The 253,724-nt window shown below is 39.6% G+C and overlaps 6 protein-coding genes across 12 annotated transcripts; 3 read left to right on the top strand and 3 right to left on the bottom strand.

Annotated features, from left to right (window-relative positions):
* Positions 1 to 22,243: 22,243 nt before the first annotated feature.
* Positions 22,244 to 116,717, bottom strand: herc2 (HECT and RLD domain containing E3 ubiquitin protein ligase 2). Of its 4 annotated transcripts, none has more exons than XM_038271736.1 (91): positions 116,586 to 116,717; positions 113,172 to 113,286; positions 107,332 to 107,425; positions 107,104 to 107,235; positions 105,440 to 105,662; positions 102,742 to 102,842; positions 100,370 to 100,511; positions 99,193 to 99,297; positions 98,929 to 99,100; positions 97,324 to 97,497; positions 96,169 to 96,357; positions 93,893 to 94,044; positions 93,452 to 93,609; positions 87,351 to 87,464; positions 87,015 to 87,266; positions 86,733 to 86,926; positions 86,443 to 86,643; positions 86,124 to 86,352; positions 84,750 to 84,874; positions 84,465 to 84,643; positions 84,198 to 84,382; positions 83,963 to 84,118; positions 83,695 to 83,880; positions 83,408 to 83,584; positions 82,235 to 82,338; positions 81,973 to 82,123; positions 78,311 to 78,525; positions 78,097 to 78,229; positions 77,272 to 77,399; positions 75,217 to 75,412; positions 75,003 to 75,136; positions 74,750 to 74,926; positions 74,520 to 74,656; positions 74,287 to 74,438; positions 66,701 to 66,892; positions 66,412 to 66,599; positions 66,131 to 66,323; positions 65,861 to 66,043; positions 65,590 to 65,774; positions 63,787 to 63,934; positions 63,513 to 63,709; positions 63,190 to 63,420; positions 62,968 to 63,106; positions 62,680 to 62,826; positions 60,349 to 60,491; positions 59,977 to 60,244; positions 59,752 to 59,894; positions 59,538 to 59,636; positions 59,256 to 59,424; positions 57,914 to 58,039; positions 57,717 to 57,825; positions 56,537 to 56,676; positions 56,254 to 56,444; positions 54,572 to 54,677; positions 53,702 to 53,793; positions 53,446 to 53,621; positions 53,234 to 53,345; positions 50,204 to 50,285; positions 49,888 to 50,122; positions 49,598 to 49,775; positions 49,422 to 49,503; positions 46,460 to 46,631; positions 46,224 to 46,368; positions 45,831 to 46,056; positions 44,215 to 44,386; positions 43,921 to 44,107; positions 43,569 to 43,712; positions 41,559 to 41,750; positions 41,320 to 41,473; positions 40,572 to 40,679; positions 40,354 to 40,485; positions 40,112 to 40,270; positions 39,883 to 40,001; positions 37,224 to 37,349; positions 36,987 to 37,142; positions 36,594 to 36,908; positions 36,306 to 36,520; positions 35,991 to 36,168; positions 32,905 to 33,066; positions 30,087 to 30,178; positions 29,839 to 29,978; positions 27,994 to 28,181; positions 27,680 to 27,877; positions 27,498 to 27,581; positions 26,958 to 27,099; positions 25,520 to 25,714; positions 25,238 to 25,350; positions 23,943 to 24,133; positions 23,750 to 23,855; positions 23,456 to 23,668; positions 22,244 to 22,539 (listed from the first exon to the last, which is right to left on the bottom strand). In XM_038271736.1, the coding sequence occupies exons 2-91, from the start codon at positions 113,241 to 113,243 to the stop codon at positions 22,267 to 22,269; spliced, it is 14,490 nt and encodes a 4,829-aa protein (XP_038127664.1). In that variant the 5' UTR covers positions 113,244 to 113,286; positions 116,586 to 116,717; the 3' UTR covers positions 22,244 to 22,266. The 4 variants fall into 4 exon arrangements, with proteins under 4 accessions (XP_038127664.1, XP_038127667.1, XP_038127665.1 ...); XM_038271739.1 differs by having other exon boundaries at positions 63,513 to 63,706; XM_038271737.1 differs by having other exon boundaries at positions 65,861 to 66,040.
* Positions 116,718 to 116,918: 201 nt separating this feature from the next.
* Positions 116,919 to 123,590, top strand: nipa1 (NIPA magnesium transporter 1). Its single transcript, XM_038271723.1, has 5 exons — positions 116,919 to 117,084; positions 117,179 to 117,226; positions 117,312 to 117,402; positions 121,071 to 121,228; positions 121,305 to 123,590. Exons 1-5 carry the CDS (start codon positions 116,961 to 116,963, stop codon positions 121,811 to 121,813), a joined length of 930 nt encoding a protein of 309 aa, XP_038127651.1. The 5' UTR covers positions 116,919 to 116,960; the 3' UTR covers positions 121,814 to 123,590.
* Positions 123,591 to 131,283: 7,693 nt separating this feature from the next.
* Positions 131,284 to 138,186, top strand: nipa2 (NIPA magnesium transporter 2). 2 transcript variants are annotated; one of them, XM_038271745.1, is made up of 6 exons: positions 131,284 to 131,533; positions 132,068 to 132,289; positions 133,749 to 133,805; positions 133,961 to 134,051; positions 134,171 to 134,331; positions 137,480 to 138,186. In XM_038271745.1, exons 2-6 carry the CDS (start codon positions 132,151 to 132,153, stop codon positions 138,127 to 138,129), a joined length of 1,098 nt encoding a protein of 365 aa, XP_038127673.1. In that variant the 5' UTR covers positions 131,284 to 131,533; positions 132,068 to 132,150; the 3' UTR covers positions 138,130 to 138,186. The 2 variants fall into 2 exon arrangements, with proteins under 2 accessions (XP_038127673.1, XP_038127672.1); XM_038271744.1 differs by lacking the exon at positions 131,284 to 131,533 and adding an exon at positions 131,836 to 131,989.
* A 349-nt stretch (positions 138,187 to 138,535) lies between these two features.
* On the bottom strand, positions 138,536 to 190,158 carry cyfip1 (cytoplasmic FMR1 interacting protein 1). The gene is made up of 31 exons (XM_038271743.1): positions 189,908 to 190,158; positions 163,886 to 164,006; positions 163,696 to 163,785; positions 163,241 to 163,318; positions 163,006 to 163,107; positions 162,729 to 162,910; positions 161,099 to 161,195; positions 160,641 to 160,769; positions 160,158 to 160,262; positions 158,709 to 158,800; positions 158,492 to 158,609; positions 158,272 to 158,394; positions 158,042 to 158,167; positions 157,794 to 157,960; positions 157,035 to 157,182; positions 156,734 to 156,887; positions 156,480 to 156,636; positions 153,629 to 153,725; positions 153,190 to 153,266; positions 150,831 to 150,939; positions 150,614 to 150,733; positions 150,344 to 150,543; positions 149,366 to 149,453; positions 144,749 to 144,892; positions 144,580 to 144,670; positions 144,277 to 144,407; positions 144,120 to 144,192; positions 141,891 to 141,985; positions 141,544 to 141,782; positions 141,320 to 141,467; positions 138,536 to 139,106 (listed from the first exon to the last, which is right to left on the bottom strand). The coding sequence occupies exons 2-31, from the start codon at positions 164,000 to 164,002 to the stop codon at positions 138,942 to 138,944; spliced, it is 3,762 nt and encodes a 1,253-aa protein (XP_038127671.1). The 5' UTR covers positions 164,003 to 164,006; positions 189,908 to 190,158; the 3' UTR covers positions 138,536 to 138,941.
* Positions 145,821 to 151,277, top strand: LOC119774300 (fibronectin type III domain-containing protein 9). The gene is made up of 2 exons (XM_038271746.1): positions 145,821 to 146,016; positions 148,173 to 151,277. The coding sequence occupies exon 2, from the start codon at positions 148,252 to 148,254 to the stop codon at positions 148,852 to 148,854; it is 603 nt and encodes a 200-aa protein (XP_038127674.1). The 5' UTR covers positions 145,821 to 146,016; positions 148,173 to 148,251; the 3' UTR covers positions 148,855 to 151,277.
* Positions 190,159 to 195,444: 5,286 nt separating the features above from the next.
* Positions 195,445 to 240,008, bottom strand: tubgcp5 (tubulin, gamma complex associated protein 5). Of its 3 annotated transcripts, none has more exons than XM_038271749.1 (23): positions 239,697 to 240,008; positions 239,544 to 239,597; positions 224,472 to 224,580; positions 224,195 to 224,291; positions 224,041 to 224,120; positions 223,817 to 223,955; positions 221,290 to 221,407; positions 218,932 to 219,021; positions 218,679 to 218,772; positions 218,341 to 218,593; positions 209,415 to 209,617; positions 209,192 to 209,307; positions 208,566 to 208,834; positions 208,288 to 208,486; positions 203,517 to 203,705; positions 203,256 to 203,438; positions 203,091 to 203,175; positions 202,890 to 203,010; positions 202,486 to 202,631; positions 197,430 to 197,555; positions 196,073 to 196,161; positions 195,857 to 195,957; positions 195,445 to 195,759 (listed from the first exon to the last, which is right to left on the bottom strand). In XM_038271749.1, exons 1-23 carry the CDS (start codon positions 239,828 to 239,830, stop codon positions 195,713 to 195,715), a joined length of 3,042 nt encoding a protein of 1,013 aa, XP_038127677.1. In that variant the 5' UTR covers positions 239,831 to 240,008; the 3' UTR covers positions 195,445 to 195,712. The 3 variants fall into 3 exon arrangements, with proteins under 3 accessions (XP_038127677.1, XP_038127678.1, XP_038127679.1); XM_038271750.1 differs by having other exon boundaries at positions 223,817 to 223,952; XM_038271751.1 differs by having other exon boundaries at positions 223,817 to 223,949.
* Between the last annotated feature and the right edge of the window lie 13,716 nt (positions 240,009 to 253,724).

Below are 253,724 nucleotides of genomic sequence, written 5' to 3'. Positions count from 1 at the left end.
TAGGGGTGTAAATAATAATCGTTTTGTATCGATGCATCGATCCAAAAGCCGACGATCCGATGCATCGACACGTCCGCAAGATAATCGATTAATGTTTTTTTTTTTTTCCCTCCGGTCTATTTTTATCCATTTTCTCCTGGGCGTAACTCTCCTCCCGTGCTGCGGTGCCGCTAAACTTATTTTGCCCTCCTACCGCGCTTCCTGGTTATACTCTTACAGCAGTTTGTTGCAGCAAGCTTCACACAGACATTTTTAAATTATGCTCAATATTGCAGCGTGGTCTGAGCTACACGCTGTGGGTCTAGATACGGCCGAGGCGGCGAGGAAGTGGGGGCGAGTTTAGTCCGACGACGGAGGGACAATGGGGCAAAAAGAGCGGAGATTCAGCTGGAAAAAGGCTCCCAGCGTTCTCGCGCACCTCGCTCTTCTAGCTGGTCAAACTTCACGAGTTGTTTTCCGCAATTTCGGTCATAAAAACAAAACAAGCCGCCCTCCTGTCTGGTGCACTGTTTGCGGTCAGCTACAATCTGGGAGAGGAGCAGCAGAGCGTCTCTCAAGGGGTCGGCGACGTCAACACTCTGGAGCCTTCTTCTTCTTCTTTTTTTTAATGGCGGTTGGCAAACAACTTATAGGTGCATTACCGCCACCTTCCAGAATGGAGTATGGACCAGACAAACTATTATATTCTCCCTAAAATACCCGTTCTTCTTAGAAAATTAAAAATACTACCAAAAACTACATCCCCAGATGACCTTTGAAACAATTCCCTTATATCTAGTTTACTTTTATTCCTGTCTAACTCTCTACACAACATCTCTCTTTCCTGAGTATATTTATTAAATTCTAAAAAAATATGTTGGACAGTTTCTTTGGAGCCGAGGTATTGCATTGAACTCATTACACTGATATTGTGCAGTATTTTTACAGTATTTTTTGATGCAGGTTTTCTACTTCTGTTATTTGCTGTTGTTTCTAAAGAAAATGCATAACGATATTACAGCTTTCATTGATTTATTTCAAACTTGAAACTTTGTTTAGCCTGTAAGGTGTAAAAAAAAAAAAATAATAATAATAAAAAAAAAATTAACCGATTAATCGATTAATCGATTAATCGATTAATCGAATCGAATCGAATCGAATCGTGGTGTATTCTTAAGTATCGAAAATAATCGAATCGTTGGGTCAGGAAATCGATACTGAATCGAATCGCCATGATGGATGTGATTTACACCCCTAGTCTGGATAGGTTAAAGATTTTAGGTCCCTCCTAAATGTTGATGTTGTGGGAAAAGTTGCTGTTTCTTCAGGGTTGCGGTTATCTTGATCTGGGGTAGCTTTGACCGCAACGCTATATTCATCCTCTCCAACTGTTTGTTTCTCGTAGATGTAGATAAACCCGTTACAGCATATATCTTTCACACAGTCTGTATCTGAAAATGTAACTTGTTCATCTTCTGCCCTAAATACCACTTGTCCACACATCAGGTATGTGTAAGCGTGGTACACCTGAGAAGTCAACAATTGGCGGCAAATGACTGAGGACAGACGGTACAACTGGGTTCCACTTTTTCCAGGGATCTCCAGGGTTGGACTAGGAATGACAGGATGTGTTAATTCCCCCTGACTGGTTGACCGTTCCAGATAAAGGACTATCACATCAGTGTGGTTGAGGAACTGTTTTGTTGTCAACATGGAGTCGCAGGTGTCACAGTACACTGTGGGGGCCTCACCAGCCCAACGTTTAAGCAGAGAAGCGGTACTGTCGTTTGCCACTGCGTACGGTAGGCAAATGATGGGACCAAGTTCCCAAGTGTCAAGCCATTCCTTATGACATCCTTCACACGACATAGCTGTGTATGCTTCGCAAAGAGTGTTAATACCACATGGGTTTAACCAGCGTAAAATAGCTTCCAAGAATGCTGTCATATGGCTCTGCTGGGTAAAGACACGTTCAGAAATTTCCATCAGAACTTGGTAGATTTCTTCTGGGGAAAAATACGTCCCTGGATGGTACATAGCAGTATTCAAAAGGCGGGCAAATGAAGGATTTTCTGAAAAAGCTCCAAAAAACTCTTCATGATAATCTGCTGCAAATTTTCTGGTGATGGTCAGGTTCGTAACGCTTTGGATCATGGCATTCATCCAACTATTTTGAAAGGAGTTGGAATACTTGCAAATGTACATAGTTGGATCGACATTGCAATTTGTTTGACTTACCTCTTCCTGGTAGCAACAATCTGCCTCACTTAACACTTCAGAGTTGCTCATATTGACTGTACTTTCCATCCTAATTTCTTCAGCTTCAAAAGTCCTCCAATACTTACTGTGTATTTTCAGGCTTTTGATATGTTAAACCGTTTAGGTCGCCTCCAAGTCTCGTTATTGTGGGCAAATTTCCTTTCTTCAGGGTTATAGACAGGATATTTGAAATTATTGTAAAATTAAATGACAAAGTATTTCCTGTCTGCAACCAGCTGTTAGTTCTCTGCAAGGCTAAGAGTGAATGGAATAGAATTTTCTTTGAGCCTTGCATATCATAGATAGCCACTCCCAGATGATGTCATCTGTGTTCCAGAACACGCCCACATATGATTCTGTGGGCGGTTTCAAATGCTCTTCTTCTATGTCTTACCAAGAATTTCCACCTTACTTTTCATTAGATTTTACATACTAAATGTACATCTTATTACATGTAATATTCAATGTTGTTCTTTAAATTATTTGTAGTTCTTTATGTTGTAGTATGCTTTCTGCAATATGTATTTTGTTTTTTAACTATTACACTAGAACACATTATTAAGAAAGGCTATGAATAAAGTTTAGTCTCTGATTTCCCTTCTCCCATAATGTAGTATCTATTCATACCCAATCTTTCCTCTCATTATTATAGCTACTACCTCACAATAGACATTACCACTAAATTACTTTTAGATATTACTTTTATTATTGTCATGTAAATTATAGTTGATATTTGTTTTTGTTCAAAGGTTTGATAGGTAAGCATTTTAACTGTTTATTCTTTGTACTTGAAAACCGAAAAATAGAGATTATATTTTACTATTGTAGTTACCCTTCACTGGCTTCCCGTTAAATCCATAATAGAATTTAAAATCGTCCTTCTGATGGATAAAGCCCTATGACCAGGCTCCATCTCAGTGATCTGATCGTTCTCCCAGTTTTCTAACAGAGCACTTTGCCCTCAATCTGCAGGTTTACTAGTGGTTTCTAGAATTTCTAAAAGTAGAATGGGATGAAGATCTTTTAGTTATTAGGCTGTTTTTGAAACCAACTACCAGTTAGAGTCCATGAGGCACACATCCTGTCAGTTTAAGGCAAGGCTTAACACTTTTCTTTTTGATAAAGCTTATGGTGAGAGTGGCTCAAGTTATCTCTATAGTATTCTGCTATGTGCTTAAGCGCTGTTTATGTTTTACGTGTCCAGCAGGTCCGCACGGCCGCTCCATGACTCCATGTGCGGACAGAAATTCCCTACAGAGCACCTATTAAAATTTGTAACTATATATATATGTGGCACTATGAAAGAGAACAAGGCATGAAAATAGTAGCCCCCCATTTTATTTTTCTTATGCTAAAGATTGCTTACAGCCAGAGATCATTAAAATGTATTATCTTGGACAGTATCTGAATCTCGCCATCAGAGGGCGCTCAGCACTGCATGCAATAGCGGTTAGCGTTCTGGCAAGCTGAAGAAGACAGCCGTTGCAGAGCAGACAGTGGATAGTACTGAGAGCAGCTGCTGTAACCACTGTGTTTTGTGTTTGCAGGTAAGCTGAGTGATAAATAAAAGATGTAGTTTATATAGCGCTGGTAGCCTCTTTTAGGTACCGTCTGGCAGAGTGAGGTGCTTCGGGGAAGCAAAGTTACCGAGTTGAATACGAAGCCGGCGGTAGCATCAGGCTAAAGTGAAAAGGCTAACGGCTCGCGCTCATGTGAACTCGGTTAGTTAGGTTGATCGGCTGATATAGGGTTGGAGTAATTTGGCTAAATGTATTGTTTGATTTCACTTAATGAAAGATGTATTGGAGTGATTTGGCTAAATGTATTGTTTGATTTCACTTAATGAAAGTTGTATTGGAGTAATGTTAATGGTGAAAATGTGTGCTTACGGTGTGTCGCTCTTGGATCTGCATGCAATAGCGGTTAGCGTTCTGGCAAGCTGAAGAAGACAGCCATTGCAGAGCAGACAGTGGATAGTACTGAGAGCAGCTGCTGTAACCGCTGTGTTTTGTGTTTGCAGTTGAACAAGATAAATATGCTTCACCAGAAGTGACCGGCCCATCATTTCAAGCTGTGTAACATATTTTGGCGAGCCAGCCAGGAGGTGGCGCTAGTGAATTAACACCATCACCAACCACCTTCCTTCCCAAGAGACGAACCAGAAAAAAATGGACGCAGCACAGCTTCTGCGCGATCGAGTGAGTGCAGCCTTGTGGCAGCTGGAAAGAGAGCCTCTTGTGGACGTCTGCAGGTGAATGAAGTGTTCCAGCCTGGACAGCGGAGAGCCTCAAGGTAAAACCAAAAGGACACTCATCGGGTTGGCAGAGGACATGTTTGACGAGATAGAAAAAAATGAAGAAGGGGATCAGGTGGAACAGTTTCATAGAGAAACAGCCACATACATCCAGAGACTAAGTGAAGTAATGGGTCAGTCAGAAGAGGAATCCCAATTTAAAGCGTCTGGGCCACAGATAGACCTTGAGGATACTGTTCCATGCACCACTTCAGTCCAGACAACAGATTACACACTCAAAACCCGAGCAGAGCCAAAATAAACTCTACAGGAGGTAACATTGAGGAGGGAGTTTAAAATCTCTGGGCAGATTGGAGAGAGTGGGCAGAAGGATAAGCTGTCCTACCTCAGTTTAGTATGCCAGATTGAAAATGGGATTGAAAAAGGACACCCAGAGACTGAAATAGTTGAAGCAGTAATTAGGGCCATCAGTCCAGGAATGCCCCTAAGAGACATGTTGGAGATAAAACGTGGGTTAACCCTAAGCAAACTGCTCACCATACTAAAGGGACACTGCAGAGTAGATAGCCCCACTGAACTTTACCATCAGCTTCTCAATATCTCCCAAGAACCCAAAGAAACTGCCATAAATTTTGTATTTCGTGCTATTGAGCTCAAAGAAAAACTTCTATGGAAAGCAGCAAATGAGGAGACTGATGAACTGTACAGCAGAGCCACAATTCAGCGTAAGTTTCTACGCTCCATTGAAACTGGGCTACTCAGTGACTCCATTACAGTAGATAGATAGATAGATAGATAGATAGATAGATAGATAGATAGATAGATAGATAGATAGATAGATAGATAGATAGATAGATAGATAGATAGATAGATAGATAGATAGATAAATAGATAGATAGATAGATAGATAGATAGATAGATAGATAGATAGATAGATAGATAGATAGATAGATAGATAGATAGATAGATGTTGCAGTATCTATAACAACCCAAACAAATAGGATTTCAGAATTAGACATGGGTGGTGAGGGTTACGGGGCGAGAAACGCAAAAGTAACGCAATAGTTACTTTTACTAGTAACTAGTTACTTTCATTGTGGAGTAACTCAGTTAGTAACTCAGCTACTTTTTGGGAGAAGTAACTAGTAACTATAACTAATTACTTTTTCAAAGTAACGTGCCCAACACTGTCAATGAGTCGATGCAATCAACTGGCTTTCCACAGATAGAAAAGTTTTAATCCATTTGACTATATGATCTGTTGAACTGTAAAGTGCCTTGAGATGACATGAGTGTTGTGAGTTAGTGCTATAAAATAAACTGAATTGAATGAAAACAAAATAAATAAAAAAAATGTAAATTCCAATAGTAGAGGAAGTGGCATGCCCTGACTCAAACCCTCTAATTAGCTAGCTAATAAGGTCAATACGGCTCTCCTCCCAGTTGGTGCAACCACATGGGTTTGACTTCCTGACCTTTTTTTTAAGATGCCCAGACAGACTCCTGGAGGCAAAGCCATCAAAAACTCATCTACAAGCTTCATCCCCAGAACCAAGTATTTCCCTTCCTTTGGTCCTGTTACATTATAGTTTTTAAATTCCTGTTAGTCTTGCTGCTCAGCTCAGACTGCTGACTCCAGGTTTAACATATTCTCATCATCTGTTCGTATGAAATCGTACGAAAAGTTATGCACACTATTTCGTACGTTTTGGACGTTTTTCCTCAAAAAACCACATCACTGCGCATGCGCTGGCAGACAGAAAAAAAAAGCAGATCCGTGGACGGACGTAAAAATGGGAAAAACAGTGCAATCATCACTTATTCATGTCTCTAACTACGCTGCTTGCTGTTTTATATCTTAGGGTTAGGGTCAGGGTTAGGGTTAGGGCTAATTGTAATTTATATTCTTTATTCGTGAATGGTGCGTCAGATGCGCATGCGCATACGACGAAAAAAACGTCAAAAATGTACGAAATTACGGTGCATAACTTTTCATACGATTTCATACGAACTCATAATGAGAATACACTCCCAGGTTAGGAGATCCAAGCCCCAAACAAGGCTTGGAATCATAGAAGTACATAAAGTTCAAATCACCAGTATGATTCTGTGGTTGAGGAACCTTTGAACCAATGTAATAAAGGTATTAACCATGCATAGAGTTGAGGAGTTCCTTGGAGAACCAGAAAGTGTTGCTAGGGTGTCGGGTATCTGGGTTTCCATCAAGGACATGTGACCACTATGATCCAAACTCACAGGAGCGGAAATTGATGGATTGACGAGCTGTATGCCTCATAGCTGCTTTTTGCTTAAAATTAAAACATGATAATGAGACTGAAAGGTAAATGGCTTTAAGTTGTCCATCTAAACCATCTGTTTTTTGGAGGCAGGTCTGGACTGGCTTGAGTTTAACATCTTTACTTTGGGCTAACTTTAGACAGAATCTGTGAGCTATCAAAGCTCTTTTTTTTTATTAAATAAAGGCCAACATTGACCAATCTCGAAAAAACAAAAATGAGACTAAGAATATTGAGGATTTGAAAGATTAGAACAAATCCTTGATGATGCCACAGTAAAAACCTTTAGAGAGAACCAGGGAAGTGCACAGTTTACTGGTTTGTTTCACTAAATCTGTCTGCTGACTTTATAAGAGTCTGGCTCAGAAAGATGAATGCACTCTTTCAAAGGTGGGGGTGGGATAAAGAAAACAGAGGAAAATGAAAAAGGAACTCAAACAGTCAGTCATTTTATTGTCTTCACAAAATGTGACCAGCTTAGCTGCAAATTCAAAAATAACAAAATCAGGTTTCACAACAGTCTAAAATAGAGCTATTTTTATGTGAGACTACTTCAGTTTTCTTTCAAAGAGCACAGATGGGCAGAACTACCGGCAGCAACATACCCGTTCTCCTGTCGAACTGGAACTAAGTCATCTGTATGGATAACACACTGTCCTGCAGGCTGAAGCTTCTGAGTGTCTCCTCTCTCTGAGATCCCCTGCAGCAGACGCAGCTCCCCGAAGTTTCCGGCAACGGCCTCTGGTGACCTCAGGCTATTCCTGCCCTGATGGCCTTGGGCGGATGTCTGAGACATTTCAATCTCCAGGTTGCTTTTGTTCTCCAAATACATTTTGAAGTCTAGAAGAGAGCAAGGAAAATATTTATCTTTATTTATTTTCTCTTTTGTCCATTGCAACAGAAGCATTAACAGTAGCGTTTAAAATAAGGAAAATATACCATATTCTGAGAACAAAGACATCTCTAAATAGGTAGAATGCATTTGGATATTAAATGCCTTCATTAGTTGCCTTGTATGTCATTTGTCATGAAGACAGAGGAACATAGGAGAAAGGTCAAGGTTTTAAAACATGTCTAAAACTGTTCAAGTTTCAAACATCTACATGATCAATTTCCATTCAATCTATTGTCATAGTGTAGAAAGAGCAACATAGAATTGCAGTCTGTTAATGCAAGAGGCAGCCAAGAGGGTAAATCTGGAGGAACTGTCAGAATACAACTATAATTTTGGTCTATAGTCTACTTGGTTCTTGCTTCCAATGAAGACTAGTGCTGCGGCGATGCCATTTTTTTGGCCCCGATACCTGGCTGTGTAGTATCGGCCGATACCGATACCATCTGGTAAAAATTGATGTGTGTGTATATATGAAGAACTGCATACTACTTGGATCTAAAATAATTGCCATCATGGCTTTGTCAAGCTGCTGCCGACCTTTGTGAAGCAGGAAAAAGACTAATACAAAGTGAATCCAGTAGAACTTTTTATTGCCTACCTGGAATGGGTGACAATAGTTGAATAAACTTTTGTCTCTCACAATGGTATCGCTGCCCTATTTGTTGGTACTCGCCGATACCACCATTTTGTGCTGGATTGGCGCCCCGCCCGATACTGGTATCGGTATTGGTGCAACACTAGTGAAGACTTGCTAAAGAAATGAATAGGAAAATGTGTTTATTCATATTCTATGTAATGGACATATATGAATCTACATATAAAATGCAGCGTGGCAGAAGACTAACACCAAACAACCTCCCAACACACCAAATTCCAAATCTAACTGTAACAGGAAATAGGGTTGGGCCCCCAGAGACACTCTCTATCCTGTCTGAATTGGCTTGAGCTATTTTACAAAGAAAAGAGCAAAATAAATGTTTCATCTCTACAGATTAGAGATATTTGACACCCTGTGCAAGAACCTGTTTCTCTATACTCTACACCCAGTGCAATAACTATATATATAAATATCTATCTATATAAATACCCATGTAAACACCCTGTGCAATAACCCTGTATAATAATCCTGCTGTATAAAAAAAACAAAAAAAAGCTTTCATATGTGGAGGCACTGTATACACTGCATATATCCCATGCACCTTTTTCTTTCTTTGGCACATTCTTCTCCTTTGGCTATTTAAGCTGATGTAACGAGTGCATTTCATTAAAGTCAATCAATCAATTAATATAACCCTAATAATTTGCAACCTTTTGAAGGTGGTTTTGAACAGTTATTATGCAGACGCTGATCAGAAATGAGCTCCCAAATCTTTTCATCTTTACATGTAAACTGTTGAAAACTATGGACTATAACCCAAATTAGACGATGTTTGTGATTTTAAGATTAAAAAATATATAAAACAAAAATTTCAGGAGGTATTAATTCTATTGTTAGGTTTTAACTGACAAAAGCAAAAAAAAAAAGAAAGACAGTTTTTGCTAATATGGTTCCCTTATCCCAATAACACTGAGTTGTGTGACTTAAGCAGTTACTCAATAGACCAGAATTACATGAGACTAGAGAGAAACCAGAATTAATGGAGTAGAAGAAACTGCAGTCAGGTGATTCACTCCTGCAGTTTTATTGCCAGAAGTCATATGATCCACTGTATGAATGGAGATGTTGAAGAGTAACCGCTTTTCTGCCTGAAACATTTTTTTATTCCTTACTACTAAACAGAACTCAATCTAGCAGGAATAATTGTCAGCTTACGTTTATACTCCTGATGTCTGGCTATCTCTTAAACTTTTTGTATCGTGCCATTTTCCTCAACCAGAAAATCCATTGTGTTTCATGTTATTGCCTAAAAACATAATGTATAAATGTGAAACTGAAGAAAAATTATTTATAGTTAACATTTTGTGAGCCGTGTTCTGTTAACGCAGATGAGCACAAAGTCTCCAAAAATTCCAAAACAACAGTAGTTTAAATAAAATTAATCTTTAAACTTCTGGGAAATTTTTTTTTTCTTTTCTTTTAAGAAGGAAAATGCATCTTCTTTATGTTTCACAATTAAAATTATTTCTAGCAGTGATTTCCACCAAACTATTTTTTTTCCTCATCCTTTTTTTTCTCATGTCATGGTTTGGTGTTTATTATCCTAATCCTTACTAGAACAATGATGCCAATTTGAACTTTTAGATTTCACTTTTTAGTCTGACCTTCATGATAAAAGTTTGGTACACCAGCTGTTTAAGTCAAAGGATAACCAGGTAATAGAATGGCCTAGTCAAAGTCCTGACCTCCAGTAAATATATTTACATCTAACATCTAACCTGTGGCAGAATTTAATTCCTATTCGTTTTACATTTGGCTTTTATTTGCCATAATCATTTTTGTGCTTTTCAATTACTTCAATCTAATAAAAATGTTACAATTTGTGTTTGCAAATACTACAAACTTTCAAGGTTATTAAAAGCTCCTAAAATCAGCTTCTTTATTCTAACATTTAACTTCACTTTTAATGATTACTTAAGTAAAATTTCTTCTAGCTCTCTGTTACAGTGAGATATGGAGTCTACCAGCTTTTTAATGGTTTACCAGCTTTTTGTGTTACTGTTAAAAGCTAAACAAAGCAAATTATTAACCCTTTATAGGGCACTTAGTGAAATACTTTGAAAATCAGAATTTCAAAAGTTATTGGAATCAGGACAAGACCTTATCACCTTCGTAAAATTAAAAAATATGGATATTTTGATGGTAAAAATTAATGTCAATGTAATAACAAGAAACGCCAACTTGCCCGAATATATTTAGAAAAATAACAAAAATGCTGCTAAAAGAAATTCATGAAAAACACTCTGAGAGTGAAGGAAACACTTCTTTTTTGGTACAACATAACCTTAGAGGCATTAATGCTGATACTGGCACTTAGATTTTTTAGTTAAACCTAAATATAATTGTTAACTAGGCTTATTAACTTTGCAATTAGCTTTTACGTTTACGTTGTACTTAATTGACAGTAGGTAATATATCATTCAAGGGCTCATATAATTGGTCAAATCCTAAAATAAGATGTAAAGACATGTAGCAGTATCTTTGCTGAATGGTTGGATAGAGATCTTGTGCTTCTAGACCTCGCTGATGGATGGGGGGGGGGGGACTCCATTTGTAAGGGGTATGCAAGTGATTAAAAACGCTAACTTGCCCTATAAAGGGTTAAAAAGTGACTCCGATAGCAAATGAAACCAGCCAAATCCCTCTAAAACAGGGGTCTTCAACATTTTCCAGGTCAATGAATGTGTGCAATGATGACTGAATAACATCTTCTGCCTCCATTTATCTGTTTACTACAGTGTGTTGAATTCATGTTAATTTGTATTTAAAGACAATTCAATTAGTGGAAAAAAATTGCAGGGCGGAATATAAAAAAAGTCTAATCAACCAAAACTTTCATGACCCCCATGCAGTACCTCCGTGGACCCCCTAGGGGTTGCGGACCCCCTATTGAAGACCCCCGCTCTAAGGAGATAAGGCTGCAGGAGTCCAACATGCAGCTCACACTCACGTGAAAAGCTGCAGGAGTACTCATGCAACTGTTAGCCTTTTTAGTGAATCAAAGCATTGTCAAAAATCGACATAGCTTCATAATACCTTGTTCCACAAACAACCAAAATCTAGATTACAAAAATGGCACCAAAGATATGAAAATATCTGTAGCATGTCAATGTTAGTCAATTACATATTTAATACATAGAAAATAAACATTATAGGTACCCGATTTCAATTCTAATGCAGCAACAGCTTGTCATTGTTGTTAATTCTGTTGAATGTAACAGAGAAGTCTAATGCTTTTGATGTGCTTCATCCTGCAAAAACAATGAGTGGTTTGTTTGGTGCCGGGCCTACTGGCTGTGTGTGACATTAAAAAACAAACTGCTTTCTTTTAATTTTTCAGTTTTGTTCACAGCAATTAAAGATTGGAAACTACCCAAATGCTAGCTGAATAGAAAACTTTATATATGACAGATGTCATCTAGTGAACAGGACTGACTGACTGACTGCTATTTAGTGGAATCAACATCTGAGTTATTTCTCAGCAGCTCTCTTCTCTAAGCGGGTTCTTCACAACGATGCATTCAAGGTTAACTAAGAAGTTACAGTTTTAACGCTCCTGAGGAATTAAAACAAAGTAAGGTTGTTTAACTTACCGTGATAAACAGAAACACAAGTCACTCTGGATGATGATGATGATGATGATGATGATGATGATGATGATGATGATGATGATGATGATGATGATGATGATGAAGAGACAGAAAGGTGATGATTTGCTGGATGGTAAATACTAATAAAAGGATATAATTAACTTTTTAGACAATTACAAATCCAGGGATTGTTTTAAATGTTGGGGTTTTTTCTTGCTGGGGGGAGTTTTATTTGAGCAAATAGGCGTGGCTGAAAACAAGAGAAGGTGAGGAGTTTCTTCTCTCCTGCGTGCTCCCCAGCAAAAGAGGGAGATTCTCCAGGACCATGAGAGTGTGGAGGAGCCAGGGAGGGAAGGTGGGGAGTGGGTGGTTCCTTCTTTAAGCAGCTTTTAAAAAATAAACTTTTCCACTCCAGAGTAGCTGAAACTTTAGTTTTTGTTTGTTTTGTTTTTTTTTTTGCAGCCAAACCCCTCCATCATCACGGACCCCATCATCAGCAATCCCCCCATGGGCTGCAGAAAAAGCTGATTGCAGCGTAAAAATATAGAAATATTTCTCTTTCTCCTCAACTTTCCACATTTTGTCACATTACAGCTACAACCTTGTGTGTTTCACACATAATTGCAAAGAGAAAGAAACATTATTTATGGTTATTTTAACATTTCTAAAATAATAAAATAATTTTTTACACATTTGTATTGAAGCCCCTAATAAAATCCACAGAAATGAATTAGCTGAAACCAAGTACTTAGAGACTATTTTTGATATAATTTACTCGTATCATTTAAGCGGGGGAGGGTAAAAGCACCTTTTGATCCATTATTTTAAACATAGCAGGACGTGATGGAAATGATATGATGCTGTGGGAATGGAAGACTGTAGCAGGTAAAGTGATGGAGATAAACATGTTTTCCTTCAGTCTGACTGTGCAGGAGAAATTCTGAAAGGGGAATGGACAAGCATGCGAGGATTGGATGTGCAAAGGTTATAAAATCATAACCTAAGGTCTCTTCTGTTGGTGGGGGAATGCAAATGGATTTTACACTTTTTAATTTCTTATTAGGAGCCAAAACGTTTTAAACCGTGTACTGGTTTCCCTCCACTTCTCATTTTACGAGAAATTTTATTTCTTTCTTAATAAGCTGTCCAGTGAAGCAGACTAACAGGATCTGCAAATCATCCAAAAAGGATCCATCCAGTGAGCTAAATATGCTGCAAAGCTGTATTTCCATTTACTCTGAATGTTCATTTTGCAGCATCTGCCTCCTTCGTTCTCAGAAATCGGGGGAGACAGTATTTCCAACTGACTGGAGTCACCTGGTCTGGACCGAGGGCTGGCTGAGAAAGATCAGGATTAAAGCAGCTCACAAGAGATGTCCGGGGGGGCTGACTGCACTCTGGTCTTGTGCGTGGATGTGAGAGTTATCAAGGATAAAAAAGAAATCACATGGACAATCATTGCTTCGAGCAAAGATGTTTAGAGCCGTGCGACGTCAGGATAAGATAAATTCCTCATTTTATTAAATAGGAAAGACAGTTTCCATTAAGGCTGAATGTTAGTTTATTCAGATTAAATAGATTCTTTGTGTGACAGTAGAGACAGCTTAGTGACAAAATACCTAACTACTAAATATGAAAAAAAAAATCATCAAAGTCTAACATTGAGTTTGTATTTAGGTATTCTGCCACGTATATATATATATATATGTATGTATATATACATATATAGTATATATATATATATATATATATATATATATGTATGTATATATATATATATATGTATGTATATATACATATATAGTATATATATATATATATATATATATATATATATATATATATATATATATATATATATATGTATGTATATATACATATATAGTATATATATATATATATATATATATATATATATATATATATATATATATATATATATATATATATATATATATATATATATATATATATATATATATATATATATATATATATATATATATGACAGGTGATGGCTAACCAACCAGACATCGTGTTGATCCACAAACAGCAGAAGAGAAGGCAGTAGTGATAGATGTGGAAATCCCAAGCGACAGCAACATCAAGAAGAAAGAACACGAGAAGCTTGAGAAATACCAAGGACTGAAGGAGCAGCTAGAAAAGATGTAGAAAGTAAAAGCAGCAGTGGTGCCACTGGTAATTGGAGCACTGGGGGCTGTGACCCCCAAACTGGGAGAGTGGCTACAGCAGATTCCAGGTAAAACATCAGAGGTCTCTGTCCAGAAGAGCGCAGTCCTAGGAACAGCTAAGATACTGCACAGAACCCTCAAACTCGAGGACTAGAGGACCCGAGCTTGAGGATGACACATACCACCCCACGAGAAAACAGTTTTTTTTATATATATATACATATATATATATATATATATATATATATATATATATATATATATATATATATATATATATATATATATATATATATATATATATATATATATATATATATATATATACTGTACATGAATACATAGATGGAGGGTCTTAAGAAACAATAAAAAAAATAAATATTGGTTTGACTGTGAAAAAATAATTATATATATATATATATATATATATATATATATATATATATATATATAAATATATTATATATTATAATTATAGAATTATATATAGAATTATATATAGAATTTATAAATAAAATATATTATCCACTTTTCAACAGTTTCATACCTTCTGCAGTTCTTGCAGTTGAATTAAGTGTCTTGTTTTGTATTTTGAGCATTCTGTGTGAAAGGATGAAGGATACCCTCGTTTGCTCGTCTGTTTTTCTGCAGCCACAACTCTAAGCAGTGCTCTCCATGAGATTAATCAAGTTTTCTGTTCCACTCAGACTTTATAGAGGTTTTTGCTATTTTGTTTTAGTAATGGCCTCCAATGTTTCTGTAAAATGGGGAGCTCTATCACACACTGTCTTTCCCTCACATGCAGTCACATGCAGCTACTAACACCTTCGGCACTCAGCCCCCACTTTTGGTCTGACCTAAGAGTCCTAAGCTGAGCTGTGTACTGTTGCCTTTACAGCTGACTGCTGCATTCTGGAGACTGAAGAACAAGTTAAACCACGTATCATGAATTTCTATTTAATGCAGAAAACAAACAATTATTATTGGGCGAGTTAATCTGGAACCTTTTTTAGTTAGGAATGGTTTGATTTGTACCTATTTTGAGTCAAAAATGAAAATTTGGTTTTCACAAAATGATTACTAATTACAATATGAAGACAGTTCTACATGAAAAACTCACACAAAGAAAGAATGCAATTAGAAGAGTTTTATTGATACAATATTTTAAGTCTTTGGCACTCAGACCTGGGCAGGAAATATAAGCACTGAAATTTACTTTGATCATATGTTAGACGCAAGGGTGTACCTTTGTGATAAACATTGGTGGGGATGCTCTAAGGGTGGTGGCTTATGGACCTACAACTACTAGACCTGAACGCTTTCAATAGGGTTTGTATTTTCCAAAAATTAGCTCTATCATATATTTATTTAATGCCTTCCTGCTGTTAAGAACACAAGAGTACCACAGTACACTGATATTTATAGTTATAGACAGATGCCTTCCTTTAGTGCTTTATTTATAAAGGGATCAAAAACAATAATGTATAAAAAAATTACGTATAACAGCTGATACCGATGCCAACATCAACATATCCTGCATCCCTAGAATGAACACAACTTCATTTCCATCCATCCATGCATGGCTTCCCTTTAAGCTGCATCAGTGATCATCCTCCTTGAAGGATGGTTGATTCTCTGGCTGCAGGGGAGTGGCGGTATAGAGCCTAAAATTCAGAGGTTTGGAGTTCGATCCCCACTCCCACAGACTGCCACTGTGGGTCCCTGAGCAAAGATCCTTAACCCACACTGCTCCCCGGGAGCTCCACAACATGGTTAATGGTTAAATAAAGAGAGTTAATTTCATTGTTCTGTACTAATGACAAAAAAAGCTGGAATGGAACAAGGTTAGTGAGATCATCTTCTTGGCATTGATGGTGAGAACCAGTGATTTGCTTTATGCTGGAGCTTCACTAAACACCTTGACACTAGAAAGATGGATGCCAGCTAGAATACTGTAAGGTGCAGGTTTGTCTCCATGATAAGCAAACATGAAGCGACAGTAGAGTTCTTCTGGATCATGCCTAACATGTCCACTGAATTCATTTCCAGGCATTCACGGTTTTTTTCTTTTTCCTTCTCCATCTTTCTCTTAAAATAAAATAAAAATAAGTCCATTATATTATTGTAAGTGTAAAATATAAAATTTTCTAATTTCAAGATCAAAAACATGTATTCATTCCATTGGCAGATCTTATTTACCTGCACAGATTAAAGACATATAAACTTTCTGCTTTTATTTTTTTTTACCTATCCCATTAACAGCAATGGTATCATATTTGGTACGCATATATTTGCGACTTCCACAAGATCGGTGTTTTATTTTTGTTCTTGAAAAATCCAAGTTTCACATGCAGGGAAGAGAAAATCTGTAATAAAATGCACAGAAATCCCTAATGTATCATGTGTAATTAGAGGAGTGGCATTAAACTGGCTTAGGAGCTACATTGGAGAAAGGAAACAATTTGTAGAAATAGATGGTCAGAAATCAGATCTACTAAAAATAACTTGTGGAGTTCTGCAGGGATCAGTTTTGGGACCCAAACTGTTCAATCTGTATATAAATGACATAGTTAAAATATCAAACCTTATAAAGTACGTTCTATTTGCTGATGATACAATTATCTTCTGTACTGGAGAAAACCTTCAACAACTTTCAGAAGTGGTCAACACAGAAATGGAAAAATTACAGCATTGGCTCAAAAACAATAAATTATCAGTAAATTTAGATAAAACCAGATTCATGATATTCGGAAACAATAAAAAACAGGAAAATAAACCAATTAAAATATCAATTGAAAGTGTTGATTTAGAACAAGTACATTAAATAAAATTCTTGGGTGTCATATTAGATGATAAGTTTAGCTGGAAACCTCAGATCAGCCTAGTAAAATCTAAAATAGCCAAAAGTGTTGCTGTTATAAGAAGAATTAGTTTCGTCCTGGATTACAAATCTTTGTTTATTCTGTACAACACACTCATTGTACCACATTTAACATATTGTGTGGAAGTTTGGGGGAATACATACAAAACAAATTTACAGCCATTATACGTTTTACAAAAGAAATCAATCCGAATACTGCATAAAGTGGGATACTGGGAACACACAAACCAGTTATTTATCAAATCAAATATACTGAAATTCTGGGACCTGGTAATATTTAGAACTTCTCAATTCATGTTTAAGGTTCGAAATCAAAAACTTCCACACAATATACAGGAAATGTTTGGTGACAGAGAAGGGGGTTATGATCTAAGAGGTGAAGGATACTTTAAAAAACAACACTTTAAAACAACCAGAAAGAGTTTTTGTTTATCTGTGTGTGGAGTAAATGTCTGGAATGGATTGAATGATGAGTTTAAAAAAATTCAAAATGCAAACCAATTTAATAAAGTGATTAAAACCGAGCTCATTTCAAAATACGCTATATGACTGTTTAATAGTCTATAATGTAATTGATGACATAAATAGAACTTAAAATAATTGTACATGGCTAAACATCATGTGGAATGGAAACAAGTGTTTTTTGATGTTTTGACATTTAATTGAGGATAAATTGACAAGTAGGAAAGGGGCAGGACATTATAAGATGTATCTTCTACCTGCTCCTTTTCGAACAGAAAATATAAAATTTAGATGTCACATAGGCAAAATAATTTGTTTTATATTTTCATTCTTAAGTTTGTTTCATTCAAATGTTTTTTTCTTTCTTGATTGTTTTTACTGTCTGTTCGAAATAAATAAAATAAATAAATCACAAATAATGCAAAAAAACAACTATTAAATCTAATTTACAGGTGCTGGTCATAAAATTAGAATATCATGAAAAAGTAGATTGATTTCAGTAATTCCATTTAAAAAGTGAAACTTGTATATTATATTCATACATTACATACAAACTCATATATTTCAGATGTTTATTTTGTTTAATTTTGATGATTGCAAATGACAACAAATGAAAATCTCAAATTCATCATATCAGAAAATTAGAATATTGTGAAAAGGTTCAAAATTGATGGCCCCTGGTGCCACACTCTAATCAGCTAATTAACTCAAACCACCTGCAAAAGCCTTTAAATGGTCTTTCAGTCTAGTTCTATAGGCTACACAATCATGGGGAAGACTGCTGACTTGACAGTTGTCCAAAAGACGACCATCGACACCTTGCACAAGGAGGGCAAGACACAAAAGGCCATCGCTAAAGAGGCTGGCTGTTCACAGAGCTCAGTGTCCAAGCACATTAATAGAGAGGCGAAGGGAAGGAAAAGATGTGGTCGAAAAAAGTGTACAAGCAAGAGAGATAACCGCACCCTGGAGAGGATTGTGAAACAAAACCCATTCAAAAATGTGGGGGAGATTCACAAAGAGTGGACTGCAGCTGGAGTGAGTGCTTCAAGAACCACCACACACAGACGTATGAAAGACATGGGTTTCTGCTGTCACATTCCTTGTGTCAAGCCACTCTTGAACCACAGACAGCGTCAGAAGCGTCTTGCCTGGGCTAAAGAGAAACAGGACTAGGCTGCTGGTGAGTGGTCCAAAGTCATGTTCTCTGATGAAAGTAAGTTTTGCATTTCCTTTGGAAATCAAGGTCCCAGAGTCTGGAGGAAAAGAAGAGAGGCACTTCATCCACGTTGCTTGAAGTCCAGTGTAAAGTTTCCACAGTCAGTGATGGTTTGGGGTGCCATGTCATCTGCTGGTGTTGGTCCATTGTGTTTTCTGAGGTCCAGGGTCAACGCAGCCACATACCAGGAAGTTTTAGAGCACTTCATGCTTCCTGCAGCTGACCAACTTTTTGGAGATGCAGATTTCATTTTCCAACAGGACTTGGCACCTGCACACAGTGCCAAAGCTACCAGTACCTGGTTGAAGGACCATGGTATCCCTGTTCTTAATTGGCCAGCAAACTCTCCTGACCTTAACCCCATAGAAAATCTATGGGGTATTGTGAAGAAGAAGATGCAATACACCAGACCCAACAATTCAGAAGAGCTAAAAGCCACTATTAGAGCAACCTGGGCTATCATAACACCTGAGCAGTGCCACAGACTGATCGACTCCATGCCACGCCGCATTGCTGCAGTAATACAGGCCAAAGGAGGCCCAACTAAATACTGAGTGCTGTACATGCTCATACTTTTCATGTTCATACTTTTCAGTTGGCCAACATTTCTATAAATCCTTTGTTTTTATTGGTCTTCAGTAATATTCTAATTTTCTGATATGATGAATTTGAGATTTTCATTTGTTGTCATTTGTAATCATCAAAATTAAACAAAATAAACATCTGAAATATATGAGTTTGTATGTAATGTATGAATATAATATACAAGTTTCACTTTTTAAATGGAATTACTGAAATCAATCTACTTTTTCATGATATTCTAATTTTATGACCAGCACCTGTAAATTCGTCAACATTTATGATGGTTTTCATTTGTCAGAATGTTTAAAAAAAAAAAAAAACTAATATGAAAACAAAAATTATTTTTTTCTTAAAATCATGTCATGGTTTTCAGTTTAAAGGGTTCCTTTTAAATCACTCTTTGCCATGAAAACAGATCAGTGACCTAAAGTAGTATAACCTGACAACAGCCAGATGCATGTCTCGCTCCGCCTAGCTCCACTCACATACTACTGTAGGCGGAGCGAGACATGCATCTGGCTGTTGTCAGGTTAAAAGTAGTACTTTTCACGTAATTCTTCCAGTAGTAGAAACAGCTTTTAATAAAACTGACTGGGAACAAATGAGTTGGATTATTTGGGGGAGAAATCCCTTTAGAAAGAGAATCAAATTTACTTTTTAATATTTCTGAATGCTGATGGTTCTCGTTGCTTCTATGACAGAATACATAACCCAGTGTTGTAAAGGAGGTCCCCTCCCCCTTCTTCCCGCCTCCAGGCTCTAGTGTGGAGAACAGCACCTGACTTGTAGCAGAATAATGCACTCTGTAGTAATTACCGGGGAAAAGGGCACTAATTCCTCTAGGAATGCTTATGATTTTAAAGCCAAATCAAGCCATTATAAAACTCTGTTTCTCGTGACTCCATGAAGGTTCTCATAATTCTATAAGAATAAACACACACGCTTAAATGAGCTTCTTATAGCCTGTAATACTATGCGTTTCAATAGATGTTTGGGTTTCTCCTGTGACCCGTGTTACCCCCCAGCTCATGAGCGACTTGCAGCCGCCGTGTCACTGCTGATACCACCATGTCACACAGGTAATCAGAGATTTCTTTAATCTCCATCGTTTGGTCCAAAACAAAAGGCAATCATAAGTAAATCCCAGCTATGGTCCTATCGGATAAAAAGAGAACCTAAATCACATAGATTAGAAAAAAATATTTCTTATAACAGTGTCAAAGTTACTTGTCTTTTGTTTGTGCATTTCTATGTGTTCCCTTCAAACATCATGTCTAATCTAGAGTAGCATGTCTCGACAGATTTATTCAGACAAAATAATCCAGGATATAAACCTCATTTCATTTTGATAAATGCTTGTATCAATTTGCTGTGCACTTGTCCCTAAAAACATATACAGATACTCTGTGTGATGTGACTTACATAAGCATTGCATTTAAACCCACACATAAGTGGAAAAGTCAGCCCTCCTTAGGAAACTATAGTGGTTCCATCTAACATGGAGCTTCTTTAGTTTAGTACCATTAGTTGAACTTTTGGTATTGTCTTTATTCTCAAATCAATGCAAATCCACTAATCGGTTCCATCTGGATTAAAATTCCCCACATTTCATGAAACTACAAATCCTGATGTGGATTTAACCCACAACAAAGGTGTTTAAAAATAAATATGTAAGGAAGACTGGGGGTGGTTAATAGTTTTTTTAATTTTTTTTCAACAATTTTTTATATATTGAACTAACAGCTCTCTGCTAAGTAGACACAGAATTTAAATATATAAATTTTACATCATGCAACAGACCCCCCCCCCCCCCCCCCCCAAGTCATTAAAGAAATAAAAGTCAGCTGTTGCAGCAAACCCCTTCCCTAGGATGGTTGATAAAAAGCTTAAAAACACTAAATCTAAAGGGTAAAGGTAATCAAAACAAGCAATAGTATCTGTTCATGCAGTGAGATAATCTCAGGTAAGATTTTAATGGATTTATATAGTGCAAATTCACAACAGATGTCATCTCAAGGCACTTAACCAAGACTGTTCAATCAGATAATCCAGTGAGATTGGAAAGACGTTTCCAAGGTAAAATCAGCTGTTTTCATCCAGTCACTGATTTGCAGGATTTCCTCCTCCTGGTTGAGCATGTAGAAAGTAGATGTTGGCTTCCATTTTGTCCTCAACTCTTCAGCAATCTCTCACACCACGCATGCAATCAGCAACAGTTAAAAAAAAAACTCTGGGAACCAGGCTTTCATTTTCTTTTGAATGTTACTAACTAGAAGAAATATGTTCATAACTTTGCACTCATTTAATTCTGGCAACAGGGTAAATAATGTTTTTATACCAGCGGATGATAATCTTGAAACTGGAATGGATACTCAGCCCTACAGCAAAAGTAAAAGAACAAAACTCACTGTTAAATAAGCATTAATCTTTACTTTATTAACAGAAATGTATTAACATTTAATATGCAGGAATGAGACCTGTGAATACATGGCACAATCATTTACATTCTTTAAGGAGACTGGACGAAGTTGGTGGAAGGTAGCGGGTAAATAGAGATATCTCACAATGATCCTCCTGTAGGCTCTGACTGGACTGAGCTGGGTGAGAAACACTGACGTTAAAAATGTTTTTGTACACATATTTATAGAGAAACGTGTTTTTTACTTAAAAAAAAAAGAGGAATACTACTGTTATGACACATCAGTTTCTATATACAGTCTAGGGATGGGTAATTCACACAAACCAGAAGGGAGAAATCTACCACAGTGCTAGGCTGTAACTGTAATATATTTATTTCTGTGTAACACAACAATCACATGTGCAGCTGATCGCTCTGCTTCATCTTAAACTAAAACAAACTGATGTTTTTTTTCACTTTAGTTAGCTTATAACTTTTTTGAGTCATTGCACATCCCCACCCACCCAACAGAAGTTTGTTCCTCAGCAGAATGCCTGTATGTATGTATTTAGTGGGATTCTATAGCCATCTATAGAAAATTCAGTGTCCAGTTAGGTAGTCCTGTGTCGAGTCAGAGGCAAAGGAGTCAGCGTCCTCGTTATCGGAGTCCTCGCTGCTGTCGTCAGCTGCAGGCTCCCCGGAGAGGGCGATGCGGGCGTAGTCGTCCGTGTCGATGGACTTGCAGAAGTGGATGGCGTATTTGAGTTTCTCCTCTAACACCTGTTTGCACGAGTACCTGGGCAGCTTGAGCAGGAAGAAACAGGTGTAGGACTCTGGCAGGAAGTGGTCAGGAGGATTGTACTTATCCAGAACCTGAACGAAAACAAAAAGTAGATTTAAGAAAGCAGTTTTTCCCTTTAACACTCTGTATTGCTCAGCATGGAGACTGTCTATGCAGTAACAGAATGCAAACAACTTCATGTCTTAATTACGGATGGATGGATGGATGGATGGATGGATGGATGGATGGATGGATGGATGGATGGATGGATGGATGGATGGATGGATGGATGGATGGATGGATGGATGGACAAAGAAACTGATGGATGGATGGATGGATGGATGGATGGATGGATGGATGGATGGGTGGATGGACAAAAAATGGATGGATGGATGGATGGATGGATGGATGGAAAAAGAAATGGATGGACAAAAAATGGATGGATGGATGGTTAGGTGGATGGGTGGATGGATGGACAAAAAATGGATGGATGGATGGATGGATGGATGGATGGATGGGTGGATGGATGGACAAAAAATGGATGGATGGATGGATGGATGGATGGATGGAAAAAGAAATGGATGGACAAAAAATGGATGGATGGATGGATGGATGGATGGATGGATGGATGGATGGATGGATGGATGGATGGACAAAGAAACTGATGGATGGATGGATGGATGGATGGATGGATGGATGGACAAAGAAACTGATGGATGGATGGATGGATGGGTGGATGGGTGGATGGATGGACAAAAAATGGATGGATGGATGGATGGATGGATGGATGGATGGATGGATGGAAAAAGAAATGGATGGATGGATGGATGGATGGATGGATGGATGGACAAAAAAATGGATGGACAAAAAATGGATGGATGGATGATGGATGGATGGATGGATGGATTTCATGTTGATAGTAATAAAGCAACACGTTGAGGTTTAGCTGCAGCTGCTCCAGACAGGTGGTCATCCCCTCTCCTTTCACCTCAGACGAAGTCTTCTTACCTGCACCACAAAATCTCGTCCCCTGAAGTCGGCGATGGTGCGAGGCAGCCGCGTGCGGCCCCAGACGAACCTCAGGAAGAGGGACCTCTCCGTGTTGGAGAAGGACTCCATCACCTCCCAGAACCATTGGATGAGCGGCGACGTCGGCTCCACACCTTTGTAAGTGGCCACTGACTTCAGCAGGTGAAGCGGGATGTCTGGGCTTCCACACACCTAAAGCAGGACCAGGGGAGGTTACCATGAGAACCGGCAGACTGGAGGGAATCCTTAAAACCAAAATGGATTCTTCCTCACCATGGTTTCCAGCTCATAACCAGTAAAAAGTGACAGCAGGGGAACGGGAACCACCCGAGCCATTCCCTCTCGCACAGCAGACACCTGCTCATCAAACTCATGGAGTCTTGATCAGAAGTGTAAAAAGAGGTAGAGTTAAAGAAAAAAAACTGTGAAGACTGATTACTGTGGAGCCATCAGAAAGTCGTATAACCTGTAGTTGATTGCAAGGCGGACATATTCTGCCCGGTTCTCCAGCGTGATGTGGAAATATTTGGAGCTGAGCTGGATGTCCTGGCCGCTGGCATTGGGCACTGTGAAAGGCAGAGTCATGGCCTCAAACTCCTCTGCTGTGGCCTCGTTGTCCCGGATATACATCAGCCCGGGAATGAAGTCCTTATCAACCTGGGAACAACATGGATCAGAGCCTTAGAGCTTTAGTTTTCACATGGGGTGTGTCTGAGTGTAAGAGACTGCAGGCCCCGTGAGCTTCACGGCGAGACGCTCAGTCTCGTGCTAAAATCTTTTCTCATCTAACCTTTTGAAATATTTCAGGGGGGCAGCAAAACAAAAGCAGCATTGAATCAGAGAAATCTTTTTCCCCGGCTCACTCTCCCCGGGATGCTTCAGGAGCGTATGATCAGAGCATGAGGGCAGGAAGGGGACTCACACCAAGGCCAGCTAGCAGCTTCTTATGAAAAAAAAAACTGCTTTTATGAAAAAGCAGGATGGAAGATTCCAGAAACATGGAGAGTTCTGTACCAGCAACGAGCCATGAACAGTCAGGCTCCGATCTTAATCCCAGGTGGAATGTATAGTAAAGTGTGTTTTTTTTTTTGCTCTGTTGTAATACAGATCATGTGAACTGGAGGAGTTATGAAACATCATCCTTTGGTTTTACAACCTGAGGTGAACAAGTTTGCTTCGATGCAGTAACAGCTTAAAAGGGGTCATAGAATGCAAAACCGAGTTTACATTGTCATGGATGAATAAGGATAGTTCAGTGGGTGAAATGGACGTACAGAGAAGTTCAAACCCCATTAACACATCCTTTTCTCTGCAAATCTCACAATTCTAAACTTCCACCATAAAACGGGCGAATCCAAACGAAGCCCCAAGTTGAACAACATCAGGGGACTTTTCCCGTTCTCTGTCTGCTGTTCTTGTGAACTGGAACAGCATTAGGGCTGAGGGTGATGACGTTTCACGAGTACACAAGCATGAGAACGCACAAGTACACAGATTGAGAAACGGCCACAGTGAGGACTGATGCAGCGTAACAGAAGGGGACCCTGATTGTACTTTTTTTGGTCTTCAAAAATAAAAATAAAAAATTGTATTCATTTTTTCAAGGTTGTGGTTTCTCAGATAAGAAAAGTGAGGAAAAGCTACTTTATATGTGTGAATGTTTTTTACCCCCCAGAGTTTAAGAGAACGGTTCTAATATTTTCTTATATTATAAAAACAAGCAGCACACACTCAGATGAACACACGTTTACAGACACCTACCTCACTGAGGTCAGCGATGGTCAGGTTCATCCCTGCCAGCTGCTTCCATACAGGCTCTGCTAGATTCAGGCTGAGAGGGCTTCCTGTTCGGATTGCGATTCCCAGGAGGACTCCTGCAGACAGAGCAAAGCAGAGTTTGTAACCCACACATCAGAACAGACACTGTGATGTTGAGGAACATACAAGCAGTGGAAGAAAATATTTCTTATTAACTCCTGAATATTTTCTATGGGAATGTAATCTTTCATGGTTATACTGTAACAGAGATCAGGTGGATTATACCTAGGAAGCGAAACATGCTCATGTGCAGAGAAGACTTGGCAGCGGGGTTAAGAAGGAAGCAATCCCTGTTGGCGCCCGATTCGTCGCGTCCGTTTGGCGTGACGATGAGCAGCGGCGTCAGGGAGTTCTGTAGCTCCTCGCACATTTCGGCGATGGACTCGCTGTAGCCTCCGCCACAGTCGTCCACAGACTCGCCTGACAAAAGGAAGGGGTTTGTCAAACTGGGTACAATCATTGGAAACAGTGTATGGTAGAAATGTAAATGTTAAAGCACTTGAACTTTACAATATTTGCTCATTTGTGTTTTCCTTCAAACATATTATCATAAACATCTGAAAAGCATTGTGTTCCACAGAGCTAACAGAGCTTAAATTTACTAAAAACTAACAGGATAATCAAAGCAATTAGCTCCAGCCACCTTCCCATTAACAATGGCTTAGGTTCCTTATCCCCACATCATCATCCTGCCACCAACATGTTTCACAGAATACCCCGTGTTTTCAAACAGCCTTCCCCTGCAGGCCCACATTTTAAATTTCTATCTCATTTAAGCTTTCTGACAGGAAGAGTTATTTTCTTTTTTTTTTCCCAACAGTTTCTCATCCTGAGCAGCAAATCTCTTCTACTAAAGGTTGCAGAGATTCGCACAGAAATGAAAAGCGGAGACAAAACTTCTGCTGCTTTTATGTTCCATACAGCATTTCCCAGTCTACCTAATATTTTGGCAGACTCCTGTGGGGCACAAACCACAACTTGAGGAAGTACAACATGAAGAAGTAGGAAAAACTGTTTGTTTTTTTCTACTTTGTGTCTTCCAAGAGTGACAGTAACTTCTTTTGGATTTTTTTTCCCCAACCTGTTGACTGTGGTGATATTTATGGGCCAAATCAAAAGCTGTCGCTCCACGTTTACATTTTCAAACCCAGCAGGAGCTTTCAATTGTCCACCATGTTTTCCTGGACTTGTCCATGTAGTTACAAATTTTCCAAGGGCGTGCAGATCTTCCAGACGCGTCAAGCAAAAACCAACGTTATGGGCCCCTTTGGTACATCTGTAATAACTGTCCTTCTTTCTTCACGGACGGGTCTTAGTAGGGTTACAGTGGTGCCAATTGTCCAATCTTTAACTGATGCCTTGGGACAAATTCCTGCCCCTGCTTTAGATCGCCCTCCATGTTGTTTGTCCTCCAATGATCTCCAAATCCTTTGAGGCAGTGCAGCATTCATTTGGAGGGAGGAGGACATCAGGGGAAAGGAGACTAAACCCAAATGCACCAAATGTTTTACTGCTAACGCTGTAGACAATAACACATCCACTAATGCCCGCCTTACTAATGGTGTGCATTTGTATCAATGTAGATTTTTTTTTTCCTGTTTGAGACTGAATTCTGGGAATGAAGGAGGAGCCCTGGCTTCCCATTGTGGACATGAACACATACCCACAAATTTAACCTTCCACACGCGATGGGGGAGCAACAGGCTGTCTGGGCTGAACGAGCTCATTTTGGCACACATCTGACCAAACACGGACTTGGTTCCGTCCGGACCTGCCAGACCCCCTTTGCTGCGGGAACGCTTCACCTGCAGAGCGGAAAACAGGAAAAATAAATAGAAACGAAGAGGAAAAAAGGTCTGACTTGTTCCTATTCTGTGGTCGATGAATTCCTGTCAGAGACACGGTGAAGGTGGCTCAGTCAGACAGGGACAGAACAGTTTCAGAACTCTCTGTGGGGGCTTAAAGTTACAGCAGGAAACCCCCTTAAGGCAGGAAGGAGTGCAGATCACACACCATGAGAGAAAAAAGAAAAAAAAGAATCCTGTTATGAAAGACATCACATGAAACAGTCAGGAGCAAGGCTGGAGTGTAGCATCTCAGGGGGAGAGGTGGAGGGATGCAGAGCACAACCAACATGGAAAGAGGAGTTCTTAAGCAACTATTTGTTAGTATATGGGGCCTTTAAATAAGAAGGTAATAACACCTGTATTCTGTTCAGCTCCACCACAGGTCCATGCTGCCTGTCTCTCACCATCGTAGCTTGGACCACCTTCCTGAAAGCTGCTTCCTGTTTGCAGACAAAGTTATAAGGAATAAAATAAATCCCCCTTGGTTTTACACTATGAGTTTATTTCTAATACGTTCTAATTCGTGGTGGTGACCCACCTTGCCCTGGGAGATGAGGATACCCCTGAGCGTATCAAAGCCGACCGACGGGCCGTGGCTGGTCTGACCCAGCCGGCCCTCCAGGTCAAACATAGGAATACACGGACAGAAAAGCTCAGAGAAGTGATGCAGCAGCAGGAGTCTGTTCCTCAGGCCCATGATGGGGATCTCCTGGAGATGATTGTACTCCATGGGGACCTTAAAACACAAGCAGGGAGGTTGAGGAGAAGCATAAATAGAGATTTCAAGGTCTGAGATGGAGAGAGAGACAGGGCTGCAAAAACTTGACTTTACTGCCACCCAGTGGACGGTACCTGTGCAGGGAGCTTCCCAGCATTGGTGGGCTTGCTGGTTGACCAGGCGAGGGTGTGAGCAGAGCCACAGGCCACTCTGTTGATTTTCTTCCCCTGCAGCGCTGCAACCAGTCGGGGCCTCTGGATGGCGTTAGTGGTCCCATCTCCCAGTTGGCCCTCATCGTTATCTCCCCATGTGTAAACCTCTCCTGTGGGCCACGAAACACGCAGACTTTTAGAGAGGCTGCTGTGTCACAAAACTATTCACACCGACTGAACCTCTTCACATTTCCCCATGTTATAAACCCAAACCCCAATGAGATATAATATTTTTTTGTGATAAACCAGCAAAAAATGACAATTATAAGACAAGATAACTAAAGATTTACAAAGAAATGTCTGTAAGATCTATTTTAAGCATCCACTATTTATTTTCTTCAATCTGTGTTTTTAATTTAAATTCGTTATGTTAATACAGTTAATCTATGTATAATATAGAGGAAAAATCCATAATAATTTTCTAAATTTTTGCTTCAATAAAAGAGTGGAGAGAAATAAATCCACTGTTAGGTCTCACTTCACAGCCTACATTGGAAACAAATGTAGCTGAATACTGAAGCTGCCAATCAAAGCTGAAGAGAAGATGAGAAGATGAGATGAGAAGATCAGAGCTACAGCTAAATATTTAGATATAGGAATGCCCTCATTAAGCAACAAATCATAACTTTTGACCGGATTTTATTCTACAGCACCTGGTGCGTATCATTGCATGGCGAAGGCCGTCCTTCTCAAACACTCTCCTATGTAACTTTAGAGGGTTGGATCCATCACTAAAGGAGTCATGTGACCTAGAGCGCCGCTTGATGCCAATCTGAGCTTCCCTGAAAGATTAACGCTAACTGAGCTAGACGTTGTTGTGAGGCAATAAAACAGATATGACTCTAATCTGATCAGACGTATTTCTGGTTCTCTGATTTAGGATTTAATCTAGAGGAATGAGTGATTTTCCTGCTTTTACAATTAACGACATGCAGCATCGGATTTTATTTAGGGGAACAAAGTAAGTTAGGGGGCATAAAACAAATACTACCCACACTTTTCAGATTATTTTGTATAAAAATTATCCTTTAACTTTCCAATAAAGCTAAAATATAATAGTATTATCATTTAGTATAAAATAATAATTTTGCAATGTGACAAACGGAAAAACTTTTAAGAGTAACTCTTCTGTCAGGCTATTTATCAATCTGAATGATTATAAAATATCTTTTGTTTTATTTAACCTTTTATTTGGAAAGGCAAGTTACAATTACTTCGTACAGATCAGCTTCCATAACAACGAGCAGGAGTAATATAAGCCAATCCAGGATTTTTGTATAATAACCAGACATCCATAACAAAAGGGTGACTGGGGGGGTAGGGGCGGGTCTAGTCTGATTTTTCTCATGTTAAGGGAAACAACATTTTTCCCTCCTTCTGAACCGGGGTGCAGTACACAGCACAACAGCATTTAATTGTGAAAGATATATTTAGTCCACAGGGAATACTGATTTAACATAGTTGGTCCATTTAGACCAGATCCTGAAGAATGATTCCCATAAACCTTGAACCCTAAAAGTCAACTTCTCCAGAATATAGATGTCTTGTACAATATTGATCCAGTCCTTTAACTGTAGGAGCCTCTAGTGATTGTCTTTTTGCTTGCTGCCAGAAGCATTAACATCAGATTTTTGTCCCCCAGAGTCCACTTATCAAATGAAATGTTTCCAAAGTATAAGGATTCACATTTACATGGGATTATAAAAGATTTTAAATCAATGTTCAGGCAGACAGTACCATCTGGGGAAAGCCAGTAACGCATCTTACCATCTTCTGTGCAGCAAACACAGTGCAGAGACCCTGTGGCGATAGCGATGACTTTCTTCCCTTGAAGCCCCTGGACTTGTCTAGGCCGTCGGACGTGGTCATCAGAACCATGGCCCAGTCTGTGGTAGTCACCTTTCCCCCTTTAGGTGGGACAAACACACAGAGCGGAGCCCTCTGTCACCCAAAACCCAGACAGGACAAAAAGTCTGAGGCTGATCCGTGTGTAAGGGATGGCATGGCGTACATACCACGTGTAGACGGCCCCGGATTTAGTGAGCGCCACAGAGAACTGAGAGCCGCACTCTACTTTCACCACTCCCAGGCCAGTTAGAGAGTCAATCTAAGGAAATTAGATAAAAACAAAACACCTCCTAATGTCATTTCTATTATCACAGAGCACATTTAGCCTTAATGATAATGTCCCATATAGCAATGCTATGCATTTATGAATGAAAACAGGTCATTTATTTATATATTTATCTTATGCATTTAAAATAAATTCTTCATGCTTCAAACGTGGCCTTCAAAGCTTTGTTCAGAGGAATGTCTTTATGCTCAAAGGGAAGCATTCCAGAAACCAGCCTGGTGCTTTGTGATTTATTGCCCAGCATCTGCAGCAGCACCAGACCGTCTCCGATCATTTATTAGGAGCCTGACGAGTTTTTTCTTCCTCCGTCTACATCTGTCTCACAGCTGCCAGTGAATCTTTATCTCACCCAGCAAACAGCACAGAGAGCCATTTAATCTTGTACGGTGTCGCTAGAACGGCTCATTTAAAACACCTTTTAGGAATTAGACATCCAACACTGACCAGTACCGGTAAGAATTCATAACAAAGCTGTAAATTAGCATAAAGACCCTTTATAAATCTCAAGACACCTCAAAATCAGAAGGAAAAGCACTTAGAAGGTTTTACTCAAACGCACTAATTATACAATAAATGATTCAATGGGAGCGTCTACTTCCTGCATTTGGTACTGGATTGGTCTGACCGATAAACAGAGCAACAGCCTGTACCAATGATCTCTATTTATTCACTGGATTGCCGATAGGCCGTTGGCAGTACACGGTGTTGTGAAGTCACCAGCCGCCATATTGGTACTCCCTAGTTAGACCAGTCGGAATGCCAACAATATGTGTGCTACAGCATCTAACATTTTCAGGGGGGCTTAAGACTTTTAAAACAAAGAAAAAGTAATCACTTTGTCAAACACTTGCTGTTTCATAGCATAAGTAGGTTACTGTGATGTATGGTAGAAAAAATTTGAAATCACATTTCATAGTCGGTATTAAGTCAATGAAATCTATAAATCATCTAATATAACATATTTTACAAATTATCACATGTGTGATTGACAGGGTTAAGGCCGTTTCAGCAACATGTGTTAATGTAGCACAATAATACTGTAGTCAGTAGGGATGCACGATATAATCGGGCCCCTATCGGTATCGGCCTTAAAACTGAATATCGGACATCGGCCACCCCACCGATATTTAACCCGATATTTTATCAGCTTCTGAGTTTCTAAAGTCTAAAAAAAAAAAATAAAAAATACTACTTCTTCTTCTTCCTCAAAAACTTATTTTTTACAGACTTAAAAACTTCTAAAGACGAGGGAAAAAATATTGATACATTAAAATATCACAATATCTTCATATGCTGATATATTGCCATTTAAAAACACCATATCAATCTCTTTTACTAATGAAATATTGCTATATGTCATCGTTATGCTACGAAATCCCCCGAAAATTCACGAAATTTTGCCATATTTTTATATGTTGATATATTGACTCGGTATCGATCTATTTTACTAACAAAATCTCACAAGAATTTGCAAAATATCACGAGAGTTTGTAACAGAACGATTAAATTTCACGAGATTTTGAAAGTAAAATAGATCGATATCGCCTTTTTAAAAGTCAATTTGATATCAGCATATGAAAATATATTTGAGTATATTATTTTTCAAAGTGTCAGAAATGGATAACAAATCTGCTATTTTAAATGACTACTTATTTTTGTCCAGCTTTAACATCAGTATCGATATCGGTTATCGGCTACATGAGTTTTAAAATATCGGCATATCGGATATCGGCCAAAATCCCAATATCGTGCATCCCTAGTAGTCAGATATTAAAAATATTACCCACACATTTTCTGAAGTTGTGCAAAAAGTGCTAAATTGATTATGTACATGTAATATACATGTATTGATTACATTGTTATAGTAATTACATTACAGGCATTTTTATTTTGCGTCTTCATGGGGAGTAACAAGAGGTGACCTCAGTGTTTTCGGTCTATCAGCAATCCAGTGAATAAATAGAGATCAGTGGTCTGTACTCAGTCTCCAGTGACCCCAGTCTCTTTGAACCCCAGTCGGCCTCAGCAGATGGCTGCTCACACTGAGCCTGGTTCTGCTGGAGGTTTCTTCCTGTTAAAATTGAGTTTTTCCTCTCCACTGTCGCTACAAGCATGCTTAGCGTGAGGGATTGCATCCGCGTCAATGAGTCGATGCAATCAACTGGTTTTCCTTAGGTAGAAAACTTTGAATCAATTTGCCAGTGCGATCTGGAGAACTGTAAAGTGCCTTGAGATGACATGTGTTGTGAATTGGGGCTATATAAATAAAATGAATTGAACTAAAATGTATTGTGATTCAAACCAAACATGAATCTGCTGCATCCAAGATATCTTTTTTTTTTTTTTTTTTTTACAAAAAAGGATTCAGCTCAGTTTTTACAGACAGGCAAAATAAATCAGTCAGGCTTTTCAGCAAAAACATTAGGTAGGTTTTGAATAAGTAAAAAAAATACTATTAAGTGTGGTAGAAGATCTATCATGCTGTGGGCCTGTCTATCAGGGAAAACATCCATTGGGGCAGACATTTTCAACCAGGACAAATATTAAACTTCAATCAGCCTTACTAACTTAGCTCTTATTGGTTAAACAATTCTATTTAAACATGTTTGACATTAACTATTACAAAATAAAAAACAAAATTAAACACTACAGTAAGAAGTTTCTTTTTCTTCTCTTTTATAATCAGAATGTTGGTTCACCTTCATAGGGATTTTGCAGCCATCACTTCCTCCTCTGCCTAATTTCCCATAATCCCCGTCTCCCCAAGACCAGACCATGTCATCATCGGTTAGACACAGCGTCTGAGCGTCTCCGCTGCCACATGCAACATCAATCACCCTGTGACCCTGGAGTGCATCGACCTAGAGGAAAAACAGGTTGTTTATTGGTAGGAGGAGAAAAAACATGGTACGGTAAGAGAGCAGGCACAATAAATTTGTTTGGAAAGTGGGTAGCACTGCTGCCTTGCAGCAACAAGGTTTCAGGTGGGGTCTTTCTTCATGGAGTTTGCATGTTCTCCCTAAGCATGCGTGGGTTCTCGCCGGGTACTCCGGCTTCCTCCCACAGTCCAAAAACAGTCATGCTAGGTTAATTGGCTTCTCTAAATTCTCCTTAGGTGTGAGTGTGTAAATAGTTGTTTTTTCCTGTTTGTCTCTGTGTTTCCCTGCGATGGACTGCCGACCTGTCCAGGGTGCACCTCGCCTCACGCCCATAGACAACTGGAGATAGACACCAGCACCCCTTGCGACCCCGCTTAGGATAAGCGTGACAGAATGGAATATAAACCGATTCTGGAAGAATTTGTGTACATGGGAAGTGACATATACCCTAAATGTTAGACATAGACTTATGCAATTAAATTTTTTTAAATCAGCTTTATATTCTTACCCCACATAAACTACCGTATTTTCACGACTATAAGGCGCACTTAAACGTCTTTTTTTCCCCTCAAAATGTGCGGTGCGCCCTATGGTGCGGTGCGCCCTATGTGTGTTGTAACTGCGACTTTTGAGACCACCTCATTGAGGAGATGATGAAAGAGTGGCTGAATGTAAGGAGGCCAGGTGTTTTTTTTCCACCCCTCACCATCGCTGTTAATATGTAACTCCATGCGTGCCCATCTCACAGCTGATGTGAAAAACATGGGGAAACAAATGAACGCTGTGCTCGCTGTTCAACCGCTCGACATCGGTGTGAACCGGACCCAGCAGGTGCAGCAGAAGCAGCGAGTTTACATGCAAAGTCAATGGTTGACGCGCATATAGGTGCAGCAAAAGGTCCTGCAGCGCGTTTTGGTGCAGCACATCGGGAGCGTTTAAGCATCTGACGCACCGCCAACGCGCTGCTGCTGCTCAGATGGAAAAATTGAAGTTTTGCTGCTGGACGCGCCGCATCAACCAATCAGAGAAGCTGATCTGGGAGCTGACAGCGAGACAGACAGCGCTCTGATGACATATGATATTAACGCAAATGAAAAAGGCTGGATGAATGAGGAGATGATGAAAGGCAGGTGTATGTGAGGAGACCAGGTGCTTTTTTCCACGCATCACCATCGCTGCGTGCCCATCTCACAGCCGATGTGAAAAAAAGGTGAATCAAATGAACGCTGTGCTCGCCGTTATCTCGGGGGTCTGACAAAGGAACTTCAACCGCTCGACATCGGTGTGAAGCGGCCGTTCACAGTAAGGCTGCGAGCGGTGTGGGAGCGATGGATGACAGACTGAGACCACAGTTTCAGGATAAGTGGAAGGCAGCGCCGTGCAAGTTACGCCACCGTTTGCGGATGGATTGTAGATGGACTGTGTCTGCTGGCTCTGTTGTTCAAGCTTTTGCAAAAGCCGGCATTATTTCTGAGGAGCTGCGCTACACGGAAAGTGACTGACAGCGAAGAAGGGGAAACTGGCATGTCTGATTTAGCGCAGCTGTTTTATTCAGAGGAATGCTGAGGATAACAGAGGATGATGACTTTGATGGGTTTGATTAATACTTTGTAATAAATACATGAATAAAGCACAATCATACTCAGTTTTGCTCCCGCTCTATTTTTCTACCTGAAAACTTAATTCAACAGCAGCCTCTGGTCTCCTCCTCCTCTTCACCGCGGCGGCTGGCAGGTGTTTTTTCATCTAAATAATCTAAATCTTGCAGCTATATTTGCTGTGATCAGTTGGAATAAAGTAGTTTTAATATGTTTTTAAGTGAGAAAGGCCACCTGAAAACTTAATAATTGCAGTCAGTTCATCCAGATTATCTATTTCTGTCGGAGGCACTCAGACCCCCACATACCAGCGGTGCACCGACAGGAGAAATCCTTTCGTTCACCGCGGCTGCTGGCAGGTGTTTTTCATCTAAATAATTTTAGCTGCAGGCACCAGGATACCGGTAATAAAAGCGAACATATTCCGTCGGCAGGTTTCAGGATTTTAAGTTAATTTAGGAGTGATCACAGCGCTGTGTCATCTAAGATGTGTCTGTCTCACGGCCAGCTGCCAGGTTTGATTAATACTTTGTAATAAATACCTGAATAAAGCACAGTCATACTCAGTTTTGCCCCCGCTGTATTTTTAAATACGCAGTAGAGGTATTTAAAGGTAGTAGAGGACATGTACCTGTATATAAAAAACGCGCCCTATAGTCCGGTGCGCCTTATGTGTGTGTTAAATACAGAAATGGCACACATAACTGAGAGTGCGCCTTTTAGTACGGTGCGCCTTATGGTCGTGAAAATACGGTATACAAATTTAGCTGTGTTACTGCTCTAAACTACAGTGGTTTCAGCAGGTGGTGCGGGGTGTTCTCTCAGACATTTATGGGGTTACGTTCATAAATTCCAAGTTAAAGACAGATCATGCAGAGGAGAGGACAGAAATCCTTTAGGTAAATGCAGAGAAATGGATTGTGATCCCCTTCAGGTTGAAATATGGCTTTCTGAAAATAATAATTGTTTATCATTAAATAAATAACTCATTAGCAGCAGAAACAAAATAAGTAAGACTTCGGGCAGAATAGGGCAGCCATTTTAAGGAAAAACCACAATGGGTTCACTGACTTTCCTCTTATCTGTATTTCTCATTACAAAATACTTTAATGAATATACCTCCCTCTTTTTATTTTATTTGTTTTTTTTTTATCTTTTTTTATTGTTTGTATTATTGTCATTTTATATTTCATGTATGGAACATCTGCAATGTTCTTGGATTTGATTTGATTTTGTCTGGTTAGTTAACAAAGGTAACATTGATTTGAAAAGTAAAAACTAACACAAAAAAAAAGTAAACAAACAAACCAGTTTGGGTTTAAGTTGGTCCTCGCTGTCTCCATGGCCCAGCCTTCCATAGCGACCCTTGCCCCAGGTGAAGAGCTCTCCGCTGGCTGTGATGCAAGCACTGTGTGCCCCGCCGGCAGCAATATCCACCACCTCCACGCCTCTTAGAGACTCGATGACACGAGGACGGTCACAGGGACTATGAAAAAAAAAAAATATTCCAGTTATGGTAGACGAATAAAACCTTCAACACAGCTCTGATCATCTACAGGCTGCAGAGATGTGCAGACATCCCAATAGTCAATTTTCTGGTTGAGCAACTGGTTCACTGTTTACCTCCTGTTCCCATGGCCCAGCTTTCCATCCTCGGCCTCACCCCACGAGTAGACCTCTCCCTCAGAGGAGAGGGCCAAGCAGTGCTTCCCTCCAGAGTTCACCGCCACCTTCCGGATGAACACGTGTTGGATGGACTCCAGCAACGTTGGGGTGGACACAGATTCTGTGCCACCGATTCCTAACCTGCCTCCTGCTCCATATCCAGTAGCGTACAGCTGAGGATTAAGATTGAATCCAATTAGCACCTCCTAAAGTTTTATATATTTCTACAACCCAGTCGCAGCTCACCTTTCCATCGGCTGTGACTGCAAACAAGGTCTGCTCTCCTCCGATGAGCTGGACCGGCCTCAACGTGGCGAGGGCTTCTGTGGGGGTGGGCACTTTGACTTTAGCCCCCTCTATGCCCCCCAGCTGGCCTCTATGGTTGTGGCCCCACCCATAGATGGTGCCGCTCCCTCCAGCAGAGAGGGTCCAGTCGTCAGGGCGACGGTTCATCCACTGAACAAGCTGCTCGTCGTGCTCCCGCTTAAACAGATCATGGCTCTCGTGCAGCCCGTTCATGCTCTCATGGTCAGCCATTAACTCACGGATTTTCTTTGTGACCTTCAAAGGTGAGGAAATATTTTTATTTTTATGGATATTCAGACACTCATAAGTTATCAAAGACAGTGGTGGACTGACTTCATCCAGGAAGGCTCGAGGTAGAGATGTCCTCTTATCTAGAGCGATGGCCACTCTGGAGGCGGTGCAGTATCGGCGGAACCAGGCCCACTTATGGGTCTCAGCACAGCAGGGAAGTGTATCAAGCTCCAGATCACAAGCTAGAGCGACCAAGACCTGGACAGCATGTCACAATGAGACCACGAGAGAAACGTTCACACATATACATGCGTCATTATTACCAGTCCTGCAGCTTACCTTGAAAAACGGACTATGAAGCAGCTGCTTTCCTCCCCTGACGATGGGGTCCTCGTACTCATACTGCCTCTGCAGAGCTTCAGGAAGGCCTTTCACCAGAGCAGCCAGAGCACTGCCTGTGAAGCTCTGAAAGAAACAGCATTAGATCCTCATCACTTCTAAATACATCAGAACAACAAACAACTGTGTTCCTTTTATAAATAAATGACCTGACTTATATTTAGGGCTGTAACTATCGATTATTTTAATAATTGATTCTATTTATTATTTTGGAAACTTGATTAATTAAAAGAAACATATTTTCAGTGAATTAACATTTCTAGATATTAAAATGTTTAGAATTTAAAAACAAATCTCTTTTTTGGACATTTGAAAGGAAAACAATGTACACTCATATGTTCATGTATATAAATATTAAGAAGATTATAGAAGATTTAAGTAGGAAATATTAATACTTTTGTTATACTTCCTGCCCTAATTAACTGATTATTCCAATTAGTCGCCCAAACACAAATTATGTTGCTTAATTTGCCACTAAAAGATTAATAAACAGAATTAAGACCTGTAGAGATTAAGACTAAAAACCTTTTTACATAAAACATGTTTGTCTATTGTGGCCAGAGCAGGCTAATAAAAACACATTAAATAAACAGAGAGCCATAGAGAACCCAGTCAAACATACTTCACCTGAAAGCTACCTGGTTGCCGTGACAACAACCCTCTTTGATCTGGGAGTTGGGACAACTCAAAGCTAGCCCTCATAGGTTTAGATGAACGGCTAAATTCAGTTTTATACTTTTAGAACATGCAGAACTTTTAGAAATCTCTGTTACGTTAGTAAAACGCAGTACAGTTATTAAGCTGGGACTTAAATTATACAGATGATCCCATTTAAATTATATCTGCCTTTATAACTAATTGTTATTTGATCATTAGATCTGTAGTTTGTCCATCATACTTGTCAATAGGGTCAAAGTCCAAAGATGGTTGGAATATGTGATAAACATTAAAACGGGATAATCATGGGTGTCATAAGAAAGAGTCAATCTTTCCATTTCATGAGTTTCTATCCAGTCTTCGATAATTGGGCTACAGTCACTCAACCATCTTAGTTATTGTCTTTTTAGTAAACTGAAGTAATATTTGCAATAAATGCATATCCTCCTTTTTATGTCCAGTTTACCCAAGTAGATTAAACTGAAATCAGGCGGTAATTGAAAATCCAAAATGAAATTGGTTTTGGTTACACTGCAAAAAATGTAAATAGGTGGGTCATTTTTTCTTAAAATAAGTGCATTTTTTTTCTTGAATTGAGCAGGTAAGTGAGACACTTTGTCAATGAAATAAGACAATTTACATTTAAAATAGGCAAACAACTGGAGAGCCTTATTTCAAGTGCATAACATCTCATTAAAAATGCTCATCTCATTTTCCTGCTCAAATTAAGGTAAATACACTTATTTTAAGAAATTTTTTCTCATTTTTAGAACGTTTTTGCAGTATATTACTTCAGTCCAGCAGAGGGACAGCTTAGGACAGCCCAAATAAATGTGGAGCAGACCTGCAGATGTATTATTAATTCAATTCAATTCAGTTTATTTATATAGCACCAAATTCAAAACACATGTCATCTCAAGGCACTTTACAGTTCAACCAGATCATACAGTCAAATTGATTCAAATTTTTCTATCTATTATTAGTACATTTTCTCCAGCAGTAATCCAGTTCAGAGATGCCGGTTTCTGATTTTTGGGGTTGAGGAGATATTAGGAATCGTATGATGTGTTTCCAGAATAAATCTCTCCATGTCTCTGAACATTAAGTGTTAGACCCTGTCTTGTATACATTGAGCCATGCATGTATATGTATATATTATATACATCTCTGCATCATTTTGTCTTTAAAAATCAAAAGTTTTTTTCACAGCAACCCTTTGTGACAGGATGGGTGAGAAAAAAAATGTTGGACTATTTTCTTACATCTTATATTACAGTTCCTAAAGAGAAATCTGTATAGCAGGTTCAAAAATAACAAAATCAGCCACAAAATACTGATTGGTTCATCTCTGCATTTTTTTAAAAACACAAAAGTAAACAAACATTACTTTTTATCCCCGAAATAGTCAAAGTGTTGTAGAGAAAACAGCTGCATTTGCATAAACAGTGCAAATAAGTGTATTTGTGCCTGATTAAAGGTATAATGGAGGATTTTCTTTTTCTGGTGCATTTAAATAAATGCACCTCCTAACTGTCAATCATTCTGGTGATATGTTTATGTAAGGCCTTCCTATGTGCTCGTCCCCATTTTTAATTACTTGTGGTGCTTATGACATGTTGGAAAAATTGCAAATCTTCTTTTGGAAAGAAGGCTTGTATGAACTATGAGAACAGCAACTTTTAAACAGAGCGTTCACAAGGACAAATGGGCTTGTGAACGCTCTCACATGCATTTAATAGGCGTTCCCTCTCGTGAGTGGGTACAGGGTTGTACATGTGCAAGTGGAGAGGGTGGGTCTTTTAAAAAATTAGCAAGAATCCTCCATTATACCTTCAATCACAATATATGTTGTGTTGATTAATTAGATTTTATTCTGTTAGAAAAAGGTTAAACTGACACTATAAAGTGTTTGGTGGGTGCATTTATTTTCCACTATACTCACAATGGAGCGTGCCTCGCCCTCGCTGTCTCCAAGCAGCCTGTTGATGTTGATAGACTGACCGTACTCTGTGGTGAGAAGCTTCCGGAGCCTCTGCAGAGCCCACATCCTGTGCCCAGCAGCTGTACAGAAAACAAACCTTCTAGTTTCACTTTAAAGGTTCAAATAACCTTGCATATATATGAGCATGTCAGGGTTATAATAATGGATTTGTAGGGCTATTGTGATTCACCTAATGCACTGAGCTGGGCACAGGCAGCGAGGGAAGCAGCAAGACGAGGGACGATGCTCCTGTTCGAAGCAAAGTTGAGCCGGAAGTCCAACAAGCATGTGACCAAGTCCATGGAGGGGCAGGACAGGATGCAGCGGTCAGACAGCAGGTCTTTAGGACCTGAGGGAAGAAATAAAGTCAATGCAGGTCTGAAGCAATGGCTTTGCTGCAGTATCATTTAGTGCAGAGTAAAATCCACTGACCAGCAGCAGGCATGATGGGGTAGACTGTGAACCGCCAGCCCCAACCATTAACCGATCCATCACTAGTAAACTTCCATTTCAGTTCATCTCCTGGGATCCTTAATTCGCTGGACCAGTCGGACCACTCTCGACCTGAAAAACAACAGACATCCATTGCCTTTTCTCTCATTTTATGCTGTTGTAAGACAGTAAAGGGTAAGGCATCGCAGCCTGATTACCTGATCTGACAGAGACGATCCTGTTGGCTCCGTCCATGACGGTTAGCGGGTCGTGGCGCCTCTCAGTTGAACACTGCCGGTCAAACTCAATCCTCAAACCCTCAGCACCTACAAAACAAAGTGGAAATAGTTTATTCCTTTTTTATGGATTTATATTTCACGTTTTTTTTTTTTACAAATTTCCTTTTTCAGATTTTATGAATTGCGTTCTTTTCAATTTGCATTTTAAAGATCGCATTCTCTTTACTTCAGTGAAGACCCATTTCTATCGGTCTGTATGAATTGTATAAAGCAGAAACATCTTTAAGATGTAAGATTTAAGAGCGAGCGATGGTATTGGGCTTGAAGTGAAGAGAATGTGATCCGAAGCATGAAATTTTAAATAAATGCAATAAAACACCATCTAAAAAAAAAAAAAAAAATAGTGAAAAAAATATACAAAATCTGTCCAAAAAACAAATAATTTAAATATATAGTCTGAAAAAATAAATAAATATGAAAAAAAGTAAATATTAAAATGAATTTTTGAAAATAATATGATCTTAGAAAATAGCAAATTAGCTAAATTAATCTCAAAACCTTTTATTTTTTAAATAAAGACTTTTTTCATTGTTTTCCAAGTTTTTCATCTACAAAATCTGGTTGCTTGCAACAATATTGGAGCCAAATCCACTTAATGTTTTAATGTTGTTCACAGTGAGTGTTCTCCTCAGCAGTGGGGCATCTCTGTGTTCTAATGTGTTCATACCCGGGATCTTAACGGTTCCACTGGTGGATGTGTCGTCGGTGTACGGATGGCTGCTCTCTACAACCACCGGCTGGGAGGACAGACGCCCGCTCTGCGAGTCTGTGGCAACGTCCTCCAGTTCGGTGACGCACAGCTCCAGCAGCATGTCTGCGACCTGAACGACAGCAACACTCAAAGATAAGGATTTAGGCAACAAAGGAATTCAAAACGCACCTGTCTGAAGGAGGAGGCGGTGTTACCTGTGGATAGGCTGTACCCATGCCAGACAGCACCGCAGAGAGAACCTCCTTGCCTTTCTCCCCAGAGCGGCAGGACACGGCCAGCTTCAGCAAGTCCACTATCACCCGTGTGTCATCGGGTACCAGGAGACTGGTGAACTCGTCCAGGTACTGAGGCTCAGGACCGACGACCTTACTCTGGTTCTCCGAATCCTGACAGAAAATAGAAAACATAAAATCAGGGTGTTACGGCCCGGCTCACAAAACAGGGAAAACACGGCGACCAGGAACGTTTTTAGCCCTTCAGAGGCATTTATTTAAGTTATAAATAAGACAGACAGCCCAAGATGTGCTTCCAGCAAATGCTCCTGTCTCAGCTTGGTTCTTGCCGACCGATTCCGGACCCCTGGATCCGATTGAACCCAGGACTCGGTTGTGGTCCTAGCCCCAGCTGGTCTCCTGGGTCAACCCTGGTCCTCTCTAGTCCTCTCTGGAGCCACGGGTGCCCTGAGCCTTGGACACAACTGGCAATTCAATGACACATGGTACCATGGTGACACAACTCATGAGTGAAACGTCCCTCCTTAACTACCATCCAGGTGGCCACGTAGTCAGAAGCACCTCCCACAATCAAGGACCTGCATTGATTACCGGCCATTTGTCCAACAGCAGGGCCGTCACAAAGGTTTCTATATATTTCCACATCCAGGTGTCTAAATATCCAATATCAAAGCTTTAGTTCCACTTTTTGAGGCCAGGATATATGAAGCTATAATTAGTAATGCTGCCTGATGCATAGGAGGGGAAAACATCACATAACAGTGTTTAAAATTAATATAGAAATGGAGGCTAACAGGTAGAAACCGACCATGTGTTTTAGCTTATTTTAGCTGTTTAAACCGATCTGACTAAAATTGTTAGATTCAGGGAATGACGTTTTATCAGCTAAATATCGCCATGCTCCTATTAAATGTTCCTACTAAGTCTTATGTTGGTTGATCTTATGGTTATCACTAATCTGCATCAAGATATTATAGAGTAAAAACAAAAAATCTAAGTGAGTGAACTTCTTAAAATAAGTGTATTTGGGTTACTGCTGTTGAATAAAGAAGAGCGCATGGCTCTTATACTGGCTGTAACCGGATTTAGTCGCGGCCCTGCTAACATTTGCTGAATGTCTCTCCCCTCTCCTGTCTGCATACTTTCAAAAAATAACAAAAAAATCCACAAGAGGTTAAAAAAATAATGCTTATAGTTAAGCTAAGCTTATAGTTAGAGGGGCTCAGGTTATCCTGAGGTTATCCTTATCTCTATGGTTATGCTGCTATAGGCTTAGACTTCTGGAGGACATAGGGACCCCTTTTTCATAATTCTGCTTCATTTTATCTCTATTCTCCCACTCTGCAGAATCTGTTAGTTTAATCTCTAAAGTTATGCTCTCGCTGCTTTTTCTCATAGTAGCTTTGCCTCGTCTGTTCCTGTTTGGCTGTGACTCCATCCTGGAGAGAAATATCAGCTGTGCTGCTGCCATCAACACCCTTGTTTATAGATGTTGGAGATCTGCCTGTTTTTCAGTGTAGTCCTGTTTCTCTGACTGTGACTGGCTGGATGTGTTCTCTTCATCCTCTGACATGGGAGCTGGCTCGGAGCTCCTCTGCCTGGCTGTGTGTTTCCTGGATGGGGCCGCATTTTACAGTTGCTTTTTGTTTCTCTGCTTCTGTCTCCTTGAACCCCAGTTGGCCTCAGCAGATGGCCGCTCACACTTAGCCTGGTTCTGCTGGAGGTTTCTTCCTGTTAAAAGGGAGTTTTTCCTCTCCACTGTCACTACAAGCATGCTTAGTGTGAGGGATTGTATTTGAGTCAATGAGTCGATACAATCGACTGGTTTTCCTTAGATAGAAAACTTTGAATCAATTTGACTGTATGATCTGGGGAACTGTAAAGTGCCTTGAGATGACATGTGTTGTAAATTGTTGCTATAGAAATAAACTGAATAGAAATTGAATTGAATTTCTTCAAACACAAACTCGCCTCTTTTGTCTTTGTCATGGTCTCAGCGATGATGCTGGCAGCTCCGGGGTCATCGGTGACGGGGATGAAGGGACGGGAGGAGGCTCCACAGGCCGAGGGAGTCACAGCTGATGATGGGGTCACTGCGTCTTCAGATGATGGAGCCTGTCCACAGAGAAACACACAATAAAGAAATCTACTAGGAGAAAACTTACATTTTTTGTAAATTTTTTATGGATTTCAATTTACACGGTGCTTTAAAAAGATCCTTGCATTCTTTAAATTTCTAAAATACAAAAAGGAAAATAAGGAAACAAGTTTCAATCTAAGGATGGGAGAAAACTAGGTGACTAATGCATGCGGTGATCCTCACCTCCCCCTTCTTGTCTTGCCAGGGATTAGGGCTGACCCGGTCTTCTGCTTCAGGAGGGACAGGAGGAGATTCTTCGTCACTGACGCATGAAGATGAGGAATAGTCCAACGGGGGCACAGGGGAGCTGGAAGGACACTCTGCAGGCAGAATCATGCTGGCTGGCATCAGAGCCCCAACCACAGCATCCCTGGAGGTAAAACATCCCATCAGAGGAGCCGATGACAGCGACTGAACCCCAAACAGACAGACATAAACCTGAATCAAATGGTTCAGTGGAGGTTTAGGTCAGCGTACCTCGCATACATGATCTGGAGAGCTGAAAGGACGTGAGACAGAGCCTGCTGCTTGGCAAGGTTACCATCCAGACTGAGGAGAATCTTGGCCAGTGAGGGTCGGTTGGGCTTTGCGCTGCTCTGCCCACTCATCTTGTTACTCGTTGATGATGAGTCACTGTCTGACTGAACACCTGAAAAACCAAAACAAATAGAAACAGAGTTTAAACAGGAATCAGTAACTCTAATTTAATGCTTTTTAATCCGCTTTAATGCTCTGAGAAATAACTTTATAATGCCATCAACAATTACCCATGATTCTTATGTATATATACCGATATACACACATATATACACACAAATATATATATATATATATACACACACACACACATATATACATATACAGTATATAACACGGCAAAATCCTTCACCATCTTGACAGACATCCCGAATTCCTTGTTTTCCAGCCAATTGTCAATTTTGCATTTTCCCCATTCTCTAGCTTTTTCTCTGCCTCAAGATTCTTTTCCGAACATACGGCTTTACGATCAACTGGAAGCAGTTCCGCACAAACACGCAGAGCCAGTTATATCTGATATATTTCAAGAAATTGTTTTTATAAACCTTTTTTTTTTTTTTTATTCTTTAAATAAAGCATTTAAAATGCCTTGATAATCAAATTTAATGAATTTTAATGCCCATTAAGGGCTTAATTTAAAAAAATTATTTAATGACTTTTAATGATTTTTAACGACCCGCGGAAACCCTGAAAAAGACAAAATATTTGAAACAAGAATAACATCCCTTTAGTTCTTAGGCTGTGATCTGGACGGCCAATAGTCTAACTTTGATCTGATCAGAGCTGCCAGGCTGAGCTGAACACAACACTCCTAACCATCACGTTTTTTGTCAGCATCAGTGAGGTGTTAAAAATCTGAATAACATAAAGCAAAGAGAAGGAAGTAGTCTCTTTTTAGCAACATCTCTGCAGCTTATTGAGGCTAAGAGAGTTAAACAAACAAAGCTGCTCTGTTCTGCCTTTTAAGGTTCTGCAAATGTCCTCAGCTTGTTGATACACTAAGGGTTAAGGTGAGATCTACATTTTAGATTGAACACATGGAAACAGTCGTTTTTAGAATGCTAACAGCGCTAATCTCTATTAAGACTCAGAATCCACAGTAGAAAAACATCTCTGTCGTTTATGGTAGTAAAATATGGCTGCTGCCAAAAGTCCATATACACAATAAATACTGCTAAAAGCAGCATTACTTCATACAGATGCTCATAAATAAATCCTCACTCGCATTTTTTACATGTTACAAGTGCAAATTGAGTACCAACTTTTGTCACTTTGAAGGAGTTACCCGCCGGACAAAGCAATTTCAAATTTCATGTCATAGTAAATTCCTGTTGAGAGAGACAATGGAGCCTCAGCTCATCAGATTTGCTTTCATTTGTAGCAGCCAGTATTTGGTATTTTAAATATATTTATATAAAGTTTATGTATACATTTTAAATGAAATGAAATCAAATGTGAATATAATACAAGAAACTATAAGAAATATGAAAGTTATAATAATAAAAGTAAAAGAAAAAGAGAGAATCTCCCATTTAACATTTAAATCTTTAAAATACCCAAGTATGAGGCTCCCAGGGAGTCTCTGGCTGTCTGGAAAAGGACAGGCTCGTGAACTGAGGGTGTGGTCACATCCACAGTCGTCCAGGCCACGCTGTGGGAGGAGCCACACGCCACTCGAGTGATCTTCTGTCCCTCCAGACCCTGAACCAGGGTAGGTTTCCTGTTAACCGTGGTGGTGCCATTCCCTTGCTGCCCGTGGTCGTTGTCTCCCCATGCATATACCTGAGACAGAAACAAAACACTGTGCTTTTATTTTTGGAATTTAATCACCCAGTAGAGCCTTACAGAGGAAAGTAGGGCTAAAATTTCACAGCCACTCTGCAGCTCTGATGAAGGCTGGAAAGGAGCCTTGGCAGAGAATGAGCATTTCTGTGGATATTACAACCAACCTGCCCTGTCTCTGTAACGGCCAAACAGTGCAGCGCTCCAACGGCGACATGGATAATTTTTTTCCCTCTCAGTCCCTCCACCATCTGGGGCTTTCGAACATGGACGTCAGTGCCGTGTCCCAGTCGGAAGTAGTCACCTTTGCCCCTGTTTGAAAAATAAAACAAAATAATCCATAACAATTTCTCAGATATGATTAAACAGAGCCTGACTTTATAAGCACCAATGTTAATCTTACCAGGTCCAAACGACTCCAGATTTAGTCAGAGCCAGAGAGAACTGTGCTCCACATTCAATCTGACAGACTCCCTGTCCATTGAGCCTTTCTATGTTCTGGGGAATGTTGCAGCCCTCACTGCCCCCACGTCCAAGCTTTCCAAAGTCTCCATCCCCCCAGGAGAACACCAGTCCTGATAAAGTAAATGCAAACACAACCATTTGACTCCAAACTTCTTAAGGTCGTCGTCAATACCAATTATTCAGTCTCAGTCTTCTTAAACCTGTGGTTTCAGAGCCGATTGTGGCTCTTTCAACTTTTCAAATGATTCTTGCTGATTTTGGCACAAAAAGATTGAACTAATAGTTGCAGGATTTTTCATTTAGAAATTATATAGAAGTTACAGGAAGAACAAAACTAAAAGTACCTGCAATATTTTTCAGGGGGATCTTTTTTTTCTTGACATTGGGCTAGAAAACGTTATATATATATATATATATATATATATTTATTTATTTATATATAAAAAACATATTTATTCCTCATTTTGTTATTGTGTATTGAAAGTTAAAATAAAGATGATGTGGTGATTCTGTAAAAATGGGAATAACGTCCCTAAACCAGATATTTATCAATGATAATTGTATTTTTTTTCTACAGGTTTTTTTCACCACTGTCGATCTAAACAAGTTCAATTCAATTTCAATTCAGTTTATTTCTATAGCGCCAACACAACTAATGTCATCTCAAGTTACTTTACAGTTCACCAGATCATCCAGTCAAATTGATTCAAAGTTTTCTATCTAACGAAAACCAGTTGACTGCATCGACTCATTGACTCAAATACAATCCCTCACACTAAGCATGCTTGTAGCGACAGTGGAGAGGAAAATCTCCCTTTTAACAGGAAGGAACCTCCAGCAGAACCAGGCTCAGTGTGAGCGGCCATCTGCTGAGGCTGACTGGGGTTCAAGGAGACAGAAGCAGAGATACAAAAGGAAACTGTAAAAGGCGGCCCCATCCAGGAAACACACAGCCAGGCAGACGAGCTCCGAGCCAGCTCCCATGTCATGCCAAATCCCAAGTTTTATCTAATTACATTAAAAGCAAATATCGCTCTTTTTATTTAAAAGGTAGCAATGCAATCCTTGATGTGTGCTGCCAATATTCTAGGGCTGATATTGAATTTTTCTTCTTCTATTTACAAGATAAAACATTTTTATTTTAAGATAAAAAATGTTTTACAAATCTTAATTCAAAGAGAAACATTAACAAATCATACAAAATAGTGACGACGGAACGCAATAGAGAAAGGTCAATCTATTGATTTCAAGGCAGAGCTCCTGAATGCATGAAAAGTCACATAAAAAAATGAGTGCAGTTTCCATGGTGATCAGTCAGATCTGCTTATATTCACAATATCAGAGAATGATAGAAAATACCACTTTAATGACCAGAACTATGAGCCCAGATTTGAATTTAGTTAATTTCCTTCTAATCAAAACAAGATCAGAAATATAATTGGAGACTCAAACACCTACACACATCAGAAATGGTGGCTGGCTAGCTCAAGTGGTAAATCACCCATCCTGCAAACAGGAAGCCTGAGGTTCTGAGTTCAAGCCCAACTACCATGGAGTGCAACTCTGGGTCCCTGGGCAAGACCCTGAACCCCACACTTTGGGTTCATTTAGCCAGTTGGGGGCTGTTTCTAGCCATCCCAAAGCAAGTTTTGATGGGACAAACATCAGTAATGGACCAACCTTTCACTTCTTCATTACTCTACCTACCTAGTGTAATCAGCTGGTACCACTAGTAGTAAACTGCCCTCTATGCAGAGTGCTACCAACCTGCTGAGGTTTGTAGCTTTAAAAGCTGTACCTCTAATTCACCAAAACTATTTTATATTGTAAAAGTCTCTGTCTCTTTTAATTTTGTCAGATGAGGTGAGTATATTGGAGTTTTGATGGAGGCCCTTTTGGTTAGCATCTTCTTAAACTTGGTTTCACTGTGACTTTAAGATGGGTCTAAACTTTAATGCTTCCTGCCTTTTTAATTAATGCCTTTCATTAGATGTTATGGTCAACGTAGGAGTTGAAACCAGATGATAATCCAAACTCAAACAAAACATGATTTGGACTTGGTAGCATGGACTAATTCCAAAAAAGAAAGTTAAAAACAATCCACTGCACTTTGTTTGCAAGTTTAAGATGTTTCACATTCCCATCCAGCAAGCTTTTTCAATTCCAAATGTCAGGAATAGCATTGAGTTCAAGGTTTTATACATTAGCCCACCAAAACCTTCTTTTTGTTTTGAAAACATGCAAATTGAAATGGATGAAGTCCACCCCTTTGGATTGGGGGTTGTTTGGCTTCTTTTGTTAGCCTGCATTGCCCAATGCCCATCTAAGTGTCTGAAAGGGGGGTTGCTTAAGGGAATTGTTGGCCTGGCTGATTATGCGAATTTCGGGTAACTAACAAGTTTTTGATGGGCTACTGTATAAAACCTCGAACTAGACACTATTCCTGACATTTTGAATTGAAAAAGCTTCCTGGATGGGAAGCTAAACATCTTCAACTTGGAAACAAAGTCCAGTGGATTCTTTTTAACTTTCTTTTTTTGGAATGACTATGACCTGGATGACTCAGAATGTTCACCAGCATAGCATGGGCTAATTTTAGGCTTCAGGAATCGATCAGACATCGATCTAATAAGTATTTTATAAACTAAGCTTAATATCCAGGTTTCTACAAAGAAACAGAAGATTCCTAGAATAGTTCCATGTTCATGACGATAGCTCCAGAACGTGCTTGAACTCTGAACAGATCAGACAAAACTAACAATAACTTTTTATTTTAGATCCAATTCTTGTTTTGCAAACATCATTTAAGCTGCATGTTGTATCATATTGTTGAAGTTAGAAATTTGTGTTTATGTTTTTCTATCAGCTTGGCCAAATTAGGCACAAATTGTCAGATATACCTTCATCGGTTAGGGCCAGAGTTTGAGCGTCCCGGCTTCCACAGGCAACCTGGACAACACGGTGTCCCAGCAGCACTTTCACCTGCAGGACAAAAACACAAATTGAAGGAACTTTTGAGATCTGTAAGGCGATGAACCCAGTGGTAACATTTGGTAAACAAAGGAGGTAGACAAACCAGTTTGGGCCTCAAATGAGTGGTGTTGTCCCCGTGTCCAAGGCGGCCATATTCGCCCAAACCCCAGCTGTAGAGCTCCCCGCTGGAGGTGATGGCAGCGCTGTGAGAGCTGCCACAGGCTATGTCACGGATGCGCTTGGACTTCAGTGCCTCGATCAGCCGGGGCTTATCACAGTTCCTGGTGGAAAATATCCAATACTTTAGAACTGCTCTGTATCACAGATTCAACAAAACTCAGACAGAAAGGACCTGCTTTCAACGAGCACACCTCACAGGAGAAGAAAACTCACATTCTACTAAAGTGGCCCAGTTTTCCGTCGTCTCCTTCCCCCCAGGAAAACACCTTCCCGTCCACCGTCAGCGCCATGGCGTGGCGCCCGCCAGAGTGGACAGCCACCTTCTTTACCACGTAGTTGCTCAGTGCTGTGATCTGACGGGGGATTGGGATGGTTCCACTGGAGAGGCCCAGACCTAACCTGCCATTGGTGGCCTCTCCACAGGCATATATCTTCCCCTCCACAGTCACTGCAAATATTAACCATCAGTTACAAATTAAACACAAGAACCAAGGAGCTAAAGACAAGACAAAGGTTCTCCTGATATTACCTGCAAAGAGACTCTTGGAACCACCAGCTACTTGCACCACGTTGAGAGCAGAGAGGGTTTCAGAGAAGGAGGGAACCTTAATCTGTGCAGAACACAACATGGATCAAATACTTGAAGAGACAGTTTTAGTGATTAGAATTTTTATTTTCAACATGTAGGTCAAATTAGTCTAAATAAAGCTAGATTTATTTTAAACAAAAAGATCCTAGATTAAATACTTTAAAATGGATTTGAATATGCTGTTTATTTCTCACACTTTTAAGTAGTTTTTTTTGCATTACAAGTAGAAACAAACTAAATTTTAAAGATTATTGTTTTGTTACACACATGACAAAAATATACATATATATAAAAAAGAAAAAAACAATCCAATGAACTTAGTTTCCAAGTTTGAAGACGTTTTGCTTCCCATCCAAGAAGCTTTTTCAATTCAAAATATCAGGAAAAGCGTTGAGTTCGAGATTTTACACAGTAGTCCAACAAAGCTGGCTGAATAAGCGAAGTCCTCGCCCCTCTCAAACCCCCTATTTTCTTTTTCCAAAAGAAGGTTGAGAGGGGCGTGAAGGAAGCCATCTATGTTAAGACAGAAAAAACAACCTTAAACAGAGGGGTAGGACTCAGGTTTCAGCTTTTAAAAACCTACAATGCAGCAATTGAGTTAATCCCTTCCCACCATCATCGCAGCCCCAGCCCCTGCACAGGAGAAAAGAGGACCTCACCTATTCAGCAAGGCCAACAATTCCCTTTAACAACCCTCCTTTCAGACACTTAGACAGGTATGAGGTATTGCAGGCTATCAAAAGAAGCCAAACGGCCCCCATTCTAAAAGGGTGGACCCTTTTGTCTGTATCAATTTGCATGTTTTTAAAACAAAAACAAGGTTTTGTTGGGATACTGCATAAAATTTGAATTCAACGCCATTTCTGACATTTTGAATTGAAAAAGCTTCTTGGATGGGAAGCGAAACGTCTTCAAACTTGGAAACAAAGTCCAGTGGATTTTTTATTTTATTTTCTTATTTTGGAATGACTATGACCTGAACGACTAAAAATCTTCACCAGCACACGACCAAAATAGTTAGTATCCCTCGTTCACTGAAAGGAAAATCCACAATGAAAATAACTTAATATAACTTAATAGAAATACCTTGAATCTAAAAAAATAAATATAAATAAAAATAATTTATGAAAATGAGCAAATGAAAATCAGACATTGCTTTTTAACCTAGCCATAACAGAATAATTTGGAGCAAAACAAGGGTTCCTGCTATATGTTAAATCGTGGGCTTATATTTAAGGCTACAGGAGTCACTGTGCTGTTTGGCACCATGGTGTGTACCACACTCAACACGGACAAGAGGACGCAAAGGAAAGAGTTCTCTCAGGAGATACGAAAGAAAATTATAGAGAAGAATGTTAAATGTAAAGGTTATAAGAGCACCTCCAACCAGCCTGATGTTCCTGTGACTAAAGTTAAAGATATTATTCAGAAATGTGAAATCCATAGGACTGTAGCCAACCTCACTGAACGTGGCTGAAGGAGGTAAATGGATTAAGTATCAAAGAGACGGATAATATGAATGGTAACAAATTAGCCCAGAAAAACTAAAACTAAAGAAAAACTAAAGATATAAAAGCTGAAGTTCAAGCTCAAGAAGCATCCGTGTAAGATCAATGTTTGAGCCAAAGATGGCCTTAATGGGAGACAACTAAGGAGGACAACATTGATGAAAACAAACCATAAAAAGCCAGACTGATATTTACCAAACTAAATGCTAACAAGCCACAAAGCATCTAGGAGAATGTCATATGGACAAATATGACAAAAATTGAACCTTTCCCCGAGGCACATCAGTGCTATGTTCATCGACAGAAAAATGAAGCATATCAAGAAAAGAGCACTGTCCCTGCTGTTAACCCTTTATAGGGCCAGTTACCGTTTTCGGTTCCCCTTACAAGTGGAGTATGATCAATAAGATGAGCCCTTGAATGATATATTACCTACTGTAAATTAAATTGAAAAAAAAGTTAACAAGTCAAGAAAAAAAAAGGTAAAAAGCTAATTGAAAAGTTAAAAAATAAAGTTAAAAGGTTATTAAGACTAGTTAACAATTATACTTAGGTTTATAAACTAAAAAAATGTAAGTGACAGTATCAGCATTAACGCCTTTTGGGTTATGTTGTACTAAAAAAATAGGTTTCTTTCACTCTAAGAATGTTTTTAATTAATTTTTTTTTTGTTATTTTTCTTAGTATATTCGGGCAAGTTGGCATTTCTTGTTATTACATTGACATTAATTTCTGCCATCAAAATATCCATATTTTTTTTTATCTTACAAAGGTAATAAGGTCTTGTCCTGAATTCCAATAACACTATTGGCTTGAAATTTAGATTTTTAAAGTATTTCACCCTATAAAGGGTTAAACACGGAGGAGGCTCTGTTATGATCTGGGCCTGCTTTCCTTCGTCTGGTGTCTGAATCTCTACAGGGTCCAGTGAAATCTCAACACTATCAATGGATTCTAGAGAAGAATATGCTGCCCAGTATCAGAAAGCTTGGTCTCCGTCGCAGGTCTTTGGTCCCCAACAGGATAATGACCCAAAACACAAAAGTAAAAGCTGCCAAGACTTGATAAGAGGAAGAAATTAGACAATTGGGAATCTTTGGACGGAGCTGAAACATGGCGTCTGGAAACGGCAGCCTTCAAACCTGAGACAACTTGAGCACTTTGCTTATGAGAAGCAGAAGTCTCACTGATAATTGCATTGACTCAAAAGGTTGTTTAACAAAAATATTAAGTTAAGGGAACCATCATTTTCTTCAGACCCGTTTCACGAGTTTATCTTTTTTATCATGTTGTGGAAGCATGGTGGAAAAGCAATGTCTGACTTTCATTTGTTTATTACTATAGAGTTTTGATTGATTACTTTTGTCAAATCTAAGTTATTTCACTGATCATAGCAGTATTTGCTTTCATTAAACGAGGAGTACCAACAGTTTTATCCACGTGTGTACATATCACACTGCACCTTTGAGCCCTTCAGACCCCCCAGCTGGTCCTTGTCATTCAGCCCCCAAACAAACACTTTGGTCCTGATGGTGGCCGCCGACTCCAGGCCTGGTGACTTCTTCCGAGCAAGACTGTGGAGTAGAAACAAAATAAATGCAGACAACAAAATCAAGTAAACCCAATGAAGGAAAAAAAAAATCTGAACTTGTTGTTTTCTTGGGAGTTTCTCACCTTCCAGCAGCAGTTTTCTCATCATCCTCCTCTTCATTGTCAGACGCCAGGAAGGGGACGGTGGCCAGGTCTTCGTCCTCAGCTCTGATGCGTCCCACTATACGAAGGCCGTGGATCTTGCAGTCTATACCTGAGCTACGGCACTGCTTGATAGCAATCTCAATGTATCTGTGAAACTGATGGGTGATTAATGGGGAAAAACAATATTATAAAACTGAACAAAACAAGCAGTGGGATTGTCTGGAAGTTAACCAACCTCAGTACAATCTGTGAGCAGGAGGACTGTTGTGTCGGTGAGGTTGATGTTAATTGTCTTTAGCTCAGTTAAGTTGTTTAAGGAGTTTCCACCTGGTGATTTATCAAAGATAAATAATCAGAAACATCTCCTGCTTCCACAAAGTCCCCATAAAGAAGAAAAATATGTCTTGAGATTAGGTTTGTAAATGTAATTTCTATCCAGTATTTAAGGCTAAAGGCTGATTTATACTCAGAAACCAGGTCGTCTGCGTGTGTCGCAGTGAATGCAAATGTGCCCCCACCCCTTCTGCAGACACTCTGGTGCGCCTCTCCAAAATTGTAGGTGACCACAGACAGGAGGCCTCTGATTGGTCAAATCTACATCCGCTCTACACTATGGGTATTTCCTGTTTGGTACCTTACCGGCTTGTTTTGTTTGTATGACCGCCATTGTGGAAAAACGACTCGTAAATTTGGACAAGCTAGAACAGCAAGGTGTGCAAGAACGCTGAGACCCTTTTCCCACCTGGATCCCCGCTCTTTTTCGCCCTAATTTCCCTCTGTTGCTGCACAAACTTGCCCCCACTTCCTCAACACCTTGGCCGTATCTAGACCCACAGCAAATTCGTGATTGTCCCTCATGCGTTGTGGCGTGGAATAACAGCACAGAGCACACTTCAATATCGGGCATAAATCAAAAATATCTGCAACAATCTCACTGCGACACACTGCTGCGAGAAGATAACCAGCCCTTAACAATTCTTGTCAAAGATGATAGGAGATGCTTCAAATTAGACACAGGTTGAACACATATTTAGAGAAAAAAATGATGTCTAACCTTCTAGTATATTGGGGTTTTTTTTTATTCACTACATTAATCTGAAGTTACCTGAAACAACCACCAATGAAGGCATGTAGCTGCTGTCTGCTGGATCTATAATCATCTTCAGCCTGTGGACAAGAACGTCTGGGAAAAGTTCTAGACGAATCCAGTGCTGCAAAGAAGGCCAAATAAACCCTGTTAGATGTTATCACTATGGCTGTCCCGATCTAATAAATGAGACACAAACAATTCTGATCCTCGTTTCAGAATCACTAACGTAACCGCTGTGCACTGTGTGTGATACTGTCAGCAAATCATCCACACCACAATTACAGTGGTATATTTGTGTCTAAGGTTGATCTTTAAGATCTGATTTTATCATCACACAAAAAGGCTTATTACTGAGATCTTAGGCTGGTTCACATGGCAAGATAATTCTGCCGATTTCTGCCAGTTTAATTTACAATGAAATAAATACATAGATTAATAAATGTTGCTATTGATTAATGAATCATAAATATTCTATGAAATAAATCAAAATCAATATTAAAACATTATTTCATCTTCATTTATATCAACATTTATTTATTCATTCATTTCATAATTGAGTGTTATTTTATTGACACTTTTATTGTGTAAAACTATTTTACATAATTCAGTGACTTTTTAGCCCTGTTTTAAATTTTTTTTATTTCATGTTCTTATATTCAAATGAGGGGGCGGAGTTTTATCTTTGAGGCAGCCTGGTGTGCATGTAGCTTGGACCAGATGCCATGCTACCATCCCTTCAAGATGGTCTGCAGCTTCTCCAAATAAGTCTGAGATGCTGAGATAATAAAATCTATTGAATACATTTTGAATGAATTTATAAAGATCAGAAAAAGTTGACAAAAGATGGATGAAACCTCGTCCCTCCATTTGAATATAGGAACAGACAATAAAAACCTGAAAATGAAAAACGGGGTTAAACTGAAATATGAAAAGTAGCTTTACAAAATAAAAGTTTCAAAATATTAAACTATATATGGTAATAAATGAACAAAATAAATAAATAAAGATGTCTTTAAATATCCATTTAGCTTTATTTTATGGTGACATTTATTTCATAGAAAGTCCAGGCCTGATATCCTGTATGCTGTGGCATCCAGGAGACGCTGCACCTAAGCCGTAATCTCTTCTCCTTGATAAAACTAGGAAAAATGAGCAGGAATCTATATAGCTTACCTGCAAAATGAAAATCTATTTAAGAATATCGCTGAATGGGTTGAGTTAGATCTATGTTTGAAAACAGATTTAATCTCGGAAACACTTTTTACTCAAATATTTGTTGTTTTTAAGTGGTGATGAATATTGCTGTAAACTAGCGTTATTTTATTTCCCTTTAATAAAACGGATTGCTCTAGCACAAATATAGCTTTGATGTTTATTTAACAGGACTGTGTTCTCAAGGTTATAAGACATATAAAAAAATAACAGTTTAAACCTAAATGCTTCAAAAACCTGAAAGCTATCGTTTGTTTTTTGGAGTTTTTACTGCACTAGTGCCTCAATTTTTGGACAGTTGGCTGACAGGAAAGTGGGTATTAGAGGGGGAGAGGCATGTGGCAAAGGACCATAGGCCAGATTCAAACCAGTGTCTCCCGTGTCGAGGACTAAAGCCTGAGTACATGGGTCGTGTGTGCTATCCACTGCAGCACCAAAGCACACCGCACCTGAAAGCTATTGTAAAGTGAAGCCATATAGGTCACCTTTCCCTGGGAGCCGGATGACTGCCAACACTGATCGCTGCAATCAATGAGGCGCGATGCCTGGTTCACAGAGGACGAAACGTTGAGGCTCTTCACAGCACGGGTCCAGTCATCGATCAGCATCCCACGCTGGCTGTTGTGGTGCTTCTTCAGCTGCTTCCCTGATCGGCCGCAAAAAGCTGGAGACTGGCCTGGAGGCAGCGGTGGTAAACCAACAGGTTACAAAATCAAACGCGGACAAAGCTGTAGGACAAGTGCTTTGACGGTGAAAAGTGGGACTTACCAGGCTCATTGATCCGCCCAAAGGAATGTCTGGTGTTGTGTTTGCGTGTCTTGAAGCAACTGTCGCAGAAGTCGAAATCGTCACAGTTTTTGCACTTGAACCTCGGGCCGTTGATGGGAAACATCTGACAACCGTCACACCTGCAGGCGGCAACATGGGGCAGATTTTAACAGCTTGGAGAAACATGGCGCCTTGCAAGAAGTATGAACCTATATTTTACAGTCTTTCCCTACATAATGACAAACTTTTAATGTATTCTGATGGGATAGATGAAGAAAACAAACTGTGGGGTAAACTAAAAATCACAGTCTTCAAAACCGCCTAAACTTCATGCCGTGCATTTGTATTCAAGCAGTCACCTCAGAATGTATCCCAGTGCTCATTTTTCAGATTAATTAATGAGGAAAAAAAAAAAAGTAAATGGAGATCATGTAGAGAATCCCAATCATTTTTACGTGATAAATTTTGCTTTAATAGATTGACCAAACTATGAGTGTTGGTAGTCAAAATTTTATCTTAGCACACATTCATAGCTTTAGAGAGAAAGAGAGTAATAAAATTGTTAAGAGAGAGCCATTAAAAATCTAGTGATTGTGACAAGCAAAAAAAGGTAGAAAGTTATCATGGTCACATATAAAGAAAACTGTACATGCAATGTGTTGTTTACAACAGAACTAACACTACACATTATCACTAACACAGCATCCCCACCGTGAAGGATGGTGGGGGAGGATTTTCTTTAACAGGGACAGGAAAGCTGGTCAGAGTTGGAAGGAAGCTTGAAGGAGTGGAACATCCTCCTGCTTTCCAAGAATTAAATCCCTGCAGGCCTGTTGTTCTGACGTCTATCATCATAAAAGTAGTTAAGCCTTTGTTGTTGAGGTTCCTGCATGACATTACAGCCCCTATACTGGACCCTCTGCAATTAGCTTAAAGGGAAAATAATTCTGCAGACGATGAGGTCATTTTTGGACTACACTATAGATGCAGAGATTGTCTCCCCAAAAAATATTTAGAGCTTATTTTGGAGCTGATGACCTTTCTACACGGTACTGACTTATTTCAGATATTCATACCTAGAGCAGGTCAAGAGAATGCACTACTTTTTGTTGGTCTTTTATATCATGTTTTTTTACAACATGACAAAATGAGAAAAAGCTGCAGGCTTGTGGAAGGTTACCTGACTCCAGGGTGAACACTGGGTACCAGTTCCATCTCAGACAGCAAACCAGTCCAGTGGGACTGCTGCGGGAAGTCTACAATCACATCCTTTCCATTGGCGCTGAAAGCTTTGAACAGAAAACGGGTTTTTGTTTTAAAAAGACTGTGCTAGGCACGATGAGGCAGCATGGGTTTTAAAAACCAAAGTCGACGTACCTTTCACTACTCCAATACTCCTGTGTGTCACAGATCCCCACTTGTACTTTGGTGTTGTAACTGCGGGCTTCACCCTCACTTTGTCACCAATCTTTATGTGAGAGGGAGAACTTTGAGGTGGGAAACCTGGAAAAAAACAACCAAAAAGGGTGAGTAGAAAGGACGAAGAATGCAGCGATAGAGTTGAGGGGTGTACTCGATCTTCTGGTATAATTTGCATGTTTTCTAAGCCAAAACAAGACTTGCGCTCGTAACTCTTAATGCTCTTAGAAATTATTTTAATGTCATCAACAAGTATATATAGTAAGAGTAGTATATATATTAGTGTTGCACCAATACTGATATCAGTATCAGGTGGGGCCCCAATCCAGCACAAAAATGGTGACATCAGTACTGGCGAGTACCAACAAATACGGCACAGATACCATTTTGACAGCCAAACGTTTATTCAACTATTGTCACCCATTCCATGTAGGCAATAAAAAGTTCCACTGGATTCACTTTGTATTAGTCTTTTTTCCTGCTTCACAAAGGTAGGCAGCAGCTTATCTATGTAGTATGCAGTTCTTCATATATACACACACACAGACACATCAATTTCAAACAGATGGTATCAATATGTTATCGATCAATACTAGACAGCCAGGTACGGGTGCCAAAAAATGGCATCGGCGCAACACTAATACATGCATGCATGCGTGCCACACACACACAGACATGTATGTATGTATGTATGTATGTATATATATATATATATAAATATATGCAAAATCCTTTGTCATCTTTACCGTCTAGATAGGCTGCAGCCATGTCCCGAATTCCTCGTTTTTCAGCCCCTTCTGTTGAAATTTATATTTTCCCCCATTCTCCATCTTTCAAACTTCTTTTCCGAACTTACAGCTTTACGATCAACTGGAAGCAGTTCCGCGCAAACACGCGTAACCAGTTAATTCTAATCTAATATATGTGACAAAATTGTTTTTATAACGTTATTTTTTTTAATAAACCATTTTAAATGCAACTATAACCACATTTAATAAATTTCAATGCCAGTTAAATCCTTAATTAAAAAATATATAATTTAAGGACTTTTAATGATTTTTAATGACCCGGGGAAACCCTCTATAAAGCCTCAAACTGAATGATATTTCTGACATTTTGAATTGAAAAAGCTTCCTGGATGGGAAGCGAAACATCTTCAAACCTGGAAACAAAGTCCAGTGGATTGCTTTTAACTTTTTTGGAATATTCTTTTGTTTGTAATTCATTTAATGCACCACTAGATGGAGGTAAATCTTACACACTGTTCCTTTTGGTATCTTTCAAGAGAGCAAATACTTACCAATTAGCTCGATGTGGATGTAGCGAACCCAATACGTTCCTCCTTTCTGTTGCCAGTCACACTGCACATTTAAGTCATGAAGTCCATCTCTGTCCAGCTTAATCACTTTCCCAACATCTCCATCATACACTTCCTCATACGTCCTGCAGCACTTCACCATCATCCCCACCTGAAGGGAGAACACATATTTATTATTTACATTATATTATTACATTTCTTTATTCCCTTAATGCAGTTTTAACGACTCTGCTTAGGGCTGTTTTTGTTGTTAGTTTTTTTTACCTGAATGTTCTCCCTCACATACACAGCATAATCATCGTTGGTTTGGAAATCCGACCTCTTCTTAAAAGTCTGGGTCTCAGTGACCACAGCTCCTGCAGGCTAATGTAGCAGAGGGGTGGGTAAAATAATCTATTAATACATCCCGTCATAAAGAGCACTTAACAGACTTAAAGAATTGAGTAAACTGAGGGACAAGCAAAAAAGGGAAATGCACCGCAGAGAATGCTGGCTCGGCCTCCTCCAGTTCCTCCAGCACCTCTTCGTCAGAGTATTCATCAGACACAGTGTCGGCATCTGAGAGTTCAGTGAAGTGGATATCTGGATGGTCTAGTAGCCAGCCCACCAGAGCTTCTACGCCTGATGTATGAGAATAGTTACAGACCAGGAAAACATTTTTAAGTGTAATTTAAACGATCAAATGCATTGCATGAAGCTCTACCTGGAACACCCGAGGTACTGCCTGAAGTACCGGACAGAGATTTTAAGGCAAACTCTATATTTTTCCTGGGGAAGCCCATTTCCATTAGCTGGAGGACGATGGGTAAGGGAGGCACAGCAGAGCTCTTCTGTTTCTTCTGTTTGGGAGGTCTAACATGCTGTATGGTAACGGGTGTGGTGGCCTCACTGGAGATGCTCTCCTCAAACAGTGGAGAGGACGGGTGGGCAGACTCCACAGCCAGGTACTGGCACACGGCCAGAGCCGCCGCCTGTAAACACAGGTACAGCAGCGATCAAGCTAAATGAAGCACATCTAGTGAGCGAAGATTTACTCCTGACCACCGATGCAGCAGCAGTTTCAAACAGGGTGTACCTCCATCTCCTGCCGGTCAAAAATGGCTTTGATAGGGGAGGGCTGAGTGGCTGCCGCTAGGAGCTGCTGCAGCAGGATCAGAGGGGGCAACGGGCCCTCAGGGGACAAGTCTCCGACATCAGGAGATGAAGCCACCGGATCATCTGTACAGAAATGTTTACACATTCAGCAAAATAGTCATTTTCAGATCAGCGATAGACAAAAATAAATTAAACGTTTCAATTTAAGGTAAAAAATATTTAATCGTTTAATGCAAATACAGGTTCTGATGAGTAAACATGGATTCATTTAAACAAACACTTAAATCTTATTAAAAGGTTCTGGTTCTGTATGAAAGCAGATCATCTAAAAGAGGAAGAGAAACTGATTGTCCATGTTTTTAAAGTTATAGTTCGACAGCCAAATCTAAAGGGTATGCTGAATTATTTTTACTTTAGATAGAAAATGATTGAATATATGAGCAGAGACATGATTAACAATAATACATCAGCTATGTATTATCAGATGATAAAGCAAAAATCTGCAGAATGAACCTTTAAGAACAATCTCATCAGCCTTAATTGAGGAAATCAACACCAACCTATCCATCGTTTCAGGCTTCCAGTACAGTTCTATACAAATGTACTGGAAGCTGTGGAGATCTATACCAATAATTTATACTGTTGCTGAACACAGAATGCTTTCCATAGAAGACATATCTGGACCTATGCTGGGCCTTTAGAGCTGCATGAGATGCATCCATACCGTAGTTAAACAGGCCCACACTAAGCAGAACCAGTCGGCTCACTTGAAGGGTGTCTTCAAACCAGGAAAGTTCTTTGGTCCCAAAGAAAAGAAGACTTTTTTATTTCCTTGGTTTATGTTTGTATTCAACTTTTAATGTTTGGAAGTTCACTACAACTCCCAGCAAAGACACACGTGTGATGATTGTAGCTCCCGTTGGTCAGGAATGAGTAGACCAGGATAGAGCACAGACCCGGAGATATAGCAGAACTACCCCGGGGAGTTCTTCACACAGCACCTCTGTTCTGCATATTTATACTGTTATTAAAGTCGTAGGGAAGCAGCTGTTCCAACGGATGCATTTCCGAATTCTCCTGAGTGGTGGACGACTTCACACGAGTAAATAAAGTGAATGTGATTGGTCGCTTATCATGTGGGCGGGATTGTTGTGACGGAAGGTTGGCAAGTAAGTTTGATTGCGGCCGGATTCTCGGAAGCATTGTTGCTAACCAGTTAGGAACTTACTGCTAGTAGGTTCCCAAGGGGAAATTATATTGGGATCAAGCAGCACTTAGCAACGACACTGTCAAGGAACGCTATGGACAGCGGAAACATGCAAGAGGAGGAGAGTTTTGTGTCGAGGTCGTGGATGAGTCTCCTCTGTCATACATTTTTTATTTAGAGGTGGAAAGCGGGGACAAAGATGTTGTGGAAGAGGACGCCAGGAGCTTGGTTTGGGGTAGAAAGCTTCCAGCCGTACATATTTGAGCCCTTGCCTCGCAACGCTGCCAGTTCTGTGAGCTCCACGCTGCTGAAGACACAGACGTCCATCCCTGTGAACACTGGGACGGAAATCAAGGGTAAAGTGAATGATTCCTATTTCTTATTTCAACCGTTAGGTGTACTAGCTGCGACATATGAATCAAGATGCTATGACCGAAAAAATTTGATTGACAGATGACCATTGATTTATTTATTATAATTTATTTAACTGGCCTGCACAAAATAACGAGAAAAAAAAAAAAAAGATTTTAAAACAGGATTTTTTTTAAAATAGAAATTTTCTAAATTTTAGGAAAATATAATCTGATAAAGAGTACATTTATATACATGTTTAAGCCAGAATGATTTGACATTTACATATGATTTCCATACGACATTGTGAGGGTCAGAAGCAGGCCTTCCAAAGTAATTTCATTTTAATTCTAATTTTAGGATGATGTCAAAGAATGCATCCGAGAAGCAGAGAGAGAATAGCGACTCGCTGGCAGTAATGTTGCTTAGCAAAGAAAAGCAGAGCAGGTATGATTATTATTCTACATTCACTTCTGCGGTGGCTTGTTAGGTCCAAAGAGACATGTCGTTTCTGCGCTTTGTTCAGACGGAGGGCAGTTTAATTCTGACCTGAATCGAATTGTACATTATGTGCTTTTTGAAGTGAGGAGAGACCAGCTAAAAAAGTGGGTCTCGGTTCAGTTCTTTGGTCCACTACACTTTATTCACAAAAGGTCCAGACCAAGGTGACAAACTCTGGTCCCTTTAAAGCAGACCAAACATGACAGGTGTGAATCCACCCAAAGGTTTAGAGGCAATGTTCTGAGGACTTACCACCGGGGCCGGGTCCCATATCCACAACTGCTGCCTGGGAGAGGATCTGTCGTAGTTTGTCCTGATGAGACAACAGAGCTCTTCCTGCTTTTAAAATGTAGAGTCTCAGCTGCTGACACCTCAGCAGATGGATGTCCACCTGGTCAGCTGGAAATATAGATATTTAGATCAATCAGGTTTGTTTTTCTGTAAACATCAATATTAAACTCTGATACCAAACAGATAAGCAGCCATTCGTTTATGTCATTCTTTATTTGGTATCATTAGATTATGCATTGCTTGCTCTACCTGTGAGACCGCGGCTCAGAGACTTCTTCATACGTTGTTTCTCTAGTTTGCTTCCAGCAAGGCTGACCAACTGAGCCCAAACTGCCAACATGGGCTCATTCAGAGGCAGGTTCTGCACGCTGAAGGCTATTCCAGGCACCTAAGGAGAGACAATCAGCACATTTAATTAGTCTACTTGCTTGTGAGTTGCAGGTACTGTCGATCAACTCAACTCTCACATACTGGTTTTAGATGGCTCAGCAAGCAAACCCTGCAGGTTCTCATCTCATGAAACTGGACAGTGATGCGTCCTTTTGGCGTGATTCGCGTCACAGTCCCCTCTCCATACTCCTCATGAACGACCTGCCCACCAAGCCTGAGGCGGCCGTCGATCCCACCGATCACTGCAAGCACCGCCATCAGGCGGCAGACTCTGGGACCCTCTGAGTCGGGAAAGTACTCTTCCAAGAAACACTGGGGAAAACAGAGAAGAGGAAAAACTGCATGAGGCGCCCCTTTTTCTGACTAAATGAATCTGCTAAAACCATGATAAGAGGAAATCTTACTGCTTCGGATTGGCAGCCTGCCATGACATCTCCAATGGAGCTGAGCTGAGTGTTAATGTAATCGTTTATGAGGCTGTTCCACTGGTTGAGGGAGTGCAAAGTACGCAGAACAGCAACGATCTCCTCTGCCAGCGTGCTGCTATGAGTGGCTGTCAGAGAGGCCTGAGGACGGGACTTCCTCCTTCTCATGGAACCTTCTAGAGAGACATTTAACAACTTCAAACAACCAAAAACTATTTAAAAAAGAAGTTTTCCACAGAAGAACTGCTCTAACCTCTGAGAAGCGGCAGGTCTGAGGAGCAGGTACTTAGAAGACTTCCTAAGAAACTAAACAATTTCTCCACCAAGAACTTCATGTCCTGTGAGCGTTCAGTCTTGTCCCATGAAGGCAGAACTGCTTGTAGGAGCCTTAGTGCCAGGATCTGGTGACACAAAGGACAAAAAAAAAACAGATTATTACTCATTTTGTTTTACAGCTTTCCAAGTTTTTTAACTAAACTTGATTTATTTGCCTATATTCATAAATTCATATGAAATTCCTGAGTCATGCTTCGAAGGAATTACAACTGTCAAACTGGTTTATGCTTCACACATCTGGAAATCACAGAATCACGGTTTATTTCTACAGCGCCAATTAACAGCATGTCATCTCAAGTTACTTTACAGTTCAACCAGATCATCCAGTCAAATTGATTCAAAGTTTTCTATCTAAGGAAAACCAGTTGATTGCATCGACTCATTGACTGGAATGCAATCCCTCACACTAAGCATGCTTGTAGCGACAGTGGAAAGAAAAACTCCCTTTAAACAGGAAGAAACCTCCAGCAGAACCGGGTTCAGTGTGAGCGGCCATCTGCTGAGGCCAACTGGTCATAATGTAACTGTGTTTTTACTTTGGATAGAAACTAGAAACATTGATTAAGCAGTAACTGAGTTACTAATTCGGTTACTAGTAGCTATTTTTTGTTTTAAGTAACGTACCCAACACTGTCCAAGAGTGTCAGTAACTTTATCAAAGAGTTGTTCTCCGAATGTTGATTGCTGTTATTTTTATGGGCTAAATTATAAAACATCTAATTAGGTTTATATTTGCCAGTCTATGTCAGTAGGGGCTGATGTTGCTCTGCCATTTTTTCCTACATAGTAACAGATTTTCCTTGGTGTGCAATATTGCAAAATTTGAGCCATGTTGATGTTAAAATTACATACTGAAGCTGGCCTGCTTTGTGCAGTCAAATGGCTCAGTCTAGTTTTGAGAAGACCAAATGATACTAAGAACCCGACGATTCTTATGTTGATCCGACCCGATCATTGCATTGCTGTTTTGGTTTAAAACCAATGTGACTTAGTGAGACACATCTGTGGTTCATTGAAGGAAGAATTCCAATAGATAACAGGAAAACTACATGTAATACAGCAAATAAATTATTGATCCAAATAATTAAACATTCATAAACGGTCTAAGTAGAAAGGGTTTGATCTAGGTATTACAAATGTAAAATAAATTCAGTATTAATTTAAGTTAATTTTGCAAGGCAATGTAATCTTACATTTTACATTGTTCTGACCAGAAATTTGAAAAATGTTCCCACAGGACACCAGAAAAATTGAATAAATAATTATTATAGAAAGCCTGGGGAATATAGCAAATTGCACTGGTTGCATCTTTTTTTTTCTTGAATTACTTGTGACTTTATTCATACATACATTTTCATTTAGACTTAATTCAATTAAATTCAGTTTATTTATATAGCGCTAATTCACAACATATGTCATCTCAAGACATTTTACAGTTCACCAGACCATACAGTCAAATTGATTCAACGTTTTCTATCTAAGGAAAACCAGGTTTATTGCATTGACTCGAAGGCAATCCCTCACACTAAGCATGCTTGTAGCGACAGTGGAGAGGAAAAACTCCCTTTTAACAGGAAGAAACCTCCAGCAGAACCAGGCTCAGTGTTAGACTTGTAAAGAGTGATGTCTGGAAAACCCCCAGAAGGAATCTAGCTTCTGCTTTCAATGCCGACAGAAACTGCAATATTTAAAATCAAGCTTTTAAATCCCTTCAATCTACCTGTCTCTGCAGAGTGATGGCATTGAAGGACTGGTGGCCCTCTACGATTCGGACGAGAAGACCAATCCAGGCAGAGGTGCTGAGGGTGCTGCACATCTGAGGCATGAGAGCGATGCTGCGGATGAAGCCCAGAGTACACCAGCTCCGGTGCTGCTCCCGGGACACCAGCCTGTGGGAGTGAAGGCCTGACACCAAAAATCTGATTATTTACATGCTCCAAATTATAATGATGAAATGAAAGAAATCATCATGAGGAGTTTAATTTATTTACTCGACTTGTCGTTAACTCCGCTTTCCACAAGCATCCTCAGCAGGCCGCACAGGGTGCGAATGGCATCAGTTTGCAGAACCTCTGCGTAGATCCCAGCGGACAGAGAGAGCGTCTTCAGCAGGTTGACCGTGCTGGTTAACATCATAGCTGTCGGGTGGCTGCTTTTCTCTATTAGCTCGCCTTCTTTGAAACAAGGAGGGAATGGTGTTAAAGTTCTCATTTTGAAGTCCATGTTTTGCCACTTTTTTGGATGCTCCCGCGTTCACTGACCTGTGTCGTCCTCCGTGTCAGAGTCCTCGGCGGTGGGCTGGGCTGCAGGGGGCGGCTCTGCAAGTTTAAGGTCGTATTTGCCTTCTTTGCCCATCCTGTAGGAGTTGGTGCTGCCTGTGTCCCACTGAACTCTGATCCATCCATCCTCACCCAGCTCCCCGATGACCCGGCCCAGACCTGGAGCAGGTCCATCCTGAAAAATCCAAAACACACAACCATCAAAAATGAAACTGTTTTCACTATAAACAAAAAAAAATGAAATAAGAAAACAATCTGGTTACCTGATCTCCCCATTTCCAGTCCACCCCCCTCATGACTCTGGTACTAATCTTCATCATGGCAGCGAGTTCTGGGCCAGAAGCAGGTAAGGGAGCAGGTGTTGCCTCCTTTCTGGATTCTTCCAGCACTGTGGCAGAGCCTCCATGAGCGCACAAACTGAGGTCCTCCTCACTGGTGTCTGTGCTGGGTCCTGAAAATATCAACAACATGAAACAGAACCTCAAACAGATCCAGAAATCGAACCGCCTCTGTTCTGGTTAACCTGGACATGGATTACTGGTGAGCACCCACCAATAAGCTTGAGGATACTCTGTGTGAGGGCCAGCAGACCAGAGTTTAGTAAGAGGCTGAGGCTGTTGGAGCCGTGTTTCAGGGACAGCATATGTATCATGGCCAGGAGGAAGCGGGCCTGTGGAATGGTGCCAAGGCTTGGACCCGCTGGGTTCTCATTGGTGATGGTCTGCAGAGGGACAGGCTGCACACCTGGTTGGGACAATAATAGGTGTATAATTCAGTATGCAAAAACCAAACAGCGCAAATGCAAAAGCAATTATACCTTGTGAGTTTTTTTTTTTTCACATTTTCCAATGTACAAAGTTCATTTTATTTCGATATTATGGATGTTAATTATTATATGCATTGTTCTAACATTTTTCAAATTGGAACTCTGGATCTCTGCAGCAACTCCAGAATGACCAAAAGTCTCATCCTAAAGGCTGATTATACTCAGAGACCAGATTGGCTGCACGTGTGTCGCAGTTAACAGAGATATGCTCCGCCCCTTCCGCAGACACTCTGCTGCACCTCTCCAAAATTGTAGGTGAGCGCAGACAGTGCCGCAGACATGAGGCCTCTGATTGGTCAAATCTACATCCGCTCTACACTATGGGTATTTCCTGTTTGGTACCTTACCAGCTTGTTTGGTTTGTATGACCGCCATTGTGGAAAATGACTCGTGAAAATGGACCAGCTAGAAGAGCGAGGTGCGCGAGAACGCTGGGACCCTTTTTCCACCTGGATCCCCGCTCCTTTTGGCCCTCATGTCCCTCCGTTGTCGCACAAACTTTCCCCCACCTTCTCACCGCCTCGGCCGTATCTAGACCCATAGCTAGTTGGTCATTGTCTCTGTTGCGTTGTGGCATGCTTCAAAATTAGGCATAAATCAAAAATGAGACAAGCTCACTGCAACACACTGCTGCAGGGAGTATAACCAGCCCTTAAGCTTCCACTCTGGTTAATGTTCTCCTCCCGCCATGTTTTTGTAGGCTTTAATGTTTGTGCTATTTTCTTACAATTTTTAGACTCAAAGACCTCAGTCAGATCCTCAAAGCTTGGGATAGTGTTTTAAAACATTTCCATTTATTTTATGACTTAATTAAACAGAGGCCGACATATGTTATTAGTTTTCTTTTTTATAAATAAGTGCTCTTCTTGAAGGGTATCCGAGTAAATTTGTTGAATATAAGGCCCCATTAGGCTATTTTTTTTTTTTCAATCACCTTGGAAAATCCTTCCTGATTCCCCCCCCCACTAACAATTTAGCAAAACTTAAAGAGTTGATCTCTAACTTAAAAAAATAAACATTTAACATAAATGTGACAAGAGTGAAAAAGCAAAAAGAGGTATGAAAACTTTTGCAAGCACTGTAAGGTAGTTTACCCTTGGGAGGCAAGTTATGCATTAATGAGTTAATTTAAAGTCGTAGTGAAGCGGCTGTTCCAACCGCAGCAGTTCGGAATTCTACCGAGTGGTGCACGACTTTCCACGAGTGAATAAAGTGAATGTAAATGGTAAATTATCAAGAGGTTGTAAGATTGTTGTGGCTGAAGGTTCGCAAGTAAGTTTGATTGTGACTGGTTTCTCAGAAGCATCTTGCTAACCAGTTAGCAACTTAATGCTAGTAGGTTCCTAATGGGAAATTACTTTGGGACCAAGTAGCACTAAATTGGTGACTTAGAAACGACACTGTCAAGGAACGCTATGGACAGTGGAAACATGCAAGAGGAGGAGAGTTTAGTGTCGGAGGTCTTGGATGAGTCTCTTTCGTCATACATTTTTCATTTAGAGGAGGAAAGCGGGGATGAAGATGTTGTGGAAGAGGACGCCAGGGCAGCAGAAGCTTGGTTTGGTGTAGAAGGCTTCCAGCCGTACATGTTTGAGCCCTTGCCTCTCAACACTGCCAGTTCTGTTAGCTCTACGCCTGCTGAAGACACAGACGTCCATCCCCGTGAACACTGGGACGCAACTCAATGATAAAGTAAATAATAATTTCTTCTTATTTCTTATTTCAACCGTTAAATATATTAGCTGCGACATATATGGTGCGATAATATGACCAAAAAAATTTGATTGACAGATGACGGTTGATTTATAAATGGCCAAATTTAGGCATCCAGGCTGACGTATAACTAACTGGACTGCAGAAGATAGTGAAAAAAAATCCCACAGATTTTAAGAGAGAATTTTTTTTTTTTTTAATAGAACTTTTCTAACTTTTAGGACAATATGGTCTGATAAGAGTACATTTATATACATGTTTAAACCTGAATGATTTGACATTTAAATACGACTTCCGAACAACTTTAAAGTTAAATGATCTTATAAATTGATTGATGATAATTGACCATTTTCTTTGGTTTTCTCTTGCATTAAGAGGATCTTTCCATAACATTGCTGGATCTTTTTGCAAATATACTGACTAAAAAGCACATCATATTTTACAAATGTATTGTGTCAGCTGTATCAAATAGGAACTGATTTAACGGAATGTTTTAGATACATTTACAAATATAACATAGCAGGATAACTGCATAAAAAAAAAAAAGATGAACACAAATAAAAAGATATAATTTAAAGGCAAGGTATGTCACTAACATACCAGCGGACTTTACATGCCTCCTGGTGTCAGTAAAGTGGAAGCACTCAGTTATTGTTAAGTTGTAAGTAGCAGACTGTACATGTATGAGATGTAAGGAATGGGAGGCGGGGCTAGATCTGTGTTTCCTTCTTCATGGTGTAGAGTGATGAGCGCGGGAGCGCATGTTGGAAACTGTTAATGGCGACCATTAAAGTGTGGATATTAACGTCAACAGTGTGATTATTGAGCCAACATTGGTAGCAGAGGATGGCCGCTGCTGGAAATTACAAAGTTCCCCCACCGTACGACGAGAAGACGTCTTACGAAAGTTGGAAAAATGAAATTGAAATCTGGAGACTTGTTACCGACTTGGACAAAAAGAAGCAGGCCCTGGCGGTTACCCTGTCGCTATCAGGAAGAGCGAGAGAAAGCGCGCTGGAAATCGCTGCGGAACATCTCAACGTCGATACAGGAATGAGTGTTCTTTTAGACAAGTTGGATTCAGTGTTTTTAAAAGAAGAAAAAGATCGACAGTACGAAGCTTACACGGAGTTTGACCGGATCGACAGACGCGGCGACACGTCCATGATGGATTACATTATCGAATTTGAACGACGGTACAACAAGTTACGTAAGTTCAAAATGGAACTACCGGATGCAGTGTTAGCATTCAAGCTATTAGACACCGCGGGGCTAAACGTTAAAGACAAACAGCTAGCTCTTACCGCCTGTTCCACTGTAACTTTTGACAACATGAAATCGGCTTTGAAAAGAATCTTCGGTGATAATGTCTATCCTCCACAAGAGGGCGACTCAGCCTTTTTCACCAAATACACAGGCAAGCGTGAACGGAGTTCAAACTCAGAGCAAAGCTCAAGAACAGCTGCAGGGACTAATCCACTCGACAAATACGGGAGAAGAACTAAATGTGCAATATGTCAGAGCACTTTTCACTGGGCAAAAGACTGCCCCAATAAAAGAGAACATGTGAAGCTAACAAATGTTGAGGGATCAAAAGACAACGTTGAGGAATGTAATATTACTCTGTTTTCAGACGAATCCACATCTGACACACAGATCTTCATGGTAGAAGCTTTGGGATCTGCTGTGATTGACACTGCCTGTACAAGAACTGTGTGTGGTGAAAAATGGCTTGCAGATTATGTAAGTGGATTGCCTCAGAGAGAATTAATGAAGATTAAAGATGAAAAAAGTGCAAGACCTTTCCGGTTTGGGGATGGAAAACTGGTGCAATCCACAAGAAAGGTGACTATTCCTGCAACAATAGGAAAAACTAAATGCAACATTGAGACAGAAGTAGTTCCAGCAGATATACCGATGCTTTTGAGCAAAACATCACTGAAGAGAGCGAGTGCTGTTTTAGACATTGCTCAAGACAAAGCAATGATGTTTGACCAACCTGTAAAACTTGAACTGACATCTTCTGGACATTATTGTGTAAATTTAAGAAAGGAAAGGATCAATAATGAAAGCCAGTTTAAACAAAGTGAGACACCAAATGATGAAGATGAAATTCTCATTGTGACAGAAAACATGACAACAAAAGAAAAAAAACAGTACTGCTAAAGCTACATAAACAATTTGGACATGCCTCAGTTGACAGACTACAAAAGCTCTTATCTTGCTCAGGCAACACCGATGATGAAAGCATTACAATCCTGAAGGAAATTGTAAAAAACTGTGAAATATGCATCCGGTACAGTAGAGCAAAACCTAAACCTGCAGTGGGTTTACCCATGGCTTCAACGTATAATGAAACTGTAGCGATGGACTTACATGAGCTTGAGCCAGGTTTGTGGTATCTACATGCCATCGACCATTTTACAAGATTCAGTGCAGGGAGCATCATCACCACAAAAAAACCCAAAGAGATAGTGAAGCACTTTATTCACTGCTGGATAAGCGTTCATGGCCCACCACGCAGATTATTCACTGACAATGGAGGTGAATTTAACAACGAAGAAATAAGAGACATGGCTGAACATTTTAACATTGAGGTTAAAGCCACTGCTGGATACAGTCCATGGAGCAACGGCCTACTGGAAAGACACAATCAGATTCTCACTGAAATGCTACTCAAGGTAAAGAGAGACAACAAATGTGACTGGAAAATGGCTCTGGACTGGGCTTTGATGGCAAAAAACAGCATGCACAATGTACATGGCTACAGTCCATATCAACTTGTTTTTGGTCAAAACCCAAACCTGCCTTCAGTTCTAATTGATAAACCTCCAGCATTGGAAACTGATGTCAACACATGGATGGGTCATCACACTGCAACACTGCATGGCATGAGAAAAGCCTTTGCTGAGGCTGAATGTTCTGAGAGGATCCGAAGAGCCCTCCGAAAACAGCTGCGACCCACAGATGACAAATATGAAACAGGAGACAAAGTCTATTATAAACGTACAGACTGTCAGGAGTGGAAAGGGCCAGGTGTGGTTATTGGCCAAGATGGTGTAGTAATATTCGTCAGGCATGGTGGAACGTATGTCAGAGTACACCAGTCTAGGCTGAGAAAAATGAATGAGACACAAGAGAAACTAGGGGAAAGCGAAAGCAAAAATCCATTTAAAACGGATGACCACCTTTCAAAGACACCAGCAGCGGTACTTGATGAAGAACATGACTTTGAAAGTGAACATGAGGAGGAGATGGCACCAACAAGCAATGAATCACTTGGTGTTGCAGAAAACAGTGAATCCTCCTGTGATCCAGTACAACCTGAAGGGGATGGTCTTCCACTGACAAACACAACTGTAAGTGAAGGAATAAAACTAAAAGCTGGACAAGGAATTAAATTCACAGACAAAGAAACAGGTCAAAAATATGCTGGAAAAATAACAAGCCGTGCAGGGAAAGCCAGTGGGAAACACAAAAACTGGTACAACTTAGAATATACTGAGCCAGAGGAAATTGCTGGATCTACAGGATCCATTGATATGGGACAAGTAAGCAACCTCGAAGTGGTTGAAAATGTCAAGACCAATACTTACAACAGAGATGAAATATTAGTAGTGAACGAGGATATCTTCTCACATGCTAAACAAACTGAACTTGAGAACTGGAAAAGAAACAATGTATATGTGGAGGAAAAAGATGAAGGTCAGAAATGCATATCAACGAGGTGGGTGTGCACACTCAAGAAAACACAAGTAGACATAGTACCCAAAGCAAGACTGGTTGCAAGAGGCTTTGAAGAAATTAACATTCAAGAACTTCCTAAGGATTCACCCACTTGTTCCTCTGAATCTCTAAAGATGGTTATAGCTGTTATATGCCAAAATAAATGGAAGCTGAACTCTATGGACATCAAAGCAGCCTTTTTGCAAGGTAAAGATTTAACACGGGATGTGTATCTCCGTCCGCCTCAAGAGGCAGAGAGCGAAGGAATCGTATGGAAATTAAATAAATGTGTCTATGGCTTGGCAGATGCTTCCTTGTTCTGGTACAACAAGGTGAAAGAAACCATGCAGAAGCTGGGAGGAGCTGTGTCAAAAGTTGATCCAGCTGTCTTCTACTGGCAAGATGATTTCTGTAAGGTGACAGGAGTTCTTGCATGCCATGTAGATGACTTTGTATGGGGTGGTTCAGACATGTTTTCTTCAGCTATTATCCCCCAACTGAAAACTGCTTTTCAAGTTGGAAGAGAAGAACATAACAGCTTCAACTACATTGGAATGGAGGTTCATTCTCTGCAGAATGAAATCAGAGTACAACAGCGTGCATACATTAAAAACCTACAGCCCATTCCTATGGATCCCATCAGAGCACCACAGCGGGAGGCTCCATTAACAGACACAGAAATGGACATGTTAAAATCCAAGATTGGACAGATTCTGTGGGTAGCAAGACAGAGCAGACCTGACATCATGTGTGACATATCTATCTTGGCGTCAAACACAAAACATGGTACAATTCAAACATTACACTCTGCAAACAAACTGATCAGAAAACTTAAATCTGAGGAAGTTACCCTTAGATTCCAATGCTTGGGAGACAGCAAATACCACAAGCTAGTGGTGTTCAGCGATTCCTCAATGGGAAATCTCTCAGATGGAGGGACACAAGGAGGACATTTTGTCATGCTGATGGGAGAAGATGGAAAATTTTCACCCATATGCTGGCAATCCAGACGGATTAGGAGAGTGGTACGTAGCACGTTAGCTGGAGAGACTTTAGCACTAGCAGATGGAATTGATAGTGCTGTCTTTCTTGCTACACTCTATTCAGAGCTCATGGTTGGTGATGGCACGCGCAACATCTTACCCATTACCTGTGTAACGGACAACCATTCCCTCCTTGATGCTGTCAAATCCACAAAATGTGTAACTGAAAAGAGACTCCGGCTTGAGATCAGCAGCATCAAAGAACTTATGGGTTCTGGGACAATCCAGGAAATCATATGGACACCTACCAAAGACCAACTTGCCAACTGCCTAACAAAAGTGGGGGCGTCTGCCCTTGGACTGCTGAGAGCCCTAAGTGAAGGGAAATGGCAACTTAAAGATTAAAACAAACAAAAAGACTATTGTTCCTTACATAAGTTAAGTTCAAGTAAATGGAGTTAAAATAAATAAAGTGACTATTGTTCGTTACATAAGTTAAGTTCAAGTAAGTGGAGTTAAAATAAGAAGAGTTAGCATGCTAAAATTTCTCTAGCCTGTTATTTGTTCTTTAAAGAAAGAGGGGAGATTGTTAAGTTGTAAGTAGCAGACTGTACATGTATGAGATGTAAGGAATGGGAGGCGGGGCTAGATCTGTGTTTCCTTCTTCATGGTGTAGAGTGATGAGCGCGGGAGCGCATGTTGGAAACTGTTAATGGCGACCATTAAAGTGTGGATATTAACGTCAACAGTGTGATTATTGAGCCAACAGTTATTAGGGAAATCCAACAATAATTCGTGGGAAAATTTGTACTGTTTCAAACACCTTCTGAGCATTTCTAACTTTAGGCGACGATCCGTGCATTAAAGGGGACATTTTGCTCTGCGCTCACCTAGTTCTTTGAACCGGGCGCTGGCCTCCAGCAGGATGTTGCGAACATTTTGGATCGCCCAGGAATACAACTTCCCAAACGTTACCTCCAGCAGCATCCGATTGAAAGGAGGGATTAGATCGACATGTTTAAGGCAGTCCGACAGTGGCTCCCTGAAAAGAAAAGTTAGCACACTCCAAATTTAATGGGAAGATACCTTTATTTATGCAAGGACTTTAAAAAGGTTAACCTACCCAATGTTGGTCCCTTCAGGTATGACCCTTTGCCAGCCACAGAGCATTGCATACTGCACAGATGGCAGCAGGAAGCTCTTGGAGGCCAACTTCAGCATGGTGTCAATGCCCTCCAATCTTACCTCGGCCCTCTCCAGCTGGGATCAAATGGAGATAATGTGTCATCCTTTTTGATCAGTCATAACATTGTGGTTAATAAGGACACTAAAAGATGTCCCATTCAATCTCACCTGCTTTAGGAGACACTTCCTCATTTTTTCCACATCCAGAGGCTCCTCTTTCAGTGCAAACTCCACAATGGTGCCCATAAGGCTGGACTGAGAAAACACACCCGGAACACTGTGTTTCAGCCACCGGTACCTCTGGACGTTTGCCACCGTGTTTAAAATCGGCTGCCACTTGTCCTGCTGAGGAATCAGATCTTCTTTTAGGGGAAGAGAGTTCACCCACCAATTCATTAAACAAATTATGTCTTAAACCTACCTTAGATGTTTTTCCAGTGGGTGATTTCCTGTCTGCAGTAGTGGGGCTAATGTGGACATTATGCTCTTCTTCATTGGTCCCCTCATTCTCCAGCTTTGGCTCTTCTACGTCGGCAGACTCTGATTTTTTAGGCACTAAAATGGGAGAATTGCAAAGGCTTTTATAGCAAACATCCAACACTATTACACTTGCAGTATTGCGAGGGAAATCCCACCTCTTTTTTTCCTTCGGTCCCTAATTAGTTTCTGAGCGATCCTCCTCCATCGTGGCTGAGAGCTCAGCAGCTTCAGCTTGGACACGATGGACAGATCGTTGCTCACCGCCGGTCGCAGCTCATTGAATAAAAATCTCAGGCGCTCGATGACCGGTGCGCACACTTCCTTATATGAGCGGCCTTGTTCCTGATGAGTCTGCAAAATAGGTTTAACAGGTTTGTTCTTAAGTGATTTATTTAAGTATTCACACCCATTTTTTCCATTCTACAAACATGAACATAATGTTCAGTTTTGATAATTAATGGATTTAATTAATAGAAACAAAGTCTAGTGGTTTGTTTTTTTTTTTTACTTTTTTTGGAATAATGATGATGATAAACAGACAGAAAATAGCTAAAGCTATTTGAATGAAGGGAGATTGATTAAATAATAACTTTTCTGATTAAACTGATGACCAGATTTATGAAGCTCACATAAGTAGTTCTATCTACAGATATTCTCCCACCCAAGCAGTAGATCTGTAGCCTGGGTGCCATACCGGACTTAGTCCCGCCCACAACGTTTGAGGTCAGGAAGTTCGGTCTGGCATTGCTCAATAGTAGCTGCTCGCACAAAATCTGGCGATCCAATCAAATTGTCAGCGCGGGCTTTATACGATGATGGACAGATGATCAACAGTAACGTAATCAACCACGTCACCAAAGCGCGCTTGGGTGACAACAATAATGGCTGCCGCTGGAGAGCTGAGGTGAGTAGATTCTGCTATCAGGTCTGTTCTAGAAGATATCGACATCAAATTAATTTTAAAAGAGGAACAGAGAAACGCGATCAAGGCTTATCTTCTTATTCTAGGCGTGTAACTGCACGCTTTGATTTTTGTTGACAACAACTGTGCCTGGCTTAACATACGTCACGCACTCCGTTGCTCTTATTGGTTGTAGGTCTATCCAATTGAGTGCAGAGGCATTTTTTCCCTGGTTCATTCGAAACACGCCCCATAATCACAGCTCTATGGAGCAGTATCAGACTCATATTCTGACTAGAATTGAGTAGGACTACGTCAGGCTAGTAGATCTGTATACTTCCTCCAAAGTTACCATGGACCTCTTGGATACTGTTGAGGAAAAATTCATAAAAGGTTTACCCTGACTGTAACCTGATTTTCTTTCAGATAATACGATCAAAAGTGGCATTTCTTTCAACATGAAAAAGATAGATTTCCTTTTGCCAACGTGTACTGTAATATTGATCTGTGGCTCTTGACAATAAGACTGTTTAGGTTTCTACCCCCCACTTTTGCATGATTTTATTTATTTCCATATAATATATTATTTTGTTTTATTATGTAAAATAAAAAATACTTTAAAAAAAAACCCCGAAACTTAATGTTGCAGTTTATTTCTGCATGGGACAACAACTAGGACAGAAACTACTTGTCCAAAATGAGGCAGCGTAAAAGGGGTGGTGTTTAAAAAATTTTTTATAGGCATTACTGCAGTTCAAACTTCCTGCTCAGTTTTTATCAGGTCTCCAGAGCATTTTTGAACATCCATCATTGGCAATAGCCTCGAGGTCTTTGAGTCTATTGCCTATTCTTACCCTATTCTTCTCGTTAAAGCAACATCATATCAGTATATGACTTTTCAGTCAGTTTTCTGTTGTTTTTGCTCAGTTTGTTAGTAAATAAAGTCTTTTGTGTATATTTACAACACCCATGACATGAGTTTCAATACTGGGTGTGTGTGCAAAGAGTAAAAAGTGATGCTAGTGAAATCCTATTGAATGCTCTTAAACATTTATATATATGTCATGATCAGATCATTTTATTTAGTGTCCATGTAAATAGCTATTATGAATTTCCGAAACAAGGTTTTGATTGGTTTGGGGAAAATTTGCACATTTAAACGTAGCTAATGTTTAGTTGTAATGTGGCAAAATGTTTTAGACAAAAAAAATAGAGATATTAATATTTTTTGGATATTCTACACATAATAAATAACTCAGAAGGTTAATTTGAATTTATTTTAAAACACATGTCTGGAGGGGAGTCATACCTTAATTAATGAACATTTTGCCTGATAGACCATCCGGCAGACATCTATCATGGATTTAGGGAGTGACCTCTGTTTTCCCTGGTCCACCCCCAAGGCACATGGGCTAACAAGTGAGAGAGCGATGTGACCTGTGGCAGAAGAGGGTTTAAATTCAATTGCTGCACAAATGCAAGCTGATTCCAACTTTGTTTACCCATGTTAACTTCTTGGTATAAAATAAAGCAACAAAATATACATTTCTGAGAGTAAAATAATAGAAAAAATAGTTCCTCAAATTATTCACAGATGGCACAGAACCCCTCAACAACTTCATGAATGGAATTTGATTCCTAAAGACACTTGCTGGAGATGCAACAAGGAGGGAGCATCTATTCTTCATATTCTCTGGACCTGCTCTGCTCTTCAAAACTGGTGGAAGAATATTATGGAAGCTTGCAGTTTTAGGCTCAACGGTAGAACCCCCAGACTCACACTTCTCACCTTTTGACAAGAGGTGGCTTGTTCTGGCTCTGACTACAGCAAAAAGGATCCTACTAAGATACTGGATGAAAAAGAACCCTCCTCCTAATGATGAATGGATGACAACTATGGTTAAACTGGCCTCATATGAGAAAGTGACATACAACCTCCTATGTAAAATGCATCACTATGATAGTACATGGTCTACCTTTCTCAACTGGCTAACTGTAAAGTAGACTTGGAAAGGTTGGTGTGGCATATTAACATATCTGTTGTATGCTCTATGAAACAAAAACTTAAAATTTGCATTATATAAAAAAAAAAATTTTCCTCTGTAAAAAGTGTGTCCCCCCCCCAGTTTGTTACCAAGGTCTTGGTGTTTGAGCAAGCAGCAGAGCAGCAGACGGCCAACTTCCTCCACTGGATGCTCAGGCGGGAAGGTGATGGGTGTGATGAGATGGTACTGCTTACAGCAACGCTCTATTTGGCACAAAAAGTCCTACAGTACGATAGAAACAGAAAAAAGATCAACCCTGGGGTTCATTTCTGCTCAGTGGGATAATTTTTTTATTTACTCTACCTTCACAGTGTGGTCCTGAGTGTTGTTGTCGGCGATAGCCTGGAGAAAAGGCTGTGCGTGGTCGCTGAGGGTTATCCTGCGGGAGTAAAGTTTGGCCTTGTCTGCAGTGGTGGTCCCCAGGGAGCTGCAGTGGTCTTCGTCCTTCTCTTCGTTGTAGTTGTAGTGGATCTGACTGGTCTGAAGTCCGCCGGAGAATATGGAGGACTGGAGCCATTCTGTGCACAGGGAGGGTAAAAAATATTTTACATTCAGACTGTTACAGAAGAACACAGATCATGTTACGTTAATTTTTTTAGCTGTTCATTTTTAGGGGAGAAATCATACAAAATCCAACTTTATTTGAAAAACAGGAACTGGAATCACAACTTAAAGCTACAGTGTGTAATTTTCAGCGACATCTAACGTCCAGACTGCAGACTGCAGCAACATGAACATCTCCCCCCCACCGCTTCTCCCCCCCAACAGTACGGCGAGCGTTACGGGACAAAATGTCTTCCACGACGTCCGCATCACCTACCTTCTCAAGTGATGAGGTTTGTTTACATAGATAATTTTACAAATAGTATTTCATTAGTCTGTGTGTTCAGTACCGTCTCAGTTCATCTCTCTCAACTTGCCGTAGTTACTTTCGAGCGTAATGGGCGATCTCGCAATCGCTAGTTTGTTGGCTCTGCGCTGCCGTAGCGCAAAGATGTCTGCCTCCATGGCTGCGAGACCCGCTCCTATGTAATTATAAATAACGAATTCTAAGGCAACGCAAATATTAAGGTTAAGAGGCTGAGCTCGTAGATGATGATAAATAACATAGTTATGTGTAATATATTACATTTCTGACTGTATATCCCTGTAATTATTACACACTGTAGCTTTAAACATATGGGAGAAAAATATAAAAATATATCATAGACTTTCCTCTCAGTCGATGTGGATAACCATTATTTTCCCCTCCTATTTGAAATAAGAGCCAAAGGAAAAAGGCTGAATTGAAGTTGTTGCCGTAACCCAGGCATCCCCAAACTCGGTCCTCGAGGGCCACTGTCCTGCAGGTTTTAGATGTCTCTCTGCTCCAGCACAGCTGATTTTAATTTATAGTTGATTAACAGGCTTTTGCTCTACTGCAATCATCAAAATCAGCTGTGCTAAAGCAGGGAAACCTCTAAAACCTGCAGGACAGCGGCCCTCGAGGACCGAGTTTGAGGATGCCTGCCGTAACCTATATTAAACATAACCTTTGACCTTCTAAAAGAGGTCAGCCTTCTTAACTTTCCCGTTACAGTTTGTGGGGCCAAGTCCTTTCCTTTGCCTACATCTCCCAGAATGCTGTGTGGTTGTGAATCAGAGTTCAGTGAAACTATAGATCAGACATATTTTCTATTGATATTGTTTTATTTCCCAAAGCTGCTTCAGATTGGATTCCCCTTTATATGCATAAAACAGCACTAGTTAAAAAAAAGGTTCAGAGAAGCCAAACAGTTTTTAATCTGATCAGCAAGCTTCTGAAACAATTCTGGCTGGAATTTGGACAAGGCCACAACTTTAAAAGGGGTTTGAGCTGAAGTCACTCTACAGTCTGTATGTTTGGGATTAATGTCATATTCAGCAAACTAATGGATTTGAAGAACGATGGTAATCTGCTGATCTTATACAGAGTTTATACAGGAACGAGTAACTCTAATTTAATGTTTTTTAATGCTCTTTTTATGCTCTTAAAAATAATTTTAATGCCATCAACAAGTCCCCATGACTGGTGTGTGTGTGTGTAATGTGTATATATATATATATATATATATATATATATATATTAGTGCTGTCAAAATTATCGCGTTATTATCGCGTTAACGCGAGGCCATTTTAACGGCGATAATTTTTTTAACGTGAGATTAACGCTATGTGGTTTTATGGTACAATTTTCCAAGTACATCCCGCTGCAGCCTGCGAGAAGGCGGGGCTATTTTCCCCCAGTCTATGCATTTCTCATAGGCTTCGAGAGCGGAGCTCCTCAAGGAAAAAAGACGCTCATACACTGGGTAGCGCTAGTGCCTTTTCTTTAAGCCCCACCACCAACAAACAAGTTGAGTGTCTGGTAACTAGTAGCAACCTGAAATACGCTGAGAAAACAGATTACTGAGGTGAAATGGAATCTGCTGCTGTCTGTGTACGCCACAGGTCGGTATCGTGTGTGTGTGTGTGTGTGTGTCTGTGTGGGTGGGTGCTTGTGTGTGTGTTCTCATTTTTGTTAAGAGGCTGAAAAGACTACCTCCATCTAGTGATGTCGGTCTATTGATTTTGATGTATTGATTGAAAATTGTTCATTATTACCTTGGTAAATTAACATCTAATGTTAACTACTGCATTTTATAGCAGTAGGGTAAAATGCTTGTCTTTGTTCAAAAGACTGTATTAACTGTAAAGACTGTCTTTTACATCAGCCTGTTTTCAGGGCCTTTTTTTGGCTACATATTTGTTATTTTTGGCATAAATCAGTATCTGTGACCTGTTTTCATTTTAAAAAAAGAACATTGGCACAAACCTAGCCTGTATGTATTTTTTTGTATGTCATCGAGAGTATTTAAATGATTTTCAATCAGGAAAAAAATGTGCGATTAAAATGCGATTAATCGCGAGTTAACTCAGGCATTGATGCGATTAATCGCGATTAAAAAAATTTAATCGATTGACAGCACTAATATATATATATATATATATACACACATATACACTTACATACATACAAACACGCATATAAAACCGACAAAATCCTTTTTCATCTTTACCATCGACAGGCTGCAGCCATGTCCCAAATTCCTCGTTTTCCAGCCACTTTTGTTGAAATTTGCATTTTCCCAATTTCTAGTTTTTTCTACGCCTCGGGCTTCTTTTCCGAACATACAGCTTTACGATCAACTGAAAGCAGTTGGTATATTATACTAGCTGGTATATTATATCAGATATATTATATCTGATATAATATATCTTGTTTTTCTAAACTTTTTTTTATTAAAGCATTTTAAATGCCACGATAATCACATGTAATTTATTTTAATGCCAATTAAGGCCTTAATTAAAAAAATAATTCAATGACTTGCGGAAACCCTGTTATAACAGACAGGATCCAGCACATTCAAAACATCTTATCCAAGGTTTAACATAGAGAAGCTTTTCCAATATTTGTTCAACTCGACTTAATGCAACTTAGGGTGGACAAACTTATTATTAAAACGTATTATTCCAGCGCACCAGTAATGCTGACTGAAAAAAAAAAAGCCCTCAGTATGATGGATTTGAAGTAGTCCTGTGTTTATAGGTTTGAAAGCCTCACATAGGATAATGTATACATTGTTTTTGTGCATTTGGAAAAGTGGTGCAATCTTAATAATAAAGAGTTCATCCTAACTGTCCAGCTGACCTGTTACAAATATTAGCCAGCTCGGTGGTGGAGCTGTTGGACTAAAAGATTCAATATTCAAGTCTTCTGACAAGCCTAAGCTCTGAAATGTCCTGGTTTGGTCATGATCATTCTAGCCTAGCCTTTTATTTTCTTTTTTTAATCTAAGGATAACATGTGGGTCAGATGGCTGAAACGTACATTCAGACAGGACTAAAATAAAAATAGGAATAAAAGGAATAAAACAGGAATAATAAAAAATGTTCCTTCAACCTACTGGCACATTCAATCTCCATGGGGGACAACGGGGTGCTTTTGGCCAAATATGAGGCGTGCAGACCCAACAGCAAACCCAGATTCCTCTCAGTGTCGATCAGCGGTGAAGACAGACTGCTGAGGTCTGGCGTGGTCACGGTCTCCTGGTTTGGCTGGGAATAGTTACAAAAAATATCCAATTTCAAAATAAAAGACAAACACCAACAAAATAAAAGGCTGAAGTATTTTTTTTTTTTTTTTTATATATATAACACATCGAGTACCTCCATGTACTGGCCAACACAGAAAGCCTGCATGGATTCTCTGGTGTCCTCAAACTGTAAGGCAGCTTCCAATGCAACCACAGGGTCCTCGCCGGCAAACTGAGCTGTAAAAGAATCAAACCTTTGCTGTCAGCACCTCAGGATAAATGAAATACATGGAACTGAAGTAACATTTGATCACATGAGGAGGTTAGGGATGACTGAGGTCTCAGTTCCAAATGATCCCCCTGGCTACAAGACTTAGATTAGTAACTATGTAAATAAATACATGAAGAGGGACTGATAAAGATATAAAAATATAGAGATATAGAGTTTTAAAAAAAGTAAAAAAAAGATGGTAAGAAATAAGAATAAAGATAGTGACAGAAAAATAAACAAATACACATGAATATATAAGGAAAATAAGTAGGGTTATTATTGTAAAATCAGAATTACAAGTTTAAAGCATTTAATACTGCCCTAAACGGATTTTCCACATTTCTTTTAAGTGGTTTGCATTTAGGCCAACCTGCAGTAACTACCTAATAAGACTGCTAAGATGCAGTGTGTCATTTTACTGCATTTTAAATCAACAGTTTTCAAACACATATATGACACAGATCTATGAACTTTAATGTGATAGCAGCTTAGGGGCCTCAGATATGAACTAGGGCTGCAGGTGTTCATTATTTTAGTGGTTGATCAATCAATCATGTTTCATTTTGAATAATCTAAAAAGAAACGTTTGTTAAATTAACATTCCACAATTAACAAATCTTCTGAACCTGAAAGAAAAAACATATTTTAAATAAAATGTATTAGTACTTTTTTTTTTTATTATTCACAGAAAGTGAGAAATATTTGTATATAAAAAAACCCAAAAAAAAAACACTGATACTGATACTGCAAAAACATATGACCAAAAACTTGAGTGCTTTAAAAACATGCTTTTTCATACTGAGGTATACCTGGTCCATGCCTACCAGTCATTTAATACTTTTTTGTACAATTGTTTTGTTTTTTTCCCGTCCAACAGTGGCAATATGCCTTCTTAAAAAAAATGTAAATAAAACATTTTCAAGAAAATTTTAACACGTTTATTTATTTATTTATTTTTTTTTTTTTGCAGTGTAAAATATATTGATTTTTCCGTTAATAAAATCATTAAATTTAAATGACGATATTTAAGCTTACCTAACACACTGTTCCCTGTCAGAGATTGGGACTGAGCCTGGAAGTCTTTAATGTCATAAACCTTCCCATCAATGACTGTCCAGAAGCCGCCATCTTTGTTATGGTTCTCCAGGTCAGCCTTACGGATCAGTGAAACCTCTTCATTGTTCTTGGAACTTTGTCCGGTGAAGAAGGATCCTTAAAAAAAGAAAAAATGTTAAATGCCTTAAAAAAAAAAACAAAAAAAAACAGTGTTCTATCTAAAAAGGAGTCAAATAATTCTGTTAATAAAGATCAAAGGCGTTTACCCATAATGCCCGGCCATGCCAAATCCTCATTATCGTCCCTCTCATGTCCTGGAGCCATGTGGTTGAAACGGTCCAAGTGTTCCAGAAGTCCGGCCAGCAGAGGGATAGCACCAGTCTCTTGCATAAGACCAGCATCGATGGTAAGGAGGAGGATGATGGACACCACCAGCTCAGGAAGAAGGACTCCTGATAAACCAGATAATGACAAACATTTTAAAGCACAATATTCAAATATAACTATATATTAACAGAGAGCAAAGGAATCTACCGGTTAGATCTCCTTCAATAACCCGAGAAACTTCAGCAAAATGTCGGCGACCCGTAGATGCAATGCTTGTTGCAACAGGGAGGATATCTCCAATGTGAGTACACAACAGGGCGATGTACTTTTTTAACAAGGAGCCAACACCCAGAAGCTCGGGATCTGCAACAAAGAAAACAAAAGCTGCTCAAACTGAACCGGTGCGGAACAGCTGCGATCCGATCCGAGCTGAGCGGCTTACTGTATCCGTTGACGTGCTCCGTGTCGGTGACGCCCAGGTACAGCTTGCTGACCAGCAGCCTCTGGAAGCGCAGGAGCAGATCCAGGGAGGCAGATCTCTCCTTGCTGACATGCTCTGCTTCTAAGTAATTGGAGATACGCCTAGCAACGTCTTTCAGTCTTGCTATGGTCTGTGAAGCGATGTTCCTGTAGAATTTTAAAAATGGAAGTTGTCTTAAGGGACAATAAAATGGTTCTGATGTAGTAGATGTGGGCCAACGGACGTTACCTCAGAAGCTGCTGCACTAGCTGTACTAAGGGCAGACTTTGTTTTCCTGTTGACTCATAGATGCCTGTGTTGATGAGGTCTTTGTCGAGCACGGTACGACAGCGGTGCATGGTGGAGGCGTTAGCCTCCTGCTCGTCAATCTCCTTCTCTTTCTGAGCCTCTTTCTTGGCCTCAATATCCTGCAAACACAACGACCGGAGAAAAACGTTTCCCCATCGAGTCGACTTGAACCATTAAATAAACAATTCAAGGCGAGGGTTCATGAGGTTGTTAGGTGGCACTGACCTGTATCTCAGCTGTGATGGCAGCATTCAGAGCAGATTCCAGCCCTCCGTCGGCCATCAGGCTGCTGACCAACAGGTCGATCATGAAGCGCCGTCCAGGACTCACACTCATCTCATTTCCAGATGCTGGATGAAGCAAATAAATGAGAAACTTAAAACTCCAACAAATGTCTTCTTTACATCAAATTTAAACACACCAAGTGAAAAACCTTTCATTGTTCTGTTTTGGTTACATGAGGGTAAAACAAAAACAAAAGAAGACATAAGTTCATGTTTAAGGAAAGGGTGTCCTGGTCGAAAGAGATTTATAATGGGAGTTGGCTCTGAGCTCGTCTGCCTGGCTGTGTTTCCTGGATGGGCCGCTTTTTACATCTGCTTTTTGTATCTCTGCTTCTGTCTCCTTGAACGCCAGTCGGCCTCAGCAGATGGCCGCTCACACTGAGCCTGGTTCTAATGGAGGTTTCTTCCTGTTAAAAGGGAGTTTTTCCTCTCCACTGTCGCTACAAGCATGCTTAGTGTGAGGGATTGTATTAGAGTCAATGAGTCGATGCAATCAACTGGTTTTCCTTAGATAGAAAACTTTAAATCAATTTGACTGTATGATCTGGTTGAACTGTAAAGTGCCTTGAGATGAATGTTGTGAATTTGCGCTATAGAAATAAACTGAATTGAATTGAATAATGTTATCCAAATTTAGACTCTTTTTGTTTTGTTTAGTTGCAAAAATTGATTTAAAAAAAGTGAAAATATTTTTAGAAATAAGTGCATTAACCTACATTTGTGGATGGAAATAAAATTATCTGCCATTGAAATGATCATTTGGGGCTTTAAATTAAGATAATTATGTAGACTGCAATTGAATTGCAATAATTAACTTTTTGTTATATTAAGTGCAAAAATCCTCATTCATTGATTCATCATTATACTTACCTACTTCAAATCAAGTTCAAATACCCTTATTCCCGGAAAATTGAATTCATTTACTTTTTATACAAGTCTAGATTAATTGTAAAAAAGTTTTTCTCCTACTTTTTTATTTTTAACAATTTGCTGCGGGTCTCTGAGTTTCTATAAACTGATGTTTAAGCTCCATCTTGCACTAATACTTCTCTACACGCAGCTGTCTATGCAGAAATGGAAACTAAGCTCAGTGATTCACACCCACAGACAGACAGCGCTCCTCCATAGTTCTTTCATTTAAAACGTCATCATAAAGGATTTCTTTCTCAAGGATGGTGTTTGTTACAATGAAACTCTGTTGTATCTCGAATTTGTGATGTTATATTTGTCGTTGCAATCAAACCAAAAACTGACATTTAATTGAGGAATCAAATTAATGCATGGTCCTAGGGTAGAGCTTATGTTTCGCACTCACCAGCATTAGGTAGCAGAGAGGACAGCGCTCTGGCCCTCTCCTCGGCCGTAGGCAGCAGCACTGACCAACCGCTCTGCAGGACAGCTTGGGCAGCAGCTTGCACCGTGTTGAGCACCCCTGCATTGCTAGCTAGCACCACCACTGTTTGTTTCAGGTTGTTCAGGAGCACACTGCCAAGCCCCAGCCCCAGCTCCTCTGGGTCCATCTGGTTACTGATGGCCGCATGGAGCTGCGGAAAACAAACGCAATGATTGAGGCTAAAGCAGTCATTTACAGACCAAACACCAATGGGTTAAACTGTACAGACGCTGTCGCGCACCTGGAGTCTGAGCAGGTTTAGAGTGGCCACTACCATACACTCTTTCTCCTGAGGCGGAGGCCAGTCCGAGCTGCCATCCATGCCCTCGCTAACCTGTCGCAGGAGCAGGTCCAGCTGCTCGAAAGTCATAGAGCAAACATCTACCACAAACGGCACGCGCTGCCCAACGGACCACTCTGAGCAGGAGGACCAGGCGAAGCTCTGAAATAAAAAGCAGCAAAACAAGATTAAACTAGCTTTGTTTTTACCATTACAAATAAACTCCAATCAGAATGAGGTGTTTATCTTACCTGTCCTGGACCACAGGAAATTCCCACAATGTGCTTGGAGTTGAGCCCTGGGAGAGCTTTGGGCTGCTTCTTGTTAGAGAAAAGAGTATCAAAGTGTTGGAGCTTATCGTTGCTGCCCCAGCTGTGCACCTCGCCATCATCAGTCAGGGCTAGACAGTGCGTCGACCCAACAGCAATATCCACTACTTTCTTCCCTGATTAAAAAAATAAATAAACAAATGCATGCATAAACATAAACAGCTGCTTTCTGAAACCTCCTGGAGAAACCTCCCAGATCCTCACCCTGAAGACCGTCGAGCAGCTTTGGGTAGCGGACATGTTCATCTGTTCCATGACCGAGGCGCTGGTTGTCTCCCTTCCCCCAGGTGTACACCTGGCCATCTTTAGTTAGGGCTACTGAAAACTGACTGCCGCAGCACACTTTCACTATATCCAGATCCTGCAGCTTCTCCACCAGCTTTGGCGTCTTGCAGCCGTCGCTGCCTCCTCGGCCCAGTTTACCATAATCTCCATCTCCCCAGGACCAAACCTGGCCTGTAGAGACACAGTAAAAAGGGTGAACTTAAACAGGGAAGCAAATATGAACAAAGGACTAAAAGGAGAATCTGGTATTCTGACCATTTTCAGTCACAGCAAGAGTTTGGGCGTCCCCGCTTCCACACGCCACATCCACGACCTTATGTCCTTTCAAAGCGGTCACTAACATGGGTGTGGTCTGGTCCTCACTGGAGCCTAAAAACAAACGGCAATGAAGGCAATAAACAGGCAGAAAGGGTCATATTTAGTAGCTTTATATACAAATGAGGGTTCGGACTTTAACGCCTTCATTTTAATTAATTAATTAAAAACATTTTAACATGTTAATGAAGATCAATGCAGTTATTTGCCTTTTCTTATATACCTACTAAACTCTCAAGCTGGGAACCTTTGTACTCACTGCGTAACTCGATATTTAAGCGTAAAAATTATGGCTCAAAACTGAATACCTCCATATGGTATGGACATATAAGTGCATTTTCATAATAAGTGATATCTGAATAGTGCTAACACTTAGGAGCAGGAACATGGATTAATTGTGTTTTTAACTGCTTAAAGGAATAGTACACCCAAAACATGATTAGCCTTCATTTTCTACTCACCCCCATGCTGAACAACACTCTGGAGTACTTTTTTGATATCTCAAATGCATCTGGAGATCTGGGAGGCTTCTTGCTGTCTGCTGACATTCAAATAATGGAGGTCTATGGTGCCCGAGGCAGAAAGGTCCATAAAAGTCCACAAAAAACGTGTCAATATTCCTCCATACTGCTCGTCCAATGTATTCCAAGTGTCCTGAGTGGGTAGCGTCCATAATTTACTCGAAACGAAGTCATTTAGAATGTTTTTAGAGCATAAACAGTAGTGTATAGGATTTCCTAAAAGCGCGTTCACGAGTCTATGGAAACCGCGGCAGACCAAACCAGACGAAAATGCGCATTCAGCTCGGCAAAGAACTCATGCTCTTCCTCAACACTGAAGTCCTCAGACATTTTTCTTTCGTTGTTTCTTTGCACAGGTAAACAGCACATTTCTTCTTCTACGCTTGCATCATCGGCAGAGCAGAGGCTGAATGCGCACTTTCGTCTGGTTTGGTCTGCCGCGGTTTCCGTAGACTCGTGAACGCGCTTTTAGGAAATCCTATACACTACTGTTTATGCTCTAAAAACATTCTAAATGACTTCGTTTCAAGTAAATTATGGACGCTACCCACTCAGGACACTTGGAATACATTGGACGAGCAGTATGGAGGAATATTGACACGTTTTTTGTGGATTTTTATGGACCTTTCTGTCTCGGGCACCATAGACCTCCATTATTTGAATGTCAGCAGACAGCAAGAAGCCTCCCAGATCTCCAGATGCATTTGAGATATCAAAAAAGTACTCCAGAGTGTTGTTCAGCATGGGGGTGAGTAGAAAATGAAGGCTAATCATGTTTTGGGTGTACTATTCCTTTAAAGAGAAACAGTGGCCTCAGAGGTAAATCTTTTAATTGCACTTAATGTTGCATTTAAGCAATGCTTTATGCCAGAGGTCTTCAACAGGGGGTCCGTGACCCCCAGGGGGTCCACGGAGGTACTGCATGGGGGTCGCGAAGCTTTGGTTGATTAGTTTTTTTTTTTTTTATATACCCCCGTACACTTTTTTCCACTAATTAAAATGTCTTTAAATCCACATTAACATGAATTGAACAGACTGTAGTAAACAGATAAATGGAGGCAGAAGATGTCTTTCAGTCATCAATGCACACATTCAGCGACACACAGGAGCTCTTTCAAGCTGGGCACCGTTTCATTCACAACACCTGTCCCATCAACCAGGAATCAGAAATACTTTAATAATCCCAGGGAGAAATTACTTTAGTTACATGACTCCATCTGTAATAGAGTGACTATAGGACCAGTTTGATAGAACACTATTTCATAGAATATATATACCGTATTTTCACGACTATAAGGCGCACTTAAACGTCTTTTTTTTTCCTCAAAATGTGCGGTGCGCCCTATGGTGCGGTGCGCCCTATGTGTGTTGTAACTGCGACTTTTGAGACCACCTCATTGAGGAGATGATGAAAGAGTGGCTGAATGTAAGGAGGACCAGGTGTTTTTTTTCCACTCATCACCATTAATCTGTGACTCCATGCGTGCCCATCTCACAGCTGATGTGAAAAACATGGGGAAACAAATTAACGCTGTGCTCGCTGTTCAACCGCTCGACATCGGTGTGAACCGGACCCAGCAGGTGCAGCAGAAGCAGCGAGTTTACATGCAAAGTCAATGGTTGACGCGCGTATAGGCGCAGCAAAAGGTCCCGCAGCGCGTTTTGAGCCACAGGTGCAGCACGTCGGGATCGTTTAAGCATCTGACGCACCGCCAACGCGCTGCTGCTGCTCGAGATGGAAAAATTGAAGTTTTGCTGCTGGACGCGCCGCATCAACCAATCAGAGAAGCTGATTTGGGAGCTGACAGCGAGACAGACACAGCGCTCTGATGACATATGATATTAAATGAAAAAGGCTGGGTTTTTTTTCCACGCATCACCATCGCAGTTAATCTGTGACTCCATGCGTGCCCATCTCACAGCTGATGTGAAAAAAAAGGTGAATCAATAAACGCTGTGCTCGCCGTTATCCCGGGGGGTCTGACAAAGGAACTTCAACCGCTCGACATCGGTGTGAAGCGGCCGTTCAAAGTAAGGCTGCGAGCGGCGTGGGAGCGATGGATGACCGACGGAGACCACAGTTTCAGGATAAGTGGAAGGCAGCGCCGGGCAAGTTACGCCACCGTTTGCGGATGGATTGTAGATGCTTGGACTAACTGGCTCTGTTCTTCAAGCTTTTGCAAAAGCCGGCATTATTTCTGAGGAGCTGCGCTGCACGGAAAGTGACTGATAGCGAAGAAGGGGAAATTGGCATGTCTGATTTAGCGCAGCTGTTTAATTCAGAAACAGAGGATGATGACTTCGATGGGTTTGATTAATACTTTGTAATAAATACATGAATAAAGCACAATCATACTCAGTTTTGCTCCCGCTCTATTTTTCTACCTGAAAACTTAATTCAACAGCAGCCTCTGGGCGCGTCTCCTCCTCTTCACCGCGGCGGCTGGCAGGTGTTTTTTCATCTAAATAATCTAAATCTTGCAGCTATATTTGCTGTGATCAGTTGGAATAAAGTAGTTTTAATATGTTTTTAAGTGAGAAAGTCCACCTGAAAACTTCATAATTGCAGTCAGTTCATCCAGATTATCTATTTCTGTCGGAGGCGCTCAGACCCCCACATACCAGCGGTGCACCGACAGGAGAAATCCCTTCAACAGCAGCCTCTAGGCTGGGTCGCCTGGGGTTCACCGCGGTGGCTGGCAGGTGTTTTTCATCTAAATAATTGAAACTGCAGGCACCAGGATACCGGTAATAAAAGCGAACATATTCCGTCGGCAGGTTTCAGGATTTTAAGTTAATTTTGGAGTGATCACAGCGCTGTGTCATCTGCGATGTGTCTATCTCACGGCCAGCTGCCAGGTTTGATTAAAACTTTGTAATGAATACATGAATAAAGCACAGTCATACTCAGTTTTGCCCCCGCTGTATTTTTAAATACGCAGTAGAGGTATTTAAAGGTAGTAGAGGACATGTACCGGTATATAAAAAACGCGCCCTATAGTCCGGTGCGCCTTATGTGTGTGTTAAATACAGAAATGGCACACATAACTGAGAGTGCGCCTTTTAGTACGGTGCGCCTTATGGTCGTGAAAATACGGTAATAAGGGGGTCCCTGCTCCATCTCGCCATCAGTTTGGGGGTCCTTGGCCTGAAAAAGGTTGAAGACCCCTGCTTTATGCTTTATCATCTTAACATTTTTATAGAAGTAGTTTTTCAAAGAAGTTGCATAAAATATCAGGCGTTTCTAGATAAAGCAAAGTGATTACAATGTTCAACCAATCTGATGGTTGAGTAACCTACCGTATTTTCACGACCATAAGGCGCACCGGACTAAAAGGCGCAGTCTCAGTTATGTGTGCCATTTCTGTATTTAACACACACATAAGGCGCACCGGACTATAGGGCGCGTTTTTTATATACAGGTACATGTCCTCTCAGGTGGATTTTCCCACTTAAAAACATATTAAAACTACTTTATTCCCACTGATCACAGCAAATAAAGCTGCAAGGTGTATTTATTACAAAGTATTATTCAAACCTGGGAACCGGCATGCTGATGACACAGGGCTGTGATTACTCCTCTGATACAGTTTATTGAGGCATAAATTAACTTAAAACATAGGCAGGATAATAATCTGGATGAACTGACTGCAATGATTAAATTTTCAGGTGGACTTTCTCACTTAAAAAGATTTAGATTATTTAGATGAAAAAACACCTGCGGAGGTGAGCCCGTATGCCCCGCGGCCCAGAGGCTGCTGTTGAATTAAGTTTTCAGGTAGAAAAATAGAGAGGGAGTAAAACTGAGTATGATTGTGCTTTATTAATGTATTTATTACAAAGTATTAATCAAACCCATCAAAGTCCTCATCCTCTGTTTCTGAATTAAACAGCTGCGCTAAATCCGACATGCCAGTTTCCCCTTCTTCTTCGTTTATTGACGCATAAATTAACTTAAAACATAGGCAGGATAATAATCTGGATGAACTGACTGCAATGATTAAATTTTCAGGTGGGCTTTATCACTTAAAAAGATTTAGATTATTTAGATGAAAAAACACCTGCGGAGGTGAGCCCGTATGCCCCGCGGCCCATAGGCTGCTGTTGAATTAAGTTTTCAGGTAGAAAAATACAGCGGGAGCAAAACTGAGTATGATTGTGCTTTATTCAAGTATTTATTACAGAGTATTAATCAAACCCCTCAAAGTCCTCATCCTCTGTTTCTGAATTAAACAGCTGCGCTAAATCCGACATGCCAGTTTCCCCTTCTGCGCTGTCAGTCACTTTCCGTGCAGCGCAGCTCCTCAGAAATAATGCCGGCTTTTGCAAAAGCTTGAACAACAGAGCCAGCAGACACAGTCCATCTACAATCCATCCGCAAACGGTGGCGTAACTTGCCCGGCGCTGCCTCCCACTTTTCCTGAAACTGTGGTCTCAGTCTGTCATCCATCGCTCCCACGCCGCTCGCAGCCTTACTTTGAACGGCCGCGTCACACCGATGTCGAGCGGTGGAAGCTCCTTTGTCAGACCCCCGGGATAACGGCGAGCACAGCGTTCATTTGATTCACCTTTTTTTTCATATCGGCTGTGAGATGGGCACGCAGCAATGGTGATGCGTGGAAAAAAACACCTAGTCTTCTCAGATACACCTGCCTCAGCCACGCATCCATACGGAGCCACCCAGCCTTATACGCGCGTCAACCATTGACTTTGCATGTAAACTCGCTGCTTCTGCTGCACTTGCTGGGTCCGGTTCCGATGTCGAGCGGTTGAACAGCGAGCACAGGGTTAATTTGTTTCCCCATGTTTTTCACATCAGCTGTGAGATGGGCACGCATGGAGTTACATATTAACAGCGATTGTGAGGGGTGGAAAAAAAAAACACCTGGTCTCCTTACATTCAGCCACTCTTTCATCATCTCCTCAATGAGGTGGTCTCAAAAGTCGCAGTTACAACACACATAGGGCGCACCGCACCATAGGGCGCACCGCACATTTTGAGGGAAAAAAAAGACGTTTAAGTGCGCCTTATAGTCGTGAAAATACGGTAAATACATAAATTAAATAAAAGAAATAAATGTGTTGCTGTGCTCATATGATCATTTAATAACCGAGGAGCAAAAAAGGTTTTTCTTCAGCAAAAAGTTTGTTCATGTTGTCATGTTGCTTTTAGAATAAAAAGTGATTACTTATAATTAATTCATTACGAAGAGTGTAATTAAATCGATTAAAAATATTAATTGCGTCCTATCACTAGTACAAAGCTTTGTAAAAGTGTTTATAATCCCAACATTATTTGTAATGTTGGAAACAGATCTGCAATTGATTTAAATTAGTTTTTGCTCTGGCTTGATTTTAGCTGTCCTGCAGAGGGCAAACTATTCACCAATTAGTCTACTTATGGAAGTAAGCAGTGGAAATAGATGTCATTATAAATATATAGTATAAAGGTTCAGTATAATCGTCTTTCTATTTGATAAATCAAGCTTTATTTCATGTTGTAGTATATCTGGATCTTACCATGACCCAGTCGGCCATAGTTTCCTCTTCCCCAGGTGTAGAGCTCTCCATCGGCTGTGATCGCAGCGCTGTATGTGCTCCCACAAGCAATGTGCACCACATGCTTTCCAGCCTGTTTCCCATTAAAGGCAGCTATCATTGTGGGCTCCTCTAGGTACCTAAAATAAAGAGGAAATAAAAATAAATTCAGTCATAGCCATCGTCCAGGTTTTTCTTTTTTATATCCACAACCACTGAAAACTTGAGAGGCAGCATTTTCTGTTTGAAAACCTTGTTATAAATAGATGAAACACTGATTTCATCAATACTCTCACTATTCAGAGACGCACTTCACAATGGATTATCATCAAACAGCCACGTGCAAAATGTTTTTAACTTAAAGACAAGTGGAAAAATCAACCGAGTTAAAAGAGCGTTCGTTGAATGTTAGCTGCTGCTTACGTAGTGTCTCCGTGTCCGAGGCGGCCGCCATCCCCACAGCCCCAGGAAAACACCTCGCCGTTGGACGACAGGGCCAAGTAGTGCTGGCCGTCAGGATGAGCAGCAATCTTCACTATTTTTCTGGAGCTCAGACAGTGGACTAGCATGGGAGCCTGGAAGGGGAGGGGAGGAGTTGGGAAGTACAAAATCCTGTGAATCAATGTGTCATTAGCTCTACAGGTAAAAATGTTTAAAGTTTATCCACTGTCCCATTTCCTGAGGAAACTACACAAAAAACAGTTTGGATATTTTTTCTAAATGGTGGACTAATTTAGCTGACAACTATTTTGATCAATCGATTGATCTGTTGATGATTTTTTTTAATTAATATTAATAATACTATTATTAATTCATATCTTTTTTGAGTTTTTACAGCACTAGTGGCTGTTTTTTGGACAGTAGGCTCACGGGAAAGGGGGTATGAGAGGGGGAGAGACATGTGGCAAAGGACTAAAGGTCGGATTCGAACCGGGGTTGGCTGCGTCGAAGACTAATGCATTCATACATGGGACGTGTGTGCTAACCCCTGTCCCACCAAAGCACGCCATTAATTACCTTTTTTGATAGAAGAATGTGCTTGATAATTTTTTTTTTTTTTTAGAATCTGAACAGATGCAGCTAAAGCTACATCCCTTAATTGGTTCTGGATAGAAAATTTTCACAGTCAAAAAGAAGTTTTTTTTCACCTTCATCTTAAAATAAAAATGTATGAATAATATGTACAACTTTAGTTATATTACTGAGTTGGTTGTTCTTTTGACCAATGGCAAATTTCAGAGTCTGTGTGCTCCAGTTACAGTGATTTGATTACTAAATTGGCAGAGGATCATTTTAAAAATCAATTAATCCCACTAGTTGTGTCATTTATACAGTCAGATGGTACAAAGACCTTGCTATTAAGCTGCAAATTACTTTCTGTTGGGCTTCAAAACCAGAATATGAGTGCAAGCAGAATAATAGAGGAAGAGGAAAATATCAATTCCTTTGTAACTTCTCTAACTTGATAGTTACGCTTTCCAAATAGACAATGATCCTAAAACTTGAAATTGTAGCTCTGTTAATATAAATATACCTAAATGGCCTTATTTATTAATTAAATTAAATAAAGCAAAAAGAAAACACAAAAATAAACCATAAGTCAGTAAGACAAGTTTCAGAAACACTTTGAATGAAACCGATATGAGTTATTTTGTATAAATAAATAATAAGTCATATAACGCGAGTATATATGGAAGAAAAACAGTCTCATTGGAATCTGCCTTTTTTTAAACACCGAATTTTAAACACTGAATTTTTTAACACAGAATAGATAGAGTTGAGCAGCTTCTAGCAAATGAAATTAGCTCATTTGGTCACATGACACAACGGCTGCGCTCAGCGCTGTTCCCGGATGAATGAGGAATTTTTTTTTGTTAAACAGAATTACAAAACGTCAGTTAGCGACTAACAGACAGCTATTAGAGTTTTTCCTCTTATCAGATTGGGTGAAACAACTGAGCCGATCACAGCTAGTACGGCACCCCTGTGGTTTGACCTGGAAGAAGAGGCCGGCGGCAAACTGTTTTTCTTCTTCATTTCGGCCAGCGGTCGGTTTGCCAACGGCAGCTTCTTCCCGGATCAAACCAAGAGCCTAGGCAGACAGGGGTGCCGTACTAGCTGGGATTTTGGTTTGACTTTACCAAAAGGTCAACACATTTGCAGCTGAATTTTTTACAAGTGAATTTTTACCAGATAAAAATTGAGTGTAAGGAATTCAATGTCTAAAAAAATTCAGTGTTTAAAATTCGTTGTTAAAAAAATTCAATGTTTAAAATTCGGTGTTAAAAAAAAGGCAGATTCCAGTGAGACTGTTTTTCTTCCAAAAGTATACACCTTCAATTGTGGCGTCTATGATTGGAAATCAAATAATTTCAATTATAGTTACCAGTTCTGATAGAACAAATGCTGGAGTGTCTAAATATAATTCACTCAGTGGCTTTTATTAGCCATGTAGGCCAAGTAACACTTGCCAAAGGAACTTCAAAGAAATACAAGATGTACATATTGGAGATCTTATTTATAATATTAAACAGATCTAATTTCAAAAATCAAAAATGTAAAAATATAAGCTTGCTTGGAATTTGTTGTTTTTAAACCTCCTTAAAGTTTTTTAATGGTATCATCATTTCAAAGTGAGGACTGCAAATGTACAGAGTCGTCAACAAACCGAGAGAAAACCTCAAAGCAGCAGAACTGACCAGAGTTGTGCTCTTGTAGTTTTGGGTGTAAACAGCACCACTGCTGGACAGAATAAGGAAGCCCTTTTCTGAACAGACAATCTGCATGACCCCGAGGCTGGACAGGGCTTTGCACTGGATGGGTCCATTGACGTTGGCATACAGCTTCCAGCCAAACAGGCCCCAGGCGATCACCTCCTGCAAAGTCCCCTGGAATAAAAAAGTGAGATGCAGCATTATGCAACGTTAACACCGCAAGCAGAAGAAGCAGCAAAAACACACATGCTGCTTCATTTTTGATGCTTGTACAAGTTTAGTTCTGACACGTGGCTGAAGCACTTTTGCTGCTCTAACTGCGCAGTCAAAAAGTCGGTCTCCTGTGCGTTGGGCGGAGCTACCCTATCCTTTCTTTGCCTGTAACAATGGCAGCCATATTTGCTGTGATCAGTGGGTAAAAAGTAGTTTTAATATGTTTTTAAGTTAGAAAGTCCACCTGAAAACTTTATCTGTGCAGTCAGTTCATCAGTATTATGATTATGTCTTCAAATATTTCAATGTCGGAGCCGCTTAGACTCCCGTACACCAGCAGTGCTCTGTCACTAGGAATCTCGTTCAACAGCAGCCTCTGGCCCGGTCGCCTCTTCGTGATTTTCCAATACTGTTCACGGCGGCTGGAAGTAGATGTTAGCGTTTTTCACGTCCGTAATCCAAACTGCAGGCACCAGAATAATAAAATCAAACATATTTCTCCCGCAGGTTTTGACATTTTAAATTATTTAGGCATTAATAAACTGTTTCAGAGGCGTGATCATAGCGATCTGCATCAGCAGCGCTGTGTCTGTCTTCCTGCCAGCTCCCAGATCAGCTTCCCTGATTCTTCTCTGATTCACATCAAAGTTCAACTTTTCCAACTTCAGCAGCTGCTGTTTCTGAAGCGTGTCGCGCGTCAGATCTCTGAAGCTCATAACGCGATGCTTCAGCTGCTCAAAATGTGCTGCAGGACATTTTGCTGCGCTAAGATGTGCGTCAACCATTAACTTTGCATCTAAATTAGCCGCTTCTGCTGCCTCTGCTGCTTGCGGTGTGAACGTAGCATTAAGATTCTGGGTACGACAGTAAAAAAAACAGCTCCAAAAGAACAAAACATCTCCCCCTAAATGAGACTTGATGCCTCACCTTGTGTGACGAGGGGGAGTTACAGTGTGGGGGGCTGTACGGAGAGGCCAGGCGGTCCAGGTGGGCCATGATCACTACAGCCGTCTGCTGAAGATCAATAGCCAGGTCATTGTCCTGGGGTAAGGTCAGGTAACGCAGGAAGCTCTCGTTGGGGCTGAGAGGTGATGTCAGGATCTAGAAATTACATTCAGAGATGAGTTACCTTGGTCCACAGATTACATGATCAGTTACCAACCGACCCTAAATCCAACTTCTAAAAGCTAAAAAGGCTCTCGGTGCATCTAAAACAGCTTTTTTCATCCTTGCAAAAAAATTCAAACTGATAAAACAGAGTTTTTTTCTACACTCCATTTAGCCTTCCTGTTATCTGTTGTCGTTCTCTCTCTTAGACTCTCTTAGAGACAGCTAGTGCTCAGTCTTCTACACCCAGTAACAGTGTCTACACTGAACAAAGTGTACTGTTGCATAGTGGAGCTTAATTTGGTGCATTTAAAGGAGAAGTTCGGTTTTTTACACTTTAAGCCCATTTTCTGTAGTGTCCAGGATGAAATCGAATGATCGACACCAAAATTTTGACAATTGGTCCTGTCTCTGCTTTTTGGCTCATTTAGAATCACCCACTGGCTGCTTTAGAATGGCTTGCATAGAGCATGTCCGATAATGTCCATAAAACAACCTTAAACGTTCTTTTTTTAAAATATGCTACTCACCGGGTCTGTTCAATGACGTTCCAAAAAAAGTTTTGTGAAGAAAAAACTTTCCTGTAGTGTTTTATTTAGCATTTTGTAAATCCCATTGAGTTCTGTAGGAATAGTCAATATTCCCCTGCCACCGGAAACGGAAATGGGGCCTGTTTACACAGTTGTAGTCTTTTCGCTTCACTCTGTGTACTCCGACGTCGAGGTGCTAACGTCTCTGTTAAACACTTTAAAAAACTCTGAAAATGGAATACGAAAGGTGGATTCTTGATTCTCGACGTCGGAGTACACAGAGTGAAGCGAAAAGACTACAACTGTGTAAACAGGCCCCATTTCCGTTTCCGGTGGCAGGGGAATATTGACTATTCCTACAGAACTCAATGGGATTTACAAAATGCTAAATAAAACACTACAGGAACGTTTTTTCTTCACGAAATTTTTTTTGGAACGTCATTGAACAGCGCTGACGACCCGGTGAGTAGCATATTTAAAAAAAGAACGTTTAAGGTTGTTTTAAGGACATTATTGGACATGCTCTATGCAAGCCATTCTAAAGCAGCCAGGGGGTGATTCTAAATGAGCCAAAAAGCAGAGACAGGACCAATTGTCAAACTTTTGGTGTCGATCATTCGATTTCATCCTGGACACTACAGAAAATGGGCTTAAAGTGTAAAAAACCGAACTTCTCCTTTAATGTTCAGAAAAAGGTTATTTTTTAGCGTTTGTTAACCATTCAGGGCCGATCAAACTAGATAGGTCCAGATTAGTTCAATAAACCCATTTCTTTGTGCTTTTCTAATGAGAAAGCTTAGGTTCTCATGTCTAACAGGCAAACATAAAGCTCAATAAAATTATCTTCTTGTCTAAATTCTGCTTTGGCTAAATAAATAAATAAATGTCTTCCTACCTCAGCATCCTCCTCAGGAACAGGGTCCTCCTTGCTGCTGTGTATGTTATGAAAGCGCTGCAGCAGAGGCAACAGAGGAGCGCTGGTTCCCTGGGTGGAGCGCTCGTTGTCCATCTCTCTGGTGCCGTTTTCCCACAGACGTAACAAGAGCAGAACAGCAGACAGCAGCTGGCTGGAGGAGCCGAATAAAGCAAAGTGAGACACGAGGAAGCCATTCCTCAGAGCAGATGAAAGGCTGTTCAAAACCAGGAAAAATGAAGTCACCTGAGAGTCCCCCTCTGCACAGCCAGCTCCAGAAGGATAGCCAGGGCAAGGTGCTCGTCCTGAAGGGGAATGTTGCCTTTTGTGCTGGCACTTCCATGTATGTCACTGAACCAGGAATAAACAAGACATTTAATACCTGCATTTAAATTAGATAAGTCAAAATAAAACTAAAAAAAGAAGTATAAAAAACTACTTGAATACCAAAGTTCCTATACCCAGCATTAGTTTACAAATACCAGCTTAACCTATGTTGTTCCTCTTAAAAATCCAACCATGTTCAGCTCACTGAATGCAACATAGCTATAAACCTGCATTATTCTGCTCCTGCAGCAACAATCTTCTTTGTGGAAGATGTTAACGTTGAGTTTAAATTAACTACACTATAATACACTACAAAAAATTTAATAATCTGAACAGAAAATAAAGAAATATTTCTCAATAAAAGCTGATCCATAAAAAAACAACACATATAACCCGGCAACCCAGACCAGAAAATAAAACCAGAGTTAGAAGAATAAGAAGATACTATATAGCTGCTGTATTTAGCAATCTGATTGGTCAATCAGACTGCTAGACTTTTAATTGTGATTGTAAACAGTCAGTAATTTTAACTGCAGTAATCTAGAGACAGATTGATGCATCAGTTGATTATTTTGGTTTGGTTTTAGCACATTTTTCTTGTATCATCATCATCCAGTTATACATGCATGTTCCGATTCATTTAGTGCATTTAGCAGTCATGACTTCAGAACAAGTACAAACATTACTGCACCTGAAAATTGATGTCCTAGTAAAACTAATACTGGCTTTAAAAATCCCACACCCTCCCAAAAAATAATAAACAATGGCTGCAAAGATTGAGGGCTTGATATCTACACTAATCATAGTGACCTTTATTATAATATATTAAGTTAACACGCTGATTTGCTTTCTTTTTTTCTCTCTCTTATTGTTTTTATTAGCCCTAGCACCACCATGTGCACATGTAACGTCCCGTTTCAGCTAAAATTGACTTTCTACTAACTTTTAACATCCTTTATATGATCTATACCTTTTTTTTTTTAAACAATACCTGTTGGATCATTAACATTTAGATGCCACATCTAGCAAACCTGAGGCCTGTTGCCTTGAGGTTAGAGATGTGTTAAAACAGCAAAGACAACAGTGAAAAGAATACCTGAGGAATTTTGTGGCCCTCTCGACAACTTCCAGCCACACAGAAGACACCGTCCCCTCATCGAACAGCGTGGCTTCAGGAAGAGCCCGCAGGGCGTCCAGCGACTCCTGGAGAAGCTCGCTGCAGAGATCCGCATCATCGCCTGCAGAAACAGCAAACATCTTGTGATACAGTTCACCAGGGAGACATAGATAAATGAAAATGCACAGCTTGTTGAACGTGCATTAAAGATTTTTTTCTTAAAATGACTGTGAAAATGCATTTCAACACAATAAAGCCACTATTATGAATATATTCTGTAGAATTCTGTAAGATTTAACGACATATGCTTTTAAAAAAATAACTACCTATAGCATTGAGCTAAGGGTGGAATTTAAACATTCATCCAGCTTTTATTAATAATCCAAAAGGTATCTTTGATTGTGTATTTTTAAAATCCTATAATAGTTTAACTAAAAATAGATGTTTAGTGAGGAACTAGGAAAGCTGTAGTTGTTCTCGAAGCGTATTCCAGGATTACACCTTAAAAATGAGCTGAGTGTGTGTGTGTGTGTGTGTGTGGAAGCTTTGCTCATGTTACAGGAAGAAGAGGCCACCCCTTTGTTCCCACCCAGTCCCTGCGGATGAGCAGCTCTCAGCTTCACATCAGCACATCAAACAATATGCAGCATCTCTTCCCACAAAGCTGACAGAGAGATGTTTGAATCAAGGCTGCAGCCGAGGTTAAATCTGCTTCTAATTCAAAGGATAACAAGGAAATTCATAATGTTTGCTTAATGGGGGACTTAACCTCTCAAAACCCAAAACGTTTACCGATATAGACATCATTGGAAAGCTTAGATTCTCCACAATTTAACCACCTAGTTCCTTTTATGGACACAGCGAGCACCAAAGCACAATTAACATAGATATAGCAGCATGTCCAAATGTACGATGACAAAGCAGCCCCGACAAGCAAGCATGGCTTTATGACTGCTGTTCAAAAAAGACCTACGGTATTATTTTCAAGAATAAAAAAAAACAACTTTGAGTCCTGTTTGAAGTGACCCAGCTTGGGTGTTTTACTCACCTAATTTTATTGTATATGTTCAGAAACTAGAAGGTGTTAGCTTTCAAATAATGTATCACGCATGTAATTTGGGCTTACAGTTTCTAAGCTATTTGCTTTTCCATTTGGGTATCAGAATCAGAATCAGGTTTATTGCCATTGTTAGTGAAGGAGTTCACAAACTAGGATTTTTTTATGGTACAATCGTGCAACATGAAACATATAATATGGAATAGTTTCATATTTACCTATTCCATATAATATGGAATAGGTAAATAAAATTATAAAAATATCTAAAACACTGTGAGTATAAGGCATGCAATAAAATAGACTAATATATACACTTAGGATAAAAATATGGATATAAAATATAAAAAGTAAAATAAAAGTAAAATAGGTGAGGATTACCCAAAATGAGGTGGATATTAAGAGGTTAATTTGGAGTTGTTTTTTGTTTTAACATGAGGATTCTTTTAAAGAGAGGGCAATTTTGTATCAATGAACAAGCAGCGCTTCAAGCATGATGCCATGTGGGAGAATGGGGGTGGGTGGGGGGGGGGGGGGGGGGTTGAATCATGGCAGCCTGAGAGAGGAGGAGGAGGAGGAGGAGGAGGAGGACTGTTATCTGATGGTAGAAGCCTTCCTAAGTCCTTCTGGCTGAGTCAATCATCAGTTAAGACGAAAACTCCAACTACAAAGTACTTTAGCCAAAAAACAACCATGATCCAGTGAGTATTTATAGTTTAGCTTAAAGGTTTTTAAAACGCATCCCTGGACTAAATCTAAGGTTTATTTGGGGCTTTTAATCTTGATCAAGATCATATCAATGGCCTTTTTTATAAAACAATAAAATATTTTTTAAATAATACATCGACAGGACATCAATAGAGGCGAAGAATGAAAAAACTACAGTATATAGAAATGTGAGAGTTTATATATAGACATAAAAAAAAAAAAACTTTAGTTGCTCTAAATTCAGTCGTATATTTTTCCTTTTTGCTTGGAAGTTTTGACCAGAACTCCAAACAGATAAATCAGCATGAATCCAACTAATTTCACTTCTAACTTCATAAAGCAAGAAACTATTTATAACCTACTTTTTCTACAAAAAGCAGAAGTGGGCTTTATCTTAGCATCTCCCTCCAGTCAGTGACCAAGTAGCAACAGCAAGTTGAGGTTATAGCAAAGCATTACAAACATGCATGTTTACTCTGCAGTAATTATTCATTTATCAACAGCTGCCAAGCAAAGCTTCTTCACCTTGTGACAGAAAAACATTTTTTAACAAAAGCAGAAAATAACACTGTCCCTGAGGCGTTCTTACCTGACCTCCACGCCCGGCGAAGGAAGGCAAAGGCAAAAGAGAGCGCCGCCCTGGAGCCGACTCTGGCCAGGCCTTCCACGCCTTTGCTGGCAGGACGTTGGCTGGAACAAAGAGAAATGCGCGCTAATTTTATTACAATCTGGAAATAAAATCCTCATAATCTGATCAGATTTACAGCAACTCATAAAGTTAGTGAGCTCAATAATCTCACCTTTAAAATATGATTTAAAACAGGGAACAATAGTTTTGCTTTACTGTGAGGTTCAGCGTAAGAAATAGTGAAATAAATCAGGGCCACTCTTCCAGTAGCATCAAGTGCTTTTTTTTGGTCTGCCCTATGTTATTCCACGCCACAACGCAAGAGGGACAATCACCACAATCTAGCTGTGGGTCTAGATACAGCCGAGGCGGTGAGGAAGTGGGGGCAAATTTGTGCGACAACGGAAGGACATGAGGGCCAAAATGAGAGGGGATCCTGGTGGAAAAAGGGTCCCAGCGTTCTCGTGCACCTCGCTCTTCTAGCTGGTCCATCTTCATTTTCCACAATAGTGATTATACAAACAAAACAAGCCGGTAAGCTACCAAACAGGAAATACCCATAGTGTAGAGGTTGTAGATTTGACCAATCAGAGGCCTCCTGTCTGCAGCTCTGTCTGCGGTCACCTACAATTCTGGAGAGGTGCAGCAGAGTGTCTGCAGAAGGGGCGGAGCCATATCTGTGTTAACTGCGACACACGCAGACGACCTGGTTTCTGAGTATAAATCAGCCTTTACTCTATTGGTTCAGTCCAATAAGACCTAATCTCTTGCTCAATATAGCATGATTTGTGCAGATTAAAAATAGTGACCTCCATGGGTGAAAATATAACAAATTATATAATTGTTGAAGCAATTATGAATTGTTCTGTTTTTAAAAAAATGGGAATTTTTAAATTAAAAGGAAAATGACAACATATTCAGGCCAACTTGTTCAACTAATGAATCCATTTAATACATTTTCCATCTGATAGGATTTTAAATGAATCCAGCCTGACATGGAGACGAGATGGCAGCCCAGCTTCAGCCTGTAACCAATGTACCATAAAATAAAATTCTATTCATTTCAGTTTATTTCTATAGCGCCAATTCACAAAACACGTCATCTCAAGGCACTTTACAGTTCAACCAGATCATCCAGTCAGATTGATTCAAAGTTTTCTATCTAAGGAAAACCAGTTGATTGCATCGACTCATTAACTCAAATGCAATCCCTCACACTAAGCATGCTTGTAGTGACAGTGGAGAGGAAAAACTCCCTTTTAACAGGAAGAAACCTCCAGCAGAACCAGGCTCAGTGTGAGCGGCCATCTGCCGAGGCCGACTGGGGTTCAAGGAGACAGAAGTAGAGACACAAAAAGCAGCTGTAAAAGGCGGCTCCGCCCAGGAAACACACAGCCAGGCAGACGAGCTCTGAGCCAGCTCCCATGCCAGTGGATGAAGAGAGCACATCCAGCCAGTCACAGTCAGAGAAACAGGACTACACTGAAAAACAGGCCGATCTCCAACATCTATAAACAAGGGTGTTGATGGAAGCAGCACAGCTGATATTTCTCTCCAGGATGGAGTCACAGCCAAACAGGTAATAAAATAAATAAGTAGATAGTATTAGGGCTGGGCGATAATTCAATAACGATATATATCGATCGATAGACGTGTGGCGCAATAGAAAAAAAGAGAGTTGATAAAAGTTCGATAAAAAAGAAACGCAGTTTTCCTTCCTTCTCATTGTAGCCTAGCATGTAGGTTTATGCTAGTCACTGCTTCCTCCCAACCAATCACAATCGCGGACCCAGACATGCCGTCACCAAGCGCCGCCCTCTCAAACCACAACACAGAGCACATGAAGCTGTGCAGCAAGGAGAGGCGGAGGAAATTGTTCCAAAGAAAGGTTTTTGTTGTTCGGCAGTCTGGCAGTATTTCGGTCATGGCAAGTCGGACCAAAAACAGTCATCTGTAAAATGTGTAGGGAACCAGTGAAAATGAAGTCTGATAACACAACCAACTTTTTTTTTTTTTTATCATCTCAGCCGCTCACACCCGCAGGAGTACGAGCTGTGTAGGCCCCGGCGCGGCTCTCCTCCGAGGAATCTTCGGGAATTTCGGGAAAAAATATATATATTTTCAGTTCTGGGCAGTTTCCCACGTAGTTCTAACAATTGAGATAAAAATGCTGAGGGGCCAGAAACTTCAAAGTAATAACTCAGGTTAAAGCAGAAAACGGGGGCGGCGGGGCATTTATTTATTTGTTATATTTATTTTGGTCACTTTAGTTTATTCTTTGTCAGTATTTAATAACATAACTCAGGTTTCTTAAGTTATTTTTCTTTAAAACAATTCTGTTATGGTTAAAAAAGTTGGTTAAATAAAGATTTAATTGGAAGTCTGTGTTTGTGTTTTTTATTAAAATTAAATCATTTAGCAATATTATAAAAAGTCCAGGTGGACCTGCACATAAAATATGGTTTCAAATCTTTTCAATAATTATCGATATCGATCAATATGCAATTTTTTTATCGATAAGCTTTTTTTCTATAATCGCCCAGCCCTAGATAGTATTTTTAATATATATATAAACTATAATATATATAATATATTTCTCTGGGGTTAAGGGGAATATTTTAATGAGAACAAACTATCCAAATAGCTGTGTGAGGATTACCTCTTATTATCGGCAGCAGGCAGTGGCTGACTAGGGGGCATCTTCCAGCGGACCTTGTACTTCTCCTCCATCATGCTGTGGCTGAGAGAGATGAGGTAGCGCTCCAGGATGACCAACCTCTGGCGTAGGCGCTGCGCAGACAGGGTGCTTTTGGCCATCTGAGCCGAGAGCTTCAGCTGATCCTCAACCAGGACCAGGAGGCAGTCTTTGAGCTCCGTCTCATCTAAGCACACAAGAAAGAGGGGCATTTAGAAAAGGGTAACCAAATATTGTCAGAACATCTCTAACTCTTATGACAGTGAGAAAAACACAGTAAAGCTTTCCATAATCACACACATGAATAACTTGCGGTCTGTCTGACTTCAGGAACTCGCTGTGTTTCATTAGAAAGTTCCAGGTGCCAGAACTGCCGCACTGCGCTGGAAGATGAGACGGTCAAATATAGTGTCTGAAATCCACTTAATCCGCCGTATGTAAGCCAGACTGACCCGAGGTCGTATCAGTTGTGCTAAAGTCGGCCGTTGGAATATATCATCAAACCATATTCAGCTAAGCCACAGCTAGCTTGTACCCGTCAGAGTTTTGACATAAGACAATTATACGCAGCCATTTGATCTTTTTCACACTAGAGCTAAGGCTGCATTAAAATTCATTGTAATGACAATATTACTGTATGTAACATCCCACTGCAAAGAACTGCAAGGTGACTAAGAGATAATGGTCTTCATTTAAGGGTTTCAGAGTAAATGAGCCCCATTTTTTTAAGGTTTATACTCATTAGGAAAAGCTGTTTTCAATCATCTTCATAATGATGCTACTTTCTGTTGGCCTGTCGCATTTGTGGCTGTAGTTTGGCAAAATATGAAAGTTCAACTGGTGTTAATACTTCCATGGATTCAGAGCAAAGCTCTCACTGTTCGCCGATCTGATTTCAATAAGGGGGCTTAGATGTGAGCCGCATCTGCTGACACAAACATGCTTCACATTTCTGACTACACAATAGGAGAGCAGGAAGTGCGCCGTTTGAACTACAGGCATCAATAACAGAGCGCTCATGGATCTGGTTACACTGTTAGATCAGAGTAGTACGATGTCCAGCCTCAAGTCAATAAAAAAAAAAAAAAGATTATAAAAAGAGATACTAACAGCCATGTGGCTGCTGGTGAACTCTGTGCTCCCTGGATAGGCCGACATGGGCCGCCTGCACCCCTAAGCAACGGTTATCTCTCCTATCCAAGACACCGTCCCACCCAGTTCCTCGAATAAACACACCCCGCTCTGCACTACACTGTAAGGACCACTAAGACTGCGCTCTGAGGGGTAAAAATAACCCCTCGGATCAACAGAGTGCAAGTTGTCATTTCAGTTTCCACAACTCACAGGCCAGAAAAACACGCGCTCATCAGCAGAGCAAGACAGCCATGAAACTGATAAACAGAGAGAGAGAGGAGGGGGCAGCCGTGTGTTGAAACACTGAGCATACTTGGATCTGGTCGACATTTAGGTGTTGTAAAAACCAGCCACAGTCAGCAGGATATCAATTACCCCACTTGGAAGCAGAAAGGTGTAAAACAACAAGATGCTCAGCATGTAAGCAGAACAGTTTGGGAATAGCAGCCTGGGTCAGATATGCCCCCCCCAAATCCAAAAAATAACACTCATACCTGGCTGGCGTCCCCAATCCCAGGTCTCGATGATGGAGTGATGCGCGGATGTCGGCGTCTCCTCCTCTTCCTTCTTGTCTTTATCGCTGGGTTCATCCTTCTTCTGACCACCAAAACAATCAGTGCAATCTTCTAGAATGTCCAAAAAAATAACAATCAACAAACACAGAAGGTAACTGTGAGTAAATCTCACTTAAACAGATGGTTCCTCGACAGGACAGAGCCTACCTGTGTGAGCTGATTCTTCCCCGTTAAAAGTTATTTCTTCATCTTTCACCATCTCATTCCACATCTCACTCAGGCCCTCTGGGGAAAAGGCCCGCTGCCAAAGACAGAAGCAAAACATTTTCCTTTTTCATTATATCAGATGATTTTTAGATGCTTGGTTATGGCTGATGAGTAACAAACTGTATTTTCTTAAGATCTACAATTTATCCCGTCTGCAGGACAGTGAGAGAGAGCAAAACTTTTGGCAGATAACGGGAAGTTCGAAAGAATTAAAGTCACTTGGAAGTGGCTGTTGCATTTCCGAATTCTCCTCAGTGGTGCCCGACTTTACACGAATGAATAAAGTGAATGTGATTGGTCGTTTATCAAAGGGGTGGGATTGTTGTGGCGGAAGGTTAGCAAGCAAGTTTAGTTGTAGCTGGTTTGTCGGAAGCATCTTGCTAACCAGTTAGCAACTTAGTGCTAGCAGGTTCCCAATGGGTAATTCCATTGGGAACAAGTAGCACTAAATTGGTGACTTAGAAACGACACTGTCAAGGAACGCTATGGACAGAGGAAACATGCAATAGGAGGAGGGTTTAGTGTCGGAGGTCGTGGATGAGTCTCCTCCATCATACATTTTTTATTTAGAGGAGGAAAGTGGGGACGAAGATGTTGTGGAAGAGGACGCCAGGGCGGCAGAAGCTTGGTTTGGTGTAGAAGGCTTACAGCCGTACATGTTTGAGCCCTTGCCTCGCAACGCTGCCAGTTCTGTTAGCTCTACGCCTGCTGAAGACACAGACATCAATCCCTGTGAACACTGGGACGGAACTCAATGGGAAAGCAATAAAGAATAAAAGACGTGATTTGATTTACCATTGATATATGATTGGCCAAATTTAGGTGTACAAGCTAAGCTATAAATAACTGGCCTGCACAAGATAATGGAAAAAAATAAAACAGATTTTAAAACAGGATTTTTTTTTTTAATAGAAACTTTCTAACTTTTGGGACAATATAGTCTGATAAAGAGTACATTTATATACATGTTTAAGCCAGAATGATTTGAGATTTAAATATGATTTCCCTACGACTTTAAGATTTCTCCATCTAATTGTTTCTATCTTTCAAATTGTTGGTTATCTTGACATTTTGGAGTAAAACATATATAAATAAAGTCAGCTTTTTGGAAATCACAGTTAAATTAAATATCAATGTTTTCTAGGGCAGGAGAATGGTTAAGAAAATTATATTATCATCATCATCTTTAATTAAATATAACTTGTAATACTGATTAAAAACACCACGATCCATGGCCAAATGATAACACTGAAGGGGTCATGGCATGGAAACGTTTTGGAACCAGTGTTCTAGGCATCACACACAGTCAAAGCTGTTTTAATCATAATAGCTACAAAAGCTGCATTCAACATTTAAAAATCTTTTCTGATCACAATAAAAAAAAAAAAAAATACTAAAATAACTGTTAGCTTAAAGCTTCACAAAAAAATTAGCAGCTAAATTCTGATGTATCAAACTATTTATAGCAACAAATAAACAGAAATGAACCGATTCTGTAATACTCAGCTTTGTCTCCTTCCTTTCCTAGGGGGCTGCAGACTACATCAGTGCTTCTAAGTGAAGGAACACAGTGTAACCTTGACCTCTAACTTTTAACCAATTGGAAAAACAGCTGCTGAGGACAGATTAAAAAAATCCTGTGTGACATTTGGATTTTGATACTCAGCTTCCATGAGCTGCTAATCAGCAAGTCCTTTGAAGGATCCAACTCCTCCTTAAATGTCAAAAACATTGACATTTACGCAACAACTTTCCAAAGCTTATCTGCACGGACTGAAGAAAGCTCTGAAGAAAGGAAAACATATCCTCCTTCTTTGTTTGAAATTCAGATTAAAAGCTCCAGACCGACTTTAAAGTCCTGTTGTCGGTCTGTAACAGACCGATAAAATCTATGGAACAGCGAATTTTAAACACTGAATTTTCTTTAGACATTGAATTCCTTACACTCAATTTTTATCTGGTAAAAATTCACCAGAAAAAAATTCAGCTGCAAAAAAATTCAGCTGCAACATCTCTCCCAATGTAAGATAGTGGTTATACCTTAGGAAAAACAAACATCTAAACCATTAGCGTAATAAACTCCCTCCCTGCAGGGTTTTATCATCAAGATCAAGTTAAGACTTTGTAAGGCGCCCAGATGAAATTTTCTGGTGTATTGGGGCCATGTTAATTATCAGAATAGACTTTTTTTTAAATACAGGACATCACATCACTTTTTTTTTTACTTTAAATGGCAGCCACAGGTTTAAAGGGTGTGTAATTATTTAATTGGTAGGGGAAAATAAAATGCTTAAATGTGGAGAGTTTATAAGGGAATGAGCAACTATAATTTAATGCTTTTTAATGCTCTTTGAAATAATTTTAATGCCATTAACAAGTCCCCATGACTCCCACATGTACACGGCAAAATTCTTAGTCATCTTTACCGTCAGCAGGCTGCAATTCCTCGATTTCCAGCCACTTTTGCTAAAATTAGCATTTTCCCATTCTCTAACTCTTCTTTTCCGAACATACGATTCCGGTTTTACGATCAACCGGAAGCAGTTCCACGCAAATATATTGCCATATGTTTGCATATTTGCAAATATATTTATCGTTTAATACATTGTTTTTATGAAAATATTTTCCAACTAAAGCATTTTAAATGCCAAAACAATCACATTTAATTAATTTTAATTCCAATTCAGGCCTTTGTTGTTTTTTTTAAATCAAACTCGACACCCTTCAGTTCAGCCAAGATTTTCTCTACTGGATTTACACAAATATCTTTGTCCCTGATTTCAGAAAGTAGAATTTCAAGCCTTTTATTTTGCAGAATTCTCATTGTTATAGCTTCCAGATAACAGTTGGTGATGAAAAAAAATAAAAACAAACCTGGTTGTTGACAGAGGCTGTACGTCAGTAACGGGCTAGCCTTGTCTGGGCCCAGGACAAGATAAACTAATTCATACCGATTTCCTTTGCTTTCTTTCTTTCCCTTTACTCTCATGAATTTAAAAATAAATGTGTGTGTGTGTCTTGGGGGGGTATTTCCCAAAGCTATTTTATTCAAGCCTTGATTTGTTACTCTTTGCACTAATTGAATTGGAACATCAAATCAAAACCAAGAACAAACGATCAAGTATAAACAGACCTTCAGAATAATGTATTCAGCATATTGTGAGAAAAATATTCAGCCCTTCTTGTTATGAAGCGTTCCTCATCATACATCAGAAAAGTCAGCTTTTTAGAAAGCGGTCACTTATCGGTTATTTGTTTGTCAACCAATAAGATCTGTCTACCTTAGATTATTTTAACTAATGAATAACTTGCATCCCTAACAGCAGTCTTTGCCCCTCTGACTTTTCTTGATTTTTAAATTCTTTCTTTTCTTAAAAAAAGAAAAACAGAAAAAGCTTGAAAAGTTCTCTTTACTTTACAGGAGCAGCTAAACACATTTAAAGTCATACGTACCAGTGCTGGAAAATTTTTTACACTGCAATAACAATCTAGAAATAGGTCATTATGTCTTAAATTAAGTGTATCTACCCTTAATTTGAGTAGAAAAATAAGATGATTTGCCACCGGAATGAGGAGTTTAACTCTTAAAATAAGGTAATTGGATAATATGCACTTGAAAAAGGATAATGCAATTGTTTTATTTCTTATTTTAAATGTAAATTGTATTGTTCCATTGGCAAGTGTCTAACTTACCTCCTTGACACAAGAAAAAAATGCACTTATTTTAAGAAAAAATGACTAAATTAGACTTAAGATGAAAAAGAAAAAAAGAAACGCTGTATGTAAGTTAAATAATAGGCATACCTCTTTCCTCACAAACAATACTTTTTTGAAGAAAAATATTTTGTCCCATAGCTTGATAGTTGAATGACCAAATCCTGCCTCCCTCCCTCCCTAACCACAGGCCCAGGACACCTGACCTGTTGTCCCCCTGTTGGCTTTTCTGATCCATAGAAACAAAAGCTTTTTAAACCTTGGTGTTAATGTTCTTATTGGCATTGAACCTCACAGAGAAACTAGTGCTCCTTTTCCAAAGGCTCCAGTTGGCCCGGCTGCAAGAGCAGTTCCATTTCTGGTTTTTCCAGCCTTTTTTTGTGTGTTTGTGTGTATTTTTGTAGGTACTGTGAAGAGGGAGATGAGCAACAACAAACCCAACAATGCAGATGACCTGAAGCAACCTGGACTTCTACTGTAGAAGCCCTCAGCTGAATAACAGCCAGACTGCCTCCACACCACACCACAGTGATGCAGTAATTCATGCAAAAAGCAATCACAACCAAGAATTAGGAAAACAGATAAAACCAGATATTTTTGTCTAATGCTACGTTCACACCAAACGCAGCAAAGGCTGCAGAAGCAGCTAGTTTACATGCAAAGTCAATGGTTGAAGCACATAAAGCCGCAGCAAAAGGTACCACAGGCAGCAGGAACACGCTGCAAACGCAGCAGCAGCTGAGGTTGGAAAAGTTGAACTATTGCTGCTTGAGACAGACAGCACTGATGATGATACAAATCACTATGATCACTCCTCTGAAACAGTTTAGTAACACCTAAATTAACTTAAAATGCTGAAGTCTGCAGGTAAAACACGTTCACTTTTATTATCCCGGTGCCTGCAGTTTGGATTACGTACATTAAAAACACCTGCCAGCGGCCGCAGCAAACCACGAAGAGGCGACCAGGCCACAGGCTGCTGTTGAACGGGATTCCTAGTTACAGAGCACCGCCGATGTACGGGGGTCTGAGCGGCTCTGACAGAAATAATATTTGAAGGCAGGATGGTTGTCTGGATAAACTGACTGCACTGATGAAGTTTTCAGGTGGACTTTCTCACTTAAAAACATTCAAACTACTTTTTACTCACTGATCACAGCAAATATAGCTGCCATTGTTACAGGCAAAAAAATATATAGGGTAGCTCCGCCCAACGCACATCAGACCCACTTTTCCAATGCTTCAGCCGCACGTCAGAGCTAAATCTGTACACGCATCAAAAATGAAACAACACACGCGTTTTTGTTGCTCTTGCTGCTTTAGGTGTGAACGTAGCATAAGACTACTTACTTTTTATTACTAGTTTGTAATTTTCTAAAAACTAAAAATTAATTAGATTTCAGGTTTTCATTATTTGTATAAACTATCATTGAAATGAAAGAAATATAAGAGGGGAATCATTTTATTCTGTGTAATCAAACATATGAGCTTTGTAATCTGAAGTGAGACAAACAAATATGAATGACCGACTTTAACAAAAAACAGTTTCAACCACATTAAGAGATTAATAGGGCTACAAAGGAAATGACTACAATTAATCTCATAACCAATGGTATAGATGAAACTGAATTAGTTTTACACTGAAACAAAAGGCTCAAAATAAGGATTGGATCTATAAACTTCCCCTCTGTTTAATTAATTTAATTCTGAAAGAAGAGCAGAATTTTATCCAATGCTTCTTCCATATCTTTAACTAAAAATGCCAATAAAACTGGTAGGACCTGTAAGGAGTTACTGCTGTAGCTTTTCCAGGGATGGAAAAGTACAACTTCATGACCACACATGTGGCTTATTGTAATTAACTACCTGTGGAAATTTTAACCAAACTGTCATTATGTCACTGATTTTTTTTTGTACATAAAGCAACAGGCTGAGAAAAATATGGACTTTTCTTTAAACGGTCATTTGAACACAGGACTTGAGGAGAATGAATTTCCTTTCTGACTGTGACAGAATTCAGAAATCTGAGCAGCGTTTATCACCTTTGCCTTGTCGTGGTTACATACCTGTAAGTCTATCTTCAGCCATTTGTCATGATATCTCAGCTGAGCATCCAGGGTGAAAGATGGAGAAGGCATCTTCCCCCCCCTCCCGCCTCTCCCGGCTGCAAACGCAGCCAACCTGTAACATGTGGAAAGCTTTGTTGAACAGAGACATTAACAAAAAGTTGCAGCAGCAGCTTCCAGGATCACCTGAGCTGAAAGTCACGTCAGATTGGAGGTTGGAGGGAGATGGGGACAAAAAAAACACAAAAACAAAAAACAAACAGGTGAAGTGGGTGCAGAGTTGAGGTTTCATGGTTTAATCTTGTATGTGGATGAAACGATAAGCGCATTAATCGATTATTTAAATAATTTTCAGCTAATTTAGTAATCGATTAATCCTTAACTGGAGCATAAAGACTCTAAAACATGCCTTTAGCTGACAGAACGACCTACTTAGAGCAGTAATTATACTAACATTTTAAAAGAATATACCACAATTTTGTATCTTTGAATTTTTTTTTTTAATTCGGCCATCAAAGCGCTCTAACCAGAACCAAATTTTTTAATTTTACCTGGTTTAATTTTGGAAAACTTCTTCATTAAAGGAATAGTACACCCAAAACATGATTAGCCTTAATTTTCTACTCACCCCCATGCTGAACAAAACTCTGGAGTACTTTTTTGATATCTCAAATGCATCTGGAGATCTGGGAGGCTTCTTGCTGTCTGCTGACATTCAAATAATGGAGGTCTATGGCGCCCGAGGCAGAAAGGTCCATAAAAGTCCACAAAAACGTGTCAATATTCCTCCATACTGCTCGTCCAATGTATTCCAAGTGTCCTGAGTGGGTAGCATCCAGAATTTACTCGAAACGAAGTCATTTAGAACGTTTTAGAGCCTAAACAGTAGTGTATAGGATTTCCTAATAGCGCCCCCATGCGCGCTCACGATTCTACGGAAGCCGGCAGACCAAACCAGCGCATTCAGCTCGGCAAAGAACTCATGCTCTTCCTCAACACTGAAGTCCTCAGACATTTTTCTTTCGTTGTTTCTTTCTTTGCACAGGTAAACAGCACATTTCTTCTTCTACGCTTGCATTATCGGCAGAGCAGACGCTGAATGCGCACTTTCTTCCGGTTTGGTCTGCCGGCTTCCGTAGAATCGTGAGCGCGCATGGGGGCGCTATTAGGAAATCCTATACACTACTGTTTATGCTCTAAAACGTTCTAAATCACTTCGTTTCGAGTAAATTCTGGATGCTACCCACTCAGGACACTTGGATTACATTGGACGAGCAGTATGGAGGAATATTGACACGTTTTTGTGGACTTTTATGGACCTTTCTGTCTCGGTCACCATAGACCTCCATTATTTGAATGTCAGCAGACAGCAAGAAGCCTCCCAGATCTCCAGATGCATTTGAGATATCAAAAAAGTACTCCAGAGTTTTGTTCAGCATGGGGGTGAGTAGAAAATGAAGGCTAATCATGTTTTGGGTGTACTATTCCTTTAAGGAATCTTTGGCTATCTGATTATTAATTGATTCATCAAAAAAATAATCAACAGATTTACCCGATTTGCTAAATAATTGTTTGTTAATGCCATCTCTAAGGTGCAGGTTGATCATCTGTAATAATTGTTATTTCCTTAAATACCATCTCTGAACACTTGACTAATGAATGAGCTATGACCTGTTTAGAAAACATTATCCTGAAGTATTCAGGAGGAAGTAGCTGACCTACTGATTGCTGACAGCAGCACACAGAAATGAGAAGTCAGACGACACGGCGTTAAAGCAAACGCCACTCTCTCCACCTTAAAGGATTCCTTTATGATTTTACTTCAGCTGCACTAAGCAGTGGATTGGTGAACAACTGGAAAACAGTGGAAGAAAACAGCGGAAGAAAACAGCAGGGGTTGTTCATCTTCCTGATCACTGCACATTTTTACAGATACAAGAGGGTTCATACGTCAATTTACATTCACAATGAATCTACTCCAGTCGACTTAAAGGAAACGTAATGTGATATATTAACAGCCTCTCCCATCTGGAGACATTTTGGTTTGATCAGGGGTCATAAGGGTCAACTGGTCCAAAAGGGGAACTAGACAGAAACCAAAACAATCTCAAATGTTTTCAGAAATTTGGTAAGATTTCAGATTTTCTATAAATAAAATGGAGATATGAGTGAAGAAAACGGAGACATATAGGTAAAAAAGGGGGAGAAACTGAAGAAACACTCTGATTTTAAGGATAAAGCCTTTCTGTTAAACTGGGGATAATTGGCATCACAGAAAGTAACAACGTCGCTCTCACCTATTTAAAAGTGCAGCTTATTTGTTTGTTTTTTAGAACAAAACGATTGATTGCTATGTTAATGTTGAGCATGGCAAAGATAATACTGAGATAAACCAACAATTTTCTGACAATTCTTTTCACCAGTTTATCCAGCCTGTAAAAAACAAAAACAAAAAACAAGCAAGAAGAATAAAAAAAAAAATACATCAACCTCCATCACTGTGGTCATCAAGAAACTATAAAACAGGCCAAACAGCTTAAAAGGTGCATAGAATTTAAAATGCTTAAAATACAATAAACAAACAGTGCATCTAGTAGGTTTATTGTGATATTTACTATTTTAACAGTATGCCGATAACTGGTCCATTACATAAAGTAGCCCCTATCTTTAACTATAACATAGTTTGTTATATAGTTTTGAAAACAACTATTGAAATTGAAAGCTTATTCTGAAATGAAAAACCCTAACATGAAAGAGTCTGGTGTTGTGAATTGGTGCTATATAAATAAACTAAACTGAATTGAAATGAATTGAAAAAGGCCATGACATATTACTACATCAGTATAACTAACTGGGAGGGATTATTATTTACTGTGAATACATATGCAGTTGTAGCTGACGCATATTAAATGTTCCTAGATGCTAAAAACTAATCTAGACTTCCTATATCTGACATATGGTTCAACAAAAAGCTCTCAGCACTCGTGAATATTAACATTAAAAGCGATAAAACATGCTACCTGATCAATAAAAACTGATATACATCAGCTGTTTAGGTTTTCTATGACTTCATGAACGATTAAAGGCCAGAAATGTGCAGCTTTTAAAGCCTTCATGAATCCCAGGGAAGCTGTGAATGCTAGCAAAGGCACAGCGGTGTTAGCATAGGTGACAACAGAAACTCTCCCAACGGCTAACCCCGGTCCTCTGACACAGCATCACCGCAGCCTGTAACCGCTGGCTAGCTTTCTCTTTAGGACCAAGTCACCGGCTAACCAGCTAACCAGCTAACATTTACACAACGCTAGCTATCCTCGGCTAATCTAGCTTCCGTCATCCAGGCATCACTGCAGACCAAAGAGGGACACCGCGTTCAGGATAATCTAGCAACACAACAATATATTTATATATTACCTGCGAAACAATTGTCAAGTTATTCTTGTCCCCCCTCAGCTGCTTTACTGCATTAACCAGACGTTCATAATGGATTTGATTGACGGATTGTGGACCAGGGAAGGAGGCATGGAAACAAATTACGCAGTCCTTACTGGTAGATGAAACGCGATTGATATGTTTCCCCGTTCCTCCCGAGGCGGGGTTTGTGTTATTTCGGATAGTGCTCCGCCCGCGCGGGGTGAGCAGGAAATAATAAACCGTCCACCGATTTTGGTATTGGAGGCGGGACATAGAAGAGGCGGAGTTGACCTGGATTGAGGGAAAACCAGCCACTGGGTGGCGCTGTTCCCCGGGAAACGATCAGGTTATCAGTTGGCGTCTCAAAGTACAGTAATGGCCGATGATTTAGGACTGTCTGGAGCGCCGCTAGGGATAGCAGTGGCTGTGATTTCAAGCTTTATTAATGGATCGACATTTGTGCTTCAGAAAAAGGGGATACTGCGGTCTCGTAGCAAAGGTAGGAAGAAAAGGAACTTTAAATAGTTATCACGAGATGCATAAAAAAGTGAATGAAGTCTCAAAGACAACACTGATTGGTGGATATCTTCCAGGATGTTCGTACCTCACAGATGCGGTGTGGTGCAGTGGTACACTGTGTAGTGAGTATCACATTAATAGTAACCATGTTCCTTTAATATCCTCGTTCTTATCTAATTGTTAACATGTCTGTCAATGGCTTCTTAGTGATAATTGGCCAAATTGGAAACTTCCTGGCATATAACCTGGCCCCTGCTGTGATAGTTACACCTTTAGGGGCTCTTGGAGTGCTTTTTGGGTAAGTTTTAGCTAAACCTGATGGTTACCAATCGGTAGTGGCGATATCATGCTGTGGGAATGATGTTCCTGCAGTTTCTGATTTTACTCCGTGTTTAATCAATGTTTATTAGCATGCAAGTTGTTATTCTATTATATAATGCTTTTATTTGAAACTTTACAGCTGTTCTGGTACAGTCATATGAAAAAAGTTTGGGCACCCCTATTAATCTTAATTATTTTTATTTTTAAATATTTAGGTGCTTGCAACATCTATTTAAGTTTGATATATCTAATAACTGATTGACGCAGCAATATTTCTCTATTGAATTGAAGTTTATTGGACTAACAGAAAATGTGCAATATGTATTAAAACAAAAGTTGATAGGTGCAAAAATGTGGGTACCCTAATCATTTTATTGATATGAATACTCTTAGCTACTTTTCACTGACTTACTGAAATGCAAAATTGGTTTGGTAACTTCAGTAAGATTTGAATGGCCAGTTGGAAGTTGTTCTCCTGTTTGAATCTCCTCTGACGATTCATCATGGGCGCCTCAAAACAACTCTTAAATGATCTGAAAACAAAGATTGTTCAAGATAGTCGTCCAGGGGAAGGATATTAAACTGTCAGTTTCCATTTAGAGGAACATGGTAAGGAAATGGAAGACCACAGGGACAGTTCTAGTTAAGCCCAGACGTTGCAGGCCAAGAAACATATCAGAGAGGCAGAGAAGAAGAAAGGTGAGAATGGTCAAGGAGAACCCATAGACCACCTGCAAAGACTTGCAGCATCATCTCGCTGCAGATGGTGTCCCTGTGCATCGCTCAACAACTCAGCGCGCTTTGCACCAGGAGAAGCTCTATGCGAGAGTGATGCGACAGAAGCCTTTTCTGCAAGCACGCCACAAATGGAATCGCTGCGGTATGCCAAGCACACTTGGACAAGCCAGCTTCACTTTGGAATAAGTCCTGTGGACTGATGAAACAAAGACTGAGTGGTTTGGTCACAAAAAAGGCGTTTTTCATGGCGGCAAAAAAAGCACAGCGTTCCAAGAAAAACACTTGCTACCCACTGTAAAATTAGGTGGAGGTTCCATCATGCTTTGGGGCTGCATTGCCAATGCTGGCACTGGGAATCTTGTTAAAGTTGATGGTCGCATGGATTCCATTCAATATCAGCAGATTATTGAGAATAATGTTAAACAATCAGTTATGAAGTTGAAGTCACCCTAAGGATGGATATTTCAGCAGGACAATGATCCAAAGCACCGCTACAAATCTACTCAGGCATTCATGCAGAGGAACAATTCCAATGTTCTGGAATGGCCATCCCAATCCCCGGAGCTGAATATCATTGAACATCTGTGGGATGATGTGAAACAGGCTGTCCATGCTCAGCAACCATCAAACTTAACTGAACTGGAATTGTTTAGCAAAGAGGAATGGTCAAAAATCCCTTCATCCAGGATCCAGGAACTCATTCAAAGCGTCAGGAAGCCACTGGAGGCTGTTGTTTTCGCAAAAGGAGAATATACTAAATAATGTCTCTTTTTGTACTGCACATTTTCTGTTAGTCCAATAAACCTCTATTCAATACTGAAATATTACCGTTTCCATCAGTTATTAGATATATTAAACTGAAATAGCCGCTGCAAACACCCAAATATTTAGAAATAAAAGTAATTAAGATTAATAGGGGTACCCTGTGTAATGATGAGATCTCATGGTTGGGAAGTGTATGCTGTGCTCTGCAAGGGCAGGCTCAGGAAGCAATGCTCAGTTTATCATCTGAGGAAAGATGGATGAAGCTAAAATCGGGGTCAGTCCGACTCCAGCCAGAAAACCTGTTAGAGGCTGCAAAAGAGTTGAACCTTAGCTGGTCGAGACATCTAAAAAGTTTGCAGCTGTTATGACAGTGGGAAGTTAGCTCAGAAGGGTAAATGTATTTAAATGTATACACTTATTTATTTTTAAAGAAATAAGAAAAGCTTGATTTAATAAAGTGAGATTTGTTTTTTTTTTTTAAATAGCCTCAAACACCTTTTGGACTCTACAGGTAAAAGCCAGTAAATTAGAATATTTTGAAAAACTTGATTTATTTCAGTAATTGCATTCAAAAGGTGTAACTTGTACATTATATTTATTCACTGCACACAGACTGATGCATTCAAATGTTTATTTCATTTAATTTTGATCATTTGAAGTGGCAACAAATGAAAATCCAAAATTCCGTGTGTCACAAAATTAGAATATTACTTAAGGCTAATACAAAAAAGGGATTTTTAGAAATGTCGGCCTACTGAAAAGTATGAAAATGAAAAATATGAGCATGTACAATACTCAATACTTGGTTTTGCCTCAATTACTGCATTAATGCGGCGTGGCATGGAGTCGATGAGTTTCTGGCACTGCTCAGGTGTTATGAGAGCCCAGGTTGCTCTGATAGTGGCCTGCAACTCTTCTGCGTTTTTGGGTCTGGCATTCTGCATCTTCCTTTTCACAATACCCCACAGATTTTCTATGGGGCTAAGGTCAGGGGAGTTGGCTGGCCAATTTAGAACAGAAATACCATGGTCCGTAAACCAGGCATGGGTAGATTTTGCGCTGTGTGCAGGCGCCAAGTCCTGTTGGAACCAGAAATCTCCATCTCCATAGAGCAGGTCAGCAGCAGGAAGCATGAAGTGCTCTAAAACTTGCTGGTAGACGGCTGCGTTGACCCTGGATCTCAGGAAACAGAGTGGACCGACACCAGCAGATGACATGGCACCCCAAACATCACTGATGGTGGAAACTTTACAGTAGACTTCAGGCAACGTGGATCCTGTGCCTCTCCTGTCTTCCTCCAGACTCTGGGACCTCGATTTCCAAAGGAAATGCAAAGTTTGCTTTCGTCGGAAAACATGACTTTGGACCACTCAGCAGCAGTCCAGCTCTTTTTTTCCTTAGCCCAGGTGAGACGCTTTTCGCGCTGTTTCTTGGTCAACAGTGGCTTGACACGAGGTATGCAGCAGTTGAAACCCATGTCTTTCAAGCGTCTCTTGGTGGTGGATCTTGAAGCACTGACTCCAGCAGCTGTCCACTCCTTGTGAATCTCCCCCACATTTTTGAATGGGTTTTTTTTCACAATCTTGACTAGGGCGCGGTGATCCCTATTGCTTGTGCACTTTTTCTGACCACAGTTTTTCCTTCCCTTTGCATCTCTATTAATGTGTTTGGACACAGAGCTCTGAGAACAGCCAGCCTCTTCAGCAATAACCTTTTGTGTCTTTCCCTCCTTGTGCAATGTGTCGATGGTCGCCTTTTGGACAGCTGTCAAATCTGAAGTCTTCCCTATGTTTGTGTAGGCTTCAGAACTGGACTGAGAGACCATTTAAAGCCCCTTGCAGGTGTTTTGAGTTAATCAGCTGATGATTAGTTTTGGGCACCAGGTGTCTTCAAAATTTAACCCTTACACAATATTCTAATTTTGTGACACACGGAATTTTGGATTTTCATTTGTTGCCACTTCAAATCATCAAAATTAAATGAAATGAACATTTTAATGCATCAGTCTGTGTGCAATGAATAAATATAATGTACAAGTTACACCTTTTGAATGCATTACTGAAATAAATCAAGTTTTTCAAAATATTCTAATTTACTGGCTTTTACATGTATATAATGTAGTAATGTTTTTTTGTGATGCAGTGCTGTGCTGGCTTCTTGGATCCTGGAGGAACATTTAAACATCCTCGGGAAGCTCGGATGTGTGCTCTGTTGCAGTGGTGCGGTCTTGCTGATTATCCACGCCCCTAAAGAGGTGGCCGCATCTAGAGAGGAGTTTGAAGAAAGGCTGTCAGATCCAGGTGATGAACTCTTCACATTATTCGGATGAAATATGCTGGATTGCGTCGCTCACCCTTGGATTTTTCTGTCTCGCAGTGTTTGTAACTTACATCGTGCTCGTGGTCCTGCTTTTGATCGCTCTGATCGTGTGGGTCGCTCCGGCTCACGGCACATCCAACATCATGGTGTACATCGCCATATGTTCGCTCCTGGGAAGCTTCACCGTTCCGAGCAGCAAAGGGCTCGGCTTGGTGGCCCCTGATGTGTTTACTGAGGGGCCGTCGAACACCAGAGCCCTGGCTCTCTTCCTTGGCCTGCTGGGGGCGCTAGCGCTCAGCATCCTGATCCAGTTCTTCTTCATCAATAAAGCCTTGGAGAGCTTCAGCTCCAACATATTCGAAGCTATATATTACGTGACGTTTACGTCCACCGTGATCTTTGCCTCTGCCCTCCTGTTTAAGGAGTGGACGGCACTCACGGTGAGCGACAGCCTGGCCATGCTCTGCGGTTTAACAACGGTGTGTGTAGGAGTGATCTTACTTAGAATCTCTCAGGAAGCTCTGATTACTTGGAAGGAGAAGGAGGCACGGACAAAATCAGACTGAAACTCTGTTTGCTCTGAACTACATCCCATATTAGTGACCAAAGCTACAAGATGCATCGGTCAGCCGTGACCTTTGACCAGATCAATGTGAGGAAGAAAACAGTGAGTGTGTCGTGGCAGTTTATAAATGAACAGAAGCTCGGATTTGGTATAAAAGAAAATGACATTCTGTGCCTAAAGGGTTTGTGTCAACAGCAGAAATAAGGATTCAGTTAACTCAGGGGTTGGCAAACCAAACTGCTCAAAGAGCCATATTGGACCAAAAAACCAAAAAATAAATCTGTCTGGAGCTGCAAAAATGTAAAAGTCTTATATATGCCTCGTATGAAACTAAGTGTATTATCCCACTAAAGAAGAGGACTATGTGGGCTGAAATGTAAAATAAGCACTCAAGATTAAATGTTTATCCTGGAGCAAATGTCACATAGCAGGATGAGGCGAGGGAGGAAATCTATCTTTGCTCTCCTTTCATTCATCCAGAAGTTCTGCAAATGCACTTTTTCTCTCACTCCCAACTTTGTGATCAGCTGCGTATTTAGTCTTCCCTGGAAACTTACTTTCCTTTTTCTTTTTTCTTTTTTTTAAACCTCTCATTACAAAGCAAAAATGCAGGCAATCCTTCCGCATTGATAATGAAAGCAAATGATTCGGTCAACTCTTTGAATCCTCTTTTCTCATCACCTATCTTCCTTTTTTCCCTTTGGAATCCATGTTCTGAGAAACACCTGCAGGTTTGTTTGCCCGGCACCGCGCCGCGCTGGTTGCAGGTTATGACCACTGATCTCTATGGTTATGACTCAAATTTAAATTTATTTATTATACAAATATTTACAGCATTGGAAAACAATTAATGTTTGTTTGACCTCCTGCACGAAGCTCCAGAGAGCCGCAAGGGGGCGCTAAAGAGCCACATGCAGCTCTGGAGCTGCGGGTTGCCAACCCCTGAGTTAACTTGAAAAGAGGCTGTAAAGCTGAATTATAGTAACTATAAGGTGCCTTGCAGGAGTACTTATCTCACAACCACAAATTTGAACACATTTTATTTTATACAGTCAGGTGACATCTTGCTGATTGGTCATTCTGTGCTCTTTTGGGCGACAGACCATGGGCCAGAATAGGATAGGCAATGGACCAGTACACCCATAAAACTGTGTTTACATTAACATTTAAATTGCCCAAATGTTAATTAAGGAAATGAATCTGCTAAATATAACCACTGCAATTTAAAAAAAACTCACATTTTTCACTTAAACACTTTTGCGCTTCACATGGAAATTCTTATTATTATTTTCCATAAAATTCTAATGAAAAACACTTTTTTGCAATGATCCACAACTGGACCTTACTGCCTTGTGAAAAAAAAAAACTGCGAAGGCCGGGGCTGTTTGCAGGATGATACTAGTGGGACTTATTTGGATTTATAGGGAGACTGAATTAAATCTAATCAAAGTTTATCTATATAGGACTTTACAACAACACCAGGAAGACCAAAGTGCTTCACAGAAAGATAAAAACGTTGCATAAACAAAAATAAACTAAAATCGTAAGCATAAAAAAATGTGTCCTAAGTCTTAAAAGCCATTTTTAAAAAAATGAGTCTTTGGGCGTGCAGGTTGCGCTGTGGTTAGTGAGCACTACCCATATACGGAGGCCTTAGTTCTCGACGCAGCAGACCCGGGTTCGAATCCAGCTTGTGGTCTTTTCCCGCATGTCTCTACCTCTCTCTCATACCCCCTTTTACGGAAGAGGATTAGGGCCAGCGAAAAAAAAAAAAAAAAGTTAACTGATTTTTACATTTTATTTCAGTTTAGTATGGGAAAAAACTCAGAATTCTGAATTTTTTCTCAGAATTCTGACTTTAATCTCAGAATTCTGACAATAAAAAAAGTCAGAATTCTGAGATTAAAGTCAGAATTCTGAGAAAAAAGTCAGAATTCTGAGTTTTTTCCCATACTAAACTGAAATAAAATGTAAAAATCAGTTAACTTTTTTTTTTTTTTCCGCTGGCCCTAATCCTCTTCCGTACCCTTTCCTGTCAGCCTACAATCAGAAAAATGAACCACTAGTGCCATACAATAAAAAAAAAAAAAGCATTTAATCTGGATTTAAAAAGGTGCAGATCTATGAGAACCCCCAGACCAAGGGGCAGGTTGTTCCATAGTTTAGGTGTGGTAACCACAAAGGAACGATCGCCCCACTGTTTATACCAGGACCTAAGGACGTCCAGAACCATTTGATCAGCAGACTGAGTATGTTTTACATTTAGCTCAGGAGATGAGCGCGATGAGCACTAGAGCTGTGGCCGAAATATGGATTCTGTCTTATATAAGTGTTTACATCCACTGCTGCCATGTGGTTTAAGAGTCATCGTGTGAACAAACACATTCATCTGAAAATGTAATTGTAATTTTTAGTTAATGGAAATACTGCAACTGAAAAACTTTGCCTTTTTTTTAATTAACAGAGTAATAACAGTGTAAATACAGCTACTGTATTGCTGTTAAAGGAGAGGTCCATGTTGGTATGCAACTTTATATGTGAGCTAATCCTAAAAAGTCTCTTTCTCCTGCCTACGATGCTGGTAGAGAGATTGTGCCCATTAGTGGTAATCAGTATTTATTTTTTTCTGTCTTTTGTAAATAAAAAAAAAAAACATTTTGCAGTTTAATTCTAATTTTGAGTAATTCAAAGAGTTGGATTTTTACAATTAGGGCCACATTGAGGAAAAAATAAAAGTATGCTTTCCCCCCTTTTTCTCACCAAGTCAGTAAAATTGAAATATTTAGAATAGGGCTACAACTAAGGATTATTTTGCCATTATTTATTTGATTATTTTATCGATTAATAATCGGATAGCAAAAGAAGACTTTTTACGAAATTAAACCAGGTAAAACTAAATCTTTTCCACTTTAGGAGTTCTGGATAAAGCATATAGATTCTTATATATAGTTTCTTTATCTTAAATGCAGAATATTCATTTATTTTTTCACAATGTTGGTATAATTACTGCTCTAAGTGGGTCGCTCTATTTGCTAAAGGAATATTTTACAGTCTATACTCCAGTTAACAATTAATCGATTGCTAAAATAATTAACTATTAGTTCAATAATTGATTCATCCGATTGGTTCAGCACTATATCAGAATTAAGTCTAACAGTTGGAAATAAAGTTGAAATATAGTATTTAGAATAAAGTTGATCTTTCAATAAGGAAAATTAAAAACTTCAAAAATAAAGCCCATAATAATGTCAGTGGACATGAATGATGACAGATCAGCTTTGCCGCATGTTTTTAGGCTTCGTAAGCCTACATCCTCTGAAAGGGAGCTCATGATGCCGTGCAAATTTAGGCACTTGGAATCATGTCCGTGCTTTGGCAATATCTTTAATTACATTAACACTATATTTCAATTTTATTCTTTACATTTTGACTTCACTAGCTTGGTGAGGAGGGTGGTGTTCAAATGCACAGATTTGTAGAATAAAAAGTTTTGAAATAGAGGTCAGAGAAGGAAGTGATGCCCACTGATGTTTGGTTGTCATGTGGAGAAAAAAAGTAAAAGAAAATAGCAAATATTTCAACCACTTGTGATACATTGGATCTTTGTGTTCAGTTTCAATATCAGGCAGGTAGTCATAATGATAAGGCTGACTGACCTTTACTCCCTATTATTAATTAATTCCAGAATAAACAAAACCTTTATTGTATAATGACTCCTAGTTGTTACCACTTTTTTCAAACTTCAGCCGTCCAATATGACCCCTATCAGAGTAAAGCAGTGGTTGTAAAGTGGGTTGTAAACCAATAAGGCTGCTTCAGGTCCTCTGCAGGGTACGTGCATGACCTCCCCTGGAGTTATCTACTCCTGAACTTAGACAGTGTCTGTTTGAATTATTCAGATGTTTCTGGAGCTCTGGTGGTGAATAAAACATGAGAAGAAACCGTATCTTCTCAATCAGAAGGGATTTGATTATTTGCTCCCTAAACATTGTCTGGAGCAGGTTATAAATGGCTTAATATTATCTACACTTAATTGTTTTCAACAATGTAATCATGATCTTTTTTTTATTTATACAGACTTGTTGATTGATTGAAAATGTAATAAAGCAATTCAAAAACATTCATATTGGAGATTTTTATAGATGTTATCTTATCACAGTTTTGCTCAGACGTTGCAAACAGTGATGTCACCGACCGTAGTCACTCTTTCTGCTAGCACAACTTTAATGACTTTATATACAGTGGGTACAGAAGGTATTCAGACCCCTTTACATTTTTCACCTTTTGTTTCATTGCAGCCATTTGCTAAAATCAATAAAGTTCATTTTATTTCTTATTAATGTACAGTCAGCACCCCAGCTTGACAGAAAAAAAAACAGAAATGTTGAAATATTTGCAAATTAATTACAAAAAAAAAATTTAAATATCACATTTTCAGAAGTATTCAGGCCCTTTGCTCAGGGTGAGTAGAAGCATCCTTTTGAGTCATGAGTCTTATGGGGATGATGCAACACATATATCACATCTTTAAATTGGGGATCCTCTGCTATTCTTCCTTGCAGATCCTCTCCAGTTCTGTCAGGTTGGATGCTGACCATTGGTACAGACATTTTCTGGTTTCTCCAGAGATGCTCAATTGGGCTCAGGTCAGGGCTCTGGCTCGGCCTGTCAGGAATGATCACAGTGTTGTTTCCAAGCCACTCCTTTGTTATTTTAGCTGTGTGCTTAGGGTCATTGTCTTGTTGGAAGGTGAACCTTGGGCCCAGTCTGAGGTCCTGAACACTCTGGAAGAGGTTTCCTTCCAGGATATCAGTACTTGGCAAACATTCATCTTTCTTGATTGTAGCTCATGCTTCGTGCACTGGCACAGATAGAGGTCCACAGTTTGGTGCCAAGCCCAGGTGTAGAGAAGACCATGTTAGAAACAGCTGCTCAGATTTAAGACTTACAGTAAGAGGATGTTATGACAGAGTTGGGTTTAAAGTGGGGTTTGTGATCAGTACCACCTTAGAGTCCATAATGGAAAACATACAGCAAACAGGATTGATTCACTGAAAATGATTAAATATCGTTCACACATTTAGCACCAAGCACTGCAATCAGAAAAGGTTTGAAATAACAGTACTGAGCTCAGCTTCATGCAACAGTTCAACTGGTGCACACAATGGCCTCAAGTACAACAGGTAAGTCCCACAGTGGGGTTAAGCTCCTCGTTGTCTGGCACCCTTCAAGAACTGGCACACCAGTCGGTTTGTTCCACACTTTTGTCCTCAAATCCAAGATGACGAGCTGAAATAGGGACAAGGTATACCTTCACAGTAGAGAAAGCCAAGCCTTTATCCAGCAGTTCCTTCAAAAGTGTTAGAATAACTGACACTGGGCTCTGTATGGCGCTCACCATGGTTTTTGTGCTCCAACTCTCGAATGCATGCCATTTATTCTCATGTGCTCTGTGGAGGCAGCCCTTACACTCTGAATTTTGTTAGCGACACTCTGGGAAAGCCCATTGGTGGTCAGATTCACCCTCTCCCAGGCCAGGAGGCCCAAAAAAGCTATACGATCTGGATGAGTATGAAATATCTCCCCGTATGCCTGCATGAGGAAATCTCTGCAAGGAGGGAGCTGCCATGGCTCATCGTAGAGTGACTGGAAGATTTCTGTTAGCCATTGTCTCCAAGGCCAACAGCTTCAGAATGAGCATGTTTCCTTCCTCACACCCTGCTCAGTGTAGAAGGGATGAGTTCCAGTGGAGGAAAATCATACAGTAGAACCTATGGTCACTTGTGTGCCAGCAGATCAAATCCCAGGAGAACGTCCTGCTCAGTCAGGGAGAAAAACCTCCCTGACCATCATCTCCTCTGATGCAAAGCTGATACCTGGCCCTGCCTCTCCAGATTGCCTCTCGACAGCATGACTTCTTCTCATGGTCTTGGTTCTGTTGTACTGTACTTTGCTCCTTGTTTTCTAGTTTTATTGGTTCAATTCCTGTTTTGTTGTAATTTCTAGATTTATTAGCTCTCATGTTTTTCTGTTGTCCTCTGTTGCCCTCTTGTGTGTGTGTGTTCCTTTCCCCTTGGCTCCCTCGTTATCTCCTCTCACATTTGCTCCTTGTCAGCTTGTTAGCCCTGCCTTTGTCCAAGTCAGCAATTTATACTCTCCCTCTGCTGTCACTCCTTGTTGGATCCTTGTCATTGCTGTCTTCCCATGCTGTTTTCTACCTCCCTCGTCTCTACCTGGCTCCTCATGTTTGGTTTCCCCAGATTCCGATTTGATTTATATTATTAGTTGGATTTTTGGATTCCTGCCTTTGTTTTCTGTTTTATCATAATTAAAACTGCAAGAAATCTCCTCAGCCTCTCTGCCTCTGCATCTGGATCCTCAAACCTCAACCAAACCCTGACACTTCTAGCATGTAAATCACTCTTAGTGGCAACAGGGGTGAGCTGGTCCAGATTACCAGTCTGACTGTCAGTGTGTTTACTTGTTGTGAGGGCAAACCGCCCTGTCTGTTGATGTAAGCAACCACAGTTATATCGTCTGTCCAGACAAAACGTGATTTAAAAAATGCAGAAAATGTCTCAGTTACATCACGACCAGCAGCTCCAGATAGTTTATGTGAGGTCTCCATCACTGAGCTCCAAATGGATTCACTGTCATGCCCTCGTGCGAGGCACCCCAACCTGTCAACGAGCATCTGTGTTTATGACCTTGCTCATTTACATGGTCCCCATTGGAAACCCCAGTTTTGAGAAATGTGCTTTTCCACGGGCTCAGAACTTGTGCCTACGTTGGTGATGTTAGAAATGTCGCGTATCCTAACGGCCAAACTGGATGACAGCCAGCACTGATGCAACTAGAGCCAGGAGTCTGTGGCAGAGCCTGAGTGTAACATGTGTGCCTCTGTTAAGGAGCGCCAGACAAGCCCAAAAGGCTGAGACTCTTTCTGCCAAGAAGCCCGCTCTGAACTCTTTGGAGTTTAGAGTATTGATGCACCGATACCAGTATTGGGCAGGGCTCCGATTAAGCACTAAAATGGTGGTATCAGTATCTGCGAGTACCAACAAATAGGGCACGATACCATTTTGAGAGCCAAAAGTTTATTCAACTATCGTCACCCATGTTAGGTAGGCAATAAAAAGTTCGGCTAATAATGCATAGCCAGGTATCAGGGCAAAAAATGGTATTGGCGCAATACTAGTTTAGAGACGGGCCAAAAAAGTGATTGTTTGCACTGGGGTTAAAATGCTTTTTTTTTGCGATTTGAAAATCCCAGAGCTGTCAGATGAGATATAAGTATCACATAGTGCATCATGAGCTCCTCTGGGGACTGTGCTACTATATACAAGTTGTCTATATACATCATCAGAGGTTCGGCTGCAGCCTTAGTGCATTTTACAAACATCCGTGAACATTCAGTTCAGTTTATTTCTATAGCGCCATTTCACAACACGTTATCTCAAGGCACTTTACAGTTCAACCAGATCATCCAGTCAAATTGATTCAAAGTTTTCTATCTAAGGAAAACCAGTTGATTGCATCGACTCTTTGACTCTTCCGCAATCCCTCACACTAAGCATGCTTGTAGCGACAGTGGAGAGGAAAAACTCCCTTTTAACAGGAAGAAACCTCCAGCAGAAACAGGCTCAGTGTGAGCGGCCATCTGCCAAGGCTGACTGGGGTTCAAGGAGACAGAAGCAGAGAAACAAAAATCAACTGTAAAAGGCGGCCCCATCCAGGAAACACACAGCCAGGCAGACAAGCTTTGAGTCAACTCCCATGCCAGAGGATAAAGAGAGCACATCCAGCCAGTCACAGCCAAAGAAACAGGACTACACTGAAAAACAGGCTGATCTCCCAACATCTATAAACAACTGTGTTGATGGCAGCAGCACAGCTGATTTTTCTCCAGGATGGAGTCACAGCCAAACAGGAACAGCGATGAACAATTAAATGTGTAATTCATTAAATAAATAAGGAATTAAATATATAAATGTGTCATTAATTTAATAAAATATGTCTTCATTTTATTAAAAAAATATATATAATTATTTCAGTGTGCATTTAATTATTTCATGGTCCTGTGTCGCAGTGCATCGAAACCATTAAAGGAATCTGTCAAACTCACCCATCAAGGGGGCGGGGTTAACGCGAATCGAGTCTCTGTAATCGATTTGCTTCGCCTTAATGTGCAGGGTGACCAATCAGGTGTTAGATAACCGCCCCTAACTTTGATGGGTGAGTTTAAAAGGTTATTTTTATTATTTTTTTATTTAATGAATTACACATTTAATTAATTGTATATCGCTGTATTTATTTATTTAATTGTGGCACTTTATATTAGTGACGTGGTTTTAATTAATGAATGACACATTTATTTATTAATTCCACGTTTATTAATTATTGACACATTTAATTATTTATTTAATGCTGTATTTATTTATTTAATTTTGGCACTTTTTATCCTCCATATAAGGTAAGGTCAGTCTCTGGCATAAAATAAGCTCCTGCAAGGAAGAGCCATAGTGTTACTCCGTGAGAAATTCCCACCACACTTTCTCATGAACTAAACATTTCTAAACTGCTACAAAAACGTTATAATAACAGGACTAGCGTAACCTGGACTAAAAATATTTCAATAATATGCAAAAAACGAAAACCATAAACATATTTTATAAAATGCATAACTAATATTTCTTTATCACATAGCAGAGACACAAGAACCTCATGAGTGATGCTCGTAGTTCTAAGGATTACCCATAATACCCCGTTCGGTCTAAGGTGAATGCGTTGCACTTTTTTACCAGCAGATGGTGCATTTCAGCAGGATTTAAACAAAACCATTTTAACTATGTTACATATATAAGTGTATTTTTTACTAACAGTCTAATGAACTATACACAGTTAATAACATAGTAATTAAAAGTACCACCGTCTGCTTTGCTATTGGTGTCGTGTTTAAACGGCTCACCATCGTGGTGAAATCTGCCATGTGTTGCGCTATAAATAAGGTCCGGTCAGACAGATTAGCATCAGGCGGGTAAAATAGAAATTTTTGAATCATTACAACTGCAAAGAGATGTCCTAGTCCACAATTGAGCAGGGGGCCAAACAGGAGTCAGTGATTGGGCCCCTAAGAGGTCAGGGGCCCCTAAGCAACTGCAATCTTTGTTTACTGATAGTTGCCCCATTGAAGCAGACAGAGCATATTTTAATTAATATATCTGGCCTACTGTCTGAATGATTATTTTTGCAAACTGACTAATGATGAATCAGAATCTGAACAAATATAGATTTTTGGGGCCCTCCTCAGGGCCTCATGTGAGTTAGGACCGCCTCTGATCTGAATCTGATCCCAAGTTTTCCTTTAATTTCCCTTAAAAATGTAGGAATATTTTGAATGAAGCTTTTGTTATTCCCTCTCCAGCGTGATGTCAGATAAAGTAAGCGGTGATCCTCCCTCTATCCCAGCAGTCTGTCAATGATCTGTGTGCTTCTGGGTTCCAGCCTGCGGAGGGCACACAGTCCACCGCGCTGCCCTGATAAGCAGAAGAAGAGCCTCGCTGTGCGGCGGTCCTCCTGCGGAGCTCCTCGGTTAAAGGTGGAGGAAGCAGCATGTGACGCCGCTGAACAAACCAAACCAAGAAGCAGGCTGGCCAGACGCCGTCCTCTCCCCGCCGCTGTTCGCTTTTCCTCCAGAGGGAAGCGGCCTCATTCTGAGCAGGTAACCGCCGGCCGGCTGGGCAGCTAGCAGTGATGCTAACAGGAGCTAACCCTTCATTTCCGGTCTACCTGTATCTTATGTTTAGCCAAATGAAACGTTTGTTAGCATTTTATTGAAACCTCTTCATGATAAAGTTAAAGCCAATCTGATTTTTTGTGAAAATTATCTTCCTTACAAGGTGCACCTGGCGTGGCCAGATTATCAATCCCATCAGAGGAATGCTATTTCCTGATTCCTCATCCCTTCATTTGCATAGCAGCTGACCGAGTTTCGCAAGGCTTTTTATGTGTAACAACACTCAGACAACCGGTTGGATATGGTCAGTCTTAGTCATTGCTTTGTATGGGATGAGGTGACAGAGAGGATTATATGCTCCTCAGCGATCTGCACCTCAGATGGATTCCTCCAATCTGTCAGATTATGGCTTTCCACTTTGTAATGTTTCCAGTTTTAATGGTAGGTTCCTGCTGTCAGTGTTGATGGGGAGTCTGTTGCATCTGATGAGTGTTTTCTGTTTTGTTTTTCTTCTTTCAGGTGAGCAGAGCTGCTCCTTTGGTGAGAATCTTCCCTGCTTGGTGGTAGATGTGAGAAATCAGTCCAACTCATCCAGCCTCACCATGGGTCAGGACCGGGGGAAGTACGACTTCTACATCGGCCTGGCTTTGGCCATAAGCTCCAGCATCTTCATCGGTGGAAGCTTTATCCTCAAGAAGAAAGGACTCCTGAGGCTGGCTAAGAAGGGATCCATGCGGGCAGGTAGTGACCCTTCCCTCCCCTTCCCTTCAGATCACAGCTGACATCGCATCACTGTTTAAATCTGCCAGTCGCCTCGAGACACTCCCTGCTGCTGATGTGCGTCGCTGACAGCGAGACGAGAAGTCAGACCAGTCAGGAAACTGGCTAATCCCTGCCCCAGTGTATTCAAGGCGTGTTTAAACCAGACCTCTAGTGCAGGGTGTGCTCACTTGTATTTGCTTGTCACCAGCAGCATTATATACTGCTGGTAATCATTAATATCCACTTCTGACTTGAACTTTTCCTCAGATCTAAAGGTGATTATGTTTGAACATTCAGATCACAAAAGGATGTAGAAAAAACATCATATATATATATATATATATCCTAAATTCATTTACACAACATTTGTATGCTGCTCGTTGGTCATGTTTCCAAACTAGAGTCCAAACAACTGCTTAGCAGTATTTTTGAACATTTTTATACAACTTTCTTTATAGTCAAAACCACAAAATAGAAAGAAAAACATTTTAAGAATCATCTACAACCTTAAATTCAAGGCCTTTTTAGATAATTTTTGTTTATGTCACTGAAGAACCTGGAATCCATTTTGGAAAAACAAACATGATTATTTTTTTAATTACTGGTTTAGTTTCAGTAGTCTTACAAAACCCTGCTTTGCAAAAATTTTACAGACGAAATAAGAAAAAGCTTTGTTGTTGCACAAAATTTCAAAATGTTGTGGCTTTTCATTGGATGAGTATTTGTAAGCCTCATTTTGAAAACTGCAACCAGGCGGCCTCATTGGAGCTTTGCAATATGGCATAAAATAGCTTTTTTAAATTAAATTTGTGTATGATTGATTTTATATCCCCCTATTTAGTTTAAATAAAACAAGAAGATAAAAAGAAAAGGAAGGTGGTTTTAGTTGCGTCATTCCTTCTGGGACTGAACCTGAATTCAAAGTGCAGCTAAATCCAAGCAGCTTGTTAAACAAGGTAACAGACTTCGCCATAGTAAACAATGGAAAAATAGAACATGTTTGAAGCTAGTGTTACACAATAAACTGGTCTATTACTCTTAAAAATAAAAGTCCCGGTAGTGCATTGGTTGAGAAAAAAAAAATCAATATTCTCCTCCTTAAATGAATCAATAAATCAATTTATGGTAAAGCCCTATGGCTCAGTCATAATCACTTCCAATTGATTTAGATCCGCTCTATATTAGACACTGATGAATCACAGGTTTAGCCTCGTTTGGAAATGTAAACATTTTGTAGTAATAATCTGAAAATTAGATGACTGTTTAGGGAAAAGTAAAGTCACACAAAGGTTAAAGGTCAGAATTAATTTCATTATCAGAGTGGGATTAAAAAAAACTAAATAAAGTGATTCTTGTTTATATTTATTCTTTGTTTTATCGCTGTGGTTGACACCAAATCAAATATTTACTATGATGCTTATTTTTTCTGTTTTTCCAGGGCAGGGCGGTCATGCATATCTTAAAGAATGGCTCTGGTGGGCTGGATTACTATCAAGTGAGTGATAATGGATTATTAATCTGGAGCTATAAAAAAAGACACTTAACTGAATTACATCAGTGTTTGTGCTGCAGTGGGAAGGTGTCCAGTTAGAGCACAGTACAATGGAGTCTATTGCGACACATTCTGATGGTATGCTAACTTGGTTTCAGTGGGTGCTGGAGAAGCGGCTAACTTTGCAGCGTATGCTTTTGCTCCTGCAACCCTGGTCACGCCTCTAGGAGCCCTTAGCGTGCTCGTCAGGTATGGCACAAATGATCCATAGTGAACAATCATGCTTTGTTTTTAAAGCATCTTTCTGTGCCCTCTTGGGTTTAAAATTTCCATGACGGGTGTTTTTTTTTGTTTTGTTTTTTTTGCAGCGCTGTGCTGTCGTCGTACTTCCTGACAGAGCGGTTAAACCTGCACGGGAAGCTTGGCTGCCTGCTCAGCATCCTCGGCTCCACCACCATGGTGATCCACGCTCCGAAGGAGGAGGAGATCGCGAGCCTCGAGGACATGGCCAAGAAGCTGGTGGACCCAGGTACGGAGAGAACCAAAGCTCAACACATCCTGTTAGGATTTTTAAACCAAAACGTGTTTTTAAATCAGCTGATCGCTGGCATTTAGCAACAATATGGTCACATACATTATTGTATTTGTTAGAATTTAATAGATGTGATAGATGAACATGGTGTCAAACTTACGGAGTGCATTTAGCTCCATTATTTAGTGTTGTAAATGGAAATTTGAAAAATATCCAATCCAGAAATGAAACTTTGAAAAACTTAAATAAATGAAAAAAAAAAGGTCATGGAAGTAACTTTTTTTTAATTCTTTTTTTTTCACACATTTAAATTTTTTTAGTTTTTACTTTTTTAATATTTTTTCAAATTTCATTTTTTTTAGATTGAGGTTTGCGATTTCCATTCATTCCCTCCATAGATCCCATTCTCTTCACTCGGAGCACAATACAAACGCTCACTCTTGACCAATAAAAATGTTTTTGTTAACGTCCATCCAGACCAATGAAAATGCAAATATAAAAGAATCAAATTTTTTAAATTTGAAAGAAAATATTTTTTTTTCTTTAATTGGATTGCATGTGTCTTTTTTTCCCCCAATTTACAAAATGTGTTCTTTGCCTGCAAAAATAATGGAACAAAATTCACTCCATAGAAACTGAGGGGAACTAAACAGATTTTCCAAATAATTCGTAGTAGTTTCCATTCAGCTCCTTTGAGTCGTCTTCCTTTGCAGTTCCAACCAGCTGTTCAGGGTCGCTGTCCTGTTCAAAGGTGAAACTCCACAGCTTAAAGTCCTTCAAAGCTTTTTATTTCTAAGTAGCTTCCCTGTCGCCACTGAATAAAAACCACCCCACAGCATAATGCTGCCACTACATGCTTCAGTGTGCTCATGGTAGTATTTAGTGTTGGTTTGCAGCAGGTGGCTCAATTTATCAATCTTTATGCTCTTTGTAGAGTTAGCAGCTCCTCCTGAATTAACATGGCCCCTGGATTGTAATTTTATGTTCTGCTTTCCAATTTTTCTCAGTATAGGTGTATTGTGATATCTCTGTATACAGGGTTTCCACGGCTCATTAATAATCATTCGTTCAATTATTTTTTTAATTAAGGCCTTAATTGGCATTAAAATTCATTAAATGTTATTATCATGGCATTTAAAATGCTTTATTAAAAAAAAAAGTTTTTAAAAATTTCATCAGATATATTGCAATAATATATTTGCGCGGGTCTGATTTTGCTGATTTTTATATACATATATATACGAGAGATACATATACATATACGAGAGTCTTGTTGATGGCATTGAAATAATTTCTAAGAGCATTAAAAAGCTTTAAATTAGAGTTACTCAGTCCTGTATAAAGCCTGGTATACTTCCTGTTGTTATATTTTTTATATTTACCAACTCTGGTTGCTTTAAACTTCCTCCTTGACCCGTCTGCTATGTTCCTTATTCTAAATGACACCACGGCCGACAAATGGCTGCATTTAGGGATGTGCAGACCTATAAATTAGCAGACAATGTCCAATTTAAACTGGAATTGAAATGTTCCTTATTGATTTGTGTATCTTTAAAGAGAATAGCTTGCTAAAGTGAACATCCATTTGTTGACCATAAAGTGCTGCTAAAACCAGTTTGCATTTTAACATTTTAACTGCTTACTTCTAGTTTGCATGCATGGATCTGCAGCCTAGCTGCAGATCTTTGGTCTGGCTGCAGATTAACTTTAAGCATATTACCGCCATCTAAAGGCTTTGAATGATAAATTGCATGTCTTAGTCCAATTAAATGTAAAACAATCAAAACCTATTTGCTATTGTGATTTTTTTAAAGGAAGAATATGCTATATTTCTTTAATTACACAGTTATGCACCACATCTTTAGCGTCTAGCTCAGGGATTACCAAAGAAGACGCCAAGACACCAATTGGTGGATCACAAGATGGTTTTCAGTCCTTTTGATGTGATCCCTCATGTGTATGAGCAGAATATAAAATAAATTAATGTACCAAATAAATAAATATAGCGAGAAATAATCTGGTGTAACATTTATCTAATATATAAATCTATTTAATCCGTCATTAAACTGTAAAAAAAATTCATTTGAAATGAAAAATGACATTTTGAAATATAAATCTATTTACGGTCTTATGTCTTATTTCAAGTGTATAATACCTAAATCATATTTTAAGGGTAAAAAAGCTCATTCAATTGAAAGATAATCTTATTTTCCTACTCAAATTAAGGTGAAATGCACTTATTTTCATAAATGTTTACTAATTTTCAGAACATTTTTGCAGTGCAGTGATTGTCTGCTTCATGCGTTGCTTTATTTTCCCTCCATTGTTGTTTACAGTTAACATCTTTGTAATTAAAAAATACAGATTTTTTTTTTTTGCTGTGTTGATGAAATGCTGTTATTTGATGGTTTGAAGGCAGTTGTGCATCTTTTCAGTGTTACTCAAACACAGTATCTAATCTAAATCCTGCTTTTTCTGTTGAATGCATCAGTCTGAAATTTTCTGCATGTTTTTTCTCTCCTACCCACTTAAACCACCTTCTTTAAAACCTTCTCACCTTTTTATTCTTCTACGAATAACTGTTAGCATCTTGAGATCTAACTTTAGACATCTGCGCACAAAATCCTAACAAAATGCCTTAAAGTTAGTGGTTGTAATAACAGGGTTTTTACAGGAATGAGTAACTAATGCTTTTTAATGCTCTTAGAAATTCTTTTAATGCCATCAAAAAGTACCCATGACTCTCATTCATAAAAAAACACAGCAAAATCCTTTGTCATCTTTACCGTCTACAGGCTGCAGCCATGTTTAGAATTCCTCGTTTTCCAGCCACTTTCGTTTAAATTTGCATTTTCCCCATTCTCCAGCTTTTTCTCTGCCTCAGGCTTCTTTTCCAAACATACGGCTTTATGATAAACCGGAAGCAGTTCCACGCAAAAACACGTGTAACAATTTAGATCTCGTATATTCGACGAAAATAAAGCATTTTAAATGCTACTTAGGGCCGTAGTTAAAAAAATATATAATTTAATGACTTATTGATTTTTAATGGCATGCAGAAACCCTGAATAAAACACGTGAAAGTGTGCTGAATGTTTTTCCAAAGGATTGAATATTAAATCTTTTTTTTTTCTCCTTTTTAAAGGGTTTGTAGTTTTTGCCACCCTTGTGGTCATCGTGGCTCTCATCTTCATCTTTGTGGTTTCCCCCCGTCACGGTCAGACCAATATCCTCGTCTACATCACCATCTGCTCCGTAATCGGGGCGCTCTCGGTGTCCTGTGTCAAAGGACTCGGCATCGCCATCAAGGAGGCCATCGCTGGGGAAAACGTCTTTAAAATCCCCCTGTCCTGGATCCTCCTCCTGAGTCTGGTGGGCTGCGTGAGCACCCAGATCAACTACCTGAACAAGGCCCTGGACATCTTCAACACCTCCCTGGTGACGCCCATCTACTACGTGTTCTTCACCACGTCGGTGCTCACCTGCTCCGCCATCCTCTTCAAAGAGTGGGAGCACATGGGCGCGGGCGACGTCATCGGGACCCTCAGCGGCTTCCTCACAATCATCGTGGGCATCTTTCTGCTTCACGCCTTCAAGGACGTCAGCGTCAGCCTGGCAACCCTGGCCTTCTCAATAAGGAAGGACGAGCGCAACGCTCCGGCAGCCAATGGCACCGCCTCCCATAGCAACTACGAACTGCTGCGGGAGTCCACAGAGGACTTGGACGACAGGGCTTTGCCCTTCGATAGCGTCTCCAGAAGGAACGGAGCAATGACTTCCTCTCTAGATGCTTAACAAACATCTTTCTCCTCAGACTCAACGGTTTGCGCGGTTGCTGTTAGCTTATGAGACAATCAACTGTGAGGGGAGGGGACACAGATGGACCAGTAGATTGTATTTCTTTTAATTTGCCTTAATTTACTCAGACTGTCATCTGGTTAACTCACCTGCGTTCCTCTGTAGCTGTAAATATTTTTTTACAGAAATTCTTTATCTACCTGGATTTCAATGCACTGACTTACTTTCTAGCAATCAGAAATATAAAAGCTAATATGTTCTGGTTTGAGGACCTTCTGACAATGACTTCATCTCACAAGAACTTTATTATGATTGACCTTTTTTTTTTGTGACACTTGAAAGTGATTTGTTTGGAACGTTCCTGCAGGTGGGTGGGAACTTTTTACAGAGAAACTTGACAAAACAGATTTGTTACATATTTATTGAATTAAAATGATTAAAAGTTTTCAAACACAAGGCACAGTGAATAATTTGACATGGATGTTAATTCTCAGTATTCTCTAAAAACGCTGGAGCATGCATGTTTATAATGTCACCTTTTTTTCCTTTCATAAAATAGATTCACCTTTTACTGTTTCACCACTGCAAACCCTTAAATACTAATTTCCCTGCCTGAACTACGGCTACCTGCAAGTACAAAATAGCTCTTTTTAAAAAAAAAGGGCAGTATCTATTCTTATAAGGCACAAGTGAATACAAAAAAAAGTAAAGTGGCCCCTTATTGTAGTAAATGGTCCTTATGCCACTGAAGGCAAATGGAAAGTTGTGGAGAATGCCGACGGCGTTGAGGACAGAGGAGCGATAACTCCTCAGCTGCTGGCGAGCGACTGATGGATCGGTGGCTGGAAGCAGCGGACGTGTTCCACCGGCAGGTTCTCTCCGTCTCCAGACTTCATGTATTTGTTCAGGATGGCAAAGATCTCGTTGTTGAGGACCTGGAATTTGCGGATTCGGTCCACCATCTTCTTCAGAGGCTAGAGAAAGAAAATATTACATTTTCTCAATTAAAATGCTTTAATTAAGAGCCCCTCTAATTAAAATATTCTAACGACAGATCGGTAACTACAAATCAGAGCATAATTCTTATAAATTCCCAAAAACTAAGCTGAAATGATTGGATGCAAACTATTGGTACTTCAACATACCAGAAAACATATTTCTCATCTCCATCAAAATATTTATTTTATACAAAGAGGCTTAAAAGTTTAATCAAATCCAGTCAAAAGAAACTTCGTATTGCAGGCACAGATGAAGAGATGCTGAGTTTGGAAGTAGAGAATAAACATAGGTAATGAAAAAAGCAGTATTCAATTATTCTAGTTACCCTGTTACTAAAGTCCACAACAAAAAGAAAATATTTGGGCAGAAATGGCACCAATGCAAGCTGATAGGGATTTTTTAAAATATATTTCATTACATTTCCACATGTTTTGCTCCTATAAATTTAATAATAGTACAGCGCATGCTCTCCTTTTGCTCAGAGAAATCAGAGCTCAGCAAGACTTAGGCTGTAGGCTTTGCTTTACGCAAATGTCCTCTGAATGGAGTAGTACACACCGTTGTAGGAAATCTTCAATTTCTTAGCAATTTCTTGCATCGAATAGCCTTCATTTCTTAGAACAAGAATAGACTGTCGAGTTTCAGATTAAAGTTCTCTTTTTCCGGCCATTTTGAGCGTTTAATTGACCCCACAAATGTGATGCTCCAGACACTCAATCTGCTCAAAGGAAGGTCAGTTTTGTAGCTTCTGTAACGAGCTAAACTGTTTTCAGATGTGTGAACATGATTGCACAAGAGTTTTCTAATCATCAATTAGCCTTCTGAGCCAATGAGCAAACAGATTGTACCATTAGAACACTGGAGTGATTGTTGCTGGAAATAGGCCTCTATACACCTATGTAGATATTGCACCAAAAACCAGACATTTGCAGCTAGAATTTACCACATTAGCAATGTATAGAGTGTATTTCTTTAATGTTAAGACTAGTTTAAAGTTATCTTCATTGAAAAGTACAATGCTTTTCCTTAAAAAATAAGGACATTTCAATGTGACCCCGTATATTTGAACTGTAGTGTATATATATTAATCCCTATCTCTATAGTTATGCTGCTATAGGCTTAGACTTCTGGAGGACATAGGGCCCCCTATTTCCTAATTCTGCTTCATTCTATCTCTATTCTCCCACTCTGCAGAATCTGTTAGTTCAAACGTTTTGCTCTCTGCTTTTTCTCATAGTAGCTTTGCCTCATCTGTTCCTGTTTGGCTGTGACTCCATCCTGGAGAGAAATATCAGCTGTGCTGCTTTAATCAACATCTTTGTTTATAGATGTTCGATATCGGCCTCTTTTTCAGTGTAGTCCTGTTTCTCTGACTGTGACTGGCTGCCTTGGAGCCCGTCTGCCTGGCTGTGTGTTTCCTGGACGGGGCCGCCTTTTACAGCTGCTTTCTGTTTCTCTGCTTCTGTCTCCTTGAACCCCAGTCAGCCTCGGCAGATGGCTGCTCACACTGAGCCTGGTTCTGCTGGAGGTTTCTTCCTGTTAAAAGGGAGTTTTTCCTCTCCACTGTCGCTACAAGCATGCTTAGTGTGAGGGATTGCATTTGAGTCATTGAGTCGACGCAATCAACTGGTTTTCCTTTGATAGAAAACTTTGAATCAATCTGACTGGATGATCTGGTTGAACTGTAAAGTGCCTTGAGATGACATGTTGTGAATTGGCGCTATATAAATAAACTGAATTGATGTTTCGGGTCATACTGCCTATTAAACTAAGAGGAAAGTAGAAACTGTGGTTAATAAAACAGAAGCACAGTTTTATTCTTATGGACCTAAATTTCTAAAAAGAAATACCTTAATCTGTCGAGGCAAATTCCACGTTAGGAAAGTTTTTACTTTTATTTTAAAATAAAACAAACTCCATTAAACTGCTAGTGGGCCAAATGTGTTCCTTTTCTTTTTCTTTAACGGTACATTTTATTCCCAAACACACAGACACATCTCACCTTAACGCTGAAATGTGTGAATCACGTAATAAATAAAATCAAAAGACTGACTGAGAAATGTACCAGTCAGCAGAACTAGCCCCAATTACCGACTGGTCCATCAGAAAATAATTTCGCTCACACTGTCCACAGACTTCTATTTAAATGCTGATACTGAATAAAGGAGAGTCAAGGTCAGCTACTCACCACACTCTTTATGATCTCATCCTTGCCGTCGTGCTTCTGCACCTTGAGCAGGTGATAGCTGAAGTCCAGGATGTCAAATCGTCTCTGTTGTCCCAGTAGGGCGATAATCATGCAGCCCGCCCAATGGAGACCATCTCCAAAGCACTGCCTGGAGGAAGGAAGGAAGGAAAATTACTCAGCTGGTCTGTTGGTTGAGCAGAGAGGAGAGCAGATTCTGCACTTACTCCACAGTGAACTCATGGGCTCCCACAGGGATGCAGTAAACAAACTGCATGGCGCTCCAGAGGCGGTGAAACTCCACACATTCGTCCACGTGCATCACACCATTACTGGGCAGCGGGCCACGCCAGATGGGGTCGTCCAAGAAGCCACGCACACGTGTGAGGATGACCTCAAACATGGACAAGCCGCAGCACAGCCTCTCTTTGGTCAGGAGGTCTCCCTCACGCGCAATGGCTATTTGCTAAAAGAAAAAGAGAAATAATCCTCCTGTCATGTCACTGACAATGGTGAGATGATGTCCATTCTGGAAAGAAGGTTTTCCCTCGTGAAATGTTCACGCTGGTGTTACCTGAGGTGTTCCGAGGCGCTCGATGAGAGGAACCATGTGCAGCGGCGTGTATTTCGCCTCCAAGCGCTTCATCTTGGCATCCAGGCGTTCCCCTTCTACACAGCAAGCAAAACACAGAGAAAAGGCATTTATCACTACTGAATGGAGGCGTGTAGGAACATTTAGAAACAAATCTGCTTTTATTTATTCATTTTTTCTGTAAATCATCTGTAGTAAGCGACTTTTAATACTGTAACCCCTGGAATAAAAAAAAAAAACTGGGGAGTAAAAGAAAAGTGGATGTTTTGAAAGAAATTCCAGAATGTTCTCATAAAGGCAGTATGCATTTAGAAATATTAGACTGACAGGCTCGGGAACTTGGTTTTTCTTTCTTAACATAGGCTTCCTTCACTCCCCTCTCAAACCACCTATTTTTTTTCTCTTCTTCCTAAGAAAATAGGTGGTTTGAGAATGGCGTAAAGGAAGCAATCTATGTTAAGAAAGAAAAGCCAACCTTAAACAGAGCAGGTGGACTCAACTTTCAGCTTTCAAAAACCTACAATGGTAAATGGTATGTACTTATATAGTGCCTTTATTCAAGAGCAATAGAGATAACCCCTCCCCGCTATCATCGCAGGAGGACCTCGCCTATTCAGCCAGGCCAATAATTCCCTTTAACGACCCTTTCAGAGACATAGACAGGTATGGGGCGTTGCAGGCTAACAAAAGAAGCCAAACAACCCCCATTCCTTTTCTATTTGCTAGGGTTGGAACGGTTCACAAAATCCACGGTTCGGTTCACAGTTTCGTGGTCACGGTTTTTGGTTTGGTTCTGTATATGTTGATTGTTAGCCTGACATGTTGGTCGTGTTGCTGTTAGCATAAACAAAACGTGTTGCACAATGCTTGCACACTGTTTTTATCCACAACTTTCTTCCCGCCGTCATCGTAGGTCACTCTAAATGCAAAGTGGTCCCATACAGCAGACCTATAAAGTGCTGCTGGCGCGTCTTCCAACTCCTGTTCTTTCCCACTCGCCATACCAACACAATTCTCCACAACAACTGATTTTTTTCTGCTACACTGCTTCACTAAGCTTCTGCTAAGCTGCTTCACTTCTTCTTCTTGTTTACTACTGGTGGTTGGCTTTGGTCGCAGTACCGCCACCTTCTGCTCTGGAGTGTAAACGCTTCGCCTATGAGAAAAAGGAGCAGCGGCGCATGAACCAAACGAAACACACGCGAATCGAACCGAGACAGTCGAACCGAACGGTTCTGACGGTTTTCATAAACCGTTCCATCCCTACTATTTGCATGTTTTCAAAACAAAAACAAAGTTTTGATGGGCTACTGTATAAAACCTCGAACTCAACACTATTTCTGCCATTTTGAACTGAAAAAGCTTTCTGGATGGGAAGTGCAACTTGGAATTGAAGTCCAGTGAATTGTTTTTAATTTACTTTTATTTTGGAATGACTATGACCTGGACGACTGAGAATCTTCACCAAGTCATTTATTTGAATAGAAAAGACTCTTCTCTAAAATCAGAAAACACTCTGATTTTATTAATCACAGGAAATGGAAAAATGAATGAATAAATAAAAAGTTATACAATTTATAAATACAATGCAAAGCATTCTCTGACAAAAAGAACGCAGAAGCAGGACTTTACTCTGCTGTCATAACTCAGGGTTTAAACATGAATGAGTAACTCTTATTTAATGCTTTTTAATGCTCTTGAAATAATCTTAATGCCATCAACAAGTACCCATGATATATATATATATATATATATATATATATATATATATATATATACACACACACATATATATACATATATATACATATACATATACATGACAAAATCCTTAGTCATCTTCATGGTGGACAAGCTGCAGCCATGTCCCAAGTTCCTCGTTTTCCCGCCACTTTGGTTAAAATTTGCATTTTCCCCATTCTCTGGCCTTTTCTCCGCCTCAAGCTTCTTTTCCTAAGCATTTTAAGGCAACGATTATCAAATTTAATGAATTTTAATGCCAATTAAGGCCTTAATTAAAAAAAATTATAATTTAATGACTTTTAATGATTTTTAATGACCCGCAGAAACCCTGTAACTGCTGTCAGATTTTAGACATTTGCATCTACATCTACCCAACAATGCATGTTTTAGCATTATAACAATAATCCAAACAGAGTGAGGGCGCCTTACCTTGAATAAATGAATTGTAAAGGATTTTAAGGAGCTTACCTTTGACATGGACTCGGGGCAGAATGTTTTGGAAAGGTGCAGCATGAAGCAAATCGCAAACTTCTTCCTGAGACTGTAAGATAAAAAAAAATAAAGGTAAACATCTGCAAAGCAAAGAGACATCCTAAAGCAGCCGAATCCCGTTTTTTTTCCGTACCAGACTTTGCTCGCTCAGCAGACAGAAGAGGAGGGCGTTGCCCACCTCCCTGAGGTTCTGGAAACACACCGTCTTTAGCTCTGCATACTCTACAATGTCCTTCAGCTGGTGGTGGAAGAACTCCAGGATGCCTGAAATAAAACGATGCATGCATGTTTTAAGAAAATAAATACACCAACACTAATTGATCATTAAAGGATTTTTATATTATGCAAGATGCAACATTATGCATTCAGAAAAATACGAGTTATGTTCCATCTACATCTACAGCAGGGTTTCTGTTGGATCTGTGTTATCACCTACCGGGTGACCCGTACTCATGGCGTGGAAGTCTGCAAATCTTGGGCATCACCTCCATCAGAGTCTTCACATACTGCAGTATGGTGCCCTGAAGCTGAATGATTCAAAGGGAGCCAGTCATGATGCAGGACGTCCAAACTAAAGCAACAGAAGTGCTGCAGATCACACTCACCAGACTTTTGACGACCTTAAGGAGCTCCTCCATCACCACAGCAATGCCCTGGTAGCCCAGCAGTCTGCACATGACCTTAATGTGTGGAGGGCCCAGGAAGTTCCTGTAGGTGCTGTATGTGCTGCTGTAAGCCATGTTCAGCGTCTGCAGTCAGAAAAAGGGGGTAGAAAACAATCAGGGAGAAATCAGACCATATGCTACAAACAATCTGCTCTTTGTTGAAGGTATTTCCAGATGCAAGCATACAGTCTTTAAAGGAGATCAACATCTATAATTACTGTTGCATTAATTTAAACTCAACATAAGAATATTTTAAACAAAATGAACCTTAACCAACCTATATTTAACTAAACCAGCGTAAAAACAGTAGAAAAAGCAGCAGAAGATGGAAAACCTCTCAAATCGTTTCATTTTTCTTCTCTGCTGCATTCTGGACTTTATAGCCTTAACTTAAAAAATATTCAAAAAAAACATTTAAAAGTTTAATTGCATCAGTCTTTCTACCAGCAAACCTCCTGGTAGAATATAATTGCTGTAATTTTGCTGTATTTTTTTTTTTAACATCAGGCCCACAGTAATACATTTTCAGTGACAGAGATCATTTAATCTTTACTACTGTTGTCCTTAAAAACAAAAACATACAATAAAAAAATTTACAACTTTAAGTTGATCTTTTATGAACTAAAATTCTCCAAAAGTAAAGTCACTACATGAAAACACCATATTCTCCATTCGTTTCTCAGATCTTTTCTTTCGGGTCTGTAATCTTTGTCTAACCAGGACCTGACTAATCTATACGGCTGACAGCTTAACATGAACTCGTTCTTTAAGGTTTAAGTCTGCATTTTCTTTTAAAAATCTATAAATGTCCGAGATTTATCCCACGCCACCTTCCTGGTCAACAGGAAATTAAATGATCTGCATCATCACAATGTCACTAGATGAGCTAGCAAGGCCTAAAGGAAGCAGCAAACAATCCCTGTGAGGGGGCTGACCCATGGATGGAAAATGTACTTTTTTTCTCATCCATAACAGGAGATTTTAGCTCCCTCTCCTGCCATCGCTCTAATCCACTAACGCTCCCTCTACTGTTGCAGAATCTGAGATAAAGAGCCGCTGATCTCTGCTTCAATCCCACACTTCGGCATCCAGCATCTCCGTTTGCTGATGATGGCAGCGATGACCGAACACCAGAATCGACTGGTGTTTTTAATCTGCTGAGACACGACGCACTGGGATGATCATCCCAAACTGGTGCCATTTTCCTGGTAAGTTTGCCTTTAATGATATGCTGTGAACTATTATACACAGAAAAATCTCACTACTGCTGTTATGTAAAGGTGATAAATCTGATGGACAAAAAATAATAGTAATTAAAAAGTCAGGTTCAAATACATGTTCTTGTTGGATTAAATTAAATGTATTCAAATGTTTTAATCTTACAATTTATAATTCAGAGAGACTAAAACATATCCAAGGATTAGAGATCCATTAAATAAAAAAAGGATAAGTAAAGCAATCACTTATTCTTTATAAGAGGAGGCAAAGTTTCCTGATACTTTATTTAATATTGATTCTTATCCAAAAAGTTTTGAATCAAACCGGATTCTTAATCCTCCCTTAAAATCGCATCTTTCCGCATTTCCTTTGGATCAGAAAGGTTTTTCTAATGCTGGTTTAGGGCATGCAGATCATCACCTTCGACATGAAAGGGGACAGGGAGTAAAGATAAGCCTCTACAACAACAATCCTATGTTATGTAATCCAGCAAACATCTGCACACATCTTCATCTGCCTCCCGCAATCTCCAACATAATCCATCATAAAATGCTCGGTATTATTTCCAATAATTTTCCTCCTTTTTTAAAAAAGTAAAATAAATCAACTTTCTTGAATCATGCAGAAACAGACGGCTCTGCGAAACAAACACTGAAGCCTGCTTGGCAATGAATGGGGGGAAAAAAGCTCTTTGCAACATGCAGCACATAGTAACCATGGCAACGTAATTTGCCTACACCCAAAATCCTGTAAAGATGAACAGAGAGACATCAAACAGACCTGCTTCCACTCCACAGACCTGAGGCCTGGTGATTTCAATGCTACACAAACAAGCAGTGTGTTTTATACCTCCATAGGTTACAAATATAACTTTTAAAATATCTTTAATGCAACTTTGCAGAAATGTCTTTTCTCATTTCAGACGCTATACCTGCCTTTAACAACAAAATCCTGGGTTTCCTGTTTCCATAGCCTTTGGTTTCTGGACAGGATATTTGTTATAAATGGTTTAAACCAGATTAGAAAGCCATCATTACATCTTTTACAGAAATTCTAAGCTGTAGGTATCTGATCTTTCAGGCAGTCAGGATTTAAAATTGTTCTATTAAAGAAAGTTTTCAAATAGCAGCTGATTAACTCAAGACTTTGCAGCTGGTGTGATTTTTTTTCTCACCACTATTACCAACTTCTCATTAAGGAAACTATTTATTCACTGCAAATATTGATCTAAAAATAAGGTAAATGTTCTTGAAATAAGTGCTTATGCCCTTCTTTTGAGTAGATACGTGTATCTATCTGCCAATGGAATGAGTTTTCTGGCCTTTAAAATAAGATAATTATACAAACCACACTGGAAATAAGATCATGGAGAGGATTTTTTTTCACCGGCATATTTTACCCACCTACTCAAATCAAATATAATTATTATATAAAAATATTACTTTATATTCACTTTTGTAGTGTGTAAGGTCTGCTTCACATAACTCTACATGCACTAAAAAAATTATCTAAAAAACAAAACTTTATAAAATAAGTATTAGTCCTTAATCCTCCTTTATTTAAGCAGCTAAATACAGAGATTAGGCAACTAAATTGAGAATACATTTTAGACATTATTAACATTATTAAATACCATACACCATAATTAAGATAATCAAATTGTTTTTTTCTTACTTTAAAGATCAATAATCTAATTCCGTTGGGAAACTGCCTTACCTGCTGAATTGAAGGAAAGGATACACCTATTTAAAGAAAAATACGGATTTATTTGTTTTTACTGTGATTCACTGTATAATATCTCACATTTGTAAGCGTTAGATAATTTATTCTGAGAGTTTATTTCTTATATTAAATGTCCAAATTTCCAGTATTTCAGTATCCGTTTTTATCTTTTTCTTTGCAGTGTGAGTAAAGAAAAGAGCCTGAACAAAACGTCTTCATCACTAATTTCCTATTTCTTTTATCTTTGATTCAGGAATTTTACTTAATTTTATTACTGAAGCTTCAAAGAGGCGGTAGGCGATCGCCGCCATCAGATTTTCTTCGAGTTAACATGTTATAGTGAAATAGAGTGACTGTGGTGGATATTTTGTTGTTAATCAGCATTTTCATCGCCTTCTTCTTATTATTTTTATTTTTTTTACAGTTTGATTAAAAGCTGCGAGCCAACAGCTTTAAAACCAAACAGGAAGCTCTTTGATGGGACTGGGAACCGCTGCTTCATAATGGGAGTAACGGTCTACAACATCTCCTCCACCTCAGCCAGGGTGAACTGGCCGGCGTTGCCAACCTGCCTGGACACCTTCTACAGCGTCATGTACGACCCCAACTGGAACAGCCTCATCATGGGCTACAAGCGAAAGAGCTTCAGGCACGAGGAGCGCATCCCCGTCACCCAGACCAGCACATACCTGGGCAACCTCCTGCCCCAAACCGCCTACTTCCTTTGTGTGACGTGCCAGGCCGCCGACCCCGTGCGGGAACAGTGCCAGGTGTTCAGCACCCCAGGCGAAAACAGCGAAGGCCACGACCGGGCGGGCTGGGAGCTGGCTGTGGGCGTGTGGCTGACCTGCTGCCTCTTGCTGCTGGTCATCGCCGGCATCCTGATGTGGGGATGCCTTCACAACATGTGCTACCTGCCAGGTAGAACTCCAGAGAGCCGCCCTGTTGTCACCTCCTCCGTGCGTCAAGACATGTCCAGCTCGGGGCACCTCTTCGCGGTCAGAAGCGGCAGCGAGGAAAGTATCAAACGGGGCGCAGCCATGCAGTCCTCGCTGATGCTGGCGCAGCCCGCTGGACATGTAATTACCCCGGAGCATGAGAGCTAAGCTGGCTGACAGAGAGCCAGCATTAATCGACTGGATTAAGGTCATCACAGTATTGTTCTGCCCCAGCTGAATTATCGCTCATCGTTTTACCCACTCAATGAAAATCCTATTTGTGTTTACAGGAATAGATGTTTTCTCAAGATCCATTCAAAACGATATATTTGTACCATTCTAAGTAAATTAATCTAAACATATAAGCCGTTACAGTCAATCGCTCCACTAGAACTACAAACCTACTAAAAGGTCTTATTAAACTTTCTGCTCCACTAGTTTTTGGAGGAGCTTTTTTTTTCCCACTCAACTTTTTGCATAAGACTTTAAGCTTTAAGACTCTGTAAAGCTTCCTATATCGAAACGTCCTTTCCTTCCTATTCTACAGTGACCTTATCAACCTGCAGTTAACCTTTAGTTTGAACATGTGCTTCTGCACAGCTGGTCCGATCATGACAGAAGTCTATCCTTTGCTTATGGAACACAGTGAAGCGAGTCATCCTCAGAGAAACACACTGACCTTTGACCCGTAAAGATAGTGGGGCTGAGCGTTGGGGGGCTTATCCCTCTGGAACTCTTGGGAGAAGGGCAGGATGGTGCGCACAAACCTGAACGCACAGAAGGCGATTATTCAAAATGACGCCAACATAAACAGCTGGTTACATTACACAGAAACAGATGACATGGAGCTAAAAACAAAGAAATAAACATGCATGGATTTGGTAGCTTTAAGGATAATCTTTGCTAACCATCATAAATAGTAAATAATGAAGAATGACAGAACAAACTTGGTGCAATCAGACTTTGTCAGACTCCTCTTAGCGTGCCAGATGACAAAGCATATTACAGAGAAGGTAAATGCATCCCTTCTCTTGACAATATTTATTATTTTACACTATATAGTTTAGTATGCTTTAATCGCTTAGGGATAAAATTAAGTATTTTATTTTATGGCAACCTGGATTAATGTTTTATTTTACATGAGCTGAGGGTGTGGATTGGTTTAAAACAGTTCCAATTTGAAACACTAGGTGTCTCCATCACTTCCTGCTCCTCTAAAGGCAACTAATACTGTCACAAAAACTGAGACTTAACAGTAAAATAAAACAGGCTGTTTTGATATTAGATTTTAAATCCAAAATCAAATTTAGGACATTAACAATGCACCACAAACACCTTTAATTTGAGTTTTTATTTTTAGAAATGTGAGCAGATCGACTCTGACTGCTGCAGCTCAGCTGGTTTCAGGCTTTGTTTCTGCTGAGTTGACCGTTTTCATTTAATTGTTTAGACCCAAACTGATCCCCCTGACCTTTCAGTGATACTCATGTTTACATTTTGAAATATTTTCTGTGTAACTCCAATCTTAGTGAGCTACACTAAGACATCCACAACACATTTTCTGTCTTCCAACAGTTTTTTTATGTATTGTTGACCAATCAGTAAAGCAGCCTAAGAACAAAAGGCAGCATATATATTATAGTCCAAACCAGCCCACCTGTTGGTAGAACCGTTGTAGCAATAGTTGGGCAGGAAGTCGTAGTTGAGCTCCCAGAAGACGTGCAGCGTGATCCTGCCGTACGGAGCAGACACGTTGTGGTTGGCTTCGCGGAACATGGCATTAAAGCTGTCCAGGGTCAAGAACTTGCTGAGGAGTTTGTGCGTCATGCGATTGATCTCCAGGAGACCTTCCAGCTCCTATAAAAATCCAGCACAACAGTTACCACATGCAGAATGTTTTGTCCTGCAGAGGGCTGAGGTGACGCACCATTATGGAGGTGAGGTCCTCGCTCTCGAAGCGGTTGATGGCGAGCTCCAGTGATTTGTGAAGAGCTGCCGAAACGCGCTGGGTGATGAGTCGGTTCAGATCAATGGAGCGGCCCAGGAGCTGAGACAAACGTTCTGTTAGTGAGGGATGGACGGACCGAGGGAGGGAAAGACAGTGAAGGTGAAACCACAAAGTATGCAGCAGGTAGAGAACTCACCTGGACATGGCGTTGCTTCAGCAGCGTCTCGTAGCGGTTGGATGTAGGCCAGGGAATGTTGGCGCCCTGGTTCTTGCAGTCGGCTCTCAAACGTTTATCCAGTAGAAGACTAAAGGATTCAAAGGAAGTAGTTTAGATAAAATATGCACACATTATTTCATACTTTCATGTCATTTTTTTTTTTAAGGTTTAAAAATTCTTTCTATAATTGTTTTTCTGCGCTCCACATCAACCATCAGAACAAATCAGCAACCTGGAATCAACAGCATTTATTGCCATTTTGCAACCATAATGAAATTTGACTGATACACCAGCTAAAAAAAAGAAATAAAATATCCCTGGATGCTTTCGAACAGCGGTCCTCAATCACCGGGCCGCAGACCAGTACCAGTCCGTGGGTCATTTAGTACCGGGCCGCACAGAAAAAAAGTATATATATATATATATATATATATATATATATATATATATATATATATATAATTTATCGACGATCAGAGTCTGAGTGATGTTTTATTTTGAAAAATATAAAAAAATGCTGTATTCTCTCCCAATTACATCAGTCGGTGCATCTGTGCCTCTTGTCACAGGTTAATTCAGTTCAAGACTCATCCTATCTATAACATCCTATCTTTGTGAAGCGGGATTTTCTGCGGTTACAGCGACCAAAACAAAGCTACGGAGCAGACTGGACATATGGAGCACACTTCGTCTGTCATTTTCTCCGATTAAGCCTAGATGGGACCGGCTTGTTGTTTTATTTTTATGCTGTTTGTATTTGATTTTAGAAGATGCACACAAAGTCCTAAATATTACAGATGTTCATGGACATTTAGCCTGTAACTTTTACATAAAGCCCTGCATGTATGAAAAGTATGAAATGAGCAGCTGGTTTATTTGGCTGGACTGTGGTAAGGAAAAACATTTAACCACTTTTAGTTTTCCAAGTGTAAATAAATGTATTTATGCACAGCTGTAACAGGCTAACAGGAACAAAAAGCCAGTTAGAGGCTCAATCATCCTCGAATCAACCTTTTTCTTTTAAGACAAACTGTATAAATTGGGCTTTAAGAGTGTTATCATTATGTTACTGTCCACGTTTGGACATTTTTATGTAAACATTTTTAATTCTGCAGTCATTTCATTGATTTAATCCCTGTTAGTAAGCAGGGCTTTTTAATTCAGGTGCTCAGATTATACAGTCATGAATTCACTGTCACTATTCTTCGCCACCCTCATCAACAACTGTTCCACTTATCTCCACATTTGGGTACTGGTTACTCTGGTGGGTGTTTTTAAATTTGGTCTGGGTGTTGGATTATGCTTTTACATCTGGTTTGGGTTCCACTTTAAAGAAACTCCATCTTGCTTATTCTATACAGTATATCCTCTCTAAAGAGACCCAAATAAACACTGAACTTAAATTTAATACTGGAGTTGTTTTTATTTCCTTGAGATGCTGTGATGTGGCCCAACTATTGTCCACTTCTGTTCAAACTTCAACCACTTGACTCAAATGACCCTCTTGGTCCGAAAGCACCAAGAGTCATGCTTATCAGAAACTTAAACAGCAGTTTCTTTATGCGCTTCAAAGAGGCTTTAAGTGAGAGTTTGCCGACCCAAAATCAGTTAATCTGCTCCAGAATAGAGTACGGACAAATGTCTCAGGATGAAGGTTTATTACTCAGAGGGGATGAAGACTGAGCTGGTTTTAGAGGAGCACGGTGGCGGCAGTATCATGAGTGAATAAATAGCAAAGGTGGAATACCTTCTAGTCATTTCATTTTATATCAAACCATCAGCTATGTTGTCAAAACCTGGACAAACTTAGACGCTGCAAACAGACAATGATCTTAAATGTTAATCAAAGCTGCGTTTGGGATGGAGGTACCAATTCAAATGAACTTTATCAGTTTAGATAATAAGAGGGGATAAATATTCCACCAGAAGATTTTTAATAGCGAGAAGATGTATGCTTTCTGCAACTTACAGACTGAAATTAATCAATGCACGTTTGAGTCTGTATAGTGGGCATGATTTTGAACCCATGTAAAAAAAAAGAATAAGAAGTTTAATCTTGAGCAATAAATTATTTTTCTTTAATTAATTTAAGTTATCTGTTGTTTAATCTACAAAAAACAAAACAAAAACAAACATCATTAAAAGTACAAAGATATTGTGACAATTATGATTCGAGTACAGAAACTTTTGATCATCTCTGTTTCCTTTTTAGAGCCTTTCAATCCGCCAGATCAACCAATCATTTAATCCTATAAAATCTTTTATTTTTTATGATTGATCTGCTGTATAAAAAGACTTCCTGGACATGGACTGAAAAGGGGAAAACAAAAGCTCTTACCTTCCGGCGAGTATCTTGTAGTAGGCGAATATCTGATCAGCCAGTTTGTAAACAAACTGATCAAAGCACAAGTTGACCTAAAAAAATAAAAATAAAAAAAATATACAAGTATTTTTAGAAAGCCTTGTAAACAGAACTAAAGCTCTGAATTTGAAAAATCAGTCTGAAGTTATTTTGTTTTTGAAATATCAATTTAATCAATTTGATTTTAAAGGAAAAAAAGCTGATGTCACTCCATATAAATGAGTCCAACTCTTATGCAATGACTTAATAAGAGATATGCAGCAGAGATTACCAGAGAGAGCTGATGCATGGATTTATGATGCATAAAATTACTAAAGAATGTTTTGTCATAAAGCTTTTTTCCCACCCACATACAATAGATCGCACTTTCGTAAAGGAACATCACAACAACCAGAACACATCAACAGATCATTACCTCCGCCTCGATTTCATCATAAAGGAACTGCTTCTTAAATTTGGTCAGAGCATAGTGTGCGCTGTCGTTGTACAAGTCCAGAGGATACAACACGTATCTGAAAACATTAGAAGAAAAGGGTTATTATTCACGAGTTGATCTAAATGTGCCGGAAAAAGTTCCATCTGAGAGCAACGCAAAATATCTCTGACTTTTATTTATATCAGGGAGATATGATCACTGTCGTCATGTGTACTGTATCGCAGCAAAGTGAATACTCAAAGAAAAAAAAAATTAATCAAAAGAAGAAACTGATGCCATTATGACCAAGCAAAGTAATGATGTTGATTTTTGTTGGCAATAGCTTGAAGAATTACAGAGTTCTGGCCCATGCCAGAGAATGTGCTTAATGGCTTACGTAAATCTGCCTCATACGACAGTAATCCTTTGGCCAACATGTAAACAGGAGAAAAAACAAAACAAAAAACATAAACTTTTGCAGAGTAATTCTGCAGAATCAACCCAACAATGGCCGGGCAGGTGGGCAAAAAACCTGCCAGCATAACAACATGAGATCTCAATGTTTATTAGCGCAAAGTGCATCAATGTGAAGCAGCATAGGCATATTCATGGTCAGAACCTGCCTGTGCAAACTTTCTGTCATCTGGGTCATTAAACTGGATTAAATTGGAGTCAATCGGACTTTGACTCAGTTTTTAGACTTAGACAAACTTTTTTACTCCTCTTAATTATTTACTTCTAATAACAATTAAAATGGCCAACAACGGACCAACAACGGACCAACAACCCAGAAGATCGATGGGTGGGTCCTTGATCTGCATCTGACTCAACACTATATTCAACAGGGAGGATGAGCCTCCATTGGCTTAAGACATCAGAACTCAAACTCTTTGGGTCAAAGAAAAAAACATTTTTTTTAAATAATGTTTGGAACCGTTTACTCTGACACCTTCCAATAAAATCTAGTTAAACAGATAGTTTTAGAAGTCATCTCACGAGTAAAGTTTTCACATTTTTGTAATTATCTCTGCTACCTTTTTAGTTTACCATAATAAAACACACCAGAAAAAAAGAATCACCCTAACTACACCAGTCAACCGTGAAGCATATTGATGGCAGCATTATGCTACGGGCCACACTAAAAAACAGCCTTGAAGGCTGCAAATGACTAACATAAAGCCACGATTGCAAACAAATGTTATAGATCTGGGGGTCAGCCCCATTTACAAATTAAACAGACATTTTAGCATTTATACTTAAACAGACTTTGTCAGAAGCCATAACACTTCTGACCCTTTGAAGAACACCTCTGTATATTGCTTTACAGTTAAAAAAAACTATATAATAAATGCATCTCATTTAAAGTATTTCTGATCTGATTTTGGGTTTACAAAAATACAATAAGATTATTTTCTTGAATCTTCATGGTTAAAATAAACACAGAACCTTAGTTTAGGAGCTAGAGAAAAAAAATCCTTGTATCATTTCCATTTTTTGTGGAAATTTGATTGCAATATTGTAAGAAAACCACTGAAAAATGCAATAAATATTACCCAAGTCTAACATTTATGGCCAAAGTCCATATGTGACCAATGTGGTACCAGAATGACACGTTGCAGACCCAGGGTGTTATGAATGCATGAAAAGGGCCAAGTCAAAGTTTAGACTCCATTCCAACTCCAATTCCAATCAACGGAAAAACTAAAATATGGCTGTCCAATCTGGTGTAGCTTGAGCTTCTTTGAAAGACATCTTAGGCTACGTTCACACTGCAGCCTGAAGTGACCCAATTCCGATTTTTTTGCCCATATTTGACCTGTATCAGATCTTTTTATGACAGTCTGAACGACACAGATCGGATTTTTTCAAATGCGACCCAGGCCACTTGGATATGCGGTCCCGAATCCGATACGTATCTGATCTTTTCAAATGCGACCTGTGTCTGTACGGCCAGGTCGCATTCATCCGACCTACACGTCATTGATACTTGACAAATGTTACTAAACGTTACTAATCTGCGTCCTACTAAGCGGAGGCGGGAAAAACTAACAACCATTGCGGAAGATAACACAGAGAGCAGTCAATGGAGAGAAAGTGAGGTTGCTGACTTAATTCATATTTGGAATGATAGCTCGATTCAGATCAAACTCGAAGGGTCTTACCGGAACCTGGCTCTCTTTCTTTTTGATCTTCTTAAAAAGATTTCGTTTGTAATGTGCCTGCTCCTGTTGGAGAAGAACTTAAAGAACGCAATATACACTGCGGTATTACGAGTCATGTTTACTTCCGCAAACACTGAGGACGCTTGCTACATGTGACGTCATCGCGTCCTCGAGTGTGCATGCGGGACACTTCGGTTGAACGCTTTCAGTTCACACAGTAGATCACATACAAGTCGCATATACTTGGAAGTGTGAACGGACACGCAAAAAAATCCGATTTCACAAAAAAATCGGAATTGAGCATTAAGGCCTGCAGTGTGAACGTAGCCTAAGAGACAAACTCCAAGATACTGGCAGCTGTAGCTGCAGCAAAGCTGTTTTATAACAAAGAGTTGATTTCAGGGTTGAATACACGGCACTTTAACTTATTTGAGTTTGATCACATTAGATCCCGATAAAACACACAGATGTTTGTGGTTGTAGCATCACAGGCTGCATAAATCTTCCAGAGATAAGAATCTATGTTTAAAGCTCCCTATGCGCTGACTGAAGTGAGTTCTAAACAGATCTTATCAGTGGCTTAACATGTGCATTATGATGATAAGAAAAGTGGAAGATTGTTTGGATTTTAAAGTGTTAAAGAAAAGTTTCCAGAAAATCTTTAAATTGCAAAAACAAATCAGAATTACTCCATCATGGATGCCTCTTTGGTCTCCAGGATGTGATCGGTGAGGATCCAGGGCATGGACATCTCAATGGGGAACTGGATCCTGCGGCCCATGGTGAGCTCCAGGAAGAACTCCCTGAACCAGAGCTGGGAGAGGTCACAGCACTGCTGCAAAGTCTCTGCAGGGGAGGGCAGACATGGACCATGCTTTTTAAATCAGAGCTCACCATACTGATTTCAAACAACCTGCAGGATGCTGCTAATCAAACCCCTTACCACTGAAGTTCAGCAGATGAGTGTAAAAGAAGGACTCCTTGTGAAACTTCTCGATGTCTAAGATGGTGGTGCCTTCCAAGCTGCTGCGCAGAGTCTTCTTTGAGCCACTCTTGTCTGCAATAAGAGACTCCAGCATCGTCCTCACCATGTAGAGCTGCAATGTTTATGAACAGAGAGGACAATAATAGAGCCAGCAGTCTACAACATCTCTTTTCAGAACAAGCTGCTGCTCTAGATTTATCTATTTATTTTAATCAAACTCTCATCGTTATACTTCCAGAAAGCTTAAAACGAAAGACACCTGAGTGCTGGAGGGCCCCACGGCTCGGCGAGGAACCTTGATGTCGAAGCCACCCTTTGGATCTTTCTCTCCTCGGAGGGCGGGGTCATTGTGCGGCTCCCGGCCGGTCTCCCAGTCACAGACCGTCTTTCGGATGGCCTGGAGGACGCTGCAGTAACACATTAATTAGTAACTGCAACTAGTCTGGGTGGAACAGTAAACAGTCATAATACAAAGGTTAAAAAAAAAAAGAAAAAAGATTAATAATTCTAGAAGAACAATCTGAAGCTGTGCAAAAAGCAAGAACTCTTTTTTTCTCTTTTGAAGAAAACCAATCAATAAACCTTTATGCAATTTTTATACACTTCAGTTACCTGAGCTGCTCCTCATTCTAGTGCTGAATGTCCTTAATCTGTTGTTGCTAATTTTGTTTGTGACATTAAACATGGATATCTTCTGAAGAAAAGTTTTATGTCCAGAGGAGACACTTTGAAGGCAATAGTAAGGATAAAGGCATCACTTTGACATCTTTTTTTGTTTTTAAGAGCTCTACCAAGTGTTTAGCACGGTGGCGGCAGCGTAATGCAGAGGGTCTGTTTTGTTGCCAGTGGTAAGGAGGACTATTTACAAAATGTTCAACCTTGATTTGAGAAAATTCACAATAAACGTAGACTTGGGCATCCAATAATACAAAAAAAAAAAAAAAAAAAACGGCCACAACATTGACATAAATCCTTATAATGTTCAGATAAACATGAGAATCTATGCTTTGGTTCAGACCTCTGAGTGACGTTTTTCTTCTTCTTGATGGCATGTCGCAGTGGGTCTCTCAGAGTAATCTGAGCAAAGTCCTGCAGAGCCGAGTAGATGGTGTGACGGATGGCGTGGTTGAACACGCTTTCCATGCGTCCCATCAGCACCTGCAGTCCCTTAATCATAGCCATCACCTGCCGAAGGCACAGTAATTGATCAACAATGGCGCTTTTGGCAGACTGAGGCCATATTCCTAATCCAATGATGCCACTGACCTCTACGAGGGCAAACTTCTCCTCGCTTGTGTAGTTGTAGCGGGTGGCCCTCTCATACTCCTCTGCGTTGTCAGGACACTCCTTGTTGGAATATTTGTCAGTCGGGTGAACCAGTTTCCATGAATACTGTAAAGGAGAAAGTCTTTCTTTAAAAGATTGGAAGAGTAAAAGGCACCAGTTGTGTTGAGGTCAGATGATTTCACAGTCTGCAGCAGGCAGCTCCTTCGTACCACTTCCATAACGTGAGCGCTCCACTGGGAGAGCAGCTGTATGCCCTGCAGGGCCAGGTCAAACAACTTCCTGTATTCAGAATCCGTCTTCTGGGACTCCTGACGCCCCGATCCAGTCACCACCTACAACCAGAAAGAAACAAGGACCTCTATAAGAGTCTGAAAAACTTCAAACTGTATTTTCAGCTGAAATCAATCAATCTGCCTCTCCAGTACAAACCTCACTGTTGCTGTAGCGAGCGAGCTCAGAGATGAAGCGCATGTGATCCTCCCTGATCTGAATCATCTGCTCACAGATGTTGTACTGTGGGCTGCTGGATATCGAGGTGCAGGTCCATCTGTGGGGGAGAAGTAAGACCAGACAAAGATTAGGAATATAGATCTACTCTTCATTGTTTTCCTGTTTCCAACCAGAATATCTGCAGTTTTAGTCTCACCTGGATTTATTCTCTTCGAAGTGAGCACTGGTCTTGATGTACCGAGACAACTCGATCTGCATGTCACCAAACAGCGGAACCACCTGCAGTTGCTGTTAATCCCAAAACACAGACTCTTATAAATATCACATTTACAATTCCAATGTTGAAATTAAAAAAAACGTAGACACCAACATCTGTGATTTTTCATAACAAATGAACCGATTAGCAACAGCATTTGGCTGCAGTAAAAGAGGAGATTGAACAATTGATTTCATATCCATTACCATAGGTGCAACATTCCCTCTTTGAACACAACCGAAATCCTCTGATAACAAATAGATATTTGCTGTAGGCCAGAATGCTTTTTTTTACCCCTTTTTGTATCATTTTCTTTACTATAAAATTTTGCAAAAGTCTCAAAGTAAATTCTATGTCTAACCGCCAAATGAACAACTGTTGCTTAAGTCAGTACCTACATTATATTAAACTAGAAAAGCAATCTGAGAGCGCAGATCTCGCTAGTTTTGCCCCAAACTGTGACTTAAACCTACAGCTAAAACTTGCACATGATCTTGATCATTACCAAATCCATAAACATATTCAGAAGTTTTCAATTGATCCTGCAAACAAACCAACGATCCCTTTTCTAAAGACGGTTTTTTGTCTTCATTAAAAAAACCTCTGGACTTTTTGAGTCCGATCCTGAGGCTGTTCACCTTCTGCCCCCTTCTGGATTAATGGGGAACTGATTGTTCAGCCAAATACCCCCATCTCACAATGTCAGATAATCTAGATTATGATCTGGATCATCACCTAATGAATTGTTCCTTGGCATTAGGGACACCACTGATAAAAATTTCATGTAAATCCATCCATAACTTTTCAAGTAATCCTGTACATAGGCAGACGGAGACAAACACACAAACTCTCCCAAAAACCTCCTTGCTGAAGGTAACAAAAGAAATTCTGATCTATTCACAGTTTTAAGCAATGAGTTTTGTACATAATTTTAAATTTTTAAATAAAAAGGCATTGTCGCATTCGGTGTTATTCCCTCAACAATTGGGAATCCTTAAGGGTGCCTTTATTTAAACAGGAGGTAGCTACATTAAAAAAAATCCACCACCTGATGGATATTTCAACTTGGAAACAGTCCTAATATACTGAATTTAGCCCAAATCCCCCAGATCTCAGTCAAAATCCTGTCTAGGAGAACTTAATTGATCCATGCAGATGTTTGTTTCCAGCTTACGGGTCTGGGAGCATTTGATACCGAGAGCTCCATGGGGGTAAACTAACGCTCAGCAGTTGGTCATAATTCTAAGATTCTTAATTACAATTTATAGTAAAAAAAAAAAAGCTTTGTGCCATCATAAAAACAACTAAACAGTAACAAAGTGTAAAACTGTCTAAAAGTAAGAGAAAATGTTGAAAATGTTTGTGTTTAAACTATGCGTCTCATTCTACCTTAAAGAATTTGTCAATCTTAGAGAGGTTGATCCTCTTCTTGGCATCTAGTTTGTAGATGTTGCTGCTGTTTCCATCCATGAGGTACAAACCAAATCCCATAACCTGCAGAGAGAAAAGAAGTCAAATGTCTGACCCTTTCATTGATGCTCCTTTAAGCCTTTGGATTAGAGCAGCTCAAACTTATTGTAATATCGATGTACGCAACAACTTGAAATGCAATATATATATAAAGTACCAGGCATTAAGGCATCTATGCCTGTATTATATTGTGATAAAATGCTGTTTAGTCTAGAAAAACTACTTTAGTCTGTAAAATGAATAAAACAAATTGTCGTTTCACCTGACGATGTTTTCTTTTAATTGTAGTCAAAATTACACATAATATTTTTCTACAACAGCTGGATGCTCTACTCATGATCTGGGATAAATGTTTTCCCAACATCCTGCAGCTCTGTTTCACATTCTTCCAGTTCCACGTACCTTCAGCAGCATGTGTTTCTCACTGGGGGTGAGATACAACTTGTCCTCATAATAATCCACACACAGGTTGACGATGTCTGCCAGCAGCTCTTCGTAGCCGTTGATTACTTCCAGCTGCTGCTGCAGCGACTGATGGACAGACCACAGAGGGTGGACAGTCATTCAAATGTATCTCATATATCTCACATTAATTAACCTAATTTAGGTAATTCCAAGTAGTATTTTAACAAGTTAACAAGCACTAAAATAAGTGTGGTAAATCTTACTATGAATAACTTCCCTTTGTAGTAATGCAATGTAAAATATTCATTGATAGAAGTATCACTGAATAACAGTCTTGTTTTCTTTAATTCAATCTTCTTAAAACAAACATTTCGTTAGACTACTTTTAAAAACTACAAGATAAATATAATTTGTGTCTAAATTGCAAAGAGTTTATCGACAAACGGGAGACAAACCTGAGTGATTTTGTTGTGGTTTGCCAGGAACATGGAGAGGTTCTGAGACTCCTGAATGGAGGAAGGTTCAGACATCTTTCTGAGAAACTGGGCCGCTCTGAGCAGAGAGGAAAAACAATTTTCCTTTAATATTTAACATAAAAAAAACAAAGGAGAAAATGCCTTTTCTAATGAAAACATGTTTCTTAAAAAAAACTGTTTCTAGGTGGCCTAATCTCTGCCTACTGTTGTCAAAGAACTGAAATAATGGTGTGACTTTATTAAAAAAAAGTTGAATAAGCTTCTTCACTCCCTCCATTGTTCAGGCGCCTGTGTAAGTGCAAAGTAAAACTATAAATGGCTTCTTAATTGTCAGCATTTTTTAAAAACAGTGTCAGGGCAGCGGAATGGAAAGAGAGAAAAACTAGAAGCAGTCCCTGTCTGTCAGTATACTACAATTGTTCAAGTAAAAATTAAATGATTATTAACAACACGTTTTTAACATATACTAAATTTAATGGATATAATTTTAAAAAATATAGATATGTAGATATCCTATTTTCGCAGATAAATCTAAAAAATGTGTTTTAATTATAAAAAATATTTATTTTCAAATCATTCATTATATTTAAGCTTCATTTTATAATTAATTTATTCTTAAAAACAGGAAATTCCCCGTTTATGCACTCAGCTGCAGATCCCCATATCCCCTGAGCTTTAATATGAAGAAAACATTTTCTAGAGCAGAGGTCACAGATTAGTGGACCAGGGTCCGGATCCAACTGCTGGATAATCCGGACCCAACCAGATTTTAAAAATGCATAAATTACTGTATATTGTCAGACGACAGTGTCTAACTTCACACGGGCCGCTTCTCCTGTTAATATGGTAAAGCCCTCCGGAGCGTCCGGCACCAGGCTAGATGGGATACAAATTAGCCAATGAGCTGCTGTCAGTCTGGGTTGCTGCTGCTGCTGCTACTTTTAGACACAGCAGGCAAACCTGTGACAAGCCGGGCGATGGGAAAGAAGGAGAAGATGATGAGAAAAAGAGAGCAGAGAAAGTGTGGACTGCTGGAAGAACTGCGGTGAACTGGTGACAGAAAAGTGAAACGGCGTGCTCAAAGATGACCCTGCACATTTTGAGTATGTTTGGCTCAACCTGCTGCTGTAAAGAAGGATTCTCCACCATGAACAGAATTAGAAATAAATATAGATCCAGGATCAAAAAGAGCCCCTTAATATGTGCTTGAGAATGGCTTTGTCTCCATTCAAACCAGGTTTAAAGCCTTGCAGGGCAGCATAAAGCCCACTGCTCTCATTAAGTCAGAAAAAAGAAAGATAAAAATACGGGCATATCAGGTGTTTTATAAAATATGTTATTCAGGAAATTGTCTATATACCAAATTGAAAGATTGTTGTTCTCTACTTCAAAAAACAAATTTTTTTTTTTTTTATATAAAAAGTCAATGTATAACATGGATGCATAAAAAACTCACTTAATTTTAGCTATGTTTAAAGTAACAGATTAGAATTAAAAATGTCTCTGGACCTTTACTGGTTGATGATTTTCTTTATTTGGACCTGCTGATTTTTTATTGGTTACCCCTGGAACAGAGGATCCTCCCATCTAGTGTCTGGCTTCTGATTACCGTTTGTATGCAGAGTGATCATTCTTGACGCTGCACTTCATGTTCTTCAGCTCGTCCAGCACCGCAAACATGTTGATGAACTTCCCGAGGGTCAGCAGGTACGCCTCAGAGACAAAGTCTTTCCTGCGCTCTGCGTGACACAGACGGCGAACTTCCCCACAGAAGCGGTCAATGGCAGAGCGCTGGATAAAGACAAGAGGAGGAAAGCAGCTCAACTTAGTCAGACATGGAGAGGAGCAATCAATTAAGTCTCTGCTTGGTGAAAGGTAGAAAGTACCTGGAAGTACATGAAATTCATCAGCTTGGTGACCTCTGGCTCCAGGACTTCCACAGTTTTCTCATAAATCTCCACTCTGTTGGGTTGCTCGTTGCATTTCACCTGAGAAAGGACGAGTGAAGAAAAAAATATCTTTACTATGCACTATAAAATTCATGTAAACCAAAAACAATAATGTCAGTAAGGATAAACCCTTTAAAAAGGATTTCTTTACAGATAGGTAAAGCTTATTTACCTGCGGTATCGCTCTGGAGCAGCTTCTCCAGGTGTACAGCATCACAGCATACTCCTGCCCCTCCTCCAGCATGTCGTTCTAACAAACAAAAAACATTCAGTCGTATCCATGTAAAAAAAACAAAGACATAAACAACCAGAAGAGTCAAACATGCATGCATGACTGCATCGGTTGCAAGTTTATTCCCAGAGGCCTGGAGGGGAAACCCACCCTTCCTCTAAACAAAGAGCAGTTTGATCACCACCCGAGCAATTTTCTCTCACTAATTAGAGACAAAGACCAGTTATTTCTCACAAGAGCGGGTTTAGAGTATCCATTTGTCCCCAGAATTTGGATCTGGTGTTCTTTCTGCTCTACAGCACCAAATGTGCAGTGGGGAACAGCAAAGTCCCATATCCTGGTTTCTATAAAGCTCTTTTAACCCCATTCTGGTGAATTTGAGATCAGACATGTACCATGCTGGAGTGGACGGTGGCCTGCTCGATGTATCTAGCGATGCCGGTGACAAAAGCATTCCTGTCCTCAAAGTTGGTGTTGAAATTGGGCTGTTGGATAAAACAACAGTAGAGAAAAATAAACAAAAAAGGAGTTTCAGCCTAAATAGAGCTCAGTTGGTCTGTGAAGAATCTTAGTGCGTGGACTGACCTGATACATGACGGAGGCAGGGAGCGGCTCGATGCATGGCTGCTGGTCCGGGAGCGGCAGCTCCTCCAGCAGGTCCACGTTGGACAGAGCATCCTCTAAGGTCACAGCGGACGTCATATTGCTGTCAAGTAGAAGACATGAAAATATAAAGATTCACAGCTTTTCTCTAAAACCAGGATTTTCCTCTTTATGCATCAATTAAAATACTGAATCCATTCTTGTTGATGCCTCAGACACAGAGCATCTGCTCATCCTGTTCATCATACTGGGATTTTCTTAAAACCAAAGGGTGAATTTGACTACGAGTTAACCAAAGTAAAGCTTAAGCATAATCAGACTGGATGGAGAGTGTGTCTGAACATCATAGATCAGGAGCTGGTTTAGATCTGGCCTCTGACTGATCTAGAAGATCCACCTGTAGCTCAGGCTGGTCATTACAGTCTTTATCCTGCTAGAAGCTGAATCTCTAATCTAGTTTCAGGTTTTTCTTAGCATCAAACAGCTTCTTTTCTCCTGGCCTGAGCTTCATCTATCTCCCTTTTAACTGTGACTATCTTCTCTTGCAAACACCATGATGCTTCCACCACCATGCTTCATGGTGGGGACGGTGTTTTCCTTTTAGGGCTGCTACTAACGATTATTATGTAAATCGATTAATATGTTGATTATATTTTCGATTGTTCGTCTAATAATTGGACAGCCAAAGATTCCTTAAAGAAGATTTTTTACAAAATAAAACCAAATGAAACTAAAACTTTTCCAATCGAGGAGTTCAATTCAATTCAGTTTATTTATATAGCGCCAATTCACAACACAAGTCATCTCAAGGCACTTTACAGTTCACCAGATCATACAGTCCAATTGATTCAAAGTTTTCTATCAAAAGAAAACCAGTTGATTGCACTCAAATGCAATCCCTCACACTAAGCATGCTTGTAGCGACACTGGAGAGGAAAAACTCCCTTTAAACAGGAAGAAACCTCCAGCAGAACCAGCCTCAGTGTGAGCAGCCATCTGCTGAGGCCGACTGGGGCTCAAAGAGACAGAAGCAGAGATACAAAAGGGAATTGTAAAAGGCGGCCCCGTCCAGGAAACACACAGCCAGGAAGAAGAGCTCCGAGCCAGCTTCCATGTCAGAGGATGAAGAGAGCACATCCAGCCAGTGAATAACAGGCCGATCTCCAACATCGATAAACAAAGGTGTTGATGGCAGCAGCACAGCTTATATCTCTCTCCAGGAGTGGCGGGAGAGTGGGAGAATAGAGATAGAATGAAGCAGAATGATGGAAAAGGGGTTGTTTTGTCCTCCAGCAGTCTAAGCCTTTAGCAGCATAACTATAGAGATAGCTCAGGATAACCTGAGCAACTCTAACTATAGGCTTTATCAAAAAGGAAAGTTTTAAGTCCACCCATAAAAGTAGACAGTTTCAAGTTTTTCTGTTTCAGTTTCAGTTGGTTCCACAGGAGAGGAGCCTGATAACTAAGAGATCTGCCTCCCATTCTACTTTTAGAAATTCTAGCAATCTTGTTCCTTATGTTCCTCTTTTAGGAACATAAGGAACAATCATATCTCTGATTTAACATGGAGCTTGGACATCTAAGGCTTTATATGTGAGAAGGAGGATTTTAGTTTAGTCCTGGATAGAACATATTGACTGGAGAAAACATTTTTTAATCTTAAATCCAAAATGTTTATATGTTTTTTCTTACAATTTTGATATATATAATTTGCTCCAAGTAGGTCGCTATGTCTGCTAACGGCATGTTTCACAGTCTCTATACTCCAGTTAACAATTAATTGATTACTAAATTAGTTGAAGATTATTTCAATAATCGATTAATAACGATTAATCAGATTAACTGTTTCAGTCCTAGTTCCTTTACTTCCATACATTGTATTTTGGATGTTAAGAGTAAAAAATGCAACACATGACTTAAAGGAAACTGCAAACAGTACTTCATATGACTTTTCTTAAACAGTATTGCTACTGTTTGTCACTTTTCTGATCAACTGCACAACCATTTTTAATCATTCACCACCTTTTACTGTTGTCAAATAAAATCACAATGAAATGAATTAAAAAATGTTGATGGAACATGACAAAAAAATATATTTTCAACGTGTAAGAATTATGACTGAAACAATCATATTTATCAATTATGAAAATAAAAGTCAACTAATTTGGTAATCATTTAATTGTTAACTGGAGCGTAGAGACTCTAAAATATGCCTTTAGCTTTCGTAATAAAAAAAAGAAACTGTCTATCTGATTGTAAATTGAAAAAATAATCGACAGATTGATCAATTTGCTAAATAATCGTTATTTGTGTCCCTATTAGAAATGCAAAAAATGTAAATCTAAGTAATTTTTTCTTAAAATAAGTGCATTTTGTCTTGAATTAAGCAAGTAAATTAGACACTTTGCCAATGTAACAAGACAATTTGCATTTAAAATAAGAAAAAAACAACTGCAGTCTCTTATTTTAAGTGCATATTATACAGTGACCTTATTTTGTAAAATGTCTCTTTCCACTGGCAAATCATCTCATTTTCCTACTCAAATTAAGGGTTTACTACACTTATTTTAAGAAATTTTTGCTAATTTTCAGAACCTTTTTTGCGGCGTGGGCTCTAGGTTACTAGCATGGCTACTAGCAGGTGGATGACCTCTCACTTTGCCCAACAGCACCAACATACAAGATAGAGTAGCAGCCATTTAAAATGGCCCTTCCCATCTTTTTTTACTTGACTCCACCCTTTCACTGAATTACAGGGTCTGACCAGGAGAAGGCGCTTCTCTTCAGATCTTTAGAATATTTTAGCACAAAGATTGATCTTTAAAAAAGGGGACCAGCCAAGGGCCCATCAGGGAAAGTAGGGACATTTTGAATGGCTCCTTCTGTAGAAGGATCAAACACTGCCATCTAAAAAGAGCTAAGCTTTGTTCTTGAGAAGTTTCCTTTAAGTTTTTTTAGTGCAACCAGCCATCAGAACGGCTGCAGGTTCCTGTTCACACAGCTTCAGAACCAGGGTTAAATCCTGACCAAATTAATACCTCACTAGTTTGGCATTTCCCCATCATTCCTCTGTACACCTCATTAGGATTTATTTTAACTACAGTTCCATCACCTGCCCTAAGTTTCATAACGACATACCAGGAAGGTTTGGGTTGTTTTTTTTCCTACTAAGTTCATTTGCAGGCATGTATGCATGTATCTAGCAGGAAAAATGTAGAGAATCTCCTTTTTATACTCAACTGTTTTACAAGTATCACATTATCAATGTGTAAAATTATTTAATAAAAAAAACAAAACAGCAGCTCCACAAAACTGAGCAGCTAAGAAGAAAGACAACATTCCTCAATGCCAATTAGTAGTTGTGATTTGCTACGCTTTGGTTTGCTTCCCCAGAGTGCTGCTGACAGACCGACGGCACAAACCGAAAACAATGAGACACCTGTAGCAATCAGAACCAGTAAAGTCCAACAGAGCAGCTGACAGAGAGCAGGGGGGGTCAGTGGGAGAGCTGGTGTCTGCGCAGGTCGCCGTCCTCCTGCTCTCCAAAGGGAAGGAGAGACGAGGGGACAAAGATTACAAGACAGCTGGAGGAGCTTTTCGCAGATTGAGGATCCCACCCTACTGACTCGCTGCTGGAAACGTTTAGCTATTTTTAGTGAAAGGATTCTTTTTTTTCATGTGAGGTTTTTAAGTCATGATTCAACTGAAAACAAGCAACTATGAGTCAAACTAATGTGTAGTCTACAACCAATCATCCAGCAAACAAAACAAGTTAATTATTCTATGATTGGCATCAATAATAATCATAACAACTAAAAACTGCATTTGTTCAGTAAAGTAACTAATTCTAAAACCATCCACTTCGTTTAGTAAATTATTGCTTCAGACATCATCTTTGTTGCTGGTCTTTGATTTTAAATATCCAAATATCCAAAATGTTACTCATGATCTTCCTCCTCCCTTTGCTGCACATTTTCTGTATTGTTCCATGTTTGTCACATTTTATCTCTATATAAAAGCAAGTTTATACAAATTAACAACTCAATAATAGAATGGCATTGGATAGTAAAACATATAATACTCTAGATTTTTTTTTTTCATGCATGCTGCAGATGGCAGAGAAGTTGGGAAACATCAAACTTGATTAAGAAAAATAAATACCTAAAAGGAGCGAGTGCATCTTCATGTAATTGAATAAATATTCAACAGCTAAGGGTCATTTGGAGAGAAAGGCAGTGAGATTTATATACATACATATTTAATGAGTTGACTGTACAACAATTGATGGATACACCTTTGAAAGTGTCAATAGTATAACCAGTTTACCAATATAGTATCAGTTTACAGCACCTCATCTCAAGCCTTTTTAAGCCAGAGTCAGTTCAATAAAACAACCAGGGCAGAGCGGTTGAAGGGTTTTTAAAGCGGACTTGCAGCGTTCACCCCTGGAGCACATAGTAACAGTGGGCAGGCACTTGCACTGTTGACTGAAGCAATCCCTAATACATGCATGTAGTGACAGTGGGGAGGAAAAATGTCAAGTTGTGCATTGGCTGGTTGCTGGTATAAAACTATAAGGAAGTTATAAGAATCTGTTTTAAAACTACTAAAACTTTCTTCTGCATAGTTTCTTTTAGGGGGGTTTGAAATTATGGTACAGTTCATAGCTATTAAGGAAATATTAACATACAGTATTTAGATGTTTACTGGGAGAAAGCTAAACTCTAATAGAGGACGTTTGCAAAGCCACATCATGGTTGTTATTTTTACTGGAGCATCAAGTGAGTCACATTATGCAGAAGCCTGACTTAATGCTACTGTTATGAATAATTAGTGGTAATATTTGCTGCTTAACGTGGCGGGTTTATTAAAGCAGCGTGTCAGATAACTGGGAGGTTTTCCCTTTAGATTGGGGTTTGGGTTTGTGGGCTCTGACCGTACGCAGGGACAGACAGACAGTTAAGGTATCACTAAGATTAGTTATCTTTCGTACAGAGTGTTTGTTTTAGTGTTACTTTAATCTAACGAGACTTCTATGGCATGGAGGTCAAGGCAATATGAAGTGAAATGTACGTATTGTCACTGGAGGTTTACTCTGCAACTAGGATTCATCTAACCAGGAATTAGATTTATTTAAAATGTCTTATAAGATAGACTTATTAAGCAAGAGCAGACTTTGTTAAATTGTTGATCTACATTTGAGAAGTCCATACTCACATTAAGTGCAATAGTTTAACAGTGAATTTGGTAAGGTTCCTTAAAAAAATCAAATGAACTATGATTGTACTCGAATATATACTCAAAACAGGAAGTGGTACCACTTTACAATAACCATAGTTTATAAATGGTTAAGAGACCATTTATTAGTGAACAGTTAACTACTGATAGCTTATTAATGCTTGAAAATTATTTATAAACTTCATCTAAATTATTTATTTTTAATTAACCTTTATTTAACCAGGAAGAAAAATCCCTTTAAGATTAAAAACCTCTTTTTCAAGGTAGTCCTGGCCAAGAGGCAGCAAAGTTACATACGATACATTAAACATAGATACATTAAAAAAAATTACAGGTACATAAAAAATAAAAAACATATCAAGTAAAACAATTACAGATCATTGAGGCTCCCTAGTTCAGTGCGGCAAAAGGTACTGTGAGCAACAGCTGATCGTTGGATCTCAGGGCAGAAGACGTAGGGCAAATAAAGGTAAATAGATCACATTGCCCTGCCTTGTTAGTTTAAGTCCAACATCAGAGAGCTTTTATAATGCAAGCAGGGAAATGTTGCCCTGCGACCTACTGGCAACCGTTGCCTAGCATATACCACACCTCTAGTCCATAGACTGCCAGAGATAGACGCCAGACCTACTGCGACCCTAAAGGAATAAGAGGATGATGGATGGATGGATGGATGGATGGATTAAAGCTGGGCATACACTGTGCGATATTCCAATGGTTGCACGCCGCTACAGCTCAAAGTGTACGATGAAATCGCAGGGTTAAAAAAGGTCACAGCTTAGGGCTGGGCGATTATAGAAAAAAAGCTTATCGATAAAAAAAAAAATGCATATTGATCGATATCGATAATTATTGAAAAGATTTGAAACCATATTTTATGTGCAGCTCTGCCTGGACTTTTTATGATATTGCTAAATGATTTAATTTTAATAAAAAACACAAACACAGACTTCGAATTAAATCTTTATTTAACCAACTTTTTTAACCATAACAGAATTGTTTTAAAGAACAATAACTTAAGAGACCTGAGTTATGTTATTAAATACTGACAAAGAATAAACTAAAGTGACCAGAAAAGTGACTAAAATAAATATAACAAATAAATAAATGCCCCCCCACCGCCGCCGCCGCCCCCGTTTCCTGCTTTAACCTGAGTTATTACTTTGAAGTTTCTGGCCCCTCAGCATTTTTATCTCAATTGTTAGAACTACGTGGGAAACTGCCCAGAACTGAAAATATATATATATTTTCCCGAAATTCCCGAAGATTCCTCGGAGGAGAGCCGCGCCGGGGATTACACAGCTCGTACTCCTGCGGGTGTGAGCGGCTGAGATGAAAAAAAAAAGTTGGTTGTGTTATCAGACTGGTTTCACTGGTTCCCTACACATTTTACAGATGACTGTGGTTTGTTTTTTGCGACTTGCCATGACCGAAATACTGCCAGACTGCCGAACTACAAAAACCTTTTTTTTTTTGGAACAATTTCCTCCGCCTCTCCTTGCTGCGAGATCTTCATGTGCTCTGTGTTGTGGTTTGAGAGGGCGGCGCTTTGTGACGGCGTGCCTGGGTCCGCGATTGTGATTGGTTGGGAGGAAGCAGTGACTAGCATAAACCTACATGCTAGGCTACAATGAGAAGGAAGGAAAACTGCGTTTCTTTTTTACCGAACTTTTATCGACCCTCTTTTTTTCTATTGCGCCACACGTCTATTGATCGATATATATCGTTATTGAATTATCGCCCAGCCCTATCACAGCTCTCGATGGATGTTCTCCCACTGTGCGGGGTGACACTCTGATGCGATCTAACTGCTTACACTGCACGTTCAAAAACCACATGTTGCACTCAGCGCAGAGAGATGGCGCTGGTTGGATCATTATTCTGGAAGAAGAAGAAGAAGAACTCCTTTGTTTGCACATGTGCAGCGCTGGAGGTTATGGTAAATCGGCTTGTTGCTCTGCTTCAACAGTAGGATTTGTCCACAAACACTTTAAGAGGGCCGACTGAATCTCAAAAATGTTTGATTTCCTCCCGACCTTACGATTCCTGATACAGAGTTGGTCGTCAGAGGATGATCGCCCCTCATTAACCCCTGTATACTAAACAACGCAGGACCTACGATGAAGCTAAAACTCTGCCCGACTGACAAAAATTTATCGCAAGACTGGAGAATCAGCCCGAAAAGGGCAAAAAAAAGTCATACAGTGTACGCTCAGCTTAATGCATCTCTAATGATCATGAATTCTGCTTGTAAGCTCTGCCTGTAGACTTTCTCCAATAGGGAAGGATGAGGGGGGATTCAATGAGAAGCTCATACAAACAAGCTCTTTTAGTAGCTAATCTGGACACAGAAGTAACTGATTTTTTTGCTATTGTCTAAGTGATGCAAATTTGTTTTTTTGGGACTTTGATCAATCTTCAAGAGTGGCCCGGTACAGTGACACTAGGGCTGCAACTAACGATTATTTTACAAATCGATGAATCGGCCGATAATTTTTTCGATTAATCGATGAATCGGACAAAAAATATTTTTTATATTAACCTCTTTATTCCAAAATAAACATTTTAGACAGAACAAACAAGCACACAAGTACAGGTTGCTCATTAACTGTACTGGTGCAATATGAAAAATAAATGTTTGTGTTAAAACTACGCAAACTTACATGAGAAATGTAGCTGTACATCCACAAAATATAGGCTACTTTGTTTCATAAAGCGCAAAAAAAAGACATTTTTGTTTTTAAAAGCCCCTAAGGGGTTCAAACAATAGGTCCTCCCATTTCAACAAATGAGGTTTTTTTTAGACTAGAAGAGTTCTGCCTTTTAAGACAGGAAAGTATAGCAGTTAAAGTTGCTACTTGAGAAAATACTGAACCATAGAGATAAAAATAGCCCTGTGATTCAAATTATAAAATTGTATTTGGAATAAAAATGAGAGAACTAGGGGTGCAAAAAAACACATCCTCCAAAGACAGATATTTACATGGGAATGTGGCATTTAATTAATTGACATATTACTGATCTTGCTGGATTTTATTCTGCTTTACTTCCATAAATTGCCGGATCTTCTTTACTTTATCTTTGCCAGAAGATTTAAACTTTCAAAGCCTTGCCCTCATAATTTGCAAGTTAATTTATTTATAAAGAAAATATAAACACTGCTTAAGCTAATTCAAATGAAATTAAAAGTAAAATAAGTAGCCAACCTTATCACTGTCTGTAACCTACTAACACGGCAAGGAAAGCATCAGATGAGCTACCTGAGAAACTAACGATACGTTTCCCCACTTTAAAATGAAACAAACATGGTTACTCATCCTGCTGATCAGCTCTCTTCACTGACATCAAAGGCTCCAATGTGTTTCCTTTTCAGGTGCTGCATCACAACAGCGGTGCTTCCGTGCCATGTTAATTTGTTTTTAAAAAAGTTGCATGTTACGACTTTTTTCGCTTTACAAAGCGCCGGCTATTTTAATTATTGTGATCAATTTGCGCCGTCAATCCCGGTGCATGCGCACTTCATTTGCAGCCTGGACGCCGAGGGTAAACATCCTCTGACTGCAGCGCTGAGAGGGACTCCTGCGGGAGCGGGGTTGGGATGGGGGAGGCGCCCCACGGCAATGACGATGGCGGCGGATGACGCATTAATCGCGCGACAACTAATCGATGATAAAATTCGTTGCCAACGCTTTTAAAAGTCGATTTTTATCGATTTTATCGATTCGTTGTTGCAGCCCTAAGTGACACCATAACTTGGACAGCAACCAGACAGTTTAAAGGCAAATGGTGCTTTTCAAGGTTGGAAAATCGCTCATATTTCATAACTGATACTACCTATGTAGTTATAAAGGCGTAAGTTCATCATATAGTTAAATGTAGGCGACTCTGAGAGGCTTAAAACAGCAGGATATGGGACCATTAAGTAAAAGAGAAAGATGCAGGATGCCTGGTGATTTCTCTGGCATATAAAGCTTTACTAAAACCCCTCTCTTCTCCCCTCGTCCATTGCTGTGCACTGCCAGTCAGTCGGCTGAAGATTACCTCATTTTCATCTGGTTTAAAATGGCAAAGATAAATTCTACTTTTGGGAAAACTCCTGCAAGCTTATTCACACCTGTTTAGAACAAGGATTGTTGCATCGCATGTTTGACTGGTTAAATGCAAACCTAGCATGCATGCATCAACTAAGCACAGCAACAGCTAACCACACAAAATAATAAAAAACAACTCATGCATTACTCAGTTTTTTTCATCTATTTTTAAATACTTCCTTGTTCTCTTGAGACTCCTTTGTTGATAGTGGCATTCATGCATGAACTGCATTTACAGCTGACACCCTTTTATCACATTTATGGACTAATAATGACTTTTTTGACTTTTTAATACATCTAAAAGACCCACTGTCTGACCATATGTCAACTAATAAAAGGAGGAACCATTCTAGTGAGATTCTACCTCCAGATCCTGACAAATCCACACTGCCTACTGGGATCTGTGGGTGATATGGACTGTGATAATCTCAGGGTTTACCAAGTAGAACCTCTGTCCTTAAATGTGACAGAAAGACAGCTCTCTAAAAGTGTCTCAGCGTTTCCACTTTGTTGATTAACTCAACAGCATTGGTCACCGCAAGATAGCCACAGAAAAGGGGAAGTATGAAGGCACATGTGATGCAGAGCAGACTTAAGAGAAAAGAAAACTTTTCTTTAATGAACTTTAAATCAATGAGCTAAACTAAACCTCCTGTCATTTAGACTGTGATTCTTTGGTAAAGCATAAAGAGAGAAAACATTTTTCTTAACGTCCAAGTGATCTCTGGCTAAAGAAAGAAACTAAACTTTTTTTTATCTAAAAGAAGGAACTTTGGTGGGTTTTGTTTTAACGCAGTTCCTGTTGCAGTCTGAAAATGAAACAATTATGGGAAGTCATTTCTCTTTAAGGGTTAATTCTGTCTGCTGAGGCAGCACACCACGTCCTCCTCAGTAAATACACAGTAAGGAGCTTAAGACGGTATAAAACAGGCCGTGTTTGGAAAGACAAAGAAAGAAACAATTGTAACCAATTGATCCATCTGATATTCAACTCAGGAAAATTATTTGTCACTTGGAGCTTGGCAGCAGACAAACAGCAGGCAGTCATGTCTTTATGACTGAAACAGATGCTAAACAGTTAAGACAGCTGCTACTTTCTTACAGCACAGAGAAAACATCTGTGACACAAACAGAAACCCCATTTGTAAACAAGCCTCCTTTAAAACTCTCACCAACCAGCTGGATATCAGGATGAAATCCAGGCTGCGGCTGAAACCTTTATTGTCTTAATAGCTGTTGATCAGTTTGTTGGCTGCTTCATGAGATGAGGAGTAAAAACCTCAGGAGTTTTATTGTCGCTCTGCTAAAGATCAAGTTCAGGAAGATCAACTGTGATAGGGCTGGACAATAATTCAATATCAATATACGTTGCAAATATTCACTATTAATGAGATGACTTCTACACATTTTCAATATATCAGTGAACATTTAAGTCTATAATTACAGGATTTCTGACTGACTAGTGTCCCAGATTTTATGCAGGTTTCATAATTATATCTATGTAAAGTCTTATATAGAAGAAAGGTTTTATAAAAGGTGTATAAACATTTTTGTCATACGTTTTTACAAAAGTATGTTGTGGGCATTGCCAGTAGAATATCAGAAGCTTTAACTTTGTTTATATTGATATAGTTGTTATATCAGGCGAATTTAAGATATATGTAATCCAGCCTTAGTTGGTGAGATTCTAAAATTCAATTTATAATAGAAAAGTTACCATCTATAAATTTATTCAGAGTAGCAATAAAACTTCTGATTGGACTAATTGATTTTTTTTAAATCTTCATAAACTATTTTAATAACTGAATAATCGTTAGTTTGAGCATACAGACTCTAAAACATGTAATTTGCTGAGAAAACAAACTGTAGACAAGTATAAAGGGATGCACAAATATTAAAATTTGGGCTGATATTGATATCCTAAAACTGATACCATATACTGTCTGACATTGTGGATGCCATTAAAGATCAACCACAGTGCTGACAGTTTTTCTCTGCTTCCTGCTTATGATTCATTATTAAAAAAATACGGATGACAAATATTGCCTTCAAAAACTAGCTACTTCAATCAACCCTTCAGGGAAATTACCTTAATTAAAAGGGCAATGAAATTCAAGCTTTGAAAATACTGTAAAACAATAATTTTTCACATTAAATAAAGAAACTTAAAAACACTTAATGTAGGCAGCAGGTAGTATCACACAGTGAGTTGGTTTCTCGGTAATAGGTCACATCTAAGAACATAACTAGATGAACCAATTTCACTCTAGGCAACATCGGTCCTCGAAACGCAACCGTCTTACTGCTTTTGCACGCATCGCTGCTCCGATACACCTGAAATAAAAGGCCAAATTACCTACTTGGCATTTCAGTAAATATAGCAGTTCTGATTATTAACCATTTAATCTGTTCCAGGTGTTTTGAAGATGGGATGCATGCAAAAGCTGCAATGAAATGCATAATTTATCTCAACTCTAAGCCATGAAAGCCAAAGGAGTAGATTGGTGAAAAAAATCTTGAGTTTTGCAAAAATTAAAAACATCATTAAGAAAAACAATCCATAAAACGAATTTTTCGCCCAGCCCTAGCTGATACTGATATTAATTCTAAAGTATAGTTTAAAAATAAAGATGTTTTGCATTAAGGATGAAAACCATCCTTAGTCTATAAATATGAAAAGTTGTGGTTTTGGCTTGAACTGGTCATAATTGAAAAAAAAAAAAAAAAAAAAAACTAACCCAGCATCTTTCATCAACTGATTATTAATCGATTTATTGAAACAGTAGCTGACAAAATAATTAACATGGACAAAAATCATAAGTTTCAGCTCTGAGTCAGAACAAAAGCTAAAAACACATTTCTGCCCAAAGGCAACCCTGCATTCAGCACTCTACTAATCAGTTCCTGGAAAAAACAAACGTAACATTTTAACTATTCATATCTTAAACTTATCTTTAGGAAAGGATTTTTATTAAAAAAGGAAAAAAAATAAATAAAAATGACTTAATCCTTAAACTGCATATATTAAAAAGTCCTAATGTTGCATGTAGAGACATTTTAAACCTTCAGAGAAGAGTTTTTTAATATTTCTGTTCTTTTTGTGACCTCTTAGATTAATTGATTGTACTTTATCTGTATGCCTCATTATCCTTTAAAAGAATAAAACCTAAAACTTTATAGATAACCTAAAGCAGGGGTGTTCAAGTTTGGTCCTCAAGAGCTGCCATCCTGTAACTTTTAGGCTACGTTCACACTGCAGGCCTTGATGCTCAACTTTGATTTTTGTGAAATCTGATTTTTTGTTTTGCCGCTCATATTTCCAAATATATGCAACTTATATGTGATCTCCTGTGTGAACTGCAGTCATACAACGCAATTGTTCCGCATGCGCAGCAGAGGACGCAATGACATCACAGGCCAGCTACTCTGTGTTTACGGAAGCAAACATGGATGGTAGTGCGGGAGCGCATCTAGAGATCTTTCCCAACAATAAAAACACAATCTTTCCAAGATGGTTAAGCATAAATACTGCTCTCCGCATCATCGCCCGCTATGGTTGTTGTTTTTCTTGCCGCTTCGTGCGTAGCAAGACCCAGAATAGTGACCTTTGTCGGATATTAATGGCGTTCAGGTAGGATGAATGCGACCTGGCCGTTCAGACACAGGTCGTATTTGAAAAGATCAGATTCGTATCGGATTCAGGACCACATAGCCAAGGGGCCTGGGTCGCATTGGAAAAAATCAATGTGTTGTTCAGACTGCCATGAAAAGATCAGATCCAGGTCGCAATTGGGCAAAAAAAAAATCGGATTTACCTCAGGCTGCAGTGTGAACGTAGCCATAGATGCATCTCATCTCTATCACACCAGGATCTAAAGGCTCAATCCTCTCATTTAGCTCAGTTGAGCCATGTTGATGAGCCACGCATTTGATTCAGGTGTGTTAAAAAAAGGGGTGCATCAAAAAGGTGCAGAATAGTCGCCCTTTATCACAAAGGAATAATGTGAACCATTGTCATTTCAATACTAAATCTAGGAAAATATGAAATTAAACAAAATAGCTTAGGTCATGTTTACAGAAGCCTCAGACTGAAGCCTACATGCCCCTGTACAGATCTATGGCCTCACTCTTTTACAACAATATTTAGAGACGTTTACCGTATTTTCACGACCATAAGGCGCACCGTACTAAAAGGCGCACTCTCAGTTATGTGTGCCATTTCTGTACTTAACACACACATAAGGCGCACCGGACTATAGGGCGCGTTTTTTATATACAGGTACATGTCCTCTACTACCTTTAAATACCTCTACTGCGTATTTAAAAATACAGCGGGGGCAAAACTGAGTATGACTGTGCTTTATTCATGTATTTATTACAAAGTATTAATCAAACCTGGGTGCTGGCAGTGAGACAGACACATCGCAGATGACACAGCGCTGTGATCGCTCCTAAATTAACTTAAAATCCTGAAACCTGCCGACGGAATTTGTTCACTTTTATTACCGGTATCCTTGTGCCTGCAGTTAAAATTATTTAGATGAAAAACACCTGCCAGCAGCCGCGGTGAACCTGGAGGCTGCCCAGCCTAGAGGCTGCTGTTGAAGGGATTTCTAATGTCGGTGCACCGCTGGTATGTGGGGGTCTGAGCGGCTCCGACAGAAATAGATAATCTGGATGAACTGACTGCAATTATTAAGTTTTCAGGTGGACTTTCTCACTTAAAAACATATTAAAACTACTTTATTCCCACTGATCACAGCAAATATAGCTGCAAGACATAAGCGGTTAGACCTATTTAAGGGTGGCTTCAGTCACCCTTTCTTTGGCATTAGCCACCCTATAATTATTTTGCGATTAAAAAAAAAAATATTTTTTTTTCTGTATTTATTTTTTCCTCATATTTTCCCAAAACAAATGCAGTAAAGCACCGAATAAAAGCCATAAAGAAGACAAGTTAATCTGAACAATCATAGGCGTAACTTCCTTAAGGACTGGTGTGGACATGTCCCCAACAATATTTTGTACACGTATTTTGCTTTCGGTGCTGTGTATATCTGATTAAAACCCCATTCATGCCGCTCCTCAGAAAGAAAATAAAAAAAGTTCTCCCCGCTGCTCACCGTCCACAAACCCCGACAAAAAACTCAGAAAAAAGAATCTGTTGCCTCTCGCTTTCTCCCCATCACCCCCCTCCGCCCTCTCCCCATAACATTTGAATTGAAGATATCCGCGGGTGACAGGGTCGGGTTCGGTAGTCATCCTAACGGGTTCGGGCGGGTGCGGGTTGGTAAAACTCGACCCATGCAGGTCTCTAAGCTACACTACATTCAGTATCGTTGCCATAGAAACAGACAACAGCGCCAATATATCAGAATTATACTAAAACACACGCAAATAATTTCCCACATAAAAAACAGGACTTTCAGTCCATTACAGTTTTCCGTTTTTAGAGGGTTGTTTATTTTGCGTTTATTAAGTGATGGCTGTGGTATATTAGCTTTCACTGCTATAAGCTTTCGCAGCAGTGATTGATTAATTTAAACACCTGCTCTACTGATGGTCTATCGGAGTTGGTGTTTAGGTTGAACATAAAGAACACCTTTTATTTGAAGCTTCTTGTAGGTACTGTTTTAATCCCGGCTTCACTTAAAACTTTTTCCTGACTTTGATAGTGTTGCCATTCAGTAGCAAGCACTGCGCCCCTTTTTCTTTTATATGTACACGTACATTTAAGATTTAGCGTGTTAAGTTGACAACTCATGAGCAAGCTGCTTTTTGCAATCTAGCAGGAAGGTAAGGATAGGATCTTGCAGGTGTGACGACACTCTGCAGGGGGTCCAAAGATAAAAGATTTAAACAATTTTGGCATTGGAATTTCAGATTTAAGGGAGTTAGAAAGTTCACTTAGTAAAAGTGCAAATAATAAATCTGATTACCGATTACTTTTAAGCTGGTTGAACATACTGCGACAGACTGGTGACCTGTCCAGGGCGATCCCACCTCTCACCCAGAACGTGGCTAGAGATATGCACCAGCACCTCCTGATCCCACTGAGGGATAAGGTTAAAGAAAATGGATGGTTGAACATAGTCCGCTCTCCCAGATTCTATCAAATCAGTATTGATACCCTCAGGGGCGGATTTAGGAAATTTGGGGCCCTAGGCAAAGACAGGCAGGGGGCCCCCTGAGAAGAAAACCCATAAAACAGACCCATTCTACAGATAGAGAAATGTTAATAGAATAGACATCCATTATTTGTTCTAGGTTTTGTCCCTCTCTTCTTGTCCCTTTTTTCTCTCTATTTATCAGCGTTCTGATGGCATTTTAGCCAAAGGATTTTTATCAAAAACATAATTAATGTGCACAAATAAGGATTAGTTGTATTAACCATACATGGAAACAGAGTTTTATGGGGCCCCCAGGAACTTGGGGCCCTAGGCAACTGCCTAGTATTGCCTAATGGTAAATCCCCCCCTGGATACCCCGCTGGTGAATGTTCTTGACAGAAAGACGGAGTTGCTTAATCATATTCTGCTTAAGGTCCCATAAGATCTTGTCCGAGTCCTGGTTTAAAAGTAAATTAATTTTAAAAAGTGACCCAAAATTGACTGTCAATAAATGTTCTACAAAATTGATATATTTATTTGATTTCTTTGATTTGTACTGTCTGTTTAGATTTATTTGATATTTTTTGCACAAAATATATAAGTGAATATTGTAACAGTTATGTTTTCAACTGTAAGCATTAAATTGATAAATGTTATTCGCATTTTTTTGGCTTTATCCTTTCCAACAAAAAAAAAAAGGCGTCGCGCAGGTAGCTCCCTTTCCTTATGAGCCGTCCCCACCAACTTTCAACACATAGTTACACCCTTGTCTTAGACAACGCCTTAGCAGGTGCACTGAAAAAATTCTTAAAAATTCTTATCTTCTAGGGGCTGAGCCACCCTTGTTTCTTAAACCTAGAGACGCCCCTGCTGCAAGATTTAGATTATTTAGATGAAAAAACACCTGCCAGCCGCCGCGGTGAAGAGGAGGAGACCCGCCCAGAGGCTGCTGTTGAATTAAGTTTTCAGGTAGAAAAATACAGCGGGAGCAAAACTGAGTATGATTGTGCTTTATTCATGTATTTATTACAAAGTATTAATCAAACCCATCAAAGTCATCATCCTCTGTTTCTGAATTAAACAGCTGCGCTAAATCAGACATGCCAGTTTCCCCTTCTTCGCTGTTAGAGTCACTTTCCGTGCAGCGCGGCTCCTCAGAAATAATGCCGGCTTTTGCGAAAGCTTGAACAACAGAGCCAGCAGACACGTTAGTCCATCTACAATCCATCCGCAAACTGTGGCGTAACTTGCCCGGCGCTGCCTTCCACTTATCCTGAAACTGTGGTCTCTGTCGGCCACCCACGCCGCTCGCAGCCTTACTTTGAACGGCCGCTTCACACCGATGTCGAGCGGTTGAAGCTCCTTTGTCAGACCTCCCGGGATAACGGCGAGCACAGCGTCCATTTGATTCACCTTTTTTTTCCACATCGGCTGTGAGATGGGCACGCAGCGATGGTGATGCGTGGAAAAAAACACCTGTTCTCCTCACATACACCTGCCTCAGCCACACTTTCATCATCTCCTCATCCATCCAGCCCTTTTCATTGGCGTTAATATCATATGTCATCAGAGCGCTGTGTCTGTCTCGCTGTCAGCTCCCAGATCTGCTTCTCTGATTGGTTGATGCGGCGCGTCCAGCAGCAAAACTTCAATTTTTCCATCTCGAGCAGCAGCAGCGCGTTGGCAGATGCTTAAACGCTCCTGCTGCTCAAAACGCGCTGCGGGACCTTTTGCTGCGCCTATACGCGCGTCAACCATTGACTTTGCATGTAAACTCGCTGCTTCTGCTGCACCTGCTGCGTCCGGTTCACACCGATGTCGAGCGGTTGAACAGCGAGCACAGCGTTAATTTGTTTCCCCATGTTTTTCACATCAGCTGTGAGATGGGCAGGCATGCAGTTACATATTAACAGCGATGGTGATGAGTGGAAAAAAACACCTGGTCTCCTTACATTCAGCCACTCTTTCATCATCTCCTCAATGAGGTGGTCTCAAAAGTAGCAGTTACAACACACATAGGGCGCACCGCACCAAAGGGCGCACCGCACATTTTGAGGGGAAAAAAAGACGTTTAAGTGCGCCTTATAGTCGTGAAAATACGGTACAAAGTTTAAAAAGTTGCAGAAACACATAACAAAGTGTATCTTTCTGGGTGTAAATTCCCATATATGCAAAGCCATTAAAGACAACTTTTTTTGAAACCAAAAGTGAACCATCATTAATTAGGGTCAAGACTGGTTTAGAAACATAAAAACATCTTTTATGGTTAATGTCATAAAACCAATGAAAGAAATAAACCATTTTGCAAAGTGTTAGATTTCAGAGTTTTTAATGTTTCATAAATTACCATGATTTGTATATAATAAATCATAAAACTTCCTTGCCAATAAATGTAAAAAATGCTGATTTTTAATTTTATATCAACCTACAACATTATTTGAAATATAACATTTTTTATTTATTGTACACAGTAGATCAGGCTAACACAGATTAGGTTTTTAAATGCAGCAACTAATTCTTTCTGACCGAGTTTTCTTTTCATTTGACTTTTCTGTTCTACTTTTGAAGGCTAATGATGCATACAAACTAATTTATTTTAAACTTCTTTTCATTTAAGAGCTTGTTTTAATAAATACGGGCCTTAAATGCAGTCGTTTTGATTTCGAGGGTAGCTAAAAGGATTATCTCTACTTATCAAAGCAGACATCTCTGGCCTTTTTACAATCTCTTATTAAACTCAAAACAGTGCCCATCATCTTGGTGCATCACAAACCAAGAGATGCTTACTATGTAGATGACTTAATAAGAAAAGGAGCTTTTAAGGTAGTAAGACTCTGCCATTAGCTGTCTTACATTTTCTAAAAGAGGAAACACTTTGACAGAATCCTGAGTAACTAAAGACAAAATGTCTGACACTTTTTATACTTCAATACAAACAGAAAAAAACGAATCAACCGTCTGAAGAAGGAAATATAAGTGAGAAACAGAGCAAAAGCAGCAATCTGCCCATGCCCTGCACATCAGCCATATTTCCTCATCACGTGTCAGAATAAACAAACTGCAGCAGGTTGGTGCATCAAAGTTTGCCAGGCTGAAGGAAGTCAAAGGTGTTAAGACGAAGGTGTGAAAAGATCTCGCTCTATTACATGACAGAATGATAAATTATCACATATCAGTGTAAAAACTAAAAACTAAAAAAATCAAACTTTAGAAATATTTGATAAAAAACCCTCACTGCATGAAGTTGATCCTTAGCATATTCATTTGAGCATTTCAAAATGTCAATTAAGCTGATTCAGGGAGGCTGACCTTCTAAAAACTTCACTCACAAGGAGCAATGGTGGCAAGTTACAAACCAGTTAGTTTCAGGGGTTGTTCTATGATGTATTTGCACTTATTTGGCTGTATGGCATCATTCAAACAGAAACACAACCGCAAAGAAAAACATTTCTGCACCGCTTTCACCAAAAACCCCAACAGATGTGGTTTCAGATACCATATCTTGCCTCATCAACCTTCCCCATCCTTTTCTTCCTTCCTTCCTTCCTTCCTTCCTTCCTTCTTCCATTCTCTGGTTTTCAAAGCTGACAGAAAAAAAAACTAAATCTCAATTAATACGAGAAGCAATACCTTAAAAAAACAAACTTGTGCTTCTAAACACAAGTAAATAATTCACAGAATGGATGTATCAGAGTGGAAACTATGATGATCACAGCTACTTTACATGATCCATGCCTATTCACCCAATTTATTTAAACAAAACAGAAAAAAGTGCATTAAGATAAAAACAGTTAACCTCATATTGAGCTGCTAACTGGAAGACCAGAATAGTTTTATTTACCAATGTGGATTGTTTTTTATGAGATCTTTCATTGATAACATTAAAGAAGCACTACAGAGTTTTTAAATGATACTGCCACCTGTGGCCAAAACACAGAACTGCAGCCACTCTTATGCTCGTTCTCATAGCTTGCACTCGTTTCCAACAACCATTTTTTTTTTCTACGTGAGCACTTGCTTAATTAGTGCTCACATGGTCGGGCTTCTCTTCCATCCATCCCTTTTCGGTCACGCTTAATCGTGGTTGGGGTCACGAGGGGTGCTGGTGCCCATCTCCAGCTGTCTACGGGTGAAAGGCGGGGTAACCCCTGGACAGGTCGCCAGTCCATCGCAGGGCAACACAAAGACAACCATTTGCACACACACCTAAGGGGAACCCATGATTTCCATTGACAATATTAAATCATCTATTTTGTAAAGTTAGGATTTAAAAATGCGCAACAAAAACATTGTTTTGGTTTTATAGCAGCACCGTAGCCTTTAGCCACTAGGGGGCACTACACCTGTTACTTCCAGGTCTAGCCCCCCTGAAGGCCAGTGGCATATGGAGAGATATTTGTGCCATCGGTTTGAGCGCGCAGGAACCAATCCGAGCGCGCAGTGAGACAACACGCGCGCGCGCAAAACCGGTCTGGCGCGCGCTCAACTCTGAAAAACCCTCTCAACACACTGTTCTCGCGCTCAGTTTCATCTCTGCGCGTGCTCGAATCCGTCTCTGCTCGCTTGCTCTCCTGCTCTCTCTCTGCGCTCAACACCAGCTGTGCGCTCGGCTGTTTCTCCGCTCGCTCGACTCTCTGCGCTCGCAACTTCAGCAATGTATGTAAATGAACCATACCATCAGCCAATCACACCCAGCTTCTTTTCATCCAATGAAAGCATTCCTTCCTTCTTCTTCTTTTCTATCATGGCGGTTCGCAAGCAACTTCAAGGTGCATACCGCCACCTACTGTTCATGAGTGTGTAGCAACATTGTTTTACATCTATTAAATTCTATTTTTTAATTTTGCATTCTGAAGATAACTAAATAATGCTTTCCTTAATCTATAAACATCCTTTATATTTCCTTTATTTCCCAATAATCCTTTAAGACTCCATTCTTGGCCTGTCATTTCAACTACTCTTCTCAATTTTTCCCTTTCAGGTTCATATGTTTTACAGTTCATTAATATGTAAGCATTCGTTCCAAATACTACATCCGGTTAGATGAAAAAAAAATAAATAAATAAATAAAAACACAATCAGGAAAATCAAACTACTCTTACAGTTATTTTGTCAACATTCCTAAGATAGTACTATAAAATATCTTGAATTATCTCAAATAAACTTCAGTAAAACAGTTATTAGATCATTGCCTCATCCATCTCTTTTACCTGCTATTGACATGGATTTAAATTTGATGTTTTAAAAGAAAAATAAGGAGGATATTTCAGGTTCCAGTATGGTTCAACAATATATAGATAAAAAATATTATGGATATGTTAAATTTTTTATGGATGCTTCAAAATATTCCAATATTAGGAATGGTGTTTTGTTTTAGTTTCATAATTTATTTTTAAATCGGGTAAAAGAATCAGTGATGGAATTCAGCCTACAAAGGAGAAATGTTTTGGATCATATTGGCCTTACAATGGATTGAAGAAATCGTTCCATTAAGAAGTTTAGTTTGCTCTGATTTTAGATCAGCGACCGTTATATTAATTTAAACGCAATTATTCAGACAGCAGACCTGATCTGAAATTTAACAATTATTATTTAGAAGACCTTTTACAGATGGACTCTAAATAAGAGGGTTATTCTTTATTATATATATTAAAAAGAATAATTTGATAAACAGGATTTTTCAGTTGGTGGCGGTAATTGTTGTTTGCCAACCTCCATAAAAAACAACAAAAAGAAGAAACACCCGCCACAAAAGCTAAGAGTAAGGCCAATATGATCCAAAACATTATCTATATACTGTTGAACCATACTGGAACCTGAAATATCCTCCTTATTTTTCTTTTAAAACATCAAATTTAAATCCATGTCAATAGCAGGTAAAAGAGATGGATGAGGCAATGATCTAATAACTGTTTTACTGAAGTTTATTTGAGATAATTCAAGATATTTTATAGTACTATCTTAGGAATGTTGACAAAATAACTGTAAGAGTAGTTTGATTTTCCTGATTGTGTTTTTATTTATTTATTTTTTTTTTTTTCATCTAACCGGATGTAGTATTTGGAACGAATGCTTACATATTAATGAACTGTAAAACATATGAACCTGAAAGGGAAAAATTGAGAAGAGTAGTTGAAATGACAGGCCAAGAATGGAGTCTTAAAGGATTATTGGGAAATAAAGGAAATATAAAGGATGTTTATAGATTAAGGAAAGCATTATTTAGTTATCTTCAGAATGCAAAATTAAAAAATAGAATTTAATAGATGTAAAACAATGTTGCTACACACTCATGAACAGTAGGTGGCGGTATGCACCTTGAAGTTGCTTGCAAACCGCCATGATAGAAAAGAAGAAGAAGGAAGGAATGCTTTCATTGGATGAAAAGAAGCTGGGTGTGATTGGCTGATGGTATGGTTCATTTACATACATTGCTGAAGTTGCGAGCGCAGAGAGTCGAGCGAGCGGAGAAACAGCCGAGCGCACAGCTGGTGTTGAGCGCAGAGAGAGAGCAGGAGAGCAAGCGAGCAGAGACGGATTCGAGCACGCGCAGAGATGAAACTGAGCGCGAGAACAGTGTGTTGAGAGGGTTTTTCAGAGTTGAGCGCGCGCCAGACCGGTTTTGCGCGCGCGCGTGTTGTCTCACTGCGCGCTCGGATTGGTTCCTGCGCGCTCAAACCGATGGCACAAATATCTCTCCATAGTGGCAGCACTGCACTATGGCAAAGTTCAACAAGAGCAGTTTCACCACTTTGTGGGTAATGACCATTGTCTGCAGATCAAACAAGATGTGTGACAAGCCCCGCCCCTCTCTCTCCACTCTAGCTGCGTACAGTACTAAGTCTTTGCTCTCATGGAAGCATGTGTAGTAAAGAAATAAGTAGCTCCTAACTTTAGAGAACTTACACATTCCCAATCCTCAGGATGAACTCTGCCATTTTGCTCCTAACCTCGGCTGCTCTCTCTTTACAGGGAGGGGATAAGCTGCGAGTGGCAGCTATTGAAAGCACCTTGAAATATAATTTTAAATATTTCAAATGAAGCTAATGCTTGGATCAAAACTTACACAGTGCTGTTTAACTTTTGCTGTTCTTAAACGTAGGAGAGACTGAGGACAATTTCAACATGTCAATTTTCTCCTATCAGAAAAAAGTTAGAGTACTGACCCTCATATTTCATAAGCAAAATCAGATATCCATTCCCTTCCAGAGAAAAAGGAGCAGATTCTAGAGCTGCTCCAAGATTCGTCGGAAGAAAAAAATGCTTCTTTTTTTTCCAGGGTCACTGTAACTGTTACCATTTTTATGATTTGCATCAAACCTATATGGATTAGGGTTATTTTTAATAATATGGTTAGAATGAATCGAGATCACCTAGATTAGCTATTAAATAAGGTTTTTGATCATGGCCGACAGGAAAGGGGACTGGGGCAACAGCTGCTGAAACGGTCTCCATTAATATAAAACATACAACAAAACATATTTAACATTTGCTCATTAGTTTGTTTTTGTTAGTTTTGCTTCAGTATAAAGCATTTTATCAGCTACATTAGAGCAAAGACAGGAGGTTTGTTTGTGCATGTGTCTGTGTTCATGCCTTGTGTGTTTATGTGCTGAGGAGGATACAGTGAATAGTCTAATTATCAAAAAATATAAATGAATTCGAATATAAATAATCAATAATGCATTTATGTTGGGGCTGAAACAATTGATCGGATTAATCGTTATTAATTGATTGTTGAAATAATCGTCAACTATTTTAGTAATCAATCAATCGTTAACTGGAGTATAAAAAAAACTGTAAAACATACCTTTAGCTGACAGAACGACCAACTTAGAGCAGTGATTATATCAAAATTGTAAAAAAAAATGTGTCAACATTTTGCATTTAAGATTTAAAAAGGAAAACGTTTTCGTCTGACATTATGTTCAAACCGGAACTCCTGAAATGTTCTGGAACATTTTAGTTTCACGTGTTTTACTTCAGTAGAAAATCTTCTTTAAGGAACCTTTGGTTGATTATTAATCGATTAATAAAAAAATAAAAGTAATAATAATAATCGACAGATTAATCAATTTGCAAAATAATCATTGGCTGCAGCCCTAATGTATATGTATGCGTATATGCATGTATATGATGGGGTTATTACTGGCAGTTTTATCATAGCCACATTTACTATAATTGTGGTTTTCCACAAATTTGGAATTCCAGTTTTCTCAAAGGCACATGTTGCATAACGAACGCATGAAGAATAGAATTCAACATTTATCGTCATTACACTGTCACAACTACAAAGCAACGAAATTAACTCTCTGCATTTAACCCATCCCTTTAGGGAGGAGTGGTACTTACAACCTTCCAACCCAACTGAGAATTGCCTAAATTAAAGTTCATTGGTGCATAGGTCGTTTCATTCTCCCTATGTCAATGAAAGCCTAATATAACCCAGATAAGTTTTGAAACTGACATCTTAATGTAAGCCTACTCATCTACCAAATATATAATAGTCATCTGATCAAAGCTTTGAAATACCACTGCAATGTTATTATAAAATATCTTTTATAGAAAGCAGAACTACAATCTATAAGAATCTTTTTCACTTACCGGTACAATGAAATATTTTGATTGTTGAAAAGGGAATATCCCAATTAAATATTGATATAACAAATTGGTCCAATGCCAACCAAAAAAAAAAAAAAAAATTGAATATATTGATCTGCTTCCAAAATCTCAGATATGTGACTTTACGTAATCCTTTGGTCAATAATAAATGGGCCAGTTTTTCTCATAGCAAATGCTGTTGCCTGTTGTTTTCTGAATAATATTATTCAAGCAGACTTTTCTAATCTTTTACACAAAAAAATGAGAAATTATGTGTGTATGATTGATCCTTATATATAGTATCAAAAAAATACCAGTACTAGATAGTACTCCAAGCTAAAATATCAGTATCATAAGTGAGAAGTTAAACTGTTACATCCCTAATATGTAACTTGTAACCATCCGCCAACAATGTAAAGCATCTGATTCTTTGCATTCAGGTGCAAATGTGAAAAAAGTACTTTCATCAGCTTTAAATAGTCTAAACGGGAGGTCTTCAACAGGGGGTCCGCGACCCCTAGGGGGTCCACAGAGGTACTGCATAGGGGTCGCAAAAGTTTTGGTTGATTAGACTTTTTTTTATATTCCCCCTGCAATTTTTTCTACTAATTGAAATGTCTTTAAATAAACATTAACATGAATCCAACACACTGTAGTAAAGAGATAAACTGAGGCAGGAGATGTTTTTCTGTCACCTATGCACACATTCTGCCACACACGGCTCTTTCAAGCTGGGCACCATTTTATTCCCAACACCTGTCCCATCAACAAGGAATCTGAATCAGAAATACTTTAACAATCCCAGGGAGGAATTACTTTCGCTACATGAGTTCATCTATAATAGTGACTATAGGACCAGTTTGATATAACACAATTTCGTAAAATGTATATAATTAGGGGTTCCCTGCTCCATCTCACCATCAGTTTGGGGGTCCTTGGCCTGGAAAACGTTTAAGACCCCTGGTCTAAACCAAAAAATGAACAAAGAGATCCAATTGTTCCCAATCCCCTACATTGCGTTTCTAGCCAATGATTTGTACAAATTCATTCACCCACATTTATTTTACCCATTTAAAAAGGTAAATCAACAAGAACCATTTATTGAAAATAGTTTATAAAAAAACAAGATATGTATAAATAAAAAGGATTTTCACAGGAGTCTATTCAGTATCTAAACAGTTTTAAGTCATCCAATTAAACACTTCGCTGCTAATTCAAAGTTCTAATCGAGACAAATTATTTATTTCATACAACTGTTTAAAATACAAAACAACAAAAAATAAACAAAAATAAAAATAAAAGAATTTGCCTAGAAAACCACTTGTGTTTCTTTGAAAAGTTTTATTTACAGGGGAAGAAAGGTCAGTGAACGCATCATCAGATACAGAAATTAAGTGCAGTGCCGTTCCAACCTTATTTCAGAAAAATAGTTACCGGAAAGAAAAAAAAAACTCATCAAAAGCTCTAGTCATAACATTAGATATTCACAAATCGTTTTTTAGCTAATTTTATTCTACATTTGCTACTAGATAAAGTAATTTCCCTCTGGGATTATTAAAGTATTTCTGATTCTGATAACTTTTCTCCAGGTGGCAGCAGGTGGTAATCAAGCAGATAAATCGATTAAAAGTGGAACAATTTGAGTAAAAAGTGATCAAACTGCTGTTTTTTTTTCAGTCCCTCCTCTGCTATGTTTAGGCTCTATCCCAGTTCCGTGGCTCGGCCTGAGATTAGAAGCAGCTCAGGCCTGTGAGGCAGGAGGAAAATGGCTTTATGCTGCAGCAAGCTGCTCACCTCTACAAGCTAATTATCAACAGTCTGCCTGAAACCAGCGGCTTTCCTCCAGCTTTCCTCTCGCCGTTTGGAACAATTCAGTCAAAGCTAACTTTTTTGACCCTCAGTCGTGGGTGAGGTAATCTGGGAATCCACACACACCGAAACTAACTTCAAACATTTCAACTCACCGGGAGTTGTTGGAAAAGTTGTGCGTGTTAACGCCCCACTACAGCGCCATGTAGCCGGTGGTTTAATCCCTCTGGCGACCTCCGGGCGTCCCGGTTTGGCTTCAACGTTTCGGTTCGAAAGAGTGAGTTCTATCTTCGGCCGGTGGACTCTTTCCTCGTTCGGTATTCTTTTTTTTTTAATCATGGGCGGGGGAGAGAGAAGTAGAGCAGGGAGTTCCTGTCCCTCAAACAGGGAAACTCAACAGGAAGCTGCGGTTCTGCCTCGCTCCACTAGGGCAGGGAGAGGCAGGAATGTACAGTAAGCAGCCCCGGTTAAGGAAGGCCATTAAGGCCAAAAATAGAAAAAACACAGAGAGGGGGAAACAAAGGTGTCAAAAACATTAATGTTTATTACTCACTACTTACAGGTTTGTGCACCACCGAGTTCAACTACAAAGTAATTTAATTGTCTGGATAAAAATTATTTTAATACAGAAGAGGATTAGGGCCACTGAAAAAAATGTTTTTAATTAGAATTAATCCTTTTTTTTAATCAGAATTACGACTTTTTTAAAATCAGAATTATGACTTTAATCTCAAAATTCGGACTTTTTTCTCAAAATTCTGACTTTTTTTCTCATAATTCTGACTTTTTTCTCAGAATTCTGACGTTTTCTCAGAATTCTGACTGAATTCTGACATCTAAAGAACATGTTTGCATCAAGTCGTAGCCATGTCTATTTTAGAACCTAAACTAGTTCTCTTTTTTTACTCGCCTCCTGCTCTTCCATTAATGAAATAGCATCACTGGTGACCCTTCGGACAGGTAAAAAAATCACCTAATTCCATAATTTTCCACCAATGTGTTAATGTGTTACTGTCCCTCTCAAACAACTCATATCTTTGTCAGTGAAGCTGAGTGCTCCCACTTCTCTTCCTTTATGGTGCCCTTTAAGATTAAGATCCAAAATTCTCAGATTAAAGTCAGAATTCTGAGGGGGAAAAAAATAAGAATTCCGAAATTAAAGTCACAATGCTCAGTGGCCCTAATCCTCTTCTATATATATATATATATATATATATATATATATATATATATATATATATATATATATATTTCTATATATATATGTGTGTATATATATATATGTGTGTATATATAAAGGCCATTACGACAATGAGCTTAAATAATATTTTTTATATTTATCTTGTATGCTGAAAAAGAAACAAAACTTAACAAATCAATACATTTTTGGGAAGCACATATTTTGGGTTTGAAATGTTTCTAGTAAATGATGAGCAAAAATGGAGTTTTTGCTCCCCTTCTTGAGTTATGACTCCAGTGTCTGTTTAATCTAGTGGCTTGAAGGATTTTATAAGCGAGGCAGAGAAGAGTGGCGAAATACAGAAGCCCTGTTCAGAACCTCGCCCCTTTATTTGAATCCAATCTGTTGCCCTATTACAGCCCCAAAGTGAGGCTTTTGACAATCATCGTGATGTCATCCCTGTCGGTATATAGTGTCAAAATAGATAACAGAATACATAAACCTGAATTAAATAAATAAATGTACCATTAAATAAGTAGATGTAACATTTCCTTATGTATACATAATTCAATTATTAAATGTTCCATTAAATTGTAAAATGCACAAGTAAGCAATTAAAAAGATATTTTAAATGATGCATTAAATAACTAAATCAGATTTTTAAAATCTATAATCTGGTAAGGTAAATACGATGATCTACAATACAATTAGTACTTTTGTCCTTAAAATAGGATAAAACGGTATTAACTTGAAATAAGACTTGGTCTTTCTTTTTTAAGTCATTTTATTCCTTTGGCAAGTTTTACTTAATTGCTCGAATCAAGGTAAAATGTTTATTTAAATAGAATGACTTAAATAAGAGCATGAGGATGTATTTTTATGGCGTTGCCAGTTTCTTGCATTGTTATTTTTGGGCTCACAGACTGAAATGTTTCACAACCCTTGGTTTACTATATAGACCTTATATGGGCACTATTATTGATTTATTAAATTTTTTTTTTTAACAAGCTTATATGGCAAATAAACACCTCCTCAAATTCCTTGTCAGAATCTAAACATATTGTTAAAGTTTCTACTTTCTGTTTATTAAACTCAATTTCCCTAACGTTGTCTTGAGTTTAACTCTGGTTTATCACAAGGGCTGGATATATATATGTATTGACCCAGGAAGAATGTTTTATAAGTCTTTTTGCAATATCAGAGGCAAACAGCGAATACATGAAATATTTAAAACACTAATAGAGCAGTAATCACAATAATCTAATCTGCCCTTTGTTTGTTTCAGAGTGATGGAGATTATTGCTTCTTTCCACAAGGAAGAAACTATTTTCCTCATCAGTTTTAAATCTTTAACTAGGTGGGAAAAAATAATGTTATTTTTTATACTGCTCTGCCATCTTACTTCCCACTAATCTATTTAAGGCTGCATAGACTTTTCCCTCGGTTATTTTAGATGATAATGTTTTATTTACTTGCTTTGTCACTCAGACAACAAAGCATGAATGTCCTGGTTATTGTCCATATCAAGTTGAAAACATAATCTCTTGTAATTTCCACAAAACTTTTGTGAATATTTTCCTGTTTAGTTTCTATTTGATTGTTCAACACTCTCACTTTTATGTATTGTCCTTTCTGCATGTTGTTTTCTTATTTGATATTAAAGGAGCAGCAATTTAATTATTAATCAGATTGAATTTTGAAATAATTGTGAACTGATTTGGTAATAAAATTAAATACTTAGCCAGAGAAGTAGCACACACTCTAAAACACACTGTTCGGTTACAGAATAACCCACCCACTGCAGCAATTCAGACAAAGCTAAAATACATTAAATATTAAATTACTGTTATCCATAGGTATATTTTTTAGGTCTTGCATTTCATTTAAAAGTAAAATAAAGTGCTTTGTATTAGAAATATTTATTCTCAAATATTAACTAAATTCACTTTTGGTTAATCAATTAATAAAAAAATAAAATAAACAATAAATGAATCTATTCCTAAAAAAATTGATAGCTGCCGCTCTAGGAAGGACTTTAGTGATCTTCTTACCTCATAAGGAACTGATTCATTTTTAGATTCCAATCATTTTCCACTTATTTTTTAGTGTCAGAACTGTAAAAATAAACCAAGTTATAAAACATAATAAAATACAGAAATGTGTAATAAATAAATTTACCATGAAATAAGTGATTGTAACTTTTTTTTTATGTATAAACCTCTTAATATCCCCCAATTTCTGGGAAATTCCCCTTTTTTGCACACCCAAAAGGCGCAAATAACTAAGGAACTGTAAGCTCAAATTACATGTGTGATACATAATTTGAAAGCTAACACCTTCTAGTTGCTGAATATATACATGAATATTGGGTGAGTAAACCACAGCCCAAGCTGCATCGGTTATAACATGACTCAAAGTTTTTGTATTCTCGAAAATAAGTCTTTTTTGAACAGCAGTTATAAAGACATGATTGCTTGTTGTGGCTGCTTTGTCATGTTTATATTTCGACACGCTGCTATATTTGTGCTTTAGTGCTCACTATGTCCATAAGATGAACTTGATGGTTTAATTGTGGAGAATCTAAGCTTTCAAACGATGTCTAACATGTCAATATTGGTAAACATTTGACCAGTTTAATTCTCATGCATTCTGAGTTATTTGAAACGCTTTAAAATGGTGGGTTATGAGATGCTACTGTAATACGAGTCAAATATTAAATCCAATCACATTGCAAAATGCACAATTAAACAACTTAATATCCAATTAAATATGGAAGACCTAATGAGTCACTAAAAAAGTACATCCGCCATTTCAAGTTTAACATATAAATCAGGCAATTTGGAGAGCATTTTCTAATTGCACATTTTAAAAGGAATTGTAAAAGAGGAATTGTAAATTATATTTATAATCCATAATTAAGTACTGGAATTTTAAAATGTATTTTCAAATCCCATTTCTAAAAGGGAGATTTAAAAATAAAAAATAACCAATTCATAAATCTAACTATAAATACCTTTCCTAATCGCATATGAAAATGGGTTATTCCTTTTTCCACTTGAATTTTAAAATCCTCTTTAAAATTGCAATTTATTTCTGCTTTACCCACTCTATTTACAAATTCCATGACCCTTCTGGTTCCTGAGCACAATGAAAATCAGTTTAACCAATCAGTTGCCCATCAGATGTAACCCACTCCATTATTGGTCTGAGTGTGACAGTCTAAGAAATTTGAGTTTAGCCCAGTCCAAATAATCACACTAAGCCCAACACTAAGTGTGCACATAGAGAAAGTCCACTTCAGGGTTTGAGGGTGCAAGCGTGCAAAATCTGAAGAGAGGGAACAGTACTTGCATTGTAACGTCGACATTGAAAGTGACAGGACCAATCCCTCTTTTTTGCTATAAAAATAGGTTTAAACTCCAACAAGAGGTACTTTAGTATTCACATGTATACACTAAAGTATTGTTTCGATAATTACGCGTCAAAACAAGTGTTTTCTTCAGAATAACTAATAATCCGCCCTAGAAAGGAGTTTGATTTTCCCACTGCATAAGAAAATGCTTCATTGTTAGACTATTAATAGATTCGTTTTTAGTTTTAATACTCATCCTTTTCACATCAATGTTTTCAGAACTTTAAACAGGAATCAAAGTTATAAAGCACAAATTACTTAAATACTTCTTTACCTTGACAAATTAAACTGCACTTCATTCCCCACCTATGATTTTCAAATAAACATCTGACTCTTACAGAGACAAAAACAAAATTATAGGACTTTTCTTCACAAAAGGTTGTTAGAAAGCAAGCCATACTTTAAATGTACATGAACGAACTAGCATCAGACAGCAGAAATATTAATTTCTTCACCATATAACTAACTGTATACGCTAGTTTTAGCATATAAATTTTAATTTTGTGAAATTATTGTTTTTAAATGCATCATTACAGAGTTTTTAACCCCATGCTTAACCAGCGCCAACAAATCATTTATTTACCTGCATTATAGGGCTTGTAGTTCAGCCACAGAACATTATTTCCATATAGAAATTCAAATTCCAGAACAAATTAATGAATGCAAATAAAATAAAAACCCTATAAAAATGGACAACATAAATAAGACCTTACATTAAAAATAAGAGTTTATTAAAGATCGTTTCTGATATTTAGTTAGACTTAGTCATTTTGTACACACAAAGTGTATACAAAAAAGAAATTTTGTTTAGTACAGCTCTCTAGACTTTTTCCTTTTTTAAAGTGCAGCCTTGATAAATAAAGGTGAGCAGCACTGAGAAAAACACTGGGATGAAAAGAAGTGATGTAAACATGCAACTGTATAGTTACAGTTCAAACATTTAGTTTTTTTTTTTTAGTTGATTTAGTTTATTTTATTGGAAAGCAAATATTTTTTCTCATTTATAAAGCTGTATATTTCTGAATAAAACTTGTTTTATAGGTCCCAAAGAGGCTCTCTAACCTTTTATTATTTTCCTTCTCCGTTGTACTTTTGTGAAATTTTTAGTAATCAAACATCACTGACATTTTATTTGTGCTTACAGATATGTACAGTACAATAACATTATTTACAATCAACATGACTATTTGCTTTTATTAAAAAAAACAACAACAAAAACACGCATCTCATGAAATAAATACAGCTGTTCATGTTTTGGCTGCCAAAACTTGATATAAGTTACTGATCCACAAAGAGAAGATGGCAGCCTCCATGTCACTGCTTACTGTAGTGAAAACAGTCAAAGTGATGGAAGAATGAAACGAATTATCAGCACTGCTCATATCCGGCCTTCAGAGACAGGGCCAGAGACTCCACTGCAAAAAAAAGAGGAAAAAGAACCTGATCATCATCTCTGTCTGTAGAAAGTGAAGCCCTGATGTTTGGGAGCCCAGATCAACAGGTTTTACTCACGATGAGGAAATGAGCCCCGACGAACAGCCTTATTAAGTATCGTCACCAGGAACATGTGGCAGTTTTTGAAATCCAACTCCATCTTATCAATAGACTCGATCCTGGAAGGAAACACAAGATCAGGTAAAGATGGTCACCATGGCGATCCCTGCTCCAAGTTTGGGGTCAATAGACAGAAAATAATAAAATCCAGTATGCATGTTTTTCAACTCTTACTTCCAAGCTCCAAATCCAGCTCTCCATCGGTCTGAGAAGATGAGCACCAGATTGAGAACCTTCATTATCGCCTCTTTCACGAAGCTGACCTAAAAAAAGATGAGTGTTAGAAGCGAGACCTTCTCTCTCCTCCCCGGGATTCATAACAACAGCATGCTTTGAGAAAAGTTGCAGTGCTAACTGATTCTCAGCTCATTAAACCAATGTGATTTAAAAAAAAACTGCTGTAGTTTGACTCCTGCAGAATTAAACGGCTGTGAAACTCAAACATGAATAGCATCAGTGCAGCAGGTCTTTTTTCAATTAAGTTTATGACTTTATATGTGAGGAGGAGGATTTTAAATTCTATTCTAGATTTAACAGGCAGCCAATGAAGAGATAGGAGAGACATGATGATAATTTTCATCAGAACTCTGTCTGCAGCATTTTGGATCAGCTGCAGGCTTTAACTACAGTTTCTGGACTTCCTGATAGTAAAGAATTACAATAGTCCAGACTTGAAGTAATAAATGCATGGACTAGTTTCTCAGCATCACCCCTGGACAGGAGATTTCTAATTTTTGCAATATTCTGCAGATGAAATGAGGAAATTCTAGAAACCTCTTTGACATGGGATATAAATGATAGGTCCTGATCAAAAATAATATTCCGATCAATTCCCCATTACAACAGCAGACACTTTTATAGATCTGCTAGATTTAGTCAGTTTTTTTTTAAAGCTGTGTAGCGAAAAACTCTTAAAATAAAAGTAGCTTTTAGAACAGCAGTAGAAAAGGTTACAGAGCCTAAATAAATAAATGACGCCAACTGAGCCGAACTGGGACATTCACTGGGATCAGGCGCATTAGTCAGATGATACCAGTGTGGCAACAAACATTTCAAGTGGGTGTGGTGTAAAACAAAGGATGAATATGTGGAAATGCACCCCATGCCTTTTGGTGAGGTGGAGTATCAATGATACTGTGGGCCTTTTTCTCATCCAAAGCCTTTAGATATTTAAGAGCTTTTTAGAAGCTTGAGACCAGAACATTTTTAATTGAATGATGATCATCTCTGCCAGTAAGATAAAAATGGATCAGTTTGAGCAAATATAAATCCTACTTTTATGCACAGACTGTTCCAGACTGGAACTCTATATAAAACCTGAGGGGTAGGTAAACAGAAGAGGACAGATATCTGGAAGATCTGGAGGGCATTTTTAGAGAGGAGTGGTAAAAAGTCTCTCTCTCTGTATGATGTTATCTTATAAAGCAATATGGTTTTATATTCTAATGAGAAAAGTACTATGAAACGCTGGATTTGATCGCGAGTTCTGAAGAATTGAGCCTGCTTTTAGAATTCAGCACAAGGCGTTGACCTTTTCTCTTAACAGACAGCGGTCATGGATAGTTGCCAGGTATCTGTAGTGGATCTTGATCAGCTGGTCCAGGTCTTTTGCTTCCTGTACTTGGTTCTGAAACTCCAGTCCAGTGCTGTGCAGAATCTGTCAACAAACAAGGAAGGCATTTATCCAAAAGCAAGAAAAAAAATAGATTTCAAACAGAAGAAGTGGATTTGGAGCTTGTGCTTTCTGACTGCTCAGTGCATCGATGGCTGTTTTCTGGCGGATCACCGATTTTTAAAAAGCCTGACCTACTGATTATTACTGTTACTGATATGTTTTATAACTGATGCTGTCAGATGTTATAAGATTACAACACAGCGTTAAAGTTTAAATCTTATTTTATTGCATGGAAAAATGATCTAGAAATAAGTAAAACATTTCTTAAATTAAGCGTATTTACCCTTAATTTGAGCAGGTAAATGAGATAGTTTTCCAATGGAATGAGTATTTGTACTCTTAAAATAAGATTATTAGATAATATGCCCTTGAAATAAGACAATGCAATTGTATTTTCTTATTTTAAATGAAAATTGTCTTGTTCGATTGGCTAAAATGTCTCTTTTTCCTCCTCAATCAAAGAAAAAAAATGACTCGTCTAGATTTCAATTTTTTCCAGTGTGAAAAACATTGAACAGTACCCATTAAACAATAAAAGCTTTTAATTCAGCTACACATGAAATGTTTCTATAAAATATAACCAATATTTAGAGCATAGACATTATACACTGAATCCAACTTAACCTTCACTCACCTTGTCAGATCATTTTTAATCGTAGGAACAATAGCTCAGTGACAGTATATTGGCCATAGAGACACAGGCAGACCTTGTTGCCCATATATGCATATTTGTCCTGCATATATGGGCAACCAGAGGAGTGGCGGCCTAGTGGTTAGGGTTTTGGGTTTGGATCCCAGAGGTTCTGAGTTCAAGCCCCACTCCCACAAACTGCCACTCTGGGTCCCTGAGCAAAGACCTTTAACCCCACAATGCTCCCTGGGCGCCGCACAATGGCAGCCCACTGCTTCCCAAAGGGATGGGTTAAAAGCAGAAAGGGAATTTCATTTCTTTGCACTTGTGACAGAGTAATGACAATAAAAGTTGAATGTTAGTCTGTTCTGTCCGCTCACAGACAGAGACACACTTCCGTTACACTGCAACACATCAGAGCCCAGTTCCTCTAAAAAATAAAACGTGAAGTAGCTAAAATTTGAATTTCTTCCTGAACCAACCAAGATGCAATGCATTCTGGGAGAAACTAAAGCCAGCAGCTTATGTCTCATTATGTCAGAAACTGAGGGACAAAAACACCAGATTCATCTACATCTGATTCTTTTTTTTAAATCTGTATTCTTTTAAAAACAAATTGCAATAGTATAGATGTAAAAAACTAAATGTATGAATATTTATATTATCATTATAATGTTTTTGTAACAGACCATATGTCTATATATTTGTTACCTTTTTATTGTATTTTCAAAATTGTATTGTAACTTTTTTCATTGTATTTACAAAAAAAATAGCAGCTTTGATAATTCTGTTAATCTACATTTATGCAGATAAAGCTAATCAAAGTTCAATTAAATTAAAAATTGAATTAGTATGCTGCCCGCCACACAAACTATTAAATTTAGTTTTGTTTATCAATAATAAGTTTGCTCCTCGCCCATTCCCATTTAAATTGTAACGGCAATCAAACCCAAACCCTATAGACACTGTTTTGCCTGCTAAAAAATAAAAAGCTGGGAAAAGAGCCTTACATGGAAAGTCAAGATTAAGTAAGCTAAAAGAAGCAAAGCAACACAGTGGTGGGATAACTGGGGCTGCTGCAGAGATCAACTTTAGCAAAAGTTCCCCTCCTTCATTAAACAGCTCAAGCTCAGTCTCTACATGTGCAGATCTGGCAGAAACACGGCCATAAAAAACCTTCACAGCTGTTGTTACAACATATGGTGGTGAGAAAAAAACAATCACTCAGTTCCTGTTTTCTTTTTTCTTGCATGTTTGTCACACTTAAAGGAATAGTACACCCAAAACATGATTAGCCTTCATTTTCTACTCACCCCCATGCTGAACAACACTCTGGAGTACTTTTTTGATATCTCAAATGCATCTGGAGATCTGGGAGGCTTCTTGCTGTCTGCTGACATTCAAATAATGGAGGTCTATGGTGTCCGAGGCAGAAAGGTCCATAAAAGTCCACAAAAAACGTGTCAATATTCCTCCATACTGCTCGTCCAATGTATTCCAAGTGTCCTGAGTGGGTAGCATCCAGAATTTACTCGAAACTAAGTCATTTAGAATGTTTTTAGAGCATAAACAGTAGTGTATAGGATTTCCTGAAAGCGCGCGCCGGCGAGTTCATGACGCTACGGAAACCGCGGCAGACCAAACCAGATGAAAGTGCGCATTCAGCTCGGCAAAGAACTCATGCTCTTCCTCAACACTGAAGTCCTCAGACATTTTTCTTTCGTTGTTTCTTTCTTTGCACAGGTAAACAGCAGATTTCTTCTTCTACGCTTGCATTATCGGCAGAGCAGACGCACTTTCATCTGGTTTGGTCTGCCGGCTTCCGTAGCGTCATGAGGAATATTGACACGTTTTTTGTGGACTTTTATGGACCTTTCTGCCTCGGGCGCTGGGCACCTCAATTATTTGAATGTCAGCAGACAGCAAGAAGCCTCCCAGATCTCCAGATGCATTTGAGATATCAAAAAAGTACTCCAGAGTGTTGTTCAGCATGGGGGTGAGTAGAAAATGAAGGCTAATCATGTTTTGGGTGTACTGTTCCTTTAAATGTATCATAACTTTAAATATTAGTCAAAGAAAAAAAAAGTTTTTTTATTAAGGTTTTTACCATAAAAAGGGAGACAAAAATCCAACCTACATGACCCTGTGAAAAAAAGTGATTGGACCCTAAATCTACCAACCATTTTGGTTACCCTTAGCAACAGCTGCAAGAGCTCGCATTAACTTGCAGTCGAGTCTTTTCAATCTCTGTTGAATTATGTTTTTTTTTTTCCATTGGAGGGTTTTCCAGATTAAACAGCATTTTTAAAGGTCATCCCAACGCACCTCCATAGGATCCAGATCAGGACTTTGACTAGGCCCCTCCAAAGTCATCATATTGTTCCCCGTCATTCAGAAGTAATTTTCCTGGTATTTTAGATTGTTTTATTGCTGCAGAACCCAAATAAATTTTCGTCTCAAATCACCAGCATATGGCTGAACCTTCTCCTTGAAGATTTTTTTTTTTGACAGAAAGAATAACTCATGGCTTCATTATTCACAGAAAGTCCAGAAGCATCAAACAGCCAAGATAATCACTCCACCACCCCCATAGTTTACTGTGGTTATGGTAGTGTTGTTCAGAAATGCAGTGTTATTTTACATCAGATAAATTGGGGACACTACATATCTTTTGACCCAAGTATTAGCTTAATTTGAGAATTTTTCAGGTCAATATACAGATGGTGGTGCTCATCAATGTTGCATGAAGGTGGCGGCCCTTCTCAAAAACTTGCCTGGTTAACTTCAGGGGGTCAGATCTGTCACTGAATCAGTCATGTGACCCAGAGCGCCGCTTTATGGCAGTCTGAGCTCCCCTTAAACACCACAGCCAGCTAAGCTAAACTAAGAGCTGTTTCTTGCCAACGAAACCGATATCATCCTTTACTGATCAGACATATTTTTGGTTCCCTGGTGTGGGATTTGATGTGGAGGGAAAGTGATCTTGAATGAACAAATAACTCTCTGACATGACTTCTCAATCTGCTGGTCCAAAGTGGTCTGCTAGCACAGAGGTTAAAAAACATTTCTGCTTCTGACCCACAAAACGCAATCATAGTCAACTCATGACCCAAACTACTGGTAGAGTATACCAACATTTCTAAAATATCAGTTAGGGATGCAACTAATGATTATTTTACAAAACGATTAATAATCGGATAGTCAAAGTTTCCTTCAAGAAGATTTTTTTTAACTTTTTTTTAAACTAAAATTTTTATACTTGAGGAGTTCTGGATTGAACATATTGACAGAGGAAAAAAAAAAGAGTCTATACTCTATTTAACAATTAATCAATTTCTTATTTCATTGACAATTATTTCAATAATTGATTAATCACGATGAATCCGATTTATTGTTTCAGCCCTAATATCAGTAAACCATGGGTGTAATAACAATACAAGCAGCCTCAACAACCAAAGTAGTTGGTTTTGTTTATTTTTAAGTTTTTTTTCTTTTTTATATATCTTTACGCATGTTATTTATTTCTTTGTTGTTTAGTTAATATCTGTAGTGGATCTGAAGATCCCATAGTGGTTAATCAAGGACTCCAGCTTTGGGAATCAATATGCAAGCAGATTCCAAAACACAGAGGCTGCGTCCTAACGGTGCTCTATTCACTGTATACAGAGGAGACTATATAGTGCAGTTAACTGACCTTCAGATGACCATTACTTTGTTCTTTCTCGCCCCCTAAACAAATCCCATGACGTTTAGCAAGGAAAGCTCTTGCAAAGAATTCTATGATCTATCTGCTTGTCTAGTGAGCATAGATGGACAATACCTTTCAAGGTGCATTGTGGGAAACCTTAACGGAGGCAAACGGGTCCTTTAGATGTTGTTGGGTCTTTTGTTTAAGTCCTTGCTGCTCTCTTTGAGTAACTTTGGTCAGCCAGCCACTCCTGTGGTTCTATAAAATGAATGACTGCATCGCTAAATACAAATGCATGCCACACTTTTCAGATTTCTATTGGTCAAAACCTACTGGGAAATATTCTGGGCTATTACACTCAAGAGAATAAACTAAAGTTTGTTGTTTTGATAAAAATGGGGAAAAAATTCAAGATTATAAACATTTGAGGAAAGTACTAAGTGCAACATATGTCATAGCTTTGATTAAAGGTGTCAGACGCTGCACCTGTTATAAAATAATGATTTAGAAATTGTATAAAATGAAGCTTTGGTTTATCTTCCTCAGATGTAATCTGAGCTTTGGGAGTCTATGCAGAAACGGCCTTGTCTTACCCTGGTCATGATGTAGTTGTGGAGGCTGTTGACAAAATGCATCAGTTTCACTCGCAGAAGACACATCCTGTGAATCTGCTGGCTTATCGGCTGCTTCACTTCCTCTGCAGGAGATCCTTCCAGTTTCCTTGTGACTTCTGCAAAATCTGAAAAAACAAAGCAAAAGTTAATGAAATCCTTTAATAAATATAAGATCCCTAACATCAAACTGACACGCCGTGTTGGAAGGAAGACATGCTTAGGATTACCCAAAGAACACCTCATCTATAGCGAGGCACTTCCAGTGATTTAGACAAATATAAAGCAACAGCACTGAGGGTAATGCACCAGTAAATAACATTCTGACATTCGTGTGTCAATGATGTGACGCAGGTGAGCATTTCAGCTCTAATCTCAGCTCTTACCACCGAACCGAAGCGTATCCAGACTGTATTTAGCCCATTTAATCTGCAGCAGGAGAAGGAAGACTTGATTGTAGATCTTCTGACACTCAGAGCTGATCACGATGTCTACAGGCCAGGGTACCTGTGGAAAGCAGACCAAACGAACCTCAACACCACAGATTTACCCGTTATGAATAAATGATAAATAACTTTTTTTTTTACCTTGTAACTCAGGGTCAGGACCTCTAAATTATTCACTGGATGTTTCTTCCTGGATGGGTCAAGAGGCTCCAGAAAGACTGACAGCCTATTGGATATAAGAATGTTAGAGGAAACATTTGCTTTGTATTTCATGGTTTTTGTATTAAAACCGAAGGTGTGCAGTACCTGCCACTGTCCTCTGGGTAGCGCTGTCCTACTGCCTCCTGCAGCAGCACGTTGAGAAAAGAAGGCTGCTGCCAGCTCTCCTTTTCCTGCACCTTATCAAAGATGGCGGTGTAGAAATCGTACATAGTGTCTCCAGCTTCAAGCAGGAAGTACTTCCTCATGGCTTGGAGGTATTCTAGCAGCCTGAGGAAACAGGAACAGAGTAACACTCTGGATATGATCCCACTGAAGCTGGAGGTGCTCATTTACTCATTCGCTTACCTGTAGTCTTTTTTCAAAGTCCTCATGAGGTTCCCGCAGCACTCGATGTACCTCCTCTCAATGTGGGGATAAAGGCAGCAGCGCAGGGTGAGCTCGAAGGTTTGGCAGGTGACCGACTGAGAGGAGCGGTCCACCATGAAGTCGCCTCCGGAGAAACGCTCATGGAAGTCTCTCTGCTCCAAGTAGAGTCTGAGGAGGAAGAGGGGATGCTGGGTCACTCAGATCTTCACATGCAGGAATGTCTTACCACCTAATTACTTTTAAAAGAAAAACATTCTGAACAAGTTTTAATTTTGTGCTATTTTAGGAAAAACAAAAAAACACCACATGGGGTGAAGACGGAACATATAGGTTTAAATCCATGCATGGACCCCCACTGGTTCTTGAATGAATGCAAGATTCCTTCTTTTTTTTTTTTTAATCAGGGTAGATCTCATTAAGATTCTTCCTGTTAAAAGGGAGTTTTTCCTCTCCACTGTCACTACAAGCATGCCTAGTATGAGGGATTGCCTTCAAGTCGATGCAATCAACTGGTTTTCCTTAGATAGAAAACTTTGAATTAATTTGGCTGTATGATCTGGTGAACTGTAAAGTGCCTTGAGATGACATGTGTTGTGAATTGGTGCTATAGAAATAAACTGAATACAATTAAGATTGAAAAGAGAAACTTGGACAATAATCAGCTACTAGCTAAAACCCCTTAGCAAGTTGTTGAAGAACCAGATGCTTTTTGCAGCTGTTGTAAAATCCTTAGATAGCTCTGGGTTAATGTTGGAGCACTGCCCTCAAACAAGTGGTAAAGGAGTCATAACCTGGTATTTTACATAGAAAAAAAAAAAAGAATTAAAATTTTTGTTTAATCATCTTTAGATCAAAATAAATAAACAGCACTTATTCAGACCCCTTTATAGCCCTTTTTTGTTGCGAGGGTACAAGAATTTGATGTGTAAATGTGTGTTCATGTTGATATAAGATACTGTTAGGTATATTGCTGTATGGATCATTTACCATTGTTTCCAGGTCTACTACACAAAAGGTCAAAAGCTACACAACCAACAACACTTTCCCACTGCCTGCTGGTGAGTTTCTGATTGGAATCACCTCTTTGGATGGAATAGAGAAAGGTGTGTTCTTAGCGAGGCGGGCTAATGTTAGCCCCTTTCCAGGATTGACGTCAGTGCAGAAGGAACGCACTCATGTGGGCTTTTCTGTTTTGAGCAAAGAGCCCAAATGAAAACAAAAAACAAGCCGCTTTCACACTCTGGATTTTCCAGCAGGTTTTAGTTGAAGCTCAAAAACTAACACGTTTTAACTGGGGCTGGGCAATATAACAAAACGCAGTTTTCAAGTACTCAATTTTGGTCACATAACATTTACCGTATTTTCACGACTATAAGGCGCACATAAACATCTTTTTTTCCCCTCAAAATGTGCGGTGCGCCCTATGGTGCGGTGCGCCCTATGTGTGTTGCAACTGCGACTTTTGAGACCACCTCATTGAGGAGATGATAAAAGAGTGGCTGAATGTAAGGAGACCAGGTGTTTTTTTTTTCCACTCATCACCACACCATCGCTGTTAATCTGACTCCATGCGTGCCCATCTCACAGCTGATGTGAAAAACATGGTGAAACAAATTAATGCTGTGCTCGCTGTGAACCGGACCCAGCAGGTGCAGCAGAAGCAGCGAGTTTACATGCAAAGTCAACGGTTGGCGAGCGTATAGACGCAGCAAAAGGTCCCGCAGCGCGTTTTGAGCGAGTCGGGAGCGCACCGCCAACGCGCTGCTGCTGCTCGAGATGGAAACAATTGAAGTTTTGCTGCTGGACGCGCCGCATCAACGAATCAGAGAAGCTGATCTGGGAGCTGACAGCGAGACAGACACAGCGCTCTGATGACATATGATTTTAAAGCAAATGAAAGGGCTGGATGGATGAGGAGATGATGAAAGCGTGGCTGAGGGATGTGTATGTGAGGAGACCAGGTGGTTTTTTTCCACGCATCACCATCGCTTTTAATATGTGACTCCATGCGTGCCCATCTCACAGCTGATGTGAAAAACATGGTGAACAAAAATAAACGCTGTGCTCGCCGTTATCTCGGGGGTCTGACAAAGGAACTTCAACCGCTCGACATCGGTGTGAAGCAGCCGTTCAAAGTAAGGCTGCGAGCGGCGTGGGAGCGATGGATGACAGACGGAGACCACAGTTTCACGATAAGTGGAAGGCAGCGCCGGGCAAGTTACGCCACCTTTAGCGGATGGATTGTTGATGCTGGGACTAATGTGTCTGCTGGCTCTGTTGTTCAAGCTTTCGCAAAAGCCGCCATTATTTCTGAGGAGCCGCGCTGCACGGAAAGTGACTCTGACAGCGCAGAAGGGGAAACTGGCATGTCTGATTTAGCGCAGCTGTTTAATTCAGAAACAGAGGATGATGACTTTGATGGGTTTGATTAATACTTTGTAATAAATACATGAATAAAGCACAATCATACTCAGTTTTGCTCCCGCTCTATTTTTCTACCTGAAAACTTAATTCAACAGCAGCCTCTGGGCGGGTCTCCTCCTCTTCACCGCGGCGGCTGGCAGGTGTTTTTTCATCTAAATAATCTAAATCTTGCAGCTATATTTGCTGTGATCAGTGGGAATAAAGTAGTTTTAATATGTTTTTAAGTGAGAAAGTCCACCTGAAAACTTAATAATTGCAGTCAGTTCATCCAGATTATCTATTTCTGTCGGAGGCGCTCAGACCCCCACATACCAGCGGTGCACCGACAGCAGAAATCCCTTCAACAGCAGCCTCTAGACTGGGCAGCCTCCGGGTTCACCACGGTGGCTGGCAGGTGATTTTCATCTAAATAATTTTAGCTGCAGGCACCAGGATACCGGTAATAAAAGCGAACAAATTCCGTCGGCAGGTTTCAGGATTTTAAGTTAATTTAGGAGCGATCACAGCGCTGTGTCATCTGCGATGTGTCTGTCTCACGGCCAGCTGCCAGGTTTGATTAATACTTTGTAATAAATACATGAATAAAGCACAGTCATACTCAGTTTTGCCCCCGCTGTATTTTTAAATACGCAGTAGAGGTATTTAAAGGTAGTAGAGGACATGTACCGGTATATAAAAAACGCGCCCTATAGTCCGGTGCGCCTTATGTGTGTGTTAAATACAGAAATGGGACACATAACTGAGAGTGCGCCTTTTAGTACGGTGCGCCTTATGGTCGTGAAAATACGGTAAAAAGAGTAAGACAGAACATTTCTGTCTGCAGCCCTTTAGGTGGCAGTTATGCAATTTAAGAGGGTTTGCCAACACGGAGAGAGGTAGAGAGAGTTGCAGCTGCCAAACAGACACACGCATACAAATAGAAGTAAGTCATATTTCTCACACAGGTTAAACTACAGTCCTGCAACAATGGAGAAGCAACCTTTCATGGGGTAATGAAAAAACTGAAACCATAAAAGAAGTACAAGCTGGTGGTTAATGCAAAGGAAAATGTTTGATTTTTGGGGAGATTGTTCAGCCCTATTTTTAACATGAAGATGATGACTCCTTTACTGTTGGTCTATTTCCTACCATTAGCTGGCCCTTTTGGGTATGGGGGGAAACATCAAAATTCTGAAGGTATTTTTCTCAAACACACGAGAATCCATTGTGTTTAAGGTGGGACGTATAGCTGGGATTAAAAATTAGAAGTCCTGAGCCCACAGTCCAATCAGAACAAACATTTGTGGAATTGGGGGAGAGCTGTATCAGGCCGCTGCCTACAGGCGCAGCCATGAAAACTTCTGTCATTTGATCACCACTGCACTTATGAAAGGTGCACAAAACAAAATATCGTTTTGCATACACTTTGTGTATATAAAATGACAATAAAAGTTGTAAGTATAAGTCAAACATGCCTGTGCATGATGACACATGTAGCTGCTGGTATCATATCTGTTTTGTCAGAATCTGTGATTTAATCTCTGAAATAGGAACAGTGAGAATTGCTTTGTGTCTTTCAAGGTTAGGAGAAACAGCTCCTCCTTTGACACTTTTGAGTAGAAAATTTTCCTTCAGGAGGCTTTTTGATTGTCAAACTGCAGTAGAGTAGAAGAAGTAAAGAGAGGATTTGTGGCGGTGCCCTGTCAGATCATATTTATTGAAAACTGGCTGCAGTTTAAACCACGACAAGGTTCTTTTTAATGATAGTCTTGTAAAGGGATCTACAAACAAATTGTACAACTCTTCAGGGCTACAGCTGCTCCTGTTCGCCTTCTTTCATAGCCAATCCACAATAAATTCCAGCTTGTGCACAAAATAAATGAAAACACGTTTCATATATTCCATAACAGTTTCTTCCCCACTGCCATTAGACTGCTGAAAGTTGTGTAAAAAGGGTTATTTTATCTATATATTTTTTTAAAAATTGTTTATATTACTTTTTTTATGTATTTATGATTGTTTTTCAAGGCTGCACTTCAAAAATGAAATTGGCTAGAGCTGTTTTACATTAAATTTCTTTTTGTATACACGAGTGTATACAAAATGACAAAATAAATCTGTCTAAGTCATGTTGTATTTTCATTCTTCCCTGTAGAATAAAGAGAAATGCATCATTACAAGCTCCACATTATACAACAGCAATGGGGATGATGAGTTTATGCAGACCTCTGCTCTGTAGTCTTTACATACATACCAGCTTATGATACAAGAAAACGAAATATAATAGATAGTGAGAAATTGTTTCCCAGCAAAGCCAAAAAAACGTGATTTTGTTGTTACTGGATACCTGGCGAAGTTGATGGCTAGCAACGGGTCGTGGACATCTTCCATCTCCAGGTGCTGCGCGACAATGGACTGCATCTTGATCAGACTCCTGGTGGTGGCCTGCTCTTCGGTCACTTTGTCTGTCGGGGATTCTTCTGGGCTGCTCAGGCGGGACTGCACAGACTCCAGAAACAATGTGTACAAACTCTTCCTCTCCGCATCTGCAAAGTCGTGTTTTTTCTTTAATTTACTTGGAGAGGAAAAAAACAAATACGACCTACTAATGGGACAAACACAGACCTCTGGAGGATCTCCCAGAATCCTCAGCCTCCCTGCAGTCCAGATTCTTCAGCAGCTGCATGGACTTCCCAGCCATGATGATCTGCTTCAGCACAGGTTTAAGGAAGGACACCATGGTGAGCTGCCTGTTGCTGGAGCCCTGATCCCCTCCTGAGCTCCCGCTGGCTGCGTCGTTCAGCTTTTCCTCATTGTCCACCATCTCCGACACACTGTACAGGGTGTAGGTGGCGTACCAGAAGTCTTTATGGTTTACTGGGACATCCTTATTTCTGGAAAACAAAACAAGAGAGAAATTCAGGATTTTAAAAGAATTTTATTCCACCTAGTTTTTATTTTATTGGGATTTTGAGACGGAATTTAATTATTCATTTGCAAAAGAAAATCTTTCTCATTTGCATTTAGCCTATGAGTCATGACGTAGCAGAACCAACTTCAACACTTTTGTTATTTAGACTTTTCTGAATCTGTGCATCATTTTTCTTTCACTTGACAATTGTGACCTATTCATTGTGGTCCATTGTATAATAACAATGAACTATGTGCTAGAATTATGCAACGAATACTGGAAAAGTTCAAAGGGTTTGAATACTTTAGGATGGGAATGTGTGAGGACTCCTGTCACCTACCGCTGGATGATGAACTCCTTTGCAGGGTCGAACAAATGGCCGTGAACAATCCACTCATCCACGATCTCCAGGTATGGTCTGACCGTCTCAGTCCACAGAGAGAACAGCAGAGCCACCTGGCACAAAAAGAATTACTAACATTTAGATCATTTGGTTTCTTTGGAAAGATTTAAAACTTCACCTTCATGGTAGAGGTATAGGAAACTAAAAACATAAGACAGACCGCTTGCTCGGAGGCATCTCCGACGCTGTCATACTCAATGATAGCTTTATAGAGAGTATTCAGCAGGTGAGAGGCTCGCACAACGTTTGGGGTGGCGGGGGGAACCTCGGCGACTCCTGTGCAGAAGACTTTGTGCAGCACTTTAATCTGAGCCAGGTGAGGACTTAGGCGCTCCAGAACGGCAGACAGGGTCACCGTTTCCTCTGCAAAGAGACAACAGGTCATCCAGAAGGTGAGAGGAAGACCTCTGGCATCACAACTGGACAAAAAAAAAAAGACGTAAAATCTATACAGCGACACAGAATGGACAAGCTTGTATATAAACCTGTACAGTCCTGGCTTAGACGCTGCACTGAGTGGGTTGTTCTCTAAACAAATGGGACGTTTCAGAGTCTGATTACTCCAGTAAACAATTATTCAATTACATAATTAGTCGCAATCATTTCATTAATCATAACATTTAATTTCAGAATTGTTTCAGCCCTACTATCAACTCTAATGGGTCAGTGCAGCTTTCAGTTGCCATGGAGACTGAATTCAAGCTGGAGGATGGGTAACTACCCCCTCTGCTCCGGGAAAAGCATGCATATATATATATATTTTTTTTTTAAGGATGGAACGGTTTATGAAAACCATCAGAACCGTTCGGTTCGACTGTCTCGGTTCGGTTCGCGTGTGTTGCGTTTGGTTCATGCGCGGCTTCTTTTTCTCATAGGCGAAGCGTGTACACTCCAGAGCAGAAGGTGGCGGTACTGCGACCAAAGCCAACCTCCAGTAGTAAACAAGAAAAAGAAGAAGAAGCGAGGCAGCGTAGCCGGGTGTAGCAGGAAAAAAATCAGTTGTTGTGGAGAATTGTGTGGGTATGGCGAGTGGGAAAGAACAGGAGTTGGAAGACGCGCCAGCAGCACTTTATAGGGCTGCTGTATGGGAGCGCTTTGCATTTAGAGTGACCTACGACGGCGGAAAGAAAGTTGTGGATAAAGGTGCAACAGTGTGCAAGCATTGTACAACACGTTTTGTGTATGCTAACAGCAACATGACCAACATGTCATGCTAAGCCCGAAATCCCTCATACTCCGTCATGCTCCCATCCGCCCCGCTGCGCTCCAGACCGCCTGCAAAAAGCAAACCCTACAGCCTCTGCTGTGGCTCCCGTCCGCTCCGCTTTCAGTTTCTTGGAGATCGTAGAGGGCATGCGCGAGATGATTAAATTCAAAGCAGCAAATGATCCAGGGTTTCCGCGGGTCATTAAAAATAATTACAATTCGGTGTAACAATCAACATATACCGAACCGAACCGTGGATTTTGTTTACCTTTCCACCCCAAACATATATATATATATATATATATATATGCATGGCTAGGCTAATGGCTAGAAGGTTACACACACACACATTGATGCAGGACTTTACTGTAATCTTTCTGTGAAAACGTTCTTTTTACTATTATGCATGGATTACTGTTAAAATTTGTTGGTACAAAGGAGCATAGTTGACATACTGGCTTTGAAAAAACACCAACAATATTAAGATGAACATACCAATATGTCATGCTGAAATGCGGGGATTTACAGGTACATATGGGGACATTCAACTGGTTCCCATAAGGTAAAGGTCTGGTCTTTTGAGTTGGGGTTAGGTTTAGCACTAAGGTGTGAATTCAGTTTAGGGTTAGGTATGTGCTGGTAATAGGGTGGGTAAAGGTCTGGTTTAGGCCGTATAAAATGATTGCAGGTGAATGAAATCTCCCCATATGTCATGAAAACGAAGCCGGATGGAAAAGACAGCTTTCAAGGTTATGAAACCTTCTACATCAGGGGTGCCCAAGTCCAGTCCTCAAGAGCTACCATCCTGTAACTTTTAGATGCATCTCTTCTCTAGCACACCTGAATCTAAAGCATCAATCCCATCAATTAGCCCAGCAGAGGCACAGGAACGAGCCACTCATTTGATTCAGGTGTGTTAAAAATAGTTGCATCAAAAAGTTGCAGGATAGTAGCTCTTGAGGACTGGACTTAAGCACCCCTGCTCTACATGCTTGTGCTTAGTGCAAAAGAAAAATCTCCAAAAAAAAAAAAGAATCGCAATATATGTAGAAAATAATCACAATTCTGATTTTTGGCTAAAACATTTAACCAATCAAGTTAAACTGGAATGTTTCAGTTTAATTTAAGCCACAACTGGGATGAGTTTTGCAGTTTTAGTGGGATTCTTTTGTTGTTGGGAATAAATGTGTTTTTTTTTTTGTTTTTTTTTACAGCACTAGTGGCTTGTTTTTTCGACAATAGGCTGACAGGAAAGGGGCATGAGAGAGAGGAGAGACATGCGGCAAAGGACCACAGGACGGTTTCGAAACCGGGTCGGCCGCGTCGAGGACTAAAGGCTGGTTTATACTCAGAAACCAGGTCATCTGTGTGTGTGTCGCAGTACACGCAAATATGCCCCCGCCCCTTCCGCAGACACTCTGGTGCACCTCTCGAAATTGTAGGTGATCGCAAACAGTGCCGTAGACAGGAGGCCTCTGATTGGTCAAATCTAGATCTGCATCCGGTAAGGTACCATTGTGTACTATTTCCTGTTTGGTACCTTACTGGCTTGTTTTGTTTGTATGACCACCGAATTGTGAAGTTCAACCAGCTAGAAGAACGAGGTGCTGCGGGAGTATAACCAGCCCTTAAGGCCTCTGTATATGGCTCATGAGCCACCTATACACGCTAATGTTTTTTAGAATTTAGAAGACCCTTCTTAAATGGATTATATTTCTAAACACCCTCTGGTATTTTTAGGTTATATTAAAGGTACACTATGCAACTGGTGTTGATTTTCCAGTGAGGCTCCCTCCAGAGGGCGAAAGTAAAAGTGCACTGTCGTAAATATGCACAGCTGTTCTCCTGGTTTCTCCGTCAAGCCAGGCGCGGTTGTTTTGAGCTTAGCAGCGAATGACTAACGCTGCGTTCACACTGGACGTAGCTGGCGCGACAGAAGCAGCGAGTTTACATGCAAAGTCAATGGTTGACGCGCGTCAAGGCGCAGCAAAAGGTCCCGCGGCGCGTTTTGAGCACCAGGCGCAGCACGTCTGAGCAGCTGAAGCAGCGCGTCGGGTGCGTTTAACGCAGGGAGAGAGACACAGCGCTGATGATCTCTCCTCTTAAACAGTTTATTTCAATTCAATTCAGTTTATTTATATAGCGCCAAATTCACAACACATGTCATCTCAAGGCACTTTACAGTTCAACCAGATCATACAGTCAAATTGATACAAAGTTTTCTATCTAAGGAAAACCAGTTGATTGCATTGACTCATTGACTCAAATACAATCCCCCACACTAAGCATGCTTGTAGCGACAGTGGAGAGGAAAAACTCCCTTTTAACAGGAAGAAACCTCCAGCAGAACCAGGCTCAGTGTGAGCGGCCATCTGCCGAGGCCGACTGGGGTTCAAGGAGACAGAAGCAGAGATACAAAAAGCAGCTGTAAAAGGCGGCCCCGTCCAGGAAACACGCAGCCAGGCAGACGAGCTCCAAGGCAGCTCCCATGCCAGAGGACGAAGAGAGCACATCCACTCAGTCACGGTCAGAGAAACAGGACCACACTGGAAAACAGGCCGATCTCCAACATCTATAAACAAGGGTGTTGATAGAAGCAGCACAGCTGATGTTTCTTTCCAGGATGACGTCACAGCCAAACAGGAACAGACGAGGCAAAGCTACTCTGAGGAAAAGCAGAGAGAGCAGAAGGTTAGAGATTGAACTAACAGATTCTGCAGAATAGGAGAACAGAGAGAGAATGAAGCAGAATGATGAAATGGGGGTCCCTATGTCCTCCAAAAGTCTAAGCCTATAGCAGCATAACTATAGAGATAGCTCAGGATAACCTGAGCCACCCTAACTATAAGCTTTATCAAAAAGGAAAGTTTTAAGCCTAGCCTTAAAAGTAGACAGGGTGTCTGCCTCACGGACTAAAACTGGTAGTTGGTTCCACAGGAGAGGAGCCTGATAACTAAAAGATCTGCCTCCCATTCTACTTTTAGAAATTCTAGGAACCATTAGTAAACCTGCAGATTGAGAGCGAAGTGCTCTGTTAGGAACATAAGGAACAATCAGATCTCTGATATAAGATGGAGCTTGGCCATTTAAGGCTTTATATGTGAGAAGGAGGATTTTAAATTCTATTCTTGATTTAACAGGAAGCCAATGAAGAGAAGCCAGGATAGGCGAGATATGATCTCTCTTTTTAATTTTCATTAGAACTCTGGCTGCAGCATTTTGGATCAGCTGAAGGCTTTTAACTACAGTTTGTGGACTTCCTGATAGTAAAGAATTACAATAGTCCAGCCTTGAAGTAACAAATGCATGGACTAGTTTCTCAGCATCACCCCTGGACAGGATATTTCTAATTTTTGTAATGTTCCTCAGATGAAAGAAGGAAATTCTAGAAACCTCTTTGATGTGGGATTTAAATGACAGGTCCTGATCAAAAATAACACCAAGATTTTTTACTTTATTATCTGAAATCAGTTTAATCCCATCCAAATGAAGTGACTGGCTAATCAGTTTCTTTTTCAGAGACTCTGGTCCAAAGACTATAACTTCTGTTTTGTCTGCATTCAGGAGCAGAAAGTTAAGAGTCATCCAGGTTTTTATGTCTTCAAGACATGCCTGTAATCTATGTAATGGGTTAGCTTCATCTGGATTTATAGACAGATATAGCTGGGTATCATCAGCGTAACAGTGGAAATTAATCCCATGCTGTCTAATAATTCTACCAATTGGGAGCATGTATAAAGTAAAGAGAATTGGTCCTAGCACTGATCCCTGTGGTACTCCACAGGTAACCTTTGAGCGTGTTGAAGATCTATCATTAACATGAACAAACTGAATTCGATCAGATAGATAAGATTTAAACCAGTCTAGTGCTGTTCCTTTAATTCCAACAAAATATTCAAGTCTTTCTAAAAGAATATTATGGTCAACTGTATCAAATGCAGCACTAAGATCCAACAGGACGAGCACAGATACAAGTCCATTATCTGAGGCCATGAGAATATCATTAGTGACTTTCACCAGAGCTGTTTCAGTGCTATGATGAGCTCTAAAGCCAGACTGAAACTCTTCAAAAAGTTCATTATGGTGGAAGTGATCGCAAACTTGTTTGGCAACTACTTTCTCAAGAATTTTGGATAAGAAAGGAAGATTGGATATAGGTCTATAATTGACCAAGTCATCTGGGTCAAGAGACGGTTTCTTAAGCAGAGGTTTAATTACAGCAACCTTAAAAGCTTTAGGTACATATCCCTGTAACAGAGATAGATTAATCACATCTAAAATGGAGGAGGAGATCAAAGGGAATACCTCCTTAAATAACCTGGTTGGAACTGGATCTAACATACAAGTTGAAGGCTTAGATGAAGACAATAATTTTGCTAATTCAGAGAGTTCAACTGGATCAAAGCAGTCTAAACCCGGTTCAGATTCCATGACTACCTCAGGTACAATCGCGGATAGAGGAGTGCTTATGATCTTATTTTTAATAAGATCAATCTTATTTATAAAGAATCCCATAAAATCATTGCTGCTAAGAGCAGGTGGAATGGACGGTTCAACAGAGCTATGGCTCTGGGTGAGTTTGGCAACTGTATTAAAAAGAAATCTAGGATTATTCTTATTCTCCTCTATTAATGAGGAGAAGTATGCTGCTCTTGCTTTACAAAGAGTCCTCTTATACAGCAGTAAACCATTTTTCCAGACTAGGAAGGACTCTCGCAGGCCTGTGGAGCGATATTTTCTCTCCAGTTTCCTAGCATTTTGCTTCAAAGTACGCAGCTCTGCATTAAACCAAGGAGCAAGCTTTCTATTTTTAACGGTTTTCATTTTCAAAGGAGCTGCGTTGTCTAAGGCAATACGCAGAGAACTAGCAACCCCATCAACAAAATCATCAACCTGTGAAGGGGAATAAGCTAAGCTTTTGCACTCTGCAGCACTGCTCAGTGACACAGAGGAGAGAGAAAGTGAAGCAGATTCTTTAAAATTTATAACTGCACTATCTGATAAAGATCTACTAAAATTGAACCTTCTTTTGGGGGAGGAGAACTCTGTTAAAGTAATCCTGAAGGTTATTGGAAAGTGGTCAGAGAGGACAGGGTTGTGAGGAAATACTGTTATTTCTTCACATTCTATGCCGTATGTCAGCACAAGATCCAAAGTATGAAGATGAGAATGCGTGGGACTATTCACATTTTGAACAAAGCCAATAGTGTCTAAGATAGCATTAAAGGCTGCTCTTAAGCTATCGCCTTCAATGTCAGCATGGATGTTAAAATCTCCCACTATGATGACCCTGTCAGTATTTAATACCAAATCAGAAAGGAACTCTGAAAACTCATCTAAAAATTCAGAGTAAGGACCTGGTGGACGATACAAAGTTACAAAAAGAAGAGGTTTTCTTGCCTTGAAATTTGGATCAGGGAAATTAAGGGTTAAATGTTCAAAAGAGTTGTAGGTATTAATTGTTTTGGGAGTAATCAGTAAGTCAGACTGGAAGATTGTTGCTACTCCTCCTCCTCGCCCAGAACTTCTGGGGATGTGAAAATTTAAATAGCTTGAAGGAGTTGCCTCATTTATGCTCACATAATCCTCTTGCTGCAGCCAGGTTTCTGTAAGGCAAAACAAGTCAATGTGATTATCACAAATCAAGTCATTAACTAGTAGACTTTTAGAGGAAAGCGATCTTATGTTAAACAGACCGCATTTAATTGTTTTAACTTTTTCCCCAATTGGAGTTATTTTGATTTTAATTAGATTATCATGATTTACTCCTTTGGGAATCTTTGCTAATTTATTAGATTTTGGTCGTGGGCAAGACACTGTCTGGATGGAGTAAAGAGTGGGTAACAGTAGAGAAGCTGCAGAGATGTGTGTTAAACTACAACTCTGCTTCCTGGTCTGCACCCTGGGTGGTCAGGGTTTTGGAGGACTAATAAATGTGGCCAGATTCCTAGAAAGAAGAGCTGCACCATCCAAAGTGGGATGGATGCCGTCTCTCCGAATCAGACCAGGCTTTCCCCAAAAGGATTGCCAATTATTAATGTAGCCCACGTTGTTTTCAGGACACCACCTAGACAACCAGCGGTTGAATGACGACATGCGGCTAAACATGTCATCACTGGTCAGATCAGGGAGGGGACCAGAGAAAATTACGGAGTCCGACATTTTTTTGGCAAACTTACACACCGAAGCAACACTAATTTTAGTGACCTCCGATCGGCGTAACCGGGTGTCATTACCACCAGCGTGAATAACAATCTTACTGTATTTAACCTTATCCTTAGCCAGTAGTTTCAGGTAGGATTTGATGTCGCCCGTTCTGGCCCCCGGCAAACATTTGACTATGGTCCCTGGTGTCTCTAATGCCACGTTTCTGACTATGGAGCTGCCAATCACCAGAGTGGGCTTCTCAGTGGGTGTGTCACTGAGTGGGGAAAACCGGTTAGAAACGTGAACGGGTTGGTGGTGACCAGTGGGCAGAGATCCACGACTACGCTTTCTGCGTACAGTTACCCAATCGCCTGGCTGCTCAGGCACTTTTGGAGGACAGCTACGTGGGGGGCCTACTTTAACTCCTGGATGTTCAACAGCCTGAAGCCTGGATTCTAACTCTGACACCCTCGCCTCCAAAGCTACAAAAATACTACACTTATTACACATCCCATTATCACTAAAGGAGGCAGAGGAATAACTGAACATCTGACACAGAGAGCAGGAGAGAGGAGAGGAAGAAGGAAGAGTTGGAAAAGAGTCAAGGGAGGGAGAGAGGGAAGCCATAGCAATGCTAAGCTAGCGCTAGCCTAGGCTAGCTACTCCTTGCTATCAGAAATAAAACCGTGTGAAACTGACAAGTGCTCAGTAGAAAAGTGCAGCAGAAGGTGCTATGTTTTAAAGTAGTCAGTTAGAGTTACTTAGATACAGAGATATCATAGAGAAAATAACTTAACTTCAGATGGAGATCCTCTGAACAGCTGCACACTCAGTTAATCCAAACAGGAAGTGAACAGGTCGTGTCAGAAGGATGTGCGATTATTGACGCCTAAATTAACTTAAAATGCAGAAATCTGCCGGCAGAATATGCAGTTTGGATTATTTAGATGAAAAACACCTACCAGCTGCCGCGGTGAACCGCTGCTGATGAAGGGATCCATACTGTTGGCGCCCCGCTGGTATGTGGGGGTCTGAGCGGCTCCGACAGAAAAAATATTGAAGGCAGGATAATAATCTGAATTAACTGACGGCACTGATTACGTTTTCAGGTGTATTTTCTCACTTAAACACATATTAAAACTACTTTATTCCCACTGATCACAGCAAATATAGCTGCAAGGCAGAGAAAGGATAGTGAAGCTCCGCCCAACACGCCTCAGACACAGCCGGAGCAGCAAAGCTGCTTCAGCCACGCGTCAGAACTAACTGGTACAAGCAGCAAAAAGGAAGCAGCAGACGCGATTTTGCTGCTTTTGCTGCGTGAACGTAGCATAACTGCACAAAGATCGCCACTGTGCTAGCAACGAGAATGCTTTTAACTGGGGGCGTGTAGCAGTTCTCGCCGTAAAGCAAGACTGACTCTCACGAGACTTCTGAGCCTGTGGGTGCGGGTCGGTGCTCCTGCAGTTGCAAGTGCAGTATTTCCCCCACAGACCACCAGGGCGGCCGAGAATACCTTTGTTCAACCTGAAATGACTCATTTAATCATCCAAAACGTTATGGAACACATTAATTAACTGAAAAATGTTGCATAGTGTCCCTTTAATTCAACACAGTCGATGCGACTTTTCTCTCGGATCTGTTGAAGCTAACCGTTTGTAATCTGAGTAAAGCCAGGACACATCCAGACGTGTTCTTCGCAATAATTAACCAGAAACTTAATCACTGCTCACCGTTGCTGATGACCTCTCTCTCTATGGTGGTCAGCTCTTGTTTGAAGCTGGTGAAGTATTTGTTGAGAGCCCAAACAAAAGCCTGGTAGGTCCTAAAAGGAGACTCTGAGCCCTTTCGGTAGCTGTGGGATGAACCTACGCCCGGTGGGAAGGGCTCTGAGCTGTGGCCCGTCACCTCGTCTATGAACCTCTGCAGCCTGAACACCGCCTGTCCGTACACGGCGATGTGCTCCAGCACAGAGCGCAGGCAGTTCTGTGAGAACAAAGAATAGTGATCCATATGAACTACACCAACTTTAATGGTTTGATATTCTTTTTATTTACTTCTTCAAACTCACACTCGTCAGATGAGTTACTACCACATTACTCCTCACAGACACTTTGCTGTCATGATGCTGGAATATAAAGTGTTTCTTCACACCAGAGAGAAGCCTGAAGAACACAAAATCAATATGCAGACATTACCTCATCGATCTATGGAGGACTCGCAGCTCCAGGGATCAGTAGGACAATTAAACTTGTTTTAAAGACAGAAGATCAATTTCTTCCTACATGTGTGTCATGATTGGCCTTGGTGTCGCTGGATCTTACCACAAGGTTTCCCGGATGACTTGGGTCTCGGTGACGAAGGCCTTTTCTTCCGGCAGATACAGAGGATCAGTGTTATATAAGTGTTGGTCCCTGAGAACAGAGGGCAAAGGCTTTGCCTGAATATTACAAATCCTTTCAATTTAGATGAACTAAAAGCTGTTTATTAAAAACACTTCAAGTAAGTGTGACTTTAAAACCAAGTTTCTTTTGATCTATAAATTAAACGTTGATACAAAACCTCCATCTCAAAATTCAGAAGTGTTGTTAATGTTATTAATAAATATTTGGATTGGTTATCCTGTTAAATGTCATTGAGGATCAGGTTGACACGTCTAAGGGCCCTGTCACACCTTGCCAATTTAACTAGCGTATGCCTGACGTCCCAGAATCTCCTAAAACCCTGGCATACGCTGAACTTTCTATGCATTTTTTTTTTATTTTGGGCACTTTCATAGCGTATTTATAACAAGCCCAGAACTTATATCGAACGACAGCCTAACTTATGCATAACACACGGCAATGTAATGCATTGCGCATTACGTAGCATAGGTTAAAGCTGCTCCCCTCAGGTGCATCGCTGCAATGATATTGCCAACCCAAAAAAAGAAACTGAATAAATGAAAAGTAAAAAGAAAGAAAGAAGGTTTGCAGTCGCAGCAGATTCAGCGTCATGTCTGCTAGGAAGTTTGTTGGCCGTGGGCGTGAACGCAGGGTGGAGCCATCACACTGCTGGCAAGATTTCTCGACGTACTCGCCCTGTTTCGACGTGTGCCAGATTGTTTCAGCGTGCTCATAACTTATACAAAACGTACCCATAACTTTTCCAATATACGCCATCATTTTTGCCAGATTTCAGATTTGCCAGTGTCCTGAGTGGGTAGCGTCCATAATCTACTCGAAACGAAGTCATTTAGAATGTTTTAGAGCATAAACAGTAGTGTATAGGATTTCCTAAAAGCGCGTTCACGAGTCTACGGAAACCGCGGCAGATCAAACCAGATGAAAGTGCGCATTCAGCGTCTGCTCTGCCAATAATGCAAGCGTAGAAGAAGAAATCTGCTGTTTACCTGTGCAAAGAAAGAAACAACGAAAGAAAAATGTCTGAGGACTTCAGTGTTGAGGAAGAGCATGAGTTCTTTGCCGAGCTGAATGCGCACTTTCATCTGGTTTGGTCTGCCGTGGTTTCCGTAGGCTCGTGAACGCGCTTTTAGGAAATCCTATACACTACTGTTTATGCTCTAAAAACATTCTAAATGACTTCGTTTCGAGTAAATTCTGGATGCTACCCACTCAGGACACTTGGAATACATTGGACGAGCAGTATGGAGGAATATTGACACGTTTTTTGTGGACTTTTATGGACCTTTCTGCCTCGGTCACCATAGACCTCCATTATTTGAATGTCAGCAGACAGCAAGAAGCCTCCCAGATCTCCAGATGCATTTGAGATATCAAAAAAGTACTCTAGAGTGTTGTTCAGCATGGGGGTGAGTAGAAAATGAAGGCTAATCATGTTTTGGGTGTACTATTCCTTTAATTGTGTTGTTACTGTACATTTATTCCAGGACACTCTGTCTCTCCTAAAGATTTGCGTCATATCAGGGTTCTGCTTTGAGATTAGTTTGTTCTGGTTTGTCTCAGTGTCACACCGGAAAAACCAACTAGAAATAAGTAAAAAAAGTTCCTTAAATTAAGTGTATTTACCCTTAATTTGAGTAGGTAAATGAGATGGTTTGCCAATGGAATGAGTATTTTTACTCTTAAAATAAGATGATTAGATAATATGCACTTGAAATAAGACAATGCAAATGTGTTTCCTTATTTTAAATGTAAATTGTCTTGTTCCATTGGAAAAATGTATCTTTTACCTCCACAATCCAAGAACAAATGAACTTATTTTAAGAAAAATCTAGATTTTCAATTTAAGTTATCGTCATTTAGGTTTTTGTTCCAAGGACTGGGAATGTCTCACTGTATGTTTGTTTCTCCTATTAGATATTTTGCTTTTAAAGATGTATAAAAAGTGAACTCAAGCCTGTCAGTTTAAAACAGGGCAGACCAGATACAGGTGATGTTGGTCTTGTAAGAATTTTATACTTAAAGTACCACTATGATTGTCTCCAACAATGAATCCACTCTTTTGTTTTTTATTTTGCATCTGATAGAATTTTTGGTTTTTCCTTTTCTTAGAACTACATCACCAAACTGGTATCTGCTCCTAAGGACTGGTTTTGTCTCTTCTCATTAAAGTGAAACTATGATTATTTTCAGCCAGTTAATTTGTTTATTGAATTTATTGATGTATACATTTATTTTTTCCATTTAGTCACGCTTCATCATAAAGGAGACGAGGCTTACCAAACGTTGAGCAGGTTGGAGTGCAAGTGCAAGCTGTGAGGGAAACGAGGAGCGTGACCGACCCAGTACGGAGTCACCACATGCTGCTCCAGCCAAGCCCGGGCATCCGGTTCACCCACTGGGAAATAAAAAGTCATACATGACATGCCTGTGAGGTTCTTCCATTGATTCTCATTTAAAAGCCATGAAGTACTTCCCCTGTATCTTGCAGAGACATTAATTGGTTGGTTATTGTGCACTTTTTTTTTTCCTGTTACAGCTACAGAGGTGCATGTGTCAAAGTACCAACGATGCATAAAATAAAAACGATGTATAAATTCTTGTTTTAAAAATTCAATGTTTATTGCCTTCATTGCTTCGATATCCGATACGCCTAGTGGGGCATTTACCAGCATGAGTGCAGCTATTCTGTGAAGGCAGCAGAAGTTTGTCAGAGAACATTAATAAACAGACAACACCATGACGAGATGCAGTGGAGGTACTCATGATCACTCTGGAGGGGCTGCAGAGCATTTTAATGCATTTTAATTTTTTAGGCCACTCAGTGTGGCATCGCTACACATTGCTGTGTCGTTGCAGATAACAAAAGAAATGCGTCCATCAAAACACAATCTCTTTAACTCTTGTTAGACCAGAGCCAATCAACCAGTGTGATGCGAATAGTTTTGTAGCCTCGACTCAAGCATTTAGTTGCTAAGGCGATTGCTATGGTGTTCTCGGATTTGGCTGAACTATCTGAACATTTTTTTTTTGCTGTCGTCCAGTCCTTGCTCTTAAAAAAAAAAAAATCAAAGCTCCATTCTTCTTACAGGACTTAAAGAAAAAAAATCCTGAGCCTGAACTTTTTTGGAGAAGGCTGTGGTTGTTTAAAAAGAATTTATTTACACTAAACAGGAAATTTTGGCCAAAAGTAGAGGCCATTATTTTGTTAAATTAAAGATAATTTATTAATTATTATTAAACATTTTGTAGACCACTTTTAATGCCTTGTGAACATTTACAAATTCCAATTTAAACTGCTGATTATAATAGTGGTGGGTATTAGAAAATGCTTTAGTATACAATGTGTGACGGTATTAGGGCACAGCAAATTGCTATATTTTAAGCAGCTTAAAATACAATTTTCTATTTTTATTTGCATATTTGAATAGATGAGCAAATAAAATAAAAAAATGCTTTTAAAAACAGCCTTGCACATGGGGTGCCTCTGTGTTGCCATAGCAACGACTGCTCTCCTTTATTGGAGAAGGGAAGAGGCTGTCCCATTCTCATTTATACCCCCCAACTTCAATCAAGGCGCTCTCCACAGCTGCTAGTGTGACTTCATTGGGAGTGACACTGGTTGGTTAAGGGTTGATGCATAGGGGGCCGTTTGGGCCCACATGCAAGCTGTGATCACTTCTGCAGAGCTGTCAGCCATGAGAATTAATAAATTTAAAAGTTTAAAAAAGCCAGGAGGATGAATCTTTATACAGAAAGAAGGATGGTGCTGTTCAATTTTATCAGCAGATTAAGTCCGACAGGCACTCGAAGAGATGTGAATTAGTCCGATGCAACAACAGAGGGAACTTTGCGGGGCTTCAATTAAGGGGACGTCTCGTCAGAGGAGCTGACAGCTTCCAGGTAGTGCAGAAACCAGTGGTTACGGTTCACCAGTTTCATAGCGACACCTTGGCAAACACACAGTCAGACCAGGACTGATCCGGGGACAGCAAAGAAGGTGGACCAGGTGAACAACCGGATGTTTTTTCTCATTTGCTTCAGGCAGGCGGGACCACCACACAAGGCGATACCGTTCAGCTCACTCTGAATCGTAGACAGAAAGCAGTCTGTATTCGCCGGCAAAAATCTGACTTTTCCTGAGGGAAGTGGCCAGATAGTGTGGCTTCAGCTGTGTCCCGCCTAACAGACGTCATAGGACAAAGAGGCTGGTAAGGTGTTCTTGCCATGGATTTAAAGAGACATAGCATCAGGGCTTTTAGCTCGCTTACGCCATAGATATATGATCCTGTAGCTTTTGTTCCACAATAGTTCTCTGCATTATGACACCAATAATACATTTTCCAACTTGTCTTGCCCTGCGACAGACCGGCGACCTGCCCAGAGTCTACCCCGCTTCTCACCCAAAGGCTGCCAGAAATCTGAACTGCGGTGTAACAGTTTATAAACACCTACAAACATTAACGTTTTAAAACCTGCTTGTATTACATTTTATATTAATTATAAAAAGTTTTATAATGACTTTCAGTCTCTATTGACTTCAGCAGGAAATCCCCCACAGCATCGCCGGCTTCAGAAAGCTTTCACAGGGGAGTCCCAGCACTGTGGGGTGTCCTGTTATCGCTGGTGCTGCTAGGACATTTAGCGTTGAGAAGTATATGTTTATTTTCCCTTTCCGAAGAAGGAGAAGAAGAAAAAACACACACACAAAAAAGCCTGATGCAAGATTGCTGCAATTCCTGGAAAGCAGGTACAAACCAAGAAAACTTTAAGCCCTGCTCTTATTAACTAAGTTTAAAGGTCACACCTGTCCATGTCACTGGAACTGTCTTGCTGTTGGTGTCCTGGTCCTCCTGGGGGGTTCTGTCTAACTGGATCCCGGAGTCCTCTCTGCTGATTGGCTGCTGACTGTCTTCCTCCTCACTTTCATCCTCGGACCACTCCTCCAACAAAGCAAATCAACAAACAATCATTCAACTAATAACAGCTTTTTGCTTAATTTAAAGCGACTGCGTCGTTGTTGCAACTCACTGGCGTATCTGGAAACGGCCCAGTTTCTATTTCCTCTCCTTCCATCAGATACTTGGACCAGTCAAATTTGTCTTCTGGTTCTGTGCATAAATACGTCAGAGGTGCTGGCATTTATGGGGTGTGAATAATTTAAACGTTAAAATGAAAAGCTCACCGGTATCTTTCACCCTGGGTCTCTCAGTGAAGTTTGTGTTTGAGGGAGAATCTGATAAGAAAAGCAGCAGTGACAGGACACTGTAGTGGGTATCTGTCTAAAAGACATAAAGACACACAGAAAAAGAAGTGGAACAGTCTGAAAGCAATCTGGAATTTCAGGCAACACTACTTTCCTAAGAGCTATTAGAATGTTGTAACCCATTGCTAATATCGTCTACATTAGATTATCCTTGGGCTAATTTATTTCAATCCGACCTGCGTGCTGGATTTCCTACCTTCGTTCCATGGGTGTTGGGTAGTGGTGAGCTCAGGAACTCTTCAGTCAGCCTCCTCCAGCTTCTTGCTTTACTCAGGTCAGAGTGAACCATCAGTTTTTCATAGATTCTGAAAAAAAAATAAGGAAATTGCAGAGCATGCATAGCAGCATTTTGCAAAGGGTGGCACAGCATGAAGATCAGATTATGGCAGGGAAATAAGGCTTAAAATCTACAGGTGCTGGTCATAAAATTAGAATATCATGAAAAAGTAGATTGATTTCAGTAATTCCATTTAAAAAGTGAAACTTGTATATTATATTCATACATTACATACAAACTCATATATTTCAGATGTTTATTTTGTTTAATTTTGATGATTACAAATGTCAACAAATGAAAATCTCAAATTCATCATATCAGAAAATTAGAATATTACTGAAGACCAATAAAAACAAAGGATTTATAGAAATGTTGGCCAACTGAAAAGTATGAACATGAAAAGTATGAGCATGTACAGCACTCAGTATTTAGTTGGGCCTCCTTTGGCCTGTATTACTGCAGCAATGCGGCGTGGCATGGAGTCGATCAGTCTGTGGCACTGCTCAGGTGTTATGATAGCCCAGGTTGCTCTAATAGTGGCTTTTAGCTCTTCTGAATTGTTGGGTCTGGTGTATTGTATCTTCTTCTTCACAATACCCCATAGATTTTCTATGGGGTTAAGGTCAGGAGAGTTTGCTGGCCAATTAAGAACAGGGATACCATGGTCCTTCAACCAGGTACTGGTAGCTTTGGCACTGTGTGCAGGTGCCAAGTCCTGTTGGAAAATGAAATCTGCATCTCCAAAAAGTTGGTCAGCTGCAGGAAGCATGAAGTGCTCTAAAACTTCCTGGTATGTGGCTGCGTTGACCCTGGACCTCAGAAAACACAATGGACCAACACCAGCAGATGACATGGCACCCCAAACCATCACTGACTGTGGAAACTTTACACTGGACTTCAAGCAACGTGGATGAAGTGCCTCTCTTCTTTTCCTCCAGACTCTGGGACTTTGATTTCCAAAGGAAATGCAAAATTTACTTTCATCAGAGAACATGACTTTGGACCACTCACCAGCAGTCCAGTCCTGTTTCTCTTTAGCCCAGGCAAGACGCTTCTGACGCTGTCTGTGGTTCAAGAGTGGCTTGACACAAGGAATGCGACAGCAGAAACCCATGTCTTTCATACGTCTGTGTGTGGTGGTTCTTGAAGCACTCACTCCAGCTGCAGTCCACTCTTTGTGAATCTCCCCCACATTTTTGAATGGGTTTTGTTTCACAATCCTCTCCAGGGTGCGGTTATCTTTCTTGCTTGTACACTTTTTTCGACCACATCTTTTCCTTCCCTTCGCCTCTCTATTAATGTGCTTGGACACTGAGCTCTGTGAACAGCCAGCCTCTTTAGCGATGACCTTTTGTGTCTTGCCCTCCTTGTGCAAGGTGTCGATGGTCGTCTTTTGGACAACTGTCAAGTCAGCAGTCTTCCCCATGATTGTGTAGCCTATAGAACTAGACTGAAAGACCATTTAAAGGCTTTTGCAGGTGGTTTGAGTTAATTAGCTGATTAGAGTGTGGCACCAGGGGCCATCAATTTTGAACCTTTTCACAATATTCTAATTTTCTGATATGATGAATTTGAGATTTTCATTTGTTGTCATTTGTAATCATCAAAATTAAACAAAATAAACATCTGAAATATATGAGTTTGTATGTAATGTATGAATATAATATACAAGTTTCACTTTTTAAATGGAATTACTGAAATCAATCTACTTTTTCATGATATTCTAATTTTATGACCAGCACCTGTAATCTTAAATCTTTTTCCACCAAATCCGAATAATCAATTTTTTGTTGCATCACACACTGAAAAAAATAATATAGCCACACTGGAAAAATGATCTAGAAATAAGTCAAAATTTATTAAATTAAGTGTATTTACCTTTAATATGAGAAGATAAATGAGATAGTTTGCCAATGGAATGAGTATTTTAACTCTTAAAATAAGATAATTAGATCATATGCACTTGAAATAAGACCATACAATTGTTTTTTTCTTATTTTAAATCTATTGGCAAAATATCTCTTTTACCTCCTCAATCCAAGAACAAATGCACTTATTTTAATAAAAAATTACCTATGTAAATTTCGATTTTTTTCCCCCAGTGCATTTCTTGGCATTTACTTAATCATATTTAGTTTAACACAATTGTTTCATGTTAGCAGGGTAGAACATTTAAAAAAAATGTTTTAAAGTAACTAAATATGATTAAGTAAATACCAAAAGCTGTTGCATTTTTTCCACCCGGGGTAACAAATAAACTTCTTTTTTTTTTTTTACTGGCTTTTATTTCAACCATCTGCTCTTCTTGACCCTTTTAATTTAAAGGGAAAAGAATTGAAATTGTGAAAAAAATAAAGAAAAGAAATTGAAATAAAAATAAAATCAATCACTAAATGTTTGCGCCTAACGGTATTACAGTGGGCAAGTTTATCAGTTATAAGAACACATCTAAGAATAAAAAGTGATGAACCAAACGAAAAGTAAAGCCCAAAAAGTGCATTGGTGGAAGAAAAAAAGATTTTCTAAAGATTAAACCTATATAAACAGAAAATGTGACTAATTGATTATATTAATTATTGCCCAGGTCTAGGTCAGATGCTTCATTAAATCATTATTTTTTTTTTATCCTACATTGGATTAAAGCACTTTCAATAGACCTTCAACTTAAACAAAAAATCAAAAATGTAAAATAATTAAATAGACTAAATAGAAAGAAATGTTCAGAAGTGCTTCAAAATATTGATACATTTTTCCCTGATCGAATCCGATACATGAGCTTAGGGCTGCAACTACAATTATGTGCTAATCGATTAATCTGTTGATTAATAATCTGATTTTCTACAGAATTTCAACCAGTTGACGATTATTTTTTTTTCTGTTTGAGGAGTTCTGGATTAGGGATGGGAATCGAAAACCGGTTCCTGTTCAGAACCGGTTCCGTATTTTCCGATTCCATGGCATCGTTTGGCAGCTCGCTGAACGATTCTTTTTTCGATTCCCGCAGCACCAGAGCCTAGAGCGCCGGCTCTGGGGAGCACGACTTAAGTCACGTTTTTTACGTAAGTTACGCAAGTTACGTAAGTTACGCAAGTTGGAAGAACTATTCGAGGAGGAAGACAACGAGCTGCGGTCACTTTGTGAATCAAAGCCCCGTCTTTCCTTAGCCCAGAGGGTAGATCAGGAAATCCAGCTCTATAAAAGCTTGCCCTCCATCCCCTGCAGGGATAGCGCCACACTGTGGTGGTGGAACAAGCAAGATACGCTGCCCTTGCTATCTGGACTGGCTGAAAACTACCTCTGTGTGCAGGCTTCCTCCACCCCATCTGAGAGGGTGTTCTCCACGGCTGGAGACACCTTAAGCGCTGAAAGATCCCGTATCCTTCCAGAAAAAGCAGATATGCTCATCTTTCTGCAAAATAACTGTTAATTTTCCCTACTACACAGATGTTACTCCAGTTTCACATTTCCTGTGGACATCTTGATCTTGTTGAGTTTGTAAGATTGTGCAATAGTTAAGTAAACAAAGTTGATGCTGATAATCAAACTGTTTGTTCTCCTTTTTTCCCCAAATTGGAATCGAAAAAAGAATCGATAAAGAATCGAATCGTTTCATAGAATCGAAAAGGGAATCGGAATCGTGAAAATCTTTTCAATTCCCAACCCTATTCTGGATAGACAGAGCAGTTTGACAAAATCGTTTTTTTTTTTATCTTAAATGCAAAATGCTTATATATTTTTAAAGTTTTGGTATAATCACTGCCCCAATACAGTTGCTCTGTCAGCCTAAGGGATGTTTAGGCTACGTTCACACTGCAGGTCCTAATGCATTTAGTCAGATTGGATTTTTTTTTGTGTGGCTGTTCACATGACCGTCTCAGATTGTGTCCATAAAGTGACCTACATGTGGAGAAAAACAACAAGACGTGTCTGAGGTCAGTGTCTACTTAAAGCTGTTAAGCAGTGGAAACAGCAGCAGCAACATCTCTAAGGAGGAATTTGGGGATGCAGCGTCAACTGAGCTGTTATGGTTTGACCCCTCAAGTTTCTTTTGGATTATTGTATCTCCCTAAATACTTACTACTTTCAACATTTCATTGTCCCTCCACTGTACACATCCGTCTATGCCAGTGGTTCCCATCCCTTCTTCGGGTAGCCCTGTCCCTCATGTTTAAGTTATCCCCTTATTGCATCACGCAAGAAGATAATGGATGATCAACAAGTTTCTGCAAGTTCTCTGTAGATCAGGCATCCCCAAAGTTGGTCCTCAAGGGCCGCTGTCCTGCAGGTTTTAGAGGTTTCCATGATGATTGCAGTTGAGCAAAAGCCTGTTAATCAACTTTCAATTAAAACCAGCTGTGCTGGAGCAGAGAAACCTCTAAAACCTGCAGGACAGCGGCCCTCAAGGACCGAGGTTGGGAATGCCTGCTGTAGATGGAGAGCAGTTTAAGTTGTAGATGACTAAGAGAAATAACTGCATTTTCATGAGGAAATCTTTCGATTACAGCCCAGCGTCCTTCCCAGACAGCAGGGGAACATGAAACCAAATTTTAATCAACTCCGTCAACCCCGACAGTCTCTCAATTTCTAACGGTTGAATCAACTTTCATTATGCGATGGAAATGAAACGTTTATTTATTGTTGGTTCCAGTGTTGGATGTTTAACCTGTTTTATATATCGCCAGATCTCAGAGCAAAATGCAGATGAGCGGGACAGGAAGTTGTGCGCAAAACAAAATAGTGCATCTGGTTAATTATCAAATTAATAAAAATAAACAATTTTCTGGGGTAACTTCCCATTACTTCAAGAGTCACTATAATGCCCCAATTTTATCTACAACTGTTGTGATGTTGTAGACTCCTCATATATATATATATATATATATATATATATATATATATATATATATATATATATATATATATATATATATATATATATGTGTGTGTGTGTGTGTGTGTGTGTGTGTGTGTGTGTGTGTGTGAGATGCATTACCGCCATCTACTGAAATAGAGTGTGGATTTGGATTCAAATAGTACTATAAAAAATAAAACAATAAAACAAGTTCCACTGTTTCTTCTTGCAAACAAACCTCTTCCTTGTAGCATGCTTCCCTAATTTAAATAGTGTACTATTTAAACCTGTATAACCAAAGGGTAAACTAGATATGATTATTTCTTCCTTTCTATTCCTTCCCGTTTTCCTCATAATGCAAAAGTTTATTTGAATAATATAAAACCATCTTCCAGTTCTTTCTTCTTCCCATTGTTTCTGCCATTTTGCTTAATTACTGATTTCATTTCCACTTTGCTATCTGGTTTAATTATATTATTTCTTTTGCTTTTAGAAGCTTGTTTTGCATAATTATCTGCCACTTTCTTCCCTTTTACTCCTATATGAGATGAAATCCATATGAACGAAACTATAGCAGGTCTACTGCCTGAATGAATATAAAGATGTACTAGAAAAAGAGCAAATTAAACTTCCTAATGGACCAATTTCTTTAATCTGTAATGCCAATATAATCCCAAACATTTCTCCCTTGTAGAATGAAACTCCATCACTGATTTTTTTACCCAATGTAAAATCAACATCTGGAACTACAATCAAAACACCATTCCTGTTATGTGAATCTTTTCAAGAATCTGTATAAACTTTAACATATCCATGGTATATATCATCTAAAAACTGCTGAACCATACTTGGATCTGAAATATTGTCCTTGTTTTTTCCATTCAAAGAACAGATTTAGATCTGTATCAATCTCAGACAACAAAAATGGATGGACTGTTGATCTAAGAACTGTTTTGCTGACATTCCAAAATCCTTTATAATGATAATTATTTAATTTCTTTTTTCCCCCCATCTTGGTTTTAAAATCTCTTAGCATGGATGATATCCCAATACATATAATTAATTGAAACCAGGAAGTATTTGTAATCTACTCAGGTGAAGGGGCATTTCTCCCATTTCTACCTGTAATGCTGTTGTTTGTGTTTACATAATCTCTATGCCTGATACTGATTAACATCCCATATTTTTAATAATGAAGCAGACGCTGAACCAAAAGCAAGACTTCGATGCTTTCATCTCAGCGCCCCACTCATTCCCAACCAAACACTTCATAAGGTTTAGACCTAATTTGCAGCAACTAAAACTCCTTGGTAGCCCTGGCCACCCTTAGCCAATCATTTGCAACCAACACCAGATGATTGGTTGTTCCCTGGGGATTTAATTCAATAAGCCTGAAACAAGCAGTTCTCCTACAAGCCTGAAGGTGGCAGCAGTGATACCAGCATGTGGAATTTAATACTTTGACATTTTAAAGCTACAGTGTGTAATTTTCAGCGACATCTAACGTCCAGACTGCAGACTGCAGCAACATGAATGTCTCCCCCCCACCGCTTCTCCCCCCCAACAGTACGGCGAGCGTTACGGGACAAAATGTCTTCCACGACGTCCGCATCACCTACCTTCTCAAGTGATGAGGTTTGTTTACATAGATAATTTTACAGATAGTATTTCATTAGTCTGTGTAGGGTATAGATTTCATGTAGACTTTAGATAATAAATATACCCGTTATTTTTTCTACGTCGTTGTGACGTTTTGGTGAGCTGCTTTGCATGGTGATATAAACAGACGAAGTAATTGTAGTCATTAGTTTAACAGCGAAATTGTGTTTGCTGGAAGAATATATATTCTAGGGCTGCAACAACGAATCGATAAAATCGATAAAAATCGACTTTTAAAAGCGTTGGCAACGAATTTGATCATCGATTAGTTGTGTCGCGCGATTATTGCGTCATCCGCCGCGCCGTCATCACTGCCTCTTGACTGAAAGAGGAAGAAAAAAAATATGGCAGAGCGAGTCAGCGCCGCAGGTGCAGTGTTGCCAACTAAGCGACTTTTCAGACCCCTCCAGCGACTATTTTTCAAAAAAGCGACTAGCGACAAATCTGGCGACTTTTTTTCGGTGTCACTGGCGGCTTTTGGAGACTCTAACGTGAAAGCATGCATCGTTCCTACTCTGCCGTGGGGCGCCTCCCCCCGCTCCCGCAGGAGTCCCTCTCAGCGCTGCAGTCAAAGCCTCAGCATCCAGACTGCAAATGAGGCGCGCATGCACTGGGATTGACGGCGCAAATTGATCACAATAATTAAAATAGCCTGCGCTTTGTAAAGTGAAAAAAGTGATAACATGCAACTTTTTTCAAAAGAAATTAACATGGCACGGAACCACCATGTTTGTTTGGTTTTAAAGTGGGGAAACGTAACGTTAGTTTCTCAGGTAGCTCATCTGATGCTTTCCTTACCGTGTTAGTAGGTTACATACAGTGATAAGGTTGGCTACTTATTTTACTTTTAATTTCATTTGAATTAGCTTAAGCAGCGTTTACATTTACTTTATAAATAAATTAACTTGCAAATTATGAGGGCAAGGCTTTTAAAGTTTAAATCTTCTGGCAAAGATAAAGTAAAGAAGATCCTGCAATTTATGGAAGTAAAGCAGAATAATATCCAGCAAGATCAGTAATATGTCAATTAATTATATTTGCCACATTGCCATGTAAATATCTGTCTTTGGAGGATGTGTTCTTTAACACCCCTAGTTCTCTCATTTTTATTCCAAATACAATTTATAATTTGAATCACAGGGCTATTTTTATCTCTATGGTTCAGTATTTTCTCAAGTAGCAACTTTAACTGCTGTACTTTCCTGTCTTAAAAGGCCGAACTCTTGTAGTCTAAAAAAAACTCATTTGTTGAAATGGGGCGGCCTATTGTTTGAACCCCTTAGGGGCTTTAAAAACAAAAATGTCTTTTTTTGCGCTTTATGAAACAAAGTAGCCTATATTTTGTGGATGTACAGCTACATTTCTCATGTAAGTTTGCGTAGTTTTAACACAAATATTTATTTTTCATATTGCACCAGTACAGTTAATGAGCAACCTGTACTTGTGTGCTTGTTTGTTCTGTCTAAAATGTTTATTTTGGAATAAAGAGGTTAATATAAAAAATATTTTTTGTCCGATTCATCGATTAATCGAAAAAATAATCGTCCGATTCATCGATTTTTAAAATAATCGTTAGTTGCAGCCCTAATATATTCCCCGTTTACAGAGTCCAAGTCTTGTTTGTGGCACGGGGGTTACAAGGCGAGGAAGAGGGAGAGGAAGAGGGCGAGGAAGAGGGGGAGGAAGAGGGCGAGGGCAGAGAGGCCGGGGTGGACGTGCAGCTAGGGCCAGGCGAGGGAGGGGTGCCAGCGGGGTGACTAGAGCAGAGGAGGAAAGACTTGAAGATCTCCAAAGGAGCCGGAGAGAAGTAACCGAGGTATATATCCAGAAAATTATTTTACAGAAAATTACTGAATCATTACCTGTGAAACGTCAGGGACATTGCTGAATAAGTATACTGGAGAGTAACAGCATCATCACGCAGCATGTTATTGTTTTAGACAGGTCTGAGCATCCTGTACTCCAAAAACTGCAGTGATAGTAGACAATTGTGTGTGTAGGATTAATTACCTGTCCAAGAGAAAACTGGCAACTTGAGCGTCACTTCCATCGTGTAAATGCCGTGCCAATGTTGATCCGTGTTTTTTGCCGTTTCTTGTCACGCTTGCGTTTATTCTCGTCGTGTTTCCGCTTCTTAGATGACGGGGGTTCGGTGTCCACCGCTTTTCGTTGTGATACAGAGTAGGCATGATCCTCCATTCGTCTGATGTTTGGCCACACAGTGCCAAACAGTTTGCAAAGTCACTCACGCCTGCCGCCTTGTTCACCTTTCTTGTTACTGAGGCGCAGTATACCTGCTTCTTCTTCTTTGGTTTCAGGCAGACTAAACGCTTCTCAGGCATAATACTGCCATCTACTGTTCAGTACCGTCTCAGTTAATCTCTCTCAACTTGCCGTAGTTATTTTCGAGCGTAATGGGAGATCTCGCAATCGCTAGTTTGTTGCCTCTGCGCTTGCCGTAGCGCAAAGATGTCTGCCTCCATGGCTGCGAGACCCGGTCCTATGTAATTATAAATAACAAATTCTAAGGCAACGCAAATATTATGGTTAAAAGGCTGAGCTCATAGGTGATGATAAATAACATAGTTATGTATAATATATTAAATTTCTGACTTTATATCCCTGTAATTATTACACACTGTAGCTTTAAGGCTGGTATATTAACCAACAACTGAATACAGAAATACAGCAAAAAAATTATTCACAGCAATGTTCTCAGCAATGTATTCCAAATAACGAGGACTAATACAGAATATTTGCTCTTTTATTAATTCATTTTTAGTTTTTTTAGAGGATAGATTGTCTCTGCAGTCAGCTAAGAAACTCTTCTATGTATTTAAATATAAGGAACATTGCACAATGCATTTAATGTATATATTACGCAAAACCATAAACTAATTTAAACAGCACTAATATATCAATATGTGCATAGTTTTATCAGTGAGGACCCTAATGAAAATCTGGTCTGTTCTGAGCGTTCATTTTCCTGTTGGTTGGTTTTGATCAGTATAGATTGACCATAAGAGGTTTTTTGGGGCCTGTCAGTTTTCAGCCACATCTCAGTGCACATTGGCCCCTGCCTGGCCCCCCTTTGAACAGTTTCTGGAACCGCCACTGCCTGGAACATGATGTTGAAATGGCATACTGTTTTAATTTACACTCACCGGCCACTTTATTAGGTACACCTGTCCAGCTGCTCGTTAACACTTACTTTCTAAGCAGTCAATCACATGGCGGCAACTCAGTGCATTTAGGCATGTAGACATGGTCAAGACAATCTCCTGCAGTTCAAACCGAGCATCAGTATGGAGAAGAAAGGTGATTTGAGTGACTTTGAACGTGGCATGATTGTTGGTGCCAGAAGGGCTGGTCTGAGTATTTCAGAAACTGCTGATCTACTGGGATTTTCACGCACAACCATCTCTAGGGTTTACAGAGAATGGTCCGAAAAAGAAAAAACATCCAGTGAGCGGCAGTTCTGTGGGCGGAAATGCCTTGTTGATGCCAGAGGTCAGAGGAGAATGGCCAGACTGGTTGGAGCTGATAGAAGGGCAACAGTGACTCAAATAACCACCCGTTACAACCAAGGTGGGCAGAAGGGCATCTCTGAACGCACAGTACGTCGAACTTTGAGGCAGATGGGCTACAGCAGCAGAAGACCACACCGGGTGCCACTCCTTTCAGCTAAGAACAGGAAACTGAGGCTACAATTTGCACAAGCTCATCGAAATTGGACAATAGAAGATTGGAAAAACATTGCCTGGTCTGATGAGTCTCGATTTCTGCTGCGACATTCGGATGGTAGGGTCAGAATTTGGCGTCTACAACATGAAAGCATGGATCCATCCTGCCTTGTATCAACGGTTCAGGCTGGTGGTGGTGGTGTCATGGTGTGGGGAATATTTTCTTGGCACTCTTTGGGCCCCTTGGTACCAATTGAGCATCGTTGCAACGCCACAGCCTACCTGAGTATTGTTGCTGACCATGTCCATCCCTTTATGACCACAATGTACCCAACTTCTGATGGCTACTTTCAGCAGGATAATGCGCCATGTCATAAAGCTGGAATCATCTCAGACTGGTTTCTTGAACATGACAATGAGTTCACTGTACTCAAATGGCCTCCACAGTCACCAGATCTCAATCCAATAGAGCATCTTTGGGATGTGGTGGAACGGGAGATTCGCATCATGGATGTGCAGCCGACAAATCTGTGGCAACTGTGTGATGCCATCATGTCAATATGGACCAAACTCCCTGAGGAATGCTTCCAGCACCTTGTTGAATCTATGCCACGAAGAATTGAGGCAGTTCTGAAGGCAAAAGGGGGTCCAACCTGTTACTGGCATGGGGTACCTAATAAAGTGGCCGGTGATTGTATGTTAGTTTAGTACTTTACTGTGTTGATACTCTTCAATAAAGAAAAAACAGGATAGGGAGGAAAACCAATGTAAATTCCTTTAATTGACCCCCAATGGGGAAATTCACTCTATGTTTTGACCCGTCCCCTTGGGGAGCAGTGGGCTGCCATTGTGTGGTGCCTGGGGAGAAGTGAGGGGTTAACGGTTTTGCTCAGGAACACAGAATGGAGGCTGTGGTGATCGCACCAGGTACTTGCACGCTTCTCAGAGCACAAGCACACTGCTCCCCCCCACAACGCATGATAATGGAAGTACCACTGCTGTTTCTATGCTGGTGAAGGTTAGATTAGGCATAAAAGGTTCCACTGATGGATGGGACGATTTAAGCAGGAGGTAAATATGCTGGTGAAGCTTCTCAGTCAACCAGGTCAAAGTCATTCCAAAAAAAAAACAAAAAAACAATCCACTGCACTTGGTTTCCAAGTTTGAAGACGTTTCACTTCCCATCCAGGAAGCCTTTTCAATTCAAAATGTCAGGAACTCAATGCTATTTCTGACATTTTGAATTGAAAAACCATCCTGGATGGGAAGCGAAATGTTATCAAACTTGGAAACAAAGTCCAGTGGATTGTTTTCCATTTTTTGGCACTGCCGTTTCTGTCTCATGCCGCCTAGAAGTTCTGGCTGTAAACCTCAGTATTTTCTGGGCCCTGCATACGGCTCTGATTAACCGTATATATTTCCACGCAAGTGAAGGCTTCAGGCTTGAAATAAACGTCAAAAAAAAGGTAATACATTTATACAGATATAAATCCTCACTAGCTGCCTATGTATTCTGCGCAATGATGTAATCAGTGGTAAATATACATTAAAATAAAAATGACAGGGTGGGAATGCTGTATCTAGGTCATTCATTTGATATTCAGCTTGATATCCAATCAATATTGGACCCAATATCTGATCAGAGTATCAGCATCTCTACTTCATGGTGAGGTGAGTTCACAAACCCTAGGACTTCAATAAGTTTCTCACAAACTTCTGATCCAGGTATGGATGAAAACAATCTCATTGGAATCTGCCTTTTTTTTTGTACACCGAATTCTAAACATAATTTTTTTTTACTAATTGAATTCCTTACACTGAATTTATATCTGGTAAAAATCTGCCTGCAAAAAATTGAGCTGCTAAAAACTCAGCTGCAAATGTGTTGACCTTTTGATGAATTCAAGCCAAACCAATCGACACTTGATGCAGTCGAGCAGCTTCTAGCCAATGAAATGAGCTAATTTGGTCATGTGACACAACTGAAGCTGAATTAAGAGATTTTCTTGTTTAATAGATATGATTACTAAACGTAAGGTAGCTTCTAATAGACAGTCATCATTAGTTTTTCATCTAATCAGTGGGTGAAATAACAGCCAATCACAGCTAGTGCAGCACCCCTGTCTGCCAAGGCTTTTGGTTTGAGCCGAAAGAAGCAGCCAGTGGCAAACTTCCTTTTTTTTTCTGACAAAATTAGTTCATTTCGTTGGCTAGAAGATGCTCGACTGCATCGAGTGTAGCTTGCTTTGGCTTGAGTTCACCAAAAGCTGAATTTCTTGCAGCTAAATTTTTTTGCAGGCAATTTTTTGCAGGCAAATGTTTTGTAGGCTAATTTTTTGCAGGCTAATGTTTTGCAGGCTAATTATTGCAACTGAATTTTTGCAGGCAAAATTTTTTGCAGGTGAATTATTGCAGCTGAATATTTGTAGGCAAATTTTTGGAAGCTGAATTATTGCAAACAATTTTTTTGCAGGGACATTTTTTTTTGCAGGGAAATTATTGCAGCTGAATTTTTTGCAGATAAACATTCAGTATAAGGAATTCAATTAAGTGCTAAAAAAAATGCAGTGTTTGAAATTCAGTGTACAAAAAAAGGCAGTTTTCAATGAGGATGTTTTACTTCCATATTCAGGAGGGGTTTTTTTTCTATTGGTGGAGTTATTAGATTAGGATCTTTACTAACCTATAAAAATGACTAATGTCTGACTAAATTCCAGTTAGTTCAGCTCATCTTTGATAATTTGTAAACTATAATAAATGACAGCATGACCTTAAAAAATAAATTTTAAATAAAAGATAATAAATGTTATCTTAAAAAGGTAAATGACAAATATTAACCCCATATTTTATTAAGGAACTTAAAATTAGGATGAAGTAAACATCTGTTGAGTGATAGTGAGGCATTAAAAACCATAAAATGCAACAGGTCCACAAACACTGGATGAGTAACAACAATATAAACACCACACAAGGGTTAATGCAGATATTTATATCTTGACCAACCCTTGAAAAGAACATTTAACAGCAGGAAATGTGGTTGAATTCCTGCTGCATACTGAGGGAGACTAATACAGGTGCTGGTCATAAAATTAGAATATCATGAAAAAGTAGATTGATTTCAGTAATTCCATTTAAAAAGTGAAACTTGTATATTATATTCATACATTACATACAAACTCATATATTTCAGATGTTTATTTTGTTTAATTTTGATGATTACAAATGACAACAAATGAAAATCTCAAATTCATCATATCAGAAAATTAGAATATTACTGAAGACCAATAAAAACAAAGGATTTATAGAAATGTTGGCCAACTGAAAAGTATGAACATGAAAAGTATGAGCATGTACAGCACTCAGTATTTAGTTGGGCCTCCTTTGGCCTGTATTACTGCAGCAATGCGGCGTGGCATGGAGTCGATCAGTCTGTGGCACTGCTCAGGTGTTATGATAGCCCAGGTTGCTCTAATAGTGGCTTTTAGCTCTTCTGAATTGTTGGGTCTGGTGTATTGCATCTTCTTCTTCACAATACCCCATAGATTTTCTATGGGGTTAAGGTCAGGAGAGTTTGCTGGCCAATTAAGAACAGGGATACCATGGTCCTTCAACCAGGTACTGGTAGCTTTGGCACTGTGTGCAGGTGCCAAGTCCTGTTGGAAAATGAAATCTGCATCTCCAAAAAGTTGGTCAGCTGCAGGAAGCATGAAGTGCTCTAAAACTTCCTGGTATGTGGCTGCGTTGACCCTGGACCTCAGAAAACACAATGGACCAACACCAGCAGATGACATGGCACCCCAAACCATCACTGACTGTGGAAACTTTACACTGGACTTCAAGCAACGTGGATGAAGTGCCTCTCTTCTTTTCCTCCAGACTCTGGGACCTTGATTTCCAAGGGAAATGCAAAATTTACTTTCATCAGAGAACATGACTTTGGACCACTCACCAGCAGTCCAGTCCTGTTTCTCTTTAGCCCAGGCAAGACGCTTCTGACGCTGTCTGTGGTTCAAGAGTGGCTTGACACAAGGAATGCGACAGCAGAAACCCATGTCTTTCATACGTCTGTGTGTGGTGGTTCTTGAAGCACTCACTCCAGCTGCAGTCCACTCTTTGTGAATCTCCCCCACATTTTTGAAGGGGTTTTGTTTCACAATCCTCTCCAGGGTGCGGTTATCTCTCTTGCTTGTACACTTTTTTCGACCACATCTTTTCCTTCCCTTCGCCTCTCTATTAATGTGCTTGGACACTGAGCTCTGTGAACAGCCAGCCTCTTTAGCGATGACCTTTTGTGTCTTGCCCTCCTTGTGCAAGGTGTCGATGGTCGTCTTTTGGACAACTGTCAAGTCAGCAGTCTTCCCCATGATTGTGTAGCCTATAGAACTAGACTGAAAGACCATTTAAAGGCTTTTGCAGGTGGTTTGAGTTAATTAGCTGATTAGAGTGTGGCACCAGGGGCCATCAATTTTGAACCTTTTCACAATATTCTAATTTTCTGATATGATGAATTTGAGATTTTCATTTGTTGACATTTGTAATCATCAAAATTAAACAAAATAAACATCTGAAATATATGAGTTTGTATGTAATGTATGAATATAATATACAAGTTTCACTTTTTAAATGGAATTACTGAAATCAATCTACTTTTTCATGATATTCTAATTTTATGACCAGCACCTGTATATTCAATAAATTAAAACCATATATCTTTCAGACTGTGTAGGAAAGGAAAATAATGAAAAACATCTTCCTACCTAAAGGGAAGGATAGAGGGAAATGTCTTCCAGCACTCACCCATTGATAGAGCGTTTGATTTTATGACTGTCAGCATCCAAATACCGATGAAACCTGCCAGAAGAGCAGAGGTGCTCAGACTTAGCATCACCATGTAGCTAGCTAACCTGCTAACAGGCTAGCTCCACACCAACCAGCAGGTGACCAACTCACTTGAAATTTGACCAGGCGAACTTCAGCGCCATTTGGAAGTTCTGGTCTTCCTCGTCTTGGATCCCACTGATACATCCGATCAGCTTCTTCGTCTCTTTCTCCGTCTCCTTCTCGAACGTGCTCCAGTGCGCCATATTGCTGCTGTTAGCTTCGGACAATCATCCAGCAGCTGTAGGACTCAGGCGCGCGCCCGCTCCGGTGGCTCTGCGACAAACCGAGAAAATGTCAAATGTATTTATTTGCAACAAAAGCATGAAGGGCGAGCTGGTTTTGGTCGGCTGTTACCGCGCTCTGTTGTCACTTAAACAAGAGCAAGTGCGCATGCGCATCCTGGCGGCTCTAACGGTAACCTTCAAACTTTCAAACTGAAAGCTTTTAATATAAATCCTCATATTACATGTGTTGAATTTTGTAAATAAATAATTTATAATTTATTAAATAATAAACCATCTCTCTTTCTAAGTATCAATTAGTGCATTTTATCCCATAATATAGTTTGGTTACAGTAGTTGGTACCCATCGGACACTCTAAATCATTATTCTCTCTGCTTAGTTTGCTAAACTCCGCCCATAAACAGATTTAACCTCAGTCCGGTGTTATGCCCAAAAGTGCATGCCTGCCGAAAAATGCATCCCCAGTCGCGGGAGCGCGCCTCGCTCTGTTGAACTGCATATCGACGAGGAAAACGGATTAAAATATGTTCAATGGAGCTTAGGTTCTTATATTAATGATATAAAAACGTTTAAAAATACCTCTCGTGGGAAAAAAGTTGTGGTTATTTGGCAGATTAATTTACAAAAGTACGGATTTTTTGAACAACATTAAATCCAAAGATTTTGACCATGGTACGGCTGATTTATTTGTTGTGGTCTCTTGCTATTTACACACAACACTAAACCGTGATAGCCGACGTGAGTTTTGAGTTTGCAAAGCTTTCTCTTAAGTGGAAAATCAAACGCGCATCTACATAGCACAGCGTTCACAGACCAGTGAGATGCGTTCGCTGCGCGTCAGAAAGCTATGGTGCATTCAGGAGCATTGGAACATTTTAAACTTACAAGAATGAGGCATAAAACAGAACTGTATTTTTACTGAACTGTATGGTATTTTTTTTGTTTGTTTGTTTATGCACATCTGCTAGCTTTTTATTCTAAAAAATCTATAATATTACAGCAGCAATTTATCAAGGTTTTTCAAAATCCTGTTTAAAAGCTCCAAATGGGGCTTCAGATCATATGAAGCAACAATTACACTGTCATTGTTTTACAGGGCAGAATTTGCATTTGCTGATCCTTGTACTTAATTACTGATGAATATACAGGAATACAGACGTACAAGTGTCAACTCCTCTGAGATAGCAGGGGATGCAGTTTTTGGCAAGGACCTGCCACAAAATGCATCCCCCTTGTTTTTAACCTAAGAATTGTCCTACACACATGAAATTCACACTAGTACCTCAGCACACACGTGGAAGCAGGTAGAATTTGTCACATCAGCTACAAATCTATATTTCTGGAAAAAAGCAGGGGATGCAATTTTTGGCAAGGACCTGCCACAAAATGCATCCCCCTTGTTTTTAACCTAAGAATTGTCCTACACACATGAAACTCACACTGGTACCTCAGCACACATGTGGAAGCAGGTAGAAATTGAAACATCAGCTACAAATCTATATTTCTGGAAAAAAGCAGGGGATGCAATTTTTGCCAAGGACCTGCCACAAAATGCATCCCCCTTGTTTTTAACCTAAGAATTGTCCTACACACATGAAATTCACACTGGTACCTCAGCACACATGTGGAAGCAGGTAGAATTTGTCACATCAGCTACAAATCTATATTTCTGGAAAAAAGCAGGGGATGCAATTTTTGGCAAGGACCTGCCTGATCCTCTGTGGGTAAGTACATTTAATGGGTTAAAATGGAATTAAAGAAATTGCTGTAAACATACAAAATTAATTCCAAAGGAGTTTAATTAGCTAAATTAAGCAAATTCTTAATACATTATGATGCAACCATTTGCAGTTTGAATCAATTTTTTTTGTACAGTAACATTTAGTGTCGACAGATCAACACTTTTTACATATAAGACTTTTAATACACATCAACATAGTACAACTTCACAGACTATTTTGGTTAATCAATTTATTACGGACAATCATATGGATTTATTCTTTCTCACAGAAACATTGCTGTGAGAGGAATAGGTTAGTATAAATGAGTGAACTCCCTCTAATTATGTACATTTCACCATTCCCAGAACTAAAGCATGAGGAGGACTAGGTAAACATCTTTCATACTGATTTCTTAATTTGTACCCGGCCAATTAATAACTACAACGACCCTCTTTTGTTTAGATCAGTTCTCAGACCTGATTTAGTGTAAACACGGACAAGATTATTATAGTGAGGAATCAAAACAATAATGTTGGTACTGAATTTGATAAAATTAAAGTTTCCTTTAAAACCATTCCCAGAGTCCATTAGTTTTTCTCCTGTTGTGAATAAACTGACACTACTACCTGCATACTTTGTACCTTGTACTGGGTTATGACATTGATTGTGAATAATTATTAGTATTTCCTCACAGCCCTGTCCTATCAGACAATTTTTTTAAATAGTCTTTGATTTCTTCGCCCACCTAACAAGGTTTCCTTACAGTAGATCCTTATATGACAATGCTGAATTAAGCTGTAAAGATTCACTCCCCCTTTTAATTTCCTCATTAAGACAGAAATGGCCATCAGATGGCAGCAATGTTATTGCCCGTCTTTTGTTACAGGACTAACTGTTTAATTCAGGTGTGTGTGGCCTCAGCAACCACAATAACAATAGCCAAACACAGCTGGATTAATCAGTTTGTACAGTAATGAAAGACATAAATCAATGCCTTACGTTTGGGAACTAGTGGAGAAATCTTTAAAGCTGATTATTGTTTGGACTGTTTTGCCCCAGTAGACCTTTCTGAATTAACAACAGTTTAAGCTTAATTAAACATTGCTCTTTTATTTCTCTGTCTTTTTTCTCTTCATAGTGGGTACACCTGGTTTGATGTTTGTTTAGCTGTGACATAATTGAGGGGAAGCAGATCATCCACTAACACCATATAAAACATAAAGTACTCCTGGATCAATGTGCGCTTCTGTGCTTGTTTGTCTCTCTTGTTGTGTCTCTGCTCTGTCTTCTCTAACCCTCAGTCGGTCGAGGCAGATGACCGTTAATACTGAGCCTAGTTCTGGTTCTACTGGAGGTTAAAGGGAGTTATATAAATCAAATTAAGCTGAATCAAATTAAATTTCTAACCTTCTTTTGAGCTTTATGTGTAATAGAAGATTACATAAAACCAGCTTCACCTATACTGACCAAGAATGCCTGCAAGATACCTTGAAATAGAAATAAAGTTTCTTATCCATGGGCTTTTACAAACAGCTATTGGTCTCAACTAGCATCAGACTTTACATTTAAACAAAAGCTAATGTGTTTCAAAATATATATACACACACTCTCTCACCCACACCTCATACATCATACACGGACGCACATACATCATGTATCCATGTTATTAAATGCTAATTGTAACATGTATCAATGCTATTAGTAATCCTATTTGAATCTTGTCCATTTCAGATTGCCTGTGACGGATGCAACAGGTGGTACCACCAGGGCTGTGTCAACAACCCACCACCTGACACTGAGTATTGCTGTCCACTGTGCTTTTAGTTTTCAACTGTTGTTAAAAAAAAAAAACAAGTTTGAAGAAAATAGTTCGACTTAAACATTATTTAATTTAAGTTCCTTTAAATTATTTTTTGCTTTTCACTGTTCCAAATTAAGTTGTGTTTCGAAGGTACTTCAAAAATGTTCAAACCTGTTTAATGTTGTTAGATTGAACTGTAAAACTTTTTTTGATATATAATACACTAAGAATAAAGTAAATAGCACAAAAGAACTACATTACTGTGTTTGCAAATGGTTTTGTTTTCCAAACCCAAAAAGGTGAAATGCAAATGTAAGGTAAAAGTTTACATTTAGGTTGGATGTAAGATGTAAATCTTGATTTCCTAAACGGTAGGTCCTTGCCAAAAATTGCATCCCCTGCTTTTTTCCAGAAATATACAGTTGTAGCTGATGTTTCAATTTCTACCTGCTTCCACATGTGTGCTGAGGTACCAGTGTGAGTTTCATGTGTGTGGGACAATCTTTAAGTTAAAAACAAGGGGGATGCATTTTTTGGCAGGTCCTTGCCAAAAATTGCATCCCCTGCTTTTTTCCAGAAATATAGATTTGTAGCTGATGTGACAAATTCTACCTGCTTCCACGTGTGTGCTGAGGTACTAGTGTGAATTTCATGTGTGTAGGACAATTCTTAGGTTAAAAACAAGGGGGATGCATTTTGTGGCAGGTCCTTGCCAAAAACTGCATCCCCTGCTATCTCAGAGGAGTTGACACTTGTACGTCTGTATTCCTGTATATTCATCAGTAATTAAGTACAAGGATCAGCAAATGCAAATTCTGCCCTGTAAAACAATGACAGTGCAATTGTTGCTTCATATGATCTGAAGCCCCATTTGGAGCTTTTAAACAGGATTTTGAAAAACCTTGATAAATTGCTGCTGTAATATTATAGATTTTTTAGAATAAAAAGCTAGCAGATGTGCATAAACAAACAAACAAAAAAAATACCATACAGTTCAGTAAAAATACAGTTCTGTTTTATGCCTCATTCTTGTAAGTTTAAAATGTTCCAATGCTCCTGAATGCACCATAGCTTTCTGACGCGCAGCGAACGCATCTCACTGGTCTGTGAACGCTGTGCTATGTAGATGCGCGTTTGATTTTCCACTTAAGAGAAAGCTTTGCAAACTCAAAACTCACGTCGGCTATCACGGTTTAGTGTTGTGTGTAAATAGCAAGAGACCACAACAAATAAATCAGCCGTACCATGGTCAAAATCTTTGGATTTAATGTTGTTCAAAAAATCCGTACTTTTGTAAATTAATCTGCCAAATAACCACAACTTTTTTCCCACGAGAGGTATTTTTAAACGTTTTTATATCATTAATATAAGAACCTAAGCTCCATTGAACATATTTTAATCCGTTTTCCTCGTCGATATGCAGTTCAACAGAGCGAGGCGCGCTCCCGCGACTGGGGATGCATTTTTCGGCAGGCATGCACTTTTGGGCATAACACCTGCAACTGATTTCTAAACTATCAAAAGCGGTGAAAAAAACATATATACACAATTTCGTGAAAAAGCTCAACCTGATCCACATCAAGTGCTTAAGACATTCAGATAAAAGAGAAATATAACTGTTCTTTTCTGTTTGTGTATTTTAACGGGGCGGGATTAACCCAAACCACAAACATAGGGTCTGCTCCATCACAGTTAGCCGGCAAATGACTCGGGTAAGAATTTTGTTGAGGGTTCGAAGAGGACATATCTACGGAAGAGGATTAGGGACACTGAAAAAAATGTAAAAAGTTGACCTGTTTTTAAGTTTTATTTCAGTTTAATATGGGGGGAAAAATTACAATTCTGACTTTAATCTCAGAATTCTGACTTTTTTTTCTTAGAATTCTGACTTTAATCTCAGAATTCTGACTTTAATCTCAGAATTTTGGATCTTAATGTGAATAGTCACCATGAAGGAAGAGATGTAGGAGCACCCAGCTTCACTGACAAAGATGTGAGTTGTTTGGGAGGGCCAGTAACACATTGGTGGAAAATAAGGGAATTAGGCAACGTTTTATGTGTCTGAGGGGTCCCCCGTGATGCTATTACTTTAATGGAAGAGCAGAAGGTGATTTAAAAAAGAGAGCTAATCTCTAAAACAGACATGGCTACGCCTTGGTGCTAACATGTTTGTTAGCTGTCAGAATTCAGTCAGAATTCTGAGATTAAAGTCAGAATTGTGAGAAAAAATTTAGAATTCTGAGATTAGATTAGTTGACTTTTTTCTTATACTAAAATAAAATGTATCGGTTTACTTTTTTTATTTTTTCAGTGGCCCTAATCCTCTTCCGTACATATCAGAGCACAGTATGTTAATTGCCTTACCATAAATCTGCACAAATCAAGGGAAAATACACTTACTTCAACAAGAGTAGACTTACTTCTATCTCAATTTTTTGCAGTGTATGTTTTTTTAGATCAGGGGCAATCACAGGGGCCAGGACAAATTTAACTGGGGCAACGGCCCTGTTGGCCCCTGTCTAGAACCTGCCCATGTATCAGCGACACTGTGAAGGGATTATAAGGAGCTGTTGAATCTTTGATCTTAAAATGAAGTTGCCCTTTAACTGAGTGCATTCAACCTGCAAGTAAACAAGAAAAAATAAAATAAGACAGTGAATTAACTAGCCGTTGTGGTCCGAATTACTAGCAGTTATCCAGATTGCTCTTTTTATATTTAAAAATGCCACCAAGCAGGTTAATATAGAACTTTTTTTACACACCAAAGTCATGATGAGTAGAGAACTTTTGGCTGCTTGAAATCTGTAGTATTTCAAGTAAACCAACTAAACCCAGGGGGTATTTGCTTGTAATGTCTAAGCAATTACAGTTGCAAAATATTCCTAAATGATTTTAAATGAATAAGGAGCAAGATTAAATTAGAGGCTTTATAGTTTTTAATAGCAAAATGACACACATTGCAGCACATGGTGATGGTAAAAACACATGTATGCACAATTGCTGTTATATTTTCTCCTGAGCCATGACTAGGGCTGAGTCTTGGCATGGGTGTTGCGATACGATAAGTGTCACGATATTTGGGTCACGGTACGATACTATCACTATATTGTGATATTTTTCCTGCTATCCTCATATTTTTCCTGCTAATTAAATGTATAGATAAAAAATGTTATATTGATCATTCAGTTATTAAGGTATCCATGTTGTTTGGAGTTTGAGTCAGTCCAAGCCTTCCACTCTGACTGTCCTAAACTACAGATATGGCGCTGCGCCGCACAGCAAAAGGGCTCCACAGCACTATCTCCCAGAGTGGCGGCACAGAGTTAGTAGCCTCGTGAGACCATCCTGATCTCGCGAGCTTTCAAGTTTTCACTCGCAGATCAGTCTGGCTACTCTCCGTTAAAGAAAATTTGGAGCCGTTCACCAAACGAACGTCCAATCAGCGTTGGCTTTGAGGCGGGTTGAGGTGTGACGCAACGAGAAGCGCGACAGTTCAGTCTAAAGAACATGGCGGCTTCAGCCGATGAAACTAGCGTTAGCGTGGCTATCGAGCAAGTTTTATCGGAATTACAGAGTATTTCTTCACTGAAAGAAGAGCAAAACACTGCTCTGGAGACTTTTCTCAGAGGAAAAGATGTTTTTGCTCTTCTCCCAACTGGTTTCGGGAAGAGTAGCCTGGCTTGTGGTTGTGTTTTCGTTGTCGCTGTTAGTACGTCATATGCTTCGTTGATCTGTTTATTTGGCCCGTCTATCACCAACATAGGCCAATCAGCTAACCAGTATTTTCGCCCCTTCCCAAAATTACTTCAACGGAAGGTTTCCAGATGGATATGCAGAGCAAATCCAGCAAATCCATCTCGCGGAGTCAGGTTACAGAGTTAGCCCATTTCCCCTCAATTTTAGATAAAAATGGTTTTCTTAAAAAAATCATTACTAGGAACTAAAAGATCGATATTACATCAGGCAGCTAAAAAATCCCGATATATAGCCAAAACGATTTTTTTCTCACACCCCTAGCCATGACCATTCATGCAAATACATGCAGAAGCATCCCAGATAGGAGACAAACGCAGACTCGTCTTAAAGCAAGACAGGAGAGTGATATAATTATTCATCATTTTCAAAAATCTATTTTTTTTCCCCAAGATAAAAATAAATAAACACAAACCTATTTCTGTTTTCTTCATTCTATCAGTTTAGATAGTTTAAGAAATTCAAGTAAGAGAAGCAAATATCATAAAAGCTCAGTGGAAAATAAAATGTAATAGATTCTTGTAATTTAACATTTTCACACCATGCTCCATATTTAAAAATAGGACAGAACAGAAATATCCTTTATTGTTAGTTAAATCAGAGTTGAATGAAAGCATGAAGATCAACCTAGAAACCAACTAAATGCAACGTTATATAGGACAACTAAAGCAAAGGGCCCCCATAGACCCGGCTTGAACCGGTTTCCGGCAGGTGTGCAGGGTTTCTAAGTTGCTTGTGGAGAAATGTCCTGGGTCGTGAATTGCGAGTAAACAGGAAGCGATTGGATAGAAGCAGGAAATGGTGAAAACGAAGAAGATTTGAAGAGAATAGAGTCAAAAAATGAGAAAAGGCAGAGATCAATTGAAGGGGAGTCCAGTTCTGTCATGGTTTTGGTTTTGTTCAAGTTTTATCTCTGAGTTTTCATTGGTCTTATTTCCGTTCTTGTGTTCTAGGTATTTTTGATTGTATTTGAGTTCTTAGATATTTCTTGTTTGCCGTCTTGCATCAGGCCCCGTCCACACGAAGACGAACCCTGGCCTAAACGCACAAATTTTTCACCAAACCAGCCTCTCATCCACACGAAGCCGGCGTTTCGGGGGTCTGTAAACAATCTTTTTTTTATTCAGCCTTCAGAGTGGGAAGATTTCGAAACGCCGTTTTCGCGTTTCCATCTTTACGCTCTAACCGCATATTTTTTTTTTACAAGCATGCGTCATAGCGTCGCCTCTAAACACGCATGCGCGACCAGTATCACAACAACAATGGCGCCGTTGCTGCTAATGCTACTCACCCTGCTGTCGGGCTTACAACAGAATCTTCTTCTTCTGGAATATCTCCAGGAAGAACAGATCAATATCGACAACATAGTTCAGCACCTGAATTTGACTTAACCACGAAAATGGACCCGCAGGGCAACCATGTATAAATATTAGTGCGCATGCCCTACATTTCGTCGCTTATTTTTGCTTTGGCACCACAGCGCTACTTACAGGCCTGGCATACATTTTGCAGCTTTTTCATGCATTCGTGTGGACGCTCACATTTATTTTACGTCTCCGTCTTTACGGCAAACGTTTTGGAAAATATCAGCGTTTCGTGTTCGTTTTGACTTCGTGTGGACGGGGCCTTAGTCTCCTTTTCCCAGCTCCCTTCTTGGCTCCTCTGTTCACACCTGCTCCCAATCTGCTAATTAGCCTGGTCTTTGTTTCTCTCTCCCATTTATTCTCCTCCTGTTCAGTCACTCTTTGCTGGTTCGTTGTCATTTCTTTGCCCCCTTCTCGTGAGTATTCCTGGTTCTCAGTTTTTGTGGATTTTTGTTTTGGGTTTTTGCTTCTGTTGAACTTTTTGCTTAATAAATATATTTACGAAAACTCCTTCAGCTTCAGTCTGCATTTGGGTCCTGTCAAACCTCCCCCTCCACTGTAACAAGTTCAGTGCAGTTTGGTTGAGAACAAAAGGATTAGCAGGGGATTCATTGGAGGAGTGCCTCTAAAGGTAACTAACAAAGAGATTCTAGAAAACGCAAGTGGTGCAAAAGTAAAATGGAAGTGAAATGGTTAAAAACAAGAAATTGAGAAAGGTGCAACAGCTCATCTGTGTTAATCAAATTTGAAGAGTTACTAGGCAAAGTTTTCCTTTGATATATGAGCTACAATCTAAAAATGTACAATCCTCCGCCTCTGAGATGTTATAAATGCCAAAAATGTGGTCATATAGCAGCAGTATGTACAGGAAAACAACGATGTGAAAAGTGTGCTGAAGAGCAGGAATATGGAAAGTGTGGGAAGGAAGTAACTGTGGTGGAGAACATACTGCTGCATATCGCGGTTGTGAAGTGAGCAAAAGATCTGAAGAGATAAGAAAAGTAAAAATTAGAACTCAGAATAACTCATGTTTAAACTGCAAAAAAAAAATCCCACCCCTGTCAGAAAGAGCCAAACCAACAGGGGCCGAAATGACAAGTTCAAAACCTCTGGAGCAGCGTCCCAAAACGGCTGATTTAGTTTTTTTCATGGTAGAAGTGATCAATTGTAGTGCTCAGACAACAAAGAAAACTGAAAAAAATCAAAATAATGGTGAAAAATGCAGAAAACTATGTTGAAGTTAGAGATTTAAACTGGGAAATGGTTGAAAGTATGATGGGAAAAAAGAGTAGGACCATCTGAAACTGGCAGAGTGACGATAACTTAAAGATAAATTAGAAATGATGAGGATGAATTTGATTGGGATGGTGGGCGTTGTCCAGGCAGTATTTTTAGTAGGCTTTTATATATAAAAGCGGAAGCTGTGAGCATTTCTTGGAAGGTGTCAGTTTCCGTGGGACACCAGGAAGCCTTCTGGTTCCACACATGTTATACATTTGTCAAGAATGTGGGTCAGTGTTTTTAAAGATTGGGGGTTATATTTAATTTTTATTAGGACAAATACACATTTTAATCATTTGTTTCTTTGTTGCTCCTGCTGTCCTTATGTTTTTGTTTTTTTTTAGTTAGTCCGACCCTGTTTGGTGTCTTTGGTCCCATTGTTCACTTGTGAGGGTGGACTAACTGCTTGTTTTTTTCTTCTCATCTTTTTTCCATTTATTAGTTAGTTTTTGTTTTTGTTCCTTAATCACTCTCCTAAGCATATTGTGAGCTGGTAGACAATATTACATCTGATCTGATCTGATCTGATCGTGTGCAGTGGTTGTTTTTCACCTGATTGCTGTGAAGCCTTATAGAAGTGTTTGACTTTCTTGCTCTGGTTATGCGGGTTTGTCCGCCATCCACCAATGTCAAGTCAATGTAAATATTATATTGTCTACCTTAAGTGTTGTAGAAGGGAGGAAAAGGATTTTTTTGTTTAATAAAAAACATCAATTTTTTTTATGACCGAGTCTCTTTCATCTTTACCTCGGTTGTTACAGATATATATTGTCACAGTCTTGGTTCTGTTATGTTTTCTTTTGAGTATTCAGTTTTCTTTGCTCCATGTTTTCTAGTTTTAGTGGTTTAATTCTTATTTTGTTGTGTTCTCTGGCCTTGATGCTCATTCCGATTTTTTTGTGAAATCCGATTTTTTTTGCGTTGCTGTTCACATTTCCAAATATATGCGACCTGTATGTGATCTCCTGTGTGAACTGCGTTCATATGACATAAGTGTCACGCATGCGCAGTAGTGGACGCAATGATGTCACAGGCCAGCATGCTCTACGTTTACGAAGGTGAACATGGAGGGTAGTGCCGGCGTCTAGCGGTCTTTTCCAACCATAAAAACACAATCTTTTCTATATGTTTAAACATAAAAACTGCTCTCCGCATCATAATCTGCCATGGTTGTTGTTTTTCTTGCCGTTTCTAGCAAGACGCAGAATAGTGACCTTTTTCAGATATTAATGACGTTCAGGTTGGATGAATCCGACCTGGCCGTTCAGACACAGGTCGCATTTGAAGGATCAGATTTGTATGGGATTCAGGACCATATAGCCAAGTGGCCTGGGCAGGGGAGGATCTAGGATTCTAGGAGATCAGGGGCTTAGCCCCGAGGGTGAAGATGAGCGTGTAGACTTTCTGCTAAATCCCGTTCTAATGTAAAATATGACAGATTACTGGATTAAAGAAATTTCTAGTATACTACATGCTATCACACATAACAATTCCAGCTCCATAACATGGGAAGAAATTCATTTACCTGCAAGTCTTTAACTGTGTTTATTTCTTTCTTCAACAACAAGCTCTGTGGAGACATTTGATCATTATTTGCCAAAGTTATGAAGGGCAAATCATACATTTTAGCCACCTGATATAATCTGCTCCCCCATAACATGGGAAAAATTAAACAAATCCTGTGAATTTTGAAACTGTCATTATTTTTCTATATTATGTTTGAAACATTTATTATTTTATATTTTGAAATCTTAAATAGTTAATAAAAATATGTCAATTCTCAATTCAAAATGTCTGGAATAGCATTACTTCAGACATTTTGAATTGAGAAAGCTCTCTGGATGGAAAACAAAACATCTTCAAACTTGGAAAACAAAGTCCAGCTGTTTTGGTTTGAACTTTTCTTTTGAAATATATTTGTAAATTGTTAGATAAACATTTATACAGAAAAGAAATTTCATAAAGATCATCAAAGGGGAAACGGATTATATCAGGTGGCTAAAATATACAATTTCCCTCTCATAACTTTGGCAAATAATGATTTAATGTCACCAAATCCACAGGATTTGTTTTTGATGATGAGAGGAATAAACACAGTTAAAGATTTGTAGGTGAATTAATTCCTTCCCATGTTATGGAGGAGGAACGGAATATTCCAGGCAGCTGAAATATCCATTCTCTCCTCTCCTCCTCCCATATGTTTAGGAAATAAACAGCAACTGTTTCCAAATTCTCAAAAAATGTTATGTTTGATAGCATGTAGTATACTAGAAATTTCTTTAATCCAGTAATCTGTCATATTTTACATTAGAACGGGATTTACCAGAAAGTCTACTCTCTCATCTTTTCTGGAAATCTTAATTTTTGTGTCCGGCTATCAGCCAGTTTCCGTCCTCTCATATCAGCAGTGAAAAATGATAAATACTTCTGACTTTTATTTCTGTCAGGCTTAACTGACAGAAGTTGGAAAAAGACAGATTCTCTTGGCGTTTAAAAAATAACACAAAACAGCTTAAAAGGACCTCGTCTATTTATTTACTTTACAATTTTATAGACAACAGCTGCTGATTAAACTGGATGTTACAACATTGACATGAATGAAAATGGTCCCATCCGCCATGTTCGCCTCTCTGGCTTCATTGCGGGCTCCCGACACAAGGGGAACAGAATTTTATACAACTCCAGGACAAAGAACGTCTGGAAGTCAGTCAGAGCTTCACATACCTGGGACTAGAGTCCTGCAACAGGTCGGGTACCCGCGGGTCCCCGACGGGTCACCCTCTAAAATGCTCTTTTGTGGATGAAAAATACATAAATAAAAATAAATGGGTCGGGCGGATATTTTTTTTATGCGGGCGGATAGTTGGTGATTATTTTTTTTATGCGTGTGTGTTGTTATGGACATCAGAAATGTTATATTAATCAGGCACTGGGGTCACCCTTGTTGTAGCTTAAAGCCCTGCCAGCAGTGTGGGCTTCCCTGCAAAAAGGCCACAGTCAGTGCATACACGTCTGTTGCAGTGTTAATGGCGCTGTTCTGCAGCGCAGCATACTATAGCCTATTACTTCATGTGTTAACCGGTCGGGTTGCGGGTTAAATATCAACGGGTCGGGTTGGGTTTGGATTTGAATTGAAGACATCTACGGGTGACGGGTCGGGTTTGGTAGTCATCCTAACGGGTTCGGGCGGGTGCGGGTTGGTAAAACTCGACCCGTGCAGGACTCTACCTGTGATATCAGTCTGTTTAGCAACAGCTAGTGGGGACTTCTTCTGCACAGGAATGCTACAGGTTGCTTTCCTGCACATGCTGCCACTCTCTGGTGAATTCCAGTACTGCATTTTTTACTATGATCAGCTCAGAAGCGAGATCCGGGGCTCTTGGGGAAACATCCGGGGCTGCAGCCCAAGTAGCCATCCCCTAGATCCGCCACTGGGCCTGGGTCAGATTGGAAATAATTGGATCTGTGTTGATTCAGGTCGCATATGGGCAAAAAAATCGGATTTGGGTCACTTCAGGCTGCAGTGTGAACGTAGCCCATATTTGTTGCCCTCTGCTGCCCTCTTGTGTTCTCCTTTTTCCCTAGCTCTTTTCCTGTCTGCTCTGTTCGCACCTGCTCCCAATCTGCTCGTTAGTCCTCTCTTTGTTCAGTCTCCCATAAATACACTCCTTATGCAGTTCCTTGGTGCTGGTTCCTTGTCTAACTTCCTCTAACTTAATCTCTCTGAGTCTTCCTCGTCGCAGTTGTTTTTCCCCTGATGTCTCCACGGTTTCTGGTTTATTTGACTTTTTTTTCACGTTTGATTTTGGGATTTTTTTGGGATTCCTGCCTCAGTTGTCTGTAAACGGTTCTTTAAATCATCAAGCAACTCACCTCTGCCTCCCACCATCTGCATTTCGGGTGCTCAGAACAACCCAATTCCTTATTTTTATAT

Source organism: Cyprinodon tularosa, unplaced genomic scaffold, assembly GCF_016077235.1.
Source record: "Cyprinodon tularosa strain WSP-4 unplaced genomic scaffold, ASM1607723v1 ctg808, whole genome shotgun sequence".
Lineage (NCBI taxonomy): Eukaryota > Metazoa > Chordata > Actinopteri > Cyprinodontiformes > Cyprinodontidae > Cyprinodon > Cyprinodon tularosa.
The sequence above is the reverse complement of the archived record's forward strand: the minus strand, read 5'-3'. Positions and strand labels throughout refer to the sequence as shown.

Excerpts from the sequence above, each read along its gene's own strand:
- nipa2 (XM_038271744.1), top strand. The coding sequence starts at position 131,929 with ATGGATTCCTCCAATCTGTCAGATTATGGCTTTCCACTTTGTAATGTT. Across the intron at positions 132,290-133,748 it reads GAAGGGATCCATGCGGGCAG|GGCAGGGCGGTCATGCATAT; the intron begins GTAGTGACCCTT and ends CTGTTTTTCCAG. Across the intron at positions 134,332-137,479 it reads CAAGAAGCTGGTGGACCCAG|GGTTTGTAGTTTTTGCCACC; the intron begins GTACGGAGAGAA and ends TCCTTTTTAAAG.
- LOC119774300 (XM_038271746.1), top strand. The coding sequence starts at position 148,252 with ATGGGAGTAACGGTCTACAACATCTCCTCCACCTCAGCCAGGGTGAAC.
- nipa1 (XM_038271723.1), top strand. The coding sequence starts at position 116,961 with ATGGCCGATGATTTAGGACTGTCTGGAGCGCCGCTAGGGATAGCAGTG. Across the intron at positions 117,085-117,178 it reads ACTGCGGTCTCGTAGCAAAG|GATGTTCGTACCTCACAGAT; the intron begins GTAGGAAGAAAA and ends GATATCTTCCAG. Across the intron at positions 121,229-121,304 it reads AGAAAGGCTGTCAGATCCAG|TGTTTGTAACTTACATCGTG; the intron begins GTGATGAACTCT and ends TCTGTCTCGCAG.
- herc2 (XM_038271736.1), bottom strand. The coding sequence starts at position 113,243 with ATGCCTTCTCCATCTTTCACCCTGGATGCTCAGCTGAGATATCATGAC. Across the intron at positions 93,610-93,892 it reads CTCGGACACGGAGACACTAC|GTACCTAGAGGAGCCCACAA; the intron begins GTAAGCAGCAGC and ends TCTTTATTTTAG. Across the intron at positions 24,134-25,237 it reads CCATCGCTGACCTCAGTGAG|GTTGATAAGGACTTCATTCC; the intron begins GTAGGTGTCTGT and ends TGTTGTTCCCAG.
- cyfip1 (XM_038271743.1), bottom strand. The coding sequence starts at position 164,002 with ATGACGTCCGCTGTGACCTTAGAGGATGCTCTGTCCAACGTGGACCTG. Across the intron at positions 163,319-163,695 it reads CCACCGTCCACTCCAGCATG|AACGACATGCTGGAGGAGGG; the intron begins GTACATGTCTGA and ends TTTGTTTGTTAG. Across the intron at positions 157,961-158,041 it reads AGAAGTTTGCCCTCGTAGAG|GTGATGGCTATGATTAAGGG; the intron begins GTCAGTGGCATC and ends TGCCTTCGGCAG.
- tubgcp5 (XM_038271749.1), bottom strand. The coding sequence starts at position 239,830 with ATGGCGCACTGGAGCACGTTCGAGAAGGAGACGGAGAAAGAGACGAAG. Across the intron at positions 219,022-221,289 it reads TCCAACCTGCTCAACGTTTG|GGACCAACACTTATATAACA; the intron begins GTAAGCCTCGTC and ends CTCTGTTCTCAG. Across the intron at positions 195,958-196,072 it reads GCTGGATTTGGAGCTTGGAA|GATCGAGTCTATTGATAAGA; the intron begins GTAAGAGTTGAA and ends GTTTCCTTCCAG.